Genomic DNA, 288358 nt, shown 5'->3' on the forward strand with positions numbered 1-288358 from the left:
TGCCTTTACATAACTATAGTTTTAGGAGTGTTGATGTGTAGGATTCCCCCTTCTTTAGCTACAGTGTCCTTAAAATGTGCCTTTCTTCCTCTCTGCAGATGGGTCAGTAAGTACCAATTTTAACCTAGAGTTTTAAATGTGTCATTCCTTGTTACTCAGAGAATCCTCTGACGATAGCATACGGTATATCTGTTTAACTGCATTTATCTATATACACACATAGGTTTGCACAGCCACGAATCCCCGGAGTATTAAAGGATCCAGACTCTTCTTAGCTGATAATTTATTGAAGCAGTGTCTTAGCATAACACCGTGCCTTGCGCGGTTATTGGTTCTGGCAGGGTTTTCTTTGTAATAGCTCGATCTGCTTTCTATTGAGCAAGAATGGAATTGACTGTAGGACAGTGGTGTATTTTCTAAGAGCACAGTCTCACACTCCGAGTATCCCAGAGCACTCAATAAAGTAATGAGTTAGACTCGGAGCACAGCGACTGTGGAAGGAAACAGAATTGCCAGCTCAGCTAGGCTTATGCTTTACGCGTTTGGGAGTTTTGTTTTATTTTATTTTATTTTTTCTTTTTCACGTGCCAACGCTAGGCTTCTCTCCGTGCCTTTTTGTGATGAGGTGCCAAGGGAGTGTAGCCCTCTTTGACACGGATTCCCATCAGAGGTGGGCAGGAGGTTCCTGCCTGTGCTGTTTTCCCCGCAGGGTGCACGTTAGCTTTCCTCCCTCCCCACTTTCCCTAGTGCTGCAATGCAGTGTCGGCGTTGGTTGCAAGCCCAAGCCCTAGCACAGAGTCTGCCTCTGCCACAGTCTCCTGGCTCTGGGGAGAAACATGAAAACACTTGGCCCCTCTCTCGTAGCTGCTGCAGTTTGCCTGCATGCTCCAGGAGAGAAGGCAGAGCTGGAGCTGCAAGGCGGGTTAAGGGCTCTTTGGCTTTGTTTGTCTGTAGTGTTTCTGCTAGGCAAGGTGAGAAAAAGCAAAAGTCAAAGCAGGAGAAACCAGGGTCCCTGCCAGTGGCTCCCGTGGGGTTTCACAGAATCACAGAATCGGAGAATGGTCAGGGTTGGAAGGGACCTCTGGAGCTCACCCAGTCCCACCCCCTGCCAGAGCAGGGGCACCTACAGCAGTGGCACAGGACGGCGTCCAGGAGGGTTTGGAATGGCTCCGGAGCGGGAGACTCCCACACCTCTCTGGGCAGCCTGTGCCAGTGCTCTGCCGCCCTCACAGGAAAGAAGTTCCTCCTCAGGTTTAGATGGAACTTACTATGTTCAAGTTTGTGCCCATCATTGCATTCCATTTATTGGGAAAACAACAACAACAACAATGACAACAACAACAAAAAAAAACAAATAACCATAAAAACAACCCACAAAACAAAACAAAACAAAAACCTCCAATTCTTTTGCTGGACTTATTGCTTGTAGTTAAGAAGAACCCTGTTTTCCTGCAAGATCTGAGTGAACCTGGTGGCTGTGGGGTATGGCCTCACTACCCTGCACTTTCGCTTTGAGCCTTGGCCCGAAATTAGCTCATTTTTCAAAAAGAAATCCAAGCAAGACACCAGGCTTGAGTACCTCTGCAGTGGCAGGCATTGGGCCATGACTCTGAGCTCATCGCTTATGCCACTCTGCTTGCTTCAGGTTTCCCTGGAATGTTGTGAAAATTCACAAATCATTCCCAGCTCTGGAGACAAAACTCAGTGGCTCCAGACTGAGAAAGACTATCAGATGAGCAGTCTATGATCTGCACAGCGGTATGGTTTACTACACAATTTGGCCAGAGCCTACCCTACATTTATCAGACATGGGATCTGGCCAGAGATACTTCCTGAACCCAGGGACCAGGCTGGAGACTTTGCCGAATGCTGATCCGGGTTCCCCAGCTCAGCCCCTCTCTTGGTATCATTCCTCACCTTACAACAGCGCCGTTCACCAAGACAGCTGGGAAGTTTGAAGGATGAGTGTGACTTCGAGCACCAAAACTCCTTAACACCCATGTTGGGCAAGACCAATGGTCTATGGACCAAAAGCAGATGCCTACGAGAAGAATAAAGAAAAAAAAAAAAAAAAAAAGAGTAAGCTTAAAGTAATTCCATCTTTGATGCACAGTTCCCTTCCAGCAGTCACTGAATTAAAAGTTATTGTTTTCGTTCTGAGCTGGAAACTCTCTAAACAAACATGTTCCGTAACCAGGGACGGAATCTCTGTAACCCCTTCTGAGGCCCACCAGAACATTTGGCCTCTAGGACATGCTGTGGCAATGAGTCCCAGTGTTTAACCATTATGCGCCGCTCAGTCAGTTCAGTTTGTGTCTCCCACCCACCTTCCAACCTTCCCTCATGTTGTTTTTTTTTAGAGGTTGTAATAAAGATCCATGAAAACTTCATGGTCAACCTGATTTCAGCTGGGACTGGGTCATGCCCTCATGCAAGTAATGAACAGAAGGAAGAACAGTTCATGAGAAACTGTACAAAGTGTTTTCACCAGTAATCAGCGGCTTATACAGGGGATAGACTGGCAACAAAAATTCCATTATTTTATGTAAACATTAAGACAAAAATGGAAAAATCAAAGGTAAAAGGAGTTCTCTTGAACTGCTTGTTGCCATGGCTACTGTATCATCCAGAGCATCTGGGAGGCACACAGGATTTCTTTCCCTTCTCAACTTTTTCATTGAGTTTGATTTTTTATTAATTTTTGGGTTTTTTTATGAATAGGAAATAAGAGGGGAAATGGAGGAAGAGACAATACTAATTGTTCTTCCCAATACTTTAAACACAAAAATGCCTTGAGACTGATGATAACTGTCTGTTGTCATTTGTGGGGTCTCCCAACCCTTTCATGACAAAAAGCGTAACTCTCTTTAAAGCTTCTGTGGAGCAACATCTTCCATTATCGCTGACTTCAGAGGGACCCAGGGGGGTTCATAGCATTGCATCCTGAGGAAGGTGGGATTGGCAGGAATAATCTTCTTTCTCATGGTCTCTGGGTAGGCAGCTGTCCTGAATCATGCGGGATTTTGGGGAAGGAATGCAGAATTCTATAGAACGCTATTCCTCTTCTACTCTTAACATTTTAATTGTCAAATAGACAGGAAAGAAGCATCCTTAAAAGTTGAGAGGTGATGCTAAACTGATGGTAAGGACCCATCTTCTGGCATCATGTCTTGCCATTCAGTATTTTTTTTTTCAGGTTTTGTGAGCGCTGGTGATTTGGAGATACCAGAGACATGAAGAGTTCAGGAGGGCTACTCAGCAATGGCACTCTTTATAGTTAATTTTCCAACAGTAATCCAGGTTTAGGTCGAAATAATTGATCAATGATGAATCCTCTTCTCTTGGGAGGCTGTGTAATATTCCACAGTAATATAATCTTTTAAAATTATGAGAACAGTGTCTCACTAATCTGATTGTTATTGGCCAAGCCAAATAATAGGAAAAAAAAAGTGTAATTACAGTAGAATTATATTGCAATTAAAATGTAATTACACTGTGGGTTTTTTGCTCAATCAATAATTATTTCTGTTGATGTAATAAGAGCATTATCTGCATGACTGAATGGTTTATGTTAGCTCTCTGGTGTCCCTACGCGTCCTGAATGGAATGTGCACCATTGCAGTGACACTTACTGTATTTATGCTCAACCAAAGTGTGAACTATTCAGTCACTTATTTTGCAAGATGTGAGGGGGAGTGTGCATGTGTGTGTGCACATATGTAAAATACTAATACATGTAATACAGCCTATAATTACCAATTATATTATTATATTATCGTAAAATTATATTGCAATACTAATATATACTGTAATGGAGTATAATTATATTACATTTGTATTTGTGGCATTAAAGTGTGTCAGAGAACATACTTATCATAATTACACTGCAATTGCTCTTTAAGAAGAGTGGAATTACAGTCACCATATTATGAAATATGACAGTGTTATCTTTATACATTATTTGTATTAAAGTACAGCTTAAAGGGCCTTTTAATTGGTATTGTCTTAAGAAGATAGTGATGTTCCGCTGGTATTGAGGACCAGACCTAGAGTCAGCTCTAGTAAAAGACTCTTGCTCAATAACAAGTTTTTTTGGCACATGGTGCCGGTGTGGGTTCTGGATCTCTGTGTTGGGGTCCAGTTTCTGTCTTCCCATCAACTGTCCTCACTAAGCAGTGCTGCTGATGAATTTGTCCATGGGAACTTATACCTCTTCTCAAAGTCATGGTAGTAGCGGTTCACAAATGTGCCCATGAAAGCTTGTCTGCTGCTGCAGACAATAATATTTTCCTATCACAATGGTTTGTCCAAAATCCTGGACAAAATTCTGTGGACAGCTCAAGGAGCCTTGAGTAGTCAGCTCAGATATTTACCTCTGTCTTTTAGTCATCTAAGGATAGTTCAAGGTAACCCTTTCTGACTATCTTCCAGGTGGTCCTGCCTACATCTTAAAGATCAAAAGCTAGTGGTTAGAGCATCACATGACCAGACTGAAAATCTCAATTTTCTCAATTCTTTGGTGACTTGTGTACTTTTTCTTAAAAAAACTTCAGATAAAATGCACAGTATCTTTCTATACTCTAGTTCAATCTATCAGTTATGGTGGCACAAGTCACTTTATCTTCTCTTTCTGGCTCTGGGATCTTTCTGAATCCTCCCTGGGTCATTCCTTAGACTGATTTGCAGGTGAGGATGCTGAGCAGAGAGGTAGGGATGCACAGACATGTCTGCTTCATCATCCTGGCTGCTGTTATGGTGATCCCTGGCAGGAAGAAGGACACGACGTGCTGTAGATTCACCTCCCAGTGTGCATTCCAAAGCACTCCACCTTATATCAGATGTGCCCATTAGTCCTTCATCTCAGGCAGGGGAGACCAATCTGGAGAACGCATTGTCCCAAACAAGGTTTGACTCCCAATGGAATCAAGACTCTGACCTATGCAACTGTTAAGTTGCCTCAACAAACCAATGCCAAAGAGGCTGAGATTGAAGGAGTTTTTCCTGACCACATTAGCAGAGAGGTTTGCAGATATGTGGGCTTTTCTCAGGTCAAAATGTAGGTGTCTCCTAATGAATAGCCATGGCCATGGAATTTATCTACTGAATTTATATCTCAATTTTCTTGAGGAATGTATGGGCTCTTACAGCTTGATCTGCCAAAGGGAGAAACAAACAACCTGAACCAACATTTACTTTCTGCAGTATTTATGATTCACCAAAACAATTGCTCTTGGCAATTTTGCAAAGCAGGAACTTTATTTCAGTAAAAATTAGTTGGACAAATATACTGCGATGTAGGCTTGGGCAAGAATGTGTCTGAATGTGTGGGCTTCTTACAGGATATTCAAGGAGCTCCAAGCAGAGGAGGATGAATCAGGATGAATGAGCGAGAGAAAAATCAAGAAAATGCATAAAAGAGGTCCTTACAGCTGCATGAAAACAATATGTAGGCATTGAACTCAGGAATAAAGAGATGGATTCCTGGCCCCACTGACGTCAGTGAGGCTTCTTGCATTCAGTGAATAACTTTGGATCTGTAATCAAAGATGGATGGTACTTATTTCCTAAGAAAATAACAACAAACTATGCAAATAAGTTACCACACTGCTTGTGTTCAACCCTTAACTCCACTGGTTACCACAGGCCTCCTGAGATGTGATGGCCTCAGGATATTAACTCTGGAGTTGCTGAGCATCTTATAACATCTCCTTTCCTCTTTTTGCATCCCGTATCTATAGTTTTGCCAGTTACAGGCCTTTAAAATTCAAGTCTTTTTTTTTTTTTTCTTCCTAATCTTCCCTGTTTTTTAACCAGCTTTTTGAGATTTTTGGATGCATACGGAAAGTCGTCGTTATTTGAGTCACTTGCAAAGTGAATAAAATGTTGCAAAGTATACTCCAGGGAATCAGCTGTTCTCATGGGAATGGAGAGACAGAGAAGATAAGTAAGGGAGCCTTCTGCCAGGGGTAGGCTGGGTTGGCGAGGTGAGATCTCTATCCTATCCTAAATATTCTGAGTGGTCCAGAGGTGCGGGGTATGTTCAGGGTGATGTGCATAGCTAAACTCAAACTGTGAATACAACGTAGAGAAAGGACTTTCCTGTGATCGGTGGGAGAGTTGACCTTGGTATCATGTTTTAAGCACAGCTGATCTTCACCTTGTAAAAGTCCCACTTCCCATTTGTCTGTCTCCCCTAGCGTGATGTTAAATGCCTTTAGCCAGAGGGCTTGGACGCTTTTCCCATTTGTTTTTCTGGGCTCTCATTTCATCCAGCTCCTTCCTGAGCCTGTAGAGTGAGGCAGCATTTCTGCCTGATGGGTTTTTAATTGGTATTAGTTTCTAATCAATCAGAAGTCCTAAATCATAATCTTAAGAGGTGCTGATGCTGTTTTACATGAGTTTGTGTGTCCTTGTCCTTACTGATAACTCAAGGAGGAGGATAAGCTTTACCTCACAGAGGGATTGTGAGTAGAGCTGAGCAGGTATTCCAGTTTCCACGAGGCAGAGCCTGGCTTTGTATCATTTTGGTGGGAATGAAACCAGCACTACTACCACTGAAAAGAAAGAAATGAAAAATATGGATCCTGCAATGACACAGTGACCCTCACATTTCTGCCATTCATTTTTGGTCAATGGTAGGCATTGCTGTTGCTGATTTTTTTTTTTTTTTTCACAAGTTCGTCAGTGTCTGTGGTTGGACCTCCAAGTTCAGTCATCTTTCTCTTAAGCTGGATGTGCTGGGAAAGCTTCTTGTAGAGCTGTATTCAATCAAAGTTTGCAAGACCAGAGACATTTCCAATAAAGTGCACAGGGTTCACGTAACTGTATTTTCTTGCTGAAACTTTGTTCAGCTGTAAAATTTGCTGCTGACTTCTACTTTTATTACCTGAGTTATACAATATGCTTCAAGATCCCCAGAATCGCAAGGACCGTAGAAGAGCAATGTAGCAGTATTAGCTGTTTGCCACAAGCCAGGATCGTTATGCTTTCCCTGCAGCAGGTGAAATGGCAAGGCAACAAATAAGAATTTCACCCCAGTGCTGTTAGGAGTGAGTGGGTGGACAGGACCATTTTCACCAGGGTCCCTCTGAATAGCGTGGACCTGAAACAGCACCGTTTCTGCTCAAAATAGCATGCCACAAGCAGAGACATTTTGTTTTTGCTAAAAGCAAACAGAGTTGCTAAGAAACGAATATTGCAGAGATGGAAATCCACAAAAGGTTTGACAGTTGCCGAACAGTGCATGCTGGATTGAGTGGCTTGGCAAACATGACCATACAGATAGCAAAGAGGAACCAGCCGATTCCCTAGCTAAGGATCGTCCTTCCAGCAGGAAACCCATAAGTTGCTCCTTACATCTTGCCTCCATCATGCGTATTGCTGATGGGGACTGACAAACCAGGGGTATAAGAGGGGCAGGGCACACAGAGACCAGGGGACTTGCAAAGCTGAGAAGACTTAGTGGATAGCGAGCTTTGAAGGACATCATACACTTCAGCATTCCTGTCTCTCAAAGCTGGGTGCAGCAAAGGAATGGTTACAATCCTTCTCATCTTTGCTCCTGAAGGTCCAGTCATGGATCTCAAAAGACGAGTCATGAAGTTGTATGTCTGCCTCCATCAGTGATGACTATTCTTTAGACTCTGGTCATGGTGCTCCACCGTGATGAGGGTCAGTGACCCTATTGGTACCAACTTTGCCAGGGTGTGGGAATAGCTCCCTATGTTTAAGTCCGTGTGGAACCTCTGGAGACAGTGGTCACTTCTGACTACACAGGAGTCAGGTTTTTACTTCCACTATGTCCCACATGAGGCAGTCAAACTTTAGCTACCTCGATTTTCTCTGCTAGGAGAAGAGATCTTACATAACTTTCATATAAGATGATAAATAACAGATGCTCTGTACCCTAAAGGTGGCTGCATTTCATCATGTTTGCGACTGTGTGCATGGGATTTCGCCTTGAACGATGCTTAGAGAGCAGTATGGATGGAAAAGATTGCTGAAATATGAGACATTCAAGGGATTGCTGTCCCCTGCTGGGGCATGGTGCATGTTTTAAAGCTTGAGAAACCAGAGATGATCACTACCTGTAACAGCTGAGGAGCCATCCCTGCTCTCCAGTGCATTGCTGTTATTGTTAGGTATGCTCTTCAGGAAGGTGGGCTTGGGAAAAAAAAAAAAGAATTAAAATAGAAGATAGCAGCAAAGCAAACTAACACTGAGCCAATCCGATTAATAAAGGATGCCAGGAGTTGGTGTTAATTTGTGTCTGATTTAAAGTGCCTGGTGGGTGGAGAGAGAACAGCCCACAAGAAGCAGCTGGGCTCCTTTTCCATCCCCCAACCCTGCTGTTGGTGCGGCGTGGTGGGGGAAAGAGGAGCACACAATCAGGCGATTCATCCCCACGCTGTCGCACTTTGCAAAGGCAAAGGAGAAGAAGGGAAGGAGGGAGAGGGAGAGGGAAAAAGCAGCAATCCTGTTCTCTTGAAAACCATCGGCAGCAAACATTATGCTTCTGCTCGCCTAACTGGGATCAACACATCCCATCCACATTTACCGGCCCTTTGTAAGATGCCAATGGGCACCCCTGACAAAAAGGAGGAGCTGGATTAATGCTTTTCCTCATTTGGTTGTTTGACTCTGGCATGCTGAGCGATGAGGGGAGAGCTCTAATCAGCCATGGTGGGGCTGGCAGGATTCACAGTCTTCTCTCAAGGCCAAAGTTCCCAATTTATGGGCAGAACTGGGTAAGACAAAGACAAGCTCCCCCATTGACATGGCTCCAACACAAAGGTCCACCTGAACCAATAAAGGTGATACCTGGATCTTCTCCCCATGGGGAGAACTCTACCACTACTCAGTTCTTCCAGGGAAACCCAAGAAGACAAACCCTTTGCTGTTCATGTCCATTCACTCCCTCTGAGGCTAGGTCTGTCCTCGTAAATAAACGAGGGATTAAATGCAGGCATGAGTGTGGTCCCGTGATCATCCAGACTGTTTAATTACTTACATGCTCCCCAGTGCAGTTTTGGCCCAAGACGGTGCCAGGACACAGTCTGGTAGATGGATGAGCCAAGAGACTCTCTCCCACAGGTCTGTGGGATGAGGCCAGCCTATTTCCAGGGGAGGAGAGCTGAGGTGTGTGGCTGCAAGCTGTGCCATGCTTGGCCCCAGAGCCAAAGAACAGCCCCTGCTCTGTTTCGTTCAGTAGTATAGACATAGCCTGTGGAGACAGACAGTAAAAGGGCAAATTAGCATTTAGTTGGCATGAGAATTTCTGTTCTTTAGGAACAAAAGGAGGGCCATCTGCTCATTGTGTCTCGCACGAGGTGGGAGCTTTCGTTTTCAACCAACCTGTGCCGGATTTCAGCCTGTGGAGACGCCGCAGGCCCTCCAGGTATTGTCCTGGGAGACTGAGGGCATCCACTGTGCCCCACTGTGCTGGGTCAACCTACCCTCTGGGCAAAAAACCTCAATGATCTTCATCTCCCAGCACCCTCCTAGAAGGACTGCTCATTTCTCCTGCATTTCCTGGTTTACTGAGGTTAGTTCCTGGGCTTACACATGTGGGTTTGTCATTGCAGGGCTCCTTGGGAACACCTGGGTCTATGCGTGCTGCTACCTTACGGTGAGGTCTCTCTAAACAGTGTTGGGCTGGAAGTAGGAGGAGCAGTCTCAGAATCTTTCTCTGGAGGAAATGGGAAGCAGAAGAATTGCTTGCACATGGTCTTGTAGCTGAGGTCCCCTCCTAGGTCTTGGGTCTTGAGTCGAAACCTAAATCTAAGCCCTGCCTGTTGTCTGCAGACCTCCAGCTCTTCACTCCTGTCCTGCTTGCCTGTCCTCTAAGCCAGAAGTGGAAACCCATACAAATCAAGGAGCATGTGAAAAGCACGGCCTCTGCTGTCATCCCTGTGATAAAGCATCACGCGAGCCCTTCTCAGAATAAATATAAACCATCCTCCTTCAATCCTTCATCTTCATCAAGGCTGCACACAGACAGCTAACTAACCCCAGCCCCAAACCAGCACATTCTCAACACTGCACAAATCACTCTATAACATCCTCCATCATCTCCTGTGATTAAAAAAAAAAGCCCAAGAAAGTGAAAAGAGAGGAGTCTCTTGCTTCCCAAAACCCCCGATGCTTGCCCCTCACCAGTAAGCTATCTTCCCTCCCTTATCACATTGCTCAAGAGTTCCTGGAGAGAAGACTGAAAAGGGGAAAAGTGTACATCTGTCTTGTTTATGCAAATCCTGAACCGCTTGTCATGAGGCTGATAGATGAGATGCGAGGAATAATCTGGCTCGTTAGCGCCTGTGCTATGATTGCATCCCTCTGCCAGCCTGCCTATATTCGAACATCTTAGGATCTGTTATAGGGGAGCTTAGAAGGCAGTATCTGCCCTGAGGAGTCTGCAAGGAGAAGCAGGGGGGTCTCCAGGGAGCAGAGCAGGCAGACACCCTTTACTGTCCAGCATGGTTAGGTCAGGCATGGCATTGCATGGTGTGGGCATGACACTCCAAAAGATTTAGGTTGGGGCAGATGACGACCCTAATGACTGCTCTGCCAAGCAGTGCAATGGCACCGTGCAGGACATCACAGAATGAACAGGAGGACATGGATCAGGACAACCCATTTTTGTAGGGGGGTTTAGCAACATGGGTGTGACTTGTGACACTCCATTTAGTTTCAGGCTCTGGCCATGGTTTGTTTAGCAGTATGGACACACGTCTTGCGGCTTAGGGGTAGTTACTAATATTCCTGCACCTCTCTATATAAAAACATATATATATGTTTTTTAGGGAAGGAGCAAAGGTTATAGAATCATAGAATCACAGAATCATAGGGGACATAAGTTTGGAAGGGACCTTTAAAGATCATCTATTCCACCCTTCTCCTGCCATGGGCAGGGATATCTCTCACTAGGTCACAGAATCACAGAATGGTCATGGTTGGAAGAGCCCTCTGGAGATCATCCAGTCCAAAGCCCCTGCCAGAGCAGGGTCATGTACAGCAGTTGCACAGGAATGCATCCAGGTGGGTTTGGAATGTCTCCAGAGTGGGAGACTCCCCCACCTCTCTGGGCAGCCTGTGCCAGTGCTCTGACACCGTCAAAGGAAAGAAGTTCCTCGTGTTTAGATGGCACTTCCTATCAGGTTGCTCAAAGCTCCTTCTAACCTTAGACATCTTCAGGGATAAGACATCCCCAGCTTCTCTGGGCAACCTGGTCCAGTGTCTTGCCATCCTCATCATAAAGATTTGTTCCTCATATCCCATCCAAACCTACCTTCATTCAGTTTAAAACCATTACCCTTTGTCCTGTCACTAGAGGCCTTGGTAAAAAGTCTCTCTCCATCTGTCTTATAAGCTCCCTTTATATATTGAGAAACAGAAACAAGGTCTCCCCGGAGCCTTCTCTTCTCCAGGCTGAGCAACCTCAACTCCCTCAGCCTTCCTTCAAAGGACAGATGTTCCAACCCTCTACCCATTTTCGTGGCCCTCCTCTGGGCCTGCTCTAACAGGGATTTGTGTTGGAGGCCCCAGAGCTGGACACAGTACTCCAGCTGGGGTCTCACCAGAGTGGAATAGAGGGGCAGAATCCCCTCCCTCGACCTGCTGGCCACACTGCTTTTGATGCCGCCCTGGATGTGGTTGGCTTTCTGGGCTATGAGATCACATTGCCGGCTCATGTCCAGTTTTTATTCACCAATATCCGCAAGTTCTTCTCTGCAGGGCTGCTCTCAATCCTTTCACCCACCAGTCTGTATTGACAATGGGGATTGCCCTGACCCAGGGTCATCCAAGTCCATCTGAATGCACACTGAAAGACTGAAGGTAAGGCAAAGAAGAGTAGACGCTTCTGAGACCAGCAGTTGCATCCAGACCATTGCATTTAATAGCATCTGATGGACTTGTCCTCCACAAATTCTCTAATCCATTTTGGCACTCTTTTATAACTTTAGCCTCCACAGCATCCTGTGGCAGTGAGGTCCCCAATTGAATTACGAGCTGTGTGAAAAAGAACTTCCTTTTGTTTGTGTTCAGCCTTTGGGGTCAGTAAGGATGGCTTTCTGCGTCATGAGGCTTAATTCACTGCTGCTCCCCATGTCCCTTAAGGACCTTGGAGAGAAGGTGCTGTAGAAATGCACATATTTATCATTCTTTTCTTTTGTAAGTTCAGGTTGCAAACTTCTGCTTGCTTCAAGGTCATGGGTGGATCCAAAACCACCGAAACTTGGGGCTTTAAAGGGGATCGGGTATGTTCCTGATTCTCTTTAACTTCAGGGTCTGTGCTCAACTTGGTAGAAAAGTCCCACACTCTGCTAAAGCTCAGATATTTCTACCCCCTCCATGCCACTGGGAAGTTCCTGTTTGCCCACATTAGTGTGGTATCAGAAGACTTCAAAGCCGCTCATTTCAGACTGTGTAGAAGCAGCTGGAATCACTCCCATAGCTAGAGCAGTCCTGTAGTTCAAGTTCTCTTGCGCTGCTCACTCTATGGAGAGTGAAAGAAAGGCAAGGGATGGTCACAGTTCTAGTTTTACTAAAAGGACCTGTATCTCGGGTGTCTCTTGTAGTCCCAGCCTGAGTCTCTATCTTCCTTCTGCTGAAAGGTACATGAAAGTTGCAAATCTGAGGTCCTTCTGTGTGCAGTTTAAAGACATCCTCGGTAGACATTGGAAACTGAATGCCTAAAATTATGAGCTGCATTCCTGTTGTCAGAAGGGGAAACATTCCCAGTCCAGTTTTAACTGTGCTGAGACTGCAGCATTCAAAAACTGAGCACAGTTCACCTTCAGGGTTGATTTAAAATTGGACCCTGATGTAATCTTTCGTTCTTTTCCCAGCTGCTGCCTAGAAAATTGATCTCCATCAATGGGTTAGTGTCAATGTTGTTTGTCCGATGGGGAAACTGAGGCACGATCATTGAGAGAGTGCACAAAGCCATGGAAAGAATCAGAAGAAGAGCACACATTAAAACTTCTGTACATCCAGGGATGGTCAAAGGCTTCTGGTTGTGGTCATCCCCTGTTGCTGGTCATACCAAGCCATGTAAGCACCTGGAGGACAGCAAAGTAGAAATTTACTTTCCTGGTGCAGGAAAGAAATCTACTTTCTTTGGCAGAAGCACTAAGACCCAAGCTAGTGCAGGTCTTGGTCTGGAGCTGGTTGCAAACCCAGCTACTTTTCCCTTCTGTACATCCCCTTTCTCTCCTTTCTTTTGGCCAGCCCAGCTCCAGGTTGCCACGGGGCAGGCAAAGGGCTGAACCCAGTTGGTATTCAGTCCCAGGGAGTCTGGACAGACCAGGCAGGAGAAGAGCTCCAGGTGCTTTGGCCAAGGCACCAGCTTTTCCTTTGTCCTCTGTACCCACGTCTGCACCAATAACTCCAGAGGGCCACGATATAGCCTGAAACACTGTCCCATCACTGCCTACACAACTCAGGACATTTTCTGGCAAAGTTTTGGCCCCGGCCAACAAACACCACTCCAGACCATGCCTGGGCACAGCTCAGGAGAGAGCATTAGGCACTGTGGCAAGGTTGTTCTGCTTTGGGGGATAGGCAATTTAGCCACATGGACATCAGCTATGTCAAGGCTCTTGGCCTCAGAGGCCAGAAAATGAGCCCTGGTGCATATAATTTGTGCGGGATGCATAAGTGAGCAACGTCAAGACGTGTACTGAGCTATGGCTTCTGCATGTGCAGCCCCGTGAATCACAAAGCCCAGTTTTGGGTTGGCCTATCATTGCTTTTCCCATGCACCCATGCAATTCTGAGCCTCAGCATTGCACACACAGCCCCTCCCTAAACATCCCCTCTCCCTGGGGGCTCCCACTTAGCTCCCCAGATAACACCAGTGCTTTTAACCTCCAGCCGCATTTCCAATCAATCGCATCCCGGTCCCCAGCACGAATGAGTGGCGATGGAAGTGCTCTGGCCCCCACCTGCGTTCTGCCACTCATTAGGATGACCTTGCCCTCAGAGGCCCTTTTGTGTAACCCTCACACCCGGGAGCAGGGTGGGAGCGTAGGGGAAAAGAACTCAAAGGGTCGGCTGCGGACCACTAAATGGGCAGAAATAAGGGAAAGCAGGAGTTTTCTAGGATTTGCTGGTGTAGAATTCAAGGTATTTCTGGCAATATGCATTGCTCCTTGGGTGGTGCCACTAACAGGGATGTGTGGGAGCTAGGGCAGTCAAAAGGTATGGGTGTTGCTGGCATGGAGGAAAGGCTGATCTTACTGGGATCAGAAGAGTTATATATTCTCTTGGGGGTGAGAAATTTTGGATGAAGAATGTTAATGCGTATAAATATCATTTATTAACAGAGAAGGCAGGTGAGAATCAGGATTTCTCTGCACTCAGGAGACTGAGATGGATAGAGGCAGTGGGCAGTACATCACTCTTGAGGGTGGGAACAGTGTGGAGCAATGACCAGCCTAAACTCACAGCAGGCTTTACCTTAACACTGTTAACTGGAGTTTAAGTCTGCTTTGCTAATGAGAAACTGAGGCAGATTAAGATGTAATGTTATGATGACCTCCATCAGCCACCTTCTGCCAAGAACCCATCCCTATATCATGCAGTCCTTAAGAAACTCCCAGTGCTGGTAGTACTCCCAACAGTCCAGGCCAATAACATTTTACCCATGTAGAGGAAAGATGAGGATAAACACAGCTGCAACTCAGGCTGAGGTGATGTTTAAAAGACACCATGTGCACACATGACATCTGTTTGAGGTTGTGTTGGACCCAACAGAAGATGATGCAGACCCCTGGGCCCACTTCCCTTGGGCAGCCACTTCTGGGACCAGATGGAGCACATCTGGCCACCCTTGTCTGCCAGGTTTCCTCTACAGAAATTTTACTGGCTCCTAGATTTTAGAGTCCAGTCTTTCTGCTCAGCTGTCTCCTGATCCCACTCACTGAAAAAAAAAAACAAAACATGCAGAGCCAGGAACTGAGCCTGACCTGCCTACACCCCTGCCTGAGAGTTTTAGCTATGGGTCCGTCTTCAATTAACATGATCTGGAGCGGAGACCTCAGTATTTAAGGTTGTTCATCTCATCTCGGGATGAAATCCTAGTGGGTTGGCAATGAATCACCAACTTCAGCACTTTGCTGGAACTTTTCAGATCACAGAGAGCTAGAGAAAAGCAGAGGATGCTTCTTACATCCTTATTTTCAGGTGGGAAAACTGAAGCATGGATTAGCAGAGATGCTTAATTCAGAGTGTGCACAAATCCTGGAGTTAGGATTAAAATCTGGCTTCTGGCTCCCCTGATAGTGTCTCCCCATGCTGAAGGTGATCAGAGAAGGGATGGTTCAACTGAGGGTCAGGGACTTTAGTTTCCTCATTGTGGTTGAAAGCCTCCTGGGGCTTCCCAGTGCGATCCATTTCTATATATCATCTCTCAGCTCTCCCTTTCCCCAAATACCCTCTTCTAGCCTTTGAAAATTGAAATAGGACTGGGATTCTGACCCCACAAGCCAATACCCATCACAGGATCAAATATTTCCTACCCTACTGCTGCTATTTCTGCAGGCAGTTACATGTCTGCTGGAGTCCACCCCTAAAGCAGGTGCCATTCCAGGTTGGAGCTGAGAGAAATTTGGGATGAAGGATGCTAGTGTGTATAAATATCATTTATTAGCACAGAAAGCAGGTGAGAATCAGGCTTTCTCTGCACTCAGGAGACTGAGATGGATAGAGGCAGTGGGCAGTACATCACTCTCCACAGCGGTGGAAGAAATATGCCGAGGAGTGAGGGGTCATGAAGAAATATGTTTTTGGCAAGTGCAACAGCAGGAGGGGAGCAGGGCTGGACTCTTGTCTCTCTGACTCTTGTCTGCTTTCCTTTGCTTCCCAAAGGGTCTTTGTTTGAATTTAATTCTCAGCATTTGGTCCAAAAGTAGATCTGGCCAGGCCAGGCCCTGACCTGGGGAGCTCCAGCTGGAGCTGCTTTATCAGCTTTTCCAGGATACGGTCCTCATCTAAAGTGCCTCGCCAGACTGTGGATGTGCACTGAAGTCAGGGTGAGACCTAAAGGATTTCCCAGTCCTGCAGTAGCCACCGAGTCACCTTTTTGCTCTTTCAGTTCCTAGTTTTCCCACTAGATTCTGCTTTGCCAGAAAATAAACATGAATCCCTATAGATAAACTGTTGCTGGGAAAGGCCAGAGTTAAGTAAACACCCATGGAAAAGAGAAGGAAAATGGATCATTAAAAATAATAATACCAAGGAAGAATCCTGATTCTGAGCACTGATTTTATGGAAGAGGCACTGCTCCAGGATCTGTCCAAGCTCCATCCCTCTCTAGGTGCCATCCAGGTCTATCTCCTCTCCTTGTAGCCTGGCAGAGCCACTGCAGCCAAACAACTGCCAGGTCTGAGCCCTTCTTGACTCCTCTGTGTGCTGTTGTGTCACAGATATCACCGCATTTCTCCAGACATTTCCACTGTGTTTTGCTTCCTCATCTCCGTAGCAAAAAGAAAAAGGCCAAGTGGCTGCAGCATTTTTTTTTTTATTTTTTTTTTTTTCTGCTAGCTGTTCCTTGCGAATAAGGTCAGAGCACACTCGTTTCTCGTGTTTTTTTCAGAGTGGCGAGGGACTGAGCTTTTCAGGGCCAGGCAATTTTCTGCCTCCGGCAAAAGGGATATTTTGTTTGATATCTGGGGACTTCTTACAGGGAAATGGGAAGCCCCAGGAAAGAAGAATTAGCTTGATGAGAGTGGTTTTCACCCTGCTGGGATGTCAGCCGTGTGCCAAGGTCAGGAGAAGGAAAAGCTGAGGGAGGTAAATCTTGGACGATGGCACATCTGAGCTGGTGGGCAGAGAGAGGGGAGTTGGGACATGGCTGAGTTATTGGGGGCAGATCAGGGTGAGGGTGTTGGAAAAGGTCCTACAGGCAACAGTGGGGAAAGATGCCCTTTCTGCAGTCATTGTTTTGATTTTTTTTCCCCTTTTTTTTTTTCTGTGGAATGCTTGTGTGTACGTGCGTGCGTGTGTGTTTGTGTGCATATCTAAGAGTGCCCTCCATTGGCCAGATCCAGGCTGCTGCACCAAGAGTCCTGTGTCACCAGCACAGAGGAAGGTGGTGGATGCACGACCGGGGAGGTTGCCCTTCCCTCGTGGGGAGGACTCTGTGCGATGCACGGACCCCACAAAGCAGGGCACATTGCAGCACTGCCTGTATTTCACAGGCTCCTCCTGCTTGTGCAGAGCTGAAATCCCTATCCTGGGGGCACAGCCACAAAGTCAGGCACAGTAATACAGAGATATCCATCTGGAAGGTCTTGGTGGGATGGGTGAATCCTCATGTGGGGCTATTCAGGCAGGGGATGAAAGTAGTTGTAGGCAGGCAGGGGATGCCCTGATCACTCCCTGATCCCACACATCCCATGCCAGGATGGCCGTGGAGTGTGCTTGGGGGGTACAAACATGCAGAAAGCAAACAGGGACGTGAGGGTGGTAGAAAACTCCAGCCTCAGACCTGGATCTTCTTGGTTTACCATTACTGCAGGAAGATAGAGTGCACCACTGAAGAGCTCACCATGGTTTTCAGGCTCCAAAATTCACTGGGACCAGTGCAAACTGGATGCCTAAACCCTTTGGGCAGCCCAGGTGCCTGGTGCAACATGTTATTCAGTCCCTGTCTGGTTTTGCTTAAGCTGTGAAGGCCCATCTCAGGTTGCGTTTCTGAACTGTCTGCTCCAGTGGGTGCTGGGGTGGGATGGCAAATACTCTGCAAGGAGGTAGAAAAAATTACCAGGGCTCTGTGGAGGCATGCGAGGGTGCAGGAACCATGCTGGTAGTTCACATCTTCATAACCCTCTGCTTCATCAACTCTAACACCTGCACAAGGTAACCAAGGCAGAAGAGCCAGTCGGACCAAACTTGTCAACCTCATTCTGTGAGTTGCTTGGGATGAACAAATGTCTTCTGCCAGAGGCACACACACAAAGAAGACAATATTTTTCATAGAATCATAGAATGGTTTAGGTTGGAAAGGACCTTGAAGATCATCAAGTTCCAACCCCTCTGCCATAGACAGGAACACCTCCCACTAGACCAGGTTGCCCAAGGCCACGTCCAGCCTGGCCTTGAACACCTCCAGGGATGGGGCCTCAGCAACCTCTCTGGGCAACCTGTTCCAGTGCCTCACCACCCTCACAGTGAAAAACTTCTTCCTAATGTTTAATCTGAACCTTTTGCCCTTCTTTTTGTTCTTGAGAAATGCAGGAAAGGGACAGCCCAAGGTACTCCATTGTGACCTGTTGTTCCTGAGCTTTAGTCCAGAAAAGGTTTCTCTTCCAGACCCATCTCCCAGGCACAGCACTGGAAGGAAAGGTCAGGAGAGGTGGCACGTACTCCAAGTTGGAGCCAAGGAATGCAACCAGGCACAGATCTTTCCCATTACACAAAATTACAGAAGTGGCCAGGCTACCTAGGCACTAGTTGTGGCAAAATCCATGGGAATATGGGCAAATTTGCCTGTGTGCCATAGGAACATGATCTCCAACACTGGAATGATCTGTCTTTTCGTGCATTTAATATCACTTCCCCAGCTGCAGGCTGCAGCCTTTGGTATATGTCCTCCTTGGGATTTTTCTGGATTAAAATGTAGAAGATGGATCTCTGCTGAAATGCAGCAGCTGGTCAGCTGCCCATCTCATCTTCCCTCCCCTCCAGGTCCGACACATGTTGAGCCAAAGATCCAGGTGAGGAGGGGCTTTTGTCTATTCGCTTATTCTGCTCTCAGTAAAGATTCCCACTTCAGCAAGGAGTAGTTGAAGGAGAAAAAAATATGCTTATATTCCTTATGGTGAAACCTTCCAGATGGGACTGCGTTCAGGGGAAATCAATTCTGGGACCTAACAACCGTAACACAGCGTCCCATTAACGGGTCTGTTTAGTTAAAGTTTGCTGGCTTTTACGGTGCTTTTCCCAGAGAGGGGCGATGAGGGGGGAATGCATTTTGTGCTCGCTACATCCTCATTCAGTAGCAGGGTTGTGGCCAGCGTGAGAAAAATCAGGTTTGCGGAGGGCAGGAGGCTTGGGCTGAATCCCACGCACTGAAGTCACCATTAGGGACCGGATCTCGGCGCAAGCCCTGTCTCCTAATCATCTCGTTGCTATGGAGGCACCGCTGGCTCCTGCTTCCAACCGGGAGAGGCAGGTTTCTTCACGGACTGGACCAGAGGTTAAGACGATCCCTAGCTGGCTCATCGGTGTGAAAGCTGGATAGATTTTGGCTTTGCAAAGGCTGTGCCCACTTAGGAACAGCACGAGCTGCTCAGGCACTGCTCAACAACAAGGGAGAGGCGAACCCGTGGTCCCTTTCAGAGTCTCAGCTAAGCAAGCACCTCTCGCTTACCGAAAGCTAATATTTAAGGCGTTCACAGTCATTTGCAGGGAACCCCTCCTGCTAATCAGGATGACCTCTCTGGAAAAATTTATAAGATGTTTGGTTCACGCCTGTGGTTGTCGTTGCAAGCAAACGCCGCTTTGCATCCGCTAAACAGGCTGCGTTCCTGAAATCTGGCCCCCGAGGCAGGCAGGAGTCTGGCACGGGGAGATTTGCACTGCGGAGCTTTGCAGGCTGCAAAGCACTGTCAGGAGCGGGGACCTGACTTTTAAAAAATTTAAGTGCAAATGCATTTGGACTCCATGCTGATTAGTGTCAGGTCTAACAGACACGCAGGAATCTGCTGGCAGAGGCTGCGGTGATTTGAAGCTCGGATGGAAGACAGTTTGCAAATAGGGGATCTGACTTTCGAGTTACCTAACCCTTTCCTTCCCAGAAAAAAAAAAAAAAAAAAAAGGCTTTTGCAGAAGAGGGGAGATGCAGAAACAAAACTTCAATATAGAGCAAGGAGAGAAACCAAGGGGTGAATGCAGAGATGCATTTGGCTTCTTATGTCTTCCCAGATGCACAGGGTGGTCCTATGGGCTTCACGTCTTATTTTTCAGTCTCTCCTGGGATTGTATTTAGCTGCCTGAATTGTAGATTTGCTGGGAATTTGTATGGCTGCTGTGAAAGCTTCCTCTGTTTGCAGCCTGGGAAGGCAGAGCCTGGCAGCGGGGTGGGAGATGGCACCTGGGGCTGAGCAGTGTGGACATCATGAGAAGGGTCAATGGCTGCGATGGAGAAGAGGTGTTTTCCCTCCTCCCTCACAGCAGGTGCCTCTCTTGGTAGACTTTCACCCAAATTCCTTCCTGGCAGTGCCACCGTGGTCCCTGATCACGGAGAAACACATCCCAGATGATCTGAATCATTTCGGGGTTGCAGCCCAGGGCAAGGTTAGGATCTCAGGAATTTGGCTGCTTGCACTCAGGCTTCAATGCAGAGGTGCTGAACACTTGTTTTTCACTAACCTGTGCACCGCGGAGGCTCCTAAAATCAAAAGTCAGTTATCTGACATGGTAGGGGAAACCTCCCTCCCAGCGGTCAGAACTGTCCTTTTGAAATTGGGCAGCGACCCTGTTTTGGAGGCAACAAGTGCTGCAGGGCCAGGGCAAACCTCACCCAAGGGGAAACTCCTGATTTTCTCTACCTGGGGGGAGCCAAGAGGGAAGGAAAGGAAATGGCTGGAGAGGTGAGAGGGAAAAGGAGCTGTGGCTGTATGACCAGCAGTGGGAGAAGCTCTGCCCCACACGCTGAAGGTCTGCATCTGTTAATAGCAGCCCCCCCCCCAAAACACTGGGGTGCACACTGCATGGGGTGGGAGTACAAAACGAAGAGAGCCCTGCTACTGGTGGTGCTTCACCCTCTTTCTCCTCCCCCGGAAAGAGGGGAGATGATGGGAATTGCGCACAGTTGGGTCTTCTTGGTAGGATCACAAAAAGGGAGACTTAGAAGAGGAGAGGGTGCAGGAGTCTCTTTGGCGTGGTGGGGGATATAGGGGTCTGGGCTGCTGGGTTGAAGAGATGTGGGCTACAAAGTGTTAGAGGGAATGGGTCCCCTAGGGCAATGCAAGAGGGATATTACCTTTGCTGAAGAGACTTTGGGCGCTGAAGGAGGTCTTGGGGGTGGCAGGGAGGACTCTTACTCTCTGGAGATGCTCTGTGCTCAGCTGTAGTACCGCAGGCGTTGGGGTGTCCTGCACACAGGGGTTCAAAGCTGGGTGGCTGCATGATGTGGGAAGACTTCAAATCTGCCTTCACTCCCCCCCTTTTTTTTCTCCTGTACCTGGTACAGGGATAGTTCCAGCCCTGCCCTCCTGTCTGGGCACAGGGTTAGACCAGTGTTGGGGTACTGAACAACAACTTCTTTCCCCCGTGCTGATTTGGTGGGAGAGGAGGGAGGACAGAGAAAGACAGAGACAGAAAGAAGCAAAAAAACCCAAGCGCTGGCAGGAGGATGAGAGGAGGCAGAGCCCAGCCGACCTCCAGCCCACCTTCCCCAGGTGCAGCCTGAAGTCTGTGTTGAACCAGCCCCCTGGATCCGTTGGGATGGAGAGGGGTGGAAACTCCCTAAAAATGGTGTTTGCTGTGGGGAGATGGTTAGAAATCACTGCAAAGGCTCTGCTCAGCTCAGCAGAGAGGCACTGCATGGGCAGAAGGCACTGGGAAAGTGGGGTGACAGCTGTGTTCACCCCCACTGTGAGTCATAGCTGAGCCCCTCCTGGGGGTTAGGACATCACAGAGATGGGGACACCCCCAAACCTAGCATGGGGATGGTGATGTGGGGCTGCATCTTCCCCCAGTGAGAGACCTCCTGGGACTGAAGATGCTGGGTGGATTCTCAGCCTTGCAAAGGGTTAATGAAAAACCAAAACCAAAACACCACCAGAAAAAAAAAACAAATCCCAAGTATCTTCTCTTTCTCTCCCCTCCTCCTTCCTTTCCCTTTTTTTCCAGGTGTTGTTTATGGCCACAGGAGGGAGCTCAAATCCAGAAATGGGAGGATTGGCTTGATTTCGGATCCAGAGCCTCTTAAACTCTCACTTTTCCTCTAAGCTGGTCCCTGTTATGTCCAGGATCTGGCGCCTGCTTGACATTTACTTTGAGTTCCAGAGGACCAGAGACCTAGGATGAGGAGCATTGCATCTGCCCTGAACCTGCTTTTGGTATCGCCACTCTACTTTGTGTGGACCGTGGTCGCTCTGGACCTGGCACAAACTCCCTGCACCACTTTGGTCCAGGGGAAATTCTTTGGGTATTTCTCCTCCTTTGCTGTCTTCCCATTGAACTCCTCTCTCTGCTCTTGGATTATCCAGAACCCTGACCCTCGGAGGTACACCTTGTACATGAAGATTCTAAAACCTACCGGCATATGTGACCACCAGCACATCCGCACCTACCAGTTCGACTCCTTCCTGGAGTCCACCCGCACCTACCTGGGCATGGAGAGCTTCGACGATGTGTTGAAGCTCTGTGATGGGTCCACCCGCTATGCCTTCCTCCAGTCCAACAAGCAGTTCCTCCAGATGAAGCAGACTGCGCCACCAGAGGTGGAGAGCTGGCCCGTGAGGTGGAAACCCACAAAAGCTCAGGAGAGGGACTTCTCAGTGGAGTACCTCGTGGTGGGCAACAGGAACCCTAGCAAAGCTGCTTGCCAAATGCTCTGCAAGTGGCTGGATGCGTGCTTGGCCATCAGCAGCAGCTCCCACCCATGCGGCATTATGCAGACCCCATGCTCTTGCTCAGGAGGGGAGGTCCTAGATCAGACCAGCGAGATTCTGGGGCTCACAAGGAAGAAGGAAGATTGCTATAAGGATGGGATTTACTTGGAGAACTGCATGAGCAGCCCCAAGGACAGCAGCGGAGCAGAATTTCTGGGTGAGTGGAGAGTGGCTGGGGACATTTGGGAGGGAGGGTTGGTTGGACTCTCCTCTTCCAGGTCTTGCATTGCCCCCATCACCTCTGTGTCTGAGTCTGTGGATGCCTGGTATGAAAACCTTATTTGCTAATTGATAGGCGGGTCTGATAACCCCCTGTGGCTTTTTATGAGCCTGCGACTAGAATTGCAAAGCAGCTTCCCCTAAATATACCCCAAATTGTTTCATTCATTACCAGGGCTTGTGCCTTGCTTGTTTTACTTCTGCAGCCTTAGAGCTGCTGAGGGGAGAGTCTTACCTGAGGGCAAGCAGTTTTCCAACGTAATTACAGATGTCCTAGAAAAGGCAGGATCCAAACTACCTCCCGAGGCAGGCTGTGCTCAGCAGCCCTATCAACCATTTTAATTCATGGGGGAAAAAAAAAAACACCTTAATTCCTGGGCTTGGTTCGAGGGAACGGCAGCAGAAGGCATGTCGATGTTGTTCTCAGCCTCAGTTTCCTTCTGGAGGTTTTCAAAAAGAAAACTCACCACGCTGCTTCTGGGGGGCTACTTGGTGCCTCTGCTGGGGCTCATTCCTCAAGTATTTCATCAGTGTTTTCATGATGATCTTGAGTATGGTATGGGCTGGAAAGGGACTAAGGAGGTGGAAGAGACACGACAAAAAAGGGTGAGGAATAAGGGTGAGATGCTGCTGTGGTCTGATCCAGGCACTGGTGTGGGAAGGGAAATGCTCTTTGCAGAGATCCGATGGGGTCTCCACTGGTGCTATGGTGCCATACAAAGCAGAATGGTATTGGGGGGGTCCAAGAGCGAATACTCTATTTCAGTGCCTGTGTCAGATCCGTTCTGATGTATTTATTCTCAGCTCCCATCCCACCTGCCAGCAGGCAGGTTATGTAAAGCGGAGGTGTGATGCTAAATAGGAATCTGGGTGGTGGGGAGGGGAGACTCCAATTCGGAGAGGTTCAGACCCACGCCTGACCCCCACCCCAGGGTCTCATCTTCTTCAGGTGGTGGACTAATATGTTCTCTGCCACTGGGAGAAAGCTGGCATCCATCTGGGTCTGGACTCTGAAGCTCCTGTCTGGCTTTTGCAGCCACCCCCAGTCCGGGGGGGAATTTCTCAAGGCAGGGGGAAGGAGGCTAAATTTGCTTGCAGTAGGAAGGAGGTTACCAGGCACAGGTCCAAGCTGTGCAGCACGATTTTCTTGCAGACCGCAGTCTGGCGTTAGCTGAGAGATTAGTATATGATCAGGTATTAGTGCTTTCGTCAGTGTATTTTGGGGGAGATTTTGTTTCTCACTGATCTGTGAATCAATACGTGAAGGCACACAGCCGAGCCATAAATCCTGCAAATTAGTTCTTCAGCCGTGCCTCCCTCCCCGGCTAGGAGCACACGGCAATATTCGCTCTCCAGATTTTGGATTTCTTTGCAATGCCCTTTTCTCCTGTGTGAACGGCTTGCGAGGAGTACCGGGTTGGCTGCCTCCTCGGAGTGATGTGAGCTTCGTTAAGTCATGTGTCATGCCTTACATTTGCTGATTGGATGATTTATGCATTCAACCCGAGCAGCGTGACCTTTTTCATTGCAACCAAAGGTGAAATTTGAAATAAGATTTTCAGCAAATCCTGAAGCATTCAAGCTTAATATTGGCTTTTGTAAAGATCTCTCCTAGTCCAGCTTGAGTGCTTGAATGTTCCCAGAAAATAAATATGAAAGAGGCTCAAAGGTGGCTGAATCAAAATCCTTTTTGGGTGTCAAATATTTGTAGAGAGCGTAGATAATTTTTTGCTGGCTGCTCACATCTGCTCCATATTGAAGATACAGAATTATCATTTTCACTGTTGGGAAGCCATCTACATAGAAACGACGCTTGCAGGGTGCCTGGCCTCTCCATGTGCTGCTCTGTCTGTCACTCTGTCTGTTTTGATTTTTTTGCAAAGCCTTGATAAGGAAGATGGAGGCGAGATCCAATTTGGACAGAGAGCCAGCGATCCCTTAACAGCATTTTGTGGGTGGAATATTTTGATAGGGTTCCTGATTTCCAAGTGCTGATGCTGATTATTGCTGTCATTGTCGTCCTGATTGTATTTGTAGGATTTTTTTTTTCCTTCAAGCTTTTTTTTTTTTTTTCCCCCCGCTGTTTCCCGAGTAATTTGTTGTTTCTGGGCCTGTTTTGATACTTTAATCTTTGAACAAAGGTACATGCCTGTATTGTACTAATCCACTCTGATGACTTTCAAGGCACATAAGGAATTACCAGACACCCAGATACCACCCCAAAATGTGGAGCCTGAGTTTTCCTGATGTGCCTCTTCTATACGTAGGATATTTCCAAAGCAAATGGGTGGGTGCAAATCTACGGAGGCTACACTGTAATGCTGCCTTGGAAGAAGCCGTGCTTTGGTTCATAGTCTGTGTGTGAGATCCCTTTGAAAAGGTTCACTCCCCATCCCTAGGCACGGGCATACTGAAGGATGGAGAATGCATTTATGTGTCTGTGTGCTGGATTAGACTGTGTCCTCTCCCTGCTCTCTGAAGTCACTCAAGAGCAAGCCGAGAATAGGTCTGTTGGGCTGGATGTTGGCTTTGGTGGCAAAAGAGCAGAGCTGGGAGATGAACTTCTGCTGCCAACTCAGACCACAGATCTCCCACCCATGGTGGAGATGTGGATGTACTGACCCTTGCTCCAGAGCTACTTGGGGCACCCAAGAAACCCAACTGAGAGCCTGATTTCACTCATGGCCAATGAGTTCACACTTGGTTCAGGTACATAGGGATGTTGATGCACAAATAGAGGCCCCAAGCACAAATACAGTCTTGGCGGGGAATTGCCGGAGAACAGCCCTGAGGAGAAGGACCTGAGGGTGTTGCTTGACGAGAAGCTCAACATGAGCCAGCAGTGTGCGATTGCAGCGCAGAAGGAAAACCGTATCCTGGGCTGCATCAGAAGAAGTGTGGCCAGCAGGTCAAAGGAGGGGATTCTGCCCCTCTACTCCACTCTCATGAGACCCCACCTGGAGTACTGCATCCAGCTCTGGAGTCCCCAACAGAAGAAGGACATGGACCTGCTGGAGTGTGTCCAGAGGAGAGCCAGGAGGATGATCCGAGGGCTGGAGCACCTCTCCTGTGAGGAGAAGCTGAAAGAGTTAGGGGTGTTCATCCTGGAGAAGAGCAGGCTCTGGGGAGATCTTATTGCGGCCTTCCAGTCCCTAAAAGGGGCCTACAGGAGAGCTGGGGAAGGACTTTTTACTCGGGCATATAGCAATAGGACGAGGGGGAATGGCTTTAAACTAGAAGAGGGCAAGTTCAGATTGAACATTAGGAAGAAATTTTTCACTTTGAGGGTGGTAAGGCACTGGAAGAGATTGCCCAGAGAGGTTGTTGAGGCCCCATCCCTGGAGGTGTTCAAGGCCAGGCTGTAGGTGGCCTTGGTCAACCTGGTCTAGTGGGAGGTGTCCCTGCCTATGGCAGGGGGGTTGGAACTCAATGATCTTCAAGGTCCTTTCCAACCTAAACCATTCTATGATGATTCCTTTTTAAGCCTCAAACTGAGTTTGTGGTCATTTATGAAGGACATCACACGGTAACTCTGCTGAAGTGATCCTGCCTTGTCCACAGCATCTGTTCTTCAATGTCTGGAGGAAGGAGAGACCACTCCAAATTTAATTCTCAGCTTTAGTGAGACACCCTCTTTGCACTTGCTGTCCCACGCAGACGTTGCAGAGGTTACAGCAACGGTGGTGGGGGTGGGAAGAATCTGTCAGGGTGCAGAGGCGGCAGGAGATATTTCGGTGTCTTGCTGCACACGGAGCTTGTCCTGGTGATCAGCAAGACATGCTTGGAAATGTATTGGCAGCAGCAGCCGACCCCCCACATCTCCCCTCCTTGCTGCATCTACCTCGAGCTGCTGCTCCAGGAAGGCTTGAACAGGAATTTTTTTCTGGGATAAGACAAATCAAAGGGGAAATTTTTTTTGCCATCTTCAGGTCTCCCTTGGTTGAGTCAGGCAACATGGGAAGAAGGCAGAGACTGGTTGTAGGTCCTGATGTTTAGAGGTGAACTCTCTTTTGGGAATGCAAATTGACATTCCTGGAATAGGCTCCGACACTGGTTTGAGGGAGGACACAAGGAGGCTGTAGATGGGAAAGCTTCTGAAACATGGGGCATTGGGACTTCAAGGTCTGAAAACCCTGGTGACCCTTCCAAATGTGAGCTGGCTTCACTGTAATCAGACCTGGAGCTTTAAAAGGGACGCTGCTGTGACATTGTAATGAGAGAAGGTTAAATGTGTTCTTAAGTGCTGTGCTGAGTTAGGCACTTAATGAATGTCTAATTAGCCTTGTCTCCACGTAATAAGTTCCTGGAAGGCCATTGCAGTGCTGTCACATTTTGGTGGCCCAAAGAGCTAACCAGCATTCTCTGGTCCTTCTGCTCTTCATACCCCCATCTTGGAGGGATCCAAGATACCGACTGCAAAAGAGGCTTAAATGTGTGCCCCTGAAATATATTATTTGCTCCCTGGTAAAGTAGATGGCTCCAGGGATGGATGGATTTTTATGATGAATGAGTCTGATTGGTTTCATGTCTCAGCCAGAGAATTTGACAAATTTATTTCAGGAAAGAACTTGAAACTGAGATTTAAATGGAGCTGCTTAGTTCTCACAAAAACTGAATCAAGATATTGCTGGTCTGAAGCGCTGGGGGTTTTCCTGCCTTTCCTGATAAACTTTTCCATTGGTTTGCTGTCCCCATTGTTCTGAACAAATGCAGAGGAACAACTCCTTCCTCACACATGGTCATCACTTCACTTCTATTTTGTTAGTGGTGTTTCACCTTCCAGCCCTTAGATTTTTTTCTACCTCTGTCTTCTAGATTAAGAAGTCATATAGTGTCCATTCTCCACTCTTTGGAGAGGCATTTATAGACCCATGAACAAGTTGCTTCTTAACTTGCATTAAGTAGGCTGAACTCCATAAATCTCTCACTGCAGGAGACATCCTCCAAACCTTGGTTGTTGTTGGGAAGCTTTGTTTCAGGCTTGGCCATTTCTGCTGGCTGAGACATGATGTGTCCTCAGCAGGGCTGAGCTTCCACCTGGACTGGTGGCTGAGTGACTGCTGAAGGAATGGTGTGGAATAAGGGCCAGAGGCATAGGGGAAAATGAATGAACTGTCATCCTCCCTGCTGCAGGAATCGTGTTGTGACACAGCTCTCCTTCACTTGAATCTCCCCCAGGGCCAAAATAACTTGATAAGTCATTTCCTATGTTTGTGGTGAGCTTTAGCCACCATGAAAGCTCAGGGACTGATAAAGAACTGTGAGTAAATTGCCCAGGGACAGGCTCTCAAGCCTCTCCTTGACCTCTTCAGCTTCTTCTTACCACACAGGCTCTATTCCTCCTGCAAGAGTCCCCCAGGCCCAAACAACAGCTGAACTTGCAGAGAAAGGTGTTTGGCTTTGGATTTGGCTCCGCTTTGGATTTGCCAATCAAATGGCAAAGGGATTTGGACGGGTGCATTTTCATTGCCTCTCCTTCCTCTTGGCACAGGCTTGCTGAATGTGCTTGGAGAAGGTGTGCTGCTTTCCAGCTCCTCACTTCTCCATCTGTGTTTGTCCCTGCTGTCTGGTCTGCACGTCCTTGAGAGCAGAGCTAGGAGACGGTGAGACATCACCAGCAAAACATGGGGCAAGGAAGGGCTGGTTTCTACTCACATGTAAAATTTTCCTGTGTTACCCTGCTAAAAGCATTGAGGATTTTACCGAACATCTTCCCTGCTTAAGTCCAAACCTTAACGGCTGTGAGCAAGAGCTGATACCACTTCACAGCTCCTGGAGGAGGAGGTCAAACAGAACCTGGGACCTGGCAAACAGGGGACCTTCACCACTTTGTCTCCTGCAGGGACCCATATGGGCAACTCTTGATGGGTCTTGTCCCTCCTGCATGCAGTCAGTGGAGTGTTTTATGGATGAGGAAAGCGTGTGTTAACTCCTTCCTGGGTCCTGGAAAGGGGGTTCCTGACTCAGTTCAAACACTCAGACCTCTGTGATCTGTACAAGCCCTGCCTGCCCCACTGCTTTCCTCTGGGGTCATTAAAGACCTTAAAAATAGAACAAAATAGAACAAAATAGAATAGAATAGAATAGAATAGAATAGAATAGAATAGAATAGAATAGAATAGAATAGAATAGAATAGAATAGAATAGAACAGAACAGAAAATCATCTAGTCCAGCTACCTGACCAATTCAGGGCTGACCAAAAGTTAAGGCATGTTATTAAGGGCACTGTCCAAATGCCTCTATAGCACTGACAGGCTTGGGGCATCGACCACCTCTCTAGGAAGTCTGTTCCAGTGTTTGACCACCCTCTTGGTAAAGAAATTATTCCCAATGTCCAGTCTAAACCTCTCCTGGTGGAGCTTGGGACCATTCCCATGCATCCTATCACTGGATATCAGGGAGAATCAGTCATGGGCATAAGAGGACTGAGGTCTTCCCAGTGGCAGAGCAGAGATTTCCTGTGCCTGTGCTGCTTTTTCAGCATTGAATTCACTCGTGCATGAGTCTATATGGAGATGTCCTGTTTGGGAGATGTTGAGGGGGAGAGAAAAAAGAAAAAAAAAAAACAAAAACGATCAGTTCCATTGTGAACCCAACAGCTTGTGGACATGATCACAATGCAGAAACATCAGCAATTACTGTCTGAATGCATTATTGTTGTAGCAGGGAGACTAAAGGTGGAATTCACATCCAGTTGCCGAGTGAGTTTCACAGGCAACTATTCCCATTATTGCTATGAGGGGACTTTTACGGGTAATTTAATGAGTGGCAGAGTGGCAGCCTGGTGAAAGGCTCAGCTTTTCAGTTATGCTTTTTTTTTTTTTTTTTTTTTAAATTTGCCTTTGTTTAACATCATCTTGTATTCAGGATCCATAGCAGCTGCCCCAAAATGTTTTGTATGGGAATACAGGGTGAAATTTAGATGCAGGGAAACAGACACCAGATTCAAAATCATCATATCTGCGGTGTGGTTTTACAACTGTAACTGCTGAATATGAGAATGAGGATGCTAACGTTGCGGAAGGGAGGGTGCACAAAGACACTCCTGGCCCTTTTCACCACCCACTCTGAATATCTGATGTATTTAGGTGATGGGAGCAGGCTGAAAAATGGAAAACATTGTCTTTCCAAAGGGAACTGGATCCATGTTTTTTTTTTTTTTTTTTTTCATGTGCCTGATTCATCTTTGAAGTGCCTGACCTCAAAGGTACCTCAAAGTCAGGCACCTGACTTCTCGGGATTGTTCAGCCAGGAGAAGAGAAGGCTCAGGGAGACCTTACATCAGCCTTCCAGTATCTGAAGGGGGCCTACAAGAAAGCTGGGGAAGGACTTTTTACAAGAGCATGTAGTGATAGGATGAGGGGGAATGGCTTCAAACAGGAAGAGGGGAGATTTTGATTAGATATTAGAAAGAAATTTTTCACTCTGAGGGTGGTGAGACACTGGAACAGGTTGCCCAGAAAAGTTGTTGAGGGCCCATCCCTGGAGGTGCTTAAGGACAGGTTGGATGGGGCTTTGAGCAACGTGGTTTAGTGGGAGGTGTCCCTGTCCATGGCAGGGGTGTTGGAACTAGATGATCTTTAAGGTCCCTTCCAACTCAAACTGTTCTATGATTCTATGAACCTATGACTTCCATGGGTTTCCTTGGCACTGAGCTCCTTGACCTGGCAGATACTGTCTCTCATGGTGGATATAGCTCTGGGGTTTCTCCCAGGTTTCCTCGAAAGGGAGTTTTTCATTTTACAGTTCTGGTTTTCTCTGTCGAGATGCAGCTGCCAAAGACTTTGGGTGAAGCCAGGACTTAGCAGAGCTGGTGCTTAGCCCAGCTGCCTTAGAAATCTAACAGACAACAGACTCAGGAGGGGAGAAGGGCTCTGATATTTGTCTAACAGGCTAGGAACAGAGGCTTAGCAAGGTTGAGAGCTTATCCATGAGTACTCTGAGAGTGAACATGGCTGCTCTAAGCCACAGCAATCTCTTTGCATGTTGGGCAGAACAGTAGATTTCACGCCTCTTCCAGAGCATCACTATCACTTCTGCAGCTCATCTCTCCTCCCATATTTTTCTTTTCCTGTTCTGATACTCAGAGAAATTTTACAACATCTACGGGTGTTTATTCTGTCTTCTGTGAGCCCATCATCCCCCAAGACAATACTGAAGCAAGCTTGGACTAAATAGATGAGTAAATTTTTTTGGATTCTCAGCAGGTATCATTTAGTGTGGCTCTGTGACACTTTAACCTGGGGACGATTCAGAAACTGTGTGTCCCTGAGGTGGCTCTGCCAATGTCACCTCCAGTCATTGAATCTCTGTGTAGTACACTCTCTTCTTGCACTCACAGCAGACGGCAATCTGATACTGATATCCTACATTTCAGCCTTCCAGCAGGGTGAGACAACCAGACTAGGAAAGGACGTCCTTTAGCACATCATCAGAATTGCAGATCTGTTGAGTTAAAATATATTTCTTTTTGTTCCCTGGCTCTAGTTTTGATAGAGCAATTATTGCCACACACCTCATTAAGCTGAATGCTCTCAATAGGTCTTGAGTGGTCTATGCCATTAAACAAACAGTTACTGGCTTGGGATATTCCCAATGTTTAGAAGCAGTAAGGAAAGGAAGGGACCTGGAGGGGTGAAAGCTGCAGCTCCAGCCTTCTGAGTAAACTGGGCTGCCCTGACAGGGCGGCTGCTTTGTTCCATCAGTTCTGGGGCAGTTTGTGTTCTTCCTGCAAGATGTGGGCTTTGATCTGCATGAACACCAGCAGCAATGGGGAACAGGCACAAAGAGAGGCTGGTGTTGATTCCTGTAAGTGTTGTAACAGTTTTGGGTGCGTGGAGGTGATATGACAGTGGATATGTGCATGTAAGAAGTTTAGTAGGGTCCTAAAGCACAGGGATGAAATTACCATCAAATAGAAGGGATACTTACTGGTCCCTGGCTTTGTCACCTTGCCTGGATGAAGAGGGGGATGCCCTGGTCTCTACCAGCCTGGATGTTTAGTGGTGGTTTTTTCTGAATGGAAGTTGACACTTCCCTGATTGTTAGTTTTGAGGACAAAGGTTTGAGTATCTTTGTGTTGAAGGCACCCAAACCAGAGGAAAACAGTGAAGTTCAGCTTATGGTACTGAAAGCAATAGAAACAGCTAAGAGCACGAGTGTTTTCCCTTCTTGATTCCACTGGTCCTGCTCCTGATCTGAAGACTGAAGGACAAAGATTCAGGTTATTGGCATCCAGGCTCTAGGGCTGATGCAGGACCCTGGGGCTGATGCAGAAGAGGACCTACAGAGAGCTTCTCCTTCAAGATCTACTGGAGGTTGTGATAGGACATGGGATACGATGACTTCACTATGTCTTCCAGTGCCTCCTGCTCCCCCAGATTAAATCCAGCCACATGAAAAAGCATTATACGATGTTCTTTGTGCACTTCACATGCAGGACTATGTGCCATCTCATGCACCTGCTGGATGAAATCAAGGTCTAGTTTTGGTGTCCCTTCCCATAACTTGACTCTGGTAGCCATTTTCAATTAAACTGGCCAGTGTGACCAAGACCATGAACATATTCCCATTTCTACTAGTTCTGTGGTCAGAAGTTGAGGTGTGGAAGAAAGCCATTGCAGGACACGCTCCATGGGGAAGACTGCAGTGCAGGTTCAGCTTGGCTATCAGAGACCTCTGTAAGGGCCCAACATAGAGCCGGGACGGGGAAGGAAGCAGCTCTGTTGTACTCAGAGCTTCTTGGCTTTAAAGTTACTGCCCTGTGGGGCAACCAGGCTAGAAGACAGGGATGCTGTGGATGTGTACCTACCTACAGGCAAAATAGTCCTGGTAGAGGGAATTGCCGGGGGAGACAGAGTCCAGTCCCCATGAACAGTTCCAGTCCATGAGGATGGTACTATTTGTGATCTTGGTGCCTATTAACCTGGGACTAGTATTACGCTCCCTGAAGACAGTGGGTTAGTAATCTCTACAGAGCTGGACCGAGGAGACATCTGCACAAGAATTCCAGTCGAGGACGTGTGCTTGAAAAGACATCACTGGCCATGCCCAGCAGCAAAGCACCAAGACAGATGGGCCAGGGCATCTATTTAAAGCTGGGCTTGTGCAGTGTTTGTCTTCTGTCCTGTTTGCGTGGGGTCAGTCAAAGGAAAGTCAATAAACCTGACTGATGACAATTCATTTCTGCACACAAACCCCTCTCTTCCTCATGCCCCTTCTTCCTCCTTTGTTTAGTTTGTTGGTTTTGTTTAATTTGTTTGTGTTTTTTATTTTTTTATTTTAATGTTCTGAATTACAAAGCTTCCCGCTGTGCTGTACACTTTTTGCTAAGCATTGGAAAGCACATGTTTCAGGGAGTTCTGCTGGGTTTGGAGTGACTCTTAACTTGGGAGCAGCCCCGTGAGGCTGTGCTCCATGGGTAGCCACGTACTCAGTATGTGAATGCTGCAACCAAATTGTGCAGTCAGGTCCAGCGCCAGCATCACCCTGCTGGGGTGATTCAGCCTGGAGGTGTTTGTGATGTTTTCAACATGACCCAGCAACACAGCGTCTAAATCTGGCTGTCCACCTTCCTCAATGAAATGAGATGCTCAGCCTTGTTAACCTCCCCAAACTCTCCTCTCCCATGTCTAGATTTTAAATTCTGGGGGTTTCTTCTTTAATTGGCCTGAAATTCAGCTAGCTACCGTGCCTTAGGGTCAGCCAAGATCAACAGGTGGTGGTGTGACTTGAGTTTGGTAATGTTTATAACAGGAAGGCAGGCAGTGAGCAGCAGAGGAGCTGCTCAGAAAGACGGCTGGTTTGCTGGGGGAGTACTTGCTGAAGAAGAAAACATGCAGAGACCACGGCAGTCCCCAGGTAACTATAGAGAGGTATTTAAAGAGATTGCTTTTCATGCTTCTGCACTTTTGGGCCATGGAGGAGCTCCGGAGGCCCCTTCGGGGAGCTCAGCCACCTGCCCCTGTGGACCTACCGCAGCTGAGGAACCGTCAAGGAGAACAACAGAACTCGAGGGAGAGCCACGATGGATCCCACCAGCTGTCAGGGCAGGGTTGGCTTTTCTCGCTCAGCAGCTCTTGCATGCAACATGCCACTGTGCAGTCCCTTCCCTCCTACCAGCCCTGGTGTACCTGCCCCATGGGCACGTCAGCAGTGCCATGTTTTGAGCCTATTGTCATCAGAGCCGGTGACAAGTTCGGTGGGATTTTTACCTTGGCATAATTTGGTGACTTTTACTTGCTGCAAGGCAGAGGAAGAGAGTAAAGGCTTTTCCAAGCCTTTAAACACAACATCCCACCTTCTTCTTCACTCCTGAGCCTCATATATCCACCCCAAACTTGCCAGTGGGGAGGGAAAGGTGGCATGCTCTCCCTTCTACTCTTAAAAATAGAGTTTTGTGAATAGTAGGAAGCATGAAACCTCATTTCCTACTATGTGGCAATCCCCTACTGTGACAATCCCAGTTCCCCTCATTGCTACTCATACACAAATCCTTCATGACCCTCAACTTCCATGAATGTCTCTGGGCTTGTCCTGCTACCAGCACCCTCCTGGGTCCCCTAGTCATTTTCTGGACAGGAGGTAACATGTCTGGAGCATTGCTGGCCTGGATGGCGTGCCAAATAAACCAGATAACTGCTGTATCAGCTATTTTTTTTGGTAAGTGGGATCACTGAGGCTGATGCCATGCTCACCAAGAACCTTCGTGGCCTGAGCATCTTTGGGGTGGGACTGGCCTCAAAAATCAGTGGTTGAAGGAATATAAATCAGGCAGATGAAAGTGATGAACTCCTTTCTTTGGGGAGCTGCCTGGAATGGAAACCCGGGCCAGTGTTTCAGTGGGTCCCCTGGGATCTCTCCCACATGGTCCTACTGCAGCCATTGGGTTAACCTGGTTTTGGGGTTGCACTTTTTCTCCTGGGGTTGACGGTGCTCCTGTGCCGTGTGCTGGAGGCAAAGGGACATATGACAAGCGAGAGTCATCCCAAGAGCAGAGCAAGGGGTGAACCAGAGTTTGCAACGTGTTTTGGGTAACAAACACAACGCCGATCCATGGAGCTTGAGTGTCTCTGGAGAACAGCAGTGGTTTATGAGACACGTACGTCAGAGCCCAAATGTCCTTTTTAGGAGAGTGAGTAGCCCCTGACTCTTTGCATGTTATAACTATGGGTGAATATGTGAAATCTCTATTTACTTCTGCCTCCAGAGATCACTCCTTTACCTGCTCCAGTACGATTTCACTCATGTTTCATTGAGCTTTTACTTCCAGCTGAATATTCTGCCAGTCTAAAGGAGAACAGGTAGAAAAAGGCAACAACCTCTTGTCCAGGCTTGCCGACTGCTTTTCCTCCCGAGGCAGGGGCCTCATGTCAGGTTGTGTGATGGGACATTTGACGGTGTGTGGCTGTGGGATGGGAGAACCTCTCTGAGTGAGAGCCCTTTGAATACAAGCCCACCAAGCCTTTCCCATGACCACAGGGTTGCTCTGCAGCATCTTCCCAACCATGCCATGCCAGAAGCAGCTGGTGTGTAGGTCACAGCCCTGGGGGAACATCTGGGTCACACAGCAGGACGGGGTCTTGCTCCCTGGAGCAGGGCTGGGTAGGTAGAGATGAGCAGGAGGCCTTGGGAGAAATGCCATACATAGAGCTGGAAGCTTCAAAGGTTTGTGGAGTAGTATTTGTCTTGCACCTTTTCTCTCTGGTTCGGAAGAGAGCTCCTCTCAGTGAGCAGTGGCTGGGGAAGGGCAGGCACTGTGCACTCAAAGAAATGTTTTTTAATACTTCAGTAGGAAAAGAAAAGAAATTAAAAGGTGATGGGGGAAAGCCAGAAGCAGCAGTTATAAAATATGAATGGTGTAGCTGGGTTTCTGTTGCTTGACTGAGAGCATGCATCAGCTTGGGGAGAGGAGGGAGCGAAGGAGGCAACAGCCAGCAAACCTCTATGCCTCTTCAAGGGTGCAACTATGAGGCTGTGGCATGCCCAGACCTGACAGCCCGTCCATGCTGTCACCTGGCTGTGTCCCACCAACCTGGTGTGAGAGATACAGCCGCACTTTTTGTCACCAGAAATGCAAAATCTCCCTCCTACCTCTGTCTCTACCCTGTCACTCAGCAAGCTGGAACATACACATCTGTCCATGCACAGGCAGGTCCTGCCCAGAGATGTTTGGATGGGTGCACAGCTGCACCGGCACATGTCTCCATTCATGCATGTCCAGAGTCAGATGTACCAAGACACAGGCTTGATTTGGTACGTGGATATACTCACACAGGGATATATACAGGCACAGGCTCATGAGTGTATACCCAAGTGTGCGTGTGTATGGACATATGCCTGCACACAACAGTGTAAAAACACACATGGTAGGCAGATTATACAAATGGGCGTGCATGTACTTGCACGCACGTGCAAACCTGACAATAAATCATACACACACACAGAGCTGAGCAGAGAGTTGTACACGCTCTGAGGTGGGTATACACTCATGTAAACGAGACTGGAAACATGTGCATGTGTACGGCTACTGCACATCCCCATCCCTGCACACCCCCAGAGCCATGTGAGTGCCAGCACACACCTACGAACACATCCAGGAGCTGAGACGCCCCATGGGGAGCCCCATAGCCAGATGCACAGAGAGAAACAGGGCATGCCGCTTCCCACTCAAGAGAGGTTGCGTGTCCGTCGAGACCTGCAACGTGCAAACTCACTGCAGGAACAAGAGGCTGACTCATGCTTCACCCTTTCCATGTTTCTTCCAAAATGCACCATGAGGCCTATCTGGAAAGTGAGTGCCTCATGGTGAGTTTTAGAAGAAGCTGCTTTTGTTTACACTTGTGGGATCTTTGCCATGAAAGTACAACTTCTGCTAATCCCCCAAGAGTTGATGGATTCCCCAGTGTGGCTTGATAGCTTGGTGGAAAAGGACAACCTGCACTGGGACTCAAATGGGACAAAGCAAAGACTTGCTTTGAGACTGCAGTCATCTAAAGTTGTCCCCAAGCTCATTGTTGGTGGGACATGCTTCCCCCTGCCCTGCCCTCCCCCAACAAAGCAGTGCAGTACATGCGGCAGCCTTCTCCTGCTTGTAAAAGACTCCTGACCTGCTTAAAGTCCAGTAAGTGCTTGAATGGTGGGTTGAACCAGGGCACTCCTCGGGACCACTTCCTTAAAGTCCTTTCTCCACTGCCTGATGTGTGGCTTATCAACAGGAGAGCTTGCAGCTTCTATCCTTGAAGTATGTGCACTGGGTTTTGGAGCAGTTTTGATGGAAGGCTGTGGCTTTGGAGACTGTTGGCTGCTCCTCAACATCTCCACTCCTGCCTTCCCCACATCCCAGCTCAGATGTGGGTACCTATACACAAGCCCCATTCAGCACATGCAAGCTCATTGATGTGTCTCCAGTTGCGCACTGGTTTGTACATGCAGACATGTACCTCCGACTCCCGTATGCCCCATTGCTCTCTCTGTCTTTCTATCTTGGGGGCTGTTTCTCTTTACACCAAGACCCTTTGATGTGCTTTTGAGGAGCAAATTCACTCTAAGGCAGGTGTTGGGATGCTGACTCTCATCTCACTGTCTGATCCTTTTGCAGTGTCGGAGCAGCCTCAGTGCAGCGCACAATTGAGGCTGTTCTGCTTTCACAGGAACATTGCATTGAAGAAGTCCCCACTTCAAAAGGCAACACTGACAAAAATGACAGCTTTGCCTACCTCACATTTTAATCAAAACTCTACCTATTCAGCTTCACCCATGCTCCTTCCCTCCGTACCTTTCTCCACCCTGACCCTCTCGCTGCAAATGAACATCAGTGTTAGCTGGGGAAAATGCATTCATTCAGCAATTAAATAATTGAACGCTCCTCCAGCAAAATGAACTATCATCTCCTGCCTTTCTTGTGTTTTCCCACTTTTTTTTCCCCTTCTTTTCCCCTCTTCTTTCTTCTTCCCTCTGGTGAGGTAAGGCTGCCATTCCTGAAAGCCGTTTTAAATATTCATGTTTTAATTAACGGACTTTATTGCATGAACTCTATGTAAGATAATAAAAAGACTACCTGAGGCACAACACATTTTTTTTTGTTTGTTCTTGAAAGGGGACTAAGTAAAAAGCATAATACGTTTCCTCAACAAACATTTAAAAGATACACAGAAATGATAGCCATGGGTCATTTAGCCAGTGGGCCCTCCATAACCTACATGCTCCCGAGTGTCGGCTTGCAGTGTGTCTCCATAAATGTGGAGTGTGGTGTAAATCCATGGGCTTCTTGCAGGGACTGGTTCCTCTGGATGAGCACCAGACTCTGCAATGGGCAGAGGAGGGCAGTGGTTTGCATCCAGAGGATGCATGGGTGGAGATGGAAGCAGAGCTGCAGAGATCAAGGACACTTCAGGGCTGTGAGCGTTTGGGGCTGAACACAATCTTTTGCTGAACCGGGAAACTGAATGTGTTGGTTTTAGTTTGGATGATGTTTTTGACAAAATAAAACAGAGGGAAGTTCTGGGCCAGTCCCCTTCCCTAATATTTCTGGGTTGAAAAACCCAAATATTGACTGTACATTTCTGCAACGGATTTTGCTTTTACTGGAGACAAACAAGTTGATAGAATGCATGAATTTGTGAAACATCTGGTATTGCCAGTTATGTATCTTTGCCAAAAAAAAAAAAAAAAAGAAGAAAAATAATGTTAGATGAAACTTCATTCTATGTGGGTGTTTTCTTATGGTGCAGCACACTGAAATTAATTTTATATTCTGAGTGTGTCATCTGTGCTGCATGACACTGGCCTCTGCAGCCAGTTTAGCTGTGGTTTTGTGGTGGGGGGGGAGATCCTGGACCAGGATGCTGGACCAGAACCTCATAGAGAGGCGTATTCTTTGTACCTGCATCTGCTCATGGCCTTGAAGAAGTCAAGGTATTTGTGCACGTGGTGCACTTAATCTTGTTTTTATCCTCCTGTTCTTTTCTTTCTGTATTCTGACTCAGATCTTGAGAGCAATTGGCACTTTCTTAGAAAACAGACGTACAGTGCCTGGCACCAGCACTCCCTGAGCTGTGATGATAGCTCTTAGTAAGACTGGATATAAATAATCACGATAGTTAATAAATAGTGGTCGCTACGGTTCAAGTTCGGTTGTGGAGTTACTTCTCTTTTAAGGAAAAGGATCAGTCTCGTATAGGGTGACACCCTTGCGCTGAGGCTGCTTGGCAGCTAGAAAGAGAGGGATCATCCAGCATTAAAGGAGGCAGGTGGGTGGTGCAGAGAAAATATCTTTAGTCGCCCAATGTAGGATTTCAGTGCTTCAGTGATAAACTACATTGTGCCCTGAGGATGTCTCTATCTATCACGTTGATTACTCCATTTGCCATCAGCCCCGTACTGAGTTTTTTCATCCTAAATCAAGAGCGAGCCAGGGTTCACCATTAGCTGCCAAGGTGCAAAGATGAGGTCACTCTGCTGAGTTGAGTTGAAGAGCTCTGGATTTACACGCGGATGAACAAGCACACAGGTAGGCTGGTCTTAATAACGGATTCTCTGGTGGAGAAGCCTCCGTTCTATCTTCTGAAGGTGCTGTCACCTCTGTGATGCTCCATTTGTGGAGGTGAAAATGCTGGACTGTTCTTGCTTGCATGCTGCCTGGTAGTGGCTGGGGCATCTGCTGCTTCTCTTCGTGTGAGCTACGGGTGAGCAAGTCAAGGCTGATATCTGATAAAAGATAAACACTCCTCTCTCCTGCATCAGCAGAGCTGGAGGTGGTTTAACAAAGTCTAAAGGCAACAAAGCAGCAGGGGAGCGCAGTAAGAGGAGTGAATCCAAAGTGAAAATTCTTGCTCAATACCTGTAAAACTTTACTGGCAGCCCTGGAAGAAAGGAAAGCCCAGATCTGGGTAGATCATGTAATGACAGGAATCCATTTACCAGCACATATGTCATAGGATGTGCCATTGCATCACTGATCTCCAAGCTCAGTTTGTTCATACCCCTCATTATTGTCTCTGACACATCCACGTCAGTAAATGTTTTGCTGATCTCTTTAAGCCATGAGCCCTGCCTCTCAGATCTGTTTTAAGTTGTCTGTCTGAGTGTGAGCAGCAGAGGATCTCAGCTCTTGGTGTCCCGTGTGCTGTAGTGACTAACTCCGGCTGTCCCCAGTGGAGACATTCACAACTTGGCAAGTCACCCTGAGCTCCCTTCTTAGTCAAGAAAGAGCTGCTCGAGGTGATCGGTGGGTATGATGGCAAGCTTCAAATAGACATCAAAGGGAAGGAGTCAGAATCTTTAGGAAAAGGGTGAGATAGCTGATTTGGAGGACAAGTTATGGTTATGGGTGACACCTCAGCTCAAGTGCAACCTTGCCATTGGCTGTAACTGAAGTGATTGTCTCTGGGTTAAAATGGGGTACCGAGATAAGCCCTGATACCCATCCCTGGTAAAAGCCACCTCACCTTCCTGACTCCTCTCCATCCCCTTTCCAGGAGAGGTTTTTCTGCGGGATCTATTTCTAAGGACTGGAGCACAAGAGCATTGCAGGGAGGATGTTAGTAAAGTCTGTGCATCCCAGAGTATTCCTATGGCTGAAGCTGTCTCTTTCCCCAGCATTAAAGGAAACAAAGAAATCACTCATAGGAATTAAAATTAAAAAGGTGCTCTCAGTAAGTCTAAGCCTTTGAGAGGTTTCCCATTCCATGGTTGCTGAGATCTGCTGCTACACCATCCTCAGCAAGTCTTCAGATTATCCTTCTGCCTGCCCCATCTTCACGATTATCCCTAGTCCCTGCCCAGAGATTGTCTTCCTACCCTCTGATTACTCCCTTCCTTTCAAGCATGACCCCAAGGATGCTATACATAGCTGTCCTTGCCCACTCCCTCATATGCCTATCTTAGTTTGAAGCTGAGCTTGGTGATGAGCTCCAGCTCGCAGGAGAATGCACGAGATTTCTCTTCATCTTGGCTAATGAGATCCAACCCTGAGAGAAAGGTGAAGCTTGTGCTGACACACCTGGGTCTGTTCATGCTTGGTTTGGACCAGCGTTGGAAGCTTGTTCGGCCTCACTGCACATGATTTGCACGCTACAGGAATGGATGGGACCAGCTCACACAGCCCTGTCCACCAGCCCGTATTATGAACCTGCTTCTCTCATCCAGCTGTGCAGGTGGAAAGTCTGGATTGTGAGCCGTCATGATCTTCTACCCCTTCATCTGCTTTGCAGTGGGAGTAGTAGAAACAACCATGCAGTGTTTGCGTTTTGCAGTAGTCTGGAGCTGAGCATAGTGTTGGCACATACTCCTAATGCCATATGACCTACACCCTTGGCAGAGAGATTGTCCTGAGATCAAGGCTGAAGGTGGTCTGGTGGCAGTCTATGTGCTTTGAGCCTCTTAGGTGGTGTCTCCAGCTGCTTTTTGAGCCTCCTCTCCTCCATGCTCAAGCCTCCCCTTCCTTCCTTAGCAGTGCTGGCACAGCTGCATGTGCGATCACCTGCAAAATTGGATGGGGAGCTGGCACAGCTTAAAAAGAAAGAAAAAAGTAAGTGGTTTTAATCACTCTAGTAGGCTGATTTGCTGCGTGGACCCACAGGCAGCAGTGCTATCACAGGAGGACTGATGGGATGAAGTGGGAAGAATGGCCAGGGGTGCAAATTAAAGCCCCCGGAGCAGCTATGAACATGGAGCTGTATCCTTTGGTGCATTTCTGAGATCTAAGTGAGCCAAATTCATCCTGAACTGACCCTGAGAGGGGTGCTTTGGCCTTCCCTCCTCTCCTTGAGCATGGTCTCGCTGTCCCCCCGATGTCAGCACCAGTGATACTGCAATGGGTGGTGAGTGACCCTGCTCGCTGATCCAGCTGAAAGCCAACTCCAGGAAAGAAAAACAGGGACGAGTTTTAATTTGGATCCATGAAGTGGCCCGAATCATGGTGCAACCACCCAGCTTTCAGAAAAGGGGACACGGGGCACGGTGCCTTCTGGCCACAGCCTGCCTTAAGGCAGTCTGGTTAAGCTGCCTGCAAAGCCCCAGCTCTTGGCTCTGCCCCTGCATCTGAGTCACCAGCGATCCCTTTTGTTTGCATTTAGTGTAGATCTTTTTAATTGGCTCTTTCATTCCTCTAATTAAATGTAAATGAAGAGTGGATCATTAAATGGGGATACAGGAGCCGAACAAAGGAGGTTTCAGCTGGAGAAGGAAACATAGGGAATAGCTTTTCCTCTGACCCTTTTACTCCAGGTCTGTCCTCTCTCTGGTAGAGATGGTTTCAATCCCAAAGGAGCTTCCCTGCTCTTTTGCTGCTGAAGACCTCCTCCTGTGGGCGTGGAAGGGATTTCCTGGTGACAACAAGATGGGCCAAGGCCAGAAGCAGTGAGCCAAACCTGACTGTCCTCCCTTTGCTTTGCAAGCTTGTGTGTGCCCAAGTCCTTCTGCTGGAATCATGTGGATCACCCTGCTTGGATGCAGAATTTCCCAAGGAGGTTGCAAGCAACTTCATGGGGCACCTTCTTAAAGCTCCCGGCCCCACGTTACGCCAACTCAGGTGTGACGGTCTTCAGGGTGCCCTGCTGTCTGGTTTTGCCCTGGCAGCATCATCCTGTCCAGGATGGAGGAGGGTTAAGCGTTGCCTTGCTGGAGCCTGTCGCTAATGCCTTGTGTTTGGCAGTGGAGTGACGTGGCCGCGCAGCGTGGCCGGATCTGTGGGCGACGGGAACAGATGGCATATGCTCCTCTGAAAGCAAAGCTCTCCCTTCACTCAGGGTGTAAAGCGATGTTTTCTTTCCTGCAGGCTTCAAATCTGTCCCTAGCGCACCATTTTTGGCCACCTTAGGATATTAAAAAGGAGGTTTTGCTCCTGTGTGCTGATCAGCGGTGGGAAGCAGGAGCTGCAAGGGGTGGATAGCATGGGGAGGGGTTGTCTAGGATGCTCTTCTGGGGCTCAGCAGATATTCTGCATGAGCATGAGTGACTTGGCCCCAAACCTGCTTGGACTTCAAGGAGGTGAACTTGGCAGCTGGCTGTTGGGTCTGTGACCAGCCAGAAGGTCTCCACCTCCTGGTGACCTGGGAGCAGCTGGGATTTGGAGGCCATTTGGAGATGGATCCATAACTTTCTATCACTGCAAAGGCTCCAGAGGATGAGTGCAGCTCCCCAAAGCATGGAGACACTGGGAAAGAACAGGCGATGCATAAGACAGTGTTGCAGAGGCAGTCCATGGTGGGCAGAGTCAGGTAATCTGCAGCGGGTGCATGGAGATACAAAGGGGCTGGGGTGCTGAGCTAGAGGGTGAAAGCCAGGTCTGAGGCTGTATGTTCATCTTTGGGGTCACCCCGTACAGCTTGGGAACAACAGGAAAGAACCAGACGTCTACCATGACCAGCTTAGGTGAATGTGCTTGTGGGGTCTCACTGAGAGAGACAGTTCTGGCCTCCCAAATGCCCCATCTCAGCCTAGGACAGAGGTTGCCGTTTGGTTAAATGCAGCTGGGTTGCAAAAGGAATGAGTTTGTCACATTGAATCAACGCAGCAGGAAAAAATCCCAACCCCCTGAAATGACACTGAACTTATGCAGAATCCCCTCCAGTTCTCAGCATCCTGAGAAACCACAACCCCCCTCCTGCAGACCCTGTCCTGTGTCAAAACCCATAAAGTTTCCTGGACTGGAAGGTGAGCTCAGGTCATGAGGCAGGGACTGGCTGGTTAGATTTCTTTTTCTCCAGGAGATAGGGTGAACAGGAGCGTGCAGCTTGTCCTCCCCTTTGCTTTCTTCTGCTATGTGTTGGCCTGAAGGGGTCTTTGCCTTTGTGTCCTTGTGTGGCCTGGTGGAATAATTATCAGGGGGATGATGAGCTCAGGGAAGATCTGCGGTGCTGCGTGGTACCGAGGAGAACTCTTCCCGCTTCCAACCTGGAGGGTAACGGGGGGAAGTGGTTGACCTTTTTTTCCGCTTGGCTGTGTCGTGCTCCTCCAAGCAGATGCTGCTCTCGCTCTGGGAGTCACAGGCGACCGGGAGCTGAGCGTTTAAGCCAGGGATCTGCAAAGGCAGCAGCTCTGAGGCCACCACTGATGGGACCTGGCATCCATCCCCCTGGCTGGATTTCACCCCCCACAGTGTCTCTCCCTGGTCCAGCTGCTATCACAACAGGAGAAGAGTGTGTCAGTTCTCTGCTCCATGTCTCTTTGTGCCTCAGTTTCCCCACTTGAATAATGGATCTCAACATTCCTAAGGCTTTCAGATGGAGGTTAGTAGGAAAAAGCAGTTTTTTTTCTTTCTCTTTCTCTCTCTCTTTCTTTCTTAGTGGCTTTTTCTCTTTCCTCCCTTCTTTTTCTTTTTCCCTTGCAATATCCGTCTGTCCAGACATGTCTATTCCCATTCAGGGCTGCTGGAAATGTCCTCTAAAGCTGCAGAGAACAAGAGGACCAGAGAAGGGGTCTGCTGCCCCGCTGCTTTGGGGGGTGCCACGAGCTGGACTTTTTAATGAGACATTCCCAGAGCACCAGGAATTTAAGTGCTGACATATAAATGCTTCATTTCTTTCCAGCACCTCAGATGGTTCACACGGGGATCTGACATTCCCTTTTAAACCTTCTACCAGTTGCTAATTAGACATGGGGAGATATTTTCAAGCACTTGAAAAGTTTTATCTAAAATTCCCTGCCTTTTTATGTTTCTAAACCTACTAAAAATCTCCTCCTAACTCCCCCAGCAGTGACACGTTCCCAGTTCTTGTCTTTCTGCTCCCCCTCAAAATGGGTCTAGTGGGAATGTCCCACACAGAACATTGAGTTCTAACATTTCCCTCTTTCTCTGACAAATGTAGAAAAAGCCAGATGCTTCCATGGAAAATTTGTCTTTGGGTCAGAAAGAAATTTAATTATTTTAATAAAAGTGTTTTAAGGGATGCTTACCATCAAGTGCCCTGATGAAACCTTTTTGCTCTGGTCTGTGCTGAAGTCTTGACTCTGCTGGTCATTAGATGACACTGGATTTCTAAGTTATTTTTGTTGTGGTGTTTTGTTTTTGGTTTTGTTTTTTATTTTTATTTTTTTATGTTAATTTTTTGTTTGGTTGGTTTTGTTTTTTTTTTTTTTTTCCTACTCCTGAACAGGCTCCTAGCACAGAGGTGCTGGAAAAGCATCTTCAGACTGGAGATCCTGATTGCCTGGTGTATTAAAGTTACAGGGCAATGACTGCTGGAGCATGGCTTTCCCCACACCACTGTGCAGTTGGCAGCTGGCGTGTTCCACATCAGAATCAGCTGCATTTTAGTGCTGGGTAGAACAAGCTTTATAGTCCTTCTTTCAGCACAGCTGTGTTGTGTGGCTGCTCTGTGAGGCATGTATAGATGCAGTTTTGTAAAAAAAAAAAAAAACAAAAAAAAACTAAAACAATTTTATTCATTACTTATGAAACTCCTGTTCATCTTGTAAGATCTTGGTAGTTCTCCCATGTGCAGATCTTTAATTCTCACCTATGGTATTGTTTCAGGATATCTGGGCATTTGGGGAAGTCATTTACAATTTCTACCTGAAAAGCACAGTCCGGATGGTGGGGTCTGGGGTACCCTGGGTAGGGACTGTGGGTGTTTCAGGCTGAGTTGGAGGGCTTGCTAAACAAAGAATGACTTCTTTTTCCCACTTGTCCCCAAACTGTGCGATGTTCTTCTAAACTGATACACATACAAATAGTACTGATAACTCCTGAAGAAATGCACCATTGCTACAAACTCCTGTCGTGACAACTGCACATTTGCTTTCCATGTCCTCTCTTCCCCCTCCTTACCCAATCCATCCCTAATAATCTGTTCTTCAAAACCAGTGAGGAAGCCACCACGCCCTTTCCAGAAGATTTATTCCCATGTTTTGTGGTTGTTTGGGATTATCAAAAAAAGGGTACGAAATCCACTCATCTAACGTGTGTCACTGCTGGCTCAGCCCTATGCTACCAGCACTCTGAAGGCTCACTTCTTCGAAATTTGTTAAAAACAAGGATTCATATTTCAATGGGTGATGGTTTCTCCTAGCTAGTTAATAGCTACGTGCTCCCACAGCAGCCCCATCCCTGCCTTCTTTTCTGCTTACGCCTGTCGATAGAGGAGCCTGAAGAGAGAAGAGCCATGGCTTGGCCAACCGCGGGTGCCTGCTGTGGAGTCATCACATCTCAAGTGCATCTTTTTTCACAGCCTGCTTCGTGCTGAGTGCATCTGAAAGGTGACACAGGAGGAGCCTACCTTCCCTTCCATTAAATCATTGCTGGAGACTGTCACTGCTCCAGAGTTTTAGCTGCTGAACTTAAAAAGGAACAAAGGAGTTATTTGCAAAATACATGTTGGGAAGAGATTAAACCTGACATCTCAGCTACAGAGCCTTCCCCAGGCGAGGAGAATATACAGAACTGAAATATGTTTTCCCTCTTCACCGGCTGCTGGAGGAAGGAACTTCCCCTGAGTTACTGTTTTTTAACCCACTTCTGCAGACACTCGCTAAACAACCTCTCTTGCTACTTAGCAAGATCCCTCGGTGCTCATCTTTCATGGTCATGATTTGATTGTCAGGTGGGGATTGGGAAGAAATCTGAAAGGCTCTGTCTGTTGGAGGGAGCCTTTCTGAGCCGTGGTGTTACGGCAGCAATGGAAGGAGAGGGATTGTGCTCGCTCAGCACTTTCCCGTGCTTCGCAACAAGTGATCGCTAACGTTGCGAATAAGAAGAGCTGCAGTGATCCAGCCAAGGGTGTTTTTAGCCTTCACAAGCCATGTGTTTGGAGATGTGTTTCACCTGACCTTCAATGCAGCCTCCCCTTCCTGCTGCACCTCTCAACTCCATCCAAGTTTGGGCAAACGTCTGGGCAGGGCGATAGTCACTTGGTCCATGGAGGGTAAGGGAAAAAGAAGGCCAGGACACCGGCAGCAGGTTGCAAAACTTTTCTACCCAACTCTAAAAGATTAGCTCTGATTTAAGGAGAATTATTGCCTTGAAGCCTTGATTGTCTAGCTCTTCTCAGCTTTAGTGAGGGTGCAGGCACCACAGTCCTTATTTCTCCAACAGGTTCATTGGGCCATGGGGTGATGTTAGACAAGGGGACCATTTCTCATGTCTGCTGTCCCAGGTGGATGGTCTAAATGGTGTTGAGATGAGGTTGCTGAGAGTCTCATTATTGTGTGTGTGTCCTTGAGGAGAGAGGGAGGGGGCAGGCAGCAGATCAACAGCAGAGGCAACATGAGTCTTGGTGCCATTGTTGTTCTGCCACAGCAGAACAGACTGCTGCCTGCTTTGCTGGAACCATGGGACTTGACTTCTACACTTCATAGTCCATTGGAACAGGCAAACAGAGGATTTCTAACTTTATCAAGTTGCATTTCCAGATGATGTGAATATCCAGCTGGTTCTAAGGACAGAATGACTCTTCCTCATCCCCCAGATAGACTGATTTAATTTGAAATGAGACTTTGGAGATTTTCTAGAGTGCAGCCTGCCTGGGACACCTCATGTGGGCCAGGGCAAATGCTTCCCTGCTCCTGAGCTCTAGGCCTGGGGCCATCCTCAACCCCTGAGTGATCTGCATTGATTTCCCTCCTCTGGCTTCCACAAAGGTTCCCCCTTCCAGATCGTTGTCTCCTTGGCAACTGAACCACATCGGATAAAAATGGACTGAAACCCATCAGCCTGCTGAGACGAAGCAAGGAGATGGGAAGGAGGGGGAAGGATGTGGGAAGCCTTGGTCTGGCTGGTGAGGTGCGTCACACAGATAGACCTACTGCCTCTGATGCCACCTGTTTTGTCCCAGATCCCAGCTTGTTCTACAGCTCCCATGTATGACAGGTCTTGCAGCATATCCATCCTCTTCCCAACACTCCTTGTTCAAGAAAAACTGTGGTGTCCCCATGCTCTTTCTCTGCCCCATCATTCCTGATGGAGCCCACACATCTGGGGAGAGGACAAGCTTTGTCTCCAATTTCTTTGAGCCCTTCCTGCTCCTACACAAAGCTTTGTTATGGAAAGCAGTGCACAAGGCCCAAAATTAAACCCAGGGTACGTGTTTGCCACTCGCCCTATGGCTGTGGGTGAAGGCACTTCTGTGAGGATATTGGTTGGGTATTTGGGTTTTCTTCCCCTTTCACTGCTTGACCTAACTTTGGTCTTCTTTCAGCATCACTGGGCTATTAACTTTTGCAAGCATGTCTGGAAGGTCTGCTGAATTTTGGCTTTAAATCAGAATCAGTATTTCAACAGAGGAAAATGGCACAAAACAGTAAACAGTGAGTTTCCCCAGACAAAATTAATCACCCTGCTCCAAGGCATCTTTTTCCCTTTCCTACTGACCCCACTGTATCCTTTCCTTCTCACCCACCTCCTGAGTCTGAATCACCTCTTCTCCTTCCCCTTCCTGCCAGACAACTTCTTTCCCTTTCAAGTGGGCCTCAGCCTGCCCAACAGTCACCTTATGTGTCTCAAGAAGGAGGAGAAAAAAAAAAAAAACAAACATTTTGAACAGGAGTGAGTGTGCAGTGGTCCCATCTCCTCCATCTTTGGACAGGCTGGGCAGAGGAAGGGGGAATCTGATCAAAAGACTTTGCTTTTAGTTTAGCCTATATATATATATATATATTTTAATTTTTTTCCTTGCAAAGATAGGCATGACTTCAAGGGGTAGAAGATAGCATTGGCAGAGGCGGTTAGGAGTTCAAGGAGCCAAAGTCCCAACCCCTTCTGATGCAGTTCCTTTAAAAACAGCACCAGTTGTACTTTTGGAAGGACATCATTAGACAAGTATTTTCCCTCCAGTCCCTGGCAAAAAGTCAACATTTGCATTTAAATAGTGCTTTTGCTACCAAACAGAGGCATGTTACAGAATAGCTGCACAGAGATAAAGATTCCTTTAAGAGAGAGAGGGGCTGGGGGGTGGGGGGAGAGTGGAATCTAACCTCACTGAAAGCCCAGCCCACCTCCCATGTGCTGTCAGCAGAGGAGAGGTTATTTATCCATTTGAGAGTGTGCCCACTGAGATATAATCTAGTGCTCTCAGGAGCCTCTGCTTGCTGGAGGTGGAATTATAAGAATTAAAAATTACAAGCGTAAAACAAGGCCAGTCTAAAATGAAATATCACCCAGTGGGTGTAAATAATTCATAAGCAAAATAACCCTCCTGGGTCCCCCATCGATCCATCTTACTCCACAGATGTGAAGAGGAGCAATCTGTTGAAGGGGTGTTTGAAAACCTCCAGGATGCTTTCAAGGGTCTGGGGTCGTTTCTGAGCTGCTGCGGTTCATGTGGGCCCTGAATGGCTCCGTGGGAAAGGATGAGTGATGACACAAAATGGAGTTTCCTCCAATAATGAAAGCTTTTTCACAGCTGACCAAGGGAGAAGAAAACACCATTTGGTGAAAAAAAAAAAATTAAAAAATTATGTTTTACTCCTGTGCTCCCAAAGAGAGTGCACCGGTAATTTAACCTGGATGTGCAGAGATCCCCAAAGAACCCAGCAAGACCTTCTTTGGCAAATATTTGCCTTTCAACACAATCATGTCCATTCCCAAAGACAAAGGCTGGCTTTTTGGAGAAAGGTTTTTGCCAGGTCTGCTCTGTGCAGGCTGGCAGTGTCTGATGTTAGAGCTACTCGTGTGGCTCCCTCCTTTATGGCCAAGGGGTGGGAAGGACCTACAAACCCTGCATGAGGAATGTTTGGGACCATAATGGAAAAGGCAGGATAAGAGCTGGCCTTGCTGCAGCTGGTTTGCTTCTTAAGAAGAAAGCTGCTGCTTAACGCTGTGCAAGTCCGTACCTGAAAGATGACCATACTGGGACCAAAGCAGTTTATCTGGGAGGGTTTGGTCATGTAGGAGGAAGAAAGTGAAGGAGGAAAAGTTTCTTCACAGCTTGTTGTATTTTCCTGACGCACACCTGCCTATATACAGAAATTTATGTGCAAAAGCATCTTTGGAGGCTGTAGAGAGTTAGTTAAGGTCATAGAAAGCTAAAAGAGTCAGTATTGATCCAGCGTATCTCTCTTTGTCATAGGACTTGTTCAGACAGTGGTTACCTCTGCCCACCCAGAGACATGCAGAGCCTCTGGAGCTGTAGCCTTTCTGCCCCAGCAGATCCAGCACATGCTGGTGGGGTCTCCACAGTGGTTGAAGGAGGGGATGCATTTAAAACAGGCTTTGTAAAAGCTTTGTCTGTCCCCAGACCAGCCAGAATTCATATAAACAGCTTAGTGTCTTACTGAGCTAATACACCCTGGCTTTCAGCGGGGCTTTTTGACTGGTAGTTGAGCCCAACATGCCAAGGCGCTGCACCGTGAGTCTGTGGAACCACTCACTGCAGGACACTGCCAGCACTGAAGAGTCCATAGGTCCAGAAACCAATTCAGCAGATTTATGGAGAAAAAAAAAAATATTATCCATTTATCAAAGAATCACAGTACGTCCTAGATTGGAAAAGATCTGTAAGATCATCTAGTCCAATCATTAACCTAACACTGACAAGCCCACCACTAAACCATGTCCCTGAGCACTCTATCTACACAACTCTTAAATACCTCCAGGGATGGGGACTCCATCACTGTCCTGGGTAACGCGTTGTGATGAAAAAAGAAAGTCACCACCTCTGAGCAGAAGGTAGAGCTAACAGCACAGCACGTGTTCAGCTTGTCCATCAATGTGTCCATCACAGGTCCAAATGAGGCTCATTTACCTACAGCTTTTTGTAGGGGAAAACTTAATCCTATCTGATTATTTGCATTGCTCATCATCTCATCCAGTGTGTGCCCCTGGTAGAGTTTTTGGTCATGCTGATCAGCATGTTTCGTTCTGGGAGGGTTTCATTTTGAGTGACGTTTGTAATAGTCAGTGCATTTGTGTATGGATGTATGAGAAATGGTGGCAAAAGAGGCCTGGTTGGCGCATGGAGATAAATTTAGGATTGTCTTATGGAAAAAATCCTGTCTCCCACACTCAGTCACTTATGGCAAGAAAATCTATTGTATCTGCATGCTTGTTAGCCATTGCCCTGTTTGATTTCACGCTCGTCTCCCAAAAAATTGTAGTTATCTTAGGCACATCTAACCACAGCAGGGATCTTCTATGCAAAAGGACCTGGTGGCTGGTCCTGCCTGGGCTTACCAGCTACTGGGTTTTCCCTGATGCACACTTGGTGGCTTCCAATAATTCTTTTCTTTTCTTTTCTTTTCTTTTCTTTTCTTTTCTTTTCTTTTCTTTTCTTTTCTTTTCTTTTCTTTTCTTTTCTTTTCTTTTCGAGCTGGTTGATGGTATTTTCCCACTTTTCTTTGCAGACAGTATAGTTGGAGAGAGGCTGTTTATACCTGCAGGTGTATTTTGACAGGTAATGCTGTGATACTGCACTATGTCCCCCCTTTATTTTCACCAGCTTTTCCAAATTCAGCATTTCAGAAGTCACTGCCCATCAGGGACAGTGGCAGACAATCTCCTGATTTTTCTGGCTCTGCAAAGCTGGTAAACCAATATGAAAATAGTTTCCTGGAAGTCAGAGCCTAATTGTTGAGACAAGAAAAGGTTTACAACCTTAGGAGGAAGAGAGCGCCACAGGAAACACTGTTTGAACACCTAAGAATGCTTAAAGTACATTGAAAAAGGCTATAGGAAGAAAAGATTAGAGGAAAGCAAGACAGAAAATAAGGCAGTGTTTGAAAGGAGGGGACACGGCTCTGGCTACTGGGATTATTCATTCTCATAGGAAACATAAAGGAGCAAAACAAGGAAAATGCCATGCAGAGATCACACATTGTTTTTGAGGACAGACCCCTAGACATGATCCCCGCTGGCTGAGCTGTAACCCAGCTCCCAATCAATCTCTCCTTCCTGAAATGTCACTAACCTGCACTTAAGTGCAATAAGACTTTGCAGACTAATTGAAATTCTGAGCCAGAGTCGGGAGACATTTGCTTCAAGTAGTGTTTTAATTGTCTGCTCCCTAGGCTGGTAACAGAATATTTTGCTCCTTGCATTATTCAAGGAGACACAAGAGCTCGACCTTTCCCTTTAGGTTAGTGCCCCTCCTGTCTTGGTTTTATGTTCTGTTCTTTATTTGGCCTCCGCTCACGCATTACCTGTGTGCATCTTCATGTGCCTGCTCAGTCAGGGATCAGAAAACCTCAACCGTCCCATCTGCTTAGATGCTGCATTTTGATTCAACCTATTATCCAGAAATAGGGGCCAGCTGGGAAGCAAGGGGCTGAAACCAAACCTCAGTGCTTCTGCAGCCGAGTAATCTTTTTTGTTAGATGTAAGGGGGACTCCTTCTTTCCATGCACAAGGAGGCACTTTCCCTTAAAGCTTTCCATGTGTTGTTTGCTGTAACCAAGAGATTACAGTCTGGTAGAAAGAAGGAAGACTCAAACTGGCTGTGGCCTTTCCCTGTTTTCCCAAGAGTGCTGCGCTGGAGCCTCGTCTATAAACTTGAGTGTGAAACCAGGTAGAAGTCATTGTAGTGCCCACAAACCATCGGATAAGGCCAGGCATTGTCAGGAAGAGGTAAAATGAGCCTTAATGAGCAGCCTGATCTTCCTGGACCAGTTTCACTGTCATTGGCCTTGGGTACTCACCACCATTTCTCTGTGCTAGTCCTGGAGGCAGTTTGGAGGAGCAGGGTAACCTGCATCCCTGTGAGAACCTGTCTGTCCTCCCTGCGAGGTGCTAGGAGCCTAAGAGAGCCTAACAAAGACTCAGCTGTGCCACCATCTATGGACCAGAATCAAGCAGAAGATGAACCTGCCTTTCTGTCTTAACTGCTTATGTTGACAGGTACCACGCCTGTGGAAGGAGGTGGGTTTGGTTATGGTCCCTTTCTGGCTGAAGCTTGGAACTGAAGGGTCTGATGAGGATTGAGTTGCACCAGGCTCAGTAAAATATGCACAGGACTTCTTCCAGCTGGGATCTGTCTCTGTAGATCAAAAGAGCAAAATTTGCCTTTCCTGCCCAGTTTCAGCACCCTCTTATGTCATCATATTCCCCATTGTGATCAGACACCCTCACTAGCTTAGGGAACAGAGACAGAGGGAAGATATCTCTTCCGAGATCATACACCAGACTTCTAGCAAGTCTGACCAGAAAGTCCCGAGTCCTTTGATTCTGCTGGTCCTTTCCCCTTCAAAGGGCACAGCTCCCTGCAGACCTCAGATGTCCTGCTTTCAATCTTGTCTGCAAGGAACACCTGGACATTGTGTCCTGAAAGGAGACTGCCAAATGGGCAGTTGGATGTGGCTGTGAGTCAGCAGGCGAGTCACCCATGTAAAGCAAGTTCACCACCTGCCTGCAGCAGGCAGGCTCGTTCCTTCTCATTTTATGCATTTTTAGCTTGTGGTTCCCGCCCATTTTAACAACTTAGGGTTCTCTGCCATCTCTCAGTTCCCCATGCTATGAAAAGGATTCCTTTAACCAAAGGAATTCTCGTGTCCAGAGAAGGGCTACAAAGCTGGTGAAGGGTCTGGAGGACAAACCTTATGAGGAACGACTGAGGGATCTGGGGTTGTTTAGCCTGGAGAAGAGGAGGCTGAGGGGAGACCTTATCACCCTCTACAACTACCTGAAAGAAGGTTTTAGAGAGATGGGAGCTGACCTCTTCTCCCTGGCGACAAGTGATAGGACAAGAGGAAACGGGTTCAAGTTATGTCAGGGCAGGTTTAGATTGGATATTAGGAAGCATTTTTTCACTGAAAGGGTTATTAAACATTGGAATAAGCTGCCCAGAGAGGTGGTGGATTCACCATCCCTCGAGGTGTTTAAGAAAAGGGTAGATGAGGTGCTTAGGGACATGGTTTAGAAGTGGTGGTGTTTTTATCAGGGTAGGTTAATGGTTGGACTTGATGATCTTAAAGGTCCCTTCCAACCTCACTGATTCTATGATTCTATGAAATAACATCCTTGACGTCTAAGGAGGTCATTTGGTCTCCTACAATCAACAGAGACAAATGAGCATTTCTGGGGTGAACCTCACGCTAAAGCAAGATGGTGAAATAGACAGTCTACACTCTAAAAATGCCTATTTTCCTCCTTTAATTATGAAGTGCTCAGTTAGACACATCTGTACCATAGACCTCTAAAACCAGCTGAGATGTTGCTCACTCTGGCAATGCTTTGGAGGATTTTATGTGATCTTGCAGTAAGCTCAGAATATAGATAAAGCTGCTTCACTTGTACTTCCTTTTAAATCTTGCTCTGCAGGGAGAAATGGCTCTCTTGAGGGTAGGAAATTATATTTTATGTGTAATTTATTTGGAGTTCCTTAGAGAGCTGTTCACCCATCAAAGCCCAAAAGGCCCTGTCCTCCAGGCCACAGAGATGGAGACATGAGTTATACCTGTTATTAATGAGTTTTTGACTCAGTCTTCCTAATAAGATGAACTCACAGTCTTTTTTTCCTTCCATTTATTGAGTGTAGCTTCAACAATTTCTCTCTCTCATTCCCACTCATTCCCACACTCCCTGTAGAAAAGGATTGTGAAGGGAGAGGCTGAGGGTGAGGAAGAACAAGGGCTGAAAACACTGTTGAATTTAACACACCTGGACAGACTCTTTTGGAGGGTGAAATCCCTTCCTGCCCTCTTTCCTCATTATCCAGCTTTACCAGCATCATTTTTTATGCTGAGCCCCACCTTGAGATATGCACATGTGTGCTGTTAGCTCACCCCCACCCCCAGCAGCAGACACACCAACATGCCTAGCCTCCAAATTTGGACCCTATTCTTTTGATGTCTAAAGTTAGACCGCTTGAATACCCTCCACTGTAAGTTTCTTGCAGTTTTGGTGTCAATAGCTGGACTGCTACTCACCTTCAAGAGTGCTTCAGCCCTGGAACACTTTATAGGAAGTGCAAGGAGCACTATGCTATGAAGAAATGGAGATGCACAGATAACTACTGTCTACCAAGATGCACTACCCAGGACATGGTGGGCTTGAACAGCAAATTTCAGATTAAGCATGGATATGAGCTAGATCCAGATGTGCAGGGCTGAGATATTTGCTTCGATGATAACTTCCACAGCTGGGATGTGCTGGTGCTCACCCTTGTGTTGGGGTAATAGCTAAAAATATCTCACAGATGTGTTGTGATCTGTAAAATCCATGGGTTGTGCCAGATCTACACTTGGTCTTACTAAACAGCTTGGCCAGTAGATGTTGCTCTTGGCTCATACTGATGTGCTCAAAAAAGATATATCCAATGTGAGACATTTGGGAACCCTCTGAAGCCACGCAGTGCAGATCTGTCCTTCACTCAGCTTTCTGCTTTTGGCCATCACGGACCATCCCAGATGACCACAAAGAAAAATAAAATATGACACAACTTGACAGTCACTTGTAATTAGTATATATAATTATTAGCTGTTGTTTGCTTTGTGTGAAGTGAGAATTGCTGGACAAGCAGTCAATATTGCTAGGGGAGGTGTTGGATTGTACTTATCAGAAAGGCTTTGTGGACAGCTGCAGAGAGATAAATGATGGGATTTAATGGGCATGTTAAGAGAGGCTGAAATCAAGCAGGTATTGGTCTGGGGTCTGAGGGGGCTGCATCTCTTACTTGGAGTTGACCACCACGATCCTTTTGTGCCATGTGGAACAGGTGCCACGTGGAACAGGTGCCACGTGCCACGTGTATGTCATGGATTCAGATACGAGTCATGGAGAGAGGAATGGAGAGCAAGGCTGAACTCCTGGGGTTGTATTCATGTGGTTATCCAGACAGGATTTAACCACATTTTTAGTTTCATGGAGTGTTAGAGGAAAATGAATCGCTTGTGTATTGGCACTCCATCCTGAATAGTCCTGGCAATCAATGATAACTCAACCACTCATGACTCTTCGGAGCATCAATGGTGACAAAAGGGAAAAGGGACGCAGAGAAATCTTCCGCTGTCAGGCTCCATCCTCTATTCCTGTCTCCATCCTCTATTCTTGTATAGATTAATTTCCGCTCAGTTTTGGGGAATGTGCTGGGAGGAAAATAACACCCGCAGCCTGTTCAGAACCCACCCATTTGTGCAGACAATCTTATAGCTCAGGGATGTTTGTCTGCGTTTTCTCATAGAAAAAAAAATAAATACCTAATGCACACGATGGTTAATATTAAAGTACGGTCAATAATTTGTAAAATAGTCTGAAGCTCTGTATATCGGTTAATATACCCACTCCTCTCCTCTTCCCTCTCCATGCACATTCACCTCTCTCACTCTGTAGTACCAATCCCAGCAGTATTTCGACACTGCCTAATGCAAGCTTTTAGGATCAAGGACTGTCTGTGACTGTTTTGCCTGTAAAGTGCCAATCCCAGGACAGCTCTCATCTTACTCAAGGCCTCTTAACAGTGCTGGAATATAAATGACATATATGAGTAACAGAAAAAAATCATTTACAAATGCCTGGGTAAATGCTGAGCCTTCGTGGCATATCCTCATCATCTGTGCTTTCAGTACTGTGCCTTTCTCTTTTTAAGCAGGACCTCAGATCAAGGGAGTTTCATGTCAGATTTGTCTGTATAAAAGAATGTTTTTAAGCAGGACAGACCTTCATCTCTGTTGGTTGAAGACTATGTGTATCATGGTTCAAAAGACTCAAGGTTAGAAAATGCTCATGAAGACGCTTCAGATGTTCATTGGGGAAAAGGTTTTCTTTTATCAGACACAGAAGTCAGAGGGACACCTCACCTGTAGCAAGGTAACGTGACCACAAAGGCCATTCTGCATCAAGCCATTATGAAGAACAAGAGCTCAATTCCTATTTGGTTTTTAGGGTAAAAACACAGGATGAGACCACAAGTCTGCTGCCTGTAGGACCAGTTGGAGTTGCTTTTCCTTGTGTCACTCTAGGACTTTGAAGGGACATAATTGTGGCCAGTAGGTCGAAGGAGGTCATTCTCCCCCTCTACTCTGCACTGGTGAGGCCACAATTGGAATACTGTGTCCAGTTTTGGGCTCCCCAGTTCAAGAGGGACAGGGAACTGCTGGAGCGAGTCCAGCAAAGGGCAACTAAGATGATTAAGGGATTGGAGCATCTCCCCTTATGAGGAAAGGCGGAGAGAGCTGGGACTCTTTAGCCTGGAGAAGAGAAGGCTGAGGGGAGACCTTATTATGGCATACAAGTATCTAAAGGGTGGGTTGAAGGAGGATGGAGCCAGGCTCTTTTCAATGATTTCAATCAATTTTCAATCCCTCCTGCAGAGGGATCTGGACAGGCTGGACAGATGGGCTGAGGCCAATGGTATGAGGTTCAACAAGGCCAAGTGTCGGGTCCTGCACTTGGGTCACAACAACCCCATGCAGCGCTACAGACTGGGGGCGGAGTGGCTCGAAAGCTGCCTGGCAGAAAAGGACCTGGGGGTGTTGGTGGACAACCGGCTGAGCATGAGCCAGCAGTGTGCCCAGGCAGCCAAGAAGGCCAACACCATCCTGGCCTGCATCAGGAATAGTGTGGTGAGCCGGACTAGGGAAGTAATCATCCCCCTGTACTCGGCACTGGTGAGGCCTCACCTCGAGTACTGTGTTCAGTTTTGGGCCCCTCACTACAAGAAGGACATTGAGGTGTTGGAGCGTGTCCAGAGAAGGGCTACAAAGCTGGTGAAGGGTCTGGAGGACAAACCTTATGAGGAACGACTGAGGGATCTGGGGTTGTTTAGCCTGGAGAAGAGGAGGCTGAGGGGAGACCTTATCACCCTCTACAACTACCTGAAAGGAGGTTTTAGAGAGATGGGAGCTGACCTCTTCTCCCTGGCGACAAGTGATAGGACAAGAGGAAATGGGTTCAAGTTATGTCAGGGCAGGTTTAGATTAGATGTTAGGAAGCATTTTTTCACTGAAAGGGTTATTAAACATTGGAATAAGCTGCCCAGAGAGGTGGTGGATTCACCATCCCTGGAGGTGTTTAAGAAAAGGGTAGATGAGGTGCTTAGGGACATGGTTTAGGAGTGGTGGTGTTTTTATCAGGGTAGGTTAATGGTTGGACTTGATGATCTTAAAGGTCCCTTCCAACCTCACTGATTCTATGATTCTATGATTCTATGATTCTATGGTTCCCAGTGACAGGACGAGGGGCAATGGGCACAAGTTAGAACATAGGAAGTTCCGTTCAAATGCATGGAAAAATTTCTTCACTGTGAAGGTGACAGAACACTGGCACAGGCTGCCCAGGGAGGTTGTGGAGTCCCCTTCTCTGGAGATTTTCAAGACCCGCCTGGATGCAGTCCTGAGTAATGTGCTCTGGGCAATCCTGCTTTAGCAGGGGAGTTGGACTAGATGATCTCTAGAGGTCCCTTCCAACTCTGAAAACTCCGTGATTCCGTGATAATGGGCATGTGTGAGTACTCCCCTCTCAGCATTGATAGAATAGGTGATGACTTTGGGAACAGTCGTTTATGATTCAGGCCGAGAATTGCTTTAATCATTATAATCCAGTGTCTCTAAGGGCTCTGTGAGTGAATTGCTGTGCCTGCAGTCTGTTTTACAGTGCTCCAACTTCAGATCGCCAGTAACGATGCTAATGACTCACGCACCTACCACACCTTAGCATCAATGTCAAAAGATCAATATTAACCTCTTAATTATAATGTTGATCAAGATTGATGATATTGATTTCTTGCCCTTGATCTAAGGCATGCTGGATACCACGTGGCCAGATGCAGAACTGCTGCTGCTGGCTCCTTAAACTTCTCCTTGAACTGCACATGGTGGTCCCAGTTACCCGTGGAACACACTGATGAAATCACTGTCACTGACCAGGTGTTTGCTATATAAGAAGTCCCCTTCACTCAGCTTCAGCCAGGATTCCCAAGGTGGATTTGCTCATACCTTAGATTCCTGTTTCCTACCTTAAACACTGGCAGATTCAAAGAACCATGTCCCGCCATTTCCAAAATACTCTGATTAATTCGAGCATCCAATAATGCTCAATTAATGGTGAGAAGATTACAGACTGACAGCAAGAAGAATGGTAATACTGAGTCTTCAGCATCATTGTTCCTGCCCACCGTAAGGGGGTTTGAACTAGAAGATCTTTGTGTTCCCTTCCAACCCAAAAGATTCTACGAGTCTATGATTCTATGAAATAAATCAGAGACCCTGCAAAGACCAAGGGATTAAAGACTTCATGGCTAACTTAAAGATTTGTGATGCCAAGGACCTGATCTCCTACCAGATGGCCCACTGTAATTGGTATCCCAGAGAACAGAGAGAGACATGTTTTGTGGAAAATGACTACCAATGGTATATGATGTGTTTCAGAGGCTCATAGCACAGCTCAGATGGCCTTCAGAGACCTGTGTGGAGGTGAAAGTGTGCATTTCTCTAGAGTTCACAATTCCATACAGGGAAAAATTTGGCCCTGTATGCTACACAGTGCCTCTAAATTCTGTGCACATCCTTTATCACTACTAATATTCACCGATTATGTACAAACTTTGGGCAAACTCTGCCCAGGCCAAGGGTGCATCCAGTAGAAATTTCAGGGTTTCAACTTAATCTGATCTTTTCCATCCTACAAGATATGAATACCTTTAAAGATTTCCTTCTTTTTTTTTAACACTTTTAGGAACAGCACATCCAGGAGGGAAATCACTTCCCAATACGGTGGGGTTTGGAGTGGAAAGCTTCCTCCCCTTCCCACCATGGTCCAATCAAGGACCCCAAATCCCTGAAAAAGAGAGGAGTAAAGAGGAAGATGGTGCACATCACTGCATGTTTTGTAGTTCTGTTTTGCTCCCTTGGGAGCACTGGGTCTGGCAGGGGAGGGTAAAAGGCACGCAGATTTGTTCCTCGTCTTCATGACCTGTCCTGGTACAGTAACCCCATTACTCACTCTGGACACCTCAAGTGCAGACATAGCTCTACATTATGTTGTCAAGGCTGAGACTGGATCCTGCCATGCTCAGAATGGTCCTGGGCATTAATCCATAATGTCATTGCTGCTCCCAGTGGGAGAGGTCAATCCAATAAAGGATCTCAGATGCTTACCAGTACAATGCAATTTCTGGTCCCAAGCCATCCACTTCAGACAACATCTCTCTCAAGGGGTGTTTTAACTGTTTTTGGACACTGCTGGGTATTTTTTCTCAGCAAAGTGACCTCCTGAGCTCCCTGGGCATGCAGTCCTTATTGACCCCCTATTTTGGTTTGCAGATAAGCTCCTTTCTGCTCTGCGTCCTAACCCCTTAGACGTATATCAGCATTTAACTCCACTAGATTTTTTCATAGAATCATAGAATCATTGTTTAGTTTGGAAGAAATCTTAAGGATCATCTAGTTCCAACCCCCCTGCCATGGGCAAGGACACCTCCCACCAGACCAGGTTGCTCAAAACCCCATCCAGCCTGGCCTTGAACACCTCCAGGGATGGGGTATCCACAACTTCTCTGGGCAACCTGTTCCAGTGCCTCACCACCCTCATTTTTTCACTCATGTTGTCCAAGTGGCACGTGATCGGACCATTCTGTCTATCCCTCTGTTAACGAGGGGATTTAATGAGAAACAGAGACAGAAACTACACACAGAGACAAGCCTAAATCCTGTTCCCTTCTGCAATGAAAAACACTAACGATGTGTCAAAGGATGAGCTGGTAAAGGCAGTCTCTGCCCAGCAAGGCAGCCAGGATTAGCATCTTCCCACTGCAGGATGAGTGTAACCGACAGCTCTGCGAAGGAGAGGACACCGAAGGGAGAAATGCCTGCTGACAACTTGCTTGTTCACCCGCCTTCCTCAGAGGTGCACACACACCGAGCGCTTTCATGTGGTTTTCAACCACCTCCGTTCCCCTTCCAGGCAAAATCCTTATTACTGACATCTCTGTGTGAAGAGGGTTTGGCTGTGCGTATCAAAACGTCATTAAATATTTGGTTTAATAACTGCCAAGGCGGCTGCCTCAGCATTGCGCTGGAGTTCGCGTTTCTGGCTCCGTCTTGGGAGCAGTTAGCGGAGCCAGGAGTGCTGTGAGCCGCGAATAGTGCCTGCAGAGCGGCGTCTCCTTGGCAAAACTGCTCTGGGCGGGTGACACCTGACTCCTGGGTTGTCCTCCTGGGTGATTTACTCTGTGTCCTCCTGTAAGATGCTTACCTCAAGAAAATTTAACTCCTCTCTGTGCCATACAGCAGGTGCCCTGTGGTACTGCGGGCGAGTCTTTTAGCTTCTCAGCCCCTCCCCAGTTCATCTTGCAGAGGCGACAATAACAAAGAGAAATACGTCGTAGCTCGTGGAGGACTGAGAAACTGCGATCTTGGGGACCATAGAAATCCTTCAGCTGGAAATACTATTCAGGGAACAAGCTGAAATTACATCAGGCTTGCAAAGCTCTAAGTGTTACAACATGTCACTGCATTTATGGGTTTACGCAGTGTTCTGCCTGTGCTTTATGCCTTTTCAAAGGTGAAAACACGTTTGGCGAAACCGAGACCCTTCAAGCCAGGGCAGATGGAACATGAAAGGAAATTTCACAAATGCCCTTCTTTGATTTCCTATTTGAACAGGCTTTTATGAAAATAGATAGTGACACTCGTATCAGGAAAGGTTTCAATCATCAACTTGGGCTCCACAGTTAGACTTTAATGTGTTCATATATTTATCACCGTACAGAGGCACGCATGTGTCTATGCTAATATGTCCCCTCTGTGCTTTGCACCGAGGTCTGCAATAACTTGAAGAAGCAAATAGCGTGTGAACTCCGCTATGATGTGATTTATACAGTATCAGAGAGGTTCAGGGCGGGAAAGCATTTCATTCCTCCCCGGTGGTGCATACTGGATTTTTCTTCACAAGTCTGTTCTCTGATATTTTGCCTGCTCTGCTTTGAAATAAGTTAAGTGATTAGGCCTCTACGGCTTTCTTAGGGGAAGAATTTTCCACAGTCCTATTTGATCTCCCGCTCCAGACTAAACATTCCCTTTCTCATTTCCCTGCTCACCTCCCCCACTATTTCCACATAAATAATCCCTCTTTATCCCTAGTGTTTCATTTGCAGGGATTCATGCAATAAGAACAGCTTTATGCCGGGTTTCCTCGAAAGCTGAGCTCTGTGGCCTCATTTCCATCCTCCTTAAGTGATTTGCAGAGTAGGGGGAGATTGAAGCTGGTCCTAAATATGTGTCCAAATTGGGCCTCTTTACCTTCATTTGCAGGGACTCGTGAATGTTATGGAAATCAATGGAAAGCTTTGGCCACCCACCCAGCAGCTTTGAAAAATCACATCGCTTATGTGGGTACCCAGAAGTGAGTGATTCCAGCAGCTTTTTTGAATGGTCATGGGGAATACTGGTTTGACCTTGAGCTGTCTGTGCTCTGAGCTCAACTCCATGAAAGAGAGTCATAGTAATAGAGTTAAGGTAGGAAGAGGCCAACCAACTGGGAAAGCACCAGAAACCATCTTGTTGGCCAGATCAGGGGTCTTTCAGCTCAATATCCTCTCATTGGCAGTGGTTACCAAGGGAAAATAACAGAACCAGACAAGCATACAGCATCCTTCCAGCCTTCAGCAACTTGCAGCCCAGAGACCTTCTGAGTAAGAGCTGCTGTCTTTGCCTCTGATAGTATTTGGTGTGTTTCTCTTTCATGCATTTCCCTCACTTACTTTTTTTACTCATAGAAATTTTGGTACCTCTTACACGCTGTGACAAGTGTTGCACAGCTTGACAGCGCTCTGTGCCTGTGAATTATGTCCTTCGCTGCTTTTGCTCCTGCCTTCTGCTAGTTTCATTTGACACCCCTCGATTCCAATATTGGAACAGACAATGCACAGCCGTTCCCTGGTTACCTTGTCCTGGTCACTTATGAACTTTTATTCCATCTTAATAATTTTCCCATGCCCACCTGTCTCCTTTCCATGGAGGGAAGTCTTAATGTACGATTATGGTTGTTGTTAATACGGAGTTTATCCGACGTAAACACACACGCAGCACAGAAGAGATGATCCTGCAGATCAATGCCTCTGTCTTGGATCTCCCCTATCCTACTTGCTGGCTAGTTTAGCTTGAAGTCGGCTGGTAGTTTGTAAATGGATCAGCCTTGACCTCTTCCCTTCCACCCCACCCCTGAGCATCCCAAAGGAAGTTTTGCACAATCCCCAAACTCTCTCAAAGAGAGAAATTCTCTTTTCTCTACAGGACAATAAGTCCTATAACCCTTTAGGCAAGGGACCCCTTGGTTTTCATGACACTCCTAAAAGTGTCTTTCACAATGACTCACAATAGTGGTTTCACACCAGGGACAGATACGTCTTCTACGCCTTGTGCATGGTCCATTTTCACTCAGTAGGTTACCAAGGTGCCTCCGCCCTGTTATATTTCTTTGATCATCTCTAGGTCTTTGTGTTTAACTAAATTTGTCATTAGGTGGATAACCTAACAGAGCTCATGATACACAGTATGGACGTTGGGCAGAAGGCGGCACTTACCCCCAGCCTTTTCATTTTGTTGTCTCTAGATCAATAAGGGAGGTGTCATGTTCAATACATCATTCACCAAAAGCTTTGCCATCTGAAAGATGAAGTCTGTATGAATTTGGAAGGAATTATTTTGCTTGCTAGGGAACTTGGGGGGGTTGTTTTGATATTAGTGTTCACAATGTGCAAAACAGCAAAGTGTTACGTGGGATTTATTTTTGAAAGGGCGGAGAATGAACCACTAGAGCAGCTCTCTTGTGCTGCCATAAGCTTTCATCGCATGGGGCGTGAGGCGGGGACGTCTTCCTGAAAGATTTTTTTTTTTTTCTTTTCTTCCACAGAAGTAGCAAACTGAATGCATGGCTCTCCAGGGAAAGATCACTGTTTTGTGTAATAGAAGGCTGTCTTCAAAATAGCCCCTTCTGGACTTGCTCTTTCCCAGCATAGTAAGAAAGCAGAGTGATAAAATCCTATGGAGCAGCTCTCTCGCTTTCCCCATTGTATAACAAATTTAACTTTCAGATGTTATAAGACATTCTCACTCTTAATCTCCTTTCAGGATCCTTCCCCCTGTTTGCATAAGAAATAACTTTTTTTTTTCACTCATTTGTCAGCTGCTGCTGATTCTCAGGCCCTCGGATACTGAGATAGAAGGTCTACTACAAAAATTTCCAGGGGTAGCACACAAAACTGTGGTGGCTTTATGTAGTTTCGGCATGTTTTTCAGACACAAGATGTCCTGGCCTGCCAAATTTGAGAGAGCTGCCAGCAAGAAGTATCTGCAGCTGGGGTCAGTGGAAGGCTAAATCCAAAAAAACAAAATCGGAGATGGATGTAGTGTGTCAGCAAAGACCCTTTCGCTGTGCTCTATTGATTGTGTTGTGTTGATTCTTTAGTTTTTGCTGTTGTCGCTGCCATCTAATTTAAGGCATTGCTGTTAAATTAAAAGGCATGATTGACTGGCATCTGAGACACATCGCAGCTGTCAGCTGCGAAGATAAACTCCGGATCAGGATGCAAATCTTCCCAAAGATCAAGGGTGTTTGGACGAGGCGTCTAAGTGGAGCTCTCTCAGTTAATTTGTAGTAGGAAAGACCTATTCTTTTGGCATCTCTGCTTAAGATTCAGAACAAGAAATACCAAATATGAGCTTGCCAGTTGATTCTGACCATCTTGAAATTTTCTCCATTTAACTGTGGAGAATTAGAATGCATGGAATCAGCCTAGCGTGAAAAGTAATTTGTTTTAGTACGTGATCATGATAAGAACCAACTAGGGAGGATCAAAAAGCCCCTTAGAAACTGGATTAAAGGCCTCCCTGAATGACAGACTCCAAGGCACTCCAAACAGTCCCATGAGCAGCAGCCTCACATGCGACAGCCACCTTTGCAAAAATCAAGCTACGGGCAAGGACCGTTCTCAAAAAATAAAAAATAATAATAATAAAAAAAAAGAAAAAGCAAAGCCGACCTTGCTGTGTGATTGAGGTGATAGCTGCTGGTTGTGATGGGAACCTCTGGAACTGGAGGTGTGAGCCACAGCTACTCCAGTTAAAGGGAGTAAAGAGCAAAGTGAGAAAGGTCTGCAGTTCTGCAAGGCTGGAGCTGAGCATAACTTCGCTAAGTGGGAACGGGTTGAGTATGTATGTGACCTTCCCAGGCGCCAGTGCTTTTGAAAAACAAAATCCGTCATAAAGCAGTTGCAGCAGACTCATTATTTCTGGATTAAGGACAGATGGCAACTCAACTCTCATCGATCAGCAGGGTGCGGCAGTTTGTTGAGAGCCGGTGAAACAGGACTCCAGGGGCAAAAGGGACCGTCTGCAAAGGAACTAACTTCAGTGGGATTCTGCACTGTATTTCACATGGGTTATTCGTTTCCCGACATCAGCGAGGTCTCCTCCAACCCCATACTTGAAATGTAAAAAGGGGCAGAGCAGGGAATTTTGTGGCAGACAGGTTGGAATGAACATTTCCTGGAAGATGGGGAGTCCATGAGGGTTGTTGCAGCTCAACAAGTCACTCCTGATGAACTGAGTGATGGGGCATGAATGCAGCCACTGCAGTGACTAAATCCCACTTGTGTCTCTTCGCAACATCTGCACTGGGCTAAAAGCGTCTCTACGTTGCCACAGCTCAGCTGCTCTGCAGCCATTGTCGCTCATTCACTTCTTGTTGACCAGCCACCCCTTTCCACCAGCCAGATGCTTTCAAGGAGTGGGCGGAAGAGCCAAGCGTTTTCCTCATGGCACAGCATTTTTTTCCCTCTCTGAGATGGGATGGGTATAACTTCATAGAATAGGCCCTTAACTGCTTGTTTACAGCACCACTAAAAAAGACAAATCACTTGAAACAGTGAATGACTACACCCAGGAAAAGAAGGGAGATTTCAAAAGGTTTATCTGACAGCCAATAAACAGGATAAATAACATGCAGTATTTCATTTGTCAGGACCATGGGACAACCTGATGATAAAAAAGGACTACTCCATAAAGTGGGGAATACCTTTGTCTTGCCTATAAACGCCTGTGTTGATTTAATAAGTGTTCTGGTACTTCACTAGCTTCTCTTTAGTACTCACAAATGGGATGGAAACTGGGGAATAAGGAGAGGAAGGAAGTTATCTGTGCTCAACCTCATAAAGAGATCTCATTCCAGTTAAGGGTTTGAGATCATAATGGATTTTATCTTATTTTGACTGGTTCTCCTGTTGTTGAGGATAAGAAGAGTACAAAGAAGTCATAGACTAGAACCTACACTATCGCCCACTTTTTCCTGTAGTGATACTGAGCACTGAGCAGAAATATATATATTCCTATATATTTTTAAGGGTTTAATGTATCATAATAGGTTACATCCTAAAATGCAGATCTGTTTGTATAACCCATCATCAAACTGGGAACACCATAACAGGCAATCCAGCTGGGGTAACCAGTCTGTATTTTGCTTACGAACACAATCGAAAATGACCTTTCAAAACACTGGAGCAGTTATGCATTTTGACTCAAAAAAGCACACCTAGCAAATAAATCACAAGGGTAGCCAAGGCTTGTGCGGAGCTGCTTTCTCCTTTCCCCAGCCCCACTCCTAATCTGCGAGGGAGTGAGAGTAAAGAAAGACATCCTTAAAAGGGCAAGCAAAGAGTTGATTAGCTCCTAAATGTATCTGGTTACATATATCCTATCAATCAGCTCAAGCAAGGCATCAGGGTATCTGCTATTATGCCAGTCGCCTCTCTTGCAGCTGAAACACAACCTGTCTCCCATCGGGAAATAGGAGACAGAAGCCCATTTCCTCGCGCTGTTAAAAAAAGGAACCAGCAGAGAAAGTGACTTTCAAGGGAAAGACAGTCTTCCTCAAGGTCAAGTGTTTATTGTGTGCAAATAACAACTCCATCCTCCACACCGCTGCCAGGATCTCTGGGCACCTTGCTGGCAGGTTCACTAGCCTGCGTTTCCACCCTGCTCTGTTTTCTCATGTTATTTTCATTATTAAGTATCTGAGCAGCCTCCAATGCATTCAGCAGCGTTAAGTGTTGCTGAGCGTGTGTTTATTTTCACTCCTGTCTTGGAAGCAACAGTTAGAGCAGAGCTAGGCTGGTGGTATTGAGAGTATGAACTGATGGCTTTATGCTGCGGAGGCTTTATGCTGTGCAAAGAGGTAATGCCCCTGTATTCTGACATGGTACATAACCAGGCGGTTGAGGAGCTTTGTTTTTCCAGACAGGGCTGGTGTCCTGCTTAGGATGTGTAAGGAACAGCAGAGACCAGAGCTCAGAGGACAGCTGTGAGCTCCATTGCCCGATAAACAGCAATAGAGGGAGGCTGGGTCAGCTGAAATGGATCATTTGCATCTCTGAAATCTTTGACTTTTGGTGAGAAAAAAAAAAAAAAAAAGGGAGGTTATTTTATTTTTATTTTACAAAGCAGCATTTACCTTTCTCCCAGAGTTTCCTCTCCTTAAGAAACTGTATCTTTCGCCCATTATATTTATCTGTGCCTGGGCATGGCACATAGCTGAATTCCTTGGGTCTGCTGCATCTCCAAGGGTAGCATTGCGTAATGAGAGAATGCACAGCAGGAAAAGCAGCCGTGTGAAAGTGGTCACCTCTGGGATGAAGGGCCACCTCTGCTCCTTCCTGTGAGGTGGGCAAACAATAGAGCCAAAGTGGTCACCAGCTGTTAGAAGCGGGGGCCTATTACAGAGCAGATTTTAACCTGCTGCATATGGCCAATGAGGAGTCAACTGACCACTGAGAGATGTGACAGCTTATCCATCACTTGAAGGGCCTGGATGATCTCTTGCTGTCTTTTTACAACACAAAACCAAGCCTTGCTGGGCTCCCAGCAGGCACCCTGCTGCAAGGCTTTGGCCAGTGCGTGGCAAGCCAGATTGAGATGGCCTTCTTGTTGTTCTTGGCAGCAAGCTGGAAAGACGTAGGGTGGAGAAGGCTGGAGAGGCTCAGCATTTCCCTTCTGCAAGTGGCAGGATCATCCCTGCAGCAAGAGGCTTGCTGGCTCCACCAGCTTGCGGGGCTGTAGCTGGTGGTACAAGGGGGAAAGCTGCGTGTTGCTGACACCAACGCTGAGCATGACTGGGAAAGGAAGCCAAAAAGCACCTTCATCTTATGAACCTCACAGGTTGCTCCCTGTGGGTGCTGCAAGGGTGCTAGAGGGGAATATCGTTCCCCCACCAAAGCTGTCCTTGAAAGCAATGCCTCTATGTGGCTGGTGGTATCTGCAGTGTGGGCAAAAGGAGTGTCCTCTTGGGGATGAGTGGGTGATAAGACCCTTACCTGTTCCCAGCTCCGTTAAGCTGTCTGCACACAGGGACACGTGTTTGTGTGGGGGAAAAGGAAGGAGAGGCAACTTCATCGATACTGGATGTGTATCTTGAAGTGTTTTTTGCAAGTGCCTTCTGGGGTTAGGAACCAACAGGCTACAAAATGTGCACAGGGTCTCCTCAGAGGAGAAGACTTATTTGCCACAGCAGCACAGGAAGAGCTAGACTTGTTAGAAATGGGGCAAGGTTTCCAGGAAGGCAAAGTCCCTGTTTAGAGATAAGGAACAGGTGGTGAGAGGTCAACGAAAAGACAATGCTTCTCCCTTCCCCTTCTATCTCTTGACTTTCTGGGCTACCCTGTGGTGTCTAGTCCTACCACATTTAAAGACATTCCAGTTTCGGGGCTTGGCAGTGGGTATGTTGTGGGGTCTGCTGGGCCAGCAGTGCCTTGGCTTCCTGGGTGTTTGGCTCTCACTGAAGCTGACGGGGATTTTCTGGATTTTGCCCAGGTGGTTGGAACCCGTGGTCGGCTTGGGGCGACTGCACCAAGGACTGCGGGGGAGGCCTGCAGACCCGCATGCGCACCTGCAAACCCCTTCCCAATGAAGGTCTTGTCTGCGAGGGAGTCCTGGAGGAAGGACGGCTGTGCAATAGGAAGGCGTGCAATAGTAAGTGGAGGCATGTTCCCTTGCACACGCGCGAGTGGGTCGCTCTTCTCAGGGGGAGCGCGGCCTCATCGCCGTAAATAATGGAGGATGCTCTAAAGACATGGGGAAAGCACTGAAGGTCCGTGTCAGAGCGGCAAACCCAGGGGAGCATGCGACTTCGGCTGTGCATGGCCCTGCCCTTCCCTGCCTGTCTCGCGGTCACGCATGCACACGCACACGTGCTGACACGCGTCTTCTGACACACACACCTGCAAATGTAGCCCTTTGCCCCCTACAAGAGGGGTTGACCTATAGGAATCTATAAGCAGGTATTCATATGCTGGTGATAAATCTGCCACCGATAGGAAAAAATATAGACCCTTAAAAGCATTTCATTGATAGTTGGAACCTCCCTCCCAAATAAATAAAGCATGCAGCTAAGAGTTGTACTAACCTTTTGGCTTAGTTCACCTTCCAAGACCAGTGGTGTTGTCCCTTTCTTTTACAAAACGAGGCCTACAACGTTAAGATGTGGAGAAAGATCTGTCTGATAGACAAAACACAGGGCTTGAGCAAGGCAAAGTCTTTGGCAGATGCTCCACTCTCCTCCTGTAATGCAGCTGCTCTCCACGTCCTCTTCTCCAGAGGGCAGGGGACAAATTATCAGTGTCAGTCATCAGGGAGATATCGATGGGTGGAGCTGGTGACCTGCACTGCTTTCATCCCCAGTGCTTCTTTTTCACTAGCTGAGTGGAGAGGGGGATGAAGAAGAAAAAACAACAGCAGAAGCAGCTCAGCCCAGCAAATGCAAGTGAATGGTTGATTATAATTATTCCCTTCTTTTTATTTCAAATTCATAGTAGAGAATATTTGAATAACTCCTCCGACTAGTCAAATAACTAGGGAAAGTTCAGCTGTCTTCAAAGGCAGGGAAGTATCTCCTGATAAAGGGGAAGTTCAAATAAAGGGACATAAATATATTCCTCTAATAAGAGCTAAAATGATTTCATGCATTTTTTACCACTTCCATAAATTTAAATCATGTTGCAATTAGGCTTTTTTCTTCTCTTTTTTTTTTTTTTTTTTTTTTTTGTAAATGAAACCTTCTAATATATTTCATCCCCTTGACTCACAGTTGCTAATTTCCCTCTGAGGTTCGCCCACACTAGGGAAATTTAATCTATATCCCCCACGCTTATTGGGGACTTTGGAGTCATAACGCAGCTGTGGCTTGGGGCAGTGAGGGTAAGAGCGCATCCATCTGTGGGCAGGGACCTGGAAGCTGGACCCAAAAGGGGGTCCAGCTGTGGGACTTGAGTGCTACTGAGTGGAGCTGGAGGAAAGGCCACAATGGTCTTGGTGGATAATGCTGTGAAGGAGAAGAAGGTGGAGAAGGTATTGTGGGTGGGTAGAGGGCACTCTGCAGGTGTGGCCCTTCTGTGAACGTGGGGGCCCATGAGACAACAGGCGAAAAAAAATCCTTGGAGTACCCCTCCTGTGCTGGACAAACAAAGGGGGGACCCAACTCCCCAGACTCTTTTTGTAGAATATCCATCCCCATCATTAGCCATCTTCAAAGCCCTCCATGGGACCTGTTTGATTCCTGCAAATACCTCTTGAACTGGGAGTCCCAAGACTGGACACGGTTTTCCAGGTCCAACCTCACCAGCACTGAGCAAGGGGCATAACACCTTCCCTTGATCTAACCCAGGGGCAAAACTTTGCTCCTCTTCATGATAGATCTCCTGAGGTGGCCATGGCAAGGAAGGATGAAGTGGGATGGTGGGAAACCCTGAAGTCTGGAAGTCTGGGTTGGGTTTCCAGCTCCACTCATTGCGCAGAGCACAGCAGCGAAGGATGAATCCCTATTTATTCACTATTTACTCACTCGTTTTTTCCAGAACACAAAGCTGATCCTGAGTGCAGAAAAGCCTGAGTGTGCCTGGGGTGGGGGCTATGATTCAAAAAAATGATTTCACTTGTCTTCCTGTCCTCTTTCCATTATGTCCCCAGTCAACTCTTACTCCTAATTGCAGTGTGGTTAGTTCAGCTGAATTTATTTGGGAAGAAAGGATCTTGAGCGAAGTGGAAGGCCCTAGTTTGGAAAGAAAATACACCCACAGAGTGGGGCAGCACAAATTGATTTATCCCTTTGAAATAAATAAGTTATTTCTGATTAATTTTCCCAAGGGCCTCTTTGCAGACAAACTGCTGAGCCCCTTTGTGACGCTTTCACGCTGGAAAGCATTTGAGGGAAGATATGAACAATTAATCTTTCAAGACTTGCTCATGCATATCTTGAGGTCTGTGTCCTACCTCAAGATGAACTTGTATCTCCTCGTATCTACCAAAGCTGTGCGTTTGGCTCTGAACTTGCTCCTCAGTGAATCTGTCCCTTGTTGCCTTTGCAGCCATGAAAAAGTGCACACAAGAGGGGTGCACTTTTGACCCAGGAAGGGCTTTTAATTTTTCTGCAGATATCATTTCCTTCTCTTTACTGTGATCTGTGCCAAAACCTGAGAGGGTTTAAAGGTAGACTATAAATCCTTCTGGTTTAAATGTGTCACTGTTATTCTCATACTGACTTTTGCTCATAGATTTGTTAGGGATGAGTAGGATGTTCATTCTTCCACTTGAACTGTTATTTTCCTAAGTGTTCATCATACGTTGGAGTTAAATAGATTCTAATTATTTTTTTTTTAATTAAAAGAAATAAAATAAAAAGAAGAAGAACTGGACAGAATAACATCTTTATCCGGAATTGTGCAACATTTCAGTAGCTTGTAATAACACCTGACTAGCTCTCCAGGTATTGTGGAGTAGCTGAGACATTAATATTCTAGTAGAAAACAAACAGGAAAAAATATTCTTTTCCTTGACCAAAGGGCCATCTATAATCCTGACAAAAGAACAAAACAAAACGGGGATGAGTGCTCGGATGTTTTCCTCTTTGCTGTGGAGGCAAATTAAAACCTGTCCAAGGAAATGAATCCCACCACTGAAAAGTAAAAAGTAAAAGTTACTGGCCGAGCAAGTTAGGTTAGAATAACACAAAACCCACAACCGCCTTCAAAACAAGGGTAAGCCCATCTCTTTTCTTTAGCTTCTCCTTTCTTGCTTCTGCCAAAATGTCTCATAAGCTGATGGGTGATTGGCGAGAGTGTTTTAGCTGTTTATTTGGATCTCCAGCAGCAAGGAGAGTTCTTAGTCTGATACTGCATCGGGATTGGCTTCTCAGTGGGAAAAACTTTGGGTGCTGCCACTCAGCTCCCTGGAGCTGCTGAGATGAACTTTTGCGGAGGATCTGTGAGGGTTTCATTTGTTGTTTTATTTTGCCTGGCCATGGCAAATGCACTACAGGGATCTAACCTTCCTTGTCACGCAGCTCCTGCCCCAGGTGGACTTTCTCCAGGTCTTGCCATGCTTTCTCTTCCAGAGCTGCCCAGGTGGACCTTCAGCAGGTCTCAGCAGCGGGAATGGTGGCTCTCAGCCTTTCCAAGAGGTGTCACTTCTGGCAGCTTGGTCACTGAAATATAGGTACAGCCATGTGGTTCCCAGAGCTGAGCCTAAACATGTTGTCTGGAGGCCATAGCGTTGTTCGAAATCACTGCACAGGGATAGCTGATTGACTCCACAGGTGCCAATTGCATGCAGACTATGTTTTTCTACTTGCTTTGGCCACCATCTCTGCTGTTTCATGTAGCGCAGTCTCTTGCTTGATAATCTTCATCTGGCTAAATTTCCCCAGGAATACATATCCAAGCCCAACAGCAAGTGAGCCAGGTAAGTTATCTCCATGGGCAAAACCCAAAGCTGTAAAACACTGAAGAAAAATTGGAACGGAGGTTAATGCCAAACTGGAAAGGAAACTTTGTCTGGTAACAGCAGCTTGGCTGAGGCAGAGCCTTTTTTCATGGCAGCTGTTCAGCTCAAGAGACATAATCTGAAGGACAACATTCAGTGTTTGTTGTAACTCTGTTTTTTCCTTGCTGGAGGCAAAGGACCTGGTGATATCCTCCTCTCCGGCACAGACAGGGGAGATTTCCTCCATCTGTTGGATTTGGCTAAGAGCTGCTGTTTTACAGAGGGAGGAAATAAAGCCAACCCGAGTGTGGTGGCAAGTGCTTGCAGAGAAGCTCTCCAGGCCCACCCCCTTTGGATGGAAGGGGGCACCCGCTGTGCTCTGGTAGCCCCTCTTAGCTGCATGGTTCTAAAAGATGTGGTTGCTTACAACCTGGCATGCCAAGGGTCTTGGTGCGGAGGCTGGAAGGGCAACGTAGCAGGACAACATCCAAACCAGAGGAGGGATGTCACAGGCCCGACCTGGGTGCTGGAATTCGGCAGTGCCGGAGAAATGTAAGAACAATCAGAGATGTAGGCGGCCTGCATTTTTTCCTGGGGAATGAAAATCGGCAGAGGAGCCAGCTGAAATCCTGCCATCCCATCTGGCAGAGGCAATGCAAAACCATCTCTGACATTTATGAATATGCAGAGCGGGCAGCTACAGTCTCCCCTAGGCTGGGAAGGGGGCGGCTGCATCCTGCCCTCAAGCTTAGAAGTGTGACACCAGTGCAGTTCCATCCATCCATGCTGGATATCCAGCATCGAGCGGGTTCAGGAACTACCCCTTCAGCTGCGTAACCGTTAGTGGTGTGAAGAAACGCATGTTGCACATGACATTCAAAGGACTGAGCCTCAGTCTTATTCTCTACCGACCCTGATTTTCATTAAAAATAGCCTTTTTGCTGCAACCACTGAGCTGAAATATCCTGTGCATGTGTGAGAGCGTCTTCGTTCCCCACAGGCCAGGCTAGAATTTGTTGCAAGCTGGAAGAGCACCTTCTCCTATACATACCTGCTACTGCGTGCAGAGACTTCACTCAGTCCCCTCTTTTGATGGTCTTTTGGACATTCCATTTCTGGGAGTCACGCATCTCACCCAGAGACATTTTCACAAGTCTCAGATGTTCAAACAGAGATGTTTTGGGCCATTTCCTTAACTGCAGCAATTGCCGTATATCCAAGTGGCCTTCGAATGACCCTCTTCTCCAGTCCCTGGATGGTAGGGCTTGTAAGTGATTCTGCCCTCCTCACTTTTACTCTTTTAGCAGATGCCAGATGCCCTTAAAAGTCCGTAGCCAACAGCTTCTCCTTCAGTTTTATTGTACTGAGATACATTTACCCCATTTCAATGTTTTTTTTTTAATCATCCCTTTCCACTCTTTGCTCCAGTCCACCCTTTCTTTCCCACCACCCCAGCTTGACTGAATAATTTTCATGATGCTGCTATTTTCTTTGTCTCTCCTGTTTGGGGGATGAGTACAGAGGAAAGAGTGTGTAGCTCTGGTGAGACATGTTTGGATGGTAAAACCTTGGCCCATACCACTGCAAAGTCTCTGCATTCATTTTTTTTTTCCTTTGGTTGTGTTTCAAAGTGCTGTCTGACACATTACACGTTCTCATTAGAAGTGTTGGTCACCTGCTTCTTCTTCCCACTACTGCCAGCATTGCAAGATGATCCTCCCCATCCACATCTGAGCTATGTTCTTCCAAAATCTTACACGCTTTCCTTTGCTTGCAATTGAAATATCTCGGTGTTTCAATCCCAAGGGGCATTATTTCTCCAGCCTTCCTGAGAGCTTCTCTGCAGTACTGGGTATTTCTTAGAACCACAGAATCATAGAATCATAGGGTTGGAAGTCATCTGGAGACCTCCAGATCATCTAGTCCAACCCCCCTGCCAGAGCAGGGACACCTTAGAGCAGGTTGCACAGGAACGCGTCCAGGTGTGTTTTGAATGTCTCCAGAGATGGAGACTCCACCACCTCCCTGGGCAGCCTGTGCCAGTGCTCTGCCACCCTCAAGGTAAAGAAGTTCCTCCTCATGTTTAGGTGGAACTTCCTATACTCAAGTTTGTGCCCATTACCTCTTGTCCTGTCACTGGGCACCACCGAAAAGAGCCTGGCCCCATCCTCCTGGCACCCACCCTTTAAGTATTTATAAGCAATATCTATAAGAAACATAGAATAATTATGACTGGAAGAAACCTTTAAGATCATCAAGTCTAACCATAAACCTAGTACTGCCAAAACCACCACTAAACCATGTTCTTCAGCACTACATCTACGTGTCTTTTAAATGCCTCCAGGGATGGCGACTCAACCACTTCCCTGGACAGCCTCTTCCTATCTTTGATAACACTTTCGGTGAAGAAATTTTTCCTAATATCCAATCTAAACCTCCCCTGCCACAACTTAAGGCCATTTTCTCTTGTCCTATCTCTTATTACTTGGGAGAAGAGACCGACCCCCACCTCGCTACACCCTCCTTTCAGGTAGTTGTAGAGAGCGATAAGGTCTCCCCTCAGCCTCCTTTTCTCCAGGCTAAACAACCCCAGTTCCCTCAGCCGCTCCTCATAAGACTTGTTCTCCAGACCCCTCACCAGCTTTGTTGCCCTTCTCTGGACACGCTCCAACACCTCAATGTCGTTTTTGTAGTGAGGGGCCCAAAATTGAAGACTGTATTTGAGGTGGGGTCTCACCAGTACGCAGTACAGGGGGACGATCACTGCCCTAGTCCTGCTGGCCACACCATTGTTGATACAGGCCAGGATGCTGTTGGCCTTCTTGTCCACCTGGGCACACTGCTGGCTCATATTCAGACGTCTATTGACCAACACTCCCAGGTCCTTCTCTGCCGGGCAGCTTTCCAGCCACTCTGTCCCACGCCTGTAGTGCTGCAAGGGGTTGTTGTGACTCAAGTGTTGTGACTCAAGACTTGGCCTTGTTGAACCTCATACCATTGGCCTCGGCCCATTGATCCAGCCTGTCCAGATCTCTCTGTAGAACCTTCCTATGGTGTGCCATCCTCACAGCATTTATACAGCAGGGATGTAAATCTAGTCTAGGTCTTCCTTTCATCCTGCCATTGTTCCTCTCCACTCACCCTGCTGTGGGAAGTGGGCTGCTGAAATCCCACCAGTTCCCTACTGCTTTTGTTTTGTGGCCTCCACCCCCTAAAATTCAGGTGCATAAAACCCACAATACAGCATCATTTGCACCAACTATGTCTTGTGAATAAGGGACCTGGCTTTGTCCTGCTTTGTTCAGAATCACAACTGATTTTTGCATATATGCAAGGTAACTGTCCAGGTTAAATCTAAGCCATGCTCTGTGTTAAATGGAGACAGACCTGCTCCTCTGCAGCACCTTTTCCAAAGGAGAGGCAGCCTGTCTGGTGCAACGGCACGACCCCAGCACGGGTCTGGAGGCATTCTTTGCCAGGGGAGGCTTAGAGCAAGATGGACGGGTCACACATTCAGCCGCTAGACCTGATTGCCTTTAATTAAGATGAGCAATAACAGCGCAGGCTTGTCATATCCATCAGGGAGCAAAGGAAATCGTGCAGCTCCTTTGAGATCAGGATCAGTCATGAGGAGATACTAATAGCATGGGGCCCAAATAACTGGTGAGAGGAGGTCCAGGATGCCAAGGCTGCTTTTAAAGCTTTTATTTTGTTTTTGTTTTTTTTTTTTTTTTAATCTTTCCTTCCTTCTGTTCTGCTTGCTGTCTCTCTGTCCATCCATCCATGCTTACTGGCTGCTTCTGGGATATTCAATCACAGGTTTTCCGTGTTACCTTCCTTGTTCTGGGCAGCTGACAAAGCCATCCAATCTCCACATCTACTCCTTGTTGCCCAGTCCCTGTTTGTCCTCCAAGCCTAAACAAATCTCTGGGGAGTCTTTGGGATTTACTGCAGATGGAGATTTTGTGTCCTCCTGTGGCTTGTATGCTTTTATGAAAAGGACTTAAATCAGAGCAAATGAAAGTGCATGGGTAGAGCCAGCAATGGGTGATGGGAATGGAGCAGGGTTTCCGATGTGTCCTGAATATGGGACTAATTTAACCTGTCCCCTAAGCAAACTCAAGACACTGGATATTGGAAAGTGAGTGACAGTGACATTTTTTAAAAATTGAATTTCACAAAGGAAAATCCCATTACTTTGTAGCTGTTAAAAACATAGGATTTGGACCCTTTCTATTCCAGTACAGACCCAGGCAAAACCAAGATGTATGCAAATATCAGGATGTTTGTAGTCCCGATGTCCGGCTGTCGGTGCTTTTCCCTTGATGGCGGCAGGCAAGTGACTACTCCATCCTATCCCATTCATCCCCTCCAGCCAGCAGCCTGCAACCAGTCAGTGCTGGGAAAGTTTGGAGGAGTTGGCATGACCAGTTCCTAGGTTCCATAAGTCCTGCTTTCAGGCAACAGTAATGGGGAATAATATAATTTCACAAACTAGATGGGCTTCTTCCATGAACCAAGCTGCTGAATATAAAGTCTGGCTCCTGGCAGGGACTCTCTGAATCATTCCTCCCTCCTCTGCTTTCCCTTTTTGGATGGCAATAAAGACTTGTGCCACCACAATGAAACTTCATTAACCTTTATTCATTTTCTCAGAGTTCCGGGATCAAATTTGTCACCATTTCATCTGTTGGCAGTTTGTAGTTCTTGAAAAAATGTCTGACTGTTTTACCTCCTCGGGGAAAAAGATCCTCTGTCTGGTACTTGTTGTTTGGAAACAAATTGGTTGCCAGATCACAGATTACTCGGGCTCAGCTCTGCTCTCTGCTATTCTGCATGACTCTGGTGGAGTCAGCTGAGCTCTCCTGATTTACAGCAGGCAGTACTGGTGGGCGGGATTTGGTTGCTATTGCTTGGTTGTTTCTCTGTTTACTGGGAAGTGCATGTGTCAAGGTTGCAACATGCCCAATAACATGTAAAATGGAAATTTAATTTCCCCTGTAGCAAATCCAGGGCTGATCCACATGGGATGCAAATGCAAAGCTGGAAGAACTGTTGAGTTGGAAAGAACAGTTGTGTTCGCTGTCCATCAGGAGTCAAATGCCTTTACAGTGGATGCACTATTTACCTTCTGATCTCAAGACCATGGTCTTCAGTGGGAGATTTTCAGTTAGGACATGAAGGGTGGGAGCTTTGCTCTTTTACCTGAGTTGGAAAGGTGCCCAGCCATAGCTCTGTTGGTACATAAGTCACTTTGTTGATACCAGACCTTCATCTCTTTGTTGCTGGCGGTAGGATAGAATCTGTGAAGGAGACATCCTTTTGAGCTGTCCCTTTCCTTTTCATCTGCCCTCACCTGCCTGCTCCACTCAGCATTTTCTGGTTACTCCACAGGACATTGCTAAGTAGATGTTGGTTGCAAGGCAGAGTTTTCCACCAAAAAACCACTGCCAATCATCTCCATAGATCTCAAAACACTGCTAGGGATGGTGGGATTCATTGCCAGAGCATCTGAAAAAGCTAAATCCTCCACAAGTACAGCAAAGAGTACAGATGCCCTAGAAAATCATTGAAATTGATTAATGACCAGGCAGAAGGCATCATATTCTGCATGGTCCCAGGTCTCACTGAGAAACAAGGGGTTGAACTGCCAGCCAGGCTGAGTCCCGCAGGCTGTCTCGATGCGAAAATTTTGGGGACTGCTGGTGGCCAGGGGTGCTGGGGTTGGAAAGCAAGTGATCGTGTCAACCAAACATTGCAGGTCGCTGTTGTTTATACGTGTAACCTTTGTAGTGAAAGATCTTGCAGAGTGAACCGAGGTGTATTTACATGACCCATTACCTTGCCATAGCCAATGGACGCTATAATTCCAGAAGCCAATCGCTGAGGTCCACAGATAACAGAAAGCGAGAGGACACTGATGAACTGCAGCACTACGGGTACCCTGCACCTCAAATAGGTAAGCTCTGACCTACCACAACAGCCTCTGGAGCCGGCACATTGCCTGGTCACTGCACTTCCCGGCTGGGCCGGGCTGACTGCATTGACTCGCTTTGCTGTTTCAATCACTCAGCTAACCAACTCTTTTCCTCCCAGGTTAGTGTGGGCTTATCCAACAAGTCACACACTGAGCAAATAGTCATCACTCTGTTCTCATCCCATTGTCCTACAGGTTTTTGTGTTGTTGCTGTTAGCCAGAGAAGGCAAAAAGGGTTAGATGTAAAGCCCTAACCAGACCATGCTTCTCAGAGACCCCTTCTCATCACCCTGCCTACTTCTACATCACTGCTTTGTCTGAACTATCTAAAAAGCCATGGTTCATTAAGCCAAAGCTGACCTTACTGCAACACACGCTCTTTGCTCATGTCCATGTCCTCCACACTAGGAGGACGCATGCAGGGTGTGATGGGGAGAGAACAGGACTGCTTTCCTCTGTCGCTGGGTCTTTAGTGCGGTGCAAGGATTTGTATCTGGTAGGTTTTGCAGTAGGACCTTCCCACCCTCCTGCAGTAGGAGGGGAATAATATGTAGTAATATCAGAGAGTGGGATCTGGGAAGATGGGAATGAATTGAACCTAGATGCATGCCAGCTCCAATCTGGAGAGGTTTTATGCTGTTCCCTCACAGCTGCCTTTCATGGCAGGAGCTGAATGTGTCACGGGTCTTGGGCAAAGCAAGGTGTGCTGACCCTAGCTACAGGTTAAAATCATGGCCCGGTGACCATGCAAACAGTTTGTGCTCTAGAAAGTCTTCAGACAGGTGATTCAAAGAGCCAGAGCTGTGAAATAGATTATAAGGCAGAGAGGGTCATATTCTGGTGTAACTTAGTTGTGCTCTGTCTAACCCAGCAATGTGCAGCGTCAGGAAGCAGCACCATGCTGTTAAGGCTCCAGGGTTGATTGGGCAGCAGCTGGAGTTGTGGCTTTCAAAACAAGGCAGGAGATGGTCTGAATTTCCTTGCTACCGTGTATTGAATCTGCTCCCTCCGGTGGGAGCAGCTCAGTTGCTGAAGGATCCCTGGCAGCTGGCAAAAGCCTGCGGGAGAGGGAGGGCATTGGCGCTGCTGTAACCTGGTGAAGCTGAGCTCAGTCTCTCAGTCACACATGTCCAAATGGAGGGGAAGAGAAGGCACTCCCAGGCAGGTCCTGTGATGTCCTCTATTGTTCCTCCTCTGCCCGGCCCCAGGTGCTTCCCTGGTGCTTTGTTCCAGCCTGTAGCTCAGCCATCAGGTTAACAGCTTGGCATTTTTTCCTGCCGTGCAGCTGGATACTGCATCTGGACTCAGTGACATCTCTGTTAACTCGTTGCTGTCATAGCTTCTGCTGTAGCACGGCTGACTTGGGCTGTGGTATCCCTGAGTGCAACATGGGATGGGAGACCCAGCTGGGAAGATGTGTTTTGCCTTGTTGTGAGCTCACCACGCCCCTGCTGCTGCCCCAGGAGGAGCAATTGCACCCAGGTTTTTCAAGGAGATGAGGATGAAGGAGATGTAAAGACCAGCCAGAGGGTACAGCCCAGGAATGGGAATTAGAGGGAGTCTTTAGTGTGGGATACCAAGGCAAAGACGAAGTCTTCCTTAGCAATTCATACAGTTTGTAGGGGATAAGTCGTTTCACATCCACTGAAGACCTGGAAAAATATGAAATACAAAAACCAGCTGATGCCAGCTATAAGAACTAACGATGAGGGGATGGCCCTGTCTAGCTGAAGGTTAGTGTCTAAGGAAGGCCCTATCTAGCAGGAGTTAGTGTTTGCTCCTGCCCACCCTCAGCATCCCTGGTCTTCAGGTCCTGTTGGCCCACAGGCTCTGGCACAGTTGTGCTCTCATCTGCGGTGCCGCTGGCTGCCCACGTGTCTCCCAGCAATAGCATGAGAGTGAGATCCAGCCCAGCAGGTCCCTGGCATGGGCCCTCCCAGCTTAGCCCACAGACTGCTTCCAAGAGGTCTTTGCCAACATCAGGATGTGAGCAAAAATGCACATGGTGAGATGTCAGATTGACAGATGACACCAAAAAAAAAAAGGGATTCTGGCAAAGGGATGACAGCGATGTGCTGTTCCATTAGTGACAAGGCACAAAGTGTCACAGGGAAGCTGCAAGCACTGATGGGGACCCCATATCCAGCTGAGCTCTCTGCAAGGCCAACTCTGTTGCTCTCAGGGCTGGCCAGGTGCTGGAAAGGATCCTAGATTGCAGTGCTACGTCCCTGTGGAGCATTGCCCAATGTGTCTCCTTCTGCAGCACCTGCTGGAACCTCTCCAGCTGCAGGAGAGGTGCTGCAGCTGGATCTGTGGGAGCAGTAAGCCCTGCAAAGGTCTGTCTTCCCAGCTGAAGTGGGGTCCTTGCCCCTGAAAACTCCTTTGGGGCACTCCTGTTAACCCCCAAGCTAGCCTGGAGCATCACAGGACTAATCAAAGGTCAATCCTGGAGAGATATCTGTCTACAGGCACTAGTCATGAAGGAGAGCAGTGCATGGCCTCTTGTCCTCTGGGGAGTGAAGACCAATTTGGTGGAATACATCTCTGGTGGGTCTACTTATATGACAGTACTAGGCTGTATTAGGAGGTTTTCAAACCTGATGAGCATGGTAGACTCTTAACCTTATATCAAAAAGCAGAGTCAGGAACCACTTCTGGGATAAATAATTGGATGATATTGCATCCAGTAAATTGAAGTTGTTGTGTATGTGACCCACAGGAATGCAGAAATTCTTCTCATCCGTAGTTTTGGCAATGGGCAATATTCTGCTTCTCTTGGGTGGAGAATGAGAGAGCTTGTCCTGATCCCTGAGAGCATCTCAGAACTGGGTCTGGCATGGTTTGAAAACCAGTTGAATTTCTGCAAAGTTTGGGACTAGACTGGACATAGTGTCCCAGTTGGCTGAGATAAATCACTTAGTTCAAAACAAGACCAAACCCAAAGGAGTAACCAGCACTTGGAAAATAAACTATATGATAGATTTAAAAAAACAAGGGTTGTGCAATGTGAGAGATGATAATTGAGGAGATTTACCTCTAATCATAGATATTTCTACTGTGAAAGGGCAAAAGCCAAAAATCATAATAAAGAAGGGGAAAGAGGCAGAAGAGGTCGAATTTGGTTCAAAGAGGCCATCCATTCATCTAGTGACACACTAACTCTTCTCTGAATATGGAGACTGCAAAACCACAGAGCCAGGTCTGAGTGGGGAGGTGGTGGGATGGCAGGCTCTCCAAGCCATGAGTTGCTGATGGAGGCCACCATGTCTCTGCAGGTTTCCCCTGTCCCACCTCTGGCCTCTCAGGAAGATTTTTGGGCACAAGCTGGCAGCGTTTGACTACCAAGAAAGGCCAGCTCCCTGCCACTGAGGGAATTGATGCTGCTGGGTGCAATATTAGGGAGGTTGTCCAAGGTCGATGGAGGGGTTTCTCTGAGAAATGAAAAAGCATCATCTGTCGGTGCAGCATCCAAGCAGGCTAGGAAGCAGGAATGGCTGGGATTTGTGGGCCAAAGAGGCATGTCCTAACATCTGGGACACTCTGGATGGCAAATGATGGTATCAAAAAGGCAACTTGCTGGTCCCGAACTCAAAGTATCACAGGACTGTCTGTCTGACAGAGCCAGTTGAGTTCCTTGTTGGAAAGGCAGCAAAATTCCCATGGAAATGCAGCTTTCTATACTAGGAGATCTAATACTTGAGAAACAGGATATGGGAGCAATGTTTTCTTGAAGCCCCAAGGCCTCAAAACACACACTGTCTCCTACGCATCCCTGAGAAAGACCAACAGTCCGTAACATTTATCTAACTAGAACCAGCTGGGTAGATTAATGAAATCAAACGCAAAAGCAAGGGGAAACAGTATTGAGCAACTTTGGCTTAATGAACAAAAGCACTTATGTCTCATGATAATCATTGCAATGAATGGCACAGATGAGGTGGAGAAAGACTCATCCTCACCTCCACCTCTTTCTGACTCCAGCCAGTAAATGAAGGAATGAAAACCTGTCTGCTTTGCATCAAGGACAGGTCTTCCTCTACACTTTTTCCCTTCAACAGGGCTGCATGTACTGATTCGCTAGCCTCCAATTAGTGGGCATAGTTTTAGCTACCAACTGCCTGAATGACTAGAGACATTCAAAGTAGATGTGCTGAAAAGCGTCACACATGACAAGTAACACAGATAACTACCACAAATCCCAATCAGCAGATTGATGAGAGCCATGAACAGTTGAAATCCTGCATAAAATTCCATTGCATGCAGCAAAGTCCCCTTACGACACTAGGAAATAAATATATCATCTTGAGGAAGAAGTCATACTTGCACAGCTTTAGGTCAGCTCAGGTAGTATTGGGCAGTTTGGTAGTCTGCAACCCTTACAGTCCCCATCACAGTTCCTGTACTGACACCGACGTTCATGCAGCTTGTTTATAACCCACACTGTTCTCCAAGCAGGCTGAGATCTCAAGCCATAGCAGCCCACTGCTGGAGTCTCTTTCATGCTCCGTGTGGCAGCTCGTCAATCTAATACAGCATCTACTGTCCAGTTTTCTTTGGGAATGGGGCAGTGGTGCAGGAAAACACATTCAAGTGCTGGGGGTAGCTCAGGCTGTGCCACGTTCTCACAACCCCTGAAGCCATGCTTACCTGCTGCACCCAGTGCCATGATCCTTCTTATACCATCCATAGTCTGCCAGAGGCATCTAGTTATGATGTGACATGGTGCAGTCTGATGTTCTGAAGAACTCGTTACTAGAAGGGTACGCCCCTCTATCGTGCATCCTCAAAGATGTGTTGGTGTTTATTTGTGCCATATGCTATGTTCTAGGTTTATCATGTGTAAACATTAGTAATCCATTAAAAATGTGAAAATCCAAACAATGCAGGGCTTAATTAAATGAAACAAAGCAAGCTTTTGTTTTCATCTGGGGAGAAAGGCATCTTCACAAGGATAAACTAATGCCTACGAAACTAATGGAAAACTGTCCTTTCCCTGCCCATGTCACACTTCTGGTGACTTATCTGGAGCCTGTGGTCTGGCTGAAACACCCCTGGCATGAGCATCTGTCTGCAGGGATATTAATCACAAAGGGAATATGTCTCATTGCTTTCCACTCCCATCTCTTGGTCAATGGGATGCTTTTACTTGCCTTTCCAATACTGCCCCATCAGGTAAGCAGTCGATCAACCGTGTGATGCCTGGGAACAGTCAGCCTTGTTCTGCGTCATGTGCTCGAAGCAGCTCTTCCCCACAGGTGAAGGAGATGGCACGAGAAAGCTCTGTGGGATTACTTCAGCCAATGTCCTTCTCAGGCACTGTCATCTTCTATTTTGTCTGCTCCTCCACTGCCAGTCTGCATTGGCAGGGGCTGTGAGAAGGCAGGGAAAGGAGTTGAATCCTTACGACCGCTCAATTTATGGACACGTTCACTATATCTGTCTAATTATAATTACTTAATTAGTACTAGCTCTGAGTAGATGACATGTATCCCAGCTCACATGGTTCTGCAGTGGCTACACCGCCTCGTCATCAGTGGCAGACCTTGCCCTGTCCAGTGCCCTGATGCTGTCACAGTGTCCTTCCCAATTATTTTTTTTTTTCTGTGTGTGTGTGAGTTGTAGCTCTATGCAGTACCCCCGAAAATCTTTTAGCCCATTGTCAGCCCTCACATTTTCTCACCAATCCCCTTGCATCCTTGCTCTCACACCATATGTGGGACACATTGCACAGCTTCACAGATGGCCAACAACTTGTGAAGCGCAACTTGCAAAGCACTGCCCTGGAGATCCAATGACCAAAGGATGCCACGTTCTCACCTTCTGCTCCAATCCCAACAGGTGACCCCGCGGCGGAGGAATGGTCCCCGTGGAGCGTGTGTTCGACCACATGCGGGGAGGGCTGGCAGACCAGGACGAGGTTCTGCGTGTCGTCTTCCTACAGCACCCAGTGCAGCGGCCCTCTCCGGGAGCAGAGACAGTGCAACAACTCTGCCGTGTGCCCAGGTGGGCTGAGAGCTCCATGTATGCATGGGCAGGAGGGGAAGGGAGATGCACTGCCTGCCTGTGATATCTCCACTGTGATATCTTCTTGGAGGGAGGCGGTTTTTGTTTCCCATTCCTTCTCTGTTTACCCTAAAACCTCATACAGAGACCTTTTCTAGACCAAACACCACTCGATGGGCACTTGTTTTACATCGTATGGACAATTCCATGCTATCTAAAGGCAATGAACACAGTACATCTGAAAGACATGTGCCCTTTTGGGGTGTTTCCAAGCATGGTGCAGGAAATGGAAGCACCAGATGACACTTTCAGTTGCTCAGATGCCAACACTGGGCACATCATTGCAAAATCAGCAAAAAAAACTGCTGGTATGTTTATGAATTGAGTCAGCCATCATCTCTGTTTTCATATTCATTCTTCCACAATTTTGATGAAAATGTACAGTCTGGGGAACCTGGACATTATTTTCAAGAATTATGCTATTAAACCTGGTGTGTTGTTAACGACTCCTGACCAGCAACATCATTGTTCTGAACCAATTTTGCAATGGGGAAACCACCAAGCTGTTTTCCCATGCTGTTTCCTGCATTTCCTCCTCTAGTTATCTCTTATCATGCAAGACGCCTGGTAACAACAGCAAAATTTAAGTTTGAACACCCTTTCCTGATACTGGTGACTGTTAGCAACAAATGAAGGACTGCAAAAGTATCTTTTTTTTTTTTTTTTTCTGAAACATTATTGATTTTGCATTATCTTCTCTGGTAAAGCTGGAAGGGATGAAGTCCCTTAAGAGAGATCAGTACATTCTTGTAACGTTTGGCCTCTAGAGATTACAGTGATTAACCCTCCATAAATAACCTGGCCAGATTAGATTAGATTAGATTGGAGAAGATTAGATTAATATAGATTAGAAGGCTTTAGATGTCTAATTCCAGGAGTCACCAGTGATGGCCTGAGCACTATTGGAGCACGTTGCCCATGCCATTTTGTTCTTCCAAGTCTCCCTAGCTTTGCCTCTGTGGTGTCACTGACGTATGATAGTAATTAGTAGCCAGACTACAGCTTTTCTGAGAGCTTGAAAATGCTTTAGCTTTTGACAATTCAGTGAGAAAATGTGTTGAGGGAGGGAAATAATGGTAAGAAGTGACAAAATGATGGTGATGATGCTTCCCAAAGGGTGGTGGGATATTTGTTGCTCTCTAGCTAATTGCATCTTTTGCTCAAAAAATGCCCTTTTCTCTTGGCTCAAAAATCTAAAAAAAAATTAGGGTGAATTAAAAGTGCATTGTGATTTATTTCAAATAGACTGGAAAATAACAGACACTTGGTGTTGATATCAAAGCATAAAAAATTATGTGATGTCCCTCTTGCCCATTTTGGGCTGGTTTGTTCTTGGCCGTCCCACACTCACTTCTCACATGCTGCTCATCCTGTGCTCTGTGGGCTTACCCGCTTCTCCCAACCTCCTTTGGAAAGGAAACTTAACTCTTCTTCTTTGATTGCAGTGCACGGCACCTGGGACGAGTGGTCTCCATGGAGCTTGTGCTCTTCCACGTGCGGGAGAGGGTACAGGGATCGGACCCGCACATGCAAGCCCCCGCAATTTGGTGGGAACCCCTGCGAGGGCCCGGAGAAACAAACAAAGTTCTGCAACATTGCACTTTGCCCAGGTAAGGCAGTTAGAGATTCAAAGCCTTCCCTCCAGCAGGTCTCCCCATCACCAAAGATGCCCACACGTGGGTCTGTAGCTGTTTCAACTGAATGAGCACAGAGTCTGCACCATCAACTGAATGAGCACAGTCTGCACCATCCTGAAGAGGATCCTCTATGAGGAAGAGACACATTGAAGGAGCAACCTAGAGGTGCTTTCTGGGGTTATTCGGTGCAGCTTTGTCTTAGGTTCAGATTTGCCCTGTGTAATAACTCACTGAGGACACGTCATATGGGTTGGATCTGGACTGGCTCAGCTACCACTGCTCTTTCCAAGACCATCTTGAGCTCCTCACCTGTTATCTCCAGTAAATGTTTTAAAGTTATTTTGCCTGACTGGGCTTGCTGTTGTGCTGGGATTAATTAGTAGTTTCACTATTACAATATACGCACATTAATTCACTATATATGCAAGTTTTCTCTACACTTGATCCTGCTTTGGGTGGTGAGATGGACTAAGAGACTCCTGGGAGCCTTACATGCCATATTTTAGTACTTTTAAGTATCTTTTCCCTCCCCCTAGATTTTACTTCCAAATGCCTCTCCCCAAGTTTTGCTTTGAAACCACAAGAAGGAAACCTCAGGATCAAATGCCATTTACCCACTGGAAATCCACTTGCGTTCCTGTGGCTTCCTCCTCCTAAACCAGACAGGCCCTAGGTTTACCACCGAGTTCCCATTAATTTAACTCAGGGTGTCCTGGTGATCATGAGCCAGACAAGAGGGACTTCCTCAACGCTCCTCCCCTCTCCCGGGGTAATGTAAACTGACATTATTCCAGTTTAATGAGAATCATTATGAGACATTATTATGCCCTTGGAGGAGGAGAGGGGTTGTGGGAGTGACGAGAACTTTGTGAAAACATTTGTGAGAAGTCTCCTGGCATTTCCCACCCAGTTTTCACCCCAAGTAACTATCCTTGGATTTCTGGCCACTGTCCAGAAGACCCAACTCTAAATAAGATCATCCCAGACACCAAATTGACTCTGTCATAAAAAGACAAATTGAAGAAGTCAGACCTGGAATTACTTGGGCAATAAAGCATACCCTGAGTTAACATTGATCCATAATTCATTTAAATACAAATAAATATGTGGTTACACTGCAGCAAACGAAACAGTGGTGGAAAAGACAAGCAGCCCAACTGCAAGACTTCATCTCTAATTAATGCCACAAAGGCAATCAGTGGCTTTGCAGTGCCAAATGAGTACAGCGTTGGGGGACTTATTGAAGCACAACAATGGGAGCTGCTCAGTACTTGACACACCAGACGGTCATATCGCTTATTACCGCCCCGCTCTGAGGATTTATTACTACAACTGATAAAAATGTTCTGCTGCGGGGACAACGGAGCCTTTGTTCCTCTGGAGCAGTAGATATCACAGGCTGAGTCCCGAGTCCTTCAGAGAGAGAGAAGGGGGAAGACAATGCCGGTCTCTGCATAAACTACACCAGCCAGACTCCAATGAACATTTTTGATAGAGTCACGCTGCAGTGTGACAATGGCAATGAGCGGTCTTTGCTGCAGCTGTGATGGAGAGCCCTCAGCATCTTGCCCAAGAGATGTCTTTACGTCAGTGCACATGGCTGGAGGTGCAACACGGCCATCTCTGTTTCTCCATTTTTCAAATATCTGAAATTACAGTACATGAATAAATAATCTCTCGTCTCGAAGAAAATTATTGGTTCCCTATTCCCCGCTGAATGAGCAATTTATGGATGTAGCTCTCTTTTATTTTCCCATCTCCAAATGCTCACAGTTGTGGTAAGCTTCCAATCACTGCTGCCAGAGCAGCAGGTAGGGGTTTGGTAAATTAGACTTTTTTAGTAAATGCGACTTCTTTAGTAAATGCAACTTTTTTGGTAAATGCAACATTTACTTTGGTAAATGCAATCTCCCTTTTCCAACATAGGGGATTGCTGATGAGCACACCATCACACCATCAGTTCGTGGAAATTAGCTGCAATACCTTCAGCCAGAAAAGCTATGTTAATTTATACCTGGTAGGACCTACTTTGTGGGGTTTTGGATCATTTCCAGAGAGGAATCACCTGTCAGTCACCACTTCTTGTATTTCCCCTCCTTGAGATTGATAGCTACTGACATGACACGTTGAATTTATGCACGATGAAAACATCAAGGTTGGGTTGCCAAAAACAAGCACCTTTTGGAAATACCTTTATGCCTGCCTGGTTTTTCACACCTTCTGAGCTCACGTGAGCCCCTCTGAGTTAACAGTTGCTCATTTGGATGTTTTTTTACTTTTTTTTTACGAGCTTGCAAACAAAAAGCTGCTCAACCACAATGGGGGCTATTTGGGGCTGTTGGAGTCCTTGAAGATCACACAGGGGACCACGGTGCATATATACTTGGACCAAAAAACAAAGCCAAAAAAGAAATGAGCTGCAATCTACAGCAAAGTAATTTGAGCCAGAATTCAAGCTTTTCAGGGATTCAGATTGTTTTTTTGGAGTGAGAACAGGCAGCTAGTGAGAGCTAAACAGAGCATGATGACCGCTGCTAATGAGAAAAAAGTGTTCTAGGAATAGCAGACTGGGTGATGAATCTGTTGATCAGGGACCAATTAGAGTGTAGCTGCCACACTTGGGAATGCCTCACACTGTACGATGCTAATAAGATGTATTCATGTTTCTCTCCATCCCCGTCCCTATCATAACCTCTCTTGCCCCTCCCTCCTCTATTTAATTATCAAAGGCACTGCTGTGTAGAGTCATATCAAGCCTGTCAGTGTTAATTCAGCCGTGAGAGAAGTACATTGACCACACACGCGCACTCTGTTCATGGTCTTATGTTGGAGTACACCTTTGCTCTGAGCATTTCCCAAGTAGCAGCGTGAATTCCTGTGAACAACTCTGTGATTCAAGTCTCTGCGTGTGCTTTAATGAAAAACAGAGCATTTGGGTGCTTGAGAAACTTCCTTCCCTGCAGACTCGCGCATTGCTTTGGTGAAAAATTGGTTCCCTCAAAAAGTGTTTCCCAAAATGGGAAATGTCATGGTAATGTATTGATTCCTTCAAAATTTTCAGTGAAAACATGATCCATGTTCTTTATGTTGATGCTATGTTGTGATTAGCGGTATTAATAGTTTCGCCTTTTATGTGTAATATCAATAATTTCAACTTTTATGGTGTTATGTAGAATACGGACATGAAAATTGAAATGTTATCGCACTTGCATCCTGCCAGGCCATAACATACCGGTCGGAGGCTGCAGAGGGTCCCAACAGATTGCCGTTGCCACAGTTGTTTGAAGTTTTTCTTGACGATCTTTGCCCTCTGTAACACTCTGTGACTCCAGTTTGTCCTTCCCTGCCTTGGTCCCCTGTAAGCAAAGGCCGGAGACTCTTGCACATGCCTCCTTCCAGAGGGAGCGATTTTCACATTCAGTTTTGTTATCTCTCTTTGGGCCACTCAGTGGACGGCAACTGGAATGAGTGGTCGAGCTGGAGCTCCTGCTCCGCCTCCTGCTCCAACGGCACCCAGCAGCGGACGAGGGAGTGCAATGGACCCTCCTACGGGGGAGCCGAATGCCAGGGACACTGGGTGGAGACCCGGGACTGCTTCCTACGCCAATGCCCAGGTCAGTGACAAATGGCTTTTTCTTTTTCTTGGGTCATCCTTCTCTGCAGTCCCAGGCATGCTTTTGTGAAATACCCCCCTATTCTCTTTGGGGAATATCTGCACAGTTTTCACCAGTAACGCAGTAATAAGGAGGTTGTGGATCATACCAGTGGACCATGCAAGCCAGAATCCATAGCTGGCAAATGCTCCAGAAAACCCCAGAGAGGTGAGTGATTACCCACAGGGAGCGTGTCTTTCTAACCTTAGATACCAGTCTGCAGCATCATGTGCTTCAAAAAACCAAACAAAATATCAATGAAACCCTTTCCATACCTCCACAATGCTTCAACTTCCTCCTCTTTTTTGATTTTTATTTTTTTGTTTTGTTCCACTTCTCCTGCCAATTCACCATTCCTAGTTATAGTTGAAGCAAACAGGGAAGCGACCGCTATTGTATCACGGCTTTGAACCTTATCCATGACAAGATCTGACAGGATGAAGCCTTGATTCATGCCTATGTAAGAGTTGTCACTTACTTGACTCATCTAGCTGTGTCTTATAGTAATAATAATAACAATAATAGCATCAATAATAATAATAATAGTAATAATAATAATAGTAATAATTCCTGCTGCCCTAGTTATTGTAGCCAGTACTGTACTGTGTCTTCATACCATGGACCATGGGCTTCAGCAGAGCAATTTCACGCAGGAGAAACAAAGAAAATTGAAACAGATACCAGAGCACACCTAACACCCAAAGTCTGCATTTCTCAGACTGGCACCAGCACTACAGAGTTGCAGATGCAGTTTCCTCCTTTCTGAACAGAAGTCTTGGGGGACACCATTGCGAAGGGACAGGTGGTGTGGAAAATATTCTGACCTGGAAATGGAGCTTGAACATCTAGAACCCTTCGAGATATTGATCAGCAAGCAACTTTTCTTACCATGTTTCTCTTGCCCCTTTCCCTGGTTCTCCCTGGGTGCTCCATCCCCCGTTAGACCATAGGACTCAGAAGGAGCGGATCCCTGAGATGGAGAGGATCTTTCGCCCCTTTCCGAGAGAACAGGGACAGCCAGAAACAGCTCAGCTTTTTGAGGCAATTCTCATACCTTGCTCAGTTGAGCAAGTGTTGTTCTCTACACTCCACAAGCATAGGAGCCAGTAGCTTTTCAGCCTGGTATACCTGTTTCCACAGGGAATCCCTGTCCTTTCTGGAAACACCACCATCTGCAGCAGAGCATAAGCAGTATTTAACATAGGTATTGGACTTTCCTACATGGTCTCTAGTAGGTTTTTGTGTTTAGGTATTTCTCTCCTTCTTTGCAATTTATGGAGATCTTCAAAGGCAAAAAGGGCCTTAATTTTTTTAGACAACCTTTTCCCACTGGTTTCAGAGTTAGTTATTAAAGCAATGTTGATCATGGCTTCTACTGTATACAGTGTCACCAAAGAAAGCATCCAAGGTTGGTCCTGTCCCTTTTCTATGCTTTTTTTCCTCTACTTCTTGAAGAAGAAGAGAGGGATCCCCCACCCTCCCGAAAGGAGTTTTTCAACCCAAGACGACGTGTTAACTCCTAATGAAAACCCAAATAGGAATCAGGAGATTTAGGTCTTTGCTCTAGTTCTGTCACTGAGTTGTTGTTTCTCATCTGTGATGCAGCAGAAGAGAATGTTTCCCTACCTTGCAGGCTTGTTGTGAGGGCTAATTAACATTTTTATAGTGCTTTGATAAATGCCATTGTTAATGTAAAAGAAGTAGCATTTTGATAAATGCCATTGTTAATGTAAAAGAAGTAGCATTTCCACTGAATCTGTAAAGATGTTGGGAGAAGACAGAATGGAATGAGGCAACCTCCCAACCTCTTTCCAAGGCACATGAGACAACAGTGCAACGGCAACAGCTGGAGGGGGGTTTATTTGATGTTTCTTCATGGTTTCTCACCCAAGGGCTCTGCTGGTCTTTCTAATCCCCTGGGCCAGACCTTCTCTGGGAAGGTCTATTTTCACACATACATTGTACATCCCAACCCAACTCAAACTCAGTACTTTGGCTGACAGATGTGGCTGCAAGGCTGGTTGAATCCCTGCCCACCTGAAGAGCATTCATAAGCACAGCCCCAAATCTGAGCCCAAGGAAAGAGACAGGGCTGTTTTTGCAGGGGGTGAGGATACTGAAGAGAAACACAAGACCACCCTTGGCTATTAAAGGGCTGCTACAAGGGGAAAGGGCACACACTGGTTTCATGTCTCTTGGGGATCAGACAAAGATTCACGGCTGGAGATCTCCCTTCCCACCGGGCCATGTTCTGACCTCACCCTATGTTCTGGTGTTCACCTTGGGACCTTACCCCCTTCTGTTAAAGATTATGTCTGGGATGTGACAGGGTGTTTCTCTCTTCTTTTGTCTCCAGTGGATGGGAAGTGGCAGGCCTGGGGAGTGTGGGGCAGCTGCACCACCACCTGTGGAGGTGGGACTCAGAGACGTGATCGTGTGTGCTACGGGCCCTTCTTCGGTGGAGAGACTTGCCAGGGTCCCAAGGAAGAGTATAAGCAGTGCAATGACAGAAAGTGTCCTGGTATGTACCCCAAACACCTCACTGTTTCCTTTGAAAAAGGGGACAGAGATTTTGGAAAGAGCGTTGTTTGTCAGAGAGCTGAATGCAACAAGGAGTTGTGATCTAGTTGGACCATGCCTATAACCCAGACACAACACACATCCAGGGCTTTAATTCTTGCTAAAACCAGTGGAAACAGCTGAATTCAGTGCATGTGCGACAAGTCCCACCAGTCTAGCCTCAATGGTTTTCATCTTTTAATCGCCATAGAGTCATAGGAAGAGAAGACACACTGATAGCAAAACCTGATATCAGAGTCTCAAGTCCATGAAGTAGTTGAATATTAAGTATGCTACAGTGTTCTCCCACCCCTTACGTAGCCTCCAGGAGACCTGCGCACCACTTAATTTTTAAAAAAGACAGATGTGCCCACATCTGTCAGAGCCTTATGCAATCTCACCCTCCTCCAGCAGCATCCATTTGAGAAAAAAGGTGCAAAAGCCTGAATGGAGGACAAGTGAGCTGCAGGACAGGGGAAAACCTGGGGTTTAATGTGAAAATTAGGAGTAAACCCTTTCAAGTGAGAATGTTTCTGTCTGTCTCTCACACAGAATACAGAGGCCAGAAAAAAAAAAAAAAAAGTGCACCCTTTTTATTTTCTTTCTCGGTCTGAGCTGAAGACCCTGATGAAATTGATGGTGGGGAATCAATGGCCTATGTCGTGTTGGCAGTCAGATTGCATCGATCTTAACAGGCCCTGATTTTTGACCAAAAGGGTAATTAATTGTCAGAGCAGCTCAGTGAGAGACAGGAGAGACTCTCGTGGCGGCATCCTGGCGGTCCTAGTCGAAAGTGGTGTCTCCCTAAAAAACGGGCTGGAGCTCAGGACAGAGGTAACAGTTGTGGCGCAGATGTTTCTGGAGGCGGATCTGCCACGTTGAGGACAGCTGACCCTGAGCCTCCCTTGCAAACCGCTGAAGACAAAGATAAAAGCCAAAGCACTCCAGCGTGGAAGTTTCAGCCCGTTTAGCTGGAAGATAACAGAGAAAGAGGCTGTGTGCCTAGAGACAGCATATTCAGTCTTTCCAGCTCCTCTGTAATAAAAGACATCACCTCTCCTTACAAGCTGTGCCTCTCAATTAGCAGTGGCGTGTGAGAGTCTCTTCGAACTCAGCCACAAAGCTCTCCCTCGCCATAGAAAATCTCAGCACCGGGTTGTCTGGTGGTGTCTACAGAGCGACGCAGATTTAGTTCAGCTTCAGTGTGTGCCAGCTGGGGCCCTGGCAGAACAAGCCCAATCTTTTCTTCTCTTTCCACAGGGGCTGATGCCTGCTCAGTGCTCAAAAGGAAAAGGCATGTCTCAGGGACTGAGCCCTGCTAAGGTTCAAAACCAGAAGGGTCTCCTTGCAGTTGTTAATTTGCACGGGAAGGAAAAGGTGGGGAGTCATCCGAGGCTAAAAATAAACCTGCTCAATTTGTTCTCAAGAAAGTATCAAATGCCGGCATGATTTGATTTGAACAGAAGAATTGAGCTTAATTGGGTTGGTTATTAAAATCGCCCAGTGCAAATAGGTTACTCTGGTAAAAAGGATTTTGTTACGAAGCAACATCAAAAAGAAAAAAAAAGAAGAAGAAAAAAAAAGAGGATGAAACGATTCTCTGCTGGCCTGGGAATTGCTTCTGCACTCACTGGCAAGACAATGCCAGACAATCAGTGTATTTCTAAAGAGCATCTCTGATCCACAGCATCCCTCAGTGGTCCCCAGGGAGACTGCAGGGGTGGTGAGACCGGGAAGGTCTGATAGGTCAGAGGAGGAGAAAGGGGAGGTCAGATGTGAACACCCTCCCTCTCCTCTTTTTGTTGTGCTCTCTTTTTTTGTGACTGAGAGTGCTAGAAGCTTCCCACTCCATGCCCCAAACCCTCCTTTGAACCCCACTTTGAGGTGGAGAATCTGTGACCGTAGGACAAAGGACCGGTCCAGGAGGCAGGAGTGTTGCATTCATCTCCCTGCTCTGCCACAAGCTCTCTGCGGGTCGCAACTGGGTGACTTAATCTCACTGTCCTATAGCTCTGTGTCAACAGGTTGGAAATAAAACTGCCTCTTTTCCACCCATGTTTTCCCTTATCTACAGAAGTCATAAGCTGTTGGCATAGGGACTATTTTTGCATATGTGCAGAACACAGCAGGGGTCCTACTTTCCCTCTGGGATTACATTACAATAGCGATTACTCGAAAGGGAATTTTAAAACGGAGGAAGGAGCATCTACTTCCAAGCAGAGAGAGCAAGTTGTTCATTATCAGTGTCTACTGGGGAGGAATCTGTCTTTGAACTGCATCTGAGGCTGGAGCCACACAGCCTTGGAGCTTGATTCCAGGAGCAGCGACATGTAGGTAGCTTGTTGGGACTTGTACGAGTCCTTCAAAGAAGGACTTTTCATGCCCATAATCTTAGGTTTGAGCCTTCCCCACAGCCAGTTCCAGAGCAGCAATGGGGTATGTCCATCACTGGGTATTTGCTCCATCATGCAGGTCCTGAAATGGTCTATGTAAGTGCATCCATTGCACAATCTCTCGTCGAAGGAAGCCTTCATGGTCCTTGCTGTCCTGTAGCCCCCTTGGAAGAAACATGAAAACTCAAGACCTCCCTCTATTTTCTTTTTTTCTTTTTTTTTTTTTTTTTTTTTTATGGCAGATGTACATTTTCCCCACAACCTTGTCACGTCTCTACTGGCACCACTGGACCCAGTATGAACAGCTGCCAGGCTCCGTGGCTGGTTGGCTTTGGCTTTGCAGCTGCGTCTCCTGACCAGTTGCAGCATGGAGTCAGCTTCCTTTTTATTGGTAGTTTTACAGACATAATAAGTAAAAGCTGCAATTGAAAACCATTAAATATAATTTTTTCTCCTCCCCACCCTCAGGAGTGATAAATAGCTTTAAAACCATCTCTACAGCTCCCTCTGTTTTACATGCTGCAAGTAATGAGTTTCTTGGCACAAAGCTCTCCTGTGGTGAATGTTTTTTGTCAGGTCCCACCGACTCTGGGGCCAGCTCGGCTCCACCCGCAGACAGAAGCATCTGAAAACCTCCTTCCAAAGAGCTTTTTCTGTGATGTCCCAAAACACATTTCTGCAGTCTTCTGGACTCTGCAGAAGTGTTTGGAAATGACCTGCTGATGCAAATCCATCCTGTTGGTGCTCAGATCTTCTCCCTGTGTCCTCCCATAAGATGGTTGCAGAGAGAGGGCCCGAATGAAGTCCACCCAGGGGATATGTCCATCTTGGTTTTTTCATCTACTTCTTGTTCTTTCCTTCATTCTTATTCCAACTTATTTATGCTAAGCCTCATTTTAGACATATCCAACCTTGAAGGTGGTGACCCTGAAGGATTGAAGGAGTAGATTCTGGAGCCATGGAGTTCACCCACAAAAGGTGGACATCTGCCCACTAAACAAGAAAAGAAAACTCTTTAGTAGGGTATATCAACAACAGCTTTCTTGAAAAGAGCAAGGCAAGTGTGTTAGTGGACTTTCCCGGGTTGTTACATGCATATTAGCAAGCTAATCCTCGGGATGGATGGATGCCTAGTTTTCAGACAAGCAGAGCAAATTCTGGAGAGGTTAAGTGGTTTTGTCAGGGGCCACACGCCAAGCAACTGCGGAGCTGGGAGTTCACCTGCAGGCCTTCTGGCTCGCACCACAGTGCTGTTCCCTCCACACCACACTCCCCTGTTTCCTCTTTCCATTGCCTCTTCCATGTCCCTCCTGAGTAGGAGGCTTTATCAATGGAGTTTTTCCTTCCTTGCAGAGCCCCATGAAATCTGTGATGAGGAAAGTGTTGCCTCTGTGGTTTGGAAAGAGACACCTGCTGGGGATGCTGCAGCTGTCCGGTGTCCCCGCAATGCCACCGGTAAGGATGACTGCATGCCTTGGCTGGGGAGCTGGCGCACCCTCAAGATATCCTTCATCCTTTACCTCCTAGATGAGGAGAACCTGGTTGTGGGAGGACAGGACAAACAAATGAACTTCACTCCTTTCACTCAGAGCTAAATCAACTCTGTCTGGGTTCCTGTGGTCCTTCATTGTTTAACAACAACTTCTTGGTTCATACTGGAGAATCTGAGGTGGTCTCCCATCCACCTACTGCCTAGTCCTGGGACAGCTTTGCAATTAAGGGTGATTGTGGTATATTTTCCCCATTATCTACAAATAGCTCTGCAGAAGCAAGTAGGGTTTTATCAGAGTCCTCTAGACTTGAGCGTTATATTTCTCTCCGCTGCCCATAAAAAACACTAGTATCTGCAAGTAGGAAATCTGAATTGTATTGTCCACTCACACTTGGGTGCTTTCCTCTCCTTCTTAAAAACCATAGCAGCTCTCTAAATGTATATTCAGGTGCTCAAGTTGATGGTCTGACCATGGTGAAGTGATAGGATCTGGGCATCCAGGTGTTATCTGTTGTGACCTTGGCCACATATTCCCCAAAGAGTGGAAACCAGTGCAGAGAAGGGTCTAGGAGACATTCTGGTTGGTAGAGCTTGTCCTCAACTGGATGTTCCTCAGTCTCAAGCAGTAACAGAAGTGAGGGCAGCAGTGTCAATAATTAATGTAAAATTTTTAACTTGTTTGAGTGAGGTCATCAGATACAGAAAAATCCTGCACCTCTCTGACCTACACAGCCTGGGACAGTCAGTGTCATCCCAAATGCTAGGCTAGAAGAAGGCCTATATCCATAGCAAAGTCACTGAATCATTTAGAAGTAGAAAGGGGATTTTGGACCCAGCAAAGCTTTCTCCTCAGAGACTCTCCAAATGGCAGCCTAATTGCTCGGGCAAGGTGTTCCCTCTCCCCTTCCTCCTCCCTGATATGTCTGTTCCTCTGCATCACAAAAGCATGCGATCATCACTGCAAAACTCTGTAGACTGAAGCGGAGGAAAAGCCTGGGGGAGGACTGCAAGCAGCTTTCAGAGTTTTTCAGCTGATGCAAAGATGGTGCTGTTGGATATTTATTCTCCTTGAGACTGCGTAGGCAGCAGAAGCCACTGTGGCCGGTTTAGTTGCAAGTACCAAACCATGCCGCCTGGGGAGGCTCGTGGAACTTCTTGTGCCAGGAAGAAAACTGCCCTCCAGGGCACAAGAAATTTTCTTTCGCCTTAACTAGCCATGCCCGGTTTGTTAGGTTTTGTTTTCATTCCCAATTTCCTTTGCTGTCTTACCCCTCAATAAGACAATGCAGGAGAAGGGAATAAAAATAATCGGTCCTACATGCTTGCACGTGTTGTTCAGGCATCTGCAGATGTTCCTGCTGCCCTTTGTGCTGGTAGATGTACCTATGTGGATGCATTGACCAGTCCTGGGTGGTCTCCATGAAGGTGCTTGGCCTTTCATCCTGCTGTCCCTACTCCTATATTAATTTCTTTCCTCTTCCAGGGCTGATCCTTCGAAGATGCATTTTAGATGAAGAAGGGATAGCTTATTGGGAGCCTCCAACATACATCAAGTGTGTTTCTATTGATTACAGGAACATACAAATGATGGTAAGGCAGACCGACTTCACAACTCAGCAGGTTTGGCATCCCCCCCAAATGCTTGTTACACTGTTATAGTTACAAAAACAAAAAAGGAAATCAGCATTTCCATGTGAAAGGGAGGTGCCAGCTCTGCCCTGCTTTTCTCTTACTGTTTTTTGCTTAACTCGTGTTGCATGGGGACTCCATGGAAAAGGGATGGTTCCTCGCTGGATTTTAATACCTAGCTTGGCAGAATCCAGGTCCTACCAGATCTTTCCTATCACTTTATCAGTAAGCCTCTTTGTGATTGTATCGCTTTTAAATAAGCCACTTATTTTTTGTTAGCATTAAAATATTTGTTGTGATGAATTTCTGCAGATCTCTCTGTGGCTTGTCTTAAAATGACATTGCCATTGTGAGAACTGCCCTCTCCTGTTCATGACAAGCTACAGTCTTTCCTAAAATAGTCTCAAATTAGTTATGGGAAAACAAGGTTTTGGGGCAAAAATCTTCTGCTAGCTGGCCTTGGGTTACAAACAGAATAGTGTCGGTGTAGTAGAGTAATCTCTTCTGAACCTACACACAACCTTTCCTTTGTGGGCATACAGAAAATTTCACTTCTGCTCTCCTACCATTTTAAAAATATCACAGGCTCTCAGGCCAGCAAAATTTGTCAGATTCATCTAGTCTGCACTCTGAATTACAAGGAAGATCAAAAGCCTTCCCCCAGCAATTCCTTCACTGAGCTTATTAACTTGACTTGGACTGTCACTAAAGTGTTTGTCATGTTTCTTTCCGTTTCTCAGACCAGGGAACATCTTTCCAAGGCTCAGCGTGGGTTGATGGGAGATGGGCTGTCAGAAGTGCTCCAAAACCTTGTGGAAATCTCTCAGGATGGAACCAGCTACAGTGGGGACTTGCTCTCCACCATCGATGTACTCAGGAACATGACAGAGATCTTCCGTAGGGCCTACCATAGCCCAACTTCTGGGGATGTGCAGGTGAGCTGAGATGCATACCCTGGAGACCAAGGCTAGGATACATGTGTGTGTGCATGCACAGGGGTCAAGGTTTATCTCCTTTATAGCTGATACAATGCTGATGAAAAGCTGGAGTATTTTCTGCCCAAGTGAAGTGTTAATAAACTCTCCTTTCAAGGTGGTTCTGCCTGGTTTATAAACTAAGAATTTGAAAACCAAAGTCACTCTGAACTGTTTCAACCTGATAGCACATTACTGTGGAGTCTAATTGATACAAGAATGTTATTTGGAAGGGATTGAAGTCTAATGACTGGAGGTAAGATGATCCTGTGGTATCAGGTACCTGGATATTGGCGTAGGAGAATGTCTTGATGGCTTCTCATCCCAGGGTTTTACTTTCAGCAGTTGTATGCAGAGTGGCTACGAGATATACCCTTGGGATGGGTCATCACCCCATGGCTTGAAACATTACTCTGATCCTACAGGATCTGCAATGGGTGGTAAAGCTAGAGAGAAAAAAAAAAAATCAATAGTCTTGAAATATCTTATCTCCTTCCTTCTCATAGTGTGCTGCAAAGATACACACAGATCAATCACTGCTTCTCTTGCCTGGTTGCAGACTAAAGAAGATCATAAGGTTTCCTTATGCTGGAAATAACAGAAATAGTAGAAAATAGGATAGGAAGGGTTTTATACAATGCAAAATTGTCTGGTTTTAACCAGTTTCTGACAGACATCTACTTAATCTGCCCTTTAAAAACCTTTAGTAATGGATATAAGGCATATTCCCAGTCCAATGTCTTACCAGATACACAAGTCAAAGTGAAGGTCTTTGGAAAAAGGCCTTACTAAAACCTGTTTTGCTGTTAACATCCTCGGAGGCGAAGGCCTGTGAAATGCAGTGGGACCCTTTGGGAAAGGGACCATGAGAACCCTCTTGGGGCATGGTCGATTCTCACACGTTCCTTGCACATCACCGTGTCCTTCTCAGCCAATGCTACATTTGGCTAACCACCTCTTTTCTCCTCTTTTGTCTCCCTTCTCCAGAACTTTGTCCAGATCATCAGCAATCTTTTATCGGAGGAAAACCGGGACAAATGGGAGGAAGCTCAGCTGGTATGAACCTTCAGCACCTTCCCTGAAACAAGACAGGCTTTCAGCATAGGTTTAAGCCATGACAAAGGGAATTTCCAAGCGTCTACATGAACCCTTAGCTCTTCTTGCCCATGATGCATTGTGTGCAACATGTATCTGTTTCAAGCACAGACCACAAAATATCTCCATCCACCAATGCTGTTCTCCTTGGATAAATCCTTAGGATGAAAGAGGCAGACAATTCAGACACGGTCAGCTGTGGTCAGCTTCAGAGTTGGCTGCCAAGCAGCTGATTCATGCAACTGGTCATGTGAGTGAGCTCAGTGCCAGGCTGAGTCATATTTACGGAGTAACTCAATGAGCCACAGGATCTCAGCTTTAAGCCAGTCTCTGCATGAATGTCCCAGTTTGAGGTAAAACAGAACCAACAGTGAAAAACTGGTGGTGAATACCAAATTTTGGATAGCTCTCAAAGATCAGGCTTGAGTTGGAGTTGAGCTTCTGGTTCTGCTCAGCATGAGCCGCACAAGGGTTCAGTTATATTTTATTTCTCTCCTCTCAAGGTTGGGGATCCTCCCGAAACCCATGTGTATCAGGGAAAGGTGTTGTTTGTTTTCTTATCCATGTCTCATTTGCCCCTTGTCTCTTCTACTCCAGTTGAACTCTCTGTTTGGGCTTGCATGAGACCTGCTCCTTGTTCCTTTCCAATTCTCTTGGTGAGCCCGTGGGCTGCTCGATGCTGTCATCTCACTACAGACTTTGGGGATCGCATCAGAGTGAAATAGTTCTGCCTCAGACCAGCAGCTCTGGTGGATGGACCCACGTTAATGCCCATTCCTTCTATGTTCATTCCTCATTGTTGTATCTTGGAACAGAAACACCAGCTTGCCTTGGTCTCAGCTTGAAAAGAAACCTGGGCAAGGAATATAACTCAGGCACTGTGAGAGATCAGTCCTGTGGAAGGTACCCAGAGTTGTGGATCAGAACACGGCAGCTCCTTTTTAACCACCTGTTACTGCTACAAAATTCCTTGGAGAGGTCTGGAAATACCAAACAATCAAGAAAAAATCACCCAACACAAAAAGCAACCCCAGAGTCCAGTTATACTTGCACCAACCAAGGAAGTTCTCTGAGAAAAATTTTTGCCAGTCCGGAAGGTGGCACAGGGACCTGAATACAGTTCCTTCATGCAACAGGAACTCCACCAGGAGCTGAGAAGCCTTGTGAACCTGCCCTTCTCCTCTTTTGTCCCTGAAATCTGGTGGCTTCCCATTGTATTTGGAAGAGGATGACATGGTCTGGCTCCATGAGAGATAAAGAACCATCTGGACATGGTCCTGGGCAACTGGCTTTTGATGGCCCTGCTTGAGCAGGCAGGTTGGACCAGACGACCTCTGAGGTCCCTTCCAAATTCAATCATTCCATGATTGAAGGGATAGAGCGTACCATCAGCACCCACAAAACTGGGAGGTGTGGCTGACACCCTGGAAGGCTGTGCTGCCATTCAGTGTGACCTGGACAGGCTGGAGAGTTGAGTGGAGAGGAACCTTATGAAATTCAACAAGGGCAAGTGTAGGGTACTGCATCTGGGGAGGAATAACCCCATGCATCTGTACAGGTTGGGGGCTGACCTCCTGGAGAGCAGCTCTGTGGAAAGGGACCTGGGAGTCCTGGTGGACAACAGGATGACCATGAGCCAGCAATGTGCCTTGGTGGCCAAGAAGGCCAATGGCATCCTGGGGTGCATCAGGAAGAGCATGGCCAGCAGGTGGAGGGAGGTCATCCTCTGTCTCTACTCTGCCCTGGTGAGGCCACATCTGGAGCACTGTGTCTATTTCTGGGCTCCCCGATTCAAGGACACAGAACTGCTGGAGAGGGTCCAGCAAAGGGCTACAAAGATGATAAGGGGACTGGAGCATCTTTCTGATGAGGAAAGGCTGAGGGCCTTGGGGCTTTTTAGTCTGGAGAAGAGAAGACTTAAGGGTGATCTTATTAATACTTATAAAGCCTTAAAGGGAGGGTGCCAGGGGGATGGGAACAGTCTTTTTTCAGTGGTGCCCAGTGACAGAAGAGGGAACGGGTGCAAACTTGAGCATAGGAAGTTCCATCTAAACCTGAGGAGGAACTTCTTTCCTGTGAGGGTGGCAGAGCACTGGCACAGGCTTCCCAGAGACGTTGTGGAGTCTCCCACTCTGGAGACATTCCAAACCCACCTGGACGCTGTCCCGTGCAACTGCTGTAGGTGACCCTCCTCTGGCAGGGGGGTTGGACTGGGTGAGCTCCAGAAGTCCCTTCCAACCCCCACCATTCTGTGATTCTGTGAGTCTGTGACCAAATAATTAGTTTTGAGACTACAGGTGTGTACATATTTCAGCACAGAGCAGGGGAGACTGTCAAGTTGTCATGACAACAGGGAAACCCTGTTGATCTCCTTAAAAACAGCTGCAGCTTACTCTCTGTGGCAATTTATTCCCACCGGCTTTCCCTTCACAATCTGCTCTTTGCACCTATAGATAGATACATCCCAACCTTCCGTCAGCATCACCGTAACCTATGCAAGAAGTGGGACAATCATGGGAGAAAAGTTTGCCTTAGTGGGAACCAAGATAACAGCCAAAACCATGACTTTAAGACACCAAAATCTTCAGGGACTGGATGACAACAGAGGTTTTGGCAGTCCCTGTCCTTCTCCCTCAAAGCTGCTGGACCAAATTCATACTCCATGTTTCACAAGATGAGCCAGTCCTTGCTTTAATGAGGCCTTCAGGTCCTAATTTGCTCATTAAAATTAAACCCAACTTCATCACAGTCTCACATCCCAGTGTTCTGTGGCCCCCAGGCAGAGGTGTTGTTCAAGGAAAATAAAAAAGAAAACAACACGGAAAAGTATTCGGAGAAGGGCTGCCATGTTTTTTTGAGGAGGCTGTGTTGGCCATTATATGATAAAAGCCTGAAAGATAATGGCTGGTGGAGCCTGGGGTTAATTTAACCTTGTGATTTCAAACGGTAATTGAATATTAAAGTATACTGTTAAAAATAACTTCCTCACTCCCTTTTCTTCCTTATGTGCACACCTGCTGTACTGGCAGGACTTTTTGATCTGATCCTCAGACAGTTTGAGTCTTACTAAGCTTACTTCAGATAGACAGAGAGACACTCATGGCCACTCCTGCGGTACTTGCCCATACACTCGCCAGCTCAGCCTTCCTTCTGCCTCCATCCCATCCTGCTCTCCTGCCTGTCCCCAGCTGTCCCTTCAGCTCTGCTCACCCACCTCAGGATCTCTGGATTATGGTGAGGAACCGAAAATGCTGTGAAAGTGGCAGAAAAGGAAAAGATGTAAGGAGCTGAATTGCTTTTCTTCACCCTCTCGTGGCATTTGCTAAGCCCCCGTGGGCAAACATACTTTGAGGAAAAGACAGGCAGTCAGCACAGCTCTTTTCAGATGGATTATCTTTTATGAAACCTGTCACTGGAAAAACTAGTTATTGTTTAACAACCTTGCGTTAGCCTGGCAAAATACAGATGAAGAAGAATTATTGCCAATAACTTTATCATTGGAGAAACACCAGGAAAGAAAAAAAAAGAGACAAAGAAACTCCAAGACTGCTCTTGCCCAGGAAGCAGCAACTTGATTATTTGGAGAGTGAGATCCTGCCAACAACACAGGAAAGCACAAAACCAGACCATGATGATTTTCTGGATAGGAGTATGTGATCAGGTGCCTGAGATAAGATGTTTGACTATGGAGATCCTTTGGTGTGGCTGCTTCAGTGGGATGATAGCAAAATTAACTATCCTGGTGGGGGTAATGTTTTGTGGGCTCTCTCTCTCAGTAGGTAACCTATATATACCATCAGAAGTAGACCAAATATGTTTCTCAGGCCACGTATCACAGTACCTGAGCGTCAGCGAGGTCTGAGGCTTGGGAAAGGCTCTCAGAATTTGACAAAGGGCAAAGCTTCAACATGTCAACATGAACACAACTTCACTCTTTGGCATGGTGTCTCTGGATGTGCAATTGCAAATACCTCTGGCTTGTGAACAGCTAAGTTGGGCCAAATACTCCAGTCAATGGATTTGGAAAGAAAGTGGAGTTACATTAAATCCTGGCTGCTAAGTGTCTGTCCTAGTGTGTTTCTCTTCTTGCATTAACTGTGGGAACAGGTATCAGCAGTGTCTTGTATTCTCTGGATGGGGTTTTTGGTAGTAGAAGTAATCCCATGGAAGGAAAGGAGATGGATAGATTATCTTCTGCTCCAGAGAGTCCCAGATATTTCCCTTTGCTTCAAGGTATTGCCCTCCACCCTAAGTTTTATCAATCTGAATGTCATATTACTTTTTGCCTCTTTCTTTTTATTTTTCTAGGATTCCTTTTAGGATTTCTTAGTCCTCATTCTTCACGGTTCCATAATATTCTGTTATATCCAGCGTATGTTTCCAGCACACACGTGAGGACAGAAACTTTTGCCCTCAGACAAACTCGTGCTGTGCTTTTCAATTTCTGTGCTACTAAGTATTCCCCCTCTCTCTGCAGATAGGGCCAAACGCCAAGGAGTTGTTTAGGCTTGTGGAGGATTTCATTGATGTCATCGGCTTTCGCATGAAAGATTTCCGGGATTCCTACCAAGTGACGGACAATCTGGGTGAGTTGATTTGCACTACCCTTGTTGGGTAGAGACCCCAGAAATCTGTAATTACTGTGCAGTATGTATAACCTGGGCTGTGGGGAGGGAAGGAGGGAAGGCAGCAGGTGGCAGAGCATTAAAAGGTCTGGGGAAAGACATGGATGATCATAAATATGGGGTGGCTTTTCTCCAAATAAGTTAGGACTTCAGCGTGAAGAAGACATGTCCACAGAGAGATGTGAGAGATGTCTATAGAACCATGAATGGAGAACAGATGACAAACTGGGCAGAATTAGTTGGTTCTTTTTATTTTTTTTGACACAAAAGCTGCACAGCAACCAATGAAGTGATCAGGCAGCAAGCAAACATCAGGCAGTATTTGATTTATGCTGTATGCACAGTCACAGCATGAAACTTGTTGCCAGGCGATGTTGCAGAAGCCAAAAAGTACAGATGGGTTCATGATGGGATTGGGAAAATGCACAAAGGAGAGGTCCATTGGTGGCTGTTAAAGTTGATGGTCTGGATACATTCACCAGCTGAGGAAGTCCTGCTGATTGCTGGAAGCCGGGAAGACAGACCAAGAGATATCTTGCTCTGTTCTTTCTCACACTTCTTCCCCAAGCAGCTGCTCCAGGCCACTCCTGGAGACAGGACGCTGGAGTAGACTGGCCTCTTTTCTGACAAGTTTAATGCAGGCAGGTCCTTTATAATGAACAGAAGCACGAGCCCTTAACAATTAGTGCCATCTTCCTTCATGCATAGACATTACCTGAAGATAGCATCACTCCTACAGCTATCAAGATCCAGCCTCACTCGTCCTGTTATCTGATTTCCCACTATTGCCTCCAATGTGTTTTTCAGCGTATGGGGATTTACTGAGGCTGGATTTGCTTACTGGTTTTATTTCTTACTTCCCTCTAGTCCTCGGCATTCACAAACTGCCTGCTAATGCAGCAACTGACATCACCTTTCCCATGAAAGGCTGGAGGGGCATGGTGGACTGGGCCAAGAACTCGGAGGACAAGGTCACCGTCTCCAAGAGCATCCTGTCTTCGGGGCTGACAGGTAGGCAGCACAGCCAGGACACTCCAGAAGAAAATGTCTTTATTTTCTAAGAGAGGTTACTTCCATTTGGCTGGTCTTCAAATTGTCCTTCCAGCTCAGCTAGATTTGCTCACAAAAGGCTGGTCGCCAACAGCATTGCTGAGTGCAAATAAGACTTTCGGATGTGGCCTGATTGAGAGTAAAACTTAAATTCCTTACGACAGTTCAGGGGCAGGCTTAGTGCCTGGCTGTGGATGTATATATTCTCCTAAATATGCAGCATATATAGAAAAGAGCTGGATTTGGCACAAAGTCTCAGGGCAACGCTGCATTGATGATTGCTTCTTCCAAGGTTTCTGAACCTGGGAAGGAGTGGAAAAATCCCTGTATCTGCAGGATCCCTCTGTCATTGATGCACTTGTGTGCTGAGTTGAGTCTGCAATCCTCTGCAGGCCATGTTGGGTGCTGAAATGTGTCTCATGCCTCCTTGAACATGCTGGGTTTCCATTAATGGTAGTGAACAGTAGTTATCTCTGTGAGTACCAGATAAGAATGGTTAACCAGCACAAGAAAGGCAGGGCATGGTTCTGCCACCTATCACCGTGGCCATTTAGGCAAACAATGCTGTAGATGCCCTCCAAGACTAGATCCAGCCCTGGTAGGGCCATGTAAGGGTAAGCAGCTGGGGGTCAGCACATCAGGGTGAGCAACCGATGGGTCTGGGTCTGCTGCACAGACAAGCTTTGCTAGATTGTGGGTTTATGGCAGTTGTGCAAAATTTCCTGCGCCCAGAAATGAAATGTATAGGCATTTATCACTGAGGTCACTGGCTCGGCAGGCAGGGCATGGATATGAGTCACAGTGTGGAGGTGGGAGTGCTGGGTGCATCAGCCAAGCTGGCCTCACTACCAGGTCTGAAAAGAAACCTGAAGGGTTCTGAGATGCTCTGCTGGAGCATCCAGCCTTTACGTGAATGTGGGTCCTTGGAACCAACATCTTCTCACTTTCTGATTGACAAGAAGCTCAACATGAGCCAGCAGTGTGCGATCACAGCCCAGAAGGCCAACCGTATTCTGGGCTGCATCAGAAGAAGTGTGGCCAGCAGGTCAAAGGAGGGGATTCTGCCCCTCCACTCCACTCTCGTGAGACCCTACCTGGAGTACTGCATCCAGCTGTGGAGTCCCCAACATAAGAAGGACATGGACCTGCTGGAGAGAGTCCAGAGGAGAGCCATGAGGATGATCCAAGGGCTGGAGCACCTCTCCTATGAGGAGAAGCTGAGCGATTTGGGGCTGTTCAGCCTGGAGAAGAGAAGGCTCTGGCGAGATCTTATTGCAGCCTTCCAGTCCCTAAAGGGGGCCTACAGCAGAGCTGGGAAAGGACTTTTTACAAGGGCATGTAGTGATAGGACAAGGGGGAATGGCTTTAAACTGGAAGAGGGCAGGTTCAGATTGAACATTAGGAAGAATTTTTTCACTTTGAGGGTGGTGAGGCACTGGAAGAGGTTGCCCAGAGAGGTTGCTGAGGCCACGTCCCTGGAGGTGTTCAAGGCCAGGCTGGAGGTGGCCTTGGGCAACCTGGTCTAGTGGGAGGTGTCCCTGCCTATGGCAGGGGGGTTGGAACTCGATGATCGCTAAGGTCCTTTCCAACCTAAACCATTCTATGATTCTGTGATTCTGGCAGAGAGCCTTAACATTTGGTAGGATTAAGCTCTGGGTTTTAAAAATCAGGACACCAAGATGGGCCTATTTTGGGGCAAGGTAGAGTTTTCCTGCTAGATGCCCTGGTGCTGTTTGCGGCACTAGTGGCTTTGAGAGACCAAGCTGCTGGCTGCTGCATCAGGCTGTGCTGTCCTTCCCTGGGACTGAGGCAGGAGACTGTGAGTTGTTGCTGTCAGAAGACCTTTGGCCTCTTTTTGTCATACCAGGACCTCTTGTCGCGGGTTTACCTACTGGGGATGGAAACAACACAGCAAGCATTTCTACTTGGGCAATCTGAGGCCAAGAACAACTAAGTGACATCCCTAAGGGTAAACAGTGAGTCACTAGCAGAGCAAGGACCACATCCAGCACTCCTTGGGTTTTGTTCTGCTTTGAAGACAGCATTATTTTCCCAGGAAAATTCAGAACATGTTGGGAGGGTTATTACAGCTTATTTAAGGAGGTTGTGAGCCTTCACTTTTGGAGACCTTTAATCACTTGTTGGAAAAACTTCTGGCACCAGACATAGGCAGACCTGATCCTGCTCTGGGGCCAAGACCTGTCCTAGAGACCTCATCCACTCCCCGTGGTGCTGTTTTCCACATTTCTATTACAAGCATCCTCACACAGAGCTGCTGGAGGGCTCCCAAGTGGCAGTCACTGTGCAAACAAAAGGTGACAACTTCCCATTGTTCCTCACTTCTCCATGGTGTCCCATTCCACACATACTGCCTCCTCCTTGTTCAGCATCCCGCGCTGGTGCTCTCATTTTGAGGGTTTACTCGGTGATTAACAGTGGAGATGCACCTCTATCAGTTTTGATCCTCACCTTTTCTCAGCCATAGGAAGTAGGGGCAGCTATCCTGAGCGAAGTGATGGAGACAGAGAGCTTGAGGGGACGGAAACCAGATCCCCTCACTGCTGGGAGCTGATCTTGCACAGCTGATTTCAGTGGGCCAGCACTAACTCATAAAGTTGGGTGATGTGTCCCTTGGGCTGCAGGTTGTGCAAACACTGCTGGTGAGTGAACATCACTGGGGAGATGTTACGTGACCAAAATGCAATGCTGTTTCAGCTGGGTAGCATGTCAGAGGATTTCCTTTTTGTATACCAGGGCTGATGGACAGCTGCATTATTAAAGATCTGTCCCAGACCCAAAGAAATAAGTCTCCACCTCTATCACAACCGGAATCCTTTGCCTTCCTGGAAGGGTGCTGTGATAACCCAGCTTGTGGGAATTAGGGTTCTATTTGTTCACAGTCTCATAGGAGCACACATTGCTTCTGTAAATGCCCTACCGCATCCTCTGAGCACAAAGAGGGAAAACTCTCTTTGAAGGCAGCAGAATCCTTGTTTGCACAGGGATTCACGGGAAAGGCCAAAAGACTGTGCTGGCTTTCCAAAAGAAGCAAGGCTTATGCAATTGCTCTGCAAGCCTGTCTGTCATTCTCTCCTAGTTAGGTTTTCACCAGTTATCTCACTCAAGCCCAGTTTGACAAAGAGGAGGACAGACACGCGGAGTTGTGTCTGCCCTGCACTGATGGAGCGGGTGCACCGTAAGTTCAACCTCAGTACAAGACACCGGAGAAGCCCCACATCCGGGTGCTCCCCCAAGCTTCCACAACTCTGCTTTTCCCTCAGCCACTTGCTTTTTCTCCCCCTGGAAATTCAACCACAGGGCTGACTGTGTGGTGTGCGCTTTTTCCAGGGAAGTTCTTGCTTTTTGCAACAGGGCACCACGAGATAGAGGAGGAGCAGGTCAAGTGACATGCCCAGAGGTCCCACAGATGATTCAGAGGCTCATCTGGGACTGTAGCCCCTATGGCCTCCTGAGGCAGTGCACAAGTTGTAGGGTCAGACTGGGCTCAGTGGGACATCTCCCCTTCTTGGCTGCCCTTGTCGGCCCCAGCGCAGCTCTTCTCTCTGATGGCTCAATAGCTATGGACGGGTCCAAATGCTTCTGGGTGGCTGCAGGAGACCTTTCCGCCCTGCAGATTTGCCTGATACGGTGCTGTCAGAGGGATTAGTCAGATTTCTGAATGGGGGAGCACCAGGCCAGTCATTTGGGATGAGTGAGTCTTGTGTGAGGGCAGACACCTGGGGCGCCAGGTCACCCCAAAGGCACTGAGCACTTCCTTGGGACCGACGGAGACCCGGCGTGGTGACAGCAGGCACTGCATCCCACCATAGTGATGCTGGCATTGGCCATGCCCCAACAGAAACTACTCCATATAAGGTCTAATCCTGTACCTGGGTGTCCTGTGGGGACAGCTGACATCCTGATTGTCTCAGTGCTGTTGTCTTTTTCCCTTTCTTTTGATGTCCTGCAGAGACGGACGACTCCTCCGTCTTCGTGGTGGGGACTGTGCTGTACCGGAACGTGGGCAACATCCTCTCCCTCCAGAGGTAAGAAGGGCTGCCTGGGGAGGGTGAGCAGCTGGGAAACTATCAGGTTGTCCTGCTGATCCCTCTGGCTGCAGAACCCTGGTCTTCCAGGGAAATAGTGAAAGTCACTGGGTGCAACGAGAATGACTTTGACATGACAGCACAAATGGTTTGACAACCATCAGCTGATGCTGCATGTTCAGGTGAGGCCAGGCTCATGCATCACAGACATTGCTTGCTGGAAGGGGCAGGAAGGTTTTCTCCGTCCGTGTGCAGCGCTGCGCACCCGCTATGAAGGTAGGCACAGTGCTGTTGCCACTGCCACATCCCTGCCTGCCATCCTTCACCCTCCGTGAACGGTTTCTCGTGCTGCCCTCCCCATCACGAGGGATTTTGGGGGGCTTGACAGATGGGGGATGCTCAGCTGCCCTGATCCTACTGGGGAGCTGCCAGCCACTCCGGGCCCTCCGAGAGCATCACGGCAGCAGACAGGCTTGGGGAGAGGAGAGGAGCGTAGAAGCACGCCTGGCTGCACATGTCTACCATGTTCCCGGCCGCTGCAAACCGCCTCAGGCACTGAAGCTTTTGTGTTCAGCACTCCCTTTCCTTTTCTCCCCTCCTCTTCTCTCCCTTTCTCTCTTGCTATCTTGCTCTTTTTTTCCGAGGCTGGTACTGAGGCAGTAAATTAAGCATCCTAAGGCACCTTCTAAATCTGTTCTGCACTGATTAGCATGAGCCCATTTACCACAAACACCAGGGCATCTCTCCTCACCGATAATCATTTAAATACCTACAGATTTAACGCTGGCAATGGCAAAAGAGCTCCAAGTGAGTGCAGAGAGGAATTAGCAAGCTAGCCAACTGTATTCTGTAATATCTTCCATTACAGCACTGGGAATTAGATCAGAAGGGCAATAAACATCATTGGCTCAAATGATCCAGCGGTATTTCAGCTTTCTCTGGCCAAGCAGTGAATGAGCTCTGATAACCAGCAGCTGCAGCAGCCATAGCCGAACAGCTTTCCCGTGGGAGATCTGATTTAAGACATTCCTTAATTAAAGGACAGTCCCTCTTTAAAAAATCCAGAGTCCTGAATCACCTGTGGAGACTAAAAGGAAAAAAAAAAAAAAAAAGAGTAACTCTTCCTTTACCACTGTGCAAATGGACACAGTGAGAAAAAGGGGAATATCTTTAAATAACCACCTACCTGTATAGCACCTGCCTACGGAGTAAAAATACTTTTGACCACAAAGGAGAGCAGCTATTCCTGGGTATACACGAGAAATGAGGACCCAGATCCTGTTTTGACCAAGCTGATTCAACGCAGAGCGATTTTTTCCTAAAAGAAAAAAAATGTAGATTTAACTCAGCAACCAGCACCAGCTGAGCTGTTCTTAATTATCCCAATTTACCTCCCCCAAACAGCAATTCCTTATCTGAGCCACACGTTGCTCTGTCCCCTCAGATCCAGGGGGCCCTGTGGTTCTTGGCAGCTGTGACAATTGAGATGGGACAGGCAGGACACCTGATTTTTCAAACTGGGGAGGTGAGCGGTGCTTGGTTGCAGATGAGCATTGCTGCAGAGGATGTGTGCAGCAGTTGGAGAGTCAACAACCTGGCACCTGACAGCCCCATGTACCAAAGAGCATGTTTACAGCTGTTTGCCCACTCTTCGCTGCCGTGCAGGAGCCCTCTGAGCTCATCTGACCTCCTGTCCGAGACAGATCTCAATGTGTTTTATTTTATTCCCAGAAGCTGGGTTGCAACACGCTTTTACAAAAGACAACTCATCTTCTTCCTGAAAGATTCCCCGTGGTGCTGAGTCCCTCACCTCCCCCGACAAGCTGCTAAGATGCTTAATTACCTTCTCTGCTAGGAGACTGTCTCTCTTATTTTAAGGCTGAATTTGTCTGACTTTCACTTCCAGGCATCGGTCCTTCAGGTGGGCGACTGAAAAATCCCCCACATGCAGCGAACTGTCAGACGTGCCTTTCAACAGAAATCTTTTGTCTGGTTTTCTAGCACCCGGATCAATTTTGTGTCTCTCTTTTGAACTCTTTGCACTGGTTTCCCCATCTTGAAGTGGAATTGAACCCAACAGTACAGTGGCATCCCGACAAGGAGGGGTGTGGAGAAAAGACGGCTCCTTCATCTCCTTGTTCCTGCACAGGATCACTTCTGTCGTTTCTATCACACCTCTTTGCACTAAAGTCAATCTCCCCAGGTACATTTTGGGTCACAGTTTCCAGGAGCGGAGCCTGTAACTCTGCACACAGATCTTGAGGTCTTCAAGCTCAGGTGCTTTTCCTGACTCTTGGATGCACTGGGATTACTTCTGGTTGGGCCGTGACTACTTGGCCACTAAGCACCCTTCAGAGTGTGCACGCAAGTAACTTCTCTGTGTTAACAACTCACTGAAAAATCAAATACTTCTCCTGCTTTTGCTTACCACATCAATACTTACGTGGTCTGCAGTCTTCAAAAGGGTGTTTCTGTGTCATCTAGGTTATTCATGCAAATATTCAACAGCACTGAACCAAGAGCTGACCCTTACAGACCCAGCTACTAATGAAGACATGCACTGATGTGTTTACCTTTCAGCAGCTCCTGTTTTTAGCTTATCTATGGCTGCCTACATTTCAAAGTCTAGAGTTGATATTTACTCCCACTGCCTTTCCCCTTTGCTCTGTCTTTATAGATTGATTTTCCTTCTTTTCTTCTTTCCTTCTTTCCTTCTTTTTTTCCTTCTTTCCTTCTTTCCGTTTTGTTTTTTTCTTTGCCCTGCTAAAACAATACTGTTGTTCCCTCTGTTGTTGATGGAATAGTGGCTTTCTGAGCATCCACTTGCACATCCATAGATGATTCCAAATTCTTTTTGGTTTTGGAGGTTATTTTTAACCCACTTGCTGTTAAGCAAGTGCAAATCTTTTCCATGTAATTATTTTGTAAAAGGAATATAAGACCCAGAAAGAATGGTGAAATATTTTGCTGATGCCTGTAGATTTATTGGACATTTGGATGGGGAAAGATTCCCCTTGCCCATGGATGCAGGAAGGTCTGGGAGCAGCCTGATGCTGGGCTGCCACTCCACTACCAATTCCTTCATGGTAAACTTTGAGAGGCAGTTTTCAACTGCTGGTTGAAACTTTTGCTTATTTAAACATCTTTTGTTTATTTAAACACCCAAGTCTCATCCTACTGCAGAAACACCAGGAACCCCTATGTATTTAGATATACAGTGTCCAGAGAACTGCCTACAATGGGTTTGGCTTTCCAGGGAGCAGGAGCACAGGTATGGGAGATATCTCCTCCCTTATAGCCTCTCCCAAGAGCCAAGTCTCCTACAGCTGCCAGACTTATTAGAGTATTTGTCTGGGCACAGACATTTAGACATCCACATGAAAGGTTTGGCCTCTTTCCATTTGCTTTTGATCCTCAGAGGATGGAAATACACACCAGTGCCTCCAGTAGTGAACCGAACAGGATCACATGGTATCCCATGGACACACTCTTAAAGGCCACGGTGCCCTTGCCCAATGCTTACTGCACTGCAGATTAAGCCAGCCTTTGAGAGGAAAAACGGGGGGGTTGTTTTTGAAAGGACATGAAATGAGTTCTGTTTCCTCATGTCAGGGACAGAAATGGGTCCAGAACCGTTTTATTACCAGGATAGATACAGCCTTTAAGTCCTTTGGCTTTAAGGGTCTATGTGGTTCATAAAATGGTCTGAATACTGGAGGAATAAATGTAGAGTGGCTGTGAGGGGAGCTCAAAGGGCAGAGGATAAGGTTCAGCAGCAGCAAGTGTCTTTGATGATATTTTAAAGTAATGGGGCCAACTCCTTCTGCACTGTGTACACTGAACCTGGTACGACCAGTGATTCACCGCTCTGCAGAACTCCCTCGGCCCTCTTTAAAGCTTTTTTTTTTTTTTTTCCCTCTTCTTCCCAGGAACAGCACTGTTCTGAACTCCAGAGTCATCTCCGTGACTGTGAAGCCATTTCCCCGGTCTCTCCTCACCCCTTTGGAAATTGAATTCTCCCACTTGTACAACGTAAGTCTTTCCTGCGAACCTGCACCGTCCTGCAGCTGTGTTGGCTTCTGCGTAGCCGGAATGTGTTGGTGCAAGGAAGGGGATGGTTTTGCCAGGCTCCTGAGACCTCTTTGCCATTGCAGGACCATTCAATCTCCTTTAACACAGGCTTGATGAGACACTTTGCCACCCTGGGATTGGGCTGGTGTTGGTGTCCTGTTGTTTGTCACTGCCAAGGATGTGCTGTACGGGTCAGCCTTGGAAAACTTGCCTGCTCTGTGCTCCTTGCTCAGGCATTGCCAATGCAGGAGGAGGGGGACAGCATTGCTTGCATGGAGAACACGGGCACACCTGTCCCAAATTCACACCATTTCATTGTGGGCATGATCATGGGAGAAGAACTGTGCACTCATTAAAAAGTGAGTACAACAGTGATCTTCCTTGAAGAGGGAAAGAGGGAAGGGAAAGGTTGTTTCCATTAATACTTGCAATGTTCTTTGCAGTCCTTCAATACAACTGGAGACATGAATATTACTGTTGTGATCAGTGCTTTAAAATGCAGTCAAAGATCCCCTCCGGGTTCCCCTGCTCGACCCTAAACAGATGTATGTGATGGATGTTTACATACCCCAAGGCCTGTTCTTGTTGTGGGTTTCAGATGTCCTCCTGAGGCTCTGTAACATGAATATTAGATCCATCACATCTTCACTTTGGACTTCCCTGGAAGGATTTTCCAAAATGGTCTAAGACAGCTGCAGCTGAAGTCAGGGGTAAACCTCTTCCAGGGGGCTTTAAACACACCTGACCACCTCCTGCAGGGCTTTTTTTTCCCAGTACCGTGTCCCACAAAAGCACATGCTGTATTTGATCCACTTTCCAGAAGGGAGCAGCAAAAGGATTCTGTGTGAGAGGAGGAAAAAGGAAGAACATCAGTAGGTTGAGTCAGGAAAGATGCAGAGTCGGATCCTTCTACAGTGGTATTGATGCAGAACAAACCCAGGCCCGTTTTATTCTTGCCTTTCAAGCCAAGGGTGAAAGAAGCTATTCAAGGACTCGGATCTGTGACTGCCCATCTCCAGTATCACAGACACACCACGCTTAGAGTAGTGGAAGCTGTTCTACAGGACCTGCATATTTCATTCTAATTGCTCCAAATCCCCCATAAACAGCACAGCGCTAATTTGCTTCATTTTTCCTTTTCTTCTCTCCTGGCAGGGAACCACCAACCAGACCTGCATCCTGTGGGACGAAACTGATGGGTGAGTTCTGTGTGTTCCTCTTTACTCTCACAGTCTCATTGCTTTTTGGGTGAAATCAGTACAATTTTAGCAGCGGTGTGTAAGTTTGTTGGAGCCATTTGCTCTCTCTACTTAGATTTTTCTTGCGTCCTCCTTCAGAGCTGGGAAAGTCCTTCACCCTGGTGGGGAGTGCTTTCTTCATACAGATGCATCCGTTCTTTCTGCGTTGTCTTTTAGTGCCAGTTGAACTGGGTCTTATATTTAAAGATCTGCAATTGGATGTTGTCAGTGTAGTCCGTGAAGGATGCTGTGTGCCAGGAGCTTCTTGTATCTGTACCAGGGAAACATCTCTCAGCATCCGAGCAGGATTGTTCATGTGTGCTTCTGCTCAGAGCGGGGTGTTTGCATTTTCCTTTGACGTACTGGACCCTGGTTTACATTTCGCAAAAGTGGCCTCTTATTTCGACTCTTCCGATTTTGGATTTTACCTCATAAGGAAAACAGGGACGGTGACCCAGGTTTGTGGAGTCTTTCACAGAATGCCCAAATTGAGCTCGACGTAATGCTGCTTGGCCCTCTTCAGTGCTCACCCCAAATTGGGCACCATAAGGAGAGTAATGCAAAATCAGAGCCCACTGTCGCAAATATGGCCTGCCGGGGTGAAGTATTGTGCTGTGCTGGTGTGATACAGTAAAACGATTTCTGTGAGGATTCCTGATATGGCTGGTGCCATATCAGCAGGGAAAAAAGAAATCCCAAGTTACCACAAAGTTAGCACCATAGTTCCCATATGGGAACTAGTTGTCAGAGAGCGTGTATGTTAAAAAAAAAGAAAAATATATTAAGTGCACTCTAAAAGTGTAGTCTTAAATCCTGAGTAAGCTTGACAAGGCTACAAAGTGTTTGATTTAATGGTGTTTGTACTTCACTGACTTTTGTATCTCAGTTTGAGGACCAATCTGGCTTCTTTTCTACTTCCAGTCAGTTTCTCTCCTTAAGATCTCATGCATTTGGCATATACCTCTGCATTTATTATTATTATTTATTATCATTATCTGCAGCATCTGAAAAATGATTCTATTCTTCTCCTTTTATGCTCCATTAAGTAGCGTGTACACACATAGGAGGGCAACATATTTGCAGCCAGCTTACCGTTCTTGTTGGTCCGTGATTAATTTGGCATATATGAGTGGATCCAAAGCAAAGCTGAAGAACCCAGAGGGACTCTCTGCTTGTGAAATCACACCCGTGTTGTAGCCCAGGGCAGAACTGGTCCCTCTGGGTTGTAGTGAAAATCACTCCAGCATTAGAAGACAGTTGAGATGCAGGAGCCCCTTGTGTGCTGTGCTGACCTCGCACAGCAGCATGCAGGTGAACCTTTATGAAATTAGCAAAACGGGATTTTATTATATTACTTATGTGCCAGAGAGCAGACTGAATTTGTAGGTCAGCCCAGAGTAGAAGGTTGTGTACCGGTGGGCAGACTCAGGAAGAGGCTTGGATCAGAGCTGGCCTGCTCTTCTAAATCTCTTGTCTCTCCATGCTGGAATGGGATTAAAGCCTTTGTATACAAATCCATTTTTTGGCAAGTAAAGGCAGAAGTTGGAACCAATGTCCCTTCTGGTCTGCACATCATCTCGTTGTTCTTGGCTTTCTATGTTCTCGAGAGAGGGTTTTATCCAGAAGGATGGAGGTGTTTCCTTGCCATGCTCAGAGCTGAATTTAATTAACTATAGTCTAAGTGAGAAAAGAGCAAAATCCAGTTTGCACGTGGTTGGATCTGAGGGTTAGGGATGGCATTCAGGCTGGGTACATATCTGGTAGAGCTGGCACTGAAAGGTGCCTGGTATGAGAAAGATGAAGGGTTACCCCGTGCTGAACGTGGGACTGTTTAGTTTGAGGAGGAGGAGGCTGAGGGGAGACCTCATCACTCTCTACAACTATTTGAAAGGACACTGTAGAGAAGTTGGTGCTGGTCTCTTCTCACAGGTAATTAATGACAGAACAAGAGGGAATGGCGTCAAGCTCCAACAGGGTAGGTTTAGACTGAACATTAGGAAAGAATTTTTCACAGAAAGGGTGGTCGGGCATTGGAATAGACTGCCCAGGGAGGTGGTTGAGTCACCATCCCTGGATGTGTTTAAGAGATGTTTAGATGTGATGTTGAGGGATATGGTGTAGGGGAGAACTTTGTAGAGTAGGGTAGATGGTTGGACTCAATGATCCCAAGGGTCTCTTCCAACCTAGACAATTCTATGATTCTATGATTCTATGAATGCCATTGTTGACCTGGAGGAAAAGAAGGGCCCAGTTCAGCATCATCACCTCTGCCTTGTTCTGGGAGGTCTGGCTGCTCTGTATACTTGTTCCCAAGGCTTAGCAGCTTGTTTGCCTGCCTGTTGTCTCTTTGGGAGCGTGGGGTGTTGGGAATTCTTTCAGTCTTTAATCCTTGCAACTCCATGGCATCAAAGGATGGGCTCATAGCTAAGAGTTGAGCTGGCAATTTCTTGGCACCGACGCTGCAGTTCGGTTGTCAAGGATGGTTTCCAAAACCCCAGCAGATTGGTTGCGCAAATGTTGCTGCTGAGACTCCACTTTCTGGGCGCTTTGGGGTGTGTGTGCACGTCTGCAAGTGTTTTCAACCAACGTTTGCAATCTCAAGCAGTTGAAAACTAAAAAAATGCTGATGTCAGCAGATTTTACTAGGGGATGTTCCAAAGCTAGATCTGCTTCGAGGTCTGGCAACAGGAGCTGCCAAGCTGTTTGAGCAACATTTTAAAGCTGATTTGTTACCACTACCACCTCCTGGGAAAGTTTAAAGAAAGACAAAGTATGCAAACCCTATTCTCCAGGCCTGAATGTTCATCTCAAGCTTGAACAGCACTCTGGAGCTGTCAAGGGGTTTGCATCACAGTTGTGGATAATTGTTTCCTGTTTGGAGCAAGGATTTTTTTAGGTTACACCCTGGACCTGTTGCCTGGTATGTGGTAGAGATCATGACCGGTGACTCTGGAAAGTCATGGTAGAGATCTGGTAGAAATCATGACCAGGAAACCCTGAGGTTCAGCCGCATTTATGTGGGTTCTTCTTTTTGCTCCCATCTTCTCCTTCCGGCCACCCCCTCTTTAAATCGGAGCTTTTCCTATTGATCAGCCTCATCAGACGGTTTGTGCAAGTGGGTGAATCTCAGGAAATCCAGTTTCCCAGCTCTGACCAATCTAATGGCTTTACAGCTTCATTTCCCGGCCTGTTGGTCACCCTGCCGTGTTCCCTGTACAGCCCAAGCCAGCCCGCCATGCTGTTGCTTGCTCAGAAGACACTCTTGTCTCTTAAGCTTGCTCTTTTGCAGGCTCTCCATGATCTTGCTCCAAGGCTGGCTAGCCAAGGGGACCTTCCCTATGTTCACAGTCATCCATCTGAGGCTGCAGACCTTGGGGGTCCAAACTCCACCTGATTCCAGTGAACCAGCCTCTGGATTTAACCCCTTGCAGCCGATGTGACTGAAGAGAGGCAGGAAACTGGAAGCAATCTTCACATGAGAGCTCCTGCCTGTTACTGCAGCCACCTGAGCTTCCAGTCCCATCCAAAACATGCCACAGCCCTTTGAAGGCCACGTAAAATCCGTGGGCTGCGAAGGGTTGAACTGTAAAATTTCAATTAGAACGGACAATTATAATGTGGCTATGTGCTTCCTCCATGACAGAGTTGTTGAAGAGAGCACTTAAAAAAAAAAAAAAAAAAAGAGGAAGAATCCCCGAGCATTCATTCATTTGCATTTAGATAGATATTTAAGCTTGTAATATTAATAATGGATTTTTGATTTATTAATCCCGGCCCCCTTGAGTGACTGTTAGATTCGTGGGTGGCACCTCTCCATCTCTTTTCTCTTCCTCTTGCCCCCAACTCCTCATGTCATGAAATAAGAGGGGAGAAGATCAGGGACTAATTTCTGTTGTGTTGGGTGCTGCAAGTATGATTAATGAGCTTAGCACTGGCTGAGTAAATTGAAAGTTGAAATCGGAGAATGATTTGGGATTCTCTGGCTCTCCTCCAAGGGCATTCATCTGGAGTAATTATTAGCTGCTTAGCCTTGCTGCAGTTAAAACCCAGGCAGGATCTGGTCTCCTGCTCCCTCTTTCTCCTGCTGGAACAGGACAGGGGGTGTTGATGGATGCAGTCATCTCATGTGCTTTCATGTTCTTACGCATCAGCAGATTTGTATTTCTCTCCTGCCTTGCTCTGGTGCGCAACAGGGATGCCACGTGGCAGGGGGAACTGGGAGACAGTTGCCAAAGTTTGTTGTTAGTGGTGGCAGCACTGCTTCGTGGCTGCAGTGGAAGATGCAGGGCTAATTAGTGTTACAGAGCAGAACCGCTCTCCCATGGGACCGATGAGTCTGTGCACTCAGACTTCCAAAGCTGGGCTTTGGCATTCTTTGAGCGTGAGATCAGGTCAAAGGATGGGCACTGCTGTGAGATGACAGAGAACAGTTCCAAGCCATCAAGTGTCTGCAGAAAGACCATGAGAGTAGGCTGTCCGTCTGCTGCCGTAGATAGACCCACAGCCACAGGTGAACGCCAATTCTCCCCTCTAGTGTGCCCTGCCTTGGTGGCAGCAGGGACCAAGCCAATCAGCTGGCTTGTACTGGGTCATGGTGCATGAGAGCACTGTGCCATGTCCTGCACCTACAGAGGCTGGGTGGGATCCAGCAGGTCTGTGTTGCCAGGGGACCTCTCATCCCACACGGAATGCTTGCTTTTAGAGGAGCTGCCTGGCTCCAGCCACCAACTTTTCTCTGCTTCTCTGTCTCCAAGATAACCGTAATAATAGCTAAACATTATAATAACTGATCTTGAGAGGCCTTCCAAGCCTTCACAAATATTAGCATAAAAAGCTTTTTACTCTCAGAAGAGAAAGTGCCTCAGGAGTTTTATTCAAGGACACTCTTACCTTGCCTTGGGAAAGATCTTCTGTTCCAGTAATTAAAGCCTTTAACCTATCTAACTTAGGAAATGCAGACCTCAGTGTTTAGGAAGGTGCCCCGTGCGTAGCAAGGTTAGGCATGGAGAACAAGATGAACAGTGCCTCAGCTAGCGGGGTAAATCACATCTCCTGGCTCTGGGCTGGATCTGATGCCCAGCCGAGGTCGGGCAGAAATCTCCCCTGAGGGTTCGCAACTGCACAGAGCGGTGCTTTATGATGCTGCCAAACAAAGTATGCTATTTGAGTACTGCATCCAGCTCTGGAGTCCTCAACAAAAGAAGGACATGGACCTGCTGGATTGGGTCCAGAGGAGAGCCACAAGGATGATCCAAGGGCTGGAGCACCTCTCCCATGAGGAGAGGTTGAGCGAGTTGGGGCTGTTCAGCCTGGAGAAGAGAAGGCTCTGGGAAGATCTTATTGTGGCCTTCCAGTACCTAAAGGAGCTACAGGAGAGCTGGGGAGGGACTTTTTACAAGGGCATGTAGCGATAGGACGAGGGGGAATGGCTTTAAACTGGAAGAGGGCAGGTTCAGATTGAACATTAGGAAGAAATTTTTACTTTGAGGGTGGTGAGGCACTGGAACAGGTTGCCCAGAGAGATTGTTGAGGCCCCATCCCTGGAGGTGTTCAAGGCCAGTCTGGACGTGGCCTTGGGCAACCTGGTCTAGTGAGAGGTGTCCCTGCCTATGGCAGGGGGGTGGAACTCAATGATCTTCAAGGTCCTTTCCAACCTAAACCATTCTATGATTCTGTGAAATGCTGTCTTTCCCGAGTGTTCCTGTGGAGGTATTGCGGGGATGTCTGTGAAAGAAGTCAGTGCTGTGCTTGCAAAACCCGTCTACACCGGGGCATGCAGGGAGGTTAATCTGAATATTCCCATTAGTTCCCCCGTGTTAAATCCAGTTAAAAGTACCTTCTAATTCAGCCTGTCTGACTGCACTCGCAGTGTACAACGGAGCAGATTGAATTATGGCTCCCAGAGCCCCTTTTTAGCCCTGGATGAGAGTAGCCAAAACGGGGCTAATGCAGTGAAACCTGGTCACACCTCCAGAGCCTGGGATTTAGCTTCCCTGTACAACCTGGGCTCTGGGGCTGCCAGAAGCATCAAGCAGAACTGCTTCCAGGGGATTATTTTCCCAGGCATCTCCTTTACCCCAAAGCCAAATTTTCCTGGAAACAACTTTCACCTGGGTTTCCAGGTGCTGCAGGGAAGAGGTGGTCCAGTTCCTGGTTGGCACAAGGTACCAGCAGAGCGCAGGGCTGTGCCCATCCCCGTTCGGGAGAGGAGTCACACTTCTTTGGCCTTTGCTGAGCTGCTGCCCAGCAGTCAGCATTGTCTGTGGGACTGGCAAAGCAGGAGCTGGCTTATTCTCCAACGCCTTTCACAGCACAGGATGCGGGAGAAGCTGAGCAGCACGATACAGGGCTTCTGCTGCCTGCCAACAGAGCATGGTTTAATGGCTTGCGACAGAAGGGAAAGCGGGGAGAGGAGAGAGGATTCAGAGGCTCTGAATCAAATGATCCAGCTTTTCCCTTGCTTCCCTAGTAAAGGGGTCAGGGATATGGATGGAATAAATTAACTCCCTTTACGGAACGAGCAGAAGCCAGACAGTGAGACCTGGAGGATGCTCTCACTGGGAATGGGAGTTTGGTGCTGTGATTCCCAACCTCAACTCAGCGCTGAGTGTGCGCTGTGAGCACCATGGGGTTCAGGATGGATTTTGTGTCCATGTGTGTGTGTGTTATGTATTTGTATAAAGGCACACGCGCAAAATATGTGCAAGGATATAAAAGGGTGAACATGTGGGGATAAGTGAGTGCTGGTGCCTGAGTGTGAGTATGGACACGTGTGAGTGTGTTTCTCTGCACAGACAGGGCTGCAGGCTGGTTTTGGTGTGCCGGTGGGAATATAAGCGTGCATGAGGTGTGCAGGTATCAGCAAGTACAAGACAGTATTTGTATACATGTGTTTATCATAGAATCATAGAATGGTTTAGGTTGGAAAGGACCTTGAAGATCATCGAGTTTCAGCCCTCCTGCCATGGGCAGGGACACCTCCCACTAGACCAAATTGCTCAAAGCCCCGTCCAACCTGGTCTTGAGTACCTCCAGGGATGGGGCAGCCACAGCTTCTCTGGGCAACCTGTTTCGCGTGGACAACACGAAAGTATGTGTACATGTGTACAAACATATACAAGTACCTAGAGAAGACTGTTAACCCAAGCCATCCTTCATTTGTGCAATGAGTCTCCAGCGACACTTGCGCACTATGTCCTTAAACGTGTACAGGAGCTATAGAGGTTTGTGTGTGTGCATGCAGGGGGCTGTCCACACACAAACCTCTGCCCAGCATGCCATGTATGCCAGACTGGGGTTGCGTGTTTTACCTGCATCCCTGTCTGCTCTCTTTATTTACAGCTGTTTGCTCTGAAGCCACGATGCCCTTTACTTGTATTGTCTCTGCGGATGGGAGGGGATAAGTTAAGCAGCCATGTACCCTTCTGTAGCCATCTACCATGGAAACACCAGGCTGCTGAGGGCTTTTGGTGGCACATGGTAGAAGTCCAACTTGACTTCCCAGGTTGCATGAAGTGACTCCAGGTGCACTCCTTGGTGCATTTCTGCTGTGTTTCATAGAATCACAGAATAGTTTAGGTTAGAAGGGACCTTGAAGATCATTGAGTTCCAACCCCCCTGCCATGGGCAGGGACACCTCCTACTAGACCTAATTGCTCAAAGACCCATCCAGCCTGACCTTGAACACCTCCAGGGATGGGGCAGCCACAGCTTCTCTGGGCAACCTGTGCCAGTGCCTCACCACCCTCAGAGTGAAAATTTTCTTCCTAATATCTAACCTAAATCTACCTTCTTCCAGTTTGAAGCCATTCCCCCCTCGTCCTATCATTACATGCCCTACTAAAAAGTCCTTCCCCAGCTCTCCTGTTTCACTCAGTGTTTGTCTGTGTGGTACCTTGTATGTGCTGAGAATGTAATAACAGTACAGGCATCTGCATGTGCTGGTGGAGAGCTCTGATTCACAGCTCCAGGCCTTCAAGAGTTGGGAAAAAAAGGAGGCTGGGGAAACTTGAAGCCTACAGTTGGTGTGCTCTAACTCCAATGACTCAATAGCCAACAGGGTGCAGCTTTTGAGCAACTTCAAGGCAGGCTCAGATGCATGAAGGAGAGACAAACACCTGCACTACTGAGGTGCTCAGAACCCTCTGTGTATAAAATACAGAGCAGAGTCCCTGTCCCTCACATACTTCTTTGCTGGATTGATTTTTTTGTCCCTTTATGAGCACAAGAAAGCCCATCTAGATCCAGAGCAGGTCCTCCCAAATAGTTCTGCCTCTAAACCTGCAGATCCTATCACCATCCTGAGGATATCAGGTCTGTATTCTCTGGAGCATTTTTTTGCTTTGCTGGAAGCTGAAGGCTGAGGAAGGTGTATTATGACCTCAATTGTCTCAGGGTTGTCCAAAGCACAGACCACTGGCATTAGGTAGATGCTCAAGCAGGTTATGTTTTATGTGGTTGTCAAGAACACAAGAAAAAGTTTCCCCTTCGGACTTCTTTGCTGAACTTCCTTGCAAGACTGAGGCAAGTTCAGATGAATTTCTTAAAATGCCTAATTTTTGGATGAATCCATGAACTACACTGGCATGCAAACCAGAAACACAGCAGTACCCACCATAATCACAATAATTTTAGATCGCTAAAGTTTGGGGGACTCAGTATTTCTTAAAATCTCTTGATGACCAGTTTGTTTTTACTGACTGGGCTAAAGAAAACTTTCCTGGGTTGATATTCTTACGGGTGTCCTGTCTGCTTTGTGAATGAGCCTCAAAAAGTCGTCAGCACATATTCCATAGCCCAAGGAATGGATTGCCCCACAGTGGGAATCCTAACTGGGAGAGTGGGGCAATATTGCCCCTTCCAGTCCCAGATACCTTGCAGAGCTCTTGCTTTCATGATGGGAGATGGTCCGGGTGCAGAGACAGGTCAATGAGTCCATGTCATTGCTCAAGGAGGGGTAGGACTGATGGATGTGGGGGAAAAGTGCTAAGAACTGGCACATTGTGAATAAGGATGGGCAAAATTTGCCCCTATTTTTAAAGAGGAGAAAAAGACTTGTTTCCGTTTTCACCTGACTGCTTGCGCACGGCACTAGGAGATGAAATGTTCTGCTAAAACATAGCAGCAAAAAGAGGACACAGTGCCTGGGATACAGCCTTCGTCTAATGATGAACTTTCTGTGTGTCTGGGCAAATCAGTGTAAGATTTGTGCCTCAGTTTTCCCTGAGTCTACTGTGCTAATAACATCAGACAGCTCTTCTAAATGCCATGAAATCTAGGAGTGAGGAGCTCCATTAAGTGACAGTAAGTAGCAAAAATAAGTATTATTATTTATCACTGAAAACTGATTATCTAAATGTGAGCTTTGTGATTGAACTGGTCATCCATGCAAGATGAGCTCACATCGTGTCGGCGTTGCCCATCACACCTCAGTTGTGTGACCAGCAGCCAGTACCGCAATGTGAATTTTAGTCTTCACGAAGGAATGGGACCAAGGAGGCTCAGGGCAATTACTGCAAGACCGAGCACACGATGGCACGGGACACCAACCTGTGCATCCCACCGGCTGCCCGAGCTAACGGTGGCCTCTCAACCGCGTGGCAGAGTAGATTAGCAAATGCGTGGAGCATCCAGCCTGCTCTGACAGCCGGCTTGATGCAGAGCACGGCAGCTTCTCCCACCGCAGGGAGAACTGATGTCTTGCAGCCGACCTACTGCCTGAGTGGGAAGAGCGGGGGCAGGCAGAGCCATGGGGCAGGCAACGCTGAGCCCTCCTGGAAGGCAACGGGCAAAGCTCTCCTCCCGGCGAGGACAGATCCTCTTTGCTATGACCATTGGATTTATTGGGTTCCACTTTAACCCGCAGTCAGGAGCTGCAGAAAGAAAAATAACTGACGCAGCAAGGTCAGAAAGCCCCGTTACATGGCATATAATGATTTTCGGACTTGTCAAGGCCTTTTCCAGGGCTTTGCAAATACTTTGATTCAATTACAATAATGACCCTTTGGAAGAAGCATATTAATCTCCCAGAGCTGTCCTCTGCTTTAGGCCAGAGCTGCCTCTCAAGGTGGTTTCGTGTACATGTGCAATGTCAGTGAGATGGTAAGTCAGGCAGGGAAGGTGCTGCCTGTCTCTGATGGAGACCCAGGGGGAAAATTCACCCTCTGCTGGAGCCTGGTACCTGGCAGGGTGGCCCTAAGCCTGATCCAGCAAAAGCCCAGATCTTCTTGGGGTGAATTCTGTAGGTTTGAGGACAATCTGTCTTTCTGGTGTGGATGGAAGCGCAGACAGCAAAGACAGTGGGAAGCACATCAGTTCCCCTCAGCTTTTGATGGTGTATCCAATACACCACCAGCTGGCCAAGGGGACAAAACCAGAAAGGGTCATAATTGCATTGATGAGTTACGAGCTGTCCTCAAACACCTAACTGCTGTCATTGACAGGTGGGAAAGGAGAAACCGAGGGAGTGATTTATCCACTGTCACCAAGGAGGAACAGAGCTGAGTCGCAACTCAGATCTCCTGTCCTCTCTTACAGCTGTGCCGGTGTCTCTGAATAAAAGTTAGCTGTGTCCTGTATTGGGAGAACAGGAGTCCATAGGAGGCGAGAATCCAGAACACTACTCTTTTCTTTTTTAGCTGTGGCTATTATTTATTTAATGCTGGTTTTAGCTCATATGTCAAATCTTAAGGAATGCTGAGCATCCTTCAAACCTCGGCAAGGCTCCTGACAGCTTCAAGGGCACTCCACAGGGTTTGGCCCAAGGATTATCAATACGCATGTGATTTTTTTTTATTTATTTATTTCAATCTTAAGCAAAGGTTGGCGTGCAAGTGCTGCAAAGGGCTTTTTGCAGGTCTTTCAGCTGTCATCTGGCCTATCTTTATCTTTGATCTTCCATATGGGCCCAAATTAAAGCTGCAGTAATGTATCACTGTTATCATAGAATCATAGAATGGTTTAGGTTGGAAAGGACTTTAGCGATCATCGAGTTCCAACCCCCCTGCCATAGGCAGGGACACCTCCCAATAGACCAGATTGCCCAAGACCACGTCCAGCCTGACCTTGAACACCTCCAGGGATGGGGCCTCAGCAACCTCTCTGGGCAACCTGTTCCAGTGCCTCACCACCCTCAAAGTGAAAAATTTCTTCCTAATGTTTAATCTGAACCTGCCCTCTTCCAGTTTAAAGCCACTCTCTCTCATCCTATCACTACATGCCCGAGTAAAAAGTCCTTCCCCAGTTATTGGGGACTTTGTTTTGTTCAGGCAGACCCTTTCCAGTTTGTGTGTCCCATGCTTCAGTCAACACTGTGCTGGATAGTTTGCTGACGTTTAACAGCATGTGCCAAGGACCTCTTATAGTTACTGGTAGTGATGAGCGAGGCAGAGCCCTGTGATGCAAACACCTAAAATCCAGGCAGCTTCTAGAAAAAAAGTGTCTCCAGAGCTCCTGCACACATCTTAACACAAGGAGAGAGGAGTGAGGGAACTCCCTGTGTCTAATATTACTGCAGGATCTGGGTCCTGGCTGGGAAAATCATCCTTCAGCTGCAGAGTTACCTGGAGGGAAGGGATTTTTGATGCCTAAGGTGTAATTTACACATGCCAGCACATGGGGAGCCAGCGTGAATGCGGTGGTAGGAAAGGCTGTAGCACACATACGGCTGCAGCTGTATCACAGCCATAGCATCTTTGCAGTCATTAAAGTTGCGCTGATAAGTCCCGGCAGAGAATCTGCTGTCCATCCCTGAAAGAAACAACTTAAGGTGAAGGGGGAGATTCAACGTACTTTGGCTGAGACTCTTGTAACAGGGCAGGGGAGGAAACAACCCACAGCTCAGAACTGGCATTGATGGAGCAGACACACAGGAGTCCCCTGTGCCCACATAAGGAATGGTATGGAGATGATGAATAAGTAGAATCATAGAATGGTTTAGGTTGGAAGGGACCTTGAAGATCATCTAGTTCCAATCCCCCTGCCATGGGCAGGGACACCTCCCACTAGATCAGGTTGTTCAAAGCCCCGTCCAGCCTGGCCTTCAAACAGAATAAAGTAGAATATTTTCAGTTGGAAGAGACCTCCAACGATCATCTATTCCAACTGCCTGACCATTTCAGAGCTGTCCAAAAGTTAAGGGCACTGTCCAAATGCCTCTTAACCAGACAGGAATGGGGCATCGACCACTTCTCTAGGAAGCCTGTTCCAGTGTTTGACCACCCTCTCTGTAAAGAAAAGCTTCCTAATGTCAGGTCTGAAATGATAGGGAGGTGCATCCCATCACAGTGTTCTCAGGAGTATTATGTTTGTGGGACAAATATTGTTTTGTTGTTTGTTTTTTTTTTTCATGTAGCTATATAAAGAAATCCCCACTTCCACCCCCCTGCTTCTTAGAGGCTGCTGCATTTCTCTCCACTCAGGCATCGGCATCTCAGAAGTATTGTTAGAAATGGCATCATGGCGCTGGGCATTTCCCCACTTCCCAGTTCATTTCCACCCAATTCATTCCGTTTACAAGTGCAAAAGATGCTTTTGCTAATTGCTGGCTCTGCTGGCTCCTCCTGGGATCTGGAAAGCAGCTGAGATTGTCCTGCCTGTTACATCTTCAGCAGCAGTAAAGAGCTGTTGCCGCAGTCTGTGAAACAGGACTTACATGACTCCTATTACTGTCGTGCCTGAGTATTTCACAGCCTTCAATGTGCTGTTATTGCAACTAGAGCTGAACAAAAAAAAAAAAACCTTCCTTTTCTAGGTCACTTACCGTTCTGAATTTTCTTTAACATTTGCCTTTACCCAGATTAATGTTTTAGGAGAGTTTTGGTGAACAGAAAAGGCAGGAGAAAGCACTGTCGGTCAAATGACAAGTGTCACTTTGGTTTTGAGGCTTTCACGATTAAGATGATTCAAAATGCAGCAAAAGTGACAGTAATCCTCAGACCATTTCTGCTGCTGTGAAGCTGGAGCCACGTGGGGACCTGCTCTCTGGTCCCCTAAACACAGGACTTGCAAGGAGCACTTCTGTTTTCCTGGCCTCCCTCCCAGGAAAGCTATCAGAAGAGGTGGCCAGGGAGCCCCCAGCTTGTGAGAAGTACCTCTTCACTCTGACATCGCTTGTCATCTCAGGAGAGAAAGAAAGATCAAACAGGAGGATGGAGTGGGAGCTGTCACATCCACTGTACATTTCCTGCTCAATTCTGTTACCCTTGGGCAGGTGAAGGCTGGGATCAGTAACTTCATCACTTTGGTCTTAACCTGCCTATCTACTGGCTGTTCAGTGTGTGGAAGACCTTGGTTCACAAGCCAGCAGTGTTGGCAGGGGCACTTGGGTGGGCTGGGGAGAATACAACAAGCATGTACCAGCACACACCTTAGTGCTGTGGTTTCCAACCTTTTTTTTTTTTCCTGAAAGAAAGGACCCCTGAGTATAAAGCTAAATGTCCGGATCAACTTCATCCCCTCTACACACATGAACTTGGACCTGCTTTGATCTTCAGACCCTCTCTCCCCAACTGGTTCTCTTTCCAGTAACTTCTTTCTCCACAAAATCTCTGCTGTTTATTCTTTAGAGTAAAGCTGAACAACTCCTATTGCTATTGCCATTGCCGATGCTCGTTTGCTTCTTGTTTGGACATTCCCCCTTACCCCACCTTCCCAGCTGGGGTGGAGAGAGCCGCAGCAGCAGGAATCCCCCTGATTCACCCTCTGCAAGCCCAGGCTGATCTCCTCCTTTTGATACTCCTGGCTCCAGGTGCCCAGCTTGGCTCTTGGAGACAACACTCTGGCAACGTGCAGCTCTGCTGAGCCAAAGGATGAAAGCTTCCTGCTGGAATTCTGCATTTCATCTGCGGTGGTGATACTAACTGGCTTATCCCCATGCTCCTTGCCTCCCCTGAGCCATGGGAAAGAGAGTATCAGGAGGGCTGAGTGCATTTTGTTGTTATTGGCTTAAAACCTGAGATTTCAGTAAGTCTCAGTGGGACTTCTGAGTTTCCCAGTTTGGGAGCTATAGATCCAATGCTGCTTCCTCTGGGCTCTGGGGAAGGCTGTATCACAAGTCGGTGCCTTTGGCTAGCGGGAGATGGTTTGCACTCTGCAAGGACATTGCAGCCTGGAATCGGAGACCAAGGTATCTGCACAGGTCTGCAGGAGGTGCAGGAGCAGGGCTTTAGTGATGGGTCTGCCAAGGGAGAAGGCAATGATAGATGCGTTTGGCACTGGCGTGTGTGTAGATGATTGTTGGGCAGATTGGGGTGGGTGGAGGGATGGGAAAAAAGGACACTTCACCCCTAGGACTGCGCTGTGCGATCCGCAACTTCTGCAGTAACGGCCATTCCTGATGCTGCAAACCACAGACAGGACAGCACAGACATTTTTCAGTATAAATTGCTTTAGCCAGCACAGTCATCATTTGTGCTGCCTTATAATTGGCAGGTATTTAATTAGCTGAGGAGTATTTCCGTGTCTTCCTATTAAGTGGGAAGTCAGAAACTCCCTGTCGGGTGAATACTCTTTGAGTCCTTCCAAAGCCTCTCACTGCAACTCAGCTTAACGTCAGCGCGCAAAATACATCGGACAATTCCGTGCAAGTTTGCACAGATGAGGCAACATCTGCCCAGTTTGGACCAGTGGGTTGGCTGAGAGTAGGGGTGTTGCTGCAGGTGTGAGATAAACTCCGCTTCCCGGGTTTCTTGGGGACCACTCTGTCCTTTGTCTTGCCCAGATGGACGGAGATAAGGCAGGATGGGGAGGAGGGAGGAGAGAGTTTAATGAAGAAATGTTGCGGGTAGGAGAGAGGTTTCCACCAGCCCATGTCTCTTAAAGCCATTTTCATTAGCAGAAAGTGAGTTTAAAAGGTTTTGATAGCAATCCCTCTTTTGCATGAGTTCCAGGGGCTGGCAGAGTGTTTGGTTACCAGCGGAGCTTTGGTTAAACGCATTTTCAGCAGCCAAGCTGGGAAATGACTCCCCCTCCTCCCCCGTGACCTGCTTTCCCGAGAAAAGCACAAGCAGATCCGCGTGGCTCCTCTCAGCACCTGCTCCTTATTCCCCCTCTTCGCAAAATATTGGGGCGCTACCTCTGTGGGCCAGGCGTGCCTTTTCTTCTGGCCAGACCCATCGGCAGGGAAAAGCAGGAATTAGAGCAGACCCGACAACAATCACGCTTGTCCACATAAAACCGTGGTGGGGAAATCTTCCAGCTGGAAAAACCTCTGCCAGCTTTGCAGGTCTGGAAGCTTGATTTGTGCTTCAACCTTCTGCCAGTCCAGCCAGGCTTTTAGCAGGCTGGATGGAGACGGGAAGTTTGGTCCCCTGCTCTCGAGTTGCACTGCCATCCCGAGTGCTGCCGGGGGCTTTCTCCATCCCCGCATCCTCACTGTTGTCGTTGCATGTCAAATTGTGACGAGGTGCCGTCCCCAGCAGCGTGGCTCGGGGCTGAAAGGGAATCGATGAATCCAGCCGCCTCTCTGCTTGCTGCTCTGTTTCCCGGCGGAGCAGCGCAGCCCCGCTGCGGGATGTCACCCTCTCCCCCTGATTGATCCAGGTCCTGCCCACCAGGGAGCTGTTTACATCGACCTCCTGGTGAGAAACCATCTGATCAGCACCCAGGAGGACTGGGAACGGGTTGTTGAAGGAGAGGGGGCAGCACCATCTTAAACATCAGCGTTTATTTATTAGCATTTATTTAGCCACCAGTGCACCAGCCCCCTCACTGCATTAGCATCATCCTTATCTCCCAGAGGTTTCCTCCTCTCCTGCTAATGTAAATCCAAAGCAAACCCTCTAGTAGATTCCTTTATGCACCCACTTAAGTCAAGGCAGAAATCATACTGGTCCCACCAGGGTGGGCTTTTGTGGTTTGCTTCACATTTTTTATACCCCCTCCCTCCCCAAACTAGTAACAAACTAGCATGTAATGTGAGAGGACATCTATAGCGGCTGTAGACGCAGAATAATGATGAGAAAGCGGTGAGCAGCGCTGCAGCATCCCTGAACCAGGATCCAAATGTCCTTCAGGAACGGGCAGATGCTGCTTTCCAAAATTTGTACTGGGAACAAGGGAGGCACTCCGCGCATTCAAGGGGCCATAGGCTCTGCTTCTCTTGGCTGCTCTGCTTCCATAAACGCATTTTTGTGGAGTGCAGAGGAAAAGGAGGCCGAAGGGAAAGGAAGGAGCAAAGGAAAGCACTGGCAGAGGAAAAAGCGCAGCTAGCTGAGCTCATACGGGCTAAACCTTCTCGTCCACAGAGCAGCATCCCTGTCTGCTTGTATGTGTGTGTCTGCCTCTTGCTGCTCTCACCTGGCTCTCCGAACACCTAATCGCTTCTCCGGCCTTATTGAGAGCTCGCTGATGTCCAGCTGGAGGCTCGAAGTGGGTCTTGGTTTTGATTTTGGTGTTTCCCTGAGGTTCTAATCATGGGCTAATTGCGCCAGCATCAGCAAGGCTCAAAGCTCTGTCCGTCTCTCTGAGGAGCAGGTTGGACCATAACAGACAGGCTAATGCAGCCAGAAATAACCTGCCATTCTTGTGGTCTGTACAGCCACTAACAAGTCTGTATTGCCCAGGAGAACCTTATTAGTATATTTGAAAGACACAATAAAACCACTTCAGGGTTTTAAGAATGTTAATCCCACACAGCCCCCCACCCCCAGTTCCTCCACCTCCTTCTTACTCTTATGGAAACGGGGTCTCAGATGCTCCACTGCAAAATGTGAGTTGCTTGTGCTAAAAGGAGGTGGCAAAGCACGAGTGACCTTTCTCCCGGCAATCCCAGCGCGGTGATGTGAAACGGTGCAAACGCGTAATGTGTTGTGATGGAACAAGTGTCGTCTCTGCCCAGCGGCGGAGCCGAAGGGTGACCCGCTTCACCTGCTTGAGGTTTGACGGGGATGTTTAGCGGGGCTCTCTTTTGCTTTCGGCTGCCGAGAAGCAGGTGTGAAAGGTGCACATCCACTTCGAGCTCTCCCGCCGTTCCTTTGGAGTTATTTGGCGAGAGATAGATTAGGAAATGCTCGGTGAACAGACAGCCCCGAAGGGTTCAGCAGCTCCCCTGGATTCAGAATAATTTCAAAATGTCCCCTAAATTTGTTTGCATAGTGCCAACCCCTTCTCAGAGGATTTCTTGCACCCCCTCCCCTTTGCCTCAGCCAACACAGGACTTTCCTGGTTTTAGGGTGATTGCCTTTGCTCTGCCTTTAATTCCCTTTCTCAGCTGGAAACAGCGGAGCATGAAGCTATCCAGAGTTCCCAGGTCCAGATATATCTGTTACTGTGATCCAGTTGCATCTGTGAGGATTTCATTCTTAGGAGATTTGTGTGGGTTTTGCTAAGTGCATTGAAGTAATTTGTACCTTTAAAGGACTGCGTCTCCCTCTTGGTTACGGTTAATCTTTAATCCAGCATCTTCATCTTTGCCTGCAGCACCTTAATTTGGCTTCTTGATTTAATTTCTTTTACCGTCTGCTACCTCCTCCTATTCCCAGCCCCTCTGTCATCTGCCTGATTTATTTTTCTTTGTCTCTTTATCCGCTAGCCCTGCACTCAGCCATTAAAATTTTCTGATTTAGGTTTCTGAGAAGCAGCGTACCCTGGAGCTAGTGTTTTGGTGGCGGGAGAGCCATCCTTCTTCCCAATCTGGCCCTGGGGCCTCCTGTACTCTTTGAGACAGGGCTGGGACATCGGCAGCAGTGTTTGTTTGTTGTTTCACAAAATGCTGCTTGTAGGTAGACGAGAGGCAGCCTGTGCCTCCATCCCTGACCTTCCTGTGAAAAGTTGGGAAGAGCATCAAGATCGCTCGGGCCATTTTAGGGGGGGTAGGGGGGGCAGAGCAGAAAAAAAGAGAGCAGAATTGACACAGGGATCTGGACCAGAGCTGGGATTCGCAGGCTCTTTTTTCAGAGCAATAACATGTTCATCCTCCTCTTCCCTGTTGGTCAATTTTCAAAATCTCCATCTGGACACGCAGAGGCAAGCCTGCTGCCCCGTCACTGCCAGGGTTTGGTGTGAACAGCCATGGGATGAGAGGTTGTGGTCATCATTAGGGCAACAATGATTGAGGGATCGGAGCATCTGCCTTATGAGGAAAGGCTGAGAGAGCTGAGACTCTTTAGCCTGGAGAAGAGAAAGCTGAGGGGAGACCTTATTATGGCATACAAGTATCTAAAGGGTGGGTTGAAGGAGGATGGAGCCAGGCTCTTTTCAATGGTTCCAAGTAACAGGATGAGGGGTAATGGGCACAAGTTAGAACATAGGAAGTTCCGTTCAAATACACTGAAAAACTTCTTTACGGTTCAGGTGACAGAGCACTGGCACTGGCTGCCCAGGGAGGTGGTGGAGTGCCCTTCTCTGGAGATTTTCAAGACCCGCCTGGATGCAGTCCTGAGTAATGTGCTCCGGGCAATCCTGCTTTAGCAGGGGAGTTGGACTAGATGATCTCTAGAGGTCCCTTCCAACTCTGAAAATCCCGTGATTCTGTTATTCTGTGATCTCCCCACGCCAGCTAACCATCCTTCAGCTCCCTTGAGCTCTGCCTGAGGGCGTGGGGGCAGCTCTGAGACCTTTTAGGCTTTGTTGGGGTCATCTAGGAAGATTGGGAGTGCTGAATAGGACACAGATGTTGCCATGTCTGAAGCAGCCTGACCATACCCTGAAGAGCATGTGAGATATCTCTTACCAGGTGTTTGTATTGCTCTCCCTGCCTTTAAACCAAGTGCATTTGTACATCCTTGACTAGCCAAAGGGAGCGTTTCCAGCTTGTTAACTGCTGGCTGCGATGTCTTACATGTATTTTGGCATCTGGTACGCTAAGCAAAAGCATTTACTACCTTGTTTCCCCGTTCTTCCCAAGTCTCCTTTCCCAGGAGACTTGAGCATGGGACCATGATGTCCAGGCGCAGAAAACGGTGTACTCTGCTAATGCACTCGGTTCCTCCGAGGATTTTCCCTGAAATGTTTTCAGTACATGTGACAAAGCTGCTGCTTATCACTTCAGTGCTCTGAGTATCGTTTTCTGTGCAACCACGGAACTTCCCCAGTTTCTCAGAAATGATCGTAGGCTGTCTGGCTGTTCTACAAGGCAGGGAAAGAGGATTGCCTGGACCACATACGGGTTAATGCCTGCCGTGGAGCCGCATCATTTTATAAACAGAAAAGTGAAGTACTCATCTTTTGAACTGTGATCCAGTTTGAGTCTTCCTAGCACGGGAAGGACTGACTGCATAACCAGCCACAAGTCCTTACTGTGTCAGGCATCTCATGGTAATTGAGAAATTACAGCTGAAAAGCTGATATGAAAGCTGAGAGAGTAAACTGAACATTTTCGTGTCCAGCTGGAACATACGCTCGTTCTACACGTTTACTAAAGCAGGCGATTTCAGGAGGGTCATGCAGTGTGGTACAACAAGTGGGTGACAGCCCATTCAACGCAGTCCTGGCTCCCGTTCTTCTTTTGCAAGACCTGCCAAAATATTTCCGTGCGACCGCGCCAGTCAAGGACACCTGAGGAGCTGCCCCTGGAGAGAATGGTCCTGCAAAGCCTGGATAAGCAGCTGTGAATGTCACATAGGGGTGGGAGGGAGACAGATATATCACTCACTGATTTCACCTTGTCCTTCGTTGGAAAGGAGCCCTATATGATAATGAGACCGGCATCTTACTGCCCATCTTTCCACTCCCCTGTTGTCCCAGTGGTACACTTCCCTCCACACAGGAAAGTCAACCTCAGAAAGTCCGAAACTCTGATTACATTACTTTCACCGTAGCTCCTCTTTTCACCTTTTACCCACGACAACCCTGATGTTTAATGAGATATTTATTGCTCTGATTTTCTGCTGTAGCAGGAAAGCTCCAATGGGGCAACTGAGCCCAAAAATAAGAGATCAGGAGGTACAGCCTGGGCTCCTTGCATCGGAGGGATTCCAGAAATGCTGTAGTGATGCTTTAAGCTCTGGATATCAATAGTGAGTTTTAGAGCCAAGGCTAAAGTCTTGGAGGCATAAAACATTGGTCTATTGTGGAAAGTAGTCCAAGGTCATCTTCTGCAGTTACTGACAGTTGAGTTGACCTGATGATACCAGTGTCTGCAGTGTAGCTAAATCTGAGAATGAATTTTGTTTTTTCTTAAAGTCACGAAGTTATGGGAATACAGGAAGCTGTAGGCTTTTCTGTTTCTTATTCACAGGGTTCTGTAGAGGATCTTGAAAATGTCACCCTGTTAAAGGAGAAAATCCACAAGGCAAAGAGACTTCAAATATGTTATACAAAAAATAAAAAAAAAAAGAAACCCTCATGATACTGCAAGCCAAATTCCTGATGTTGTGTTCAGCTGTGACACTGTGGAAAAGATCATATGGTGTCCCTGCCTATGGCAGGGGGGTTGGAACTCGATGATCTTCAAGGTCCTTTCCAACCTAAACCATTCTATGATTCTATGATATCTGTTATTTATTAAGCAACCACTAGAACTGGGGTAATGAAGGACTATTTCTCCAAGTTCAATGCACAGGAACTGTTGAACTGGTTTCCTCTCCAACGTGAAATATTATGACATCTCAGAGGGATTTTCACATTTGTTTCTGTTTTAAAGGCCAAGGACACTAACAGTGTCTGTGGTTTCTCCGTTTCTTCTCTACAGCCCATTGTAGTCCATGGTGTCTTCTGTATTAAAGCCACATCAATGGCGTGTGCCGAGGATTGTTCAGGGGCTTTACTAGGTAGGACGCACAGGGCAGAGTGGCCTTTCTGGGAGTCCATCCTGATGAAACTTCTGTCTTGTGGCTGCCTTTGGAAAGGCAGTTTGGCAGAAAAATACAAGGAAATTGCCACCGCAGGGTATGGACACATTGGACAAGTTCTTCTGTCCCATCCCACCCTTCCTTGTGGACTGAGGCGGGTCTTCAGAAGCGTGGTGAAAACTTCATTTGCAAGAGATGATATCTGCATTTCAGGCCTTCTTCTGGACTGTGAAGGAGGAGAGTGGTCATTAATTATCAATCACATGCTCTGGATTTTAAACGGCAGTCCAAAGCCCAGGAGGATGACGATGTTGGGAAGTGCTGAGCTTCCTCTCCAGTGGGATCGCGTGGCCTTCTGATGAGAGTCATTACAGCTCAGCGTCAGCTGTATTTATGGTGTCTGAAAAGATTATCTCCAGATAATCTTACGGATATTTAGCCAGCCATATGCTTTATTTCAATGGTAATATGTTTTTCTTTGTGCGTTTTAACATTGTTTATGTTAATTAAGGCTTCAGACTGGATGCTGCATATGCACTGTTTCATTTTTTTTCTGGGGCTAATTTGCAGATAGTAAGTAACCTTGTCCCCTGCAAAATGCTCCAATTCGGTTAGCTGTGATTATGAATTCACAGCTGGGAAAAGGCCTTGCTTTTAACCTCCTTATAACTTTCTCTTCCTGTCCCTCCTTTCCCCCCACTCAAAAAGAAAAGGACCTGGAGAAAAACCCGAATATCCCTCATTTCCGTGAATCTTTTCTTAAATCACTATTGTCTTAATTTTGCTTGTGTCAGTTCTGAAGTAAATCAGCCAAAACCACCTGGAATTAGGGGTCTCTGAAAAAAAAAATATATATATATTCCTGCTCTGGTTTAATTTTCCTTGCACCAAGCAACTGGATTGATAGTAGGCTTGTGGTTTTTTTTTCCTTTTTTTCCATTTTCATTGTTTTTTCTAAAGAGCTAATTTAATAATAGTTGCTAATCAGATTATTGATTCTTTTCTACCGGCAGAAAATTGTTTTGTTCAGTGCCAGGTCTGTGCTATCGGGGTAGAGGTGAGAAAAAGGGCATCAGCGCCAAACAAAACTCATAAGGAGACAGAGTGACCTCAGCAGTTGAGCATTAACTTTTAGAGTGTCTGCAGAGACCTGGGTTATTTTCTTTCCATGAACAAACCAGAGAACCCAACCAGAGGATGTATGGATGCATTTATTGACTGGGAGGCAGTACTGCTCAGTAGTTTCGGGAGTGACTTACTCCAAAGATCTCCTAATCTCCTTTGTGTGCCTCAGTTTCCTTATCGTGGAATCATAGAATGGTTTGCGTTGGAAGGGACCTTTAGAGGTCATCTAATCTGACCTTCCTGCAATGAGCAGGGACATCTTCAACTGGACTGGGCTGCTCAGAGCCCCATCCAACCTGGCCTGGAATGTTTCCAGGGACGGGGCATCTACCACCTCTCTGGACAACATGTGACAGTGTTTCACTGCCCTCAGCATAAAACACTTCTTCCTTATATCTAGTCTAAATCTACCCTCTTTTAGTTTAAAAACATCACCCCTTATCCTATCACAACAGGCCCTGCTAAAAAGTCCCTCCCCAGCTCTCCTGTAGCCCCTTTAAGTACTGGAAGGGGCTATAAGGTCTCCCTGGAGCCTTCTCTTCTCCAGGCTGAACAACCCCGACTCTCAGCCTGTCCTCATAGCAGAGGGGCTCCAGCCCTTGGAGCATCTTCTTGGCCTCCTCTGAACTTGCTCCAACAGGTCCATGTCCTTATGTTGGAGGTCCCAGAGCTGGAGGCAGAACTGCAGGGGGATTTCACCAGAGCAGAGCAGATGGGGAGAATCACCTCCCTTGACCTGCTGGTCATGCTGCTTTGGATGCAGCCCAGGATATGGTTGGCTTTCCGGGCTGCAAGCTAAATGAGTTTGATGACACTTGATTTCTTTGAAATGATAATAGGAAAAGTGTTGGGCAATTAGTTACTTCATCGGAGCTTCAGTTTTCAGTCAGATTGGGTTACACGGATCTCACCGAACTGGAGCAACACTTCAGATTCGGAGACTCAGAAGTGCATGATTTTTCTGGGAGAATAGGTTTCGCTCCAATAAACCTAGACTGACTTACTGGATGTGTGAGATGTCTCACAGGATTTTCAGCAGCATAACTGAGAGCTCAGCCTGGCTTTGAATCAGTGGATTGATCACAGAGAGGCAAAATTATCTCTTGGATAATAGGATGACCCTTGTGAAACAGTTTTGGGGCTTTTATCTAGTTCTTAGGAAGGTCTGAACTAACCAAAGCATGATTACTGCTTTGGCACTGAGAGAGTCCAAAACTTCCTGAGCAGCAAGGGTGTTAAAGATTGATTTTAGCCCATATTTAGCTTATGATTTTAGCCCATATTTAGCTTAGTGTTTAATTTATTTCAGTATTTACCTATCTGGCATAAGATCCTTTGTGAGTGTTTTAGCAGCCAATCAATTATTTTATTTATTTATTTATTTATTTATTTTTAATCAGCCTTTTTTTTCAAAAGGTGCAAACCTTTTCATGTCCCTTTTTCCTGGGAACCATCTGCTTTTTAATCAGACCCTGAGGTCCTGCAGAAACGGTGACTCTGACACACACTTGCTGCAGCAAAATGATTGTACGGGGTTTTCTTTTTTTTTGTCCCGAGCTATTGTGCAGAGCCAAAGTGTTTGAAAGGCGCTCTGGGGCAGCCTTTGGCTGGAAATGAAAATTGCTTTTGGGAATCCCACAAAAAGGATTAACTTTGACTTCATCTCTGGTTCGTTCTCCAAATTAATAATCAATCTGCCAGCTGGACCCGTGCCAAGCACTTGCGCGACCTGCCTGGTTAGCGAGGGGGGGGAGATGGCCCATGCGAAGCAAGAAGTACCAGGGAATCACAGAATCATGGAGGCTGGAATAAACCTCTGGAGATCATTTATGTTATTTACGTCTCAAATACATACTCCATTTTTTAAAACCTCTTTCTGACCCGTTCCTCTTCCCACAACAAAGGCTCTCTGTTTGTGCAAATTCTTATTCAGAATGGCATTTCTGTTTAAGAAAGTCCTTAAGCATGTGCTTAGCTCCTATTTAAATCTACAAGACAGTGCTTAATTGCTTTTTCCCATCAAGTGCTCAAATAATGTTCATAGCCATGTTGTAACATATGGTGGAACATTTTCTTGTGGAACATCGTTGGAATTACACTGGAGATAAATCTGACCGTAGACATTAGAGACAGAACCAACTTGTCAGGTTTCCTGCTAACCCCTCCAGTACAATGTTTTTTACGCCAGTCTGGTTTGGGGATTTCTACAATTCTTCTTTGACTGGCTTGTAATCAGTCTGACTACGCTCTTCTCTAATATTCTGCCCACGTTTTCCCTTTAGTACAGTTCCTCTTTCTTCCCTCCCCTCTTGAGACCGCCTGGAAATAATTCTGCTTCCTTATTAGTGTACCTGGATTCAATATTTGTGAATAACTCCGATTTTGCTCTTTTTTCTTTGCCACCGAGCTGTGAGCATGGGCTTTCCATTACAAACCCCCTGTACTTTTCTGCAGAATCAAAGGTTTTGCTGAGAAGATAAAGGCTCAGTACTGATGTACAGATGAAACCTCTACCCACAGGAATGCACACGCAAACACACACACCTACCTCCCCTTAAGGACCTGTTCATGAAAATCCTATTTGCTTCTGCAACTTTTAGTCAGGTCCATGATGGAAACATTTTGCACGCACATATGCAATATCCATTCAATATCTCTGTTTCACAATTTGAACAGATCCCAGCGAAAGAATCTCTGTATCACAAAATTCAGTGATCGAATCATTTAGGATTTGAAGTCTGCCCTGAATTATGAGGGTTTTGGTAACATTATTGCCTGAACGTTTGTCTGGGCAGAACATTGTCTGCATCCAAGAACACTAAAACTCCTTTAGATGTGATTTCCTGGACCATGGAAAGATCTTGTTAGATGTCTCTTGGTGGTATTGAATATGTCATCTGCAGCAGATGTTGCTGGACAGGCTCAAACATTCAGCAGCCATGAGTGGGACCACCCAAAATAACAAGACTGGCGTTATTCACCGGATTTCATATCAATACAGCTGTGATTTTGAACCCTTCTAGTTGCAAAGATATCCGGCATTTTTAGGAGTTTCTCAGCAACCACATGAATCAGAAATTAATTTTAAAATGAAGAAACACAGGCTGAATCCAGAAGCTCGGCTTGAATGAAGATTTGTAATATCATGTCCACACTGGGAATCAGACTCATAGAATCGTCTAGGTTGGAAGGGACCTTTAAGACCATCAAGTCAGACCATCGACCTAACACTGCCAAAATCACCACTAAACCGTGTCCCAAAGCACCACGTCTACCCGTCTTTTAAATACCTCTAGGGGTGGTGACTCAACCACTTCCCTGGGCAGCCTCTTCCAATCTTTGATAACACTTTTAGTGAAGAATTTTTTCCTAATATCCAATCTAAACCTCCCCTGGCATAGCTTGAGGCCATTTCCTCTTGTTCTATTCCTTGTTACTAGCAAGAAGGGACCAACCCCCACCTCGCTACACCCTCCTTTCAAGTAGTTGTAGAGAGTGATAATGTCTCCCCTCAACCTCCTTTTCTCCAGGCTGAACAACCCCAGTTCCCTCAGCCACTCCTCATAACAGTCGCTCTCCAGACCCCTCACCAGCTCCATTGCCCTTCTCTGGACATGCTCCAACAACTCAAATGTCTTTCTCGTAGTGAGGGGCCCAAAACTGAACACAGTATTCAAGGTGGGGCCTCACCAGTGCCAAGAACAGAGGGAATAAAAGAATAAGGCAACGGTGACACCTCACCTAGGTGCCATGAGTGAAGCAATGAGCTAAACCTTTGGATGATGTTGCCCAGAGAAGTTGTGGAAGTTCTCTGCGCAGAGAAGTTGTGGAAGCTCCATCCCTGGAGGTGTTCAAGTCCAGGTTGGATGGAGCTTTGAGCAACCTGGTTGAGTGGGAGGTGTCCCTGCCCATGGCAGGGGGGTTGGAACTAGGTGGTATTTATGGTCCCTTCCAACCCAAACCATTCTATGATTCTATGATTCTGTGATGTATCAGTTAGCCCTTGTGATGGTGTAACGCCCAAGAAACATTTTGCTCAGCTCTCTGAAGAGTGAGCTTAGCCTACCTCTTGCCACATCATAGTAGCACCAGGACAGTGAAAAGATGCCGGTGACTCTTCTAGCATGTCCTCCTACCTGCAGATACGTTCACCCAAGCCAGCTCCAAGCCACATCCCAAGAGTATGCAGAGGCATTCGTATCAAAAGGATTGTGGGGCAAAGAGAATAGGTAATTAAAAAGATTTGCAAAGAGGAAGGACAGGATGAGAGAAGAGTTATTCTTCTGAGGAGCTTAAAACCAGAGGAATTGACACTCTTTTTGGAGCACTCAGCATTTGAATATTATGAGTAGTTTAATAACTGGTAATAATCAATTAATAATCACTGATAGTAATGAGGGCCAGATTTTCATTTGCTATTAAATGGCATAGTTGGACTTATTTTGAGGTGATTTACAGCAAGTTTCTGACTCAGCATGTCCCGCAGCACCCATCCGTTATGTGATTTATAGCAGCTCTTAAAGTAAAAACTGGATGGCTTTGATCCAATTGATTTCTTTGAATCCAACAGGATAAATAAGCAGGCATCAGACCAGGTTTGTAAGAGCAAAGGGCAGTTATTATAACTTTTTTTTTTTTTTTTTTTTTTTTTTTTGCCTAGATATCGCTATGTGCTCTTTATGTGCATCTAGAAATGGCTGTCAGACTGTGCCAAGTGTGGCTCCAGCCCTGGATTAGACTTTACTCTGATATTGCGTTCACTGCTGTACTGTCAGCTTTTCTGCCACGAGAGCGGGAGACGAGACGCAGCATCTAGGGAGTGTTATTTGTTTTCTGATACCTTCCCTGGGGTTTCTTGTTTTGCTAGGCTTTCTGATTTCTTTTTTGCTTTTTTTTTTTTTTTTCTTTCCTCCTTTTTTCTATTTTTTTTTTTCTTTTGGATGAGGTTACTTCTGTTGATGCACGGCCCAGATCTGTCCTAGTCTACTCTGCAATCTGGTAAATGAGTAAAGCTGGGCTTCACGATTGAAAGTGATGTTAAGGCAATTGTATTCACACATTTCAAGAGAGTTCAAATTGCTTGGGGGCAGCCGGTGGACGTGTGCGTCAACGTACACATATTTGATGCTGTAAGAACGACAGCTTTAAGCATGTCTGTTGTGAAAACCATGTTTGCTTAAACAGAAGAAGTTAAGTGTAATTAGGAGCCCTTTTAAGAGCACTTTTCTAGATATCTGCAGAACCATAAATGAAAAATATAACCAGAGCACTAAAAAAACCCTCAACTACACCAAAAAAAGAGGGGGGGGGGGGGGGGGGGAAGCAAAGACAAATAAACCATTATGTACAAAACCCAACAACAGTTTGTTTTAGAAGGAGAGCAAAAACCGTTGTAGAGATACGGACAAAAGATAAATTGATAGGAAGCGATTCAAATTAAAAGCTTGAAAAAGATAAGAGAAAAAAAAAAAGATGTAAGAATTTTATTGTTCAGTATGGTTTAAATGAATAAAGAAGAAAATTTGAAGTACACTAAAACCAAAATAAATCCTAATGGTATTGGTTTGTTACTAGCTAGAAATGACAGATTTATTTATAATAATGCAGAAATTTCAATAAACGCCTGTATTCTGTAATTGGAAGAGAGCCTGGTTACTTAATCCACATCCCAGGCTAATGAAATACTTTTCATTACACCAGCAGCTAGAAAACATGCTATACATCATCTAATAAAGTAAGATGTTTTTAAGAGAAACAAGACGGACCAATTTTGCATGCAAGAGTTTTAAAAGAGCAGGCAAAGGCTAATTGGGAATTATTGCTCTTGAGTTAAAGAAGGGTGGAAGTGTTCCCGAAATCTGGAGAGTGTCTGTAAGCGCAACAGTTTCACTCCAGAGTCGTCCGCCTCACATCTGTCTTAGGCACAATACGACACCATCTGAAACGGGATCCAAAAATGAGGGGATTGTGGGTAATATTATGATTATAATTGAATAATAGCATGCTCATTAAAACAGAGAAATTAATAGCAATCAACTTATGGAAAATAGATCTTGTCAAGCTAAATTAATACTTTCCATGAGAATACATAACTGCTTGGTAGAGTCTGAGCATTTGTCATTATTTGTACATATAAATAAGGCGTTTGTCTTGGTGGCAGTGAATAAACACGACTGTCTAATGCAGTTCTTGGAAATATAGGCGGTACATATAGGGGAGAATACAGGATTCGTATTCCCTCTGAGATTGGCCTTGGGTCTCTCAGTCCCTTCCAAGAAGGATGCTGGTGAATTGCAGAAGGTGCATGGAAGAGACCAGGGAACGAAGCCTGATCCAGAGGGTCTCTATGAGACGATGTGACTTAGCTCAGTGAAGAGCTGACTCCCCAGAGAAGACAGATTTATGTCCATCCCATCAGCTGGATGGACACGCAGGAGGGTCCAGACATTTAGAAAGGTCTGGATGGGCACCAGAAAAAACAAAACAAAACAAAAAAGACCCAAAAACTCTTCTGGATTGTGTGTTGCTGACATCTTCCAGAGTAAAATTAGTTTGGCTTTTTTTTTTTTTTTTTAATATGAAAAGTGCTTTAGTTCAAAAGGGAGATAATTCAGGAAGGCTCAATGTCATGTGTTAAACTGGATCCAAGCAGATAATCACACCAGAATCCGCAGCATGTGTTGATGCTCTGTTACCCTGTTGGTACCTATCTGAATCGCCCCGCTTCTTTGCAATGCGGTTTAGGGAGGCAGGGGAGGATCTGTCTCGTTGTGTGAGGAACGGGTCAGTGTGTGCATGGAGTTGAGACCTGCAAAAGAACTTCTCCACAACTCAAGGCAGGTCTGCTGGAATCAGCAGTATGGAGACGTCTGGGCCATCTGTGACACACCTAAGGCTGCTGAGCAGCTTGGCTCCATCTGGAGCTGCCTTGAGCTTGCTGCTGGCATTCTTGCCTCCTCTGAGTATGGTCAGATGTGGAGAGGGGACAACTTACAACCGTGTTCCTCCAGTGAAGGCATATGGCCCTTTTGCTCTGCCTCCATCTCCTGTCCCAGGCTCCAGTGAAGCTCAGGTTATTTGTATGGATCCTGAACTTCTCCCCGTCCATTGCATTTCTGCACTTACTCTCCGCATTTGCATCCCATACATGACCACGTTTCAGGACAAGACACAGAAGCAACGGGTGGAAAACAACTGTAATTTTTGGGTGATGGCTGTACCCCGGCACATGAGGCAGAGCGTGAGATTCCCCTTTTCCCTGGCTTAGCTCTTAGTGCTCACATGGAGACGGGGCTGCAGTAACTTTTCCTGATGAGACCATCCCATCTGTGGGACAATGGCCAACTTGACTTGGAGACTTTCCCACCTACAACTCCTTCCCCACCCCACAGCGCTTCCCCAGCCTGAAAGGATGTCTTGAGAAAGCAGGGACTCTGTCCTTTTGACCTCTTGAGGTCTTTCTGACCATCAAGCAAGAGTACCCCTGCCATGCCTGGAGCTCTGGGGGCGCGGGGGAGATTTCAGGGGGGTCCTCTCATGGCCTGTGGAGACCCTAGTCCCAGAGAGACGGGGGAGAGGGACAGCTGGGGGGAGGGAAGAGGGGCTGGCACATGTGGAGTAATTGAGGTGGGTTGTGGGGGGGTGGGGAAAGTGTGCAGGAGGGGTGGAGTCATTTATTGGGGTAACTGTTGTGGGAAAGGGGTGCATTCATGTGGCTGGAGGAAGTCTATGTGGGGGGGGTGAGATGGGGGGACATGTCTATATGGGCTGTGGGGCAGGGGTGAGTGGGGGTTATATGGGGTGAGAGATGGGGCTATGGTGAGAGTGAGGTGTATATCAGGTCTGTGGGACAGATCTATAGGCTTATGCATCCATATATGGGATATGGGGGGCAGGGCTATAGGGTTAGGGAGGGGTATTTAGGTTGCATAGGACAGGACTATAGGATTATTTATCCATATATGGTGTGTGTGTCACAGCACTATAGGGTTACACATCCGTGTAGTGGGTGTGTGGGAGAGGGCTATAGGGTTAGGGAGGTGTATTTGGATTGCGTAGGACAGTCTATAGGATTATTTAGCCATATATGGTGTCTGTGTCACAGGGCTATAGGGTTATGCATCCATGTAGTGGGTGTGTGGGAGAGGGCTATAGGGTTAGGGAGGTGTATTTGGATGGCGTAGGACAGTCTATAGGATTATTTAGCCATATATGGTGTGTGTGTCACAGGGCTATAGGGTTATGCATCCATGTAGTGAGTGTGTGGAAGAGGGCTCTAAGGTTATGCATCCATATAAGGGATATGTGGGACAGGGCTATAGGGTTAGGTAGGTGTATATGGGGTATGTGGGACAGGGCTAGAGGATTATGCATTCATATATAGGATACGTGGGATGAGGCTATAGGATTATGCATCCTTACACGGGGTGTATGTCACAGGGCTATAGGGTTATGCATCCACATAGTAGGTGTGTGGGCTATACGGTTATGCATCCATATATGGGATATGTGGGCTATAGGGTTAGGGAGGTGTACATGGGGTATGTGGGACAGGGCTATAAGGTTATGCATCCATATATAGGGTACGTGGAACAGAGCTCTGGAATTATGCATCCTTATATGGGGTTATGTGTGCATACATATATATGGTTATGCGTGCATACATGGGATATGCGGGCTATAGGGTTAGGGATATGTATATAGGACAGGGCTAGAGGGTTATGCATCCATATATAGGATACATGGGATGGGGCTATAGTATTATACATCCTTACATGGGGTGTATGTCACAGGGCTATAGGGTTATGCATCCATGTAGTGGGTGTGCGGGCTATACGGTTATGTGTGAACACATGGGATATAAGGGCTATAGGGTTAAGGAGGTGTATATGGGGAGAGTGGGACAGGGCAGCCCGGGGGGGGTGGGGGGGGTGGGGTGGGTGGCAGGGGCCGTTTCCATGGGCGGGGGTGTGATGGAGGGGTGAGAGTAGGAACCCAGGGACGGACCAGGACCAGGACTAGAAGATCCAGGTCCGGGGGCGGGATGGTGGTGGGTGATGCTGGGGGTGGCCGGGAGGCGGCGGGGGGCGCGGTGCCCTCTCCCCGCCCGCCCTGACGGTCGCTCTCCCTCTCTCCCCCCCGCGCTCCACCGCCCCGTTCCTCCCCTCCCTCCCTCCAGCAGAGCCTCCGCCTCCGCCTCTCCGCCCGGCGCCTGGTCCTGGCGCGGCTGCCGAACGGTCCCGCTCGACGCCTCCCGGACTAAGTGCCTCTGTGACCGACTCTCCGCCTTCGCCATCTTAGCCCAGCTCAGCCCCGACATGGTGAGTCCCGCCGGTGGCGCCGCGGAGGGAGGAGCAGAGGGGAGAAGGGAGGAGGACACACACACACACATACACACACACACGTACAAAGCCGGGGGGACAAGGAAAAATAAAGAGGGAGGGAGAGGGACGCGACCGGGATGGAGCGCAGCATCCTCGGCGGGCGGCTTTTGGGTACCGCGTACCTGGCGGGGAGGGGCGGCGGGGACAAACCTCAGTCTCCGGGACCGTAGCGACACACCGTGAGGCTTTGCATCCCACCCCCTCCCCCCCCCTCCCCTTCCTCACTGCCCTTCCTCTCCCTCTTCCCGGACAGCAGCTTTTTGTGGGGAGAGGACGACGGACGGACACAAATTCTGGGGCTGCTGCGCTGCTCCCCACCCCCCCATCCTCCCATCCCTCCATCCCTGCGCTGTGTGTTTGAATATAAATACCGCTAAACGGGGTGGGGGTGACCAACCCCCGCCGGGCGTGTTCACTCCCGTGGGCTCCCCACGCACGAAATCTTTCGCACGTGTCTTTGTCTTTTTTTCTCTTTTTTTTTTTTTTTTTTTGTGGGAGAGGGGGGAGGATCGCCCCGCACCGCCTCCCTCTCCTCCACGGCTCCCGCAGCTCACTCGTGTCCCCCTCCCCGCCTCGGGGTCCTTCCCGCTACCCCACGCTTTTTTGGGGGGGGTGGGGGACGGGTGTCCCCACTCGGGAATAAAGGAGCGTGGAGGGGAAGAGTTGCGAAGTTTTTGGCCGCTGTCGGTGACACGAAGCTGGTGCCGCGTCTCGGACGGAGCCTCCGGGAAAAGCAAAAAAGTGCGAGATTCCTAGAAATTATCGCCGGGCAGCTGCACCCTGAGTCACACGGCGGGGCACCAAAGGCGACACCAGGGTGGTCATAAGGGGTTTCGCAGCCTTCTCTTTTTCACCTTGTGCTTTTTAAATTTTTAATTTATTTTTTTTTTAAAAGTAGTTTATCCCTTTTTGGACAGTTCCCAGGTTCATAGAGCAAAGCCCTGCTTTCCTCCACCTAGTGCTTCTCCATCTGCCGGGGCACTGGGAGTTACTGGGCCCTTGCAATTATTTACTAATTATGCCTTGCTTGTTAAATGCTGGCTTAATTCAGCAAAAGGGGAGGGGAAAGGAAGAAAGGAAGGGTGATGGTGGTAAAGGGAAGGGGAGGGGGATCACATTTTCCAAGATGAAGGTTTGGTTTATTATTAGAAACACTAATGTATTTGGTCCACTAGTTACCATGGAAACAACATCTGCACTGAAGTGGTTTTAAAGACACAGTGTTGGTTGTGTTTGCCCGGGCCTCGTGCAGGCCCAGCCACTACACCGTTGTGAAATGAGCTTTGGGGAAGTCGGGCAGAGCTGCTCTCGGTGTCCTCTTGAGAGAGGCACCGAGTTTCTGGTCTCGGTAGAGATGCGCTGGTTGAAGGATGCTCAAACTTAGGATCAGGACCAGGTTCCCGCTTGGAAGGGGCCTGGAAGGAGCTGGTTGCGCTGGTGGTGGCGTCCCTGTACCCATTGTCTTCCACGGGTCATTGTTTCCCTGTCTTCCCACCGGGCAGGCTGGGATCTGCATGAAACTAAGCAGGCAAGGAGGTAGCCTGCAGGGCTAGTGCTTTCCAGGAGTGGTACCCAGCCTTTTTGAGGTGGCCAAGCTGAGCTTAGGTGAACCAGCCGGGACCCATCTCCTGCAGCTCTGTACCCTGCTGCTCTGTAGGTGCCCTGTGAGCCTTCAGGGCTGTGTCCTGCCAACAGCAAGGCTTCACCCTTCAACCCACGCTACAGCAGCTTAAATGCCTGGCTCCAGAGGTTGTGATGACCACCAGGATGATTGATGGGTGATCCTTGTCCAGCGCAGGAAGGACTCTGTGCTGATGTTGCAAGCAACGCAGTCCTGACAAAGTTTAGGGAGGTTGCATCGTCGGAGAAAATAAATTGTGATTTTTGCTGCAGGAATACTTTTAAGGTAAAGGCTGAAATGAAGGCAGGCACAGTGTGCAGCTGGGCTGCTGGTGAAGGTCCTCTGCTGATTTTTCTTCTGGAGATGGGCAGAGGACGATACAGTGTGGGAAAAGAGAGAGAAGTCTTTGACTTGGCTAAAGCAGTAGTTTCTCTTACGGAGAGCTAAGTCATGTGGAGCTTGGTATTATTTAACTAAGCAGCCAGGAGAAAAAATGGTTAATTCGAGGTGGCCAGATGTTGCTACTTCCTCAGCTGTAGGTGTTTGGAGTGTTGTCTGGATAACACAGGGTCGGTGTAAGCCCTTTATCATCTGTGTGAGTATTTTCGCATCTGAGAGTGGGCTTGGCTGCAGGAGGATGCAGCTTCCTTCCCCCAGGCATGTTTTATTATATCTGCAACTAACCTCACAGCTGGTCCTTTGGGGTTTAGGCCTAAAATTGCTTCCTTCGTCCTCTTTCCAACTCCACCGGCTGCTTGGTTGGGTTACATTTTCACAACTCATTTTTTTTTCCCAGCCTGGAGTCAACTCCTGAGCATCTGGATGAGTCCTTTGGCCAGGCTGGGAGGAAAGCTACCTCCTGAGTCGCCCCACTGAGCACAGCCCAGGGTTTGTTGATGCTGTGGAGCATTGTTCGTGCAGGTCCTCGTGGTACCACCCTTGGTTTTTTGACCGAGTGTCATTCTGAGCAAGCCCACGCTGCCTCCCTTCCCCAGAGGTGGCATCTCATCATCATCGGTGTCTGCAGTGGTGACATTTATAGTGTAGTTTTTCATGTGCCTTTGGAGCTCTCAGGACAAGAAGCTCCGTCCGCCCGTGTCATTAATATTATTTATTGCTACAAATCTCCCTTCTGGAGTCTTTGGCCCCGGCAGTTTGAAATATTTGTAACCCTGGTACAGGCACAGCTTCGTTGCGGTGACAAAGGACCAGGAAAGTTTGTGGGGGATGACTGGTGCTGCCCAGGCAGCTGATTCGGTTTTGCCAAGGACAGAGTTTCCCTGGGCTGGGACCTGCAAGTTGCTCATGTGGCGGGGAAAGGAAGCAGTTTTCCTTGATTCCAATGAAGCCAGGGGCTGAAAGTGCTGTGTTTTGACTCAGTTTTGGAGACAGACGTCCTTAAACCATGATGGAGCCATTGAGCTCAAAAGCTGGAGTTCAAATTTGACTCTTTCTCTGGGTCCGATTGCCCTATTTCGACTAGACAGAGGCAGCCTCTTGCACTGGTTCGGCACGATTGCTGTTTGACCATCATGAAAGATTAAAAAAACTCTTAGATTAAGGAACACAGACAAGCTTTTGGGGGCTGTCTTTTCATTTTGGTTTTATACTGTGCCTGGCTTGGTAGGGCAATGGTGTTGACATGCTCTGATGCTACACCTGCATAATACCAGTACTGATAGACAATAAGGGCACAAGGAAATTGCAGAACCAAGTGTTTGAACTACACCTTTCGAAACCGTGGTCAGCCTGATTAAAGAATCTGGTGGTGGAGTTTTTTTCAATATATCTTGGCAGTCTTGGCAATTTGTTGGAGATGGGAAGGAAAGAGAGCGGGTGCCTGAGGATGTGTCTTGTTTGAGTTGGCTTATGTTGTCTCGCCTGCCTACCAGCACATGATTGGCCTTTATAAAGTCGATCAAGCTTTAAAGCTTGGTTCTTACAGCACTTAGGTGTGTACAAATATGGACTTTCTGCCCTCTCATCCCCTCTTACTAGCCTCGTCCGCAGAGATGAGGCTGATCAGTTGAGTGTCTGAGCTCTGCTCTTATTTCTAATGTTAGAAAAGGTTGAAAGGTGCTGGTGGCAACAACTTGGATGGATGCTGAGTTGGTTGTGTCCGTGCTGAATTTTTTTAACATCTTGTCTCCACGATGCCGTTTACTGACAGGCAAACCGATTAGCTGGAAGGGTTGTACAGCACCTGTGTACTTTTGGGGGGTGTATTGTAGCAGACCAAACTCCAGAGCTGACTTGGAAGCCTGGAGGTGAGCGTATGCAGTGGGCAACCCTATGAAATACCAGGGTGTTGCAAGAGGCTTTGTTCGTTGTTATCTCCAGCTTGCATGAATGCAAGGCACCTTTCGTGGTGGGCTTCCTACCCAAAGGGACAACGGCTTCCGAGCTTCTCTCTCAACTCACAACATTTACTTTTTTTTTTTCCCCCCTGAAAACATCCCAATGTTGTGTGTAGAGCAGAGGAGAAGAAATCCTTTTTACCCTGGCGAAATAACGAAGCGTGGAGAGTAGACTTTTCAGTGTATGTCTCGGCTGAGCAGGCTGTGGGAAGGGAATCAACATGCAGGTCTGCTGTGATCTTGCTGTATTTTGAAGATGTTCCCTCTGAAAAGATTGCCCTGTAGTATGGGAGGTATGTGTACTTCAGGGAGAGTGGGCGGGCACAAGGTGGGTTATTTTAAGGTCCTAAAACTCTACAGGGCCCTGCTTGTAGTAGATCCAGGCTTTCCAGCAGTAGATCCTGGAGTAGATCCAGGTTTTCCAGCAGCACACTTTTCCCCTGGAAAAAATGTTGATGTTAATGAATTAAAATATTTTGTAAAGGTGTAGCAGTTCTGACAACTTTTTGATGGAAAATTATAGCAGTGTTTCACTTAGATAAGACTGGTGCACTTTATTTGAACGTTTTATGAACATTTTAACATTTATATTCTACCATCGTTTATCACGTGAGATTTGGAGTCTGGATAAGAACTAAGCCTTTTGCATACCTTGAGGACAGCCAGTTCTCACGTTTACAATAGTTTTCAGGTTTCCTTAATAACGATGCTGCTTCTCCTGCAATGTTAACGCTTTGATTCAAAAGTGGGACTTTCCTACTGAAAGCAAGTTCTCAGTTTTGCCCAGCTCGAAGTCTGAAGGCATCAAACCACTGCCAGTTTGCGCAGGGGATCTAGGGAAGAGTTTCTTAGACTGGTGTATCTGAGCGTATTGGCTAGGCTACAGGCTGAGAGCTGTTTCTGTGCCTGTAAGTGAAATTGTGACCTTGGGCTAATGACTTCATTGTTTTCTGCTTCCGTTTCTCCAGCTGCAGCACCCTTGCAGGTGACATCCCAGGCTGTGTGAATCCATATTCGCGCAGTGCCCCAAGCCTGAAGGGTGCTACAGAAAGCACCGAGTGCCATCATTTCCCTGAGAGAGCATTAGGAGCCTCCGTTTGCCCCGTTAGCAAAAGCCATGCCAGGGCGAACATTGCTGAGCTGCAAACATTTGGGGTTTTTGAGGTCCAAATCCGCTGCAAGCCTCCCGCGCTTGTTCTCTTGGCACCTCTTCCTGCAATCACCCTGTCCTCTCCGGGATGCTGTTGTGTGTAGAGTGTCTCTCGGGAGCTGATTGTGCCTCTTGCTGTGGAGCCCTTGAATGGGAAACGTTTCCTAAAATTTCCTGGGGATCTGGGCTGTTACCGCTGGACTCTCCCTGGATGCGGAGAGGCCAAAGTGGGAGTGACGAAGGGACACTCCAGCTGGAGTCCTGCCCATCTCAGGAGAGTGTTGCGCTGAGATTGGGGAAGGTTATGGTGTGAGCGCTGCTGGGGATTGCTGGGGTTCGCCCGTCTCCTGCTCCACAGCAGGAGCAGCTGCTGTGTTTGCTTAGGTGTACCTTCCCCTGAGGTCTGTGGCAGCCCGGAGGAGCAATCTGTGATTCTGCAAATCACAAGCTTGTCTTTCCTTCGCTCAGCAGGGATGCTCTTTTCGCTAAACCCAGTATAGTCCCCCTGAGTTTCAGCAGGCGTCGATAGCGCGGAGAAGATAGAGTACAAACCAGCTGGGCAGACAGTTTTCCCCTCCTGCTCTCTCTCATAATACGATTAGGAAGTCGAGAGGACGTTGTGATGCCCTTAGATGGCCAAATGGGCCAACCCACAGCCTAGCTCCCTCTGAAAAGAATTGCATTATTTTTCAAATGTGGCCTCTTAGCAGAGGGGGCTGAATTGTGATCCCCCATTGTCGCTTGGCTGGAAGTCACCTGCTTTAAAACGTTTGCTCTGTCATCACTGACCTGAAGTCTGTCAGTGTGCATTGCAGAGTGAATTTGGGCTAAATCTCATTTGAGTTTGGAGAGGACCCGGAGTCAATGTACAGGTGATTTTATGTTGGGTTTTTAGAGGAAGGGGATTACTGATAGGGCTTGTCCTGCGCTCCAGGGAGCAGAGGGACCCTGGGTTTGTTATTTTGGTGGGAGATGTGAACGGAGATTGCTATATGTTGTACACATATAAGAAGGGATCCCATCAGTAAATAAGTGATTGGTGTTCGAGCACATATAGGAACGGAATCAGAGACAAGGGTGATAGGAAATCCCTTTCAGTTCTGTGCTTCTAGGAGAGAAAACACTTGAATATATTAAAAGAAGACAGGTAGCACACAAGGTAATAATAGGAGGATTTGGCTCAGCATAATAAGCAGTCATCCGGCATCCCACCTCCTTCGCGACTGTCTGCGGATTCAGCTGTCTGTCGATCCAGCGGGTAGTTCGGTAGATTTTCACAGCTGACAGCTTTCCGCCGCCGAGTTTCTGCTCCGCGCTCGTGGATTCGCTCAGGTCTTTAACTCGCGACGAAACTCCAGGCGGTGGGATTGCAGCAGCGTGGGTCTGCAGCTCTTCCCCCGCGAGCCGGAGCCAGCGAGCTCCGCACAGCCCTGGCAGTGACTCTTCTGCAGGCAAATGCTGCATCACCCTGTATCTCTTCATCTGAAGGGGACGTGGGAGAGGAACATGATCAAGTGGCTGGGAGCTTAAAACCGTTGTGGGATTCAGTGCTTCAGCGTGAGTAATACCGAGCCAAATTCACCCTTCGGTGTAAAGGCAAGAGTTAACCAAGTGACCCCAGGAGCAGACCAGGGCTGAGGTTAGTCCCTTGTCTTCAGCTGAAATTAAAGCCTCACCGTGCCTGTCTGGGATACTGCGTGTCCAGGCATTCCTGAGGGGTTTGGTGCTTATTTTGAGCTGCAGTGCTTAATGGCTTGTTGCCATGAAGGCAGCTTAGCAAGTGTGACAGCTGCCCTATTACCCAGCCACCGCTTTACTGCTCTCTTAACGGAGGTGTGGATTTAAGCCAGGACACCAGGGTCTTCCCAATTCCCACTTTCCCCTCTCCTAAGAGCTCAGAAAGCGGCTCTCGGACTCAGCGCCTGCAGATTTGAGCCACCAAGGGCCAGAAATGTGAACGAAGGGGGTGAGCGGTACCTCTCCGGGATGCTCTGTTCTGTGTTAAAGCAGGATGACTGGTACGGTACATGAGGGTGGGAGTGCGTGAGTATGTGCGTGGGAGAGGATGATGTGTCAGAACTGTTCGGCGTGGTACCTCCATGCTGATGGTGAGCAGAGGTGAGCTCTGTGAGACGGTCTGACTCTTTTCTCAAGGAGAAAAGAAGGAGGGGGAAAGAGGATAATAGTCTTCAAATGGGTAGAAGGTAGCGGTGGAAAGGGAGTAATCTGCTTTCTGTGTCTGCTGGGGATTGGACTCAAATTGCAGTGAGAGAGATTTAATTTAGGCACAAGGGAAAACCTTCTGGCTGCAGGGATAGTCAAGCACCGAGAGCCCAGCCTCCGTCAGCGAAGGTTTTCTTGAACAGGCTGGGGATGGTTCAGGTGGCTTTGAGGCAGGCGAACGGGTGAGCTGAGCTCGTCAGGTCTTTTCCCACCCTCTCGCCTGCAATTCTGTGAACTGGATCACCTTTGTGGCTGCTTCTTGCTGTGTAAAAGAGAGAAACGTGGCAGAGGGGTGGCACGTTGCTGGGAGGTGGAGGAATGGGACGGAGGCAGATGGGGAAGCCTTGATGGGTTAGGGCACATATTTGGAAAAATCACAGGGTCTGTCAAAAATGGGAGACACCATCTTAACCTGCTTTCCGTATCCAGCTGTAGCTGTTGATCCACTGTTATTTTATATTTATCATGTGTCATTTGGACCACGGCGTCACCTGGGAGGCTTAGGTACGGAGCGTGACTTCGTCTTCTCAGTGCTGAACGAGCCACAAGGCCACCCCGACCCAAACCAGGAGAAATACAGCTGAAATTGCCAGCTGAAATACAAGGATGCTTGGATGCAGGCGGGTGTGGGGGCACATGTAAACAGCACAAGGGCATTAGTCATCGCGATCCGCAGTAAGTCGTGGCACATCTGCCGTTGTCAGGTTTGTTTTGTAGGCATTGCACCAAGCAGGGTTTTCCAGAGGAGGTTTGAAGCTTTCTAGGTGGTTTTTTGGGGGAGCTTTTCCCCAAGCAGAGGACGGCGTGGGAGACATCACAAAGGTGCTTATTTGAAATTGGTAACAAGTGGGTGATGGAGGCTGGGTTTCACGGGCTCATCAGGGGTGGGAGTCAGCGCATTAGTGCTAAATGGGATTATCTTCCTTTTCAAAGCACTTCAGGGACTAAGCGCGTTGTGTTTGAAGAGACAGTTGAACTGCTGAGCATTGCTTGTCTTTCCTATACCATTCTGCACCCATCTCCACAGTACTTTGGCCTGGAAAAGCCCTTTTTAGGCAATTCTGGCAAGCTACTTCACCACAGAGCCCTGTTGTGCCCTGCCTAAAAGCTAAGGTTGCCCTTGAATTGCCATGAAGTGAGACATGGAAATTAAGTCCCTTTTTTTTTTTTTTTTTTTTTTTTTTAACAACATATGTCTGCTCATTTAAACTAAAATTCAATCAGTTTCTGAAAGGTTTGTGCCCTTCATTCTTTTGCTATCTATGAATAGCTGAGTGGACAAATCTACTGGCAAGATTTTGGCAGTAATAGCAATCTTTAAGCAAAAATGGGCAATATGCATGGCGAACAAATGTCAGACTTGTGATTATGAATATCTGAGCTTGAAACTTCCCTCTAAATGTTAGGGCTGCCTAATCAGGAAACTGGGATTATGCTGTGCATGGTAACGGTCAATCAAAACTAAGTCTGCAGCTCGAGTGCTCACTAGCTACCTGCCCTGCTAACCAAAAGGATATACAGAATATATTCAATAAATCTGTGAAAGCAAAATTACTCTTTTCCCACAAGCAAGACAACACTTTCATTTTTCATGACAAATTGTTCCTTTTGCTCTTTTAAATATGGCAATCATGTCAGCCATTCCCCAGAAGGGGAATATCCGACTACCAGGGCCAGTTTTGATCTTGTTTATATCAACTCAGTACGGTTGTAAATCCAGGGACTGTTACAGTTTTACTTCCCAATCACTCAGCTGTGAATGAGATGGGCATCGGGGCCAGAAGTTGATTCCTTGAGTGCCTCTTTGAGATCAGTGTTCCACGTAGGGGAAATTAGCACCAGTGACTCCCCAGTAACCAGCTGTGTATTGTACTGGGTGGGTGGAAACATGCTGGATCCCACGGGCTCTTCAGATTGCAGCGGGAATAAAGCTGTCGTTATCATCATAACAGCTTAATGATCATCTGCTAAATGACTGAAATCCCTTCGTCTCCTTTTCAGAAGGGAGCTTTAGCCAGTGAGCCCCTGAAAGCCTCTGAGGACTGATAATGTGCTGGAGATATCTTTTACTTCGGGGTTGTTGGTTCAACACCAATTTGGGTCAGGAGCCATTGCCACTGCAGGGATCTTCAGTGGTTGAACAGTGAGAGATGGGAGGTTCTCCCTGGGTCCTACAGGAGAGGAATCACATCCACAGAGGGATTGAATGAAGGCAGGGTTTAAGAGGTGGTTTAGGGATGGCTTCTGCAGTCTTTGCACAAGTGTTCATGGTTTGTGCTTTGGATGAAGCTTTTTCTTAAGGACTGGTCTTCAACAGGCGAGGATGTTAGAAGGCGAAAGGGAAGACACACATTTGCTCTCCGTCATGGTAGGCAGCAGGGTGATATAAGCATCTTTGGCAGAAGACTTCCTCTGGACACCATGGCCGCAGGTGTTTCCCAACTCCTCACTTGGGTCTCTCCAAAGGACACGATGCGTGGGCATGGGGGAGACAAGCATTGCCCATGCTGTGGGGAGAGCTGCCCGTCTGGCATCACTCATCAGCACGACATTGATAAAGTAAAACAAACAGCGGGCTGTTTTGGAGTAATTTGGTGAAATGCTGTCACCTGGCATGGAACCAAAACACTTCTTAAATCAGGATAAACACAGTCTGGATTCCTCCCTCATTTTCCATTCCCAGTCTGCCATGGAGTTATTTTATTTTAACTGTGTGTAAATCTTACCACATTTCCCTGCAAGGTGCTCAGCACTGCTGCTGGGAAGTTACTAGAGATGAGGCCACACTTGCGAAACCAGGGCAAAATGGGTAAAGCAAGGAGCGGCTTGCAAATCAGTTATGGACTTTGAATTGATTGTCCGTTGCGTAGTACAGGGAAGGGACAATCCCAAGCAGAAAGGAGCAGTAAAGAAGGCTCATTTTTAATGTAGTTACAGCATATGTACATACCATAAAATAATAGTAATAATAAAAATATTATTAATGATTAATTCCATGGCACAGGTTTTAGCACTGTCCTGTAATTGTCCCTATTCTTTAATCGTTATAAAGCTCCTTGGCTGTGTCTTGGCTTGTGTCCACTAGCAATGTCCAGAGGTGGTCTGGGGGATGGCATGGGCCATGAATGTCCCACTAGGCACTATGGACAAAACCCCTCTGTTTTGAATGGTGAGTTTGTATGAGTATTATCCATACGGTATTACTTCATCTCAGGGCAATGGAGTGGGTCCTGGACCGCTTTATTTTCTGGGGCTGACATAGGGAGATAGAGTTTCGCTGCTTACTGCAGCTATGTATTGTCATAGTACACCGTGACGGTGGTACTACACAATCATCTGATTAAAGTTCACTTCTGCCTCTGTTGCCTCAAAGGGAAAGAGCGCGTACCCATAGAGGAATAGGCCATTTTGATTATTACCAGCCTTCTTGTGGAAAATTATTCTATTTTCTGGAACAGAGCAAGTCTTACCATCTGCATGAAAAGCAAACCAGACGCTCCATCTGGCCAGCTCACAAACAGTTAAGCAAAAAGCTCTCTCCTCTCTCTCTCTCCTCCATGTTAATATTGCACAGCAGAGAATGAGATGCTGGTGCTTGATTGTCCTGACATAGCCCTAGGAACCCCCTACGGCATTTACATGTATCAGAAATCTAAGCTGAATTAAGCTTTGGAAGAGAGATGGAGAGCCGTATTATTCTCTTCCATTTCCAGGGGGTCAAAATAGGCCCCTGAGAAGTTAAAGGGCACTGTTTGCAATCTAAAGCAGATCGGTTGAGAGGACTTTGAAAAGATTGGCTTAAATGATGGAGCCACGCATACAAAATTGACCTGCGGGCAAGATGGGAACAGACCCCCCCTCTCCTCGCTTGTGGTCCCCTTGCTTGGCACGCTGGTTCCCAAATCGCGGGTCACAGAGAGATGCAGAGTGGCTCATGGCTACTCACCAGAGCCCCATTAAACAGTGATTTCAGTGTAGCTTGGCCATGCGAAGTGCAACGGGAAAGGGGCAGGGAGGGAATAAAGCGTAGTGTATTTTAAATAATGATAGCGAATATGTTTGGGAACAGCTGGCTAGGCAGGAGGAGAGTGGTCCTTAGAGTTAATATGAACCTGATATGAGCCCTCCTTGATATCAGGACTGGAAATTGAGGTATTGAGAATGCAGTCTGATAGTTCAAAGAGAGGCAGCGAGCTGACCGTGGCGTTGACGACTGGCAGGTAGATAATGCATACTGTTAACTCCTGTAATTCCCTGCCAGCCTGAAGGAAATTATCCTGACAGTTCCCATTTACGGGCGGCTGCGTGACCGCTCCTCTGCCCTGAGAGCTTCATCAAGGCGTGTTTACTAAACGCAGATTGCCATGTTGTATCTTGAGAGCAGACTCAATACCGAGTGAAGAGTTAGCAATTGTTAATAAATAGTAGCACGTTAAGATGTCTCTCTGGGTGATTTTTGTGTACTGTAATTACACGGAATTGCCTGTTAGACTGGCCAAATTACATAAAAGGGGCCCACAGCTCCACAAATGCGTTCCCAATAATGGGTGACTATTAGCTTTGACATGAGAAGCCTGTAGTTGTGATAACGAAGGAAGCAAAGTGAGGTAGTAATTCTCTGGATCTGTTCTGCAATGACATGGGCTGAGCTGGGAACGATGGCACGTTGTTCCAGAAAGAAGTTGTGAAAAGATTATTAATGATGCCACTAAGTGATCTTCTTGCAGGGATCTCAAAGCCCTCCTAAGCGGTTAGGAGGTGGAGAAGAAAAGGCTCTGGGAAGACCTTATTGTGGCCTTTCAGCATATAAAGTCTTATAAGAAAGATGGAGAAAGACTTTTTACCAGGTGTTGTTCAGGATAGAGTTAATTTTCTTCATAGTAGCCAATATGAGGCTACATTTTGGATTTGTGCTGAAAACAGTGTTGATGATAGACGGATGTTTTCGTTATTACTGAGAAGTGCTTACACAGAGGCAGAGCCTTTTTTGCTCCTCAGACTGCCCCACCAGTGAGAAGCCTGGGGGTGCACACGATGTTGGGAGGGGACACAGCTGGGACAGCTGACCCCAAACTGACCAAAGGGACATTCCAAATCATATGACATCATGATCAGCAATAAACTGGGGAGTGGAGGTTGACAGGGGCTGCTGTCGCTCGGGGACTGGCTGGGCATCAGTTGGTTGGTGGTGAGCAATTGTTTTCTTTTGCATCACTTGCTTTTTTTTGGGGTTGGGTTTTTTCGCTCTCTCTTTGTTAGTCTTCCCCCTCATTTTTTTTAATTATTGAACTGTTTTTATCTCAACCCACGAGTTTTTGCACTTTTACCTTTCTGATTGTCCCCCCCGTCCTGTGAGTAGCTGCGTGGCGCTTAGCTGCCCAGTGGGGTTAAACCATGACAGCAGGACCTGTAGTGTCAGACACTGGAACAGGTTGCCCAGAGAAGTAGTGGATGCCCCATGCCTGGAGGTGTTCAAAGTCAGGCTGAACAGAGCTTTGAGCAACCTGATCTAGTGAAAGATCAGCCTGTGGCAGGAGGGGTTGGTCTAGGTGATCTTTGAAGGTCCTTTCCAACCCAAACCATTCTATGAAAAAACAGTTTGGTGCCTCCTCACTGCTCCTCTGCTTTGAGTTGAGTGAACCCTGTAGTCCCTCTGATAATGCTGACCCACCAAAAAAGTTCCTTTAAGCTGTGGTCCAATCCTGCCTTCACTAAATCCCTGATGCTGCCCATATTTTGAGGTCTGCCAAAAAGAGCTGGTATCCTGCTCTTCCTCTCTCCCTGTCTTGCAATTAGTGCAAGAAATATGTCTTCTGGGACGTGAAAGCTGAGCCTACCCTTGAGGACCTCCCTGGCATGACCAGACAGCTGGACATCAGTGCTACTTTCATTGAGCACTGCATGATGGTCAGGAGATTGGTAGGGTAAGAACAGCATCTGCTTATTTAGTGGGTCTGCTCCCTGCATGTGCCTGCCACACATCCGCTCCTTCTGTGGGCAAGTGCAAAGCTTTCCTTCTCTTGATCCTGCAGAGTCCCTGGAGGTGGACACATACATCAGCTACACCTTTGTCTGCTGAGTTGTATCAAGAGCCTGGTTCTCATCTAGGTGAAGGTATCATAGCACCACTCAAGACCAAAGCCCCTAAAAGATACCATATATTGCGGCTGATTGCTGCCCTCTGGGGTGGCTGCTCTCCTTTTGTCCGGTGGTTGTATTGGGGTAGAGTACACGGCTGGTGCTTTACCGTACCTGTGTATACACAAAGGGCCTGAGCTTGAATGAGAAACCCTGAATCTAACCGAATGGGTATGAAAAAATAATTCATAATTTTTTTTGGCAGATGACAAAAGCACATTCACCTCTTGGTCATTCAGCCCTTCTCAGTTGTTTCCTTACAGCACTGACATACACCCCTTTGTTTAGAAAGCTGTTCGCTTTTGTGAGTACTGCTAAAAGCATTATTTTCCAGCAATTTTTACAACCAGCTCTCTGCTTCGACAAGAGTTGTCCAACCAGCAACAAAATCAATACATTGTGGCTTAAAAACCTTCTCAAGAGTCGTGGAAAGCCTTTAGGCCAGTGGCACAGTAAAATGGTTCCTGAGCAATTCTTGGAGTAAATCACACCCACCTGGTCCAGTTCTTTGTCAGAAGAGATGAGTGAGTCTCATTGCTTTGAGCTCATGACCTGCGAGAACCTGCTTGATCTTGCAAAGACGAATGTAAGGGGCAATCTAATCACAACCTACAGGTATCGGAGGGACAATTACAAAAATTATAAAACCAAACTCCTCTCACTTGTGCCTGATGGTTTAATAACAAGGGGAAAAGCCACAAACTGTAACTTGGGAGGTCCATGTGCGACTTTAGGGAAAAAAAAACGATCAGCAGGAGAGTGGTGTGGCCGTGAAATCACCAGAGGGACAGGAGTTCTCCATCTTTGAGAATTTCCAAGACTCAGCTAGGCAAAACCATGGCCAACCTCACCTGATGTTAGTGATGGTCTTGCTCCAAGCAGTAAATTGAATTAGAAAGCTCTATGTGTCCCTTGCAACCAATACTTCTGTAATCCTCTGACTTCATGAGTCTTTAATTTCAAATGTGCAGGAAGTCAGGCTCAAGGCAACCATTCTGAATAATGAACACATTTCTAAAAACAGACAAAGCCCAGCACCCCAAATTCCAAACTCATATCTCTGTGTTTAATGTGGGAGCAAAATCAATGGTTTAATTTTTCGGTGACATTATTAGTATGATATTGTAATTATAAAGACTTTGTTCAGCCTTTCTCCATATCAAGGATGGAAAAAGCTGAAAGAACAGATTGCTTGTAAGGTCTCAGGCGAACTGCATGGCATTAAGAAACACCATTTTTGACTTTGTTCTAATTGGAGCCTCTTTGACCCTGGAGCCAGAGTAGGGTAATGGAACAAGCACGACTCGAATGAAGTCGCTTTTCATAGTGTTGTGCAGAAAGCAAGAGGAGGAAAGAGAAATGCAGAAAATGTAAAGGGGGGGCGGGGGGGGGGAGCCAGGGAGATGCATTAAGAGCAAGAAGAAAAGGCAGAATATGTCGTGTAAAATGGCCAAAGGAAGAGAGGAAAGAAGACAAAGGAGAGAAAAAAATGGGGGAGAAAGGAAAAGCAGGAAATAGAAGAGAATAAGAAGAAGGAAGCAAAGTGAAATTGTAAAGGAAAGGAGGAGTGTCCTGCTAGGCAGAGCGATGAGGTGGTAGGACAGCAAGCAGCCCCAGGCAGTGGCACTCGTTATTTCCATCCCAGCTGATGTCATTGATTGCTTCTCTCGTCCCTTGTCATGCTTGGTGACAGAATTGCAGGGCTTGTGACTTGTAACAACCTGCTCTGTTCCTGCTTGGCCCAGGCAAAAATTTTCTTTCCAGCTCCAACTGGGCATGGATTCATCTGTGTTTCAGGGTGCTTGTGGATGGCCCCCATCAGCAGACATGGGGAAGTGGTGAGGGGCAGGGCAGAGTCTGGGCCATCTGGGACCATCTCCAGTCTCAGGAGGTGGAGACCCTGTTCTTGGCCAGTCGTTGGCAGACAACCAGTTTGCTCCTCAGCTGTGGTGCTGGGAAACTCCCATAGGACTGCTTTCTCTCTTACCTTGAGAATGCCGTGTTGTTTTTCTGTTGGTAGCATTATTATTTTTTAAACCAACCTTGCTTTTCCCTCTCATCTTCTCCAAGGAAATTTCCCTTGCAAGGCTCAGATCCTACAGAATCCGACCACCTTCTGTCAGGGGGTTTAATTAGTCAGAAGAAATAAAACAAATGATGCTTTGTTTGCCAAAGGGAAGAAGTGGAGGAGGGGAAAAGAAAGATGTAAAGGACAGAGAAAACTTAATAACGAAGAAAGAAAGCAGAATCCTAAGCTACATGCACCTAAGCCTTCATGACTTATTATTCCCAAAGGACCGAGCTCCTGTTCTTATTGCAGCCAGTGGGGTTTTTTTCTGGTTATCCACCCTCATGATGCCAACAGAAGTCCCATCAGGGCTGGACCAATCATCCCTTCCCTGTAGGGAGAAAGGATGATCTTAATAGTATCTCTTCAGCGCAAGTCCTTCTGGTGGGCATGGGTTTTGTGAAAGTTTGGCTGAAGGATAAAGAAGGAGGTGCAGATCAGGGCCTTTTCTTTGGGAAGGGCTGCAGATAGACACCAGCTATTACCTACAGGTCTGGCTTCCACCTGGCCGGTCGTCATTTGTATAACGCCTTGCCAGTGAGCAAATATCTGACCTAGGAATGGTCCAGTACGTGAAACCTCTTACTTAGCTGATGGAGGATCTAGGAGAGGGTTGTGGGTGGTGTGGGAAAAGAGATAGGGAAGGGGGTGAAAGAACCTGAGGTTGTTGGGGGTGGAGGGATGTCAGAAAGGATGTGGAAGGGAGGGGAGTTAGGGTTACTGTGTTGGAGATCTAGGGAAGTAGTCTGCTCATCTCTTAAAATCCAGACTCCCTTTCTTCAGTTGCTCTCAGATGGTTTAGGAATGAGTTATATGTCAGGCTTTTTTTGCTTTAATGGAGCTCCTCCCCCACTTTTATCCAGTTACCCATGAAAAGTCAGTGAAACGAGACCTACTTAAATCAAATGTCACAATCGATGCTCATCCCAGGCCACCATTTGTGCAATGTGAACTCATATTGCCGTAAGGGTGGAGCGGGGAGAGGAAAAGGGTTGGGAGTGAGCTTGGAGCAAGTGAGCAAGGAGCAGTTAATGTCTGAGGAGCTCGTGCTTTGCGGTGCGTTTATCACGACCATGCATCTCTGAGGTAGGGCAGGGCTGTTGCCCATCTGGGTTCTGCAGGGGGGGGGAAACAAAAGGATGGGTGGCAAAGGAAGAAGCTGTGCCTTCATACTGGAGGTTGCATCTCTCTCTCCCATACCCTACACCAGTGCCTGATTAAATAAGAGGCTTCTGTTCCCATAAGAAAGTCCCTTCCACATTTCAATTTGTAAGAAGCAGGATACGATATTTCAGCACTCAGGGTGCCTGGAATATATCCAATTTCAATTTTGTTTGATGGAAGATGAATCAAAATGTTGATATTTTCATTGAAATTTCTTTCTGTTTACCTAGTTCCCCAAAAAAACCTGCTTCTAACCTTCCACAAATATTTGGCAGGAGTAAATTCTCAGGGTGGGAATACAGTCACATCAGTTGATGTTAAAAATCGCAGTGATTCAAGTCTCTGTAGAAGTTTAGAGGAAGAATCCGCACGTAAGATGAAACATTTTCTGTGAGCATTTTGAGAAGCTCTGGGTGGTGAGAGGTGCAGGACCTTGCTGGATGGATTAGTGGGGCTCAGCACCATGTTATTCTTGCAGTTTCTGCACAATTGCTGGTAGTTAAAAAGACTAAGATATTGGTGGAAATCCAGCTCCATAATTTCAGCAAGTTAAATTAGGATTGCCATCCAAACCCTTTGTATGTATCTACGGTGTAGTTTTGGAGAGTCCTAAACCTCCTGTTTTGCAGAGCAAACATAAGAAAGCTGTACAGGTATGCCGGGATAGTGGCTTGTCAAAGGTGATATGGTCTGCGGGGAGGGGACATCACAGAAAGGTGACACCACACTGCAGTGTAGTTTGGCTTACAATCTGTAGCTCGTATGCATCCAGTGAAGACCCCTCTATGAGCCTGTACTCCTTTGGGTATACACGCCAGTGGGGCATTAAAGCCATCGAATGTGTCACTAAATTTTGTCTCAGATCCCTTAAGCTCCTGTGCCAGCCTTCCCAATAGCTCCTGTGGGGTTCACTGCAGCAGCACGGTGAAAGTTTTGTTCCTCATTAATTCCCCCCAACGCGATTAAAAATGTGAGAGGTGACCTTGGACAAAATATGCAAGTAAGATGGATCTTCCCAAGCCCTTCAGGCTGCAGGGACACTTCAGCTCAGGTCCCAATATATTTGGGTTGTTTGTCCCTTCTTCGTGGAGGGCTCTGTGGAGGAAACCTGTACCGAGTGTTGGCCTTGAGCCAATGGACACATGCTCGCTTTGCCCATGTGTTGAGCTGGCCAGACTCCATATAAGCACAGCACCAAGCCTTGCCTAATATATTTAGCTTTGCAGAAGGCTCAGTAGCCTGGAACGGAGCTGCAGTAGACTCGGCTTCACGGTGTCCCGCTGACTGGAGGTTCAAGTTGAGCAGCCTCATGTCTGCCAACAAAATGGTGTAGACAAGTCCGTAGAGGACTGCTTTTTCCATTCCCAAATTCATGCATAATTGTTTTGTGGTGTTTTTTTTTCCTATGCTAAGCCCTTGCTATATCAGAAACCATCTCATCTCCATGACTGTAGCGATAGGTGTTGGTACTGCGCCAATCTTATGACAACCTTGACTGTGCTCCCACACCTCTGCGCGCTGCCTGATTACTCTAAATAGAGGGTTCTCGTGTGTCTGCTGCATGGTGGGTCTCTGCTTCTCTACCTTCACACCAGCAGAGATCACTGATGTGGAAATAAGAAACGTGCCAGAAAAAAGCCTGCATCAGCAGAGAAAACCAAGTGGGATCCAGATCCTCACTCCAAGCTGAGAACAAGGGGAGTTTAGTGATACTAGTCTGGCAGATGTTGGCTAGTTACGGTTAGTCCCAGTGATGCAGAGGATTAGATTAGGAGAGGTTATAGCATGTATGTTTGTTCTTCACATTGAAAGAGCTGATGATCAGCAGACCTTTTGTGTTCAGACAGGAAAGGAGAACCATTCCACACCGGCGTTTTCAGTAAGCACCCCTGCTTAGGATGAGATACCTTGTGTGTTAGCGTAGGAGTAGTGAAGTGATGGATGGTAAGACTGGATGCTGGGTCCCTGAGGAGGATATACATCTTGTTTTTTTCTTTGCATGCTTCATCTCCTCCTTTTCCAGATGGATGTTTGTAGCTGGTGGAAGATTTTTGCCTTCTTTTCCTCCTCCTACCTTCATCACCGCCATCCCCAGAAGAGCTCGTTTGTAATTGTTCTGGTGTAGGCACTGCCTTCTACTATTGCTTCATTAATTATCTTCAGAGTTTCACTCTGGATATGAAGGACCCGATCCTCCTCTTGGAAATTGCACCTTTTACACACCTGCCTCAACCATGGATGTCAGAGTTGTTACCCAGACTTAACACTGGTGTGTGTGTGTGAGCATAATTAGGTCCAAAAAAGGGTGGGTAAACCAGAAACAGATCCTGGTCTTCTTTCCTCTTTATTTGTATGTACAGTGCGATGTGAAGGTCAGGTGAGTTGACACACAGGCAATTAGGAGAAAACATTTTGCCATGAAATTGAGCTGGTAGTGTCTGCTGAACGTTTTCTTTTTTTTTTTTTCTTTTTTTTCTTAATGTCTTCCTTTCTCTCTTTCAGAACATGGAAAAGGTGCTGGTCCCTTCTGTCACGTTAATTGTAGGCTGTGGAGTATCTTCGCTGACACTTTTGCTGTTGATTATCATTTATGTCTCTGTTTGGAGGTATGGCTTTCATTCTCTTCTTTTCTTTTTGGGGAAAGTAGCTGTCTTTTGATCTACATGGATCCTGGAGGTTTTGCTCTCCTGTTTTGGGTGTCTGGTGCCTGAGGAAGAACTGTTTTGAAATGAGTGGGTCCTGTAAAAAGTCATCATGGTGGCTTAGTTGGCATTACTCTTTCCTTCTAGTGCCAGAGAAATTAGTACAGTGAAATTAGTGCCACGACCCCATGTAGTCGCATTGTTCCATTTTCAAAAGCTGTTTTAGATGCCTTCGTATACCCCAGGAAACCTTGTTCGCAGAGAACTGGACGCGCACTGCCTCCTGGCAGGCACATTGCTCCAAGGTATTCCCGGTCGGGTCTTTGATAACATCAAAACATCCATGACCCGTTATGAAAACATCTGGCCTGAAGAACTGACAGCACTTCTCAGGAGCTTAAGGATGATAAACCGCATGCTCTAAATAACTCTCCAACCTCTTAGTTAGGTTTTGCCTTTAGCTTCAGATGCATGTGGGATTCCTCAGTACATCCCATTGCAGAGAGCTCCTGTACACCTATAAGCAGGTCAGGTGTAACCTTAAATGGTATCATTTATAGAGACTGAAGTGATTTTGTAGCAGTTTTGTTGAACAACAGTCCATATTGGCCCATGCCCCTGTTAGATACGTTTTGGTGGACTGTATAAGCTGGAGGACCTGAAGTCTGCATGGGATTCTCCCCTTGTACTGCATTGAACAAGGTCTGAGTTTATCCTACGAGACCCATGCCTTTCCTAAAGCCGTGGCAAACACGCTGAGAGCTTCATAACTCTAAGCTAAATAAAACAAAGAAAATCGGAACCAGGTGAATGACTGTGAAATGGAAATGGAGTCGCTACAGAGAATATACTGTCTGGAAATTATTGGTGACCCTTTTGGGAGAAAGGATCAGTCTGAGGCTCTTATTTTGTCAAATGATTCTTCTTAGTAGGGAGGAAAGGGTAAATTCAGTTTGGAGTTGCAAATTGAGATAACTTTTTCTATGCTTTGATAGAGGAAAGAAACAAGAGAGTAAAAAATGAGCAAAAATGCATCTTTTTTTTTGTTGATACTGTGACAGTGATAGTGGCTAGTTAATTATGGCAAGTGCTCTGAGCTGAAGACTGATCATCATAACATTTATCTAGAACTCAGGTTTTTCCGTGCCTGGGGTATCATTGGATCTGCTCAAGTCCTTGTCCTCTCCTGCTTTTCCTCAGGCTGGGCAGCACTGGGCAGCGCTGGTAGGTGACTTACTGGTGTCACTGGTGTCAGGATCAAGTGGAAAGTTAGGATAGAGGAGTAAAGAGCAAGTGTTCGAGCCTCACCCTCTCTTTCCTATCAGAAACAAGTTCAGGAACTGAAACCCAAGTTCAGACATGAGGTTGAATCAGTTTGGAGCATGCCAGAGTCATTTGGAATAACATGCTGTATTTTCTTCCAGGAGTGTGCCCCTCAATATTTACTGTTATTGAGGACAGTAAATTTAATTGCCTGCCCTGTTTAAAATGCGCTCTTTTTAATTTCTCATTCCAGCCTTTGCGTTATGCCTCTGCCCAAAATGATCAGCATGAACGGGGGGGCATGTTTATGGGCGGCTTGAATGGGCATTTCTGAGCTAGCCAAGGATGGACATCCATTTCCAAGTGATCCTGAGACCAGCTATATCTTGATTAAAGGGCTCTCTATCCTAAGTCTCTTTGTGTAAATATTTGTAAAGCATGATCAAGTGATCTCTAGAATTTCTCTTTGGTGCGCTGAGTTTGTTTCATTTCTTCTCTGTAGATCATGTTTTCATGTTTTCTAAACTTCACAGCATTCCCGTGGCTGAGCCCTGAGCACTCTGTGTGTCCTTTTTATTTTAGGCATAGCTGCTGGACATTAATGTGCTGTCCTATTAATGGTCTCAGGAACATCATATTCAAGTCAACATTACCTCCTGGCTCCCACTTTGTTTTGCCCTAGATGTTACGCAGTCTGATATACAACAGCTGGAGGAATGCTCAAAAGTGGGATCAGCAGTATAATTCCAGCTGTTGTCACTAAAATACAGGAGCCATATCAAATTGGTTTTTTTTCACCGTGCAGAGGAAAAAATCCTCATACCCTAGCTGCCTGGTCCTCACTGGAGAGCACTCACCAGAGCTCAGCTGTTTCAGGGAGCTTTGGCCGGGAAATTTCCCATTCAGACCTCTGGACAAAGGCATCTGGAGCACGGATTCGTAGGCTCAGCTCGAGTATGAAACACTTCTGATGAATAGGCTCACTGAGGCTGACAATCTGGAAACTTTCCCAGAATTTTGCCCAGCTAGGGTTTGTTTATACATGGGAAGAAGAAAGGGTGGGAGAGAAAGAGGGAAAGGAACATGGTAAAGAGAAGAGGGCAGAGTAAAAGTAAAAATCCCAGCTTTGGGCTGCATATCAGAGAGGAAATGAGTTTACCCTCCACTTCCCATTCAAAACCCCCAAATAATGGTTGCTGCTTAGTGCCACCTACTCAGCCATCGGTGCGAACGGCATGAGCTTTTTGATGCAAGTGATCACTTCAGACACAGCCAACTTGGCACAGTCTCGTTGAAAACTGGACGTTGTTTCTGTTTGACGGCTGTTGGTGGCCTGTTGGTGGCCTCACGCCACTTCCCAGTAGACAGATGGCTGCAAAAACTCTGCTGCAGATGGTGCATCTCTGGCCTTATTAGCAGCCTCAACAGAGAGGTCAGTGACACAGTGGGCCATAGAAGTGGAGTGACCTTGTTACATCTCGGCAGTGGCTGTCCTGGGTCACAGCTGGAGACAGGATCTGTGTGCAGGCCACGTGCTCCACCACCCATGTGGAAAAAGAGAGGGAATTGAAAGAAAAAGATCTTCCCTCTTCAAAAATGACATGAAAATGAGAAACTGGGGAGAAAAGGAACTATTCAAGGGTCAGAACAGGCAAAATGAGTTAGTACTGCGTTTCTCTCAGCTTTGGTTTGTATCACTCTTTTTAAGCAGCAACTTGACACGGTGGCGTTTCAGGAGTGCCCCAATGCGTTTTCCATCGCTGAACTCATTGCGGTTCAACAGCCTCTGGAGTCGGTGACCTTTCCATAGCATGGAGATCAATGCTTGCTATCGAATCGCTCTTCCACCAGCCCATCAGCATGTGGGGCACGGCAGACCATTTCCACTGGTGGCGGCTGGGTGAATGCTGTATCACTGAAAGATATCAGTGTGAGCTTTTCTCACTCCCTGCCCATCGAAGCCTGAAGATTGATTTAGTGGTTGTCAATGAGCTCTCAAGGGGCTTTTAACACTTGCTTTAAACCCGGGAGCTCTGCCTTTGCCGGAGATGCTGAAGCACTCATTGGCCCTGGTGGGAGGTAGCAGGAATGAGTAAGTGATTGTGCGGAGAAGGGTGTGTGTAAAAGCAGTGAGAAAGCAAGAGTGATTCAGCGTTTGCGGAGAGGAAGGGAGTATAATGGGGACAGAGAGACAGACTGCGGGGTTTTCCCACCTTCTCCATCTGTCTCGGTTTGCACAGGGCTTCCCCACATCCTGCAGGACCCAGGTCAGAACAGAGGTTCCCTAAATTTGCGGTGAGAGTTTTCCCCTGCTTCGGTGGCTGAGTAAAACATATTTTTATAAGTAGGCAGAGTCCGCGTATCAGCCAAGGGGTAGCGAAACAGCACCCTGGAGCAGCTCTGTCTTTGCTGGAGATCTCTCCTGAGGCAAAAACCATCAAGGCCTCTGTTTTTTCCCCTCTCTGCTATGAGTTCCTGTCTTCTTTGGCCAGAGGGTCTGGATAGTAGTGGTGATTTCTTTCTGCGGAGCGTCCTGTGCTGGAGAAGAGGAAAAGGAAGGAAAAAAGCAAGTGAGGCAGGAGGCCATCTTAGCGTAACAGGGAACTACTGGTTGAGCTGAAAAACAATGAGCAAATGTTTGGTAACCAGGTGAGGCTACCAAGGAGGATTATGGATGCATCACCCAGGAACGCAGGACTAAATTAGGAAGGTCAGACGAGCTGGATTTGAAAGTGGTAACGAATGTGAAAGGCATCAAGAAGGGTTTCTGTAGGGACGTCAGCACCAAAGGATTACCCAGGAAAATGTTGGCCCGGTGTTGAATGGCACAAGTAACCTAATGAAGAAGGAAATAGAAAAGGTGAAGGTACTCAGTGCCTTTGTTGTCTTCTTCTACTGGCAAGGTCTGCTCCCAGGAACCCAAGTTCCTGTTCCTATTGGCAGAGTCTAGGGAAGAAAATACTACTCACCACAAGGAAGAGAGAGCTTACATTTAAGTAAATTAATGAGCTTACATTTAAGTAAGCTGAACATTTGCATGTCCATGCGACCGAATGGAATGCATCAAAGGTGTAGAGGGAGCTTGTCTGATGTTACAGCAGAGTCACTTACTATCATCTGGGGAGGTTCCTGCTGTCTGGAAGAAAGCAAATATTACACCCATCTTTAAAAAGGGCAAGGAGGAGGATCCAGAGAACTACTGGCTGGTCAGCCTACTCACAGCTCTCGGGAAGATTAAGGAGCATGCAGTTATAAAGGTTATTTCCAGGCAAAATGATGGACAAGGAAGTGATTGGGAATAGACAGCGCAGATTTATTGAGGGCAGATTGTGCCTGACTGACCTGTTTTCCTTTTGGGATGGGAAGACTGGTTACACGGACAGTAGAGAGAAGGGGGTGTTGTGTATTTTGACACTACCAAGGCCTTTGACGCAGTCTCCCATAGCATCTTTGTATCCAAACCAGGTAACAGCAGACTGGAACGGTGGCTTTTAAGGTGGTGTCGTGGTTTGGAGGGTTAATAGCTGGGTGGAGTTCATCCATGCTTAAAGGATAACGGTCAAAGGTTTGAAGCCTAGCCAGCAGCTGGTTGCTGGTTGCATCTGTCAGGGGTTGATACTAGGGCCAATATTGTTTAATGTCTTCTTTAACAACATGGACAAGGGGGAAGAATGCACCTTCAGCAGGTTTGTGGATGACACCAAATTGGGAGGAGTGACTGATATACTGGAGAGCAGCACTGCCATTCAGAAGGACCTCAGCGAACTGGAGATACAGGCTGGAGAAATGGTACAAGAAAGACAAATGCACAGTCCTGCACCTGGTACAGAACAACTATGTGGAGTAGGATGGGCTGGGGACTGACTGGCTTGGTAATTCCTCTACAGGGAAAGCCTTACATACAATGATTTGGACATGAATCAGCAGTGCACCTGTGCAGCAATGAAAGCCAACTTTGTTTTGGGTTATATAAGCAAGAATATAGCCATCAGGTCAAGGGAATTAATTATTCCCCTCTGCTTGACACTCTTGAGGCCACATCTGGAAAAGTGTGCCAATATTGGCACAATATCCCCCAGTGCAAGAGATGTCAGCACATTGGAGCAAGTCCAGTGGATGCTTAGGGAGCTGGAGGACATGATGTAAAAGGAGGCAAAGGGAAAAAGGCTTGGTTAGCTTAGAGAAGAGGAGGATATTAAGGAGGAGTCACAGTGAAGTCAACTTGCAGAGGTATACAGGGAAAGTCCTAGAGGCATTGGTTGCAGCAGGAAAAAAATCCAGCTTGATATAAAGAAAAATAATCGTTCACCATGAGAGCAGTTAAGCACTGTAACAAGTCATCCAAGAAAGGTGGTGGCATTTCTGTTCTTGGTGATTTTCAAAACTTGATCGGACAAGACCCTGAGACACCTGATCTGACTTTGAAATTAGCCCTGTTTTGGGCAGAGGTTTGGACTGGGAACTCAAGAGGTTTTTCTCCAACCTGAATTATTCCGATTCTGCGATTCTACATGTTGCCAACCCACGTCTTGTTCTTTGGAGGTTCAAGGATCTGGGAAACAGGATGGACTCTGGGTGCATGAAGGGGAGCGTGGAGAAAGGAGAGGCTTGTTGAAGGGTGGAAAAAGTCTGAAGACAGCTGGATTATCTTCCCTTACATTCACATACAGAATATACTTATGGTCAACTCATTGCTTACCTTTTTCGACTAGAGGAGACTTTCAAAGTGCACGCTAACGCCAGTTGGATCAGACTTATCACATCCCATTACCACCAAGGCAGAGTCTGAATCTCCTTCCCTATTCCCCAGAAGTTGCTGCCCAGAGACCTGATGTTTTGCTTCATACATCTTAGATAGTTTGATGGTTCAATACCTTCCAGCCACAAATGGAATAGGATCCACGTGATCCACAGCTTTGTATTGAGCCCAATGAGATGGGAAAATTTGGGAGCAGATTGGCCATGAAAGGAAACAAATACTCATTTTGCAGGGAGTCAAGCCAGTTTCTAGGTGAGCTGGAAGCCTGAATTTTGTAGTCTGTTATGGGGTTGGGTGAGTTTCAGAAAGAACTACCACTAAACCAGATTTCTAACAGACTCAGTATAAGTTCAGACAACTTTGCATCAGTGACTTTTTTGTATCCAGGGAAGCATATCCTCAACGTTCATGTTTGTCTGAAAGTAAAACTCAGAGGGAAGTTAAAATCAAAGTTTTCCAGCCTTCAGTAGGTCTAAAGCACAGATTTACCCTTGGCAGAACACACACATGCAGTAAACTCGTCCTGCCCACCTAGTCAGAAACTCTAAACTGTGCAGCCAAAGCATGACCAACTCACTCTTGCTAAAATTAGTTAATGAAATTAAATTCCCAACATAAATAGTTGATGTACTGGAATATAGGAAATAATCCTGCATTAGCCTCCAGGGATGAGCTGGTTGATTAACAGATCTGTTTCTAATTTCTATAAGCATCACAGTCTACTCTGTACTCATCTGATATTCAGGCACGGCACTTGCCAAATCACTGAGATTATTCACGTGTTTGAGTGGTGGTATGGTCAGGTCCTGAGTCAATACTTGAAGACTTGCGCTTTTGCAATTCCCTTTTAATTTTATTAGGTACATAAAAGTGCCTTCAAAGAGATTTTCCTCCGTAGCCAGTGGTTTGAATTAATTGTCATGCACATACCTCAGCAGCAAGTCGGTGCTGTGCTGCACATTGCAAATCAGAAATGACAAATAGCTTGCTCCTGCAAGGTGCTGAAGGCAACAGCTTCCTAACTTGGATCCCTAATGTCCCAGGCCCACAGGTGCAGTTACGTATTTGGCCTAGTTTGGAGAAGCGTTAAACCTCTTTGTCTGAGCGGGGGGGAGGAAAAAGCCAGAAATATTTCTCACTTCAGGACGGGTTGTTTGGTTAAACAAAGGGGAATGCTGAATCACAAACACTTTGTCGTGAAGGTGCATGCGTTCGTAATCTGCTTTCATCGCCAGCATGCCTGTGGCTCTTCTTATTTGGGAATCTTTCCATGTGTTGCCTGTATGTTTTCTTTTAAGCTCCTTTTCAAGTCCCCTTTCAAGTAAGCAGAGCTGAAGAAGACTTGCAGCACACAGTACTGTTCTAGGAGCGGCGCAGACTAGGGACCAGGCTGGCCCCCAGTTTGTTGACTCATGCTCTTAACTCCAGCATTGATGGGGAGGGTGGAGAGAGCTGTGGGCTGAGCACTACACCCAGGCTCTCCCCCTCCTTTTCCCATTGTTCTTGTCTGTTTAACATACAAGATCTGCAGGATGTGGGCAATCTTTTACCTTGGCCTTCTGTAGAGCCTGGCCCAGAGCAACCTGCATCTGGCTGATGCTTTTCAGAGGTAACTTTACGCAAGTTGTAACAGGGTGGATCTCCCTTCCCCTCTTTTCTTGCTGCAGGTATATTCGCTCAGAGCGCTCTGTCATTCTTATCAACTTCTGCCTATCCATCATCTCCTCCAATGCTCTCATCCTGATCGGACAGACCCAGACCCGGAATAAGGTAGGAAATTGGTTGGGCTTTGTTTGTTTGTTTGCTTTTCCCTTGATTTAGCACTGCAATGATCCATTCAGGCAGCGCTTCCTCATTTTTCCTCCATCTGTTAATTAGCGACATGTCAAAGACATGACTAAATGGCAGATTTCAATTTTCTCTCTCGCTCTCTCTTTGATAATTTGTCAGCATCCTCGGGGCTTTGATTAAAACCAATGTGATATTTTTGAATATCTGCCTAGAGTAGCTGGCACATGGCACAGTGAAGAAACATGGTTATTTGCAAGGCTTTAACCATTTTATTTTCCAAAAATTACAAAGAAAGACAGATTGAGAAAAGGCTTTAAAAAAAAAAATCTAACATCTCAGCTTTACATTTATTTCTCCAGCAACTTTTATACTCTGAGCTTAAAGCACTCGGCAGATGTTAATGAACACAGCCACAAAAAAAACCCACCTTTTTTGGGGGTAGGAAGCATTGTCAGATGCATTGTGCATGCTGCTGAGCTGAGGGCCGTAAGGGACTCACTGCAGATCACAGTGCAACTCGAGCGGTGAAGGCAAGACGGGAATACGCATTTCCAAGCCACGTGCACTGGTTGCGCGTACATACCTTCCCGCATGTTGATTGTATGACTTTGTCTCTGATTTAAGTAATTTCCATTTTCCCCGTTGGCACCTGGCGTTACAAATCACTGCTCATCATTAGTATCTTCCTCTTGTACATTTTCCTGTCTCCCCTAGTGCTCCAACCATCCCAACACCGCTAAGCAGAAAAGTGAGGTAAGGCGTGTCCTCCACTACTCCTGCTGCCAAAGTTGCAATCAGAAGTCAAAATTTAGTTTTTAATTATCAGTAACCAGTGACGGGCCAGTTTTTTCGAGCCTCTACTTTGGCAGCCAGAGCATGCTGTCACTTTTGGAAGCATTTCTGCAGAGAAGCCCCGGGGTTTAATGAATTACAGGGACTCATTTCTATGGAGGGCCCTTCGAGTTAGGTCTAGATTATGTTTTAGGGAAAGCTTTACAGCTACTTGAGTCATATGTGTGTAGAGGAGCGTGGAGAGATGCAGCCAGCCAGCACTGCTCCTATTAAACAAGTGCCCTTCTGAAACTAACTTCTCAAAGCAGAGCTGTCTTTCATGGCCAACATGGTTTTCTGGGGGCAAGAGGTGGAGAAAGGGTGAGCTAAGCTCTCACTTTCCCTGGGTGCCTTGTCTTCAATCCCAAGTGTGTGCCAAGAGTTTCTTTCCTTAGAAAGAAATACTGAGTTTGCTCAACATGGCAAACCATGGCTGGACCTCCTCTTTGATTCTTCTTCACTCCAGGACAGGAGGTGGATGTCTTCACCCTCTCCCACTGCCTTCAGAGCACAGTTGTGAGCCCGGGTTCTCCCTCGTGCTTTTTTCTCACATCACTCTGGGTGTTCACTGTCAGAGCTGTTAGTGGGGATTCAAAGCTCCCGGCTGCGATTGCAAGAGGCAGATTAGCTCCTCGCACATACATATGCATGAAACACCACAAATAGAAAGGTTATTCTTGGATTTCCGCTCAGCCATTCTAGTAAACAGTCTCTGGCAGGGAACAGAGAAAGAAAACTACAGAGAGAAGAGACGAAGGAGTGTAAATTAGGAATTCATTCACATTCAATTATTGATAATGGAGCGTCTTAAAATGTTGGTGATTGATTTATAATTGCAGTTACTCAGGGAGAACTTTTGTGGTATTAGTTTCCCTGGAAATGCCAAATTGTCCCTTGATTTCCATCCGTGTAACCTCAAAGGCAAGACTCCATACCCAGATTTGCTAAGCTTTTTGAAGATGAAAGGCCTGGGAAAAGGCTAAAAAAAAATTACAGTCAGCAACAGCATGATACAAAAGAAAAGAATGCTGCACGAACTGGCCGTATCTCAAAGGCGTGGCTACGTGCTGCAAGGAAACAGATTTCTCCTCTTAAAGGAAAACAAGGGCTAATGGCCTTGACAGACTGACAAGCTCTGGTAGATCTTTCTGCAGCAGCTTGGGACATCGTATCCCTGTGCTTAGGCCTTCCTGGAGAATTATTTTCTTTTTTTTTTTTCTTTACAAAGAAGGAAAAAACCTGCAGCAGAAGTAGCAGACGCAAATATGCGCCTGCCCGTCAGCTGGCCAAGTTCACAGCTTGATTTCAGTTGAGACAATGGGTTCATGATGACCCAGCTGAGATGTGCGGATTTCTGTTGTGCTTCCCTCTTCCCTTCTCCTCCCCTTTCCATCAAAACTATCCGATTGAGTAAAAATACCCAGAAAATGTATCTCCTGGGTGGAAAATTGGAAAGCAAAGTTTTTTTCTCGCCTTTACAAACTTCTGGCAAAGAGGGCAGAACTGTGTTTCTGCACAACAAAATCAACATGGTAAAATAAACAGTGTTGTATCTGATGTTAATAAAAAAAAAAAAAATGTTCTAAAATAACCATCTCTTAAAATACATTCCAGAAAGCATCCTGTGTTTGTAACTGTTTTATGTAGGTCTGTAAGCTGATGAATAGCAACCGCCTTTTTAGGGTTCTTTTAAAATGTGAAAATTACTTGAAATTATCATATTGAGCTGTTATTTGTACTGAACTGTCATCCAGAATCCATTTATAAGCAGAATACCAAAGGGTTTGGTGTCAAATACAAATATGGAACAAAAAGACAGTTCCTGTCTCAAAGAACACACAGTCTTACTTTTATTCACCACCTCTGATAACGTCGGTTTGTGCCAGTGTATGAATCGAGAGCGATCCGATAAAATCATGATAAAAGACACTCTGTGCGTGAGAGCTCTGTGTTAAAAGATGCTGGTGGATGAAAAAAGAGGAAGGTTCATTGACCGTAAACCCAAAGTCCATGTTCCCTGATATAACTCAAAGCAGAAAAATTCTTCATTATAAACCTCCCCCTACCCCTGCCCTGAATGCCTTAAGCCATTTTTTTATCCAGAGTCACTTTTAAAGTCTATTTGTTCTCCCTTCTCCTTAGGAGCTACTGGAGTTTCTTTCCATCATTTTCTTCTTGAGTACCTTGATTCACGGTTTCTAGCTCGCAGATGGTGGAAATTAAGCACAGCTCTGGCAGAGTTAAACAGAGCGGCACCAATTTGCACCAGTGAAAGATTTGGCCTTGCTGAGTTAAAAACAAAGACGAGCTTGTCAGCTTTCCAGTCCATCTCCCTGGCACTACAGGATTGTTCTTCATAATGCATTTGCTAGTACTTTCCCCAGTTTAATTTTAAATGGCTTAAGCTCCCTGCATTTCCCTAGAGAGATTTCCCCACCGAGTAGTAGAGCTCACCATTATGAAATTCCTTCTAATGTAGATTCTTTTTTTTCATTCTTTCTTTTTTTTTTTTTTTTTTTTTTTTCTGTCTGCTAGTAGTTATATGCTCTTGGACAACTGCGCACCACTCGTGTTTGCAGTCTTCTACCAGCCCCTGGCAGCCGTGGTTTCACCCGGCTCTCATGGCTTAACTCTTTCACTCAGCGATCCTTCCCTGGCAGCAATAAATTGCCATCTAAATTGCCTCTCTCTGATTTCATTTCTATGGCTCAGCTGCCAACGACGTGGCGCTTTGCAAACCTTTTGAGCTGAGATTAGTGCATGGCTTACTGACTGCTCCGTCCTCCCCGAAAGGATCGTGGCCATGGTTTTGATAGTTTGGAAAATAAATATATCTTACTGAAGAAAGCACCGGGATGGGACACGGGCTCAGACTTCAGCAACGGTGTTAAACATGGGCTTATCTGAGAGCTCCTGCTTAAAAGCAGCCCGTTTCCATGCAGTATTTAAATTTGAAGCAAACACTTTGGTCCTTTGCTAGGTCAAAGCTTGTGGGGGAGACTCCCTCCTCCCGAAATGTCTTTTCGTGTCCTGATCTTCATGACCTTGCCTTCCAGAGCCTGGTTTGGAAGCATCTCCCTGCGCCTTCTGCTCTCCTACACACTGCTCTCTCCGCCTGCTGCTCCTCTCACATGTCCTCCTTTCCTCCTCTCTCCAGGTGATATGCACGCTGGTGGCGGCTTTCTTGCACTTCTTCTTCCTCTCCTCTTTCTGCTGGGTGCTGACCGAGGCTTGGCAGTCCTACATGGCCGTGACGGGCCGGTTACGGAACCGCATCATCCGCAAGCGCTTCTTGTGTCTCGGATGGGGTGAGGATCCTGGGTCTGCGGAGCATCTCCCCTGGGGTGGGGGGGAAGCGCTGTCCCCCCACCGTGGGATGCGCAGCAGAGAGGGTCTGGGCTACAAAGAGGGACTGATGCTCTGCAGAAGGCTTGGCAGAGGGTTCTTGCAACCCTTTTGACACGGTTAAAAACAGCATGAGCAAGAGCTGTAAGTCACAGAATCACAGAATGGTTTGGGTTGGAAAGGATCTTAAAGATCATCTAGTTCCAACCCCCCTGCCATGGGCAGGGACACCTCCCACCAGACCAGGTTGCTCCAAGCCCCATCCAGCCTGGCTTTGAAAGTCCTTTTTGAAGTCCTGCCTGCTGCCCAGTGAAACCGAGGGTCACACAAAATAAATGGGCTGAGTTTTCAAAGGGTGTGCTGGGGGTGGTTTCTCCTGGGTTTGGGGCTTTTTCTTCCTTTCTCTTTTTCTCTCTCTCGCTGTCTCCTTCCATGTGCAGCCCAGAGTCAAGCAAGCTCTGAAATCCTGTCTCCATGGCAGCAGGGCCTTTCATAGACAAATAAACTACGACACTGGTGCAGATGCTTGTAACTAATTTTTATTTTTTTCCCTCTGTCTCTTCCGTATGTTTAATTTATTAGCCTTAAATGATGCATTCTGTAGTAGAAAACAAATACAAACCCATAACCTGGGCTTTCAAAGCACTAACAAACGTGCGTTTGAAAGGAGCAACTGAACAAAAAGTTGCTCAAAAGCGAGCAGGCAAAAAAGAGAAAGGGAGAGAGAAAGCGTTGTGCGTCTCAGCTGTATTAGTGTCTCGTTTTACTACTGAAGTTGAGCATTTCACCCCCGGCAAGATATTTCTGCTGCTTACAAAGCGCCCTGATGTGATTTATTCTGGCACATCAGGAGCCATCCTCATTCCAGCACCTCCATCCCTTTAAGTTTTCACTCCTAGCTTTTGCTTACGAAAGAAAATAAATTGTGGTATTGAAATATAGTGTTTGTAAAAAGAATATAGTCACATACAAATATAGTGTTTGTAAAAAGAATATAGTCACATACAAATATAGTGTTTGTAAAAAGAATATAGTCACATACATGCAAAGCACAGACTGCATGCGCTGGTGCGTGTTCATGCGTATGTTTGTACATAAACACTCTGGGACTCAAGGAACATCAGGGATATCAAATGCAAAAGATGAATATTTTTTTCTAGGTAATAAAAAGGGACTTTTCCGATTTGTAAAAGCTGGGACAGATGGGCGTGTTAGCCAAGGGAATTTTGGACGAGCGGCAGTCGCATCTGTAGTCTGTCCAGGTTAAAAAAAATAAACAACCCCCTTACATGTGTAGAAGCATAATTTGCACTGCTAGTAAAATGTAGTCATCTCTGAGCTAGGATGCACTGGCTGATAAATGATGCAGAATAACCATTTGGAATAGGTTAGGACAAGAAATGAGGAACGCTCTCGCCTGTTAAGGCAGCAAGGGAATTTCCAATATTTAGCATCCTGCTAGACTTCAGCTGTAGAGCTGGGATTAATGGCACTTCCAAGAGGGAAGAGGCTGAAAATATGTTATAAAGAGCATAATCTGAAATAATTAGCACATTTCACTTTGTCATGGGCTGATTCTCTCCCTTTCCCCCTTTGCGTATTAACATTTCTCTAAGCTCTTGTTCTAGAGGTCTTTGCCAAGTTCTCAGCTGCTGTCAGCTGTAGCTCATTGAAGCTATAGTGGTTTTCATCAGCAGTGAGGTTTATTCCCCGGTTTTTTGTCCTCCTCTTGGATCTGCAACTTTGTCTTTCCAGAAAAGAGCTTTTAGCAATTAGAATTTTTTTTTTTTAATTATTTAGAACAGACAGACAAACTGTTCCCTAGAAACAATTCAGTCATCATATTTAGCCCCAGTAAAGAAGAAATAATTTTGTCGGTCTTTTCACAACCATCTCATAGTTTCCACAACTGGATTTTTAATGCTGCCAAACTGGATTTTTAATGCTGCAATAGCTCAGGCTCTGAGTGGGTCTTCAGTTGTTCATAACAGCTCTGGCTCTTGGTAGTTATTAACAAACGACCTTTTCTAATGGGACGTGATGAACACATGACCTGATTCTCCTCTGGCCTGGCAATACAAAACTCTTCGAAACAGGTTTCTGATGCATTTATTTGGAATTGTGAGAGTAAAATTAGCTTTCTGCAGGAAGCCCCCAGAACTTTGCCAGTGACTCCGTCGCACGAGTGACTGACTGCCTAGAAGGCTGATACAAACCACACGCAGTACATGCGACAGAGCAGTTAGGAATAACTTTCTTTCAAATAATCAAAAAAAAAAAAAAAGAAAGATTAAATGTGTTGTTGTTTGGTTTGTGTTTTTTTTTTTTCAATCTAAACCACATCTCACTGTGGTTAGATGGTTAATAGCTCTCCCAAGGTGGAGGAGCACAGCACCCCTCATTACTATGCTCTTTAGCTTAGCTACCGTAGCGTTGCCTCCACCTTTGGCAAATGCTGCTTGTACAGCTCCATTTTCCACACAAGCTGGGGCTCCTACCCAGGCTCGGTACGAGCCAGTCCCTGTAAGCTGACGAGTTCACAGCCTGAGTGTGTATTTCTGCATAATTATCATGTCTAAGAGAAGCACTTTGCGAAGAACAAGTTGCTATTTTTGGCGGAGCCCTAGCCAACTTCCCTCTTTCACAGGGCCTCTTGCATCAAGCTGTATTCTCGCAGAAGTCCCTTCACATGTGGCTTCTTGGTGTGCTTGACATGGGATGCCATATTGATGGCATCGTAGTGAGTACAGCACCCAGGATATATCCAGATGAGGTGTGAAGGAGGCTCAGCAAGAGGAGCGATAGTCAATTAAGAATTAAAAAACAAAGAGGAAAGAAAAAAAAGAAAAAAAGGAAAAAAAGAAAAAAAGAAGAGACCTTTTAAACACACTGCCTGTTGGTTTTGAACTGATCAAATCAGAGCTATGCTTGGAAATCTCATATGGGAAGAGAAACACTTCTCTTTATGATAACACTCAAATGCTCTATATTCCAGCCAACTTGGCCTTATACCTCCTAGCTGGCTGCAGACCCTCACTATTAATCAATCTTGCGATGATTTGTATTGCTGGGTGGCCACCCTGCCAGCAGGGTTAGTGTCTGGGTGCTGCACATCCCTTCGATCTACAGCATCTTTTGCAGCCACCTGCCGTGACCTCTACAGCACACAAATTAGGGTCTCGTCAAGAAGCACTAATCCTAGCTGGCTACTGATCCTACTAATTCTTAATGGGATTTGCCCATCTTTAGCACTGAGATAGCTTAATTCGTCATGTCACAAGGAGGCGGGCTATAAAAAGCCACACGGAGACCTCTGTAGCTGAAGAACCAGATGTTAATAGCCGATATCCAGGCATTTTTTTTAGGGAAAGGGGAGAGCTGGGCTGGGGCTACTGAATCGGAGAAGTACTCAATCTCCTCTGTAGATCCTTGAGCAGTTTATCGTGGCCGGGATAAGAAGGATGAGAAGGCTATTAGCAAGACGTAGTGTCTTTTGCCAGTTCTTGTTGTGCCTAGGCATTCAATTTCAGAACAATTTCAGAACTTTTGGGGATTTTTAGACCAATAACCAGCATGTTGCGTGATAACCAGCAGGTTTTATTTATCCTCCTCGCTCTCATTTTATGGGAGCTTCTAGTGGTAAGATCAAGGCCATAGCTTCACCCCCCTTATGCACCCGAAATGACATCCCTGTGCTGACACCGTTAGCTCATGACGTCCTAAAGATAAATTGTGCTTTGTCTGTGGCTGGGATGCCACAGACTAACTTACTCATCCTTTGCAAGACTTGTAATGAAGTGTGTCTTCTCAAGGGCAGCTGGTTTCTCTTAGTTTGTTCCCATTTTGGATGCAAAAAGGGAGCAGGTCTCTGGCAAGAAAATAATTATCCTGTTTTGCAGAAACACCTGATACTCTGATACTCTTTTCCACTGTGGTTCAGAGGGACCTGATTTATTATAGATCTTTAGGCCTTTATCTATTATAGATCGGGGAACCTATTTGGGAGAGGGGAAACTCAGTTTCCATTTACTTTTCTGTCTCATTTGGGGCGAGATTTGGACCTGGGTTGTTCATCATACATTATGTTGAGAGCAAACATAGCCCTTAGTCCCCTCCTTGCTAGCACTTTTGGGTTGGATTGTGTCTGACTATTCCATCTTCAGGAGACCTTCTGATATATTCCTGGCCAGCCTGTGTACCGAAGAATAAAATAAATATATTTTACACATCTGCATGTGCTGTCAGTCCCCACACAACTGCTGAGGACACAGCAGGATATGAGCTGATTACAGCTGATGGCATTTACTTCATTAGCAGGGGTAACAAGGGTTCATGTTTTTGACTCTGAAGGTCTTGAATTCAGTCTCTGCCAAAGACCCGGGCTGGGACAGATGGTGCTAGAATAACACTGGGAAGAACGGGGTATATTATGCAGATGAGTGGAAGAAGAGCTGCACATATGCTTAAATGACCAGTTTTCTCTTGTTTCATTTCCATAGGGCTCCCCGCCTTGGTGGTTGCCATTTCCGTGGGATTTACTAAAGCCAAGGGGTACGGCACCGTGAACTAGTGAGTAAAGGAGCGCCTCCTCCTTTTTCTTCCTGTCTCACCCTCCATCCTTTTTTTTTTTTCAAAATCCACTGACCTGCAGGAGCCAAGGTAGGACCTAAATTCTGGTGTGCTGCCCATGGCAGAGGGAAGCAGGGATGATGGGAGAGGAAGGAGCCATCCTGCCTCCTCAAGCCATCAGCTGGCCCAGGTGGATTGTGTATTCCTTTAAAAACAAGTTCATAGGAACTAGTCAGATTTAACTGCTGTGTATATGACCTCCCTTTGATATAAGTGCCTCCTATTTAGAGATTTTTAAAAAGTTCTTTTTAGGGGAAAATATGGAATATTTAAAGTTTAGGATGTTTAAAAATGAAAAATAGCTCTTGTGTTTGTGTATTTAATGGTTTGTTTGATTGGTCCCAGGTTTTCAAAATAGCTCGGATCAGTTTGAGGCACCAGAACGAGCATGAGTTTTTTTCAAACCAAGTTTTTGAAAGCAATCTGAATTTGCCTGTTTTCCAAATTCCACAGGATTTGCCTTTAGAAAACTTCTATTTACATGTAACTGGGGAAGGAAGGCAGGGAAGAAATAATGGAATAAGGCTGTGCAGAGGTAAAAAATACATTAAGGCAAAGCTGAAATCACTCAGACCTAAGCATTGGTTTAATTAAAAAAAGAAAAAAAAGAAAGATAAAGAAAAAGAAAGTGTTATTTTTTCACTGTTTTGTGAAAAAGATAGCTTAGAAATTTTATGCGTAGTGCCAGCCAAAGGATAATATTTTATGTAGCAATAAATCAGACTCTTCCCTACTGCAACCCATCATTATTCAGAGCCTTCCTGGCCAGTGGTTTTCATCCCACATGAACAGTATTTAAGACAAAGGCTGGAGATGTGGCCAGCGACAGATGATGGTTTGATAGGTCCACTGAGAAAATGTCACGTGGAATCCCTGCTCCTTCTCTGTTCCCAGCATATTCTGCACACCCACGACCAAATGGTCCAGGGTTTGCATTTTGATTGCAGCAGATTATTAAAACAGCACAGCAGCATTCTCCCTCTGCTTTGCAGTCTAAATTGCTGCAGTCTAAATTACTGTATACAGTACAGAGGGCCCAGGGAGGTGGGTTTGTCAAATGCAAAGCCATAGATACAATTCCTGAAGCCTGTGCTGGCATCAGGATGCATTGGCTGTACCTGTCCTGACTCGCCTGCCCCGGCTCAGGTGACTTGGCCTCAGTGTGTCCTGGTGGAGAGGGATCCAGCGGTTGTCGTATGACTCAGAAGAGGACAGCACACACCCTGGCTTTCAGAAGCGGTGCTGAAATCACACACGCCCTTTAGCTTTTCTGTGGGGCTGCTGTTTCTGGGGCTTTCCTCCATGCAAGTCCACGAGAATAATTCATAATGAGGAAGCATCAGGGGAACGGAGAAGGGCCCTAAATATTTCTGCTTCCTTTCCTATTTATAGACTTGTGGGAATTGGTGCAAAAAGCTCAGTAGCTCCCTCCCCATTAATGCTTAAGGGCCACCGCAGAGTTTTGTGGTCAACGTTGACCACACAAAAGAGCCTGGAGGGGAAAGGAGGGACGTGCAAGAAAGCACGCCCTATTTCACTGCCCTGGACCACTGCGTGCCAACATCTCCCTGCCCCAGAGCAAAGCCCTCCCAGACTACAGCCAAAAGGGTGTCGACGCATGACAAAACCTGATGGACTCCTGCTTTGCTCTCAGATTGGCATACCGGCGAGGTGGCCAACGGGCTGCGCTGACTTTACATCCTTCGCAGCAGACGCTTAACCACAGCAGCTCTCCTCCTTTTGCTTCTAATCCTCTGACTCCTTTCAGCCCTTAAATCTTTGTCGCTCCTTGCATCCAAGGGCTGGATGCTGCCCTCCTTGCAGCCTGGCAGGCTGGCTGGCTGCCTGGGGCGGATGGCAAGGGTTCCCGTGCTCCCAGTAGGAGCCACAGCCCGAATGACACCGTTTCCTAGCTCTGCTGTCAGGGACCTTCACATTCCAGCAAGTCCACTTCGGTCCTCTTTTCGTCCCCTTCTATGCCCGCTAAAGCTGGTGAGTCCCGGCAAAGTCGTAAAAGGAGCAACAGTTCCTCTCAAGCCCATCAGACATTCATAACGCTGCCATCTTCTTGTCATTCCTGCTGCTGGCTTTACCAAGAGCCAGAGCTAAAGAGAGCTAACTCGCGGTCACACACTCAAGCCGCCGTCTCTGCCCCAAGCAGCGTGGATGTCCCCGTGGGCACTGGTGAAGCGGTCCCTGCCCTGCCTCCGTGCAGCGAGGGGCAAGCGGGTGCGTGCTCCCGGGCCAGGCGGGTGGGTTCGTGGGCCATGATACTGAGCGTAAAATGGTGCCGAGCATCGCTGTAAAGAGAGTTACATTTGCACATTGGTGCATTTTAAAATGGGAAGCAAATATTCATGTGGACCAAGCTAGGCAGGGTGCCCCGACAGACTACGGTGCATTCACACTTATCCCTGTTTTCCTGCTCAAGAGGCATAAAAGCTCTTACAAGTATGTGTGGGGAGGCCCTTGCTTTTACCTCTCCTCTAGAGCAAAGTCAACATTACATAGCAGTAATTTCGGAGCTGGACTCTGAAACTTGAGGTTGTTCAGACCTAGATTTAGCACTGTCTAATGCTAAAAGTATATAAACACAATACAGCCTTGTAGCAAAGCTTGTCCCAGGATGTTTGTTGGTTTCTGGCCATTGTGGAAATGCGTGAGGTAGTTGCAAAGCTTGGAGCTAGAGCTTGAAAGCTATTTTAGCTTTGTCTCTAGTTAGTTTAGGGCATGCACAAGGCATTTCAAAAGGGGAAATGGCAGACTTTCAAGGCACAGAGTTTCCATCTTGCAGAAGGAAGGAAAGACATTAACCACAACACATCCCTCCCTGTGAAGCAGGGGACAATAGTTGACGTGATAAACCACAAGGGACTTCACAGTGTCTTTCAAAGCTTCTTCCAACCCTGCAATTTCTGGATCCTAAGAGTAGTGCATTAGCGCCTGTTGGTTTTCTTGTGGAGATGGGCATTAAGATAAAGCAGTGCTCTGATGTTTAGCAGCACACAGGATTTGGCACTCAACATAAACTTTTTCATCCCACTCACAGTGTTAAAAAAACCCTGACATCCGTCTATGGGACACAGTCATGACAGCATTTTGGGGACAGCTGCAACTATTGAAGGCATTGCAGCACTAATCCTGGTGTTACAGATTCCCAGGACAAAGCCGGTAGAAGGCACGGTGTATGAAATGCATAACGTGTCACATGGACTGAAACTGGTCATCTGCAGGGTACCCCATGGTGGCCAACTTCAGTGGAGCAAGTTAAGGGAAGAACCTCCAACAGCGTGGTCTACCCAGGACCTTAAGCAACATTTCACCCAGCTTTGTCCTGTCTTTTTTTCGTACATGAGATGAAGCTCTTCTGCAATGATGAAAACACAACTGAGCAGCAGTATGGAGGCCTTTCCCATCAAGACGTGGTAGCGGTCGAAGGGTTGACTGTGTCTCCAAGCTGTAACGTGGAGAGATCAGAGACACTGCTAAGTGTGGGAAGGTTGTAGATAATATTTAATATTTATCCTGTAGCTGGCCAGACTAGGCTACCGAGTGGTGAGATGAGAAGGAAGAGAGAGGTTCAAATTAAAAATGGAATATGTGCTGCAGGATTTGGACTGCATCTCTGTTGTTCTCTGAGTGTCAATTCCCCAGCAGCTATTCACTCAGAGGCCTTTATTGCTCTTCTTTTGGAGTGCTATGAATTCTCCATCTACAATGAGGGGAGAAGGACATGAGGGTATTTTTCCTTCTTCTTATCTGAATACCATTTGAAAGGACATTTTGTAGTTGTTTGGAGAGCTGCTGGAGTAGGGTACAGGCTGTACTTCCAGTCTCAAAGAAGGTCTTAGAGATAATGGAGGTCTAGAGGACCCGCCACTGCTCACCTCCTTGTATTAGGCTGAATGCCTGAATAATAACTCTCCTTTTAGCTGGTACTCCGGGGACTGACTCTGGACCTCTAAAACTTGACAAACGGCCTCCTAAAGCTTGAACTGAGTAATTGAGGTTGTGCTACTGGTAGCTGGGAACTCATATCCTTCCCCACAAGAGAGCCCGCAAAAAGTTTTCGGAGAGCAGTGCCGAAACACAGCAAATTTCCAGGGGTCCTCGTGTGTCATTACATCAGGGCTTCTGTCGCCCACAGGTATCTCAGCAGCTTCTGTATTAATCTTTAAATTAACACTGGTGGAACAACCCTCATTCCCAGCTGTAGTATTTGTTATACAAATATGTCGGCTGTTGCATTGGGGCTGCTTAAGTTTGCACACGATCGAGGTGAGACCTGTTGCTGGCAGAGCTGTACGGTGCAGTCAAGAAGGTCCCGGTGGAAGTCATCTCTTCGCAGGACCAAGACAAAAGCCATCCATCTCACGTCTTTGCTGTGGCAGATTCACAAAAGGATCAGATGTTTTGCAAAGAGGTCTTTCGCGTTGAACACAAGAGCTGCTGTCAGTCAGGGAAGCACTGCTTGGAAATAGTATTCTGGAGCTGCTGAGCATTGTTAAACCGTTCACTTACTCCCTTCCAGTGGTAATTTTATTTAAGAGATCTATGAAGAGATCCCTTGGCAAGTACTGGGGAACCTCTTAGCGAAATGCAAATATTTCTGTGCCTTGTAGGCACAAGGCTTAAAAGCGTCTCCACGAAGACTAATATATTGCTGGAGTTTGCTGTCAGTTCCTGTCTTGGATATCACTTCACCCTTTCCCTTCCCTTGCTGTCAGCCACCACCTCTGACAGCCTTGGAAATGCTTCGATTAAAGGCTGTGGCAGGGAGGTCAGGCAGTCAGAAAGGATAAGGACCAGTGCTTGGTGATGTGTGAACTTGCCTTCAGAAAGCCTTGACGCTCAGAGGGGAAGAGGGGCTGCCAGGGACCTGACACGAACGAGAGCCCTCGTTACACCAAGTCCTCATTGCTAATTGGAGTGCGGGGCTGTCAGCTCCTTTCTTCGGCTGAGTGTCATCTGGGAGAGACGTGGGAAAAACATTCTCAAAATTAAGACAGAGCCTTGGAGAAAAAGGTCTGGGCAAGGACTGGGATTTGGGAGCCCTCTTGGTTCCCCCTGCCTTCTCCTTGCGTTTAGGGAGACCTCCAGTTATCGCGGCCCTCCAAAGCTTCTTTCTTATTCCCTCCCTCCCCAGCTGATTATTCGTTTTATTATTACAGCTGCTCAGACAGAGCAACTTGCTATCAGGAAGAAATCGGAATTGATTAAATTAGCACATTACAGGTTTAATTTAGAAATAAACAAGATGCAAGCCTCAGAGAAAAACAGAATGTCCTGCTTTCAATTTTCAATTTGAAATACTTTTCTTTTTTGTTCTTTTTTTTTTTTTTTCCCAAATGCTCTATGTTTTCGGGCAAAAAAAAATAACATTTTTGGCAAGTCAGAATTGATACAAAAACATATGAGGCTGATCAACAAAATTGAAATGTTTCCAGGAGGGCTTTGTTTCCTGGGAGACTCTGAAAGGCGGCATCAGTTTGCTTCTGGTGCAGAATGAAACCGTATTGCGGAGAGTACAGGCACGTAACTGAATTACTGCAGGGTTAGCTGGGTTAAGAGCTTTGAGAAAGTCCTTGCTCCATTGTGGTTGCCTGTCCTTATCCTGTGGTAAAGGCACGGTAGTTTACTGCTGAAACAGGATTACTTCATTTCACATTTTCTCCAGGGTACTGAGATGTCAAAGCATGCAAACTTTCCGTGAGGTTGCTGACACAGTGTAAATTTGCATCCTCTCTTGCCCTGAAGTACCTGGTCTCCATGTCCGCGCTCTGAATTGCTGGATTCGAGAGAGATATCGAGAGAGATATGGAGGTGCTGGAGCGAGTGCAGAGGAGGGCAACGAAGCTGGTGAAGGGCCTAGCAGACAAATCATATGAAGAGCGGTTGAAGGAGCTGGGACTGTTTAGTTTGAGGAGGAGGAGGCTGAGGGGAGACCTCATCACTCTCTACAACTATTTGAAAGGACACTGTAAGAGAGGTTGGTGCTGGTCTCTTCTCACAGGTAATTAATGACAGAACAAGAGGGAATGGCTTCAAGTTCCAACAGGGTAGGTGTAGACTGAACATTAGAAAAGAATTTTTCACAGAAAGGGTGGTCGGGCATTGGAATAGACTGCTCAGAGAGGTGGTTGAGTCACCATCCCTGGATGTGTTTAAGAGACGTTTAGATGTGGTGTTGAGGGATATGGTGTAGGGGAGAACTTTGTAGAGTAGGGTAGATGGTTGGACTCGATGATCCTAAGAGTCTCTTCCAACCTAGACAATTCTATGATTCTATGATTCCCCACAAAAGGGAAATTTCAGCTCCAGTGCTGCTGTAACTGTTCATGACTGCTGCAGAGTCACGGACTGGTTGAGGTGGGAAAGGGATCTCTGGAGGCTGTCTGGTCCAACTACCCTGCTCAAGCAAGGTGACCTAGAGTTGGCTGCCCAGGACCATGCCCAGACTGCTTTTAAATGTCTCCAAGGATAGAGACTCCGCAACCCCTCTGCTCATCCTTTGCAGTGCTCACTCACTCTCACAGTGAAAAAGTGTTTCCTTCCTGACTTTATGGTCAAACCTGAAAATCCCTGCTAGCTGTGCAGACACCCTGTGATGCTCAGCTCTGAGGATGGGAGTGGGGTGATATCTCCCTGGCTTCTCTTCACTTGTTTTTTTTTTTTACACAGTTTGTCGGTATGGAGATATCAGTGTATGGTGAGATCTGCGTGTGAATGTATGGTGCTGTAGGAGCTCTGTGGGGGACACCTGGAGCATATTCGTACTGTTTACATGACAGATGGGATTCATCTCCCCAGTGGTGTCTCCATCTGGGTTAGGGGCACTGCTTACTTGGATGGTGAAGATCTGGTCAAGGCAGTCAGTGGAGTTCAGGATGTGATTCATCTAATTGAATGTAGATGCCTCATCCTGGACTCATTTGGTTGGATCTCTGCTGACTTGAAATGTCACTAAGAGTGACTGGCTCTGTGGTAGGCACCAATAGAGCAGACATCAGCACCTAGTCAGAAGAGTCCCCTCAGTTTGTGTAGGCACCAGGCAGTTTAGAAGCCTAAATTCCACATGTGGTCAGTGGAGGAAGGAGAAGCCCTTCTCTGGTTACATGGTGTGAGGGAGAAGGAACAAGCTGGTTTCCAGAAGAGGGACCACACACATCACATTCATCTCATTCCTTGAGAGCATCCACTTCAGGAGTGCTGGGAATTCCCACCTCACTGCTGTCTTGTAAAATTTCGCTATGGCAGCAAGCTCAAAGGGAGGATCCACAAGAAGAAATGTACTACATTCCTGGACCTTGAGCCCTCGGTGGGCATAGTGGATAGCAATTGAGCGAGGGATGATTTCCACTGTTTCTATTCTTTTGCTTGAGTGAGTAGAGCATCATCTTGCCAGCAAACTGATGCAACCGCTTCCAGGACCTGAGCTGAAACAGAGCACTGTCATTAATTTTGCATGCATTCCTCTGTCGACAACCAAATGCCATTCTGTAGGCAGACCCCCAGGCAAATGAGCCTTTATGCAAGTTCAGGAGAAATGGGAAGCAAAACTTGCTTGCTGTAAAGTCTGAGACTTTTTTTGCCATGGGGTACCACCTCTCAAGATGAACTCTGCTGGCAAAGAGAAGAAGCAAACATGCGCCTGTCGGTGACGCTAGCCACTGGCTAACTTTCTTTTCTCTCTTCGTTTTCCAGCTGCTGGCTGTCATTAGAGGGAGGTCTTCTCTACGCCTTCGTGGGACCGGCGGCTGCTGTCGTTTTGGTATTTAAGCTTGGCTGAAAGCTTTTTTTTTTTTTTCCTCTTTATCTTATAACACTTCCCTTGTTCTTTCAACCCAAGAATGCCCCTCTTTATTTCTACTTGTGTTTCGAATAGCTTTCTCCTTCAGGAATAAAGAGCAAAGTGTTAGAAGCCAGCAATCTGGGATGGGTTTGATTCTGAAATACAATATGCTTCAGCTCTCAGCCTTCCACCTCTGTCCCCGCTGGAGTCCCATAGACATCTGATTAATGCTTTACCTTGGTTTTGCCCTATCTGGATGGAAGTGCAGGATGATGGTGGAAAACTCTGACATTAAATCCTTCAAAAACTGCTGTTGCTGGTTGCTTTCAGTGCAGGCTGTGCCTTCACAGCCAGCATTTATACCTCGTTTGTCCCAGGTGTCCAGTGCATGTGGGCAGCTTCCTTGTTTGCAGGTGAAATGGAGGTCAATGCCCAGGGGATTCTTTGTGACCCTAAGCATGTCATGTTTGCTTCTAGTTCAAAGAAACAGCATGGTTAAAGTAAACATTCCTAAACTCTGTCCCACCAGCTCATGCATGGTGGGAGTCTGTTCCCTCACTCTTGGCTCGAACACAGCACCAAAACCAGTCTTGGCCCGTTATTACTTGAGTTGAAGGTGTCACTCAAAAGGTGACATACCTTTCATCAAGCTTCTCTGCTGTTGAAGCCTCACTGACCATGATAAATCCTGACTGTGAAGGTTCAAAGAATTTGAGAACTGCTGGTCCTCTAGGAAATCCCTCCTGCAGCAGTTTCAGATGGGTTTAAATCCCTATTTGAGCCCCTACACGTAAGTGACAGTTTGCAGTTTCTCTCCAGCCCAGTGTTTTATCCAGTGCCTCCAAGGCTCAAGTGCCCTGAAGGGTCCCACAGGAATGGGCTTGTTGACACTCACAATTTCTTTTTCGGATCCGGCTTTTGTTGCGTGCAGTGCCCGGGGGGTTGACTGCCCCGCAGCAGGCGCATGCTTCCAGAAGAATAACTACACAAAAGCTCTTGCTGCCTCTGTTCTCGCTGCTGTCATCGCACATCAAACCACCTTGGTGCCATCGTTTCATCACGATGACAAAGAGACAAGCCAGCAGTTGCCCTTCCTCTGTAATAAAGCAAAGCATGTATCAGTTAGGGTCTTTCTTTAGCGTAGAGCCCACAACGCGTAGTTGAGCCTCCAGATAGCAGCCAGAAAAGAGTGGGGATAAGCAGATGTTCATGCCAGCCAGTCATTAGATGTCTGTAGGCACGTGATAGTCGGATTTCCCTCAGTAATGTAGCTGATGGGGGTCAGGGTCTTCTTTATAGCCAGGATAATTGACAGGAGCATTAAGTGGCTTAGTGCTTTCAGATGAACTAGCTCTTTGCCCCGACAACATAACAGCCGATAGCTCTGGCTCCATGGCCTGAATGCTCGATAGGCAGCAGTGATTAGGAGGGAGGGAGGGAGCTTTGGTAGTGCCCGGAGAAAGGGGAGTCAAAATGCTGCCTCAACCCATCTTGCTTTTGTTATGCCAAGAACGAGGGAAGTAATCCTTCGCCTTTCCTTAGCGTTTTTAAAGCATGAGAAAACCACATGAGCCTGCTTCAATTCGGCATCTCAGTTTTCACTCGCCATCGATGCTGGAAATGGAGAGGTCCTTACAGAGAGGTCAACACCTGCAAATGGTGGTTCATACAGCTGATCTTAGGAACCGGTGAATCATCTCTGGGGGTGTCTGGCTCTATTCAGTACCCAGAGAGAGAGCCTACACACCTAGTTTAGACTACCTGACTCACTGCTGGCTAAAGTGAGAAGTGAGTGCTGCCTGAGATGGTATGTATACTGAGGAGCTTGGGAAAGGAGAAGCACCATTTAAAGCGTTTTTAGAAATAGTAATCTGGGAGACGGATAAGCTCAATAAGTCGCCCAAATTCATACTGTGACTTTTAGCAGAGCCAGAAGCTGAACAGACAGTTCTCAAGTGTGCACTGTCCACAAGACGGGACAGCTGTCTGTTCTCCCTGTACTTTGTCTGGATTTCAGGTTGACCATGTCAGCGATGGAGGGACAGTCCACCTGGCTCGACATAAGGACAATCAGTCTCTTGTAGGGCTGCACAGGGGATATGCAGCTGTGCTGCTCTCGGGCCAGGTTTGCTCCAGAGACAATAGAGCTGCTGTTGTGCCAGGGGTGCACGGATCAAGGCGGGACTTGACTCTGTGCCTGAGCTCTTTCTCACCCAAAACTCTGATGAATGTGATGTATAGATGCCCAAGTGACTTTGCATGCAGCTGACTTGACGACAGCTGGGCTTGTTACCTCTGCCTTAGCCCTGGCCAGGCTAGACTCCAAGCATCTCTGTATTGCATTTTGCCTATCAACATGATTTTTCTATGACCTGTAGTAAACTTCTTCCTCCTCCACACCCTCCCTTATTATTCTCCACATTGGCTTGGAGAATAACTTTGCTCAAAATAATATTCTTAAGATGGTTGGCCTGCAGCTTCAGCAATATTTGCAACCTGCAGTCAGTCCGCTAACACTGACCGGCTGCACAGGTTTGACCTTTAAGTCTTAAAAATCCTGGCAACCTGAAATGCAGAGCTGTTGCAAGCAGCTTTACTCAGCTAGCTCAGGTGAAGCAGCCTGGTGATAATTGTGTGCAGGTTGAAGGCAACGGGTTACTTCAGGGAAAGGCTCATGGCATGGTGAAGGCAGGACGGAGACTCATCAGTCATCAGGTACTGGTTCTTTCAAAGGCTGAATCTCAGACTCGTGTCTTTGCTTCTGGATAGCATCCCAGAGATGAAGAAGTAAAGCTACACTGCATGTTATTAAGAGTGGCTGAGTTTAGAAGCACGTCCATGTGATATCCCTGACTTTGTAAAGAAACGGAGCCAGGATCAGAGCAGGACGTTGATCATGATGAGCAATGTCCTGGATAAAATAACTTTTATTTATTAAAACAGCTGCAGAGCTGCACTTTGTCTTTCCTACTGCCTTGCTGTACCTTAAAGTCTCCCTTGCACTCCCCAGCCTCCAGCACAGTGAAGAAGGATCAGTGAATTGAAAGTGCTCTCTCTCTCTCCAAGCACATAACTAGGCTTTGATTTCCTGCTGATCCTTGGCTGAGTTACCGCCTCTGACTCGCCAGTGTTGTTTCTGTAAAACAATGCCATGGTGAGCTCTAGAAATGGACTCGCAGCTGTGGAAAGTAGTCCACTGACCCAGCAGCTGATGCAAAAGAAAATAACTGCTATTTGTGAGATCTTCCATTTATTCCCAGCTGTGGACTGCACATCAGTGAGCTGGGTCGTGTCCTGCCGAAACCAGCAATCCAAACTCTGAAAGATTGCTTATTCTTGAGGATGATTTTGGCAATTAGATGGAAGCTTGGTGTGAGCAGACATCTCCCTTCCTTTGGGCTATGTGTTGTACTAGGGGCCTTTTAGGACCACCTCTCAAGGGTCTATTAAACTCACCAAGGTTCTCAGCAAACATGTAATGTTGCACATCTCTGAATTTGGCCTTAAACATTTCCTTGCAAGCCCCACATGCAGAAGAGCATCTAGCGCATCGTTCTACCAACACCAGATGTTTGACTGTCAGCAAAACTTTCTTTGTCACTTTTTTCCACCATCAGTGCTGTGCCTCCATGGAGAGGGTGCTGCTCACGTGTCACTAGTGTGTTCACGTTCAGAGGTTGCTGAGGTTTGGATGAAGTTTGTGAAACGGATGCAGCTGGCAGCAGTGAATGCAGTCAGAAAGGCAGAGGGAGCGGTTTAGCATCCCTTCGCAAGACCTCAGCTCTGCATGGTCTGATTTCACTGGGAGTATTTATACCTGATTGATACAGACATCCATGCTCGCACCCTAACAAAGCAGGATGAAGGACTGCATGCGGTTGCCCTGCCCCTGACTTTTTGGGAATGGCTAGATGGCTAGTCTACATGCTGTGCCATCTGCAGTATCTCTCAAGCCATCCCACCGTAGTAGCCGATGTTTCTATTTGCTCCAGTGCCCCTCCACCTCTTATTTTGAGAGCAGCAGCGCTGGTTCACCAAGCAAAAACTATGACGAGCTGTCTGCATCACACCACCCCGTCCTCACAAGGCTGCTGCTTTGGTAGCACAGACTCCAGAAGGCACTTTTGAAAGTAGCCAGTGTCAACCCACTGCTCTCTCCTGCATTGGTCCTTTTCTGTTTGTATTACCCTCAAAAAATTGTTCTTGTGCCTACAGTTTGCCTTGCTAGATCTTGAGGATGCATCGGGCTTCACACAGCCCTGCAGCAATCTGAGCACTTTACAGTCTTGTCCTGGTTCCTGGAGACCTCTCTGACCTGCTGCCAGCTGCATTCTGCTGTCCTGAACTCACTGAAGCATGGTCAGGGGAAGGTGGGACGGGGTGGAGAAGGGACAGAAAGGGTGGTGGCCTGCAGAAGTGTGACCGTGCTACCGAGCTTCAGGAGAAATGGGAAGGATTTAGCTTGCCAAATGTTGGGTTTTTCCTTCTGTGCTACCCAGTTTGACCTAACCTACTTGAGAACAAAACTGTGTGTTGTTTCTCTTTCAACAGGTGAACATGGTTATTGGCATTCTGGTTTTTAACAAACTTGTATCCAAAGATGGAATAACAGATAAGAAACTGAAGGAACGGGCAGGGTATGCCTTATCAATACATCTAAGTAAAGAATGAAAAAAAAAAAAAAAGTCAAACAAGGTTGTGATCAATAACCAGGCAAGGAACGCAAAGAGAGATTGGAGATGCAAACAAAAAGGAAAAGCAGATTTAAACAAAACAAATGGAAAAAAAAAAACACAGTTGGTTTGATCTTTCTGCCTTGTCACTCAGTGCAGCAGAGACAAAAGATCTGAGAAGCAGCATTGTGTTACTATAGAGGAAGGTTAGAAGTTCATCTCTTTGTTAAAATGGCTTCAGCCCAGGCTGATGTATCCTCCTAAAGATTAGGCAGAGCAAAGTGACTCTTCTCACTATCTCCCAGAGGCAGCAGCTGGATCAGAGAGGGACTCCTGGTTGCTGAGTGTGGCACGTGGCATGGGCTGTGTTAACAGAGAAGCTGTGACTAATGGCTGGCGGGTGGCTGAGGGACAGCAAAGGTATGCGATACTTTTAAGGAAAGGGTCTTTGGAGGTCTAGCAGTGAACAGCTTAGTAGATGGATGGATGTGTAAAGAGTAAGTGAAGATACCTCTTCTGCAAGAAAAATTTTTGATGCCACCTGAGGTTCTTTATCTTCTCCACAGCCACCACCCCACCCTCCATCCCTGAAGCCTGGGGCTTGTGTTACCTGGTTTTCTTTGTAGTATAAATGGAAGAGCCGACACCACAGTTCTTACCAGCCTGGTCTCACCAGGGGTTGGCTGGGGTGGCAGCTGCCGTCAGGGCTCTCTGGTGGGTTACTTCCAAAATCTGTTGACAATGGCTATTTTGTCACTGACTCCAGCAGGATGAGACACCCCCCACCCCTTCATCTTCATTTCTAGAAATGATTCTGTAGCCTGCTCAGACTTTATCTCTGAGCTATGCCATGCTGCAAGCAAAGGACAGAAATGGCACGCTGACACTCTGAGTCAAATCAAATGCACAGGTCAGCCTGGCTGCTGATGTTCGCACGTTATTTTCCACTGCCTTACTCGGCTTGCTGTTGCACTCAGGCAACTTATCTCCTTACCTGCTGCTAGGAAAGACAAGGTTGTGTGGTCTCACTTGTCCGTTGATGACATTTGATTTATCACTGTGGATAACAACTGTGTTCTTAAGGAAGAAGTTGTTTACAAAGAGACAAGGAGAGCAAGAGGTGTTCTGGTGCCTCTGCACCACAGCTACAGGCAAAGCCTAAATCCTGAGGAAGCTGGTGGAGAAGATACAGGAGTCTCCACTGTAGTCTATCTATGAAAGCTGAGGGACCGCGGGTACCTGCTGTCTTGTTTGCTGCACTCCCAGGCTTCACAGAGGGGATAAGCTGCTTTATCCACCACGGTGCTGCAAAATCCATGGGCCCTAAAATTTGGTCTCAGAGGGCAGAGGCAGAAAGTAAAGACAAGGTTCAATATTCCTGTAGTTGCAATATTGAGTAGTTCTGGTGGAAGTGTTTTTTAATTGAGTGATGACAGCAAAACTGAGGGCAGAAGGAAGTTCTTATCCAGCCAGGGGAGAAACGCAGGAACACGTTAAGGTTCATGTTTTATCAGCAGTGTTGACATACCCTCAGTACAGCAAAGAGGGGAATATCAATGGCTGAGCAGTGCCATAGTCATGATAATAAGAGGAGACTTAAGCACATTTGGATGACCAGAGGTACTGGTTGCTGCTGGGTTGAACAGGTACGCAAAGAAGTGACCTTGGTGCATTGCTTAAAGTAGCTGCTAAGAAGCGTGTGCTTTTTTCTGGGTGATGCCCTTTACAAAGAGAGAACTCAAGAAAATATCCGAACTGCAGGCAGAGTCTGTAGCAAGATAATTACACTTGAAAGTCAGCGCTGAAATAAATGGTTTATTGGATTAGCAGAGCAGCACGTTACTGTCTGTCAGTCTCTCCCTCTCTAAACTGCATACAGAATGACTTTACTTAATACATAACTGGTTATTGATCACATTCACAGTAGTACTTTGCAAACAAAACCTACAAAGCAAAAAAAAAAAGTAATTTTTCTGATGTTCTTTGTTTTTTCTTTCTTTTCTCTTTTTTTCCCCCCTCTTTCGTGTCCGTGTGTGTGTGTGCAGCACTTTTAAGCCTTCTCTGTGCTCAATGATTTTGTTCTCCTTTCGAAGTGCACCCGCTGAGAGTGCGGAAGCACTTTTGAGAGCTCTGGTGCCCCTTCCCTTTACCTAGCCGCTTCTGGCCTGGGCTTGGGAACCGTGTTGGAAGGTAGTTCTGAAGATAATCAGAATGAGTAACGGCCTTGGAGATGTTTGGATCTGAGGAGATGGTGTAAAGAAACGTTGTGTTTCCTTTAGCAGAGGCAAGAAGTATGGTTCAGTGTTGCAAAAAAAAAAAAAAAAAAAACAAAAAAACAAAACCAAACAAAACCAACAAGAAAACAACAAAGGGAAAGAAAACCAAAAAGAGGAAGAAAAAAAAAAGACCCGTTGAACACTAAGAGGAGCCCAACACACATACTGCAGATCGGTTGGCACAAATAAATCAGTGCAAGCAGTTCCCACGAAATAATAACCGAGAGATAATAGGTTTTGCCCTATACTTAGCAAAGGAAATTGCTATGATTACTGTTGTCAAATCTGTCAGGAAAAAGGTGACTTTCTAATGGCAATGACTTTATAGATGTATCACAAAACCAGGCTGTAGAGAGTTGGGTGTGATTACCTGGAGAGCTGGAGAAATGCACACAACTACCCCAACTCCTGTCCGGGCATGGGAGAAAACCTTGGAAGTGTCTCCCAGCAGAACGGTCTCGGTTCGCGGCCAGCTGCACCAACAGTGTTTGAGCTCTATTGACAGGAGTGCTACTAAAACCGTATGCTTTAATGTCAGATGCAGGAGCTTTTAAAATGAATTTTAAATTTATTCATCCAGCGTTTATTCCAGAAGCGTTTGTGTGCTCACGCAGCCAGGGAAGAAGAATGAGACTATAGGGTATATTCACAAAGTCTAATTTTAGCCTGCTGAGTTTAATCTCCCTAGGCTTCCTCCGTAACTGCTGGAGAGAGACGGGAGCCTTGTTTAGTTGTTCCAACTTTCCCCTTAGAGGACCTTTACTTCTTTTATCTCTCCGTTGATTATAGAGAGGACTTGAGAAAGTTTGCCCCAATAACTTGTTTGAAATACTCTCTGCGCGACTGTCCTGGCGGGGTGTAACGGAGCTAGATTGTCACTGCATAGAGAAGAAAGTAATTGGAAAGATAATAACTACATTAAAATAGGAGCAGGTTCGGATTGCCCTTCATCTGGGAATGTTTCATGTTGGAGGCAGGGCTCCTGCTCTTTGGGCTCGTGCGTGGTGTAAAGCACTGTTTGATAAAAGGTAGCGACGTCCAGGCTCCAGTGAACACACCAGATGAGTCCGTGAGCTGTTTGTGGATATTTAGGAAGCAGAAAAAGCTAAATTAAATGAATGCATTATTCACTGTGATTATTTCATTAGCTACCCTTTCATACATGCAGGCACCGATATAAACCTGCTGCGGAAATTCAATATATTAACAACCTCATGCCCCCGACAAGAACAAATTAGTATATAAATGTATCCACATCTATGCCTACTGCTTACAACTTTCTGCATAAATACACCCAACAGCAGTTACAGTTGTGTGTTATAGTGGTCTTTCGGCCAGTTCTTTGTGATTCAGTGTCATTCATGTTTTTTCTGGTATAGTTTTCCATCCAGTTCCTCAAATCAATCTACTTTCTTTTTGCTGCCTATCTCTGCCTCTCTCTGTCTCTCTGCTTATCTGTTCTTTGTGGCTTATAGATCTGGGGATAAGCTGTCTTTTTTTAAGGGTCGTGCACTTACTGCCTCTCAAGACCCACTTTATCTTTGGTTCAGCCACTGTCCTCACTGGATTTAGACCATCCTTCCCGGAAGATACGTAACTATTGACACAGAAGCTAATTTTTCCTGTGTCTGAAGGCTGAAAGTTTCTGTGGGATACCTTTGCCATTATTCTGGAAGGGAGTAATGGCTTATATCACTGTAACTATTAAAAAAACAATCAATAGCCACTTGAAAGTGGGCCACTAGGACCACTGATAATGCTGTGTTGGTGTTCATGGGGATGTCTTTTTTGCAGTGAGACTGAACACGAAGTTGTAAAAATTAAGAAACGATCTGTCAACTTTCCTAATCTCTCTCCCAGGCAGGGTAGGGCTGTAGAACCCCCGACGTTTGGTACCTGCAAACGTCACCCCTCACCAGCTGCACTGCCATCACCCGAGAATGACAGACCTGTCCTTTGGCAGTGATGTTCATGCCTCCCCTGATATCAGGCACTGCATATAGGTCTGTAGGATGTTTTGCATACTCCTGCCCATTTTCTAAGACAGATCTGATGTGGAAGTCTATCCAGAGAGTGCACCCAAACTAGTAAATTCTGGGAAGAAACAGGCCCAAGGCCAAGCTAATGTGGCTTCTGGGCTCCTGAGTAAGAGGAGCTAGGTGGGTTCACATGCATCAGCTTCTAAAATCGTGAGGACATGCCCTTTAGAAGATCCCTGCAGCCCCTTAAGCCAACAACCCACAATGACCAAGTTCTGTGGTTGATCCCATCTAGAAAAAGTGAGAGCAATTGATGTGAATAAGTCTCAGGCCACCCCAAATATATTTCCAGCTCCAAAACAGGATCTGAGAAAATAAATATCTCAAAAGTAGTCAGCCAGTCCAGCTCCTTTCAGGGCAGGTTGATGGTCTTAGAAAACACCCGAGCTCAGGCTTAACTTCCAGGACATAAACAGTCCCATTTGCATGTCCTTCATCACATATTAAGCAACCAGAGAGTGCTCTATCTCCTGGTATTGTCAGCTGCCATGTGGGTGTCCCCACCAAGGCGAGGATTAGTTAGAACATAGGAAGTTCCGTTCAAATACACGGAAAAACTTCTTTACGGTTTGGGTGACAGAGCACTGGCACAGGCTGCCCAGGGAGGTGGTGGAGTCCCCTTCTCTGGAGATTTTCAAGACCCGCCTGGATGCAGTCCTGAGTGATGTGCTCTGGGCAATCCTGCTTTAGCAGGGGAGTTGGACTAGATGATCTCTAGAGGTCCCTTCCAACTCTGAAAACTCCGTGATTCTGTGATTAGCATACAAGGGCCAGTGGAGAAAATATATGACTTATCCCTTGCATTTCTGTAGGAAAGAAGATAAACAGACACAGACCCCACAGCCCTACTTCTTGCCTTCTACTGTACAACCCTGCCACCTTTTTTGTTTTGGACCAAAAAGGCCAGGAGGGAAAAGAGCAATTTCTCAAAAACAAACCAAAAGAAGGAGGTAGAGACTGGGAGAGCGGTACTGGTTTCTCTTCCATGGGTGCCAGAGAGAGACATCCCGAATCTGGCAAAACATTCACCAACACAGTTCCACCCTCTCCAGCGGCACCAACACGTCTCTGAATTGTACATTTTTTTCCATTTCCCGCATCTGGAGTGGTACAGATGAAAGAGTTTTATTCCTGCCTGTCTTTCATTTCTCTTTTCAAACTGGGTATGGTTGGTTGGTTCCCTTTCTTCCTTTCTTTCGTTCTTTCTTTCTTTTGGCTTCTCTTTCCCTTTCCTTTCTACGTTTGTGTTCATAAGCAAAGTGTTTTGTTTTGTTTCAGTCTTTTGGTTTTAATTGCAGTCAGATGGCAGTGCCCCTTTACGGCATGACGCTCAAATGTTCCAAGTGTGGAGTAGTTTCTTCTGCTGAAGTTTCGGCCACAGCCACCAGTAACGCCATGTTAGTTCCTCTAATTTCAACTTCTTTTCTTTCTTTCTTTCCACTTACTTTTTTTTTTTTAATTTATTTTATTTCCCTCTTTCATTTCCCTGCACTCACCAGCCCTTGTTTGTTTTCTCTCCCCATGTCCCTGCCCACCTTCCCGCTTCCCCAACTCTCCCTGACCTCATTCTGTGGGCCATGAGTAGCGTAGGGCTCCTGCAACAGCCCTGGAGCAAAAGCTGATGGGCTGGATCCTGAAAAGCACTTTATGACATGCCTAGATTTAAGCATGTGAGCAGCCCATGGAAGACCAAGGGACTCTTCATTTGTTGGAAGCTGGGTGTATGTTTAATGCCCCCATTTAATTTAGTTCTTGGAGTTACGGACTTAAAGACGTGGTTCCCAGTAATTTTTCTGGTAGGCGGGGGCCTCAAACTCCACCTTCGTCAAACTCTTAAGCTTGATTTTTTTACTCCAAAGGCTGCAGAGCATTGAGTATGATTTAAGTGAGTTGGTGAATCACTTCTCAGTGTTTTTTTTTCTCTTATAAAAGGCTGGAGTTAAGTCTAATACCTCGTAAGGCTGCAGTTCTGATTTGATAAGTGTTGACTGCCTCTTTTGGACCCCTAAAAGCACTTGGAATTAGTTCTCAAAATCTTAAAGAGTTTCATAGCTCTGAGTTACAAAAGTCAAATGCTGTTAAATCTTTTCTTAGATGCCGCTGGAGCTAGTAAAAAAAAAAAAAAAGAACAAAAAAAAAAACAAAACCAAAACGAAAATGCCAGAGCTTTGTTCTGCTGGAGAAAATGTTGCTATTTATATAGTTGGCTTTTTTCCCAAAGGTTAATGTAGAAGGGAGAGCTATGAGGGAAGGTTTGTCTTCCTCCCTTCCTTCCCTTTTTGAAATTTTGTTATCTACAGCATTTCCAAGTGATGCTATATTTTGGGTTTGGATTCTAAAGTAATATATGTGAAATGTGTGAAAGAAAGTCTCAGATCTAGACATTTGCAATTTGAAAAGTCCTACCTTTAATTAATCTAAACAAAAATAGGCAGCCGAGTGCCAAATCTCAAAATGTAGAAATATAAAAGCAAATCAAAACTCAGGCTTTCCTCCTTTTTTTTTCCTGAAAACTGAGCCATTTATATAAAATTCAAAAGAGTTTAGGGAAAAACGTACATTTCTGCAAAAGCAACCGATTGTCATTAGAAAAAGAGGACATGCAGTCACCTCTGTTAAGAGCTAGCAGTTTCTATGAGATGTAAAAACTAAACAAAAATCTCATTTATTTTTCACTGCTGAAGTCGTTTACTTACCGTTTGCAACAGTGCCCAGCTGAGGTGGTGAGGTGGCATTGGTCCAGACACGCATACTGCAAGTCTGGAATTAGCAGGTCACTGCATTTTGGTTTCCTGCGATTGCAGAGGAATGCTAAACCAGCAGAAGCTTTGCTATTAATAAATTAGACTGTTAAATAGGAGAGGCTGCCAGTTCACGGTAAATTCATTTAAAAAGTAAAGCAATCTGAAGTCCTTCTTCCATATTGTCTGACATTGGTCTGTCATAAATCACATATTCTGATTCATCTTCAAATCAGAAAAAAAAAAGGGATGTGAAATCCAGATCTCCTACTTATCCTGCTTTTCTAATTTAAGTGGATTGAGAGAAATTGGAGGGCTCTTGTCTTTCGTTTTTATTGCAGCAGATAGAATACCTTAGATGATAAATTCCAGTACTGATTTTGTTGTTTGTCCTGAAGCTTCCTATGCTATTGTCCTTGCAAAGGGACCTCTGAGTAATACACAAATTAGTTCCCTCAGCCCTCATCTACTCTTGTCGTCAACTTCATTCTGCAGCTGAACTGTTTCTGGTTTTCTTCCTCCAAATCTATTGTAAATGAGGTTGTCAATAAGGCAAAGCCCTGATTATGCTTCATGCCACTGCCACCATTCTGCTGGCCTTCTTCCCAGACCTTGGACCAGCTTTGCCATTCAGCTTTGCAGTCCTGTAATGTAAATGAGATGCCGTGAGGATTTCTGGCTCCTCTCTGACCTGGAATTAGCCAGAGTTGTTTGGTAGAGAGCACATCAAGGATGTTCCTGCCTTGTTCCTGCTGGGGTTGCTCATGCCCTCTCCAGCTTACCTCCCATAGATTTCAGAGTCTCATTTCTGGGATAGCATGGCATGAAAGGAATGATTCTTCTGTCCGTTTTTCTTGGCTTTTGGAAATCATAGAAGTTTTGAGGAACTCTGTGGTAATACCTGTGTCTAAGAGAGCAGGAGTGAGAGAAGGGGATGTATAACTGAGGGAAAACATGGTAAACCGTTGATGGGAGAGCAGGTAGCAATCATGACAAAAATGAAAAAAATATGCACTGGAAATTGCAATTTCTTGACTTGGGAAATGATAAAAAGGAAAGCTTTGGATGTCTATGTCCTGTTAAGGGTTAGCCAGACTTGACAGGCATGGGTTGAAAAAACCCTTCCCTTTAGGTTGTTCTGGAGAAGATGCTGGGCATATTTTGCCATTGGAAGATGTCTGTTCCCACATTTCCTTCCTCTTATTGCTGCCTGTAGGGTAGCCTTAGCCTGTGAAATACTGCCTTATAATTAATTTGTCTTTGCTACCTGTGAACATTTTTTATCTGAGACAGGGAAAAAGTATCTCAGGGGCATGCCATTTCTTTGTACTTACTGTGAACGAGGACATCCACTTTAGATATCAGGGACTGCTGATGGATGGATGGATGGATGGATGGATGGATGGATGGATGGATGGACAGACGGAACTCCTGCCAGGCAGTGCATTACAAATATGGACTTTCGAGTTCCGACCATAGGGAAGAGACTGGCTCAAGACTAAGGCCCTGGCACACTGTATTCTTCTTGCAGGCAACCCACCCAAGAGTCAATGTCAGGGAGTCCCCATGACCCTTCTCCTGCATCATCCCTCTTACATCATCAGAAGTTTAGGTGTCAAATCTCCCACCTCAATGATTTGTTCTTTTTCTTGGCTCAAAGTCATTTCAGGAAGTCTTAGATGTCAAATTTTCTGCCCATATTGTAGTTCCTGGAGTAATATGAATCCATATTTCCATGCATGGCTGGTTTTATGAAGAAGACTGTTCCTCAGGAGAGTGTTGTTCTCAAAGTTCAAGGAATTTGAAATTGTATTCTTACCTGGGGATAACACTTGGGCCCTGCAGGTCCTTGCTTGGACTATCAAAGAACAACTTCCCTTATTAGGGGTGAGTAATCAAGCAGTCTGCCCATAGCTACTTCATTACCTGCCTGTCTCCTTTAGAGGCGCTTGATTTCCTCTAGTTGTATGGTTGAGACTGCAGCAACTGAGAGAAGATTCGTCTTTTGGAGAAAATAGAAATAATGTCTTGTGTGTCTGTGTTGCCTGTGCCTGGGAAGAGCCCGCACAGTGCCCCTTCGTTTCTAATTACAGATTTCCTATCTTGGTTATATGGGCATTGAGTTAAAGGGAGTTTCTCTGGAACTGTCCCTAAAATTGGGGCAGCACTCTTGCTTTTAGGAGGAATATAAGTTAGGGGAGGGATGAAACATGAGAGAATGAATAAAGTAAATCCTTGTACTGTGGTTTTCCTGTAGCAGAACTGCTGTGATGCAGGAATAGCCCGCTCATCAGAATAGTGGAGCAGCACGTGCCACTCTGTGCAGCATGTAAGGAGCCGTCCATTGTCTCGCATGTTGAGTCCACCTACCATCTCCCTTTCCACAGTTCATCTCCAGGAGCTGCTTTCTGCATTATCAACTTATTTTTCCTTCTGCTGCTTCTTTGGCTTATGGTACTGGCTGCCCTGTCAGTGTTGAGTAATGGGAAGAATTGATCACTTACCTCTTTATAATGACCCTTTACATCTTTGTTGGCATGTATTCTGCGTCTCCCTGCACTTGCCTTTTGTCAGGGTGCAGACCTCTTAATCTTTCTTCATGTAGATCTTTGTTTCCAAAGCCATTTGGCTTTGCTCTTTCCATTGCTATCCTCTAAGTGCCATCAGTTTGTCCTGCTTCTTTTGCAAAGCTGAGGACCCTCAAGGCTGCCAGCTAGCTAAAGAACAAAATCACAGCTAGTTTTTGATATTTTTGACCAAAAGCCATCATTTGCTTGTTGCCAGAGCTGGGTCTGCTATGTACTTTCATAAGGCTAAGTCTTTGCTATACTGGATAAAGTCGTGGACAATGTTATCCTGTGGCCATGTTGTCACACGTCATTGTACTTACACTTGGTTGTGCTGTGGCATTGCCATGTCCCAAAGTAACGCCCTTCCTCTGCAATGCAGCAGTAACGTGGTGGGGTGGGGAGGAACAACGTGACACTACAACTGTACTGCTGAGTGACATTGTCATGTCATGGTCATCACGCAGTGAACCAGCATCATGCTTCCACAACGCAGTGTAACGGTCTTCCCTTGATATTGCTGTCACTCATCATGAGTGCTGCTGTATGGGACAAACAAGAGGATCTGCCAGCTAATTCCTTTGTCTCAAGCAATAAAAATCCCAGATTCATTGATCATAGATAATCCATAATGAAGAGTCATTAGGTAATCACAGTGTCATTATATAACAAATCATCATTGCATTTCACATCACGTGGCACCATAACATGAAGTTTCTTAGGTCTTATAAATTATTCTGCAACCTTTTAAGGATGCACAGTACTTCCTAAAAAAGGCACAGATGGAAAGGTGCCAAAAGTGTGAGTTCTGCAGTGAATTCAGCTCACAGCAAGTAGAATTAAGGGCAATGTCACAGGAAACCCACTCATCTTCACCTTAGTTTTCTTCTGAAATTTCAGTCTTGATATGTTTTTTTTTCTTTATTAATGGAACTTTTTTTTTTTTATTTAATATTTCAAAAGCTAAGCAGAGCTCTGAAAGTGAAATTACAGTCAGTTACATTCCTATGACCTGTTGCCATCTGCTGCCCGAGAATAAAGATTATGCATTAAGTGTCAAGCAACATTTCCGTACCATTTCTAAAGGATGAATATTGTTGAGAAGGTACCTGCAAGGTGAATCACAAAAATGAGCAGGAAGGCCATACTCTTAGTTGGTGTAAGTCAGCACAACTCAGTTGGGAAAATCCTGATTTACTCCAGCTGAATATGTGGCGTAATACTGTTTTCATCATCTGATTTGGAAGGGTAAATGATATTTACCTCATTGTACCCTTGTCACCAAAAAGGCCAATGGAATCCTGGGCTGCATAGGGAAGAGTGTGGCCACTAGGTCAAGGGAGGTCATTCTCCCCCTCTACTCTGCACTGGTGAGGCCATAACTGGAATACTGTGCCCAGTTTTGGGCTCCCCAGTTCAAAAGGGACAGGGAACTGCTGGAGCGAGTCCAGCGAAGGGCAACTAAGATGATTAAGGGCTTGGAGCATCTGCCTTATGAGGAAAGGCTGAGAGAGCTGGGACTCTTTAGCCTGGAGAAGAGAAGGCTGAGGGGAGACCTTATTATGGCGTACAAGTATCTAAAGGGTGGGTTGAAGGAGGATGGAGCCAGGCTCTTTTCAATGGTTCCCAGTGACAGGACGAGGGGCAATGGGCACAAGTTAGAACACAGGAAGTTCAGTTCAAATACACGGAAAAACGTCTTTACAGTTCAGGTGACAGAGCACTGGCACAGGCTGCCCAGGGAGGTTGTGGAGTGCCCTTCTCTGGAGGTTTTCAAGACCCACCTGGATGCAGTCCTGAGTAATGTGCAATCCTGAGTGATGTGCTCTGGGCAATCCTGCTTTGGCAGGGGAGTTGGGCTAGATGATCTCTAGAGGTCCCTTCCAACTCTGAAAATTCCGTGACTCTGCGATTCCATGACATGGTTGGAAGAGCAGAGGTATAAGTGGTAATTTAAAGTTTCTTATGCAGGGAGCAATAGTGAAGTCCATCAGGATGTCTCGACTCAGGAGAAAGTTGAATAGTTTGCCCACATGGAGACACACAGAGCTAAAGGGCTGGGAAGGAGTCACCGAGTCCAGCGTGAAGACAGCAGGAGCTCTGAAGGGAGCCCACTGTAGTTATGCATCATTGCATGTGTGCTCTGGATAGTAAATACACTCAAGCACGGTGCCTGCATATTTTTATTTTTTTTAAGGGGGTTTTGAAGCCAGTGGATTGAAATCTAACCATTTGCTAAAGAGAAACGTAATTTATCTCCTCAGCAGCATCCCTTACAGCCCCAAATCCACATCTAACTCTTGGATCCAGTTCCAAGTCATTGTCAGTCTGATGTTGCGGTTCTTTTCAAGAATGGAAAACCCATCCAGATTTAGACAGCTGGTTCAGACCCGTACTTACAGGTCAGATCTCCAGATGCCGTTGCCAGGTTTCTTGTTTGCACGTTGGTGGTAGTAACGCACACATATGTGTGTATTTAGAGTATGATGGGAGACCAGATAATTCCAGTAAGCAGAGTTGTCTGGTACAGACCTTTTCTAGCAGCCTCTATTGACTTTCCTTGTTTCCAGCAATCACAATTGCAAGTCGCCACTGGAATGACCATCTACCAAGCCATGCATCAGGCATGCTGTGTTTGCTTATACTTGCGTGGAAGACACATCTAGAGTGGCTTGTTACGGAGCAAGCCTTATCTTTCCATTTGGCTTTTCTGCCCTTCTGATTTTTTCGCTGCACTTACTGCTCGGCCAATTTTATTAATGCACCACTGCAAATGATAGCAAAGAGAGATTTCAGTATAATGAGGCAGATTTCAGAGGGCTGAGGGAGAAGTGGAATAAACCCTTGTGTTTAGGAGTTGTTTGGTTGAGGGCTGTCTGGCTGCTGCCTTTTTTTTTTTTTTTTAATAAAACTTTGAAATTATAGTTCACGTCGGACATTAAAGAACATTCCGTTTGTCATCCTGTATAAAATTACAAGGTATCAGATTATGTCATGGCCCTTACCTTACATGGAAGTCTCATAATGCTTGTTTTAATTGGAAAAAAAAGTATATTCCATTTACCTGCTCCCTTAGGTAAATTACATTGCTTTACATAACACTAAGGAACACATCTGAGTCTGGACAGGTTGTAGAAATATTTGCAATCAGAGTATTGTTATGACTATAAAAATAACCTGTCACTTCAGTATGTGGTCATTACAGCAGAACTGATGTAAAAATCCTTGAAAAACTCTTAACTGAAGCCAGGGCGTTACATCCTGATGTCCATACCTGTGTCCAAGCTCCAGCTTTGTTCAGGTAAAGCTCTCACTGAGGTCTGTGAGAGCAGTACCTGGATAACCAGCAAGTAAACATTATTAAAAACTTGGTCATATATCAGAAAATGGTAAGCAAGTCCCATGTAAGTACTGTAAAATGTGTGTCATGATATCTGTCCTGTAATTTATTGTGTTGCCTGTATTTGTTTCTTAGTATATAGGTTGAGGTTTTCTACGCAGAAAATTCTTGAAGCTGAACTTGTTATTCAGCCTGTGCATAGGTCTGCTCTTATTTGTTAGATGAAAGCCCACAGAGAAATTCTCCTGGTGCTCTTGGTGTACCAGTGCTGCCAAAGATATAGGATGACTGACAGCTTAAAATCTTCCTTGTAAGCTGTTAAAATTGCTGAGGACCCTTTTTGGTCAGAGAGCTGAATGACTAAATAGTCCATGGGAACAGAGCTGCTTTCCCATTTCTAGAGCCATCATTCACAAATAAAGTCGAGGTTCATGGGGCAGTACTTGCATTACAGAAAACTGTTTTGTCCAGTTTTCTGTCTTGTGAATTGAGAAGTGGCTTGAATCTTAAGTTATTTTAACCCAGAATATCCAGCCAAGAATAAACTTATTTACAATAACTGCTAAATATAGAAACAACTGCATTTTTTTTTTCCAAAGCATTCAGGTGGGGAGATCCCACAAGAAAGCAGAAAATTTTCAGTTTACAGAAAAATTGGGTCAGGTATCAGTTTCCCTAATGTTCATTGATGTAGTGTTGTAGGGACCATCAGCTGTAGACTAAAGGAGCAACAGCAAAATAACAGTTTCCACATCAGCTCTATGCTTGTCCGTTTTAGTCACTTGAAACCGTGACACATGTCCCCAGTGTTGGTGTCTTCCATGTGCTGTGGAAGTCCAAGTGTCTGTAACCCGAGTACCAACAGCCATCGTGACAAACCAGTCTCTGCTGCAACTGTTCCCCTTCCCTTTGGCAACCTACAGTGATTGTATTTTGTCTCCCCTCCTTGGGAAATGCCATCGTTGTGGTGTAGTGACATAGAGTGGGAAGGGTGTGAAAGGGGGAGTGAGGTATCTGCATCCTTCCTCCCCACCTCAAGTTTTATGCATGACTGCACCATTGAAAAGTAGTCCCTCCCGTAGAAACGTGTGTCACCTGTTTCGGTAGTGTGAGTGTGCAAAGCATCTTCCTGCTTCCCTGGGACAGGGGCTCAGAAGACGTCTAGCACAAGTATACATTTGCTGAAGAAGTCTTCTGAAGCCCCATGGGATCAGGAGGCTGAATTAGCACGTGGAAGCGGCCGAGGCTGAAGTGGAGCTGAATTCTCTTTTCCTCTCCCTTAACAGGGCATCCCTTTGGAGCTCCTGTGTGGTCCTACCTCTCCTGGCTCTCACCTGGATGTCTGCAGTTCTGGCAATCACAGATAGGCGGTCAGCACTCTTCCAGATCCTTTTCGCCGTCTTTGACTCATTGGAAGGCTTTGTCATCGTGATGGTCCATTGCATCCTAAGGCGGGAGGTGAGACAAATGAGTCGTTCTCCTTTGTGTAACCAACATACTTCCCATAGAAAACATCTGAAAAATGTCCAGCCAACCTGGTAGCTTCTCTAATCCTAAAAAGCTGTCACCTTCATGTAGACAGTGACCTCAAAAATGACCAGGACAGTATCAGTCAGAGGGAAGGAGGGTTCTCACGCTGGGCGTACCGCAGAGTGAAATTTGGGGGACGTGTCAGGTTTTGCTTGTTTAACACCAAAATTAATATTTCCAGAATGATTACACCCCGCCTCCAAAAATGGCATATTTAGAAAAACAATTTGTTCGATTTCAAGAGGGGAAACTTGCGCCGTGGTTTACAGCATAATTGTATGTTGGCATTAGCACCTGGATGTTTGAGCTAGAAAGTAAAGCTAGCAATAATCAACCAAGGAAATTGAGTAAATTCTCCCCAGCCTCCCTGTGGAGATTTAAAATGGTAAATTATATCAGGGAAGAAAAGGATGAATCTTTTATGTTTCTTTTATTCGTTTCATCCTACTGAGTGGATAGACTATTAATAACAGAGACAGGAAGGAGTTTTTTCTCAATACTCATTTTATCTTCTTACAGCTCCTTTAAATTAAGTAAAACAGATTAATTTCTTATGTCAGGCCAATGAAATCAATGGAATTACACCACCGACTTGGCTCAGACTCGTTCAACTAATTGTATTATGAATATGGGCCTGCATTTAACTCCTATTGCAGTCACTGGCAATTTTTTCCATTGATTTCAGTGAGTTTTGGCTCAGATATATATTACAGCCAATATAGGATCATAATCAGACATTTTAGACCCCAATATAACGATTTATGCAATAGCATCCATCATAAACATATTGCAAGCTGCAAAACAGAAGACATTTTTATTCTTGACTGTATAAATTAAGCAACTAGAAGTGATCAACATGGTGACCCAGGATACATGTAAAACCTTTGAGTTGCTCTGTTAGTATGTGAAATATGTAACATATCATAAAATCACAGAATCATAGAATGGTTTGGGTTGGAGGGGACCTTAAAGATCATCGAGTTCCAACCCCCCTGCCATGGGCAGGGACACCTCCCACCAGCCCAGGTTGCTCAAAGCCCCATCCAGCCTGGCCTTGAACACCTCCGGGGACAGGGAATCTACAACTTCTCTGGGCAACCTGTTCCAGTGCATAAACCATTTTAAATGAATACCTGAATGCTACTAAAGTAGGATCCATGATCTTTTTAGCTACCGGGGACTTTTTTCCTTTTTTCTTTTTTTTTGGTCCTCAGCAGTATTTAATATGTTTTGTGGTTTGGTTTTTTTTTTTTTTTTATTTCTGTCTAACTCCAACTTTTGGAAATCCATTTGTTCCTGCAGGTCCAGGATGCTGTGAAGTGCCGAGTAGTAGATCGTCAGGAAGAGGGCAATGGAGACTCAGGGGGGTCATTTCAGAATGGACACGCTCAGCTAATGGTAAGGAAAATTACCACCTAGTCTATTATTAGGGGACCTGTGGGCATATTTAACCCATAACTGATAAACAAAGGGCTCTGTCCATCATAGATTTTGCACTCATCATTCTTTTTTCCTTTAAACTTGCGCTTGAACAAACACTTAGCATAGCCTCTATCACACAAATGCAGTTTCTTTTCATTGTAATATTAAGAGGCTCAAACTTACGCACCAGGTTTTACCGACATCTTGGTGGCACCCTTTCTTTCCCAGAAAATACAAAGCCAAAATGTACCTTTACATCACCGTCACCTTCCAGACCTTTACATCACCATTGCGCTGCCTTGTCCTAGCTAGAGCTAGGAGGCAGTAGTTTAATAGTGTTTCGATCAGATTGTGTTGGGTCATTGTTAGAAAGACGCTGTCTCAAAGGGCTTTGTTTCTTCCAAAAGCGCACTTGTTTACCTTGCTTCACTGGGAATACAGCTTAAGCACTGCAAACCTTGGTGCTGTTGTGTAAGTCCTTTAGAAACAGTCTGGATAAGGTCGTAGAAGAATAAGCTAAGGGGAATCGTCTTGCATCTGCTTCAGTGTTACGATGTAGGTGATATAAGAGCCATTTGATTTCTGAGGTTGGGGTAAGAACATCAGGACAATCACAAGATTTGAACAAAGTCCAAAAATATCTAGTTAATATTAGACCTATATCGTAACCCAATGGTGTTCACCTTTTTTTCCAGTCACTCCTCTGCTAAGCTAAGTAGCTTGTGCTTGGGTACAAGATCTCATTTCAAACAGCACAAGCTTTAAATCAAGGCGTCAAGGCATATACAGTTCTACTCCATCTCATAGGTGTTTGTTAAAAAAAGGTGCCTCATTTCTCATTTAAATGCGTAATCTTCTCATTTTCAGACTTAGGTTATTGCTATGCCTATTTATGTGTAATTAGAAAGCCCCTTGTGTGCCTAGTACTTTTGCTCCTTCAATAATAGACAACATAATCATATCCAGTTTCAATCTTCCTTTCAATAAGTTAACACACTGAGCTTTTTTATTCTCACTCTGTAAGACATTTCCCTTCAAATTATTTATACAACCTTTTTTCCACATGCCCTTCAGACTCTCCCCATCCTTTAAAAATGTGGCTGCTGTATTTGTTATTCTATTGTCACCATCCCAGGCGCTATATTCTGAAGTTTCAGATTTTTGTCTCTCTGTATAACTCCCTGTTTTCATTCATTATCAACCACCTTGCAAAATTTTGTGTCAGCTACAAGTTTTTCAGCAATGAGATTACATTTACTTCTGCACTGTTGATGGATGTGTTGGGAAGTAGAGAGCTTCACATTGAAGCACAAAAAGCTCCGGAATCCAGACGTGAATGATGACTCCTCACTGATATTTTTAGAGGGGTACAATTTTATTTTGTAGTGACTGAGTTGTGCTATAACCAAAGAAATCAAAAGCTTTGCAGGATGGCATTTCTGCCGTTACCTTTCCCAGTAATCTCCAAATCTGCCCAGCAAGTGAAAAGAAGCTTAGCTGAGTAGAACTGTTTTCCACAAAATCTTGTGGAGTGGTATTAAATATAAACCTATCTTTTATTTATTTATCAGTAGAACTAGTACAGGCTGTTCAGTTACATTTTTCTGGAACTCCAATCATGAAAATGAGATTATATTTTTCTGTGTCATCCTACTTGCCCATTTAAACGTTAGCTCAGTCTTATTTCTCTTCTATTCTTTTCAGATTTATTTGATATCCCAAATAATTTACTAAGAAATTATCATCAAGAAGGTTGAGATAGTTCCTCAGCCAGCTCCTCAAAAACTCTTGGATTTCAACCTGCTAATATTAAAGTGTTTATCCCGGGGAGATCAGGATTTTTTTTCACACCCTTCTTAGTATTAAACTGGAATACATTTAATCACATTTATACAATTATATTAAGTGTGTTCCTGCTGAAACGATACTAGAAATAATCAGTGAACTCGTCTACCTTTTTGCTAGTCTGTCGTTTTTCCATTACTCCATGAAAACTCATGGCCCACTGTGACTCAGTGTATCCAGTTCTTTGAAATGTTATCTGCTAAAAGCTTTAGAAAAGGGATTAACTCATACTGGCAGAAGAAAGGAGTTTCATTTGGCTGTACAGACTGCTTGAAAAAGTTTCTCAGCCTTTGTGCCCGCAGGGACCATTGATTTTATACGCTAAGAGTTTCAGAAGCAGAGACTTGTTTCCACTTGGTGTGATTTGGTGATAGATCACAAGAAAGCCCAGTAGGTATGGAGCGCTCCCAGCGGCATCCCCAGATCTTTTTAATGAGTGGAGGTGGATCCACTTAGACTAAGTGTGGGGAGATATATCCAAGGCAGATGAGCCAGGAACCTGCCCCCTATTTTGGGGGGACACACATAAACGTGTTCCAGAGAGATATTTTAATTAGTGGAATTAGTGTATGGATGAGCAGATGAAGCCAGATGAAAAGCAATATTACAGCTTTACCACTGTGTGAGGTTCAAAAGCCACAGCTGGAAAAAAGTGGTCTGTTTGCTCTGTTTTAAAAGCACAAGGAAAATGCCTCTCCTCCGCTCTTCTGGCAGTGATTATGTCTGACTCACTAATTAAAGTGGTTTTCGCATTTTCTAAATAGCTTTCTTTCCCCCGCCTCCCCACCTCCTTTTGACCATGTCCTCTGTGTTCTCTGTCTTTCAGACCGATTTTGAGAAGGACGTGGATATGGCTTGTAGATCAGGTGAGCACATCACAGGTGAGAATCAACAAGTGACCTGGTTTGGGGATTGAACTAGGCCATTTTTTTTTTCCTTTCTGTTTTATTTGTGTGTCTTAGTGGCTTGCATGTACTTGCGTGGGCTGCCCCTACTCTCAACCCCGGCCAAAGGAAAACAACTCCCCTAATTCTTCCCTCTGCTTCGCTTATCCTATTTCCCCCCAATTCTTTTGGCCTTTTAGCTAAGATCAAACCTTGCCTCCGAGGTATTATTTCTTACCTATGGCCCATGTAGCACAGAGGCAGAGAAGAGCATCAAGGAAGAAGAGATTGGATCCATCTCTTCCTACTGTGATCCTTCTTTGCTTTAGTAACCGCTGCCCGAGGGGGTCCCACCAACCTCAGACAGCTCTGTGCTCGAGAGGTGTCTTTGAGAAGGTCTGGAGTTTGGAAGGCCTTCTCACCACAGGTCTTAAGCTACCTTTACGTATGGAGATGGGTCAGGTCTCTCCTCCTTCACCTGCACCTTTCTGCTGTGTTTTCAATCACACATTCATTGTGACCCTGAAGATCTGCATGAGCTGACAGTCCCTTTCCCTAGTAACTCCCTCTTCTCTCATTCCCCTGGGGTTGTCTTTGCTGTCTGGATTCTCCTTTGCTACCTGTTCGTCTCTGCAGGTTTTGTCCTCTTCTGGTCCTGGCATGCCTGACCACTTGGCTGGGATTTTTTCTTACCCTTTGTAGATATTTAGGCTTTCATTTACCCTCCCAGGCTTCTCCCCTCTCCCAAGCAAGACAAATACCAGCTTGCTTGGCACTTGCATAGAATTCACATCTTCCAAACCAGGATCTCCCCTAGCCAAGGACAGTACGTACTGTGTTTTCAGCTACCACCATGGGAAAGCTTCTTCCTTCCTTCCTTCCTTTCTTTCTTCCTTTCTTTCTTCTCTCTTTCTTTTTCTTTCTTTCTTTCTTTCCTTCTTTCTTTTTTGTTCCTTCTTTCCTTCTTTTCTTTCCTTCTTTCCTTCTTCTCTTTCCTTCTTTCCTTCTTTCCTCCTCTCTTTCTTTCTCTTTGTCTCTTTCTCTCTGTCTTTCTTTTGTTCTTCCTTTCTCTTTCCTTCTCTCTCTCTTTCTATACACATCTATCTACCTGTCCCTTTCATTTGTCTTTTTCTTTATCTAATCTATCATTTATTTATCTGCTTCTAATGTATTTATCTACAATTTATCTTTTTCTCTCTGTCTTGCAATCACTTATTTATCTCTGTCCTCAGCTGTCTGTCTTGCTGTACCTGTTATTTATGTATTTATACCTCTGTCAACATTTATCTCTGCCACTGTGTTTCTGTGTATTGTCTATCACTGTCACTACCATTTATCTATCTAATATCTATCTATATCTTATTTATCTTTTCTTGTCCTTCTCTCTGCCTCAGTCCCTCTCCCTATGCTTATCACAGTCACAGTATATTTATCTCACTTATCCCTGTGATATCTTATTTCATGGTCTCTTTCTGTCCATTTATCTCTTTTCAGGGTCTGTCCATTTTTTTCTTTCTGTTTCTCTATCTCACACTCTCTAATCTAATTTCTAGCTGTCTCTCTCTTCTCATTTGTCTTCCTCCTTCCTTTTTGACACCGAAGACCTCAGTTCTAAAAAATCACGTGCGGAAAACATGCACGTGAGCCCAGGTCTGACTTGAACACATGCTCAGCAAAACGTGCATCCAGGCTGGGTGTTGACAGGCACAACCAGCTACGCAGCCAGCAGCCCACCTTGTGCTGGAAGCCAAGGCAGATCCTGAACTCCTGCAAAAAAGGAGCCTTTCTGATCTGCTACCGAGTTTCTTCCTCCCAAATCAAGCTTCTGAGAGGAAAGGAAGGAGCTGATTGCTTTCACATGACTTCAGGGCAGAAGACCCTGGATCAGCAGCTTGCTAACAGCCTAGGATTCCCTTCCTTTGCCAGCATACAGCTATACGCTTTGTTTGCTGATGTCAGCCTGAAGAGATATTTGTCCTCTGATAAAGTGCTGTTAGTCTGCGCCAAGCTAAGTAGTTAGTAATAGTCCCCATTTTGCATATCTTTCTATATGGTACATCATCCTATACATTCTGCTTATTGAATAATAAAAAAAAAGAGAAATCTTCCCACTGGCTTCCGGCCATTGTTGCTCCTGGAGGCACCAGCTCTCGGGCTGTGACAGACTGGAGATATGCCTGATACCGCTCATAACCTCCTCACTTACGAGTCACTGGTAGGACTGGGTCCATGGCGCAGTGTTGAAAGCTCACTCCGCTCCATGCTTGGAGATTGCCAAGTGTAAACCTCTCCAAACCTACTTTCTGCAGCTGATGTGAGTGTGGAGAAGAGCCTGAATCAATAAACCTCACTGACACTCCCAAATGAAGGGTTTGACTTCAGTAACATCTTCCCACAGTGTATGCTATGAATATGCTATAATGCTCTGATTTATCCTAGCGTGTCCTCTAGCAATGTCAAGGTGACCGCCGCTGCCATAGTTACACCTGGTGTGTTTAGCTTTAACAGCTTTTTAAAAGTTCTTTTATTCTACCTGGTATCGTTGGCATCCTGCCTTGCCTCCTCTGTAGCCTTTGACGGGAGCTTTGCTCTTCCAGCACCCATCACTCCCACGATGAGATGGTAGAAAAATTAGTGTGTCCGCAGTCCCACGGGATGTCTATGTCATGTCCTGCCTCTGTCCCAGGTGAAGCAGCTGAATAGTATCAGGATACCCCAAAGATCCTTGGCTCTGGTCCATTGAGAAAAAAGTAGATAAAAGGACCTTTCCCCGAGCTTCTGAGATGGGTGAAAAGGGAACATGCATTTATTTCTCGTTTCCTGTGCTGAAATAGTGGGTAAGTAGCCTTTGGTCCAGCGCCACCTTGCTCCTGCCCCACAGTCTGTTATTTCCATCCCCTGGAAATATCAAGACTGATGGCATTATCTTCCGAAGGTGTTTGTTGCAGCCTGAAATCAACTGAGCAGTAGATTCTTATGCCTAGAAAAGGAGCAGATGTCTTGTTGTGGACAATGTTGTGTGGGAATGAGTGTCTGTGTGTCATTTATATACCTCCTAAATTGCATGTTCACCTTGTCCTCAGTTTAAGGTTTTCCTCTCCTATTAAGGAATATTCATGGCATTCCTTTCTTTCCTCAAGGAAAATTGAAAAACACTAAATAATTAGCTCTAACAAAGACTTGCCATGATTACTAGGACATAAGCTTTTTGGAGAGCAGTCAGGAATTTATTTATAAATGTGGTGTATTTTAAAATACCAAATTATTGACACTGAAACTGCTCAAGGGTAAAGAGCAACCTGGAGCAGTTCAGCAAGCCTTTTTTTTAAAAAAAAAAAAAAAAAAGAAGAATTTACATTTGAAATCATAGATAATGCTGCATTTCAGCTATTTTCTGAATCAAAATAATTTTTGACATGAAAAAAACTTTTATTTTAAAGAATTCTACTCCTCCATAGGCTAATAATATATGTATTTCATATATATACATATAATACATGTACTACATATATATACATATATTTGCTTTTCAAGATACTGTTATCAATATGACAATATGTGTTGGATTAGTTGGGAGTTTTGGCCATGACTGTGTTAGAAAATTCGCATCACAGAGAACTCTCTCAAAATGAGAAGGTTTTTTTCCTCCCTAGCTTTAGCTTTGTCTCCAGCATCCTGGATTTAAAAAAAAACAAATACAAAAACAAAAACAAAAAAATAAAACCAAACACCCAAACAACAGTATAAAACACTATTGTGCTACCATAGCCTCTTTCTGAGAGGTCCAAGGGAACATGCTGGCATGGTGTGACTGTGGTAGGTGTATTGATGTGTCAACAGAAACCTAGGAGAGGTGCTAAGGATACTTATTTGTCTCCCTAGTGCTGAATAAAGACATCACCACCTGCAGGACCTCAACCATCACAGGAACACTGAAGCGTCCATCACTGCCTGATGAAGAGAAATTAAAACTGAATCACCAGAAGGGATCATCAAACTTTAACAGTCTTCCAGCCAATGTCTCCAAGATGCATCTTCAGGGCTCACCACACTACCTGGGGGCCATCAACCTGAATGAGTTCAGCAATCACTCTCTCACTCTGAAGAAGGACAAAAACCAGCCACCTAAGTCCATCTACATATGTGATGGGGACATCTTCAAGAAGTTGGACTCAGAACTCTCCCGGGCACAAGAGCAAACGCTGGACACCAGCTACGTCATTCTGCCTACCAACACGTCTACCTTACGGGCCAAACCACCCAAAGACGAGAGCAAATACAGCATCAATATTGACCAGATGCCCCAGACACGGCTCATCCACCTCAGTATGGCTACTGATCCGGGCTTTGTTGTCAAGAGTCCTCCACGGGAGCCTGTAACCGTGACATGCAGTGAGGTACAAGGTTCCCCCATGATACAACAGCAGCAGCAGCTGGCTCCACAAAATATCTCCAATGAGTCACAGATTCCCAACAGCCTGTGTGACACAGGTGACTCAGGGAACTCAGGTGTGGTGTCCAAGAGTGAGACCGTCTCCACCCTCTCCATGAGCTCCTTAGAGGTGAGCACGTGAATTACTGTCTTGTTCTCAGCCCGGAATATTGCCCTGCCCTCAACGCTGACCACATCAGGTCTTTCAAGAGAAGCCCATTAGGCCAAATGTAGCCCATCATGCAATGCCAGTGTTATATTATCATGAGGGATCACTGGCATGTGATACCATTTTGTAATGTAATGTTTAAAATCTCTCACGACTTCCACAGCCGTATTCCATTGCCGGGTGAACTGCCTTTGGCCCTACAGGCAATGCAAAGTCCAATGAAAATGTTAGTTTTTCAAAGGCTGTTCATTTTAATGCAAAGTCCAATGAAAATGTTAGTTTTTCAAAGACTGTTCATTTTAATGCAAAGCACATGGCTTGCATTACCTTTTCTCCTTCTATCCTCTGCCTCTGTTTCCCGTTTTGATGACTTCAGCCACGATACAGATGAGAAAACCCTAGTGATCACAGGTGCAAAATGTCCCCAAGGCATACCCTACAATGCTCTTAGCATCAGAGAGATGTCAGAGGTTTTGTGTTAAGTGCAGCCGTCTCCTTCTGACCGGTGATAACTCATCACATATATTAGCAGTTCTCCCTAGACCTTAGATCTTATGCTGAGGTCTACCCTAGGACATCTGGCCCTTTTTTCGCCTGTTGTCAGAGAGCAGGTCTCAGCCATTACTGTCCAAACTTTAGTCTCGGCTGACTGGTGCTCAAAAGCTCCAGAAGATCCATTGGCTGATCTACTGCTCCCTCTCTGGTTCCCATTCTGTGAACGACCTGCAAACTCATAACTAAGACAGAGCTTCAACTGGCCAAAATCCCACTCTCAGCCCTTGCGCAGCCCTCCTCAAGGCTCAGTGGGTTTTGGCAGAGATCCCTTTAAGTGGCTGGCACTTGCTATCATGAAGAGCCAGAAAAACACGTAAAGAAGGAAACGGAGAAGGACTCTCCCTGTTTTATCTACTGTGAAGCTGAGTTTGTGCCCACTCACCAGCACGAACCCCTTATTAACTGTCACCCGTCTCTTTTTCTTTTGATTTCCCAGAGGCGGAAATCCCGGTACGCAGAGCTAGATTTTGAGGTGAGTACATCCCTTTCTGAACGTGTTTTTTTAGGGGTTAAGATGAGAAAAAGAAATGCTGCTTGCTTTTCTTTCTGGCACCTTTGCAGGAGTGCTGCCTTTGCCAAAGAGCTTCTCCAAGGGTTTAAAAATGGTGGGTTGGAAGAGTTGTGCTGGATCCCTAGTAAGGCTTACCCTGTGCAGCTAAACAAATGGGTGACTTATATTGGTACATGCTTAATTTACGGAGCAGTAGCTTCTGTGTAAACATCTGTAAAGCAAGATACTACGTGGGCTTGCCCAAGGCCTGTAACTTCTCCTCTGTGAGCAAAATGCCGACAGAGAGCTGATGGAGCAGTACATGACTGCACCACGTTCCTGTTTGGGAAGCACACGTACATTTGGTTGGTGGCCTAAAATGCCTTGCCTTTTGTGCGCAAAATCTGTTGCTTCACAGAAAGGAAGCTGATAGGTCCCCAACTGTCACAACCCATCGTCAACCCTGGTCTTTCACATCTATTTAACAAACCTCACAGAATCAGCTGGGGTGGAAAAAGTCTATACTGTTCACAGGGAAATGTCTGTCCTCACACCTGAGGCACAGAGTGGAAAGCTTTGAAAGAGCCAGTCCTCCACAGAGGGTCCATCAAGCTACTGACAGCTAGAGCAGCTGTCCTGAGTTCAATCAGGCATCCTTCCCAGCAGAGCTATCCTTACCCTTCAAAGCTTATTCCAAACCAAAGTCACGTTAAGGGCCCATGAGGAGTTGCCTTAATTCTATCTTCTTCTCTGGAGATATTCAAAACCCACCTGGATGTGTTCCTGTCCAACCTGCTCTAGGTGAACTTGCTTTGGCAGGGAGGTTAGACTAGATGATCTCCGAAGGTCCCTTCCAACCCCCACCGTTCTGTGATTCTGTAATGCTAGAATCACTTCAGAGCTCCAGGTTATGAGCTTGGTCTGAAATTGAGGCATGACGGGTACCTCTAAGCTGATACTTCAAGTTGGTCCCAAACTATTTGAGCCACCTTCTTTGATTATATAGCCCATGGCAGAGCACAAGAAAGCCATATTCAATGAGCTTCTACAGGCAAAGGGAAGTCCTTGTAGAAATTGGTCCTGCCTCTCCTTCTGGGCAGTAGAAGATACCAGTGAAAGACAGAAGAGACAAAATACTAAGAGAAGGAAATTGTGGAATAGCTTCTGATGGAAATTCTTGTATGCAAATCCTACATGTTTGGGTAGGGTCTGAACACATTTGCAAAGGAGGCATGCTGAGAACAGAGTGGGCACGAGGTGAGGTAGCAGTTAAAGAAGGTCAGCAGAGCTTCCTACATCAAGCTGGTAGAACATTGCCAGTCAAGCACAAATTCTGCAGTATAAACAGTTGGCAGTTGCAGGTTTAGGGTAAACATAAGGTCAAAAATTAGTCTTTTCCACTTTCTCCCACCATCTCATCCTGAAAATGAAGGCATTGTTACGCTGGGTGCTCAGTGAACTTTGAAGGTAGTTTAAGCACGCCAGATTGCACCTGCAGGGAGACAGCGGCATGTTTTAATAATGTATGTAACTTTGGGGAGAAAACATGTTGTTCCTGTACAGCTGAATAGGGTTTGCTGACCTGTGGCCCTTGTGTTTGCTTCAGAAAATCATGCACACAAGAAAACGTCACCAAGACATGTTCCAAGACCTGAACAGAAAACTCCAGCACGCAGAGAAGGAGAAGGAGTCTCCAACAACGGACAGCAAGGTTAGTCCAACACTCACAGAACTATCATCTCCTAGAGTTCTCTGGTGCTAGCAGGAGCATGGGAAGAAGCAGGAAAGTTTAGGAGCTGTTGTTGAATGCCTTACCTTGATTTTCTGTCCATGCATGTTGCAACAAGCACATGTGCACCACACAGGACACAGAGAGTCACAGGGATACCACTACCTTATCTACAGAGTGGTCAGCAGCCCAGAAGGAGAACGTCTGTCCTTATGTCTGTTTGTGGTGAATGGAGTCTGTGTTTTCTTGTTTCTTTCTGTTCCCTGCAACCGTGTCTGTTCTTTACATCCCCGTTCCGGTCATCTCCAAGTGCCCAATCCATCCACTCATAGCTAGGAACTGGAAATCGGAACAGCCTTGAGGAAATCTAGGTGGAAAGGAGAGAGGGCAGAAGGGAGGGACAGCAGAAATGTCCTACCCCAGCTGCAGGGGCTGAGTTGGAAGCCAAGGCGGCAGTAATGGACATAGCTATTCGGGAAAGCCCCAGCAATGGGATTTAAGCTGTGATGGTGGCAGCACTTCTTGGGGACCGCATGCTAATTAAATGTAGCATGAGGGTATTTGTGGCAGATGGTCACTGTCTACATGGCTTTCCTCAACAGGAGTAAACTTCCAGGGCAAAAAGAGATTTGGAGAGAGGCAGGCAGAGGGAAAGACCCTGCAGCCTTTCAGTGGGGCAGAGATTTGGTACTAGAAACAGATATCAGGAGTCTGTGTAGTAAGTGATGTGGATAGTACAAATAAGGGAGGGCAGGCTGATGGCACCTCCCCCACGTCTCAGCCCATTAGGCCTGCTGGGCAGGAGCTGAAAGGTTGCAAGGAAGTGCATCTACTCCAACAGAAGGGAAAAGCAAGCATCGAGGTCAGGTTGGCAGTAAGAAATGAAATTTGGGTTGTGCCTATACTCAGGAGAGGGGCAAGGTGAGCTATTTGTAACATTCTTGGTCATTTACAGCCAAAGTCAGATGCAGGATGCACAGCCACCTGCAGCATGGCCAAGGTTTATTTTGATGGAATTCCCTTAGAGGCAAGACCAGAGTTCAGAGAGTGATTGAACAAGAGGTTTAGGTTGGTTCTTTGTGGAAGCAGAGTGCTGCAGAGCCTTTGGTCTACTTTCAGATCTCACAGCGTAGCTGTGCTGAGCTCTGGAGATGTGGTCCCAGCAAATCCTACTTTTATTGTGTCTGGCAAGGTGTCATTATGGGCTGTCCAGTGTTACAGAGTGAGAGGGATAGTGAATCTAGCAGACAGGTTCACATCAAAGAAGCTTGTGTTGACCCTGAATCCCAATGCATTTCCCTGAATTTCATCTCTCTGGTTTTTTTCCTATTATTTAGGTATGACACAGCTGTAAAATCAGAAATGCCTAAATACCATGTAAAAGATAATCTGTGATATGTTTGCAGGAGGGTTTTATAGACTGAGACGTTTTGAGCATTTCAGAGACGTGTCTATCTAGAATTAAAGTTGCCAGTGTCAGCATCAAAGAGCTTTTGAACTGCTGGAAAGAAGCTGTGAAGGTGGCCTTTGCATATTGACTGAATCTTTTTCAAGTTGTGATTTTTCCTTGGATGTAACCTGAGAGGGTGAGCTTGCGAAGATCACTATTGGCAAGTCAGTAGTGGGAATTGGTTTAAAAACATCCAAAGCAGTACAAAGAAAAATAAATAGCTTTTTTCACCCCTTTTTTTGCCATTTGCTGTTGGGGACCCCACTGGAAATCATGCCCCATCTTTAGCTTGCCCTGAGAAGCCAAACTGCAGATACCAAGGATTAAAGTAACAACAAAAGAATTTTTTCTCTTTTATATATGTTTAGGTTATAAAACGATGGAGTATTTCTTCTGGTGGAAGTGATAAAACTAATGTTAGCGTAAGTCTGGCTTTCGTTTTGCATTGAAGAGCATTGTAGACCTGTCCCAAACCCTTCCATGATGCATGAATCCAAACACATTCCTTCACCGGGAGGAAACTCCTTGCCTTGTGGGCATGAACAAGGTCATAAGGATCCTGGAGGATCATAAGGGTCCTTGGAACCTTTCACACCTAGCGTCATATAGCAGAAGAGATGTCCTTTTGCCAGACTAGAAGGGTCTAGCCCATCTGTCTGCATTGCTGTATCTTTGACTCCTCTTTCAAATAAGCAACCACAAAGTCAAGCTACCAAAGTCTCTCTCCAGTCCTGGCAGTTTCCCAGCCTCTCCTAGCATTGTGTCTCATTGCCCTTAGTCCTCTCCAAGGTATGGTGCTTTTCTTAATCTGCTTTCACTTCCTCTCTCCTTCTTCAACTCCAAGGTCAGAAAGGTGCTGCTGAGACTTGAACTAAGTGTCTGCATAGGACAGACCTCCTTTGAGAATTCCTAGGAATGGTGCTGGCCCTTTTTAGGGATTGGTTTGGGGTTTGGTTTTGATGTAAACGCTAGTCCTCACTGTACTTCAGTGCACTGGCCCAAACTGATTACCACGTCACACTGAATACGTAATTCCTTTCGGATGAACGACTACATCGTCAGATTTGAAGGAGGCACCAACAGAAGAATGGGAGGAAGATACAGATCTTCTGTCTCTTTAGGAAGAGGGGTTGAAAATTTAACCATCACATGTGTTTGCTGTTGAGAAATTCTCCAGCTTCAGTGGTGAAACATGACTTTTAAGGTGTCTTCAGCAAAGAGTTGAAGGTTTGTACCACCACATATGTTGAACCTCTCTAAATATCCTGACACATTTAAACTTTGTGTCAGTATTGCCTCAGTGTACACTTGAAAGATAAAGAAGAGTGCCCTTTGCCCACTGTCCCAGAGTAGTTACTGGTAGAACTGGAAACATAATCTGGGACTCCTGCACGTTTGAGCTGTGCGGCTTTCCTCCTTTACAAGGTCCTTTTCTGAAAGACATTACCGATGCGAGAAAGATCTGATCCCCATCAAAGGCAGCTTTGACAAATGCCTCTGGGCTTGTCTCTCATCCAGCAGACATGGAGACAGGGATGAATCCTGCTTTCCCCCCACCCAGCAGTGAAGGAGTCCTTCCCTGGGACCTCTCTTCTCCCTTGCGCTGTAGGGCACAGAGTGGAGACATACATGTGATACAAAGTGCCGTGCAACACTGCTGCTAGATGTTGCACATCATCTCTCATGTCAGAACTGCTACAGCAAAGGTCTGGAGACTGATCCACATCCCACTGAGATTAGGGTGTCCCAACTGCAGTCATCAGCTGGCCTGTCATCGGCTTACTAATGAGCAACGTTGCCAGGATGGTATGTAAGAGGTAGGCGATTAGAAGAACCAGAACATTGCCTGAAACACCGACCACGTCTGAATCTTGACCATATTTAATGCATTTCCAGGAACTACTGTGGCACCAGTGTTTGCTGCGGTTATTTTGCTACAAACAAAGCACACTGCTAATGTTAAAGTAACTTGAGCCTCAGAATCCAATAGTAAAGAATTGTCCTTCCTTGGGTAACAAACCTGGATTTTTCCATGGTTTTTTTTTTTTTTTTCAGTTTATTACATGAAATTTATCCCATGTAGCCTGTACTTTCTTATGTATGTATATACAACTCAACTTACGTATGTATATACAACTCAACTATAAAAATTCTCCCATTAGAAACACTCTCAGATACTCCTGATTAAAATCACGTTCTCCAGCAGGATTCATGTTCAAAGCGCACAGGACCACACATCCACCTGCATTCAATCCCAGGCCACCTCACTGCTGCAGCAGAGTAAAGGGATCTCACTCATTTGTGGCTTTATGAACTAATCAGGGATGTAGACACTATTATCCAAAGCTATTTTTTCGGTGCTAGGAAATTAAGATATTAGCAGACTGACATACAGCAAGACCTCATGATTGCAAGTTGAAAAGTCATTTTATTTAGTGCACTAATAGATTTCTGTATGACCTTACCATGGGCTATGGTAAATTTTCTCTCTCTTGCACTCTTTAAGTTCAGATGAGGCGAGGAAGATGGAAGTGATTTTTGAAAAATCATTTTTGAAAACTCAAAAGGAAGTTACAGGCAAGTTACAGGCAAGACTCCTTTGCTCCTGTTATGCTGGAATCTGGGACAGATTCTCTCTGTCCACCTGAAGGGACTTTGAATCTAAAAAGAGATCTCAGGAACAGCTGGGTTTACTTTGCTCATTCTCCTCCCAGATGCCTTGCGGCCAGCCTATGTGTGGAGGTTGCACACCGTCGCCCCTTCCATTTCATCCCAGACCAAACTGGAAGCTGGCGTAGACCCTGAGCAGAAAACTGAATGAGCTCTGTTTGTTGAAGCATCAGAGAGGTCTGAATATTTATCCTCTAGACAGCTTATTTGCAGCCAGGAGGCATGAAAGGAACCAAAGGCTTGGAGAAAACCACAGCTGGATTTGCATCAGAAAAACCCAGCCATCCACACCACGCATCCTAAGTGATTAAAATTAAAGACTGTCTGGGTGTTTGGGATCCACCAAGCCTTCATTTTTAAGGTTACAATAAATTCCACGGGGATCGTAGCTATCTCTTCATAGCAGCTTTAAGGCACGTTTTGCTGCCCAAACAGATGCATATTGAAACGTAAGGTTGGTACTGCCTCAGACAGCAGAGTTCTTCCTTCCTAATCACTCCCATCACTGTGAGTTGTTCTTTAGCTACCCAACTGCTACCAAAACAAACAAACAAACAAAAAAAACAAAACACCAAAAAATCCCATTGTTGGAAACCTTTCTGTAAATATGTTTCTCCATTTAAAAATCTTCCCTTTGCCTGGCAGACTGTAGGCTCCAACATGCCATTTTTTTTTCCTCTGCTTCCCCCTAAATACACACACTTCTCAAGGTCTAAATTCCTGCAGCTGAGAGCTATTCACATTAAAGCAGGGCAGTGGCTATTTTCAAACTACTTTGTACCACACGGGACATATTTTCCTGCGCAGATCTGTATTGTCAGGGTAGAGCATCTCCAGCATTGCTCCTCCCTGCGAGTTAATTACTAAAGAAATTTCAGCGCTTGGGTTGGACATCAGGAGGGGTTCACATGTTCTGCAACAGCGTGGTATGAAAGTGGAGGCTTTGCAGTCTTTAAAGGAAGCGAAGGCTTTGTTTCTTCTATGCTTCGCGCCAGCTTTGAAAGCAATGGAAGTGACACTCCTGCCTTCCCCCTCGGCAGGAGTCCTTTGATCCAGCTCCATTAGAGAAGTTTGAATCACATACATATTCCTCTCTCCTTGCCAGCATCTGGCTTTGCATTCATTTTAAACAGCAGCTCTTTACTTGTGCCGAGGTCAGCGAAAGCCGTGCTGCAAATTTCTCTCATTTGCTCGTTCTTGTTTATTAGCTGCTTGCTACATTCAGCGCTCTGCAGCTCGAATGGCTTTTACTTTGGCTGGAGCCTTGTCCTGGAGCTCACATACAGGATCCAGACTCAATCTTTAACTCAGTTTTCAAATCCGGTCCCATTTCTGTGTTGCTCCTGGATGAACACTTGCTCCAAAACCCAGTGGGAAAAGATACAAATTTTTTTCTGCCGTGCTATGACTTTTTCCTGTTTCCTGCTAGATAGTGTTTCTGGCTTGATGATGCACTTTCCATTCTCAGGTCAAGATTTTTCTTGGCTTTCCTCTTCAGACACCTGGAGGATTGCCCGTCTCACCAGCACCTGCTTTGGCATCTAACAGAACAGTGAGAAAAAAAGGAATATTGGTCAATATTGCAGCTTATTCCTAGTTGGGGCTGTGTGTCTCCCTGGCATGCTCTGCCGCATGAAAGAATCAATTCCTTTGCTTGCTTCACTTTCACGAGCTGGCTGGCGAGTTGGGCAGCCCTGTTCCCAGGTGGGAAAATTTGACCCCTGTCCATGGGAAGCTCTTTGCATGGGCTGAGGCAGGGGGTGGAGGAGCTCAGAGGGTGCTGGCTGTGCCAAACTTAGGCTCATTCCTCACTATGGAATTAGAAAACTGTGAGGCTGTGCTTTTCTTGCTGTTGGCTGTGTGTCCCTCTGCAAGGGAAGGTCCACTTATGGATCGGGTGTCTCCTCTGCGCCACATATTTAATCCTCTCTGCACTTTTTAAGGGCTTTTGTTAAGTGGCAAATTTTAAAAGACCAATTAGGGTAACTTCCATAGGGAGAAATGCTGCACAAAGTATAATAATTACTACAATAAATTATCTTATCAAAATGACGTCAAACCTTAATTCATTCTGCCATGAACCATCTGTCAGCTACCGGCTGTCCAAATATATCATCAATCAAGAGTTCGCCTCCTCCTGTAGATCATCTCATACCTGGTGTCCCAAGTATCAGGCATCAGTGACTCTGTATTGCTCAGAGAAACATCCTAGCCCCCATATCCTCTGTACCACCAGTCAGTTCCTGCCATGCCCTTTGAAGCTATCCAGCTATCAGCTGCTCCAGAACCATGCACTGGCCACCAGCAGACTGAAGCTCCTGGTTGTTTAGACTGGTTAAAAAAGTCTATAAAAATTCATGCTTTGGGTGCTCTTGGTCCCCTTCTGGAGTCCATAGGTGTCCCTGTGAGGCATGGGGCAGCCTTGAATAATTTCAGCGTTTTGGGGAACACCCAGTCCTCCGTGTCTATCAATTGGAGTGCTCTTCAGTAGACGATAAGCATTGTCAGCAAAGGGTGGTATGTTAACCAGCCAGATTAACAGCAAGAATAGCCTGTAAAATACCCTGTTCCTCATGCTGGTGGACCATGGGCTTTCTCTACAACCTTCAGGCAAGGGCTGGTTTATGAATGTATGGAAAAAGCCCAAGGGTCAATGAAAGAACTCCTTGATTCAGTGCTTGTTCATCTTCAGCTGTGCATGGCCTCGCGAGACTTTGACTTACAGCAGCCCCTACAGGTTAGACCATCTGAATTTAAGAGAATAAAGAAGCACAATACATATGTTTATAACCCAGAAAATGCTAGGTATTTCAAGTTCATCAATGATGAACTTATTTCAAGTTTCCATCAGTGCAAGTTAAAACCACAAATTATTTCTTCTGTTTTTTTTTTTTTTTTTTTAAAGAAATTCTGAAGTCAGCCACTTCCTTTTATTTTGCTTTTCTCCTAAATGAAAAAAAATAAAAAAGTATCATCTTTGTAGATCAGTAGCATAAAATGAAGGAACTGCAGAAGGAAAATTTATCATTCTGTAAAAAAACAAGACAGCTTTCCCATTTTCTAATCACTTTTCATTGACATTGATCAGAAGATGGATTAGACAGTGTGAGCCACATTTATCTTTCAGATTCCCTGCTATACACTCTGAATAACTTCATTGTGGTCTTAGAGTCATCAATGTCATGGGGAGAGACCATTTGGGTCATGAAATATCCTTCAAGTTGACACTAGAGGCAATGAAAACAGCATGGGAGGAGCTGGTTCTAGGGGAGTTATCCCAGAGTGCTCTGTAGAAAGCACTGAATTCCTTTTCAGGTTATTCAGGGTAACTATAAAAATTGGCTGTTAAGAAAATCAAAACAACCAAATGAAAAAGAAAAAAAAAAAAAAAAACAGCCAAACAAAACAAAACAAAACAAAACAAACAAACAAACAAGGAGATGCAGCTTAACAGTTTGCACATTTCATCGTTTTTTGACTGAAGTGTGAAATAAAAGCTGTCTTAGAGCAGCCAGTCAGTCTCCCGTGTCATATTTATGCAAGACACTGACGCCGCTCCTAAGCAAAAGAGCTGCATCAGGATCCAGGTCCTGGACCCTGGAAGGCAGCAGAAAGCCAACGTGCAGAAGAGCCCATGGTAGGGAGGTGCTTTGCTCCTCCACCATCACCTTTCTGTAGCCACCACGAATCCAGCACAGGAGACTCGTTGCAGTCTGCCAGGACTAGACTTAGGAGGAGAGGGCTGTGTGGATTATCTCAATGAACTTTGCCTCTGTCTTTGTTGGGGATTTGGAGTGTTATGTTGGCACTGCATCTTAAACACCTTTTGTCCCAAATCCTCTCCCTCTGCCTTAAAGACACATAGCCAGAATGAAAGCCATGGGTGAATGAAGGAGGCTCCCGATGCAACCAGGGTGATGAAGACCTCTGGTTTGCCCTGCTCCCTCCCTTCCCACCCCTCTGACGGAAAGTGCTCCGCCATCCTGGCACCAGGAAGGAACCGATAAACATTTCCCCCCTCCTCGACAGCCAGAAGCTCATGGGCTGTGTCAGGCCAGAGTAATAGCTCTGTCTCTGTGAGTTACTGGCAGAGCAGTCTCCGCTGCTTTCAGCTCCAGTCTCGGGCCATTCCTGGCTGTCTCCAAGGCTCCAGGCCCTGGGCCAGCACCGGCGCCTTTTACAGCCGGATTACACAACCCTCTCTCCAGGTTTTTTCTTCTTTTCTGTGCATGGCTAGGTTTTCCCTCCTGTCTGCATGGATTGCTAAGACCCCCTCAGTGGGGCTGGAGGAAAATGCCAGAGCTGAAGCATGAGCCCAGTGGCTGTTTCTATATGCTGTTCTGTTCAAGTGGCCAAGACCTGATAAAAACCTTTTCCATATGGAGGGAAAGAAAAAGGGGTGCTGTTCCCAGGAGCCTGCCACCAGTTCCCAGGGTGCCTCTTGCCAAGAGGAGATGATGGTCTTTTGTCTCCCAGTATTCTTGCCAGAGCTCAGCCTGGCTGATTGCGTTTAACCTGCTCAAAGATCCAACCGGGCACTGAGTCCTTCTGCACCCACTCTCGGACCGCAGGCATGCACACAGCTCTGTGAGCTGCTGGCGTGCTGTGGTGGACCCCTGAGATAGCACCTCCACTCACAGCATCACTAGAGAAGTCTAATTCTTTTCTGAGAAGTGGGAAACTAAAAGCAAGCCTCCCCTCTTCATTTGCTGGTCTCCTGAGGCTCCTTTTCATCTTCTGGCTGTAAGTAGACATTTTTAGAGTCACTAAGCCTGCCACAGTCATAGCTAGATAACACATAGAAATCATAGAATTGCTGAGGTTGGAATAGACCTTTAAGATCATCAAGTCCAACCATTAACCTACCCTGACAAAACCACTTCTAAACCATGTCCTCAAGTACCACATCTACCCTTTTTTAAACACCTCCAGGGATGGTGAATCCACCACCTCCCTGGGCAGCCTGTTCCAATGTTTGATAACCCTTTCAGTGAAAAAAAAAATTCCTAATATCCAATCTAAACCTGCCCTGACATAACTTGAACCCATTTCCTCTCGTCCTATCACTTGTCACCAGGGAGAAGAGGTCAGGCCCCACCTCTCTACAACCTCCTTTCAGGTAGTTGTAGAGAGTGATAAGGTCTCCCCTCAGCCTCGTCTTCTCCAGGCTAAACAACCCCAGTTCCCTCAGTCTTCCTCATAAGACTTGTTCTCCAGACCCTTCACCAGCTTCATTGTTCACACTGATAAGCGAGTTAGAAACAAACGTATGGGCATCAGATCCAAGACCAGTCTGGCCCTGCCTCCTCTCCATGGCAGAGTAAAAAGCAGCTTGGAGAAATAAAAGAGCAGAGCAAGCATGTGGTTGTGCATCTTCAAAAAGATCCCCAAGACTCCAGTAATTTGTGCTCAGGGACCCCCTGATGGAGAATGGTGTCACTTTACCTCATAGTACTGAATGGATGTCGCTTTTGTGAATGTTTCCACATACTTTTTACAGCTTTGGAAGTTTTTGGCGTCAACAGAGAGCCATGGAAAGGTGGTGTTGTGGTTTAACACCAGCTGGCAACTGAGCACCACACAGTGGCTCGCTCACTCTCCCTGGTGGGCATGGGGAAGAGAAACAGAAGAGTAAAAGTGAGAAAACTCATGGGTTGCGATAAAGACAGTTTAATAGGTAGACCAAAAGCCGTACACACGAGTAAAGCAAAACAAGGAATTCATTCACTGCTTCCCATTGGCAGGATGGTGTTCAGCCATCACCAGGAAAGCAAGGCTCCATCTCGCATTGTGGTTACTTGGGAAGACAAACACCATCACTCTGAACATCACCCCCTTCCTTCTTCTTCTCCCAGTTTTACTGCTGAGCATGACATCATGTGGTATGGAATAACCTTTTGGTCAATTGGGGTCAGCTGTCCCAGCTGTGTCCCCTCGCAACTTCTTGCGTACCCCCAGCCTACTCGCTGGAGGGGCAGTGTGAGGAGCAGAAAAGGCCTTGACTCTGTATAAGCACTGCTCAGCACTAACTTAAACATCCGTGTGTTATTAATGCTGTTTTCAGCACAAATTCAAGATATAGCCCCATACAAGCTACTATGGAAAAAAATAAGTCTATCCCAGCCAAAACCAGCACAGATAGTCTGCAGTTTGACTGGGCACTCTGTGCAGAACCAGCTCCTGGGGTTCACTCTGGGCTGGGCACTGCTTGGTGTCTCATCACGCTCTGTAGTTCTTGTGTTGGAAGAGATGATCTCAACCATCAGTAGTCTGTTCCTATCATCAACAAGCCACTAAGAGTTCCACAGACCTCTTTCACATCCATCCATGATCTCTTTTCAAGGCTGAAAGTCTTACGCTGTATAATCCTTCTCCTATAGAACTTGCTCCATAAATTTGTTCATGGCTGTAAACTGGCCACCCTTATCACTTCCCATACATCCTTGTATCAGGAAACCCACGGAGTGCACATGATATTCAAGATGCAGGTGCAGATTGGAGTTATGCACTGGCATAGTGATGTTTTCTGTTTAATTCCCTCTTCCTTTCTTAATTTATCCATTCCTAATAATTCACAACATTTAATGTCTGGTTTTATTGCCATTGAATAGTTATTGTAACCCTTAGGTCTTGTTGCCCAGTGATAGGTCTGACCAAAGGCCATTGCTGTAGGTGTGAACTCATAATTGTCTGGCTGGTTTTTTGTTTTGTTTTTTGGTTTGTTTTTTTTTTTTCCCTAATTTCTGTTCTCTACATGGATTTGTAGCTGCTTTTGCTCAGTAGCTCAAAAGCAGCCCATGACAAGAGCGGCTCTGAGGTTTGCTGATCACGTTCAGTGTACACAATCAGATCTGGGTGCATCCTCACAGCATGAAGGAGAGGCTGAAGGTCAGGAGTGTGGCAGATGGAGGGACTGTTAAAACAGATATTGGTTGGGAATAGAAGAACCTGATGCTGAAAGTCGCCGTAAATAATGCCATCAAAGAAGGGCTTTCGTTTGAGGGAATAGATGGAATTATTTATGAACTTCATGCGTATGATCATTTGTGCTGCTCTCTGTTAAATAATACAGCTGTGGACATTGGTAACTGAAAACTTGTGGCATTACAGCAGTTGTGGGAGAAAACAAAATGTTTTTCATTGAAAAGAGCTGTTCTGACCAAGCTTTTTTTTTCCTTCACCTTTTGGGAAACTCTTAGTTTCATTCCCTTTTTGTTCTATATGTGCTTTTGTCTTTAAGTGTGCCTCCTTGCTGCATCTTTTCATGGCAGACTAATGGCCTGCAAAAACCCCACAGGTAGAAGTTTCACTTCAGGAAGTCTCAAACTTTTCTCATTAAGACACACACAGAGATAAAAAGGTTTCAGTTTTTAGTTGCAGTGGCTCTTAAATAAGTTCCAAAATAGATAATGGAATAAGTCAACAATTTTATCACCTTTTCTGTCATATTAGTATTAATCACCATTGTGTTACATCATGGAATAAAATAACACCAACAGCATAAGAAAAGCTCTGTGTCACAGAGTTTAATGACAACCTCAGCTGCAGATTTCTGCAGAACTGAAGTTTTTTACATTCTTCTGAACAATACTTGTCCAAGACTTGATTATTTTTTTTTAAGAAACAATGCTTTTTCAAAGGACTTTTAAAAAGTTCTTTTTCTCCCTTTGAATTAAAATAAAAATAATTTCAGAATGATTTCACTTCCCATTGAGAAGACCTGATTTGTACATTTGCTACTCTCTTAGCCACCAAATGACTTCACCCAGAGCCTTCTCGCTGTGAACACCTGTGGGGATGCAGGAGCAACTTCAAACATGTCTTATTTTTATACTAAGGGTGAAAATTTGGAAAAGCAAAATTTGTGGCTTGAGTGATGTCATTAAAGCTGCCCCTGTAGGGATAACGCTGCAGTGCCATTCCTGCCGGCATTGCAGTGTGGAGCTGGGATAAACAACAGACTTACAAAAGCTTCTTAGGAAAGGACAAAGTCAAAAGTTGAGGCAGGTGGATTAGCACGCAGCAGACAGGTATTTAGGTTTTCTATGGGGCTACAGAAATCTCTGCAGCATCCTGGAGAACAATCATGGCACCACGGTCTACATGTGGCTTCATCTCCCCTCAATCAATACATTCTGGTGACAGCATCGAGCTGTGACACGTCCCTGGGCTGCATGTCACCTGCATGTATGTCTCCTCACCTTCTCCCCAGACTTCTTCTCTCCTTGTTATCCTCCACGCAGCTGCCTTTCCTCCCACCTTTTCTGCTAGCCACCGCTTTCCCGTTGGCAGGTGGCTCAAAAGGGCTCTGTGCTCCTGTCACGTGCAGAGAAGTCTTTTCTCGCCCAGTGCCGGAGTGTTTTGTGGGGATAATTAACTGTGAAAAGCATCACTCTTGGTGGGGGGGAGAAGCTTAGTGGAACAACTCATTTAAAATCCTTGCATGGACTCCCCTTCATATACACACTGAAGAATACACCCGTTTTACAGAGCCTCAGCTCTCCCCAGAGCCTTATCGTGGTGCGTGTCGGCAGAAACATTGAAAGACATTCTCTGGATTGATATCCGTGGTGGGCTGCTGGCAGGAGACTGGGCTAACGGCGGTCGATAAAGCCTCGAAGGCTTGGAGTGGAGTTGATGGAAATGCTTTCAGTCTCAGAGCTGACGATCCAGCCCATCAAACAGCATGGGTTCACTGGCGAAATAGTTAGTATGTTTTGCTGCAATTAAATAGCCTATAAATAGCTGCGCTACATAAGGAATGCGTTCACATCTATATAAAACGCAGGCGATGTATGTTCAGAAAGACCTCATTGTAATCTGGATTTCTACCTGAAGATTTTCTGTAGAAGTAGGAAAAGATCTTCATTTCCCAAAATCACATTCAGTTTTTTCAGTGAAAATACAAGTGGTAAAAACCTCAGCTGAAAGCTGAAATATCCAGGCATTAGATGATAGAAATAGCGGGGAGGGGGGGGATAAAACTTTGTATTTTCTTCCTGAAAATAGACAGTTTACACACCAAGTACAATTTTCATTGAAACCCCACTTTATTTTAGATCAAGAGTTTCACAGAAAAATTTGCCTTTGATATAAGAGAAGTAGGTGAAAAAAATGGTATTTGTTGCATGGGCACTAACCTCTCTTTCTATCTTTCTTTCTCTCTCTCTCCTTTCTTACGCTTTCCTCCTCTTGCAGCAAGAAAAACAGCAGACACCAAACAAGAGACCCTGGGAAGGAATCAGGAAAGTCCAGTCCCCACCATCATGGGTTAAAAAGGACATCGAACCCGTGGCACAGTCTCCCCTAGAACTAAAAACTGTAGAGTGGGAGAAAACAGGGGCCACCATTCCCCTGGTGGGACAAGACATTATTGACCTTCAGACAGAGGTCTGAGCGGAAAGGGAAGAAAGGGACTTTTTTTTTTCCGGAAAACAAACGAAACAAACAAAACAAAACCACGTTTTAAAGAAATGATTAAATTAAATCGGAACCGAGCGAGAGAAGTGTTTGGTTTCTTTTGAAACCTTTGGTGAGACGGAGTAACTTTTGTATTGTTCTCAGCGGAGCGGGGGAATATTACTTTATAGAGTATAGTAGCTGTAGGTTCAGGACAACATGAGCTTTCCCAGGTAGGACTGGAGAAGAAGTGAACCTGGAAGAGAACGAGGAGGAGGCAGAGGGTGGGGAGGGACTGCAGGGGATGAGCCCTGTCGAGATGCTTTCAGGCTGCTGCCGCACACCGGGAGCTTTCCTGCTCTGCCACAGGGAGGTGTGGAAGGACGCCCAGCAGCCACAGCGAAGGGCCAAGAAGATCAGGGTTGTTTGGGGACCGCAAGAGGGGCCACCTGCGGGAGCCTCACTGGGATGCGGTCTGACCGTAGATCCCCGGGGGAGACCCAGCTTTGCGGGTCTGTGGTCTTGCTGATCCTCGCCCCCCACCTCTCCCTCACCAGCTCATCCAAGAAGGAAGGAGACGGGATGCGCCAAGCGGTGGCCAAGAAGACATTCCCACTCCTATGTGCCACACCATGACTTGGCATCGTGGCATCCCTGCAGTGGGTCTCCACGGGGCCCAGAGAGGGAAGTGGTGGCATCATCCATGGCTTAGATGGAGAGGTAAGGTGAGGCTTCCTCCTCTCATCCCTCCACAGCGGAGCTCCTGCGCACCCTAAGGCGTGGGACAGGCGCAGGAGGAAAGGACCACCTCCAAAAACCTGCTCGCCCCGTCTCCAGGGAGAGGGTTGAAGGTGTTAGAAAAACAGACCAACAAGAAGAATGTAGGTCGTTTCATTGACTGTTAAATAGATAAACTCAGCACGGGCCTCACGAAGGTCCTCTTGGCCTCATCCTTTTTTTTTTTTTTTTTTTTTCTGTTATTTTTCCTTGCTTTCGGACTCAAATTTATTCCAAGCTGCCCCTCCCTGGAAGGCAGAGAGAGAAAGAGGGAAAGACAGATCTGCCGATGTACCTGGAGATATTTGGTATACAGAGATGTTGCCTTAGGACATTGAGACAAACTGACAACATGAATAACGTCCACTTGGAAACAAACAAACAAAATAATCTATTTTTTTCCTTCTTCTTTTCTTTTCTTCAATAAAAAGAGAACTTGAAACCCGAGACCTTTCTTTTCTTTGGCTCTTGTCATTTCGAATGCCTTTCTGTGCTGTAGGACTGCGCAGGCATGGGGTGAGGATGCCACCTGCTGAAGGTGGAAGGCAAGTTGCTCCGTGGAAAATTTGGGATGGTGGGAACACACGGCCCCTTCGTCGCTCGCTTGCAATATTTCGCTTTGTTTTATTCAGTTTGGGCTTTGGTTATTTTCCCCTCGCTGGCTCTTCTCCTCCCTCCCCCACTGCCCAGAGCCAGCAGGCAGATTTGTGGTCCTACAAGAAGGAAGAGGTGGAGCTGGTCAGGAAAGCAGGACATTCCTCATCATAAAATACTGTCTTTTTATTTCACCATGAAAATAATAATAATTTTTTTTTTCATTAAACATTTATCAAGGCTATTTGCAAAACATAAGCTTCTCTACATTTCACCTTGAAAAGTGTTGTGCAATATTTTTATCATTAAAAAATATACCACTGACATTACACGCTGACTTCATATTTTTTTTTTTTCATTCCCAGCACTGTCTGTCTGACGTTTGGGACAATTCTCCCAGCTTTGGAGACGTGCAGCGAAAAACCTCTGGTTGTGAGTGGCCAGATTGTGCCAGTCAGCAGTAAAGGTTGATTAGGGTCTGAGTTATTACTGTGTGTTTGGGTCTCTTTTTTAAAAAAAACAAACAAATAAACAATGTTTTTAGGAAAAAGCTAGCAACGGATACAAGGTGCAAAACAATCACTGCCTGCAGTTGTGTTTCCTCCACTGAGAGGTGTTGCTTGACATGCAAACATCCCTGCTTCAACTTTCCTTTGGGCCACCTGGGTGACTGATCTTTAAGGACAGTGGCATTTACTTTGCCATTAACTGTATAATATGAAGGATGGGAAGAAAAACTTAAAAAACATCCAAATAGTTAAAAAATAGGGAAACCGATTACTTATAAAAACTGTGATATTATTGTTTAATTTTACATTATTCTATGAAACAGGAAAGCACAAAGGCCTCCCTCAGATGCCGGGTTGTATTATATTGTAATTATTATAATTACACATTATGAATTTTAGCATACAGATATCTTTCTACTGTGTTTTAATTCTTTTCTCTCTTTTTCTTTTTTTCACCCCTCCCCTGCCCGACCAAGCCTGACCTCTTCACTCCGACCTTCCCCATTCACCCATTCACTCCAGCGGACTTGCAGGACATTAACGGTGTTATGTAATTACAGAGATAAATGTTTGTTTAATAACTGTTGATATTCGACTCTCTCCGCTCAGCTCCTCCGGTTAATTCTGTTTTCCCATGCCCTGCCCTGCCCTGTGCCTTCCCCTCCCTCCTCTCTGTGTTCATCTTTTTTTTTTTTTTTTCTGTACAGTTTTCAGAGCACAAAATGAATGTGTCTTATTTCTAATAAAAGAGGTGTAAACTCTAGCGATGTCTGCTTTTTAAAAGCGCCCCTGCCCGCGCCCCACGTGTGGTTTGCATCGCGCCCGGGTGCTGGGAAACACCTCTCCTGGATCTGCAAGCTGCCACCTTGGCTCTCTACTCTGCAAGAGCCGTAGTCCAAAGCCAAACTTGTCCCATGAGTGCATCTTTTGTTTTTAGCTTTGTAGCTTCTTGACACCCCCAAAAATACCTCCCCTTACGATGCACTTTTCCAGGGCATGAGGAATTCCCTTTTCTGTGCTTTTCTGCAGATATCTCTCACCCAAGCCTTGATGCCCTCTTCCCAACGTATGATGTGAGGGGGACCAATATTTTAACACGGATCGAGCAGCATTACCGGTAGAGGGAAGCGGTGACGAGATAGTTTCCAATGGGAATAGGGCGATGCTGCTGCTACCCTGCCTGCATGCCTACAAAGCCAATCTCAACCTCACCTGGATTTCCCTGCTGCCTCCTGCATTACCAGGCAGGCTGTGAGCAGGAGCACGGCTCAATGCACGAGGAGTTTAAGGATATCGCTCATGAAAGATGACAAGGAATGAATTGAGCTAGGGATTATTCACTTCCTTGGCACTTACCCTTGAATGGCTGAAATCTTCCAGCAAGAAAATGTGTCCTTATCTCCCTGACCCTGCTCCATCCCCTGATTGACAGGTTTTAGGTTTCTAGGCAGGACTGCAGGAGGCTTAAGGATCCGGCAAATTGGATCCAGGGCTGCTGCTCTCCAGAGCCTTGATCCAAAGCCATCATGGCCCACCAGGTCCCCAGATGTAATGAATTCTCTTGGCCTGGCTAAAATGAATTGGATATTCTGAAACATCGGAAATGATTGCAGAGGTGTGGGGCTGCCCGGAGGGTGTTAGCCTAATCCCCCCACCCCTGATGATCCAACCTATCTTCAATCAGCAGCACCCGATGGTGAGTCCCAGGGCTTCTCCATCCTTCCTGCAGGGATGTTTCTCACCCTACATCTCCCATACCATGAACCTGTAGCATTAGCAGGCAGAAGGGAAACACTAACCACCAGGCATCACGTGAGGTGATGGCAGGAGAGCCCAAACTTCGGATCATAGCCCTGGAGATGGTTGAGGACGTCCTGCTGTTTCTCATCAAGGGGAGCTGGAAGGAGGGAGGGTGTGGAACTAGATGATCTTTAAGGTCCCTTCCAACCTAAACCTTTCTATTATTCAACGATTCTATGTTCCCTGCTGTGTTCATGAGACTGTAAATAACAGCACTGTCAGAGGTGATGGATGCAGGAGGTCAGTGTATGTACAGGTAGTTTTGGTTTGCACTGTGGTTATAATCTTGTGTGGCTGCAAGGGAGGGTCACAGGATAGTTCAGCTTGGAAAGGGCCTCCTGAGGTTCCCCTGAACTGTCCTGCAACCCAGCGATCCCGCCTTGCAGCTACCCCAGGCTATAGTCATGGGGCAAACAGAGAACACCCGTAAAACACCATGAACTGCAGCGGTGGATAAATGGTATATTACACAAGTAAGAAATCATGTTTCTTGGTTGCTACGCTGGGAAAACATGCCTGTGCTAGAAAATTGAGATGAATATGAAAAGTGAAGAAACTGCAAAGCATCTGCCCTGGGCTACCCAAAAAGGAAAAGGCCCTTACGGAGCAAGACATCATTCCTGGAAGATCGGGGACCAGAGCAGGAGATTACCCTCTCCGGTGACTTCTCTCTACTCTATGGCTGAAGGAAGTGCTTGGACTCACTGTGCTACTAACTGAGGTGTCCAAGACGGGGTAGGATGAATCTGGGCCTGAGCTGAGTATCTGCTCCTGAGCTCCTGTTGTGACAAGATCTAAACAGAAGAAAAGAAAGAAGACTGCTTTTTGTTTTTTTTTCTTAGTTTCCCCAACCTGCTCCTCCCAGGGAGAGGTCAGTGCCTCCCGAGGGAAGTGTCTGACTTGCAGCTTTCAAGCAAATAGAAAACATCTTCAAAGCAGCTTTCAAAGGCCGTCTGAGTAAGTAGTCCACAGGGGACCTATGTGGAGGACCTCTCCAGGTGCTTGCTTGCTCAGGTCTATTTTCATTCATGATTTTCAAAAAAACCTTAAATGTATCTGAGGCTCAAAGCTCCTTTATGCTGGCAAGCCCCTTCCTGCCAAGCCCTAGAGACGGCAGCGTGGAACACAAGCTCATTTCCTAAGCTGAGGCCATGCAGGATTTCATATTGGATGGTCAAAATCATTCCTTCCTGGCCTTAAAAACCTAAGAATCCTTTTAGGACATGATATTGAACAGTGCCAACAGAAAAACTCACTGGTGAGTGTATGCGCACTATGTTTGAGTAATGAACATCACTCATTACACCGGCTCGTTAGTAAGTTGAGTAGCTGTTATGGCAGTAATGCCAAAAAAGAGGCCCAGGGGAATGAGATAGTCAGGTTTCAGCCACTCTTCAGTCACTTTGCTGATCATCACAAGAGAAGTCAACCATGCAACTTGTACTGCCTTCCTTCACCCTAACAACTCCCTGCGGAGCCCCACCATGTGGAGGTGGGCCTTGATCATCTCCTCCTGTGTCCCAGAGACACTGTGGCTTTGGCATATTATTGAGGAGCAATGGGGCTTCTGAAGAGAACATACAGCCACCACGACAGCCAGAAGAGCTTCGGCATCTTGAGACAAGGTCCCAAGATCACCTCCTGGATGAGGTCCCCACCAGCCAGCTGCTTCACAGCTGTTTGTTTCTTTGAAAAGCAACATCTCTTAGCTCCTGCGGAGTTTGCAAGATCCCCTTGAACTTCTAAATGGGGAAAGAAAGGAGAGATGTTTTGTTTTGGAGGGAAACAGAGGACAAGCAGGAATCTCAGCCTGTAGGGTGGAATCCTGTGTAAGGTTTGGGTGGTTGTGTTCGCTCTCTCCCCTTGCAGATTTCGTTTAAGAAATAACCCAGCACAAGTGTGCCACTCTCAGCTGCTGCACCCTGACTCCATGTCTACAGAGACACACCAGGGCTGAGCCCTCGCCACCACCACTTCCTAATGACTTTAAAGTCCTTTAGGTAAAAGGCCAAATTTGAGGAAAAGAGAAGTCAGTACCACGACATTTCCTGCCACGTAAATGCCTGCAGCTCTTTTAACAGCAGCAGCTGGGCAGGTGTAAAACACTTGTTCATTAGAAGAGGTGAAAATTTAAAGGCTCAGAGCATCCTGCAGAAAACAGGACATCACCAAGGCATTGCTTCAGTTAATTAATCCAGATTTCTAAAGGAAAGCAAGTACCTGCCTGATCATCAAAATCAACATGTCCCGAGCAGAGTCAGTAGTGACAGATGTTTTTCTGGTGGGTGCAGGAGTGCTTTAGCATTTTCACATGTCCATGCTGAGTGTGCAAGTATAACCCTGTTCTGAAAGATACTGCCACGTCCTAAGCAGTGCTCATGGGGCAAAATACCATATATGGTGCAAAACTGTGCTCTGATCCTAAATCTGTCACATGCACATGCATATAAACACACACAAATATATATATATTTTTTCTCACACCCCCTTATGCACATGTACTTACCTACTACTTCATAAACACCCAGGTAAGCCACCGTAAATGTGCAAAATCATTAAAATGCACTGGGACAGGTTAAACATACCACATTTTTTTATGGCAAACTGACTTGAAAAAGGCACCTAGGCAGCAGCTAAGATTTATGACAGAAACATGCTCAGTGGATGCCAGAAAGAGAACGCGAATTAAGCAAGATGCAGCAATTAATTAGCTGCAGTAACGTTTGTCTGATCTGCACATCTGCAATGGCTTTTTGTTGGGTTTTGGTTGGTTGGTTGTTTTTTTGGTTTTGGTTGGGTTTTTTTTGTTGTTTTTCTATTTATGACATGGAAACTGAATATTTCAACCAAGCAGACTGGTAGTGAATCCAACTTAAGCAAAGGAAAAGCAAATCAGAAGTACGTTTCTCACCTGATCCGGTGGGACTGGTTCATTTTTCGCCTCCCGCTGGTGACCAGCTGCAAATGAACTATTTCATTCTAAACCCAAAAAGTTGCTGCCCTCCTGCAGAGATCAGGACAGGCATGAAAACCACAGAGCTCAGGGCACGGAGGCGAAAAATGAGCTCAGGTTCCTGTTTGGGGGAAGCACTGCAGGAGACAACCTGAATTTTGCTGTGGAGCAGACACTGAGCAGAGACCCCTGAGATGGAGATTCAATTTCTAGCTTTGTCACAGGCTTCCCTGTGTCATTTTTGCATAAATGCCTTCATCTTCCCGTGCTTTGGCTTCACCAATTTGTTGGGCACCAGTGGTGGTACCCAGCATGGCTACGTTTCCCCATGTGTCTGGCAGGTTTTACAGAGTGACCTGCTGCTGCAGCTAGCGCATAGCTGGGCTTCATGCGGTTCATGCGGTATACAGCAGGATAGAGGTACTTTTTTTTTATTTTTTTTTTTTTTTTCCCTAATGGGAAAAAGTCAGCTTCAAAGCTGTGGAAATTCAAAATTAAAATGCAGGACTTCATGGCAGGACTTTGACAAGTGACCTCTCCAGAGGTGGAGCGATGACCGAAGAAAATTATGCAAATGTTGGGAGCGATTTGAAAGCAGGAGGGAAAGAAGGAGGTGAATTCTGCAGGAAGCCAGAGTTTCTGTTCAGGGGAAATAATTAAATGAAAATGAAAATTGTCATTGCCTGGTCCGTGTGGGCTGAGGATTTTCAGGGAATGGACAATCAAAGGGTCGCTTAATGTATATCATGAGGTTCTTGGCTTTGATCAATTGTGATCTGAAATAATTGGCAGCTTCTTCATGTTAGCTCATGTTTGGACCTATTATTAATATTGTAATTCAAGCTTTGAGGCCGTGGCCAACAAAGGATTTCATCACTCATGGGTGTTGTGCACTTACATGGAAAATAAGGTGCCATGTCCTCTTCAAAGGGCTGGCACCCTGCTTCAAATACAGGAAAGGCAGAGCAGCTTGACTTGAGAACGGAAAGTCCAGCAGCAGAGGGAAGGGCTAAATGTTGACCATCTGGTTCCTCCACAGATGCCCTTTAGACCAAGTCATGATACCATTTGACGTACTAAATCCTCTCACTCAGTTTTGCCAAATTTTCTGGAAGAGGTCAAAGGCCTAGAAGAAATTGCTGGGTCATAATTGTTGCCGATGAAATAAGATCTTTTCTGACCTGAGCTGGGGAAGGATTGGCATTTCAGGATTGACGCTTACTGTTTGTTAATAAAAGAAAGTGATTAAAAGCTTGGCCTCATTGAAGCTCTTGGTCCAGCTAGGCCAGGACAGTGCAAATCATAGAATGATAAAATCACAGAATGGTTTAGGTTGGAAAGGACCTTAAAAATCATCTAGTTCCTACACCCCTGACATGGGCAGGGACACCTCCCACCAGACCAGGTTGCTCAAAGACCCATCCAACCTGGCCTTGAACACTTCCAGGGATGGGACATCCACAACTTCCCTGGGCAATCTGTTCCAGTGCCTCACCACCCTCAGAATTAATTTTTTTTTTTCCTAATATCTATTCTAAATCTCCCCTCTTCCAGCCTGAAGCCATCCCTCTCGTCCTATCACTACATGCCCTTGTAAAAAGTCCCTCTCCAGCTTTCTTGTAGTCCCTTTCAGATACTGGAAGGGGCTCTAAGGTCTCCCCGGAGCCTTCTCTTCTCCAGGCTGGACAACCCCAACTTGCTCAGCCTGTCTTCACAGGAGAGATGCTCCAGCCCTCTGATCATCTTTGTGGCCCTCCTCTGGACCTGCTCCAACAGGTCCAGGTCCTTCTTATGTTGGGGGCCGCAGAGCTGAACACAATATTACAGGTGTGGTCTCACGAGAGTGAAGTAGAGGATCAGAATCCCCTCCCTCACCCTGCTGGCCACGTTTCTTTTGATGCAGCCCAGGATACGGGCTTGGTTTATAAAGGGTAACCCCCATTCAGTGTCAGGAAGGGTTTCCAACCCATTATAAGAAACAGTAAAGACAAAAGGAAATAGAAAATAGATCATTGTGTATAGGTAGTTGACCAAAGAGTACTTTTCCATAGTAATTATCTTCCTTAAATAAAACAGCTGATTTCCCTGAGCTTAGATCTGCGATCAGAATAATTTGTCTGTTCGCAGCAAAGGGTCTCATAAACTATTGCACTGTGGTAAAGAAAAAGTGAATAGTAGATAAGGAAGGTGCTGGAGGATAACAGACTATGATGGGAGGAGGGAAGGAGTCAATAATCATGTTCCTCAGTTAAGTTGAAGATTCTGTCTTATTTAGTATATTTGAAGCCTTGGAACCAAAAAGTTAAGTGTTTATCAAGAAAAAAATTCCAGGCAAAACTCTGAGGGATGTTGCCAATACAGGGAAGGATTGAGATATCATCCAAGGAGAACTAGACGCCTGGTGAGAACAGGGAGAGGAACAGAATAACATTTCATAGTACAAAGCGCACAGTCAAGCTAAGTGCAGAGCTCAAGCTGCAGCCTGGGAGGCTCAGCAGATGGGAGCGACAAGGGAGAAAGGCTTGGGTACATTCAGGACAATCATCAATTGGTGAGAAATCAAACGCCAAGCTTTGGGGGTACCAGGAGAAATCTTTCCAGTAGCAGTAAAGAAGAGAAGATATTTTGCAAGAACCTGGTGAGATTCCTATGGAGCATTGTGTGCCTTCGGGCACTGAGGTGTCGTGGGGCTGCCCGGGCTCCTGGTGCCGCCTTGGTAGTGAGACCAGTGCAACCAGTCACACGTGGTCAGAGAACAGGCATTCAAACTGGAAAGGGCTATTCAAAAGCTGAGAGGAACCAAGACCACGTGGTCAGTCTGAGAGAGAATGGCTCCTTTAGTCTGTTTAAACCATGTCAAGAGGTTTATGAGTGTTGCTTATGCCTGTTGAAGGGAAGGAGGGAACAGCAGAAGGGAACAAGATTTCTTTAAACTAAAGGATGCTGGTGGCATATAAGACACCAATTATAAAGATAGAAATGGAAAGATTAAGAGTAGAAGTTAGGATGTGTTTTCTAACTGTCAGGGTGACAATTCAAACGTGGGGGAGAGCCAGGGAGGTAATAGCATGGAGTTGTTTCAAGAGAGAGACACAACAGAAGAGAAGGGTGTTAGAGGCAGCCACATCCAGTGTGCTACAGGATGGGTTGTTCCTCCTGCCCCAGCACAAAAGCTGTGCAGCTCTGCATCCCCAGGTTCAGACATCAATGAGGGTGAAAATGTGTCCCAGCAGACACACAAACACACAGAGTACAGACACAGCCAGAAACACCGCTCAGCACCAAGAGCAGTGTCTCAAGCAGCACCCTATAAGCACATACAACACGCACATAAACAGGAACAGCATGGATGGTCCCACCCTCTTCCTCCTCCCCAGCCAACCAGGATTGAAGCTGTAGGAATATTCATAGCCAGCCTGGGTCTCTCCAGCAGCTTGGCATAGTCTATTTAGCAGTTGGCCCTCCGGTCCCAGTCCTTCCCAGTATCTGGCACTGGGATCCTTGAGCTCCTGAAGCTGGTGGCCCCAGTCCAGCAGCTGGCTCCAGACCTCCTAACCTGCTAACAGTTAGCCAGGCCTGCACCTCATTGCGTTCACACACAGGCTCAAGATAGAGAGAAGAGTGCAAACCAGCACAAAAAATCATTAGGAATAACATCCAATAAGAAGACAGGACACCACCGCGACCAGGTGCAGGGTTGGACAGCAGAGCTCTGACCTGCAGCCTGGGAGATGTGAACGTCACTGTGCTGCCTTTGCCATTTGTTAAGCATTTGCCTCCATTGCTGTTAAGGCAGGATTTCTTAAAGTTACTGTGTTCAAAACAAAAAAGTGGTCAAAATTCACCCAAAGGACATCTTCAAAACCCATGGTCCAGTCTAGAGACTTAACGGTGGGTTTCTCTTGCCCGTACAGGCGTAGCTTATCTTGGGGATCCCTTTGGGTGCCATAAAACACAAAAGCTGACATCAAGAAAGCATCCTGGGCAAAAATATATTGATGGGTTTCCAAGCAGAGATGAGGCTGCCTTTGGAGGTAAAAGTGCATGATTGCTCTGTAACTTTCTTCCTTTTTTTTTGGTATTGATTTCTAGAAACCTGGCTAGGAGTCCTGGAGTGTTAAGGACTGGTATTCATTACTCCAAGTATCAATCTTTGCATAACAAACTACACTGTTTTCACCGACCTGTGGAAATTCAGCGATTGTGAAAGACTATTTGTCAAGAAAAGGACAGACTTTGTGTTTAAAGTAACTTAATGTGTGTGTCCACTGCAGAATATCTAGTGGTGCAGTAGAGGACCCAGACTCACGTCCCTTTCTGCTTAGCTTAATTCATAATCCGAGTGGATGCTTGGAGCAGCACGGTGTAGCGAGAGGGCATTCTCTCAGAGTGAACAAAAGGGATCAAAAGATCTCATTTTAACCTGGAGATGAATTAAACACATTCCTAACCTCTGTTAAGAAAACAGACTTCTTGTTTTTACAAAGCTTTCCTAAGGCATCTTTCCTTTGGGAGATCAGGATGTTTTTTTTCTTTGGTCCCTTGGGAGTTCTCCAGCAGGAGACTGGAAATAACCCAGGACCTTAATAGTTCCATTCGATTTCCAACCGGTCCTCTGGATATGGGCACACTCTTCCTAAACTTACCCTATTCAGGTACTCGTAGACTCTTTCAAAAGTGGAAAAGGGATCTAAGAAACAAGCAGTGCCCCTTCCTTGTCCCAGCCTGTCCTTCCAAGAAGATCTGTGAAGAAGAAAATCAGGGAACACCGGAGGACAGAGAGGAAAAACAGGGATTTTTTTTTTTTTTTTTTTCTTTCCCAGGCTTGACTAATTATAAAACTCTTTAGAAAAGCTCCTGCTGAGCAGGTGAGGAGCTGAGATGAAACAGCAACTTAATCCACGGGGATGAACTCCATCAATGATCCAATTATTTAGGATTTGATGTCTTTTGTGTCTCCGAGTCGGCAATTCCCAGCCCTGTGTACAGAGATGGACAGCATTTCGCACCAGTGAATTTAGGGTGGGGGGAGGCATTGCAGAAGAGTGCCTTGATTTACAAAAGAAGGCGATTAGCATATAAATTGGTACTATAGGTTAGTAAGCAGTGTTGCCTTGCCGGGTTGAATGAATCAGCAGGGCTGAGTCTGTGGGAAGGAGGCAAATTAAAGTCTCTGCTCGTATGGCTCACTTTAGCGTGCCTGCAAGAGAAAATGAAAGTCGTTTTTTGTGTCGACTTTATTTATCTTTGATTATTTTTCATTTGATGCTGCTTTAATTTCTCCCTTCTTCTCTCTCCTTCTGTCTCCCTTCTCTCCCTTTCTCAATTGCTTGCTCTCTGATGGGGTCCAACACATCTGTCCAGCACTGGAGGTCCTAGCTACTTCTCACATAACATTGACTAGTGAAGCTAGTGCATGTCTTTGTCTTCTTTCTTCTTTTTCCTGACTGTTTTGTCTTTGTGGCAGATCCCCCTTTATCCTTTTTTTTCTTGACCTCTCATCTTTTCTCATTATCTCTATTACTTATTTTCCTGTTGCATCTCTCCCTCTGTGCTTTTACTGTTTGTCATGAGAAAACAAGCAAAACTCCAGGCGTAAAATGACAGTAACAGGTGAGGTGGATGGTTTCCCTGTGCTGTCTCAGTCACATCCTTCTCTCTCTGCTTGGAAATGGCTTTAACAACGCACCTCTTTCTTTTTGAGCTCTGGAGGACAAATGCAGTAGAAGACAGGTACTCAGCGAATCTGATGGTGGGGCAGTGTGTCCCTTGGACAGAAAGACAGGCCAGGTGGTTATCCCAAATTGCAGGATACAGCGGTGGTGGGACATTGCTTTTCTTATTGTCCAGCTGCCTCCTCTTGCCCTTTGTACACTTGCTGTAAGCCAACCCACCAGGATACAAAGCTGGTAGAATCAGGGAATTGCTTCTCTCAGTCCCTTCCTGCTCTAGGTTTTCTCCCGTTTCACCCTTTCCTTGATTTCTCATTCCCTACTCACTCTCTCTTGAATCAAGCTCTTCTAATGGTGTCATTCTGTGACACAGCAAAGAAGGATGAGAAAAACCCTCCCAACCAGGAGGTCTGGGCGGGAAGGGAAAACCCTTCATCCTGGCCTTGGCTGTGGTCTGTATTTCTGGCTGCTTTCTGTAGGAATCTATCCCTCTGTCCAAGAGACCATCAGGGAGGTAGGAACATTCCTACATTACCAAGCACATCCGTGAGGGCTACCAGCCACATTACATTCAAAACTGGCTGTGCACACTGTCCTTTCTCATCTTCCAAAGTCACAGCTCAAAACAGCTTTTGCGTATTCGGTGCAGCGAGAGTGCAATCTTCCCCAGATCACCTGCCTTGAATGTTATTAGTGGCTACCAGCAATTCTCTAAGCAGAACTTCAGATTCCTAAATGTGCAGGTGGTAGGGGACCTCTGGAGGTCTCTGGTCTAACCTACCTGCCTTTCCTGGGGAGCCCGTAGGGTACATTGTGGGACTCAGTCCTGCAAGCTGTCCCACCGCCTCTCTGGTCTTTGAGAGATGCTGTTACTGCAGAGGGGACCACAGAGCAGAGGTCTGTCCCCTCTGCTTGTTTGCCAGGCATTTGTGCACAAACATGGGAGGTGAATCATTTTCTGACCTGTTTTCGTCTTTCTTGGGACGTTTCTGTCACCGTTAGCCTAGGTACTTAATACCCTGACCTACAGTAATAAGATTATTGGCAAAGATGCAAAGATGCTCTTACCTCACTTTGTTAAATGGGTCCCACCTCGTATTCATCATCATCCGGTTCCTAAAAGAGGGACCATTGCTCTTAAAACCCTACTTGGGTTTTATAAGCGAAAGGATAAGGCCCTGTTTTTTTTAGGAACCAGGCTGTCAGGCAAAACACAAAGAAGCTGTTGACTGCAGCGGCCCCAAGAAGCTACCAGAGCAACTAGTTTTCTGGCTCACTAAAGGGTACAGACAATGCAAATGTCCCAGGGCTTGCTCACATCTCTGTTCTGGCTCAATCAAAATGATGTAATGTAGGTTGCCCCTTAAAAAATACAGATATAGCGGTTAATGCACTTAAGCCCCTGGCCGTGCTTGCATTTTGCAAGAGGCATTTGTCTGTTGGGCTCCATACACTGCCCTAGAAGATGTGCCTCGCTTCAAGAGTTTTATTTTCATACATGCTGGCTGAAGATGAACTTAGGCAAAGAAACAAGCAGCTCCCCTTGTACTCATGTACATTCATATTTAGCCACTGTGGGCAGTAGCATAGAGTAGGGAGCGTGTCTCCGGGCTGGCGTATGGGCCATGAGAGCATCTTCCTTCTCTCCCAGCTCTCTTCTGAGGAAGGTGATTTAAAAAGAAAAATTGGTTTAATAAAGAGCATCTCGCTGTGTGATATACCAGCCCTAGGGTAGCAGTACATTTATCTGCGCACATTATGGGTTTAATTTGGTCTGTGCAAAACCTAGAGAAAACCAATTAAAAAAAAAAAAATCTTATTAAATAACTCCTCATCGAAAAAATGGAGTTTAGTCAAGTAGCTGGAGCCAGGGAGATGAACAGAGCTCCTGGGCTCTGTCAGATGGGGGATAGAGGGAAGCTGTGTGCCAGCTCCCTGTGTGGGTTTTCTTTGCCATGTTGAGCACATGCGTATGATAGAGAGGACACCTATATGTGATGTGAGAATGAGTGAATCCTTAAGAGAGGATGGAGAGAATGGAAGGCAGAGAAACAAGGAACAAAACAGCCCACACAATGCTGAATTACAGCTGCCCTTGATTAAGGCATTACCCTCACAACAGGAGTGCAAACTTTAAACAGGACTTTTTTCCTTATCAGAGCATGTGGGATTTTTTTCCTACCTCCACGTGAAGATCAAATAAATAAATCACTTTCTCCTTTCATTTATTTTTTGTGTACGAAGTCCCTGGTATAATTACTCACCCTGAAATAAACCACCTCAGCCCCGACCAACTGAGTTGTAAATATTGATGCGGAAGAACAACTGGCAGAAATGTTTCCTCTGAGCATTCGAAGGCAAGTGAGTTGTAAATACAAATGCAACCAGCCGGCATTTTCCAGAGCAACGGAAAGCCTCTTGCTTGAATTTAGAGATCAGAGCCCAGGGGGTGGGAGAGGATTCTGGGCTAGCACAGAATTTCTTGGAGCAGGGGTTTTGGACAACTTGCCCTTTTGTAGTGGTTCTGTAATCTCAGCCCCAAGGCTTTGGGCAGGTCACTTATTATGGGATTCAGTACAGACATTGGCGCCTAAGCTGGTGACTCCAAACTCCCTTGGTAGTCCACAGGGCTCTAGTCAACCTTAGCAATGGAGTTTGGAGCATCCTAACATAGACACTCAAAATCCATCGCTTCAACCACATGCCAAATGCATCTTTTTTTAATTTTTTTAATTTGTGCACTCTAAAAAGGGGTCACCAGTTTATAGGGAGACAAACTGCAGTTCCTTAAATGTAGATTAAATTAGTCCAACCCTGCCTGATTGCTTCTCCAGTGATCAACTCTAGCTGTGCTTTTCAGTAACTATGTATTGATCAGGTTGGTTCAGAAGGGTGTAAGTGATTGAAGAAGAAACAGGGTGCAGGAGGAAAGAGAGGCTTCGCTTTTGAATGTCCAACTCTTCTGGAAAAAATGGTCTGATTAGAAATTACCAAAGTCTTTTCCCTCAAGGAGTCAATATTTGCCCTTTCATTAAGGAACAGATTTACAAGATAATGCACCGTGATACTGATTCCTGCCAATGCTCCAGGTGTAGGATAATGTTGCCTGCATGGATTCCTCAAAGCAGAGGAAAGAAAGAAACAGACTTTTTGTAGCAGTTCACTTACTTTGATTTTCTGTCGCAACTCAGACTGGCTCTACATCTTGCAGCTTTAATCAGTAGGTACCTGAAATTGGTGTGCCTAGAAAGAGAGACAATGGAGAAGAACCTAATCACATGGTAGCTTTTACCCATTCGCCTGGTTTTCTGAATTAAAATCAGAAAAGCAGAAATATTCATCACAACTTTTTGAAGATTGAGAAAGACGCAGCAGTCAGTTGGCTGAAGCTGATTTCTTATCAAACACAATTTCCAGAGATGCTTTCCAGTGCAATGAGGGCACTTCAGCTGGCTCTAGTACTTACAGAGGGATCTGCCAGGACCATACTCTCGTGCTTAAAACCAGTGCCAGCAAGCAATTAACTGATGAGGTCACGGATTTCCATAGCGAGAAATATGATCTGTGCTTGGTTTGTTTCCTCTTTGGTAAATCCAAGCTCCAGATCCTCAGCTGCATAGTTCATATTTCTGTAGCAGATGTGTTGCTCCATTGTTCCCAAGATGCATGTGGAAATCTAACCACAAATCTTATTTTTTGGGTCACAGACACTGTGCTTCATCTACACAGCAGAATTGCATTTTACACTTGATTCTGAGATAAACGGTACCTTAAATCAGAAGAAATTTCTTCTGACAGCTCTTGGCCATAGCTTGATCCCTGTTTCAAAGTATAAAGATGTGTGTTTTCAGCACTGGAGGTTAATGTTAGATCAAGCAAACAGAAAAAGTTGTGTATTCATACCACACGTCCCACTCCAGTGCATTAGGATACAACTACTTTCTAAGCTTCACTTGGAAATCTTGTTCAGCCCAATGTGGAATTATGGTGAGTCTTCTGGATGAAGAGAGACCCAGGAACGCTGCAGTTACCAATACAAATAGTGGTTAAACAACAGGTGATATTGTTCCTTTCCTTTTTTCTTTCCTTTTTCTTTTCTCTTTTTTCTTTTCTATTTATTATTTGCTGTTTATTTTTTATTATTTTGTATTTTTGTATATTTCAGCTTTTTATGCTGAAAATATCTTTCATACAGAAGATGGTAATTCCCTTCCTGGTAAGTGTAGGAAGGAAGTTCATATACCTAGGTAGGAGCTGCTTCTATTTTATCAAGCCTTCTGTCTCATGAAACTAAGACACAAATTGCTCTTAGGTAAGAGATCCGTAAGATGTTGCAATGGATCAGCCTCAGTCTACAAAGGCGACGTTTGGAAGGTGCTCTGGGGAGTCTGGGCTATTTTTATTTAAGGTTTTTCAGTTAGTGAGACAAGATGACTGGGAAAGGTCTTTACAATAGAGCTTTCAGCATATCTGGTTAAACTCTTCCTGGCTATATCTAAATAGAGAATGTGAGCACTTTTTTGTTGGTTTGTTTTTTTTTTTTTTTCTTTTTGTAGTTGTTTTGTTTTTTAATTTTAAAAAATCAAGAAAAAATGGACCTCCAAAGGGACCAAAATTATTCTCTAAATTTAATTAAATTAGGTCACTCCTTTCAACTATTAAAGAAATAAAGTTATGCACTGTGTGGCACAAATTTGAAATTGTAACATTTTGGAAATATCTACCTAATTCCTACAGAAGAAGGATGCTTTGACTCCACCTTTCTAAAATAAATGTGGTTGTTTTTTTTTTTCCAGTTGGCCTCTAGCTGAAAAGGTTTTTCTGAAATACTTTAAAACCTGAAAGTGAAGAAAAATATCCAATTACAAGTGAAGAAAATACAAAAGTAAATCCCAAGCTGAATGAACTGAACTTTCAGTTTTGTACCAATCCAGCTGAATCACACCCACTTCTTTTCTTTTTTTTTTTTTTTAATTCAGACATTGAACTCTGACTCTGTATAATTCTGAGGTCTTTTGCTTCCTAGAGAAGCTGCCTCTGGGAGACACTGGGTGTTTAGTAAACATCGGTATCGAGGCACATCTATTCATGATCTATATTTAGGGACCTTGTATTGCAACAACCTTGAAAGACGTGCCCTATGTCTCCCTAAGTGCCATCCCATCCTGCAGCAGAGATGAGTCTTACATGAAGAACTTAGGCTTATATTGATGAAAAACTTGGCTTGTGTGCTTCTAAAGACAATTTTCAGAATAATGAAGTCCTGGTTGTTGACTGAGTATCTAGACAGCACTTTGTCATAGGAGCAGTTGACTGAATCATAGCAAGCAGGAGCATTTCAGCTTTTAATGGCTATCATTTGTTTTCATCTCTATTTCAGTAAACCCTAACAAAATTGAGAGCTTGTTTCCTAAAAAAAGGACTACCCACTGTGATGAAACAGCAGCAAAGACCTGGAGTCCTGAAAACTTGCTTTAGTGTGGTGTTTCGTATTATATTTCAAACCCATTATTCCTCATGGAAAATACCCTTTCCTGCGCTATGAAATGTAGGTGGGAGACTGTAATGCCTATAAATGACAGTAGGATCGCAGATTAATTCAGGCTGGAAGGGATCCAGGAGGTCTGTAAGCCAACCTCCTGCTCCAAGCAAGGTCAGCTACAAGGTCATACCAGGCTGGTATGGAGAAGTAGGAGGAAGGAAAACCATTTGCCCCCATCAGGATCTATAGACCTGCACTGGTTCTGAATATAGCTGAATACCTCTTCCTCTGGTCTGCTCAGGGAAGACTATTTTCCAGTCATAGAATAACACAATCATAAAACACCAGGTTGGAAGGGACCTCAAGGATCATCTGTTTCAACCTTTCTTGGCAAAAGCATGATCTAGACAAGATGGCCCGGCACCCTGTCCAGCTGAATCTTAAAAGTGTCCAGTGATGGGTGTCCACCCCTTCCCTGGGGAGTTTATTCCAAAGGCTGGTTGTTCTCATTGTGAAAAATTTTTCTCTTGTGTCCAATCAGAATGTCCTCAGGAGTAATTTGTAATCTCTGTAGCCACCCTTTAAATACTGGAACACGGGGATGTCTCCTCTAAGCCTTTTTTTTCTCAAGGCTGAACGAAACCAGTTCTCTCAGCCTTTCCTCATAGGGCAGGCTTCCCGGTCCTTCAGTCATCTTAGTGGCCCATCACTGGACCCTCTCCAGCCTGTCCACATCTTTTTTGTATTGCGGGGGCCAAAACTGAACACAGTATTCCAGGCATGGTCTGACACGCACTGAGTAAAGTGGGATAAAGACTTCGTTATCTCGGCTGGTGATGCCCTTGTTGATGCAACCCAGCATCCTGATGGCTTTCTTTGTTGCAGCTGCTCACTGTTCACTCATATTGAGCTTGTTGTTCCCCAGGACCTCCAGGTCCCTTTCCACAGAGCTGCTCCCCAGCCAGGTAGATCCCAGCCTGCGCTGCACTCCTGGATTTCGTTTTCCCAGATGCAAGACCTTACATTTGTCTGTTGAACTTTATAAGGTTCTTGTTAGCCCACTCTTCCAGCCTATCCAGATCTTCCTGTAGGGCAGCTTTCCCTTCCCAAGTGTCCACTTCCCCACTCGGTTTAGTATCATTAAACTTTTCCATAAGCCTTACAACACAACCAGCTCAGAAGGTCTAAAAAATGTTTCAGATGTACCTAAATGGATCCCAGTGGGATGGGACTAGTTTTCCGTCTTGCATTAGTGCAACTCAGACGGGCAGGTTGACTGACAAAACAGTAACCCATAGCTACTTTAGGTCATACAAATTTAGCCCAAAACCATTAAAGTATCTTCCAAGCTGAGCTCATGAGAAGCAACATGTGTTGCTACTTGTTTGTACCAAGCAAGGCAATTAAGATGCACCTCAGGTATTGGCTTGACTTGTCTATTCTTATCCTTCTTCCATTATTTACAACCACATAGCATTTGCAGAAAATTCTGCTACATTAGGATTCACATCCCATCGCAAAGGCAGATTTTCACCCCATCCTTTGTAAATCAGGCTTGCATTGGCTCTATGTGAAATGTATTATATATCATGCTCATTAACAAAGCATATGAACACATGGCTGGGAAGATAAGACACTTCAAGAATAGGAGAAGAAATGCTGAGATGGCAGGCTGCCTTCTGTGGAAAGAAATGCCAGTAAAACTTCAGCACAACGAGATTCTTCAATCATCTTCCCCAATAACCCATTCCACTTGCTAACTATCCCTCTGAGTCTCTCCCCCTCTCTCTTGTGTATGGCATTTTGAAAAGCAACAGCAAATTATAAATTCAGAAGAAGTTTACTGAGCTATTCAGTAGACTCCAGGAAGGTTTGAAAATTTTCTTTTATTCAATTTGCATTAAGTATAGGCTTTACAAACATTACCAATAGGGGCAATACTCTGAATTTACCAGTCATAAATCAGTGAATTATCCCATCTGCTTTAACACGCAATATCTCCATCTTCCATAAGTTTTCAGATGCAGAAGAGGCAATACTGAATTCCTTCATCCAAAAATGAATGCTGGCATTTCTTCCATGCGTTCAGAAATATGTTCTTAAAAAGTTGCACTTTTCATTTCAGCAAGTGATAAGATCTTTATCTTCTGCCAGGACATTTCAGGCACAAAACCACAAGTTCTGGCTTTTAGAGCTCGGGGTTAGTGCTGCGTTCACATCATTTGAGGTGACTGATTTTTCTGTCTATAATTTCTTGGCACATGTGCTGCATCTGTATAACTAATATTTGTTGGTGAATCCTTGTTATCACTGGGAGCTAAGGAACTGGAGCAGAGTTTAATGTGCCACTTATCATTTTCAAAGTGCTATTATCGCACTGTCTATTGGTGCCTTCATATGAGGCTGCGGTATCAAAATGGCAGTGTTATTTTGCAGTAGACAGCACTGATTGCAAGGGGATGTGTGTTTCCATCTGTTGTAGTTTAATCCAAACTGGCCACTGGGGATGTGGGGCACCCCAGATGGAACCGACAGATGCTTCCCCCACCTCTCTTTAAAGAGAGAGGCAGAGGAGGAAAAAAGATACTCCTGAGTTTAGAAGGAGCTAAACTACTTTAATGAAATATTAATAATAAAATAAAAACAGAATAATGAAATATATACAAAACTGTATCAAGCTCTCAGGATGACAATCACATCACCTGCTGACACTGGGGAAGTCCCAGACTGGACTCAGTGACAGACTGGAACTGGATTCTGGGTCTGGATTCAGTATTGGGATCAAAGACAGATGAACAGACAGAGTCCTCCTCAGCCGCTGGCCATTGAAGAAAGAGGGGTGACCCTTTGATCCCTCAGCTTTTATACTGAGCATGAGGCAGATGGGATGCAATACTCCACTGGTCAGTTTTGGGTCACCTGTCCTGTCTGCTCCTCCCTGCAGGTGGAACCCCTCTACACTTTTCCGCTGCCAACTCTCCAATGGGGCAAATAACAAAGTTGGTTGGCCTTGGGTGTTATAGCAATAAGTATAAACAAGAGCCTCTTCGCATATCATTCTTTGGCATCAACTATAAACATAGGTCTTATTACTCTGAGAGCAAACAGTGTCTGCAAAGTATGCTGTTAATGTCAATAGTTAGAAGAGGCCCAGCTAAGAAGCCAAGTTACTGAACAAAATTGCTCGTGTTTTACCTCAAACCAGGACACCATCCCATGCCAGGCTGGATAGCTTCCAAATCACATTTACCAAACCTCTGTTGGATTTGGGTTCCCCCAATAATACTGGTAAACGAGAATAGTCCCTTGATAAATTAGAATAGACTCTGATACGTTTGGTTATCAAGCGTGCGAATGCTCCTCTTACATTCCCTTGGTAAGTTTACTTCTTAAATTACTGACAGTTTCCTGGGTTTATGAATGAGTAGAGTCTGAAGGGTCTTTGAAGCTTCAGTGGAAAAAAAGAGCAGAGGGAACTGAAAAGGCAGGATAATCGTTTTCGAATGTTTCCCTGTATAAAGCAGATATTTAGCATGTGAAACAGACTCTCATTTTTATATTTTCTTCATTTTACAAAAAGAAAAAAAAGCCTTATTGAAACATTTCCACAGTTCAAAGCACTGAGTGACTTGAAACATTTCCTTTGGATTTGACAATTTTTTTTTGGTTTCGTTCCAAACAGCGACAAAACTATTCTTTTTAAGAAAGGGCCAATGAAATCACAAATGATTTTTCGTGCTGTGGTCTAGCAGACACATGCACATGTTGCCTCCCCAGCTGCTTCCCTGCTGGGACAGTCTGTGCTCACTGACAGTTCAGACCTACAGGCTTAAAATGCATCTCAATGCTGAAGACGCACCTCTTTCACCCTTCAGGTGTCTCCAAACAATATTTATTCCCTCCAGGAGTCAACTGTTACTTAGGGGAAGACGTTGAACATGCCTGAAATTGCACGGAGCTCCAGATGTCTGAACTTGAGATATCTTCCATACTGCAAAGTGAATTCATGCATTGGCAAAGGGGAAAAGTGCATTAAGTCAGTCCTTTTCTCGGAGCACAGATGTTACATCCCTAGGTTCCTGCCCCACTCTGTGAGCAAAGGCTATCGCTCAGAAAGATTAGCGGTTATTAACCACCTACGAACCCAAGACATCAAACAGCACCTTCTGTAGCCTCAGTGCCAGTCCTGCCCTGATCTTAGCAGGGAGTGGAGATGCACAGCTGAGCACAGGTTTTGGAAGTGCAAAGGCAGGGGAGTCATTTGAGCAGGAAGAAGAGCATTTTTGCTCATAACCTGAAGTATAGTCTGTGATAACTCCGTCAGATGAATATCAGTAGCACAGTCCCTACTGATGTCAAGTAGTCAGGCTTTCCCCACTGAAGTCTGTCCTTGGCTCTGGAAAACCCCTCCTGAACGGTCTGGGGTGAAATGCCAAATCTATCTACCATAAATTCTCCACTTCTTCCTTTCCCCCTTTCTTTTGCAACTGCAGATGGAAACTTTCCTCCATTGCTGTGCTAACCTGCACTGCAGGGGTAACAAAGGGCATGAGTGACAACCTGTTCACGTCTGCCGCTAAGGGATGGGCAAAAAGAACTAGCTAGGAGCATAGATTACAGGATCATGGAATCACGGAATTTCTGAGTTGGAAGGGACCTCTAGAGATCATCCAGTCCAACTCCCCTGCTAAAGCAGGATTGCCTAGAGCACATTACTCAGGACTGCATCCAGGTGGGTCTTGAAAACCTCCAGAGAAGGGCACTCCACAACCTCCCTGGGCAGCCTGTGCCAGTGCTCTGTCACCTGAACCGTAAAGAAGTTTTTCCGTGTATTTGAACGGAGCTTCCTGTGTTCTACCTTGTGCCCATTGCCCCTCGTCCTGTCACTGGGAACCATTGAAAAGAGCCTGGCTCCATCCTCCTTCAACCCACCCTTCAGATACTCGTACGCCATAATAAGGTCTCCCCTCAGCCTTCTCTTCTCCAGGCTAAAGAGTCCCAGCTCTCTCAGCCTTTCCTCATAAGGCAGGTGCTCCAATCCCTTCATCATCTTAGTTGCCCTTTGCTGGACTCGCTCCAGCAGTTCCCTGTCCCTCTTGAACTGGGGAGCCCAAAACTGGACACAGTATTCCAGTTGTGGCCTCACCAGTGCAGAGTAGAGGGGGAGAATGACCTCCCTCGACCTACTGGCCACACTCTTCCCTATGCAGCCCAGGATTCCATTGGCCTTTTTGGCAACAAGGGCACATTGCTGGGCCATGGATAATTTACTATCTACCACGACCCCCAGATACTTCTCCTCAGAACTGCTTCCCAGCAGGTCCGCCCCTAACCTATACCGGTGCTTTGCATTCTTCCTCCCCAGGTGCAGGACCTTGCACTTGCTTTTGTTGAACCTCATTAGGTTCTTCTCTGCCCAGCTCTCCAGCCTGTCCAGGTCATGCTGGATGGCAGCGCGGCCCTCTGGGGTGTCAGCCACCCCACCCAGTTTGGTATCATCAGCGAACTTGCTGATTAACAAAGCATCTTTGCTTTGTCTTTGGCTAGAAGGTGTTGCAGATTTGCAAATTATCCTTAAAAATGTCTAGCCTTTACATATCATACCCAGATACACTACACTGCTTGAAAATGAGAGTGGAACAAATGATCAGTTCAGGCATCAACACATGAAGAGTGGACTATTTTATAAATAATGTCTCCTGTTCTTCGGTGGATGAGGAACATACTTAAATGAGTAATTTCCTGAGGAATTCCTATTAAAATGGGGAATATGTAGAGTTACTTCATCCATCAGTGAGAGTGAGACCTGTATTTAGGTCACTTGAGCAAAAGGTAGTGGAAATGCTGGGGGAAGGCAGAGAAGTGTTATTTTTTCATCTACTTTTGTGACAAAGGTTTATGGAGTTTTGGTGCACCTTTGCAAGGTTGGTCTATGGTCTACTCACCTTTGCCAGTATGAGTTAAGGTATCTCAGCAGCTGCTCTTCAGGAGTATTAAGGAAGATTCACATGGAAGATGTAAGAGCCTGAAAGTGTCTTTGCATATCTGGATGTGCTCTGTAGGAACAGATCACATCACTACGTGACAGTAATAAGGAGAGAAAGGAAGAAAGGTCAGCTTGGTCCTCCAGAATGACCTAAGGAAGGCTGTTTGCCTTGGCTGAAATCCCTCCTTTGGATCAGGCAAAGACTTCACGCTGCTTCTCCCACCTCTCCAGTGACTTCTGCAGTCCTCAGGCAAAGAAAAGGAGTTCTTTTTTTATCACTCCAGAACACTGAAATGCATGGGTTACTCCTGGAAAGAGCAGGAAGATCTGGAGATGGGCTACTAACATGCTTCATAGCGTGGGAAAACCATTTTGCATTTGGCTGTAATTGGAAGTTACTCTTAAATAACTTTGTGCTCTTCCTCATCCACGTGCTCTTACCCTTTGCAACAGCCACCTGTGAGCTAAAACTAACACTGCTATCCACACCTGTGAGAAAGCGAAAGGAATTGTGAGATGTATGACAAAAAGGACAAACAGTGGCTGGATAATAAGAATAGCGTGGTCTTGTGTTATCATAAAAACGCTACATCCAGCAAAAGGTTATTTCATTGTGACTGAATGAGGGAAGAGTGCTACCTGCTAAATCATCTTTATTACAGAACCCTTTGGGAAGAAATTCTACATGGAAATACAAGCTGCTTCACGGGCAAACACTGAGCAGACTTTAGTACACTCAGTTATAGCTAAAATTTCAACAGATGAGCTGTTCCATTAATATTTTTTTCCCTTGCAGTACTGAAAACACTGGTCTTGGGTATATTCCTCAGCTCTGACTCTCACAGTCAGGGTGATACAGCACAGTGAGAAAGCTGGGACAGAAATTAAAAGAAAGATGTGGGGGCACAGTGGAAAGGGAAGGAATCTCCAAAGGGATATAAAAATGTAAATAATAAATGTCATCTAAAATGTCCTCTTGGGCTGAGTCATTTGCACAAAGAGGAGCTGGGTCGTACATGAAGCAATAGGAATAATCCTCTGGGAAACGGTGAATTAAAAGCAATGGCTTTTGATGCGACAATACTTGGCTCTTATTCCTGGTGTTTATGGATTTCTGTTCCCGTGTCCCTCCATTATTTTGCTAGCTGCTGAAACAAGGTGAGAAAAGAAAACTTTCCATTGCCTTTTTACCCGCCGGACTGTAGCATTTGAATGAGCAACTGTTAAAAGTGGGCGGAATCTCAGAGATTCAGTTGGCCTCTAGATTAATGGCCCACATAGACCTAAAAGAAAAGACACCATTTCCAAGCTGTGGCATGTCATATGGGAAAAAAAAAAAAAAAAAACCCAAACAAAAAACCAACCCTGAAATAAGCTCTGAGGCAGCCGTGAAATTGGAGAGCACAGTTTTCTTAGGAACTCAAAACTGGAGTCTACTCCAACTTCTTTGAGAAGTTCTGTTTCAGAAAACATGCCACCAGACAAAACACATCTGTGGATTTGGTTTGTGATATAAGACAAAGTGCAGCAGGGTGATGCTTTCCTTCTGTTGAGCTACTCCATTCAAGTTGGTTGGGAACAGTATTTTCACGAGTTCTCAAGCCATATACCACCTTCTTCAGTGTACCCTGCCACCAGTAAGAGAGATGTTTAGAGGAGGGCTTTTGATCAGAAACCTCATTGACCATTAAAATGATGACCATGACCTCTGATAATTCTGCCTAGGGGGATGCCACACTGATGCAAAACCCCAAGGCTAGCTGGTAAATGCAGAATCTGAACATCTGTAGAAAGCACTGAAAATTATTCTTCGAGAAAGAAAAGGGCCTCCACCTCTCAGTGTCTCCTTTTGAACTGAAACGTCTGAACATTTTTAAAAACAAGTACGCAGGTACTTTATGGGGAGTGTTTATCCCTACAAGGTGGAATTTATCAGCTGCTCCACAAAGTCACTCATAGTCTTTGGTGCGCTTTTAGCTTTTACATGGAATTTAAGACATAACAGATTTCTTAATATATTAAATTCCGTTACACAGGCAAAGATAATTCACATTATCACATTCACATTATAATACCACAGCTATGGAGCATGCAGCAACATCATGATACTCGAGATGTGGTTGCTATAGGTCTCACAGCTCACAGCTCACAGATAACCTAATTCACAGACTGGTTCAATAAGCTGATGTTCATAAAGAAAGTTAGTCTATCCAAACCATCCTAACAGAAGATACTCTGCATCTGCAGATATTTTTGTCTACCTGCAAAAAGCCTCATAATACGAGGAAACACCTTAAATTTTTTATTTTCTCCTCTTATTCTGAACCAGACAGACATTGTGTAATTAGTCCTTTAGTTTTAAAAAGTCTTCAGTGACCATGCACATTTTGCCCATGGTAGCTCAAAGTTTACCTGAAGAAATAGGCAGGTGTGATGAAAGACCATAGACCAACCTTGCAAAGGTACACCAAAACTCCATAAACCTTTGTCACAAAAGTAAATGAAAAAATAACACTTCTCTGCCTTTCTCCAGCATTTCTACTGCCTTAGTAAGTGTAGGATCTGTAGGAAGATCACACAAAACAGAAGACAAGCAACGTCATTGTGATGCATTTAGAAGGTGCTTTCTGGAGAACTTGTTTCTTGAGACATAAAATCATCGAATCGTAGAATCATAGAATGGTTTAGGTTGGAAGGGGCCTTAAAGACCATCGCGTTCCAACCCCCCTGCCATGGGCAGGGACACCTCCCACCAGACCAGGTTGCTCAAAGCCCCATCCAACCTGGCCTTGAACACTTCCAGGCGTGGGACATCTACAACTTCCCTGAGCAATCTGTTCCAATGTCTCACCACCCTCAGAGTAAATAATTTCTTCCTAACTTCTAATCTAAATCTCTCCTCTTCCAGTTTAAAACCATTCCCCCTCGTCCTATGTCTCCACTCCTTGATCCAGAGTCCCTCTTCAGCTTTTCTGGAGCCCTTTTAGGCACTGGAAGGGGCTGTACGGTCTCCCCAGAGCCTCCTCTTCTCCAGGCTGAACAACCCCAACTCTCTCAGCCTGTCTTCAAAACAGAGGTGCTCCAGCTCTTGGAGCATCTCTGTGGCCTCCTCTGGACCCACTCGAACATGTCCTTCATATGCTGGGGACCCCATGGATGGTCCTCCTCCACCTACATACGCAGTGCAGATTTTAGGCATTGATGTACCAGGGCTGGTCATTGCAGTGCCTATGAACACTCACCTCCGTAGACATAATTAAATAATTTTTTTGAAGAAAACCTTTGGAATCATGGGAATATTTGTGATCCCAAAACCTCTGTTCCCAGATCTGCTCAGGTATGCATGAATTTGGGCTGCTGCTATGGGCTTATTATTCTCAGCAATTCCTCATTTAACGAGCCGCAGGTTTTGTGCCTATAGCATTGGCTTCAATGTTTATAATGTGAATGATGGATCCAGCTTTGAGAATAGGCTTAATTTATGACTATAACACTGCAATATAGAGGACGGGGGTTCTGCTCGCCCTCCCTGATTTCCTCTCCACCCTTGCAGACAGGGCAACAAAGGAGAAGAGGGCTACAGCCCTGTCAGATGTGACTGTAGCTGTGTGCTCCAGCAGTTACATCTGGAGCTTAAGTACTACAGCTTCTCCCATAAATAAAAGAAAAAATACTCTAGCCAGTTAATTTCACTAAACTTTTGACCCTTGGCTATAGAAGAGAAAAGATCTTTAATATGAGGCGGTGGAGGGATTATGTGATTGCTGTACTGAAGATCTGCAAGGGAACAGTTAATCCTTATCTCTGCATGGAAACACTGTGATTTAAACACACCAAGTGGTTGGGTTCAGCTTGTTTTCTCGGCATGAGAAGCGACACAATTCTTGTGCCAGTCTTTGGCCTCTTTTCTGATAGCGTGTCCCACTGTTTTTACTTATTTCCCATTTAAACCAGGCATAACAAATAGCTTTATGATGATGTTTTTCCTGGTATCTGATTGCCTAGAAAACCAGTGTTTCTCCGTGGCCACGTTTCCCCACAAATATTTCCATCAGGCTTGTCAGAAGGCAGCAGACTGCAGCCAAAGGAGTTTGTCCATGATTCTCTTAGCGTAGCTTTGTCTTTGGTGATAAGATACATTTTAGACAGGCTCCTGGGCTAGAGGAATGGCTGATACCTTCAGGAATGTCATTTCAGTTTCCTGGCTTGTTGTAGTCAACAGCTTTCTATGGGAAATAGGGACATTTCTATGATGCATTAGCTCTCTTCTTTTGCCACCAGTAATGAGAAATGCCAAATTTCTGTTCATGGTCAAAGCTCAATTTGAAAGCTGGCCTAAGCCTGCTGTGAGTCATGACCAAACACTCTTGGGCCATGTTGTAGATGAGGCTAAATTGGCAATAACTGCTGACGGAACAGACTGTAATACATTCGTTGATCTTAAGGTTGATCCTAAGGTGCGTGCTGCATGAACAAGATCTTGAGTCCTGAAAAGGATGATATTCAGTATATCAAATATCTCCAATTTCAAGATTCCAACTCCTGGGTCTCATAGAAATCGTTTAAATTATTATGTTTTGGATGGTAGACAGGTCTGGATTTTGGAGTAGACTCAGACTAAGCTGTAATATGTATTGTCTCCATAAAGCTCCTGCTGCTGTTTCTAGTGAAGTTTCTGTGAAGAGTTAACACTCATCCCGAACAATGAATCGTTCCCACATCTTCATGACTTTCCTTACTATAGCTCTTTATGTATGCGTAATGCTGTTGTCCTCCATTATTACTTCTGTGCACCCTATGGTGCCAAGCTTCATCAGTTATCAAAGAGATGTCATTGCTTTAGGTACCCTAAAAACTGAGGGACATCTCTTGCCCTGGAGACCTTCCAACAGCCAAAAGGCTGAGATGGAATATTCTCTGTGGGCATAAAAAGCTGAGGGATTCACAGATATTAGCTAAGTGGGGATAAAAAGAGAGGTCAGAATAAGTAGTACATTTATTTGGTTAGTTACATTAAGTGTGATTATACAAAATACAACTAAGTCTTTTTTTAAGTTTAATTTTTATTTTTTTTATTTTTTTTTACATGTAGGATGGACAGGTGAAAGTGCAGATGCTGCTATAGCATGATTCCACTGCTTTACTGTGGAGCAGAGATGTCAGAATTAGGGAGAATACAGAGGAACAGAAACTGCAATTACAGTTTCTGAACTTTTAAGACCAGAAATCTGAAGTTATTATTCTCATATCACCTGACCAGGCTTAGAAGTATGGAGTTGGTCTGGGGAAGTAGTCAGTGTGAAATGTTTTTCTGACACACTTCTCGTTTGTATGGGCATAGTCTGACTTCATTTAACATCTGTATTTAGACATGTACCTCAATTTCTTAAAGTCCACTTTACTATGAGTAAATCACTAACCTAAGCCTAGGAGACTAGATAGCATCATCAGAGCCTCCAGAGAAAGCTGCGGGACTGTCGCACTGCTCCTTGTATTTTCTAGTTTCTTTTGCTTAAATATTTAGTTTTGTGAATGCTTGTTATATACTGCTTGAGTCTTTGTGTACACACACATATACACATGCATACTTCATTTCATTTAACTTCTTGTTTACTTGTTTATTTATTCCATGTTCTCTTTATCTTTTTACTGCATATGATTATGCAAAAAAAGCCCAGAACATGTCTGTATTTCAAGGATCAATCCCTACACTTAAATCTAACTCCACCTCTATCTTTGCATCTTGTAAGGTACAGTCTTGTGTGCTTGAGTTGCTACAAAAGGTCAGTGCTGTCACTAAACAGCACTGAGAGAAGGGCTTGAGAAGGGTAACGTGACAGGCAGATATGGGAAGAATGTGAATTTAAAAGCTATCTTTTAGCAGAACAGAGAATCAAATAGTCTTCTAGATAAGCCTGTACTTGTTGAGCTTTATTCCTTGCTCTTAGTTTGAAACACCCTCTTAGTTTGAAACACCCTCTACGTTTCAGTCCTAGGACTAACAGAAATCTTTTGCCTTTGCACTGTCCTGCCAATGAAGTTTCCCAGGATATTTTGAGGGTGTTGAGGCACTGGAACAGGTTGCCCAGAGAAACTGTGGCTGCCCCATCCCTGGAGGTGTTCAAGGCCAGGTTGGATGGGGCTTTGAGTAACCTGGTCTGGTAGAAGGTGTCCCTGTCTATGGCAGGGGGGTTGGAACTCGATGATCTTCAAGGTCCCTTCCAACCTAAACCATTCTGTGATTCTATGATTTTAGTCCTGCTTGTGCCATGTAAATCCATCATACTTTGTTTGGATAAGATGCAGAGTTGTAATATTTCTACCTGGGTCTCTGGCAGAAAAAGAACTAACACATTAACTGAAAGCTTTCATCCTGCTTAAACAGTCTCTCTAGGTGATCTGTAGCGGAATGAAAACAACAAAGTTACGTGTCTTTGAAAAACAGACCTTTTGTATCACAACAGCTAACTCACCCTATCATCTGCAGCGCTAGACGCCTGTGATTGCAGCTTAGCCCGTCCCTGGCCACAAGCAGGTGCTTTATAACCGAACTGACCAAACTAGTCCGTGCTGTGACTCCTCCTCATCTGATGAGGATTTATGAATCACAGCTGAGCAGCTGCCTGCTGATAACAAAGCAGCACATTCAATGCACATTCCCAAGTTATTATACTATTGTTTCAAAGGAGCTGCCAGAGGGTTAGTCAGCCCAGATCCAATTAAGATTGGGGTCAGTCTGCTTGCCCGTGGCATGATAAATGTTCTGTGGACTGTATAGCACCATCTCCTCAAAGACTGTTGGGATATATATTCCTGAGCGGACTTTGTTTGCATCTGATGTTTATTTGCTTGTCACTAGGCTTCAGATTCATACAACCACAGAATGGTTTAGGTTGGAAGGGACCTTGAAGATCATCAAGTTCCAACCCCCCTGCCATGGGCATGGACACCTCCCACCAGACCAAGTTGCTCAAAGCCCCATCCAACCTGGCCTTGGACACCTCCAGGGATGGGGCCTCCACAACTTCTCTGGGCAACCTGGGCCAATTCTTCACCACCCTCAGAGTGAAAAATTTCTTCCTAATATCTATTCTAAATCTCCTTTATCCGAGTTTGAAGTCAATTCCCCCTTATCCTATCACTACATGCCCTTTCAAAAATTCCCTCTCCAGCTTTCTTGCAGGCCTCCATCAGATACTGGAAGGGGCTATAAGATCTCCCCAGAGCCTTCTCTTCTCCAGGCTGAACAACCCCAACTCTCTCAGCCTGTCTTCACAGGAGACGTGCTCCACCCCTCTGATCATCTTTGTGGCCCTAAATGCTCTTTGCCCTTAAATGGCTTTCTTTTTGGGTCTGCCTTTATTAGAAGCAACTGGGAAGGTTTGAATTGCAACAGAGGGTGGGTGCTTTAGTAGACTGGATAGACAAACTCATTTGGTCTCTGTCTCTACCAGTTGCTCACCTGATGGTTCTTCAGGAAGGAAGATGGCAAGAGTTTCTGCTGACGATCAGCCTCTTAGGGCTCCATATAAGTCTTTTTCTTCTGTTTGGGGGTAGCAAGACCTCCAATTTTCCAAAGCGTTCTGCAATGATAGTCTTTTGCATCCTTGTTTGTGATCAAACAGCAGTCAGGGAACTGAAAAGATGATTTTATTATTCTCAGGCTGTACTTATAAGGTACATTGAGGGTGGATGTAAGGTCTCCTTGCCTGTGATCTGCAACCAAGATCTAATCTGAAAAATGTGAGAACACATTAAAAGAGACAGAAAGTGTGACCCTTACTCCTTAGCAGGTTTATTACCTTGGCCTCAGCCATGGCTTTGATCAGCTTGGCTGGAGCACGTCCCTCAACAGCAAAGGAAGTCCCTAAGTCACTCTCTAAGAGGGATTATCAAGGGAGATACAACTTTATAACCTTCTTAAGTGTTTGCTCTGACTGTCATCAGAGACAGGTTATATCACTAGACGTAGCTTTAATCTGACCCAGGATAGCCATCGCATTTCTGCTGAAGATATCTACAAGCATAAAAGCTCTCTGGTCCCCAACAGCTGCCCAGGGGCTGTGTTGTCCTGTTATTGCCCGATTCCCCTACAAGTATGGAACAAATTCACTCTGATCGCAAACACACCCGCCACCCCACATCTGCATGGTGGAGTCTAGCCTGAATCAATACGTGACAGCCCAACTATTAAGACTCCTCCAGCTGTACACTGGCAGTATTCCTCACATGCAAATACATTTGTTTGACTTAAATGACAGTTTGGAACAGAGATCATCAGAGTCTCATTTTTAGCCAATTACCCAACATTTGCTTTGCCCAATTTGCATGGAGAACAACCTATTATTGCTCTCAATCTGGGGGGAATTGTTTCCCTTTTGCAGCCTCACAAGCTGCAGATGGAGCCTAATTTTTTTTGTAAATATGTAAAACAATAAAGCGTGGAGGAAATAGTCTATCTGCGGATGTCAACTAGGGAGAAAGCAGAGAGCAACTCACCACCAAAAATGGTCGCATAGATTATTGCTCATTAACTATGAAAAAGACTGAGCCAGTATCATCCAATCTCTTGAAACACTTCATTGCAAAGCAGTGCTTTTAATGTTTTACGTCCTGTCTTCAAATTCTAAGAGATCTCAAAATTACTGAGTTCTTAGTGGGATCCAAGGGCTCCATACACTCCTGTTATTTTTTTATCTCAAAGTGATGCACACTTTTAAATAACTTTTCCTCAAAACCTTTTAAACACCTACCCTGACCTTAATCAGATAAATTAGATTTTAACTTCTTTCTCGCACCAAGATGCCTAGTGAGTACTGTGAGCTTGGCGATCCTAAAGAGGATTATCACGGAATCACGGAATCATGGAGTTTTCAGAGTTGGAAGGGACCTCTAGAGATCATCTAGTCCAACTCCCCTGCTAAAGCAGGATTGCCCAGAGCACATCACTCAGGACTGCATCCAGGTGGGTCTTGAAAATCTCCAGGGAAGGGGACTCCACCACCTCCCTGGGCAGCCTGTGCCAGTGCTCTGTCACCCGAACCGTAAAGAAGTTTTTCCGTGTATTTGAACGGAACTTCCTGTGTACTAACTTGTGCCCATTGCCCCTCGTCCTGTCACTGGGAACCATTGAAAAGAGCCTGGCTCCATCCTCCTTCAACCCACCCTTCAGATACTTGTACGCCATAATAAGGTCTCCCCTCAGCCTTCTCTTCTCCAGGCTAAAGAGTCCCAGCTCTCTCAGCCTTTCCTCATCAGGGAGATGCTCCAATCCCTTCATCATCTTAGTTGCCCTTCGCTGGACTCGCTCCAGCAGATCCCTGTCCCTCTTGAACTGGGGAGCCCCAAACTGGACACAGTATTCCAGTTGTGGCCTCAAAAATTAATATTTTTAAAAAATAACTAATGATTTGGAGGATCCTTATTGTGGCAGTGCTCAGCTTGATAGACTTTCAAAAGAGCTTTCAAAAATATGAGCAAATGTCTTTTAAAATAATCTCTCAAAGTATAAAGATCAAGATCCAGAATCACAAATTCATTTAGATGTCTAACTCTCATTTACTTCAGTAGAAATTAAAATACCTCTGAGGGTCTGGGCCCTCTCTGATTTCTAAAAGTTCTGTTTTCCATCTCTGGCTGGGCTTTTACATGTATCAGCCAAAGAGGAATTTGTCTTTGATGAGGTGGTTAAAAACTAGAGACAGACCTTCTCTGGAGATATTCAAAACCCACCTGGATGCGTTACTGTCCAATCTGCTCTAGGTAAACCTGCTTTGGCAGGGGGGTTGGACTAGATGATTTTCAAAGGTCCCTTCCAATCCCTACCATTTTGTGGTTCTGTGTGTGATTCTGTGACTAATTTTGAACGCTGGCTTTATGCACTCCTAAGTATTGCTGCCAAAAAGACCCTAGTCCGGCCTTATCTGTTGTATTTTTACAGCCAAGCTGTATGGTGACAGCAATTTAAAGTGTACGCTGTATCCTGGTTACAGTGGCCCAGTGAAGATAAGGATGTATTAGGAGGGGTTTCTTAGGGAAAATTATTCTCAGAGCTGTGGTACACAGTCCTGTTCCTGGTGAATATGTACAAGAAGTGCTCCGTGTATCTCTTCTCACCCAAGACCAAAAAAAAAAAAAAAATATATATATATATAAACTTGAGTACAAGCAAAGTGGAATTCAAGATCTTTCAGGAGATGAAAATCTCATGTCTTGAAGAGCTGAAAAAGAAAAGACTAGAAAAGAATTGACTTTGCTTACGTCACTGAAATGAGGTCTATGGTGATCACATATAATAACACCAGGAGCATAGAGGGAGAAAACCTACTTGATAGAAAAGTCAATACAGGCAAAAGAAAAAGGGTACGTAGGCCTAAAATAAACTATGGTTGGAAATTGAAGGATGATTCCTGGCTTTTAGAGGAGAGAAATGCTGGAATAGGCTCCCAGCAGAACTAAAATCTTGAATGCTTGGAAGGCAAAACATGACCAGTTTAAAAAACTGAGCTTCTAGAACATAGTACTTGGTGCCCCAGGAGACCGGACATCACAACCAAGGTGGTCCCTTCCAACCTAATGCTCCTGAGCTGCATTTCAGATGGCAGTAGGAGAAGCAATAGCCCAGCAGAGAAACATATTTCAACACAAGACTTCGGGAAATGCAGAGTCAGCCCTCTAGGTGCTGCGTGCATCTGCTTTTCTGTGTTTCTCTGTACATTTGCTCTGCAGCGAGGTGGCAGACCAAAACGAGAACGTGAGCATTCGATTTATGGCTTTTCTTTCTCTTTCTCCCATTGACGGGACAGAACTTTGTGGCCCCCTGAGAGATGCAGGACATAAAAGCTGTGGACAGAAGTTATGAAACTGTTGTGGGATTATTTTTCTGCTGACTCCAACACAGGTGCCACTTAATTTGATGGTTAGTAGTTATGGGCAACCTGTGTTTAAACAGCAAAAAAAACCCTCTCCCTGCAGGTCTCATTATTGAAGAAAGGTCTTGCCACAGCTTCCTTTCTTGGAAGGAAGCCTGGCTTTAAAGAATCAGCGGAAATCTGCTACTGGGAATTTGGAAAAGGAGACAGGGTACAAGGGTCCCAGTCCTATTGGTGAAATCCCCAGCAGGAGCCCTGGGCATTTTGCATTTGTACACAAATTTGACAAACAAGGTAATTTTGCTGCATAACCACAATTCACAACACAGATTTCTTCCTAGTATTTTAAATATGTATTACAGCAGGGTGTATCGAGCCTTCAGGATCCTTTAATACCGTGTCGGAAGTAAGCGAGGTTAATTAAAGCTCACTATTTAGAAAGGAATTAAGTCTACAGGCTTCAAGCTATACACCAAGTGATAACCATCAAGTTGCAGGAAAAAAAATCACATGTTCTTTACAGGTTCTTTACAGGTGAGGTAATTTACCATTGCTCAGAAAGGCAGTGGTAAATTACCAGTAGCTAAAGGGGGCCTGCAAGAAAGCTGGAGAGGGACATTTTGCAAGGGCATCTAATGATAGGACGAGGTGGAATGGCTTCAAACTGGAAGAGGGGAGATTTAGATTAGATATTAGGAAGAAATTTTTCACTTTGAGGGTGGTGAGGCACTGGCCCAGGATTCCCAGAGAGGTTGTGGAAGCTTCATCCCAGGAGGTGTTCAAAGGCAGGTTGGACGTGGTCTTGGGCAACCTGGTCTAGTGGGAGGTGTCCCTGCCCATGGCAGGGGGGTCGGAACTCGATGATCTTCAAGGTCCCTTCCAACCTAAACTATTCTATGATTCGTGGCTTTTCTCTGCATGGGGAAGGAGTAAAGGCTGGTGTTACATAGATAATTTGTAGAAAGAAGAACATTCCTGCATGACCACCACTACCTCCGTAATGTCTTGGACTTCTAGAGGCATCCATCTGGCTGTGGCCACTTTGCTGCACAGGTGCCTGGAGTCAGGAGCTTTAGCAGACAATTCGTAATGGATCAGCCGAGTAAGTTGGGAGTCTGACAAATGGGTCTTTTCTGCAAAAAGCTGCTCCTCAGAAGAGTCCCAGCATTATCTACTGAGAGCCACCAGAGACGTGGACCTGTCAGCATCTCAGACTGATATCAACAGGAATAAGAGTTTAACTACAGCTTCACCTCCAAGGGGTGTTTTACAGAGATAAAATAGGTAGACATCCAATTGCTTTCATCTTCTTCTATTAATTCTAGATAAAGAAGCAGTCTGGATTCATTCTACAGCGTTATGCACTAAGGCATTCCAGAAGGTGTTTTATGCTTTCAAGGGCTAGCAAAACACCCTGAAAAAAAATTGTCCAGGCACCAGTAGAAATGTCAACATGTCACCCTCTCTTCTTATCATGGTACACACCTTCTGTATCCTGTTAACACACCCCACATCCATCTGCAGCAGCCATTAAAGATGGGGAAGAGTCACACTACATTATCACAAGAGTTCTTCCTGCTTTTAGGCAGGAATTACCCAAATAATGGATTATGGATGGGTTGCAACCACTACTATGTAGCATCTATAGATCTTGAACTGATGACGTCTTTCAGACCTGTGGTTCCACTTTTACAGTCTAAATATCTTCCTTAAGAGACGCTGCTCAGTTCTAGTGAAATGAGCGAAGAAAATAATGCATAACTGTAACCTGACATTGTTGACTTATATAACTGTTTAATAAACCATCTATAATACGCTCTGTGAGAACGCAAATGACACAAACAAGTCTTTAATAAGTCATTGATAATGAGAAGCCAAATGCATTAGCAGGGAAGAAAGAGTTGTGATTTAGGATTATTTGAAGGTAGTAGTATATCTTGCAGGAGTGCCTCCTTATAAATATATTAATTTCTAAAGTCAGCTGTGGTTCAGTTTAATTTTAAAAAAAAAAACAAAAACAAAAACCAAAAAACCAGAATTACAATGTTGCAATACACACTTTTGTTTTTAAAAATAAGAACCCTTATTTATATGATCATTTTCAAAATGCTGTGCAGCCTGCCACTCTTTAGCAATGTGAGGCAGCCTATAATCTAAAAGCTTAGTAGATCATAATTACTGGTTGACAAGACAAAGGGATGTGATTATAATTAGAGGGGGGTGATGTTTTGTGATTTTTAAGCTTTTTATTGAAAAGGTTTTATACTTCTATTCACTTCTGTTTACGGGAATATGCCTATATTTTATAAATGGATACTTACTTTTTATCCTCCCTTTCACTTCTTTATGTCTTTCATTTACTCATGGAGTATTTTTATGTTGTTTTTTTTTCTTTATAGATGGGGAGATAAACACTTTTTATAATGTCTTATTGCTTAGTCATGAAGCAACTCGCGTACTTTTGTCTGGGGTAATTTTCTCCCCTTTTTCTGACTTGTCTGGTCACTCATGAATTGCCAGGTATTGCTGTGGTTAAGTGTCACTGTGGATCCCATGCGTCTTTTGTAGCTGTTTCTAGATAGAATTCCATTAGCAAACCTGGGTTGTGCTAATTTTTTAATGAGCTGTGTCACATTGATACAAAATGACACCATTGTCTTGGGTAAGAAGCAGCTAAACATGGAGGTTTCCTGCGCTCAAACATCTCCTAATTCATTTTTTTGGCATGGACTTGGAACATAAAAGCACTATTATTGGATAAAACCAGAAGCCCCTCTAAGCTAGCATGTGAAGCCCTGCGGTGACCTCAAGCGTACCCACGTTGCTGTCATTAGCCGTGAAGCACAGGCGGTGTGATTTCCCGCATGTGGTGTGGACGTATTGAAACCAGTGTTCAATAGCAGATGCCAAGGGGAGAGTTTAAGGACAGAGAGAGGTGCACCGCAACATGCTACTCTGCCCTATAGACATCACTGGAGTTGGAGGTGGTGGTGTTGTATTTGTCAGTCATTAGCTGATTGACTTTTTTTCTGTTAGTTTGTCTAATCAATTTTTGAAGATGTGTAAATTGCGTGACTATTATATCTTATGCTGAGAAGCCTGTAGCTTAAATTTTTGCTGTGTGAAGTATGTTTTTTTGCTCATTTTGAGCCTGCTGCCTGCTATTTCCAATTCAGGACTCCCAATAAGTTTTGTTTTGTTTTGTTTTGTTTTGTTTTGTATTGTTTTGTTTTGTTTTGTTTTGTTTTGTTTTGTTTTGTATTGTTTTGTTTTGTTTTGTTTTGTTTTGTTTTGTTTTAAAAAGAAGGTGATGACTACACAGTTGCTCCCTTTTTGAGACCACTCAGAAATTTGGAGACCTCTGTCAGTTCCCAACAGTCTCATTTTCTGGGATGATGGAGCCTAATTTATTTAGTCATTCTTTGCAAGGAGATTGTTCCACTTCTGTGATAATCCCCGTTACCTTTTTCTTTTCCAAATTTATTCTGTTCTGTTAGAGACAGGGGAATTGGAAAGGCACACAGTAATTAGCGAGTGCATAATAGATATGTACCGCAGTTAACTATAAAAACAGATTGCTGGAATTGCCGAGATACAGACCACCGCAATGCCCACTTCTTGGTTTATTCATTGTGGTTTTCCAGTGGGAACCTCCTTGTCCTATAACAGGACTGTAAACGTCCTGAAGACAAAAGCCATCATTTAGCTCCCTCCTCAGTGCCTGGCACTACTGAGCCTGGCGTTGGATTGAATCAGAGACCAAACAGCCAGCGCTGTGCAAATATCACTGCTTGTGCATACCCCTTGACCTCGTTTTTTAGATCAATTCTAGATCAATTTAGAGATACACCTCCTGCACTTCACTGCCACGTTCAGCAGTGATCTCCCCTCCCCGTTCAGTTAAAGGCCTTGGCTTTATTTCTGATTGGAGCCGGTCTGAATTCAGCTTCAAGCAATCAGTTCTGGTTCTGCCTTTCTCTGCCAGATTAAACAGCCTTTTATTACCCAGTATTTTCTCCCCATGAAGGTACTTAAGCAGTCTAGCGAATGTTTTTCTTCCTAAGCTAAACACACTGAGTTCTTTGACATTTTTTTCCATAATACAGCATTTTTCCAGCACTCAAATAATTTTTACCATTCTATATGTGTACACTCCGTTTGTTTTTCAGCATCTTGTTTAAAGATGTCGACAGCAGAACCGGACTCAGTAGTGATGTATTAGGCTGTGATTGTTAATTCTGGATTGATGTCATCTTGGATCACATTCCAGGACACATCCCATTTGGATCAACACATGATAGCATGGAGATTAGGACAGCTTTGGGCTGCATTTGGGAAGACAGACAGTATCTTGACCCAGCATGAAGCTAGAGTGACATGGACAGACGACTACTTCTATTCTCCAAAATACAACCCTAATATAGCCCATCATTGTGAGCTGCAAAAGCAATGGCCATCAAATGAGCCCTTTACTTGTTATGGAAAAGTTGGGTTTGGTCTAATACTGCAAAATTTCAAGTGTGGTGCATCTCATATTCCATCTCCTTTTTACCCAAGCTACATTAGGAGGTGAAATCATCCCTCAGGCGCTGCTTAGCTGGGATCTCCCGTACACAGCCAGGGTTTACGGACTGGTTAGTGGTTGATATTATTTCTGGCAGTGAGTATGTGTTTCAGCTCTATCCAAAATATCCCCTTTATGTTGGACTAAGGACATTTTACTCCTTGTTCTGCCAGGCACCTCTGGGATGGGATCCAGTGCCTTCCTGCCGCACAAGCCACCTGGATCACCTAGGCACTTCGGGAATCCCTGAGACACGGACATGCCAGCAATTTCTGCTTAGGTCTCCAAAGAAATCAGTTCTTGCTCAGCAAATTAAGGAGACGACTACCTCTCCCTAGCTAGTCAGAACAATCTTACAATGCAAATTTACAAGCCTAGGTGCCAAATAACCAGGAAAACAACAAATACATGTGCCCTTCCAAATAATCCTTTATCTGGAAAGGGCAGCTATTAAGCTGATATTTAAATGTAATTGGCTGACTCTGTTTGGTCCCTGGCTCAATATGTTTAGACTGTTCATTTCTGGTTTTGGACAATTTCTGCTAAGCTTAGTCTATTTGTCCCATTCAAGATCCCCTGTTTATCAAAGATTTCTGCTGGTAGGACTTGGACACACTCAACGCTGTGGGTGTGCATTTGACAGGTCGTGTATTGTCCAATCTTTGAGTGTTCAGCTTGTCTTGACGTCCTTAGTTGCATAGCTGAAAAGTTTGAAGTCCAAACAGCGATGTCAGGACACCTACGTTCAATACTGTGAGCTTGCAGAAGTACACTGGCACTAGATGCATTTTTATGAATCTTAGATGAATTGGTTGTAGCTGTAATTATTAAACACATTATTTAACTCTGCTAGGGGGCTTTGGGAAATACAGAGAGGTTTATCATAGAATCATAACATAGTTTGGGTTGGAAGGGACCTTTAAAGGTCATCTAGTCCAACATTTCTGCAATGAGCATCTTCAACTGGACTGGGCTGCTCAGAGCCCCGTCCAACCTGAGTTGGAAAGTTTCCAGGGATGGGGCATCTACCACCTCTCTGGGCAACCTGTGACAATGTTTCACCACCCTCAGAGTGAAAAAATTATTCCTTATATCTAGCCTAAATCTACCCTCTTTTAGTTTAAAGCCATCACCCCTTGTCCTATCACAACAGGCCCTGCTAAAAAGTTTGTCCCCAGCTCTCCTGTAGGCCCCCTTTAAGTACTCGAAGGCCGCTATAAGGTCTTACCAGAGCCTTCTCTTCTCCAAGTTGAACAACCCCAACTCTCTCAGCCTGTCCTCACAGAAGAGGTTCTCCAGCCCTCGGAGTATCTTCATGGCCTCCTCTGGACCTGCTCCAACAGGTCCACGCCCTTCTTATACTGGGGGCCGCAGAGCTGGATGCAGCATTCCAGGTGGAGTCTCAGCAGAGCAGAGCAGAGGAGCATAATCCCCTCCCTCACCCTGCTGGCCACGCTGGTGGGGATGCAGTCCAGGATGGGGTTGGCCTTCTTGGCTGTAAGTGCACGTTACCAGCTCATGTCTAACTTTTCATCTACCAGTATCCTCAAGTGTTTCTCAGCACGGCTACATTCAATCCTTTCATCCCCCAGCCTGCATTGGCACCAGGGGGTTGCCCTGACCCAGGTGCAGGACCCTGCACTTGGCTTTGTTGAAGGTCCCTTCCAACTATGAAAATTCTGTGGTTCTGTGATTCTGTGATTCTGTTATGCCAGGAAGAAAAATTAAAAAAATACATAAACTGCTTTCCAAACAGTTCAGTGACTATCCTTCAGTGATCATCATCTCCATGGATGAGGAACTGACTGATCAAGTTAGATTTCTTTCCCCCTGCAGATAAAGAGAAATCACTTCCAGTGAGATTTACCTTTTTTTAGAGGATTTTGCATACTGGTAGGGAAAGGGAAGATAGGATTTCATGTCATATGTCCCTTTTAAAAACACCCCGTTCTATATGGTGCCTCCAGCAAAACTCTCCAGAGTGAAAAAATGATGTATAAAGTACTAAGTCTCTTGGGTCTCAGTAGTCTTTTTTTCCCTCTTCCTCTCTATTCCTGCACTCATACATCAAATGGTTTAATGTGGAGTGAAGCTAATGATCTCCATGCATGGATCTCTCGCTTGTGCTCGAAGCATCTAAATGGGGAGCGGCTTTGTGCTCATGCTTGAGGCAAAACCCTTTTGAAGCAATCACTCATGTGAACAGCTGGATTCAACACCTGCGTGGCAGAGGCTAAGTGCTCTCCCTTATTTTGCGATCAAAAGGCTGAAAGGCAAGCTGCAAATATCACTCATTATCATTTATTATTCCAAATTGTGCTGAAGGGAAAATAGATCTCTTTGGCTTCAAGTCCTACTCCTTCAAGTTGACCCTGTCAGGATGGAGAACAGGAAGAAGTGTGTATTTTCCTTGAAGTTATATTTGAGCAATATTAAAATATATTTGGGGAGAAAACAACTTTAGTGAGAATAAGCAAGTATTTTAGCCCTCGTAAGTGGAGTTCAAGCATCTGCCAACATTACTGAGTGGCAGAAAAAACAATATTAAAAAAAAAACAAACACATAAAAATGAATCTGCTCTGCTCTCCTGAACAGATATTTTTGAAAATCTCCTTTTTCCAAAGTTTCTAAGTACCCACCTCATATTCAGTCTTCTCCACAGCGAAATGAAGCTCTGTCATCTTCAGTGGCAGCTGGCCAGTGGAAAAGAGATGGGAAGATAAGAATATAGAAAGCAGCAGCCGAGAAGTGCTGTGGAAGGATTTACGTGACTAGGCTGTGCAAGTGCTCAATGTCGACCAAGAGGTAATTGGTTAACCAGCCAGGTTACCACTGAAATTTCAGAAAAAAAAAAAAAAAAGATAACTTTGGGCAATTATTTTCATTCCATTCCAGAGAATCATGAGTTAGGAGAGGCAGGAATCAGTCAGAAGTTATGCCTGCCAGACCAGCTTGGAAGGGTGAAGGACAATAGCTATACGATTCATCTGCCTTGATGACAACATGATCTTTTGTTTCTTACTGTTGATCCAGCTGTACGAATTCGAGCTTCATTGGATATTTGCTCTGAAGGTGGCCATTAGATAATCACCTCTGAATGGGAAATTAAAAATGGCTAGATATTTACCATTGCAAATTGAGCAGAAATAAAATAATAGCATCATAAAATTGTTTAGGTTGAAAAAGACATTTAAATCATCAAGTCCGACTGTTAACCTAGTACTGCCAAGTCCACTACTAAACCATGTCCCTAAGCACCACATCTACCCTCAAGCAGATCAACACACCTGCCCAACCTGGTGCCATCTGAAAAGTTACTGAGGGTGCACTCTATCCCCTTGTCCAGATTGTTGATAAAGATATTAAACAGAGCCGGCCCCAGTACTGAGCCCCGGGGAACACCACTTCTGACCGGTCACCAACTGGATTTAACTCCATTCACCACAACTCCTTGGGCCGGGCCATCCAGCCAGTTTTTTACCCAGCAAAGAATACACCTATCCAAGTTGTGAGCAGCCAGTTTCTGCAGAAAAATTATGTGGGAAACAGTTTCAAAGGCTTCACTAAAGTCCAGGTAAACAACATCCGCAACCTTTCCCCCATCCACTAAGCGGGTCACCTTGTCATAGAAGGAGATCAGGTCAGTCAAGCAGGACCTGCCTTTCATAAACCCATGCTGACTGGGCCTGATCACCTGGCTGTCCTGTTCATGCCATGTGATGGCACTCAAGATGATCCGCTCCAGAACCATCCCCAGCACTGAGGTCAGACTGATAGGACTGTAGTTCCCTGGATCATCATTCTGTCCCTTCTTGTAGATGGTCACCTTCACCCTATAAATGCAACAAGCCATCTGGGCATCAGATGGACTTTTGGGCTGTTTGATGTAGCCTGTGCAAGCATTTTCTTTCCTCACAGGAAAGAGCAGTTCCATGAAGCACTTTGCTAACACATTTCTAGCCTACGTTTTTCTAGGGGACATAATGGAAATATTTGACAAGAGGATTATCACGGAATCACGGAGTTTCAGAGTTGGAAGGGACCTCTAGAGATCATCTAGCCCAACTCCCCTGCTAAAGCAGGATTGCCCAGAGCACATCACTCAGGACTGCATCCAGGTGGGTCTTGAAAATCTCCACAGAAGGGGACTCCACAACCTCCCTGGGCAGCCTGGGCCAGTGCTCTGTCACCCTCACCCTAAAGAAGTTTTTCCATGTATTTGAACAGAACTTCCTATGTTCTAACTTGTGCCCATTGCCCCTCGTCTTGTCACTGGGAACCATTGAAAAGAGCCTGGCTCCATCCTCCTTCAACCCACCCTTTAGATACTTGTATGCCATAATAAGGTCTCCCCTCAGCCTTCTCTTCTCCAGGCTAAAGAGTCCCAGCTCTCTCAGCCTTTCCTCATAAGGGAGATGCTCTAATCCCTTCATCATCTTAGTTGCCCTTCGCTGGACTGGCTCCAGCAGTTCCCTGTCCCTCTTGAACTGGGGAGCCCCAAACTGGACGCAATACTCCAGATGTGGCCTCACCAGTGCAGAGTAGAGGGGGAGAATGACCTCCCTCGACCTACTGGCCACAAATGCGATCACTTACTTCAGAGCTTAATTCTAGGTAGCAATCCTCCCTGGTTAGCTAGAGATGTAATGCTTAACTCAGTGTCCATCAAGCCTAGGACTCTGTCCTGGCCAGGTTGTGGCAGCCCTTTACACAACAATTAAAAGCATCTGATTGTAGATGGAAATATCTGCCAGATAGAACCTGGAAAGAGGCTGCCTTCAAAGAGGAGAGTTCTTAATTTTTACGCACTGCATGAAAACCTGCTCAATCATAGTAGAATAAATGCTTCAAAGCAAGCAGGTAGCCCCGATGTGCCTGAAAGAATGTGGTCATCACTCAGGAATTGATTTCAATTGCTGATTCTCAGAATTCCATAAACTGAAATTAGGTGTGTACAAAAAGTGTGGTATTCAGGTCAAGGCAGAAATACTTAAATGTAGCTTTCTACACGTGGATCGGTATCTGAGCTTGCAAGAGAGTGAAAAGCTAATCGATACAGTCAGCAGGCTTGATTTGACCATCAGAGACATCCAACAACGTCACAAAAGTTGCTAGGTATCTATGTTCAAGCAACTGAATCTTATCTATGATGCCTCTTTCAGGGTGACCTGAACTACTGTCTGGGATTCTCTAACTATATCGATCAGGTCTGTATTGACTGGAGCTGTGATACTTGACACGTGTGTTGATAACAACATGCAGAAACCTAAATAGCCACGGCTTGTCCTAGAGTTGAATCCTACTCAACATGTCTTCAGAATGTCATTAGTGTTTCCTCTCTTGTAGCTAAAAGAGGTTATATAAAAATATTCAATCAACACCTTTGTTCCTGTCGCTCAGTACTCCTTGGACACTAAAGCATAGGCACTCTCCCAAGGACAAATACTTCCAGTCTGGTCTTCTTAGTACCCAACTTGTCTCTTAGAAAGAACAATACCACACCGTCTTGATATCTTCTGATTGTATTTTTTGTATGTTAACGACTGAAAGTGAACAGTCTTTTGTCACATGCTTGAAGTAGTGACCTGACAATTGGCATTTTTGGGTTCCCAGCTACAGCAAAAATGTCCTGGGTGGCTTTTGACAGGTCCTTTAACTTCCTCGTACCTTAAATATTAATAGATAAAATGGAGGTTATTTTTCCTGAGGCAGTTGAGCTTAACGTACTAATGACTGTGAGATGTTACAGTAATGGAGGCGTTTGACAAATGTAAAGAATGATGCTGCTGTTATTAGTGTGATGGATCAAAACTTCACTTCAGGTTCATTAACTTCATCTTTTCACTTGTCAGTGTATAAACACACTATTTTTGGCAGCTCAGGTTCCAAATAACTCATTATTAGTATTTAAAGTCTGCCTGAAATTAAAAAGTAGGGTGGTGCAGGGGAGCGAGTTATTTTTTCCTGCTTTCTGTAAAATGTGGCATCGTGAAAATTATGTCTTGTGGCACCACTGTATAAAGTAAACACAGAAGTTTCCTTCAGTGACATGAAAGAGGAAAAATTATTAAGGGGTGCAGCAGCATTTAAGAAGAATAAATGTGAACTATTTCTGCAAAACATCCTTAACAGAATTGGATTTTGGATGAGACATGGCTGGTGCTGAACAGAAACTAGTAGATGTGGCCAGCCCAAGCTGGTTCTGCTGAGCTGCTTGGGATGTCTCTGCACTGAGCTCTGGTTGTGCGCTCCGCAGCAGGTCTGCGTGCTTATGCAATTGTCGCTGAGGTAGTATAAGACCTTCCATCACCATAAATACTCACTGTGGCTTTGCTAAGAGCTGGGTACAGGAAAAGCCTGGCCTCACTGATCTGGTGCTGAATCTCCAGTAAAAGGTATAATGAACCACAGCTGGTTTCGCACTGGACACAGGCTCTGTGCCTATGACCTAGATTGTTCCTTACCTGCTTTTATTAGCATGGATTGCTGGGATTTTGCTCTATTTTGTTGAAGCATGAAAATGTCATTTCATCTTACAAGGACTTAGAGAATTTGAGGCATCTGGAGGACGAAGTACCTTCTAGGCTAGTTGTTAGTATAGCTTTCACTAAGTGCACTCAGTGCAACCTATAGTCATTGTTGACAGAGATGATGGATCGAGGTGCTTCAGGTGAGCCATTCTGATAACCTCAGCAACCTGAATTCTCCCCTGAAAGAGATGTCCTGGTTTGCGGTGTAGGAGATACGTAACTGCATAACGTTTGTGGGATTTTTATGGATAACTACACCTAGAGAAATTCCTCTAGCCCAGAGGAATCCGCAGCACGGTAGGGTGTTGTATATAGCTTCTCCTCTGAAGATAGGTAAGGTAGACAATCAGCCTGGAGGCTGAATTAACAGTATTGTTTCCTGGTGTTTACCTGTCCATCTGCATTCCTCATTGATGTCTTGGTTTATATTTAGTCTCTCATTCCTATACACAGCACAGCATTTATTTATTTTTTTTTTTGACCGGCTTTTGCAACTAGCGTAGCAAAAAAGTCAGCTCCACTGCTGTCTTGCAGAGGGGTTATGATTAGGAACAAAAATCCTGTGGCATTTGTTTTCTAGCAGCAGGGAAGAGTATTTGTTCTTGAGCTTCATCCCGGTGGAGAAAAACAAAGAGGTGCAATACCCATGCCAGCTTCTCTCACAGGGAGGAAAATTCACTGCTAGATATTTGTGCCCTTGGTGAGATGTTTCATTAGCTTATATGACATCTCTCGGCAGCTTGTCAGAGCTACAGGAGTTTTAGATGGAGCTGGCTGGCTTTGCCTTGCATTGGGTGGGGATGCTCTCTCATCGCAGGGCAGCAGGGAGGCTGGAAACAACTGTGGGGTAGCAGCTCCTCAGAATGATCTAGCTAGATCTGCCAGCTCTTTTTTCTCCGTCACTTTTGCCTTCTGGCAGAGATAAAAATGCTGTTAACATGCACCAAAGATGTGCCATGTTGCTGTGCCGAATCACATAAGTTATAAATGTGATGAATGTTCTCCTGCCCGGTGACAGTGACCTTGCGGTGATGTGGGAAAGACCTGGATGGTCATAATTCAGTGTCACCGCAGTTTTGTACTCAGCCTGTCTGGGTTTCAGTGAGAGGCAGCATCTGAACTGTTTTTCTCACCAGCAGCCTTGTAGGGTGAATTTCCCACTGGACTAATTACTGTGAATTGTGGTGTTGCCATTGTCTCACCATAAATTGTCCTGATAATGAGGCAGGTGAGTGCAGATTCCAAACCTTTGGGCTCATGCAGGTTTGATGAGGATAAAACCATCAACAGGTTGTGAAGCACTGTGAAACTTGCTGTTACAGAGCTGCTGTGGAAGAAGTACATAATTAAAAACACTCCCCTGGAGAGAACATCATTTAATCTTCTTCACATAACCCACCACTAGGACAAAAAACACAACAAAAGATGGAATCTGAATCGCAAAGAAAACAATGTCATTTTTTTTGTTGTGTGATCTGCTGGAATTCCTTGTAATAATCCTACATTGAATATAAGGTCAATTATTGACACTTGTAAGTGAAAACCGTCAAGTTGCAATTTAGCAAACATGACATTTCTGTTGTGCATGTGAACCTCTTGGACTTTTGGTTTCCAATATGCTCTCCAGCCTCAAAAGCACGGCATGGTCTCAGAGACACAACAGGAAAGCATGATGTTTTATTGAGGAACACAGGATTTATTAGACACAATTAGACCGTGGTCCATTTGTTCCTGTATCCTGCCTCAAGCAATGAGTGAATTCCAGTATTTCAGAGGCAAATGAAATTATAGTGAAAGAGGAAACATGGGAAATAGTCTTAATGAAATTTGAAAAGTTGTCTTACTGATCTAGAACTCAGCTATTGCTAAATGGAAACTCCAGAGAGACCTGTGAGTCCTACAATGAAATTTGGGTCAAGTTTTAACTAACCTCAGGATAAAAATTTAAGCTATATTCAGGCTAAAATGAAAGGACAGTTCTTTCTGGCTTTTAAGGATGTGATATTGGTAACATTTATTAAACTCACGATAGCAGTGTCTTGAGGCATTAGCCTTGGTCAAAGCCTCTTCAGTATCCATACTGTAGGTAATAAAACAGTTTCTTTTCTGAGTTCCACTGTCCCATCATATTTTCAGCAAAAAAGAAGAAAATAGTCAACAAAAAGAAATATTATTTTCATCAAATCTTAGTTTCTTCTTGCCCCATAGTCCTAAAAAAAAAAAAAAAAAAAAAAGAGAAAATTTTAAAGGGTTGACTCTCTTAATCTTAGTGTCCATCTTTTTGATGCAAACTGGAGAGTGCTGTGCTGCAAATCATAAATGCCACAACAGGGGTGGGATAGTTATGAGTGCCATCCATCCTCCATCCTCAGCATAGGTAAGCAAAGCATGGGATAAGCTCAGTTTCTTATTGCTTATCATGCTCAGACTGATGGTAGACACAAGTTTGATCAGTCTATTCCCACCAGTCCCCTATATAAGGTAAACAAGATGCCACGTGGCTGGAAGTTTGTGGTAATAGGAATCTCCCATTTCCGTGGTTCACTCCTACAAACCCAGAACTTGGGACTGAGCCTGATCAAACCCAGATTTAGGATGACTGCAGGAAAGCTTTGTTTCCTACCAGATGTTGAGCTCCTAGCAGCTAGATTTGTGACAAATGCTTGGTGGACTGTACTCATGAGTGATGACTTTGAAACCTTTGGCTTCTGGGATTTGGTTCATGACATGCTTCTGATCCCATCTGAAAATCCCGGTTTGGTTTAGAGCAGTTCAAACGTCTCCAGGTGTCAGAACCAGAAGGGAGGTCTGGGAGAAGCATAAGAGGTCACATTGCAGCTATAGAGGATATGCAAGAGATCTCAGTGCTGAATCTTTCCTGATAAACCATTTATGTATTGCTCTAAACAGTCAAAGGTAACAGTAGAGACCTCTTTCCAAATTCTTGTTGATCCATGAGAAAGTTTTCTATTACTTATGAACTCCAATATTACACAATATGGCTGAAGTTGCATACAATTAGGGTAGTAATGACGACAAAGGAACAGCTAGGTTTTCCCTCAGTTTTCATCTGTCTGTGCATAATCATGATGGAACAGTAAGCAAATCATTTTTAGGGTTTTTATTTAAACCTTTGGAAATATTCTTTGCAGATGCGGAAAGCGTAAAAAGAAAGTCAAAGTAATTCTGAATCTCCTTCTGCAGCATTTCAACACATTAAGAATTTGGACCATATACTTTATACTACCTGAGGGTGTTGTTTGTTGTTTTTTTTATTTTTAATTATTGAATACCTTCAGTTTGACCTATGTGATCTTTTATTCTTTCAAATATTTTAGGAATAAATTTGAGGAAAAAAAAAATCCAAACCAAAAAAACCTTGCTGAATACTTCTGCAGACAGACAACTAAGAGAGAGGAAGCCTGAATCTCTCTGACTATATTCTTGTGCACCTGGGCTAGTCACCCTCAGTTTTCATTATAGATAAAAAAGTCATATCCTATAAGTGTCCTATCTTTCTTACTTTAGATATTTACCTGGAAACAGACCTTCTAGCTCTCCTCCATATTTTCACAATGAAAGCCTGGGGCAACTAGGTCTTATGGAGATCATAGAAACATAGAATCATTTAGGTTGGAAGGGACTTTCAAGTCCCTGGATCATCAAATCCAAACATCAACCTCACACTACCAAAGCCACCACTAAATCATGTCCCTTAGTACCACATCTACCCGTCTTTTAAATACCTCCAGGGATGGTGATTCCACCACTTCCCTGCGCAGCCTCTTCCGATCTTTAATAACCCTTTCAGTGAAGAATTGTTTCCTAATATCCAATCTAAACTTCCTCTGGCGCAACCTGAGGCCATTTCCTCTTGTCCTATCACCTATTGCTTGGGAAAAGAGACCGACCCCCACCTCTCTACACCTTTCTTTCAAGTAGTTGAAGACAGCATTAATGTCTCCCTTCAGCCTGCTCTTCTCCAGGCTAAACACCCCCAGTTCCCTCAGCCGCTCCTCATAAGACTTGTGCTCCAGACCCCTCACCAGCTCCGTTGCCCTTCTCTGGACTCGCTCCAGAATCTCAATGTCTTTCTTAGGGACAATGTCTTTCTTTTAGGGACATGGTTTAGTGGTGGTGTTGGCAGTGTTAGGTAGATGGCTGGACTCAATCTTAAAGGTCCCTTCCAACCTGGACAATTCTGTGACTCTATGACTCTTATAGTGAGGACCCCAAACCTGAATGCCATAAGCCTATGGACTGTGGATCCAGGTGGCAGACCAATCCTTCTCTAGATTTGTCTCTCATAGAATCATTGAATGGTTTAGCTTGGAAGGGATCTTAAAGATCATCTAGTTCCAACCCCCCTGCCATAGGCAGAGACACCTTCCACTAGACCAGATTGCTCAAAGCCCCATCCAACCTGGCCTTGAACACATTGTCTCAGAGGAGTCTGTGTCAGGGACCAGAGGGAACTCAAGTCAGGGACTTGAGTTTAGGGACTGGTGCTCATACACAGATGGTATCTGGAGCACATGGGAACAATTGGTCAAGATGTAACATGATCATAAACGATGTAAACTACATTTCAGATTATTCAATTGGGAGGGAGTGCTGTGATTACCTACTCTGGCTTCTTGCCTGTTGTGAGAGGAAATAGAATTTTTCAGTACTAATTTCTACTTCAAGTCTAGTAGTCACGCTAATACTAAAGCTTAACTTTTAAATAAGAAAAATCTACTGTAACAATGAAAAAAAAAAAGAAGATCTTCTTGATTTAAGAGTTTCAGGGGTGGAGAATCCATCACAGCATTAGTTAAGCAGATTAAATAGTTAATAGCACCCTGTTACAAATGTATTGCTTAATTTCTTCTCTAAATTAGAGTTCTGCAAATAATTGATATTTTGGTTCACTGGGCAAATTACAAATAAAAAAGGAAGAAATTAATAGTGAAAGAAAACATTTTGGCATGAATGAACTCTTCAATTTGTAAACTAAAACACTGCTATGAAGGTCTGAAAAATGTGAAGTCTAATTATAGCAGCACTGCAACTGTACTAATGAGGGACTAGAGAGTGTGACTGATAAGCAGAAGATAATGGTCTAATAGGCATGACGTGCACAGCCCTTTGAAGACTGACAAAAGCCTACGTGAGACATCTGTGGGATTGTGCAGAGGACAGGCACACCAAGAAATGTTTCAAAATAGCGTTTAAAGGTGAAGAATATCCAGCGAACATGTGGCTCTGCTGGTGGCTGAATTTTTCATGCATGCTTTGAGCACGGACAAGGTAATTAGGTGGATGAAATGCACACATCAGGAGTTTGCCAGCAGTCAGAGAAAGCGTGATACTAAAAGAGGAACCTAATCCTCTGGATGTGGACTGCTGAGCAGCTGGACCCTGCTGTGTGATGGCTGGTTATTAGCACACGGTATTTGGCTTACTGTCTCCTGTACTGCACTGAATGAGAAAAGTGCAGGACAAATCCGACCTTGAGTCCAGGTGTGCGTTTAGAAGAGATCGAGGCTTAGGCTGGGAGAGATGGTTGGAAAGAGATTCTGAAACAGGCAACAATTTCCAGTGGGTGAAGCAGATCTTGAACAGAGCAGCTAGCTTTCTTTCTCTCTCTCTCTCTTTTTGTAATTACAAAGGAAAAGAAAACCAAGGATGTTTATATTTTGCAATGATTCTCATAAAATCATAGAATGGCTTCATCCAGTCTTTGCTGAATTTAATTTTTTAATTCATAGAATCATAGAATGGTTTGGATTGAAAGGGACCATAAAGATCATTTAGTTCCAACCCCCCTGCCATGGGCAGGGACACCTCCCACTAGACCAGGTTGCTCAAAACCCCATCCAACCTGGCCTTGAACACCTCCAGGCATGGGGCACTCACAACTTCTCTGGGCAACCTCTGCCAGTGCCTCACCACACACATAGTCATCTCCTATGATCCTACTGTTTTCCCAAGACCAGTGAGGGCAGATTTACCAAATGGAGTAGTGGAGGCTGCTAGTCCTTCACCCTTCCCTCTTTGATGATATTCAACCTTCTATATGTTGTCACTCGTATGGTAGACAACATAAGCACTGATGACTCTTTCCTTCTCCACCCAATTCCTCCAACATATGCATTTTAGCTGCATCATGGTCTGTACATTTGTCAAACAGAACTATCACCTTTCTAGTCATAGTTCCAAAACGTTAGCAAAATATCATTCTTTTGAAGATTTTTAACCAGTTCATTGCTAATTTCAGCCAAGAAAAAAAAAAATGTTCTTATATTCTGGGTCTTTCTGGTTTCTGTTTGTGAAGCTGTTGTTACTGTCCTACCCTGATGTGAAAGAGCCTCAAGATTGCTTGCAGGTCAGTGATGGTTATGTTATGTTTCCCCTTCTTTTACTCCTTCCTTTTAAAATAGAGTTTTTTAGACTCATTTGTCTCTTTGGAAGCAGCTAGAAAGCAGGTCAAGAAAAACCATAAATGCAACAGATGGGAAAATCTCCAACAAACACACACAATAACTTTTCAATATGGTCAAACAATACCATGACCATGAACTTTGTTATACTCAGAAGTGACAACTTTAAAACCAAGCTCAGAAACCAAAACATTTCATTCCCCGCCACAGCCATTTCTCTACCTATGTTGTGGGTGTGTAATGGATGCCTTTTGCACCAACAGGCCATGATTAAATGAAATGCCTGTAAAAGAAATAGAGTGAAAAGTTATAACTTGAGCTGAAGGGCTGGAGATCCCCAGAAAAAGATGATTAATATCCTGTGTGGATAAAAAAAGGTAAGCAACACATGTTCACTAAAACCTGCTTATGTTTTCTTGGTGTCCCAGACTGTGTGAGGGATTGTGTTGCAATAAAAATTAAGACTTATATTATAATTAGCAGATAAAGAACCTAACAGGCACCAGCAATTGTCTCAACACCATCCCAGCTCTTTCAGCCACAGTAATATATACATGGCTTATAAAAATAACTTAAATTACCTTCCCATGTAGTGGATGTAGGATTTGTGAGATGACATTGCGTTGCTTTATCTGATTTTGGGCATACCTGGTTCTGAACAAGAGAGGATGATGAAGGAAGGAGAGAACTAACTAGACATGACAAAAAATTATGATGAAATCTGAGATCACAGCATCGTTAGAAGATATCTGATGGGATGAGGAATAAAGGAAACTGGATATAGCCAGGTCAATCCCTTGCTCATTTTGCTGGGCTAACTGATCCACCAAGTGCTCCTCATACCCAAAGACAGTGTGTTCCATCCAGGCAAGCAAGTGTAAAGCCAGTGGATGAATCAAGAGATGGGACACATGGCAATAACAATTCTCCCCTCCAGAACAGAGCAAATACAGCATCTTCAAGGGACTGGGCTGAGGAGAGTAGGTAGGAGAGGCTGCATATGGGATTAATCACAGGCAAAGGCCAAATCCCAGAAGGAGAAAAACAGTCAAAGATTTGCAGCATTTTTGCCTGCAGCAGAGCTATGGAGAACCACTTGGCCAGCTATTGCAAGAGGAGCAGAGATCTCTGAAGCTCTGTCTATTGCTGGAAAGTGCAATTAACCAGTAACATCCCCTCCTCCAGTTCCTTCCTGGAGCTCACACGGCAGTTTGCTATTCCAGATGACCCTTCTTTCTGAACCCCTTTTTCCCATAATGTGGGCAAACCCGGTCTGATCTCAACTCCTCTTCTTGAGAATAAGAAATATTGACTTTTATCTGTGCTTCTAAGAAACCTCTAGCTGGTTCCAAGGGACCACTTTTCCGGCTATTCCTAGGTATAGTTGGGGAACTGGAATTTCTTTAGACTTTGTGTAGTTTGATGCGTGACCCAGAGGCAACTTCTCCAACAGCTAACTGAAAAAAAAAAAAAAAAAATTAGCCAAGGGCTACTGTGAACTTCCTAGATTATTTTGTCTTTTTTTTTTTTTGGGGGGGTGGGGGGGGATTTTTTGTGCACACTGGCACCTCCAGAAAAAATGTTTTGATGAATCCCAAATTCAGAGACTGAACTTTCAACTTTGGGTTGCTGGAAATTCCTGTAAGAAAAGGTGGTGATTTTGACTTCATTGCAGAAGCAGAAGGAAGTACTTATGAGATAATTGCATTTTAACATGAAAATACTTGTTGTATCTCAGAGTGATGTTACAGAATATAAGAACTGATGCTCCAGGGAAGACCAAAAGCTCTGTCTACTCCACTGTGTTGACCCCTGCAGTGAGCAATAGCAGATGCTTGGAGAAGAGTAAAAAAGCTGATGCCTCACCACTATACTCTCCCAGCCTCCAGCAATCTGCCCTCTATGTACTTGCCAAGCCAGAGATGATGTCTCTTTGTTTGAAAGCCTTTGACGAAGTTTTTATTTCATGGTGCTGTGGATTTACTGGAGGAATAACTGAACCTACGTGATGCAGACTGTCA

At 45.7% G+C, this 288358-nt stretch overlaps 1 protein-coding gene across 1 annotated transcript; it reads left to right on the top strand.

Annotated features, from left to right (window-relative positions):
* Window positions 1-22034: 22034 nt before the first annotated feature.
* ADGRB1 (adhesion G protein-coupled receptor B1) lies at window positions 22035-234170 on the top strand (the record flags this gene model as incomplete). Its single annotated transcript, XM_082499435.1, has 32 exons — window positions 22035-22782; window positions 68509-68667; window positions 78302-78409; window positions 84266-84430; window positions 85936-86100; window positions 89577-89741; window positions 92137-92301; window positions 96086-96187; window positions 97708-97814; window positions 98594-98788; window positions 99815-99883; window positions 104400-104508; window positions 105415-105558; window positions 109568-109643; window positions 113573-113675; window positions 114870-114913; window positions 145985-146126; window positions 165413-165516; window positions 173242-173344; window positions 177354-177504; window positions 182041-182110; window positions 189875-189941; window positions 194514-194599; window positions 200249-200347; window positions 208885-209056; window positions 210431-210526; window positions 213222-213276; window positions 217162-217841; window positions 218872-218907; window positions 220532-220636; window positions 222473-222526; window positions 233973-234170. The coding sequence occupies 32 exons, from the start codon at window positions 22035-22037 to the stop codon at window positions 234168-234170; spliced, it is 4842 nt and encodes a 1613-aa protein (XP_082355561.1).
* Window positions 234171-288358: the final 54188 nt, after the last annotated feature.

The sequence above is a fragment of the Vanellus vanellus genome (genome assembly GCF_965231255.1).
Source record: "Vanellus vanellus genome assembly, chromosome: 2".
Classification (NCBI taxonomy): Eukaryota; Metazoa; Chordata; class Aves; order Charadriiformes; family Charadriidae; genus Vanellus; species Vanellus vanellus.